General features: G+C 35.3%; 1 protein-coding gene across 3 annotated transcripts; it reads left to right on the forward strand.

The window, feature by feature from the left end:
• Window positions 1-48,603: 48,603 nt before the first annotated feature.
• LOC149564200 (NAD(P)-binding Rossmann-fold superfamily protein) lies at window positions 48,604-182,539 on the forward strand. Of its 3 annotated transcripts, none has more exons than XM_089827273.1 (7): window positions 48,609-48,915; window positions 50,348-50,510; window positions 81,759-81,946; window positions 123,315-123,438; window positions 123,669-123,799; window positions 123,939-124,077; window positions 133,835-134,190. In XM_089827273.1, the coding sequence occupies exons 1-6, from the start codon at window positions 48,691-48,693 to the stop codon at window positions 124,065-124,067; spliced, it is 960 nt and encodes a 319-aa protein (XP_089683399.1). In that variant the 5' UTR covers window positions 48,609-48,690; the 3' UTR covers window positions 124,068-124,077; window positions 133,835-134,190. The 3 variants fall into 3 exon arrangements, with proteins under 3 accessions (XP_089683397.1, XP_089683399.1, XP_089683398.1); XM_089827272.1 differs by lacking the exon at window positions 133,835-134,190 and adding an exon at window positions 182,211-182,539 and having other exon boundaries at window positions 48,610-48,915; XM_089827271.1 differs by lacking the exon at window positions 133,835-134,190 and having other exon boundaries at window positions 48,604-48,915; window positions 123,939-124,261.
• Window positions 182,540-288,358: the final 105,819 nt, after the last annotated feature.

Here is a 288,358-nt window from a genome sequence, read left to right on the forward strand (position 1 = left end):
GATAGGTTTCCAAGGCATTGAAAGCCACAATAATACATAGGATTAGATAAATGATAATTGATTTGGGATGTTTGATATGTTCTAAGTTGATTAGGACTGATTATGAGTGATTCTGAGTTAATTTGGGGTGATTTTGAGTTGATATGAAATGGTTTTGAGTTGATATGAAATGATTTTGAGTTGATATGAAGTGGTTTTGAAATGACATGAAATTGATGTGAAAGAGGATACAAATGATAAAGTATGATCAATTTGGCCAAAAGATCAAAGTTAGTAGAATGAGAAAATGGGAGAAATTAGTATGAAGAGGTGATGAAACCATAGATGTGAACCTTTTTTTAGTGTCTACATTTTGTCCCTCTTTGATACAATGTGATTTAGAGTGTTATGTCAAACAATAACTGGTGAGAAAGCCAGAACATGCCCCAACAATGTGGCATATATTTATGCCCCTTCAATAAATTGACCAACATAGGCATATGATAGGTCAATTTCATCAACAATGAGGAAAAAAAGCCATAGAAACTAACAGATCGAAAATCAGAGTTAAAATGTGAAAGTTATGGGCTCTAGAGTGAAAAAGGACACCGCAACCAACACAGAAAGGACCTCATGCACATCTATCTAGGTAGTAACAAGTTATAAAATCGTTGTGAGAGGGTTTTGAAGGTCATTTTCACTCTCTCATTTGGAAGAAAAGAGCTTTGGGGCAAGGAGAATGGATCAACTTCCTAGAGAGCAACACCATGGTGAACAGGTGTGGACCTTTCGATGGTAGGTAGATGTTGGACCTTTGGTGAGTAGGTCAAGGCCATTTTTGTACTTTTTATGCTTTTTCATGCTTTTTACTACTTTTTATTTCTTTTCCACACTTTTTAGGTACTTAGGAATCTATTGGGGGGGACAGGGGTCAAATGGGGTCAAACGAGGGTGATGGGGCTAGGTAGGGCATCCAAATGCCCCAACTATGCCTAGAATGCAGCCAAGTGTGTCAATAACATAGTTGGCATTCCCAAGTATGTCAATAATGCAATTGGTATGACCATGCACATCAATGACGCAATTGGGAATCCTAACTGTGCCCTAGGATGCACCAGAGCCCCGATAGGGGTTTGAATGGTCCCAAATCGAGCTAAAACTTGGCAAAGGTTAGCATAACCCTAGGGGGATGTTAGAAAAATGATAAAATGCAGTCAAAGGTGGTAAAAATTCTTAGAATTTGGTCAAACATAGGGTAGATGTAGGTCAAACTTGGGTAAATGATGACAGAGGACCATGCAAAGGGCTCGAAAGGGTGCAAACAAACTCAGTATGACTCAAAATTTGGAACACATGTTAAAAACCCTAGGAAGAGTTGAAAAAAAGGTTAACTGAGGTTAGGATAGTCAGAAAAAAGTCAAACTTGGTCAAACTTAGCTCTGATGGAGGAAAAAGGTTAACCGATGGATAGGGATAGGGTCAAAATGATACAAATGAGCTCGAAATGATTCAAAACTTGGAAAAGATGTTCAAAACCCTAGGAAGAGTTCAAAAAATAGGTTAAATGAGGTTAGGATAGTGAGAAAAAAGGTCAAACTTGGTCAAACTTAGCTCTGAAGGAGGAAAAGGTCGACCAATGGATAGGGATAGGGTCAAAAGGATGCAAATGAGCTCGAAATGATCTCAAACTTGGCAAACATGTCCAAAACCTAATGAAGAGTTCAAAACATAAGTCAACATAGTCAAACATGCTCAAAAAAGTCAAAATTAGTCAAACTTGGGTCAAAAGTAGGGTAAACTAGATGTAAAACCATAGGAGATTGACATAGGCCATATGATTATGTAGGAGGAGCTACCTTTGCTATGGATAAGGGGACATAGGCCAAAGAGCCTTGCACTATGTCATTAGATGACACCTAGTGAGCAAGGGATATTGGCCAATCAGGAGCCCTAGAGTAGTTTCAAGGATGACTACTCAATATGGTGACCAAATAATGGAAATGATAGCTCATTATGTTCACAAGAAAGATATGAGTCCAACACAACTAATGGTTCATAAATTGGAGTTGAATTGCAAAATTTATTGCCTCTGAAGTGCAACACAGGGGCTCCAAGAGCAGTTCTAGGTATCCTAGGTCCCCAACTATGCCCAAAACTCATTTGAGTATGTCCTAGACACACTTGGTAAGCCCAAGTGTGTCATGCTAGTACCAAGTGCATCCATGACACACTTGGGAAGCCGAAGAGAACTCAAAAAGTGTGAGATGTGCCCTAGAAGGCTCCGGAGGCTAGAATTAGCCTGATTAGACTCAAAATGACCCGAAACTATGCGTGCATGCCCAAAATGATGGAAAGATGTCCTAACATGAGTGAAATCATTAAACATGGTTAGATTTGGTCCAATATGGTGAGAAAAATGTCAGACTAAGGTTGAACCAGGTGTAAAGCCACAAAAAATTGATTAATAGTGTAGGATGATACAAGAATGCATGAATACAAGATGAAGATGATGTGGTCAATCAGAAGACATGAACATGGTGATGGAGAATGAGTTGAAGAAGAAAGATGAGATGAGGAGATGTTAGTATGATGGAAAGACTTTTTCTTTTGTAAAGTGCACTATATGTCAAATGGAGCTTTATTTTGATATGGCAAATGGAATGCAATGCATCATGGCATAAAGGGCCAGAGCGCAAATGCAAGCCTTTTGCGTAAACAAGTACAATGCAGACAGAGAATGACCTTGTCCTTCCTAAGGCATATGTACATGCCCTAGACTCTCAAAGTTACATTGTAATAGATAGAAACAACAAAAGATGACCATGAACCATCTCGGCCATTCTCATAGATCAGTTTATATCATCGAGAGGCATAGGAACATGATCAAAAAGAAAACAAAGTAAAAATAAATCACTCACTAAAAAGCTTGAGCCAATATCCATTCTTGTCCATTATTGCATGCTTTTTAGTGTTTTAGGTGTTGAGATGGTGTTTGACATGTTGATGATGTGATAGTGTTGGTTGTGGATTCAATTGATAGGTTCATAGTAACATGTTGGATTGACTGTTGGTTCACATTGCTTGGATAGTGTGATTGGCTTGAAAGTGTAGTGCTTTGAGTTTCAGTCTGCAAAGTGCAAGTGTGTATGCAAAAGGGATGGTTATGCACAGTGAATATTTACAAGGTTTATTGCAGATTTTTGATGGGTTTTGTGATTTTTAGGGTTTTTGGGGATATTTGATGTTTTTGATGTGACTGATTTCTTCAAGACATTTTACATTTTCAGGGTTTTTTCTAGGATCATATTTGAATTTTTTAGTGATTTTTTCAGGATCATTTTATGATTTTTAGTGATTTTTTCAAGACTTTTTATGATTTTTATAGATTTTTTTCAAGACATTATGTGATTTTTAGTGTTTTTTTCAAGACATTTTATGTTTTTTATAGATTTTTTCAGGACATTATGTGATTTTTTTGGTGCTTTTTTTAGGACATTTTATGTTTTTTTAATAGAATTTTTTTACGACATTTTATGATTTTTAGGATTTTTTCAGGATCATATAAGCATATACAAGTGTTAGCTGCAATCCATTATGTGATAGGTCCAATGGATAAAAAGTGCTTAGGGATATGCCCCCAGTTCAAGTTCAAACTCGTGCACTGCGTAGGCAATATGCCCCTAGACAAGACGCAAGCTATGTACAAAGGCCAATGATAAAGTGTGTGTGTAGACTGGTGATGCTTAGGAAAGATAACAAAGGACATTAACCAGTTTGTGAGCCATGATAACAGGCCAAGGATGTCTTGCAATATGAAGGATATGATCAAGGAATGATAGAGGGGGAAAAAACCAGATGGAATCCCAATAGATGGAGGAGCAAAAACTGATTACACATGGCACCTCTTTGCCTGGTTTTCACCATGGTACTTGCCCAAAGTGCTTGTTTGCCAAATTTTCACTTTTGGATAGAATTTTCTCTTGACTTAAATTTTCATGCCAAGACATCTATTTGCCAAGTTTTCATCAAGACATCCATTTTTTCATGACTTTTTTCACTTTTCTTTTCTTTTCTTTTTTTCAGGACTTTTTGCTATTTTTTTGATATTTTTTCAGGACTTTTAGATGGAATCAAGAATGTTGCTGACAATTGCTGAGAAGAAATTTGTTGTTGGTGCTGCCAATTGATAATCTCAAGATCCACAATTGACCATAACTACATAGGAGTTTTTCCAAGTTTGTAGTTAAGATCAAACCACTAGAAAGGCCTCAAGATATACCATCATGTATTGTATGTAGGAAAGTATCCACCTCTTGCAAATGAAGGCATCTGAGGATAATTGGGTCAATAGTTATGTCATGTGGGATGTCACTGATGACGACATACACAAAGGCTTGTTGGATAAGGATTTGATATGGGTTGTTGGGCAAATTAGGTAGCTGGATGTGGGGATAAACAACTGGATATAATGGAGGGTTGGGAGGGTTGAGAACAATGACCTTCCACATGAACACTGATTGAGAGAGCTCCAAAAGACTTTGTGGCATGTTGAACATTTGAACACTAATATTCATGGCATCATATTTTTTGTCTTGTATCCTTGGGAGCTACTTAGCTTTTGATTTTTCATAGTCTAATGGCACCTTTCAGTTTTCACCAAGAGACCTATGCTTGTTATTTTTTTCTCATTTTTCTTTGCAACTTGAAGGTGGATTTGGCTCCCCAAAATATGCCAATGCATTCTCTTTAGGAGAAATTTCTTCTTTATGATCTTCAATCATAATGCCTTCAATGTCTATTATAAGAGTTTCATCATTGTCAAATCGATCAAAAATTGGTGGTCCACATTGGTCCCAATCCACTAGTTTAGGATAACTTGAGGGGATGTCATTATCAATGCTGAATGGGCTTTGGTTAAAGCTATGGATATGAGCATTAGATTCCATGGTATCATTGGGGTTATGCTTAGAAGTCAGAGGATTGTTGTTTTCGTGTGGGATATCCTCAGATGCCTTTTCATTATTCAAAACATCCATAGTCTTGCATGTAGGCACCGTAGTACTAGGAGGACCTATTCATAATGGTTCAAATCCTAGCCCCAAACTAGGAGGTCATCCTTTTGTAGTGATAGGTTCAATTATACCTTGTTTTTGAGATCCAAGACCACTACATCCATCATAGCCTTGTTTCTGCATGATAGCAAACCCAAGTTTGTACTGGCTAGGAGATATCAAAGCAAGTTCTTGGTCTACTTTTGCTTTCTCAATACATATAGATGTATCCTCATTGATAGAAGTGGCATTTTGTGTACCAATCTCAAAGTGTTGGTCTTGTAATAGTTGTGATTTACCATGAGATTGGGGAGAAAAGGGCAACTCCCTAATATGGGATACTTGAGACATAAGGTACTCTCCACACCCATTGTCTTTGATCTTCATCTTTTCATTGGCCTTACTGAGGAATTTATCAACATCCACATACTTAGAGGAATCTATGGGTTGTTCTTCATTTTTTTCTAGCACTTGGTATGTAGTAGCATCTCTTAGATTGGCACAAAACTAGAAAGGATCTAGATCACCAAGGATGGTAGCCTCCACATTGTCATAGGAAAACTTCATACATCGATGATATGTAGAAGGAACTGCTTTTATAGCATGAAGCCAAGGGCATCCTAGTATCATGTTGTAGTTCATTTCGATATCTAGAACATGGAACAATGTGTCTTTAGTAGCTAGGCCAATTCTGATAGGTAACGTGATGATGCCCTTGGAGAAGTGTTCACCATCATCATAAGCTTTTATTTTGATTCTTCAAGAGGGATCCACATCAGTTTCAAAATAACCCAAACCTTTGACTACTTTAAGAGTACAAATGTCCAGTCCTGCTCCTCCATCTATTAAGACACGTCTGACTTTGGCATTATGGATGAAGATTTTGAGATGAAGGGGATCATTGTGGTTAGGTTTGTCCTTAGGAATATCTCGAGGGAAAAAGTTGATATGTTGTGAGGCAGAGAGGTTCCCAACCATGGCTTTACACTAGGCAACATCAATGTTATTTGGAACTACTAACTCTTTAAGGGCTTGATTGAAGATCTTCTAGTGTTGGGGAGACGCACATAGTAGGTCAAAAATAGATATTTGCACAGGGGTCTTGCCAAGCTATTCAACAAGGCTATAATTAGACAAAGTAGGAGCAATAGGTCTACTAGGGGTGTAGGTCTAGTAGAAGCAGTAGGTTTAGATGGGGCTCCAGGTAGGGTGATCTTACTATGGCATGTAGTGACGGCACAACGAGGGTCTTCAACCTTTAAAGTGAATGTGGATATGTAGGAGTCTAATTCATTGAAACAAATTATAGTGTAGTCATATCCCATGCCTGTGTAATTCACATTAGCTTGTGAGTTTGAGTTTAAACTAGAGGGTTTCTCTTTGTTGTGATTACCTAAAGGATCTTTGAAAGTAGTTTGATCAGAGTTAGATGCTAATAATGATAGATCAACTGTGACTACGCCATCATCATTGAGGTCTTGTATTACATGTTTCAATTGGAAGTATGATGAAGTCTTATGTCCTTTGGTGTGATGGTAATCACAGTACTTTTTATCATCCCACCAATCTTCTTTAGTTAATGGTTCACCTTTGATTGGGGTTAGCTACAGGAAGTTATTACTCAGTAACTATTGTAATGCAGTCTCAAGAGGTATTCCCAATGGTGTAAATTTCCTGTCTTTGGTTCTAGAATGTCTTCGAGGTTTGTCTTGCGTGAAAGTCTCAATTTTCTGTTGTGAAGCTTATGTTTGATTAGAGGTTTGTGAATTCATAGGGTTTGCACCTTTCAAAGTCAATTAAGGTTGTGTTGTGCTAATTGTTCATGCATCCATGATACCATCATTAGTCACATTCTTGTTTTTGGAGAAAATTTTTCACTTATCATTAGAGGAACTTATGTTTGTGTTTTTCTTGTTTATCTTGAGGATTCCCTTGTGGATAAGAGCATCTTCAATACTAGCCCCTTTTTTCATTAGTTTAGAAATGGTGCTTGGACTCTTGATTTTGAGTTCATACATTAAGTCTAGGACTAAGTTTTCAATGCACAAGTTTACTTGTTGCTCTTCCAGAATGTCTAGTGAGAATTGACTGACTAAGCTTCTCCAGCGAAGTAAGAATGTGATGAATGGTTCTCCTACATTTTGTTTAGTTGAGCACAAATTAGAAAGTGTCACCTCATTTGTAATGTTGAAGGCAAAGTGGGAGATGAACTTGTCTACTAGCTCTGACCAAGATTTGATATTACCAGGAAGTTTGGAGTACCATTTGTAGGTGCTCAAAATCACATTCTCATTTTGAGCGACCATTTAAAATTTTGAGTCAAACCAAGCCCTATGAATGCCCATAATTGCATGTGTACTTGATTGTACCTTTGAAGCCCCTAAGGTATTTAATATTTCTAACACCCTCCATTTAGCCCGTCCACATGTTCCATGATGTTAGATTGACGTTTTGAGCTATTTGGCAAAGTCTTGATTTGAGTTGGTGCCAATTTTGCATTTCACCCAAGTATCAAACAGCGACAAGAGGCCTTGTTTGTGATTGAATATCTCGCACCCAGAAATGTTTTGTGATTCATGACTTTGATATTTTCTAGTGTCCATACCCAAGAACCTATGTTTTAGATTTCGAGTCCTTTTGACTAGGTTTTGAATCCCTCAAAGTTGGTCATTTAAATTTGTCATGCTGATTTGACGTGTTATAAATTTTGACCAGTTGACCCAAATGCTAAAATTCCTTTTGTGTTGCATTATAGACATCAGAGACTTGGTATGTTTCAAATTTGAGCTTATGACGAATCCATTTTATTAGTTTTTGAATGCAATTCCAAATAGAATTTCTAACTTTTTACTAGTGTCAGTATTTACAGATTATTTGGTAGCCCTATTCGTGGAGTTATAACTTGAAACCCATGATTGGCTAGATCAAAGGGATTGTACCCTTGTATTGTCCTCTAAAAATACTGCAAGTGTGTTAGTTTGTAAGTCTTGACAAATCCATTTGCACACTTTTCCAGGTCAATTCCATTCACAAAAAATGATTTTATGCCAGTGTTTCCATTCTGCTAATTCCGAGTAGCCCACTTTGATTGTTTGCCAAATGTGTCTTGTGATTCGTCATAATCCCAAAATGCAGATCCATGATGTCCTCATGACAGAGAACTAATGCCCCAATTTTCATTTCCCCATGTGCTCATTTGCCCAGTTTTCAAAGCCAAATCCGAATTCAATTTATTGCTTTCTGACATGTTTGCTTGCAGGTAATTCTGAGAAGGCAACTTTAATGGCGAATATCTTTTGACTGCAAATTTATCATGAGATGAGACCTGACAGGGTGAAAGCATGTGGAGCAAAGATTCAGTGTGCAGATTTTCAGAGCCCGATCAAGTGTTTCGATCAATTTTTAAAGCTGGCTGATAGGCCTTGTTAGCTTAAAGTCGCAGTTTACAGATAAGTGGTCAAATGAGTTTTAATGATTTTTCAGTGATGGATTTCGATCTAAATAAGTGCCAGGTAATCAATAGGTCAGTTTGAGGATTCAATTGTTCAAAAATGAAATTTTTTTTTCGCTGGCCCCACTTTGGAGCTTGGCTAAATTCATCAAATGAATATGACATCACAAAATAATGAAATCAACAGTAGGAGAAATCACTGGGAATCAATTGAACAGCAATTGCAGTGATGAACCTATTATCAAAAGCACTTGGGAGAGGAGTGCATGCAATTGAATTGGACATTTGGCCTAATTCAAATCAATAAAGATATTAATAGCAGTGAGTAGGGGGCTAGGGTCAGTCTGCAAAACAAACAGAGCCACTTCTAAATGTTCATCAAGGTGTAGATCCAATGTTTGAGTCACAGGCAGTGTCAATGTTTCTTGCTATGTCAGATGTGGTTATGGAAGATGATTTGTGGTAACTATGACAAACGATGACAAGAATCTACATTCAAATCCTCAATCAGGCATATCACCTTCAATTGTTCAAAAATAAAATTGTTTCTTCCAACCTGACATTAAAAGCTATTGATAGTGGTGAGAAAGAGGAGGTAATGCCTATGAATGTAGCCCACATGTATTTTTCACAAGCAGAGCTTCTCAAGAAAGAAGAATGTGGTTATTTGACACGTGAGCAATAGCATGTTGAAGAAACCCTAGTTCAATTTAAGGACATAGAGTTTCAACAAATAATAAAGAATTTAGTGAACTTTCAAGAGCAGGCCCTTAACTATGAGGGGGTCAATTTGTGGAAGACATTGGACTGCCAAATATCATGGGATTTTATAGAAGGAATGAAGAGAAAAGGGAATATGATAAATTTGAGCACAATGAAGGGAGAGCCTTAGAACGCAATCATTGTGGTAATGGCTTGGATCAGCCTAGTAGATTTGTACAAGAAAGAATAAAGCCAGCCTTCTTCATGGACTAATGATGCCAAGGAAGGAACATTCGGGTCAAAGCAAATGAAACACATCCACAAGCATACAGAAAATTGCGACAAAACAAGGCTTGATAAATATCAATGCAAGATCCATATAAGAAGAAGAGAGTAAAAAACATTGCAGATCAAACCCACATGCAGGAAATAACAGAGCTCCCACGCATATTCAAAAGGAAGGGGATGGCAAAAGATATAAGGAGGATCCATGTTTGTTGTAGACATCAAATAAATCAGTGTTCACGCAATAAACAAATCAATGCATGATTAAACAAAGCCATCCAATAAACAGTCAAGATTGCGAGAATGGCCAGATCGATATGCTAGGATCACTGAGCTTTCTATTCCAAGTTTTGGTAACCAGCTTTTAGAAGAAGAAAAGCCATCTAGAAATGCTCACTTTGTGTAAGGAGTTACCTATGGTGAGTGGTTCGAGATTCATAGTAAATCTGTGCCAGCCAAAGTGCAAAACTGTCCACGCCATTAGAAGAAGCTAGCAATAAAATTTTGGAGAATCTGCCAAGAGAAGATTTAGAATCAAGTCGCCAATATGAGGAACAACCCACGTGAGAAGAAACAAAAGGGAGGCAGCACTAAGGGAAAGACTTCTAAAATAGCCCACGCATGAAAATTGTAGTCAATACAATATAAAGTCTGTGCTAGATGCAGAATTCCATGCATGAAGGAAATAGGGGCAAATTAAAATGAGGAGCCACATTTTTAAAAGACCAAACCACGTCAGTAAGAAAGAGTAAAATGAGCATAGGAAAGAAGCCCAACAAGCAGCTCCAACTCCACATTGAAATAAGCAAAGAAGTTGCCTGATGCCCGAGCTGTAAGTGATGAAGAAAGGAAGTTATAAAGCAAGTCAACTTCAAAGAATGTGTAAAACACAGAGGAACAAGCAAAGACTATAGGAAAATAGTCAAAATGCTTTATCCTACATCGGTTGGGTGAGGAAATTTTTTATAGTTTAAATACTATTGCACAATATAGACTTAATGTCTATGAGACATATGGATTTTGGAAAAGCCAAGTCCACGTGTGGGCCCATGGTCGGCTGGATAAATAGTTGAGGATGACGTCAGGTGGACTAGAAGCATATATTTTGGATGAGTACATGCAAAATGATGATGGTGTCAGCAAGCACGAAGTCACCAGAAAGTTGAAAATTTTGGCTAGTCACTATGGCGCATGCCGAAAAATCAAAGAAATTTCGGCTAGTGACATAGCGACTAGCCAGGAAAATCGAAAAATTGGTGAGATACAAAAGGAGATCGTGGGTCCCATTGTAGTGCCATTAGTGAACTATTCAATGTCAAGTGGCAGTGACAGGATGACTGGGTAATGATGTGGCGAGCGAATGTCAAGAGCGCACCAAATTGTCCCATGTGGCAAATCCAATGATTTTCGTTAACTCGCTATGGGAGAGTTGCAAGGAAGTTAGTATAGCAAGGTAGCGACAATGATGTGGCATGAGTTACTGAGAAATAACTGTGCATTGACAGAGAAAATCAATGAGTGACACATGTCACTCGATCAAACCCAGTTTGACCCCAAATTTGGAGGGTGGAAAAATATTGCAAAGTAAAAAAAATTATTTTTAACTATAGAGATTTGTTTAAAAAATGATTTTAATCATTTTAAGTGGACATTCACATTCTTTTAAATTTCAAAGGACATAGTCTAAAGTTTCAACTTTAGAGATTTTAAATTTTATGAAATTTAAAATCTAAGTTTCAAACTTCAGTTTCATACCAGAGAGGGACTTTTTCAAATCGAGATTCTGGGTGTTTTCGAAAGGCAAAGTATGCCTTATCATATACCACCGAAATTGAGATAATCTAAATTTTTCATTTTTGGAGTCAAATTATGCATAGGTCTTCACCAATTTAAGCTACAGGTCGACTTGTGAAATCAAGGGCATTGGAAACAGAACAGGTTGAAATCATCATGGAGTATCAGAGTTTGTTGCAGGATAGTTTTAAAGGTCTGTTGAAATCTGAGAGTGAAGAAAATCAACTTGAGGTTGTTTTCTTGTCTTCTCAAGATCATACTGTAACTGATTAGTTACTTTTACCGAGTTCATTTCAGCACAAAATCAGTTACATCCTTTCATCATCATATTTCTGAGATATTTTGATGCCTTTGAAGGGTAAAATGATGGGGATTTGATTTTCAGTTAGAGAAAAAAGATAAGAAAGATGGTTTTAACCTACTGAGAAGGTTTTCCAAGTGGACAAGTGTCATGTTTAGATTCAATCCAGGAAATTGCTTCTTTCCTATATCTTTCTTTCTTCTTCTCATTTGTAGACGTTGAAAATTTGCTCTGGGTAATACCAGTAGGGTTCCAGTTGTTTTACTGTGAGACCATTTTCTTTCAGCAATTTTCTCTCTTGTATGAACAGCATTAGGAAGATATATACAGATAGTCCAGATCTATTAGGTGTTTTTATGTTTTCATTTCATGCATATGACTATATAATTTCAATTAAATAATACAAAGAGTAGCAGATGGTTGAGTTTCATCTTTAATCATGTCTCCTTTATCAAATAATTTTCAATGTTTTACAATCTTTGACATAGTGCTTAGGTTGTATTTACAGTCCCTTAAGGCTATATGTTATTTATTGTTGCTTATGACCCAAGGGGTTGTCTAAATGCTTCAAGGAATCAACAGGGTTGCAAGTTTACTGATGAGGATATCATGTAAGAATGGGATTAAATTTGAGCATAGATGTCTATTTACAAGTTAAATAGATAGATCAGATATCTGAAGATACAAATAGGTATCAGATATCCATATGTATGTTTTTGATTCATAGATTTGCCCAATGGTTAAGGCACTGATCATTTACAGGAACATTAGTTCTTATTGCTCCATATTTGAAGGTTTTCTGAATTCAACATTATTAAATCAAATGTGTTTTACCCTTTCATGTTGAAGTGGGCTAAAAAGAACTAACCCTCACTCAGCTTATGAATAGCATAGGTTTGCACTTAGCTACTGTAGATCTGTGTTGTTTGATAGGCCATTAGGAGATATAAATGGTTTTTATCTGCTTTATATTAGATTTAGTGTATTCTTTGATAACTGGTACCATATAAAGAATCTATAGGTACACCTGCCTAGGTTTAGCAGAGCCTGAAGTAGAAGAAGGAGTGTAGCCTTATAGTTGGCCTGTTGTCAGAAATGGCATGTTGAAAATGGGAGTTAGCTACCCCTAGATGTGTCACTTTCTTAGTGGGATAATTTAAAACCCTCCAGCATTTTCAAACACCAACACCATTCAAGTGTAGGGCCACCTAGAGAACAAGGGAATAATCTCATGAGGTAAGTGGGCTCATCACTGAGTTCACTACATGAAGCACAAAATTCTCTAATATGATCAACAAGGTTGCCTTTTCCTTGATAATTTTCAAAACTTGGAGCCTCAAGGTGTTTTGGAAATGGAGGCATATACAGACTTTTATTGAATGGATTAGGATGTAAGTCCCTTTATGTATATAGAGCCTATTTCTTTTGGACTCCCAAAGCCTTGACTTGTTTGGAAAGTTGTTTGAATTGTTGTAATAACTCTTCATTGGGATTTTGTGTGATAGTCTTTCCTTCCAATCTTTTGTGCCTATGAGTAGACTATTTGCTATGGTGGGAGCTATGTCTACTCAACTCTGACATTTTTGTATCTGATGAGTCTAGTGAAGTGTCACTGGGTGGTGGAGGTATGTTGGTACCTCAAAGATAGAAGGGTCCCTATTGTTGGGGAACTTGTTGCGGCATTTCATGTGGCACTTGTTGTGGGATTGACTGCAATTGTTGTACCATGTGTTGTTGTTTTTCCATGTGTGGTAGTTGTTGTTGGGATACCTCTGTTGGTTGTATGTGAGACCATGTATGTGCATGTTGTTGTAGAGGTATTTGTTGAGGTTGTTGTGGCATATGTTGTTGTTGTAATAAATGTTGTTGGTATGCAATTTATTGCTCAAGTCATCTTTGATATTCCAATTGTTGCTTGAGCTGCTCTTGTTGTTTAGCAAACATTGCTTGTTATTGATACATTGCATGGAGGTCAAGTGGATTTATGTTGGATGTTTTCACAACTTGAGGTTTTTGTTGCCATGGTTGATGTTGTTGTTGATACATTGGATGTGTGTTGGAAAGATTAGGTCCTTGGACTATCGCAGGTTGATGTTATTGCGGTAGTTGGTTGTGTCCTTGCAAATTGACCACCATGTTCATATTGTTGCTTTGGCACCTTTGTGTGTTGGAGGTTTCTACTTGAGACATCATATTGGCTTGACAATGAGGTGCATTCCTTTTGGGAATAGGTGTGATGTCAATAAGGCTTTTCCTTTGCACATCGATAGGGATTGTTGTAGTTGATGTTGCACATAGTGTACTCATGGGAGGCTCGATAACATTTGATGTCATACCACTTGGTAGGGTTAGGAGCAAAGGTGCACTTTGTTGATTTGCCTCCAAAGAAGCTATGTCTAGCATCCCTAGAGAACAAGTCTCTTTAGGTTCATCTTGTTGTTGCATCATGTGACTAAAATCAAGTCTCAATGTCCTTTTGGGATGTTTAGGAATTGGTGGTATTTCATTAAACAAGGGGTTAACATTGATGTGTTCAAATGTACTTTGGAGGATTTCAATGGTTGATTCTTGATGGGACCTTATAGGTTCCATTATCATGTTTAAAAACTCCAAAGGTTATTTTCTCTTATCTAATTCCAAATTGATCATGGATTGTATGTTTTCAATGGTTGTGTTGGTTTGATGTTTGGACTTAGGTCCTTCCACATTTGGGTTTAATTTGACAATTTCCTGGGCTGCCAAAAGTTTGAAGTTTTTATGAAAGTTTTTTTCTTGACATGCCCTAGCCATTTCCTCATCAGTGATGCCATAATCAGTGTCAAAGTCATCACTAAGGTGTACAGTACCTTGTTGTATGTTTGATGTGTTATAGTTGAAGGTACTTGTGTTAGGTTGGCTAAATTCGAAGGAATGTGATTGTTCATCTTCGGGTGTGGTTGGTACACTTCCTCCTCTAGGTAGTATCGGCACAAATATAGGTTCAAAGTTAGGACTCCACTGAACAATCTCATGTGTGGGGGAAGTGTTTGGAGGAAATCCCATGGTAGGTGCATTGTTCACAGCTTGTTGTGTCATAGCTTGATTATGATGATCTTGCATATACATGTTCAAGGGGTCTGCAAGTAATGGTTGTGATGCCTCGATTTGGTCTTCGTTAAATGTCTATTGGATTTTCTTGCCCTTCTTCTATCTTGGACAAGGTTTTGTCTACATTGATATCTAAGAAAATAATGGTTAGTAAAGTTCTTTAGGTCTTTGAGTTGATTGTGTCCTAGTAAGTGCTGGCATGATACCTAAGAATGTAGATGTAATGGAGGGAAACCTGAATGGACTTTTCTACCTCCCAAGTGCACCCCTAAACTACCAACTACACTCAAACAGTACCAAGTGCATCCATGATGTAGTTGGGGGCCTAAAAGTGAGTAGTTGGTAAGTAAGAGGCATTCAATGGGTAAACAGAGGTGCTAGGGTGTCTTAAATTCAAATTTTGAGTGTTTTGAGTGATTTAGAATGTTTCCTAAGGTCTTGGCATGAAATGCAAGGTGTGGAAGTGCAGATTAGGGTTTTGGAACCTAGAATGAAACATCCAATTACCAAGTGCATGCTAAATTACCAAGTACATCCTAAAAATACCAATTGTGCACTTGAAGTGTGCAATTGGTAAAACAGTGTTGCAGTTGGTAAAATAGGGTTGTGGTTGGTAAAAGAGGTCAAAACTTGATAATTAAGATGTGGGTATGCAAGATATGAGTGTTTTTGGGATTTTTAAGTGTTTGGGGATGTTATGCAATGTGAGGAAATTCCAAATGAACTAGGGTTTTGACATGCAAAGTGCCAATGTGCTAGGGATATTATGCAAATGCAAATGCAAGGTGTCATTTTGAAGGTATGCAAAATGAAGATTATGGTATGCAAAATGGAGGTTAGGGTTATGTTTTGGACTTGGTAATGACACTAAAGGTAGGTGTATGCAAGGTGTATTATGCAAAGGATGGTTTTCTAGGGTTCGTAATGACGTTTGGGATATGCAAAATGAGGGTAAATGCACAAGAAGGCAACTTGGTTGATGGACAATTTGATAGGGTTTGGTAATGAAAATGATGATAGGATTTTGATCAATGCAAGATGAAGGGGATATATCACTAGGGTAAGTCAAAATGATGTTGAGGAACACTAAGAATATGATAATACAATGACAAGGGTATATGGAAAGTTTTGAATTTAGGTAAAACCTTTAGAAAGTATTTTGTCTAGGAGTTTAACCTTGTGATAAAGGACTTTAGATCTTGACCAAAAAGTGATAAAAGATGAAAAGATAAAATTGATAAAAGATGACAAGATCAAATCTATCAAGACATAGATATATTTTGACCAAAGCAAATGATAAGAAAAGAGAAAAAGACTAGTCAAGATCCATTATCCGTCAACACTAGGAGATACTCTAAGACTCATACTTTGTCTAGATTTTTGACTAAATTCAAAGGTTTTAGGGTTCAAAATGGTGGTGATGCTAAGTGGATATGTAATATGGACAATTCATATGATGTAAAATGGGATTTTGGGTGCAAGATGCGATTTTGGGTCAAGTGCAAAATGGGGAGGTACAAAGGCTCCTAGATGCAGTTTTAGGGTTCAAAAGTGTAGTTAGGGGGCCCAAAATGGTCATGCAAGTGCCCAAGTTTGCCTTAACAGTGCCAAGTGTTCTCCAATAGTATCAATTGCATCATTGACATAGTTGGGGCTAGTTTGGGTGCAGTTGGTAAGTCAGAATGAAGTTTTGTTGATTCTAAGTGGCATGGTTGCCAAACTGATATGCCAGGAAGCTAGGATGTTGGAGTTGATTCTAGGATGGTTTGGGAGATGAATAATAGAGGTTATGACCTAAATAATGATGTCCTAACTGAAGGTAATGAATACTAGGTGATGCAAAATGCAGATCTGGGCAAGCTAATGAAAGGGGGAGCTAACTAGGTACCTAAAGACATAGTTGAAGCCCCAAAATGTTATCTAGAATCTAAAACTAGGTTTGAGGACCACCAAGTGTGCCTAGACAGTGTAGACTACATCAATGATGTAGTTCATAATTTTAGGATGCAATTGGTAAATTGGGCTAAAACTAAGGCAATTTTGGGAGCTATGATTTCCAGATTGATGTCATAGAGAGGTAAACATTAGGGGTCAGTGTTAAGACCAGTATGAATTCTAAAAATGATGTTTAGGACACCCAAAATGATGGTTAAAGTGGTCAAGATGAGGATTAGGTATGCAAAGATGCAAGGTGGTGGATGCAAAGTGCATATTTTGAGATTGGAATGCAAAAACTAAGGGAGGTAAACTAAACCCAAATGGATGCAATATGAAAGGTAATGGATACTAAATGAGGACTAAAAGGTGCAATATGAAGTCTATATGATGCAAGTATGAGGCCTATAGGGTGAATGTAAGTGGAGTCTATGCAAGGATCAGATCTACATTTTGCCAAGCACATTTAGGAGCACAAGTTGCCATGTTTTCCAAGGTTGAACCAAAGTTTGCAAAGTTTGATAAAGGTTGTAAAGTCTTGACAATGTGTAATTTTTAGAGAAGGTTCAAGGTGTAAATTTGAATGTTGGCTATTATCTTAATTAATGTTTCACACACACACAAGACACATTAAGACAACAATAGTTGTTGTGAAAAGTGAACAAGCACACCACAACCTAGGCTTTTAGGATTGTATCCACTAAATTCCTACTTGAACTAAAGTTTAGCCATGCTTATCTAGAGCAGACAACCGAGGATTTTGGCACCATAGGCTCCCCCTTATAGTGCACTCACTTCTCAGGCCTACCAAGATCTACTTCCCAAGGGCATGACTTCCCAAGGGACTGTTGCCTCTACTAAGGACTGCAAGAATGCAGGATGTCTTCACGGGCATGGGTGACCCCTTGAGCTAGTGGATAGAAAGGATTTTGGCCACTAAAACATGGTTTTTAGTAAGGGCATTTCATTCAGCAAGTGAATGATAAACTTTTGCAGAAGGTCTCCTAGCCCTGAGAACCGAGGTTTGATGCACCATAGGAGTACTGGATGAGAGCTATCATGCAGTAATACCACCGGCATGGCTTTCACCATAATTGAGTTTTATATAGTGGTCGGAATGTTGACCTGGCTTTTGGCCCATTACCACTCTAAGGTCATCCCTTGGCATCCCCAATATCGAGTATCTTGGTCCAAGGCAGGCCTCCTATAGAAGTTACATAGATTTCTCTTACATCCAAGATCCACAAATGGCGAGGGGAGAGGATATGTCCAATGTAACCCCTAGGGATTTAAACACTATAGACATGCCAGGCAGAAAAGAAAAAGTTAATTTTAAGCACCAAACGAAGTGTTATCTAATCTAGGAAATCCACACACATGGTTTTGACAAACACACAATGGTCTTCAATAATGTCCTGCAAAGCAAGCATTAGTAGTCTGTTATGATCATGTCTTCATCCTATTATTGCCACATGTTGCAAGTAGACCATTAGTAACACAAAATCCTCTAATCTATGTTCTAGAAGAAAATGAAAACCTTAGATGCAGATTCTGATTAATTGATGAAGAAAATGAAAACCTTACATAAATACAATCTTTCCCCTGAACTTGAGGAAGACCTATAATAAAATCCATTGAGATCCTTGTCCACTTCTGTTCCAGTATAGGTAAGGGCTACAATAATCTAGCAGGGTAAGTATGCTCTGACTTGTTCTGCTGACAAGTCATACACTCCCGAACATGCCTCAAAACATCATCTTTGAGACCCTTCCATGAGAATCTCTCTTGAACCACCATATAAGTCTTCACATAACCTAGATGTCCTATTGTAGGAGTATCATGATGAGCTTGCACAATTTGTTCCTTCAACTGTGAACCTAGAACAAGATAAACCTTGCCTTTGTAGTAGATAATGTCATCTACTACACTATATCTATCATCCACTACCAAACCCTCCATGATCTTACAAGCATGCTAATCTTTGGAATACTCAACTACGAGTTGAGCCTTCCAATCTGCTAAAATCTCGCTCAATGAGGATAGGGTAGCCAACGAAGGTTTCCTAGAGAGTGCATCAGCCACAGTATTATTCTTTCCTTTTATGAATTCGATATCAAACTCATAAGCCTGAATTTTGCTAACCATTTTTTTCTATCTATCATTGAGCTCTGTTTGATTTAGGAAATATTTCAAACTGTTGTGGTCAGTTCTTACCACAGATTTACTACCAACAAGATACTGTCTGAACTTAGCTAATGCATGCATGATAGCCAACATTTCCTTGTCATAACTAGAGTACAATCTTTCATTACTTTGCAACTTTTTGCTCTCATATGCAATGGGATGTTCATTCTGCATCAATACAGCTCCTATTCCCAATCCTGAAGCATCATACTCTAGGACAAATGGCTACAAAAAATCAGGTAGTGCCAAAATAGGACAAGTGATCATCACCTCCTTGAGTCTATCAAAGACCCCCTATGCTTGTTCTGTCCATCTAAAGGCTCCTTTCTTTGTAAGTTCTATCAATGGTGCTACCAGCTAAGAGAACCCCTTCACAAATCTTCTATAATAAGCACACAATCCAAGGAATCCACGTAACTTAGTAATGTTCTGAGGGACATGATAATTCTGAATCACCTAAATTTTCTTCTCATGCACCTTTACCCCATCAACACTAATCACATGTCCCAAATATAACACCTCCCTCAATCCAAACTCACATTTGGAGAGATTAGCAAATAGAGATTGGTCCTCCATTATGCTAAGTACCTCTTTTAGATGTCTGAGATGATCCTCCCAAGTTCTGTTATAAATCATTATGTCGTCAAAAAATACTAGAACTGATTTCCTTAATTGCTTGTTGAAGATATGATTCATACAGGATTGGAAAGTAGCTAGTGTATTGGTAAGGCCAAAAGGCATTACCAAAAACTCATAGTGCTCATAGTGACAACAGAAGGCAATCTTGTGTACATCCTCTATGCATACATGTATCTGGTGGTAGCCTGAATGAAGATCAATCTTAGAGAAGTAGACAGCCCCATGTAACTCATCTAACAACTCATCAATGCACAGAATGGGATATCTATTTTTTATTGTCTTATTGTTCAAGGCTTTATAATCTACACACATCTGTAGAGTCCCATCCTTCTTCTTAACAAGCACTATAGAAGAAGCAAAGGGGCTAAAACTAGGCTAAATGAAACCCATATCCAACAATTCATGAATAGTCTTCTCAATTTCATCCTTATAAGCTCTAGGATGACAATATGGGGTGGTAATCACTGGCTTTGCTCCATTTACCAATTCTATACCATGCTCAAAACCTCTATCTGGTGGCACTCCAAGAGGTATATCACCAAATACTCTATCATGAAAATCCATCACTAACTGAATGTCCACATGAAATACACAATCATCCTAAGGTGTGGATGTTTTGGACTTAACCAAACAATGTGTAGCCCATAGTACATCATTGTGCCTAAGGATAGTATCCATCCTATAAGAAGTCACCTCCTTAGGTCCATCATTGGAAGCTGCCCTCAAAATCACCTTCTTCCCACCAGAAAGAAACTCTAACTGCATACGATGGTGATCAATAATGTAATGCCCAATACCCTATAACCACTGCATGCCCAAAACCACATCATAATCCTCTATAGGGAGCAAATAAAAATCATCAGTCAAAGTATAATCCCCAATCTAAATACTAAGCTATGGAATTTGTTTAGTACAACCCAAAATTGCACCATCTGCCACCTTCACTCCAAAACCACCAAACTCCTCATACTATAAGCCACGCCTCTTAACTAATTTTTGATCAATAAAGTTATGCGTAGCACCTATGTCTACCAAGATGGTGACCTAATTACCTTTAAGTTTACCTTTCAACCGAAAGGCATGAAACTTAGGATAACTAGAGAGGGTAGCCATAGCTACTTGGGCTGACACCAAAGGCTCAGGGGTGTCTAACTCCAACTGTGTCTAAACCTATTCAACATTCTCTATACTGTCCTCAATATCAGTATCAAGAACCTCTTCATCCCCTAACTTAGAAGTTACCTCAATCAAATGAACCTTTCCTTTACCCATGCAATAGTGTCCTGGTTCCCATGGTTCCTTGCAAGAAAAACATAACTTTTTCCTCCTTAATTCATTCCTCATCTCCTAATTCATCCAAGGGGTTTTAGATGAAGTCTCTCCTTTGTTCTGTGACGTATTAGCCTTCTGTGCAGGTCGTGAATCTCTAAATGGTTTCTTATCTGCCTAATAAGAATTGGGAATAGTATCTAGTCTCAATGTCACATCAATAGCCTCCTTAAGGGTCACTGGTCATAAAGCACACACCAATCCTTTTAGCCTATCCTGCAAACCCTCAACGAACAACATCACACTATGTTTATGGGGCATATCAGGTACCATAACTACAATACGTTGGAACTCATTAATATAGGCTTCTACATGACCATTTTTTTTAAGGTGAGCCAACTCCCTGTAATAAAGTTCTATATCCTTATGGTCAAATCGTGCAATGAGTTGCTCAGTGAACTCAGCATAGGAGTGAACTAAGGCATGATCCTAGGTGACCAATCCATGGTACCACCAATCATGGGCAATCCCCGCTAAATGCAACACAACAAACTAAATAGCCTCATGCTTAGGCATGAGCCTCAATAAAAGATATATGTCTAGCTTGTGGACCTAAGCTCGTGTGCTAGTGTCTCCTAAGCCATTATATGGGGCCAATGTAATCTTCCTAGTAGCTCTGTTGAGGTCATAATTCTGTTGTTACTGTGGTAGTCTATTACCACGAAATCCCCTAAACTTGGTTGTATCTCTACGCTGTGCACAATACTGGGGAAGAGGGAAGACATCTCTAACCTTAGGAGGTAGAGCTCTCCACTCAACTGTGGCCACCAAAACTGACTCCTGAAACCCCACTTCTGGTGGTTCCACTTGCGTTGGTTGTTCACCTAGTATGAATTGGGGAAGAAATGGCCTATTCGTAGTAGGTGTACGATGGTGATGCCTCCTACTGGAATGAAGGGAGCTCCCAACTAAAGAATGGGATTGATGGCTACACTGACTACCAGCCATTGAAATTGATCTACTTTGCCTGCCTCTATGTCCACCCATCTCCAAACACTCCAAGGTATCATGTAATCTATCTAAAGCCTGAGTGATCTTGGGCTAAGTAGTGAATAAGGTCCACACCATCTCTCTTTCTTCTACCTTTGTAGGCATGCTATCGCCAACAGCACCCTCTGCCTCACCCATAATTGGTATCTGTGTGTCTCTGGTGGCCTCTGCTTGCCACTGGTTTCTCTTGCGCTCGTAGAACCTATGTATTTCTCCACCAGGATGCATAGATTTGTATTCAATCCACCAACTAGTGACTACCCAAATGCTAATATGAATTATCAAAACTTTTGATCTAGTACCCAAATGCCAAAATGAATTATCAAAAAAAATTTAGCCAGTACCCAGATGCTGAAATGAATTATCAAAACCTTTTATCCAATACCTAGATGCCAAAATGAATTGTCAAAACTTTTTAGCCAGTACACAGATGCTAAAATGAATTATCAAAATTTTTTATCCAATACTTAGATGCCAAAATTTGTTGTGACAGTTTCTCACAAAACCTATAGGCTGGCAGGATGTAGGCTTCGATACCACTGAAACATCCCGGATGGATCTCTTCTGTTAAACTGCTATAATTTTTTTAATATATTTAATTTTGTTTTCCTGTTTATTTATTTTGTCTTGCAAAACTAGACATAAGTGCAGAAAGATTTTATTGTTTTTTATAGTTTTATATGATAGAAAGGAATAGGGAACATCAAACATGAAACAAGATTGGAATAAATAAGGTATGCAGCAAAAATCAAATTTATTGCAAATCGTACTAGGCAAATTTTTCTAAATTATAGAGAAAAGCAATCAATCCAATGCATTTCCCAAAGCTCACATACAATTTGATGTCAAACTAGAAGGTGAAGATTGTTCTCGAATCTAGAATACATATGGAGGTGAATATAAGCAATATCCTATACACCACATGGTGTAACTACTGCAAATGGCATTCCACAGGCTGAAATGAACCATGTCCGAACTAGAAAGATGATTTGCCATGCTGAAACCCCAATGAGAATTGATGCCTCTATCCTTAATCATCACACACAATGCCTAAGAAATTTGGTGCCAAAGATTGTTGAGGACTATGTCCCAGCCAACCACTAACTTGGGGTTTGTGTCCTAGACTATAAATCACCCATTCAGAGAAAAATCATAACAAGTTGTCAAATATGCAAAAGATGATCTTAGAATGAAGCTTCCATCTCCTTATAACCCCCTCTCAATTGAAAATCAAACCCTAAGTGTCTCCAAGTGGCATTGTGTAGTGAAAGTGTTATAATTTCTTATTTTAAAGTGGTCATGTTACTAGAAAATGACCTTTTTCCTCATAGATAGAATTCCATTCACTGAAATTCCCTGAGACCAAAGAGAAAGATTTAGAAAATTTTGAGACCTTTCCAACAAGCTATCACATCATAGGATATATGAGTTTTCCTTGCATGGGCCTCAATGAAAGATATATGTCTAGCTTGTGGACCCAAGCTCATGTGCTAGTGTCTCTTGAGCCATTATATGGGGCCAATGTAATCTTCCCAGTAGCTCAGTTGAGGTCATAATTATGCTGCTACTGTGGTAGTCTATTACCATGATCTCCCCTAAACTTGGTTGTATCTCTATGCTATACACAATACTGGGGAAGAAGGAAGACGTCCCTAACCTTAGGAGGTAGAGCTCTCCACTCAGCTGTGGCTACCAAAACTGACTCCTGAAACCCCACTTCTGGTGGTTCCACTTGCATTGGTTGTTCACCTAGTATGAATTGGGGAAGCAATGGCCTATTCGAAGTAGGTGTACAATGGTGATGCCTCCTACTGGAATGAAGGGAGCTCCCAACTAAAGAATGGGACTAATGGTTGCGCTGACTACCAGCCATTGAAACTAATCTACTTTGCCTGCCTCTATGTCCACCCATCTCTAAACACTCCAAGGTATCATGTAATCTGTCTAAAGCCTGAGCAATCCTGGGTTGAGTAGTGAATAGGGTCCGCACCATCTCTCTTTCTTCTGCATCTATAGGCATGTCATCACCAGCAACCCCTTGTGCCTCAGCCATAATTGGTATCTATGTATCTCTGGTGGCCTCTGTTTGCCACTGGTTTCTCTTACGCTCATAGAACCTGTGTATTTCTCCACTAGGTTGCATAGATTTGTATTCAATCCACCAACTAGTGACTACCCAGATGCTAATATGAATTATCAAATTTTTTTGATCTAGTACCCAGATGCCAAAATAAATTATCAAAAAAAATTTAGCCAATACCTAGATGCTGAAATGAATTATCAAAACCTTTTATCCAATACCTAGATGCCAAAATGAATTATCAAAACTTTTTAGCTAGTACCCAGATGCTAAAATGAATTATCAAAACTTTTTATCCAATACCCAGCAAAAATTTGTTGTGACAATTTCTCACAAACCCTACAAGCTGGCAGGATGTAGGCTCTGATACCACTAAAACATCCCAGATGGATCTCTTCTGTTAAATTGCTATAATTTTTTTAATATATTTAATTTTGTTTTCTTCTTTATTTATGTTGTCTTGTAGAACTAGACATAAGTGCAGAAAGATTTTCTTGTTTTTGATAGTTTTATAACATAGAAAGGAATAGGGAACATCAAACATGAAACAAGATTGGAATAAATAAGGTATGCAGCAAAAATTAGATTTATTGCAAATTGTACTAGGCAAATTTTTCTGAATTATAGAGCCAAGCAATCAATCCAGTGCATTTCCCAAAGCTCACATACAAATTTGATGTCAAACTAGAAGGTGAAGATTATTCTCGAATCTAGCATACATATGGAGGTGAATATAAGCAATACCCTATACACCACATGGTGTAACTACTGCAAATGGCGTTCCACAGGTTGAAATGAACCATGTCCGAATTGGAAAGATGATTTGCCACGCTGAAACCCCAATGAGAATTGATGCCTCTATCCTTAATCACCATGCACAATGCCTAAGAAATCTGGTGCCAAAGATTGTTGAGGGCTATGTCCCAACCAACCACTAACTTGGGGTTTGCGTCCTAGACTATAAATCGCCCATTCAGAGCAAAATCATAACAAGTTGTCAAATATGCAAAAGATGATCTTAGAATGAAGCTTCCATCTCCTTATAACCCCCTCTCAATTGCAAATCAAACCCTAAGTGTCTCCAAGTGGCGTTGTGTAGTGAAAGTGTTATAATTTCTTATTTTAAAGTGGTCATATTACTAGAAAATGACCTTTTTCCTCATAGATAGAATTCCATTCACTAAAATTCCCTAAGACCAAAGAGAAATATTTAGAGAATTTTGAGACCTTTCCAACCAGCTATCACATCATAGGATGTGCATCCAGATAAGGCCAAAAAAACCCTTATTACTCCAAAATGGCTAAAACTTAACCTTATTTAATTATTAAACGCTAACTTAAGAAATATTAAAAATATAACCTGAATAGCCACAAAATCCCTAACTGACATCACAAACCATAAAATCATCTTGTCACCTATCTGTAACTGAAATCAAAAATCAAGGATCCACTGTAGTCTCATCCCTAAAATCTAGGGATGATCCTAAAATTTAGGAAACAAGCCCTATCCCTCTAAAATTGAACCCAAAGAGAAATCTCATGGAGACCCAACCCTAGGCAAGATCATACCTCCTAAAAAGTAGGAACTACCTCCTAAAAACAAGGAACATCTTCCAACTGATCAATAACTACAAGAACATCAAGTCCCCAACACTAAATATCCATATTGGATCTCTATCCAACCCTGTCAGCCTACAAGACCCCATAATAAGCTGACTCACATGTCTCTGCTAGATTGAGCTAGAGTGGGGACATGACACTTACTCTAGGCCTTTGATGCATCAGATCATGGCTTTCATAGAGTGGCCTAGGATATTATTTCTCTACCTAAAGACTCTGGTGGTCTTGGACTTCTTTCTACTCAAAAGAAAGGCATTTCCCTTTGTGATAAAATGGGTCATTTGGGCTCTCACCAGTGATGAGGCCTGGAAAACTTTGTTGCATCACTGCATTTCTTTAGGCTTTATGGTTAACTGGCTAGCCTAGAAGGAGATTGGCTTTCAAACCCTTCTTTGTGACCATTGAACTAGTGCAAATTTAGGGAACTTTAGTTGATAAAAGCATTTGGATAGCCTAGGAAGCCATTAAGCCTTGTCTTCGTTGGGCAAGCGATGGGTTCAGAGATGGGCTCTCCATGAACTAGCAAAACTTGTGATGCTCACCTTTGTTTGTTTTCCAAGGTGTACCCCTTGCCAACATTCAAGGAGGTAGCACTTTAAATCTATTTAGATGAGGAATCAAGACACCCAAAGATTTCTTTTCCAAAGTTACTATGAGTCTTCACTCATGGGAGGACTTGTAGGTACATTTCTAGCTTAACCATCTAGATCAATAGATAATTGATCTTCTAGTTTCTACGGTGCCTCCCCATTTGTTGAGATCCTCAACTAGCATTGGAATTTGCAATCCTCTCACAAGACTTGGAGTCTTAGATTTGTCACAGTTTGGAAAGCTATCATAGAGCCAAAGATAGCTCACTTTTCCTAGTGTATTCTCTTATAAGGGCTACCTTTAGGCCCTCAACTCTAACATTTGGGTGTCCCAAACCCTAAATTTCCTTTTTGTGGACAACTAGAAAGCTTCTTGTATATTTTTTGGTTCTGTGGGAAGGCCCAAAATTACTGGCACTTGATCCATTATTCCTTAAAACCCTTTTTCCCAAAGGCCTTTTCTTGGCTTATGGTTGTTCTAGGAGATTCAACTAGAGTCCCTATTAAGTATTCCTAGATCTGGTATACTTTCAAAATGAATATTTTATTTACTATCTAGAAAGACAACAATGTACTTTTATTCTCCCACAACTTTCTTGATATAAATGTTGCTATGTACACTAAAGTGTGTATTTGTAATAATGTCATGATGCATATTCAAGTACAAACTAACAAAGTGGTGCTAGAAGTGGCCCACTTGCATGAGATTTTGATTCACTAGGGTAATGCCCCTTGCATGATTGCTAAGGTGTTGTCAGACACTTTATCACATGATCATACACCACCTCATGGTCATCAAAGAGGTTTTAGTAGCTCACATCATCGCTCACATACTTTTAGGTTGCAACCTTCATGCCGCTCTCCTAGTGGTAGTTTTGGTGGTCATTGTCACTCAACCTCACCTCTGCAGAGGTCAGGTTTGGGTTGGTCCCTAATTGTTCCTCCTACTACCCCTAATACAAATTGGCCCTCTATCTACAGGGACCTTAAATGGGTATTCTTCTAGCTAAATTTGGTTATCTCTCCTCTCAGGATGGAGGGAGAAAAAGATAAATATGATGTTGATGTCATTGCTACTGACAAATGGGCTCCCCTTGAGTCATCCACTAACCCTATTGATTTCTAGGGTTCTAATGAAAAAGATCCTCCCTTGGTTGGCACTACTCTTGCAACCTGAGCACTTTGTTCTTGTTTTATGTTTTGTTGCTCAATCTTTAGCCTTTGGGCTTTTATATTTTTTGGTGAATAGTTGATTTCTCTGGCCACACATCATTTGAACTTGCAGGGTGATCTCATATTCCTTCACGCTTCTTTTGTAAATATGAAATGTTAATATTTAATTAATAGAGAAGGGACTATTCATAAAAATAAAAAAACTAACTCAATCCAATGCTAGTCTAGGAATAGAAGAGGAAATTAAATAACTCAATCCAATGCTAGTCTAGGAATAGAAGAGGAAATCAAGCAAAATGAAATAATTTGTATCAATGTTTCTTCTAAAGAGGCTATTTAGAATGTAGCTACAAAGAATGTCCAAAATCAAGCCACTTTCATGAGAAACGTGGAAAATAATATTAAAATCTTAAGAAATTTGATGAAGGGTATTTTTGTAGTACACAATGAAGTATATTCAAGCAACTTTAGATGTGGCATGATTTTAAGAAAAAAATAATCAGAAGTAAGCTTAGGAAACATGATAGTGCAAGTCACACCAAAATTAGACTCTTTATATAAAACTACAAAAATTTCAATATCACATTATAGAGAAGAAATGTTAAAGGATTATGGAGGAAAAGTACTATTCTAAAATATAGATGTCAATATTGATAAAGAATCAAGGATTCATAACAATAGTGATTCAATAAGGAAAAGTGACAAGAATAATGATAATGAGGAGGGCATTATATTTAAGAAGCAAGATGCTTCTAAGGATTCCAACCCAGACATGAAAATACTAGATATTCTAGAAGAAAACATTGAGATAGAAAGATTTACAGATGCAGTAAATAAATAGTGTGTAAAGAAGTAGAGCAAGAAGCTCAACAACTAGATCTGTAAAATAATCTTATTCTTTAAAAAATGGCTAGAAAATTTGGTATAGAAGCAAATTTGGATGGATTGGAATGTATCCAATATTGACTAGAATAAAAAAGAAAAGAAAAGGTAGGAAATCAATTATAGAGCTTAGAAATTTGGAACAACGAAAAAATTGTTGGACTAACAGCTAACATTTCCTTTGAGATTCATGATGTGGATTAACCTCCTCTTTCATTTTATAAGTCATGTGGTTGTATTGTTTGTTAACAGGTCAATCTTTTGATATAGCGACAAACATGACGACTTTCAAGTTTCTCACAATTGGTAGCAGAGCTTGTTCACAAGTTTGAATCTCCTCAGGTAATGCTAAGGTGGGGATTGTTGGACTAACATTTGACATTTCCCTTTGAGATTAGTGATGTGGATTAACCTCCTCATGTGTTCTATAAGTCATTTGGTTGTATTCCACATTAACAAGTTGATCTTTTGATGTGGGGGCAAACACAACAAATTTCAAGTTTCTAACAAAAATAGGGTTAAATTAATAGATTTATTTTATGTAGGGAAGGGTAAGTACCTTCCCATGACAAAATGAGAGTTACAAAGACTACTCAAAATAAATTTATCAAGCCACTGGGTTTCAAGCAACAATCTAATATATATCAAAACCATTAATGAAAATTTTACGTGGACAAATAAAAACATAGGCTTTAGTCAAATAGCTAAGAGATTGGATAACTTTGTTTTCCAAATGTGATTTATCTAATTTTGACTATACATTAAGGGATGAAATTTTAAAAGTATAAAGGCCAACCCATTTCAATGTCAAGATAGAATTAATTGAGCCTTCCAAACCATCTAAAAATCCATTTAGGTTTGAGAATATGTGTTTTCAACATAAAGACTTCCTAGATCTAATTAGGCTATGGTGGAATGAGGAAGCTTTGAAGGCTCTAAAATATTCTATTTTATTTAAAAACTTAAGACCATTAAAAGTAAACTCTTAAAGTGCAATAAGTAATATTTTGATAACATATTTGATGAAAAACAAAGATAGAACAAGAATTGTAAGAACTAAATGATGAAGTGATAATAATTGACATGAACAACGAAAGATACTACACAAAGAAAAAAATTATTAGCAAAACAAGAAGATATTCTAGCAAAAGAAGTAATTTTATGGAAACAGAAGTCTAGAGAAACATGGTTATCCAAGGGAGACAAAAACACAAATTTTTCCCATAATAGTACTAAAAATAGGAGAGCCATAAATAGAATAACATAACTCGGGAATAATCAAGGAGAACTTTTAGAAAACCCTTCAAACATTATAGAGGAAATTATAAACTATTATATACAATGAACTTGACAAGTCAAATTTGAAGGAACAACAAGAAATGTTGGAATCCATACCAAAACTTATAACAAAAGAAGATAAAAAACTAAATAAATATCAAATTTACTTTAGAAGAATCAAAACAATAGTATTTTAAATGCACCATGATAAAGCTCCCGAACCTGCTAGTTTCAACACAAAGTTTTTCCAAACTTATTGGGACATAATAGAAAATAAATTACATGAAGCTACCGAAGCAACTAGGAACTCAAGTATACTTTTGTTAGAAATTAACAGCACCTTCATACCACTTATACCCAAAAAAAATCAAATTTATTGAGAGTAGGAGACTTCAAACCAAAAGAGTTATGCAATACCATTTACAATATTCTCTCCAATGCCTTAGAAAATAGGGTTAAATATATTTTTACCTAAGATAATATATAAATAAAAAATAGGATTTGTACCAAATAGATCAATTCTTCAAGGAATAATCATAGCTTAAGAGATTATCCACACAACAAAAACCAATAAAGAATCACATATGTTGGTTAAACATGACATTCAGAAAGCTTATGACAAAGTAAATTGGAGATTCTTATGAAAATGTTTAGAAGCATTTGGTTTATCAAAAAGTGGGATTACTCTAATTTTTAATTGCATATCAACACCTTGTTGAAAATAGATTGTTTGAAGTGTGGAATCTATCATGGACCAATCATTATTTTTTCAATGATGTCAAACCTGCTACTTACTAGTGAGATAACTACTTCTTGGTCTTCTTGGTCTAAATGTTATCATTTGTTTGATTGATGAAGATGATTTGTAAAGATAAGATAACAAGAGTACCTAGAGAAAGGTTGAGTTATTTGGTGTATAAAAGGTGCACTACGACCAAGCAAGACATTGATGATATTATGTATTGTTGATCTACTTACGATTAAAGTGAAAGGTTACTTTAGCCATTTTAGCCAAGCCTAGAAGAAGAGTTTTCATAAAAAGTGTCTACTAATCCTGACTGAGAAAATAGTGTAAGTTCAGGCTGAACATAATTCAACATGTGCCAAGCATCATAAAAATATAGTATGTGTCGAGCATCAAGTAAATAACAATGGTGGTCGAGCAAGGAAGACTTAGTTGATGATGAGCAACCCAATGTTAGCCGAGCATCAAGAGGCTATTATTGCTAAGTGAACAATTATAGTGGATATCAAGTGATAGCAAAAAGAGTTTAATCAAAGATTTGATGAATTAGAGCTGACAAAGTTGATTTCTTGAATTGTGTGAAGTGTGTGGAAGATTTCTATGATAATCTAGTGGCACAAAATTCAAGATAAACCATTTTGAGATGAATTCAAAGAGGATTGTAGAAGAATTTTCTAGAAGGGACTAAACAAAAAAGTGGGTAGATTCATTGAATCTTACCTAGCCCTAGAATGAATTATTGTGGTTAGCAGAAAAAGAGTTAAATTCTCTATTTATAGAGATAGCAGGCCAGAAGCAACAATTGTCATGTGCAAGAACCTAAGGAACACAAGAAGTCTAGGGTGTTGCTTCACATGATGGCCGAAAAAGAAGAGTCTACAATTGGCATGCAAAGCAAGAAGGCTTAAGAGGTTGAAGGCTTGAAGGGTGAACAAGCAATCAAAGATAAAGGGTATGAATGCCAATCAAAATGGAGAATTGGATTAGAGATCTATAATCTACAAGTGAGTTGTGTTTTAATATCAAATCAAATCCTGTTGTTACTTTCTACCAATTATATCAGTATGGATAAATCCTTTGGATTAAGGTTGACCTAATAGTCATTTGTAAATCCTTTAACTGGGTGACATTCTAATGGAATGTTCTGAAGTCCTCTAATAAGGCTCACTCATAATAAGGCTATTGAAATCCTTTAACCAGATCACATTTAACAGTGTGTATTGTAACCTTTAATAGGGCATCACTTCAAAAGAGTAAAAATTGGTAGCATGTTACTGGTGGTTTTTCCCAAATTGGGTTTCCACATAAAATCCTTGTGTCAAATTATGTGAATAATTTTGTGGTTTTTCATGCTTACATTTCTCCGAAGTCATTTTGACCTAGGATAGTGACCTACTAAGTTAAGGTATTGGATGTTATAATGGATGCATGCATGATATGGTTTTCTGGATATAAATATGTTAAATAGTGAAAAGATTTACATGTACATTTGGACCTTGGATAATTGATTCACCCCCCTCTCAATTATTCTAAACATTCCAACTGTAAGGAAACTTGTAACTAAGAATAAAACCATGTCCACATAATCCATAATAGATATGAAATAAATATGTAATTGAAATCGACATGCAAGAGAATGGACAACATACGTACAAAATGTGACACAAGATATACCTAGTGCTCCATCCTGGTACCCACAACAAAATCAAAGTATCCAGCATCTAAAACATGAATGATCTCAACTCCTATTATGCCACTACCACCAAACCCCAACCTATCACATTAGAAGATCATAAAATCCTATACCAACTGAAATACCAATCACAAAAACCCAATCCAAAGGTAATCACATGTATCCATAGCTGAAATAGCACCTACAACAAGTGCCAAACCCATCCAACTATTCATATCTCCGAAGGTATACCAGGTGAACGTCACATCATCAACATATCCAATCTATAACCTACAATCACAAGCCTCAAGAGCAATACCTGCCGCATATATACCAAGAAGCTCCCACTATTAAAGATAATGTCAAATCTATAACCAATCCACTCACAACATCTCAAACAAGTGAATCCATGTAGCCTCAAGGACATCCACAACACATAAACCAACAACCTGCAAGATCAACTCTCATAAAAAATCTCCAACAGTCTCCCAAGTTCTCTACAACCAATAGAGGAAAGAGATAAAGGAATAACCACTTCATCTCTCACATGACATACATGAACACGAACCAATGATCATAATCATTAACCAATTTCAAATCCAATGTAAGTAAAACTGAGCATTCAAGAAGATAACCAAGACCAAAGAGAAACCATGCAAATCATAACTTGTATCATATCCTTCTACACACACCTCTAGATGTAAACTATGCAAGTATGATCTCCTCCATAAACCCCCAACAAGAAGCCTCAACAACACCCAAACCATACCATATAACTAATCATGAATGTAAGCCTCTCACAAGAAGATCAAACTCATAAACCATTCCTAATCCAAGGAATATGCCCAATATAAAACCATCTCTCAAACTCATCCAACATAACAACATATGCATATGGAGATAACCAATGCTAAACCATCTCTCAAATGAACCCTCCAGAACTAGCTTATCTACCATAGCTCAAGATCCATATCCATGAAAGACAAGCATAAACATAATACACCTGAGAGAAACAATGGGCTATACCTCTCAAGTAGAAAACTACTAAGTAGACCAAGAGTGGGGAATGAGAGTGCTCATCAAGATATCTAAGTCTCCAACCAAGACTCATCTAAGAACAATCTCCTCTCAAGTCCATATCAGTTGAGTGCCCCTCAGACTTCCTACTAAATCCAAATAATTATCCCAACAAATAATTTTCTAATCCAAGAGAAATGAGCATCATCACCATCTCTATGTATCCATGAGAAATTGTAACCAATCAATCCATGCCAACTCCAAATGCAACATAGCAATATCATGAAGTATCTAGCTTATGATAAATGTACTCAATACCAAGAAACTAAACCAAGATCATTGTCAAAGTTCCAACCATAGCCTCAACATGATCTAAACCATCTCAACCAAAAGAAATAACATGTTCCATATGAACATACTATAAAATGTCAAAACTCTAAATGCGTATCAAGAGTACACCATGACATAATAAATGAAACCATCCTAACTCCAAGGATAACATGTCAAATGAAAGCACAAACCACACCTTAACCAAGAACCCCATCAGTCATCAAGATGTAACCATCTCCACATACCATGAAGAAAACCATCTCCAAATACCATGAAGAACCATCTCCACACACCATGAAGATAATAAGTGTACCATGCAACTATCAAAGATGCTTTTGCAATAACAAGATCTAAGACAAACCTCCAACATCTGCAAACACTTGATAAATATATAAATGACAAAAAAAAATCCCACTCAATCATGGTGCCAAGTCACCTATGGCATCATAAAATCCATCTCCTACATGAAGATCCTCCAAGTCTACACTCACACAAACAAAGCGTCAATACCGAGTAAAACCAAAAAGATACAAACCAAACCAAGAACTAATCCTGCACTGTCACCTCATCACTATCACAAGCTCCTACTAAACTGTGTATCCAAGCTATCCATGAGATCATGATGAAAAACCATCATCTAACCAATATAATCAACCAAGGCATCAAACTATCAAAGAACTCAAAGTGCACATCGTGAGTTGCTCAAAAGAAACCAAATAACCATGATCCTCAACTAGGAAGATATACCACCATAACCAAATCAAGAATCCAAACTAATGAACATCAAGGATGTACCTATATATCCAATCATGTCATGTCAAAATTCATGGCATCATGATCACATCCATGAACCAAGAATTTGACTCTCAATATGTCCAACCTATCAACATAAAATAGTCAACCACAATCCTCCACCATGACTATACCTAGTAACAACATCACATCTCTTCTACATGAAGAAAAATTAGCAAATCATGTGACATAGGGCATAAACAACCCACATCCAAGTTACCAATCTGAATATGCATCAATAATGAAAGACCAATGGGCAAAGACAACCCATAACCAAGCCATAAATGCAACATGTAAGTATAGACTGCTTACAACACTGTACAACTTGTAGACCCAACAAGTCATCATACGTATCCAAGCCAAATACTAATAACCATATCATCATGAGTCTAATTTGAAATATGAACTAAGTATACAATGGCATCAAATCTTAAATCTCCAAACATACAATGTCATAGACTCACAATGCTACTATAGTCAATATATATTATAAAATTTTCAAATCAATATATCACCAAATAAACCATGCCAAACCATCACCAAATCTAAACCAAGTTGTAGAGCTCTCTAAGAGCTCTTTGTTGACTACTTGAAGTCCAAAATCTAACTCTGTATGCCCAAGTTATGCCCTAATTTGTGCTCAAAATAAACAAGATTTGACATTTGGGCTCTTAAAACCTAACAAAATGTCAAAATCACAAAACCAAACCTATACCAAGTTGTAGTGCTCTAAATTATCTTTCCAATGCCTATAAGAAGTCTAAAATTTGATAACCTGAGAGAAAGTTATGGTCGTTTAACTAAGACCGTCTTTTTACTATTTTCACAAAAAAAAAAAAAAAAAAATTGTGACAAAAATTTCAATGGGATTAAATTTGACGGTCATCATGGGATGAAACTAAAAAACTCTTTCATTTCCTCTGAACATAGCCAAACTAGGGCATATTATATATCAAAGTTTATGGAAATGTCGACCTAGATCCAATGATGAGGTTTGTTTTTACCTACGAGGTAATTTCTGCAAGCTCCCCCTAAAATCCTCATTTAAATGAAACATCTAAAAAAATCTTTTGTCCAACAATTTCACATGCCCAAATACCAACATCCCATCATAACAACAAATCCAAAACCCTCATATCTGTAATAAATAACTCACATATCTTTCCCTTTCTTTAATCCTCTCATGTATTCCCATGGATTCAATCTAGGCTTACAATAGTAAAACCATAGCTCTGATACCACTTGTAAGGAAATTTGCAACTAAGAATATAACTATGTCCATATAACTCATAATAGATTTAAAATAAATATGCAATTGGAATCCACATGCAAGAGAATATGCAACATATCCACAAAATGTGACACAAGATATACCCTAGAAAACCCTCATTGAGGGAAGCATCCATCACCATGAATTATTCAGCAAAAATACCATTGCAATACAACCATCGAAGCCTTCAAAACCATAGCCACAACTAAGCAATCCATGTGAACAAGCATGAATCCACACATTCCATGTTATGCTTCTAACCTTCACAAATGTTCCCTTGGCTAACCTATGAAGCCTTATTCTGCTCGACTCTTTCCCTTTTTGCTTTCTTCTTCTCACACCAATAACTACCCTTGTGGCTATTTATATAGTAGCAAGTCCCACAAAACCACCAATCGGTATTACATAAAATTATGTGCTAAAACCATGTGCTACCTAACCCCCATGTGCTACCTAACCCACTTGACCCCACATTTAATATTGGAATTTTAATTCTTTTCCCCAATATTAAATAATTACATAAAATGTTATCACAATGTTATAATACAACTCATCAAGTATATCCCATGGAAATCTTTACATGTTGCACGTCTATTTAGGTGCAATATTACATAATAAAATAAAATAATACAATAAAATAATATTATGCAATGTGTGCAACACCCATTATCTCAACATCAACAATCGAAATCATAGCCATTGATGCTTTTAAAGAAATAGTTTGAAGGTACTAAGAACTAAAGATCAAGATTTACAAAAAGGAGGTGCCCAAACTGAACAAGGAAAACTTTCTTGCATGACAAAGTTTGATGAAGCTACATCTAGGAGGACTTGGAGATTATGCACAATCTACCATTAACACTGAGCATGTTGATCTTGTTGAAGCCCCTACTCCCAATGGTCTGAAAAAGAAGAAAGAACACAATCAAACAATGTTAGAGATTGTATCTACCCTAAGCTACTCACAGTTTGATACATTAAAGGATGTAATTCTACTAAGAAGACATGGGATGCTATAGAGATGATCTATGGAGGAGACAAGAATGTTCTGAGGATGATCTATGGAGGAGACAAGAATGTTCTGAGAGCTAAAGCTGAAAGTCTAAGAGGAAAGTTCAATGATATGAGAATGCAAGAAGGTGAGACTATAGTCCAGTATTGTACAAGAATCAAAGATGTTGTGAATGCTATCAGAGGAGTAAATGGTGTTATTGAAGATGAGACTATGATCAACAAAGTATTGAGAACCCTGTTGCCTATCTATGTTATTAGAGTCTCTACCATACAAGAACTAAAGTGTGTTCTTGGTAGTAATCTAACCCTTGAAGGACTAATGGGTAGACTTACTACTTTTGAACTTTCTAATTTTGATACTTTCAAAACTAAAAAATTTGAATCTGCTTTCAAAGCTAAACTGACAATAAAAGAACCTAAAGATAAGAAGAAGAAAAAGGTTAAACATGTTTCTAGTGACAGTGATACAAATAAAGATGATGTAGAAGATCTTGAAGCATTGTTGACTAGGTGATTTCATAGAGGAAAAGGGAAATACAAAGGTAAGTTACCTATCATATGTTTCAATTGTAATGAGGTTGGTCACATTGTTGCAAGGTGTCCAAAGAAGAAGAACAATAAAAGTGGGGTAAAAGAGATGAGAACAAAAAAGACTATAAATATAAAGGAAAGAAGGCTTGCTACATTGTTGAAGAGGAATCAAAAGATGGATTTGATGACCATGATGATGAAGTTGCGTATGTTGTTATGAAAGATGAGGCAACTATATTAATATCTTATGTGAATAAAAGTGATAGATGGATCATTAATAATGGATGTTCACATCACTTGACAAGAGACAAAAGTAATTTCATTACCCTTGAGTATTACAATGGGAATAGTGTTAGATTTGGTAATGATGCACCATGTCTAATAAAAGGTAAAGGATCAATAAAACTGACAAAAAAGATCATGTGTGACTGCTTTCTATGTAGAAGGACTTAACTATAACTTGTTGACTGTGTCACAATTGAACAGTTCAAGTTGTAAAGTTGAATTTTATAACAAGAAGGCTAAGATCTATGCCATTAATGGAAAACTAATTGGAAATGGAGATCAGACTAGAGGTAATTTATTTTATCTTGAAATGAATGATGTTACTTGTCTTGTTGTAGAATTTGATGAATATACAGAGGTACATGAAGTTGAACCTAAGAAGAAACCTAAAGAATATGAAACCTTCATGTACTACCATGAAGACATGAATGCTGGTGAAGTTGAGAACCAAGTTGTAAATGAATAGCAACAAGTATCAATGACTATCGAGTCACATATAATAGATGTCAAGTTACATTCAAGAGCTGAGTTGCAGATAGAAGTTGAGGTACATTCTGATACTGAAATTAATTTGCATGAAAGGAATGTCGAGTTACCTGATAGAGAAGTTCACAGTGACTCTGAAGTTGACAGATCCATTGTAGAAAGAAGAGCATAACCAAGATTGTCAAAGTATGTTAGAAGACATCACTGTGTTGGACAAATTATTGGAGATAAAGAAGCCAAACCAATGATAAGAAATAGGTTGAGAAATGATACATGTTTGTTAAGCATGCATGAGCCTAAGTCAGTGGAGGATGCATTAGAGAATTAAAGTTGGAGTAACGCCATGAAAGAATAAATTGATTAGATTGAGAAGAACAAAACATGGACTCTAGTACCCAAACCAAAGAACAAGAATGTGATTGGAACCAAGTGGGTGTATAGAAACAAACTGAATGAGAATGGTGAAGTTGCAAGGAATAAGGCAAGATTAGTTTGTAAGGGATATACACAAGAAGAGGGAATTGACTATGGAGAGATATTTTCCCCAGTTGCAAGATTGGAAGGAGTAAGAACTCTGCTTACTTACTCTACATACAAATGTTTTCAAGTTTATCAAATGGATGTTAAGTCAACATTTTTGAATAACATATTAGAAGAAGAGGTTTACACTGAACAACCTAAAGGATTTGTTGATCTAGACAACAAGAACATGGTATGTAGATTGCACAAAGCTTTATATGGTTTGAAGCAAGTTCCAAGAGCATGGTATGAGAGGCTTCACAACTATCTTGTGAAGATTGATTTTGAGAAGACTAATGATAACAACAATCTGTATTTGAAGACAGAAGGAGGTAAAGGGATTTCACTAACTGAAATATTTGTTGATGATATCATATTTGAAGGAAAAAATGCAATGTAAGACATTTGTAAATGAAATGAAGAAAGAGATTGAGATGTCTATGTTTGGAGAGATAAAGTTCATTATTGGACTGAAAGTATATCAAATGAAATATGGTATTTATATCACTCAATCCAAGTATGTGAAAGAAATATTGAAAATTTTTGGTATGGAGGATTCAAAACTTATTAGTACTCCTATGGTGATAGGACACAAACTATCCAAAACTAATGATTTTGTTGAAGTAAATCAACCATTGTATAGGTCTATGATTGGAAAATTGCAATACATAGTTCATGGTAGACCTAAAATTACATTAGTTGTTGGGATTGTTGCAAGGTTTTCTATAAATCCTAAGGAGAATCATTTAATGGCTATCAAGAGGATCATGAGATATATGAAAGGAACATAAGACTATGGTCTATACTACAAGAAAAATGACAAGTTTGAGTTGAGAGCCTATACTAATGTTGATTGGGCTAGAAACATTGATGAAAGAAAGAGTACAAGTAGAGGAGAATTTTTCTTAAGAAAGAGATTGGTCACATGGACTAGTAAGAAAAAAAATTATATATCACAACCTACTATTGAAGTTGAATATGTGGTTGTTGCAAAAAATTGCACAAATGTGGTATGGACCAAATAATTAGTTAGAGGAATGAAGGAGGAAATTACTAAACTTGTGGTACTTTATTGTGATAATACAAGTGCTATAAACATACCAAAGAACCCTGTGATGCACACAAAGATAAAGCATATTGCAATCAAGTACCATTACTTGAGAGAGTTGGTTCAAGACAAAGAAGTGTGAATGGAATATGTGAATACAAAAGAACAGATAGTTGATAAATTCACAAAGGCTTTACTAAGGATGCACATGAATATCTTAGAGGTAAACTAGGGGTGATACCCCTATCTAAAGCTACTTAAGAAACAAGAGTAGTGCCTTGCATCAACTAAGTTGAATGTTAGATTTTTAAAATTTGATACAATGGATCTTACTTTAGGATCTACCTAAAGTAATGAAGGAGTTGAATCAGAAGATTTATAATCGCATGCAAGGTGACAAAGGGAGAACTTGAATTGATTATATCTACATCTATAGATGACAAGTCTTTGGAATTGTTGTCAAACAGGGAGATAGTAGAAAGATATCAAAGAGGGAGATATAAGATTAAGGGAGATATAAGAGAAAGAGAGAGCATATAACAAAGTGTTGTACTCAAAACCTAAAGAATATATTGAGGGAGATATTAGAGAAGGGAAAAGAAAGAGGCACGTGTATTGATAGAGGGAGAGATTTCAATACAAAGTATTAATTTTCTTTTTGGTATTATTATTGGTATTGGTTTGAGATCAATGCCAAAGAGGGAGATTGTTAAAAAGAGATTGTTTGAAGTGTGAAACCTAGCATGGAACACTCATTATTTTGTCAATGATGTCAAATCTGCTACTTGCTAGTGAGATAGTTTCTTTTTGGTTTGAATGTTATCATTTGTTTGATTAATGAAGAGGATTTGTAAAGATAAGATAACAAGAGTACCAAGAGAAAGGTTGAGTTATTTGATGTATAAAAGGTGCACTAAGAGAAAGCAAGAGATTGATGATATTATGTATTGTTGATCTACTTAAGGCTAAAGTGAATGGTTACTTTAACCAAGCCTATAAGAAGAGTTTTTAGAAAAAGTGTTTGCTAAGCTTGGATGAGCAAACATTGTAAGCTGGGAAAACTTAGTTCAGGATGAGTAGAATTCAGTATGTTCTAAGTGTTAGAAAAATATAGTATGTGTCGAGCATCAGGTAAATAATAGTAGTGGTTGAGCAAGGAAGACTTATTTGATGCCAAGCAACCTAGTGTTGGTCGAACATTAGAAGATTGTTATTGTCGAGTGAATAGTGTGGATCCCGAGTGATAGTAAAAAGAGTTTAATTGAAGACTTGATGTATGTGAGCCAACAAAGTTGATTTCTTAAATTGTGTGAAGCACGTGGAAGATTTATATGATGATTGGGTGGTACAAAATTCAAGATAAACCATTTTGAGGTGAATTCAAAGAGGATTGTAGAAGAAGTTTCTAGAAGAGACTAAATGAAAAAGTGGGTAGATTCATTGAATCTTACTTAACCCTAGAATGGATGATTGTGGTTAAGCAGAAAAAGAGCTAAATTATCTATTTATAGAGATAGCAAGCTAGAAGCAACAATTGTCATGTGTGAGAACCTAAGGAAAACAAGAAATCTAGGGTGTTGCTTCATATGGTGGCTGAATAAGAAGAGTCTGCAATTGGCATGCAAAGCAAGAAGACTTGAAGGATGAACAAGCAATTAAAGATGAAGGGTATGAATGTTAAGTAGAATGGAGGAATGAACCAAAGATCTGTAATCTGCAAGTGAGTTGTGTTTTATTATCAAATCAAGTCCTACTATTACTTTCTAATAATTGTTTCAATTTGGATAAATCCTTTGGATTAAGGTTGACCTAATAGTCATTTGTAAATCCTTTAACTGAGTGACATTCCAATGGAATGTTCTAAATTTCTCTAATAAGGATCACTCCTAACAGGTTGATTGAAATCTTTTAACCGGGTCACATTTAACAATGTTTATTGTAACCTTGAAAAGGACATCACTTCAGAAAAGTGAAAATTGGTAGCATGTTACTGGTGGTTTTTTTGAAATTGAGTTTCCACATAAAATCCTTGTGTCAAATTGTGTGAATGAGTTTGTGGTATTTCATGCTTACATTTCTGCAAAGTTATTTTGACTTAAGACAATGACCTATTAAGTTAAGGTATTGGATGTTCTAATGCATGCATGCATGATATGATTTTATGGATATAAATTTGTTAAGTACTAAAAAGATTTATTTGTACATTTGGACCTTGGATAACTCATTCACCTGCCTCTCAGTTATTCTAAACATTCCAACACATGTAAGATTTCTATTTTAATAAATGGAAATCTGAAAGGATCCTTCAACATATCAAGTGGGATTAGATAGAGAGATCCAATCTCTCTATTCCTATCTACAATTATGGTTGAAGCTCTTGGAAGAACTATTCAGAAAGCCCATTGGGAAGGGAAAATTGAAGATATTAAAATCACTAACAACTCACCCAATATTACCCTCCAACAATTTTCATACAACACCATTATTATTGGTAAAAGCACTAACGAAGAAGCATCTTAGTTCAAAACCCTTCTAAACAAGTATATGGAAACTTCAAGTCAAAAAGAAAATGCAAAAAAATCAATTTTTTCCCCTAAATATCGAATCAAAAATGAAAATATAAATTTGTAGAATTCTAGGTTGCAAGTCTAGTAACTTTCCATGTAAATATTCAAGTATTCCACTAGACAAAGGAACCAAAAAAAAAACAAGTTATGGGATCAAATTATGACCAATATTCATAACAAAATAAATGGATGGAAGGGTAAAGGGCTATTGAATGCTAAGAGAATCATCATGATCAAATCAGTTCTCTCAACAATTCCTACATATCAGATGTCTATTCTACCAATAACTCATAATGTTAGACATAAATTAGATTATAAACTTAGGATTTTTTTTGGCAAGGAGCATCAAAAAATAAAATGGTATTGGTCAACAGGAATAATATTTGCAAACCTTTAGAAGTAGGGGGGGCTTGGTATTAAGAATTTCATATGGCAAAGTATAGCCTTAGGTGCTAAATTAATATGGAAGATAATTAATAAGTATGTATTGAATGTTGAACCTATTAATATCTTTAGGGTGAAGAATCAACCTAATGGTTCAAGAATTCAAAATTTCATGAAAACATGCATACTAATTATTGATGAAAAACTAACATGGGATATAGGCAATGAGAAAGAAACACTTTTTTGGGAAGATTTGTGGGCTGGATATAACACACTAGATGCTTTAGGTTTTGATCCTATCATTAAAACTACTTTAATACAAAGAAGGGGTGTCAAGTTAAGTAATTATATTATAAAAGATGAGTCAATACCCTCCATAGGATGGAAGTATAAAACCTTAGATGATTTACTTCTTCTAGACAATAATAAAAAAGCTTTAATGAAAGTGTTGACTAATAAACATTTCACTATTAAAGAAAGGAGAGCTAAGATTGTGTGGGAAGGGTCAAATGATGGAGAATATAAGCTCAAAGAAGGTTATTATTAATTAACTAAGTATCAAAATTGGTAACTTTCAAATTCCCCTCTTAACTTATTGTTGGGATAAGTATTGTTCACCCAAAGTTGGTACTTTTCTATGGCCAACAATGCAAAACAAAATTATCACAACTGAGTGGTTCAAGAAACTAGGATATGAAGGTCCATCAAGCTGTATTTTACATCCTTCTTAATTGCCCATACACAAAACATTGTTGGTATGAAATATCTCATAAATTAAATTGGTAACCCACCACTATAATCTAATAGGCTTCCTAAAGCAATGGTCAACAAAAATGTATAAAGGATTTGTTAGAAGTTGTAATCTTTCCTTGGTATATTTATAAACCAAGGTTAGACCTTCTTTCTTTATTGTTGTAATATATTAGGATATAAGCCAAGGTATCCTAATATATATATTTTTGTCCTTTTTCCACTACATCTTATTTTGTCATCTAGTGGAATATGTGAGGACAAATATATATTGTAATTTCTAATCTTAGATTATTCCTCCTTAAGAAGAATCTCACACTTGGCCTCACACACTTATGAATGGTGGCATTCATAGACATGGGAGTTACATTCTAACTCCTCTCTCTCATCTCTATTTAAGAGATGACCCTCTTCTCTCATTTAACAATGAGGTTTCTTCCTCTTCTCAATTATTGTATGAGCGATTGCTCTCTCTCTCTCTCTCTCTCTCTCTCTCTTCCTTCTTAGGTTTTTCATGCCTCATTCATAATGTCACAAGGGGTTTTCTTTGCTTTCCCCTTTCCAAATATCTTGTCTCATGGTGTTGGAGCTTGAAGCTTTCTCTCTCCTATTTTATGGTAATACCTTTTCATGCATTTACTCACTTAGATTCTTTCTTGGTATTGCTTATTTACAGATTTCTTTTTCCATTTCTAACATGGTATCAGAGTAGTTTAATCTTTTTTTTGAGTGTTTGCATGAAGGTACGATTCGAAGGAGACTCTTGAGAGAGATTTCACTAATTTCTTCTTTAATCTTCTTAAGATGGAAGAAATTGAATTTTTTTTTTTTTTTTTTTTGAGTTTGGTTGGTTTACCACCAAACCCGATTAACTTCTGTTTGCTCTAATTTGTGCAGGTTACTTCTTATTTTCTATTATTTTTCATCTAACCCCCTTTGGAAGGCTTGCCACCAAAGGGTTTTCCTATCTTTTTCAAATTCATATCTTAGTCTACTCATATTTTAAAATATTTTTAATCCATTTCATTTCTTGAATTTAATTTTTTTTTATATATCTATACCTCACTTGAAAATCTGTTGCAAATAAGAGCTATTTCATTGTCTTTAACCAAAGATATCCTCTATGATATCTTGCATGAAATAAGAGAAATTTGTCATAGAGGATATCAAAAAGACTATGCTTTTTCGTCTTTTCATGTCTGCACGTTTTAAGTTTCTAATTTTGTCTCTTGCATGTTTAGAATATTCTCTGTGCAATTATTATTCTCTGTCTTTTTAAAAAAAACAAATCATTGCTCATCTTTTCTTGTCTTTTCATGCAAGATTCTTTTTCTTTTTTAAGCTCATGACAGAAGCATCATTTACTTTTATTATTGCCTCTTGTCAACCTATTTTTGGCATGTAATCATTCATTGTCAGACAAGTGCAATATTCTATCCTTACAAGCTTTTATTCAAACTTTTTTTAGAAAAGTTTCTTAACTTTTTTTAGTATATTCTTATTTGCTAGATCTAACCTCTATCATTAATTACTAATTTTTATTTATTTATATCTTTCTTAATGTTTTATTTCAAAAAAATTCTTTTTGATTCACTTTCCATCTTGAAGGCATAGTATGAGAAAAATGGGGAGATCTTTTTGCCCCATGACTTTATGTTCTTATTACTTTGAGGTTATATTTTTGAAACAAGGTAAATATTGTGACTTTTTACAAATTGTGACTTTTCAAAATATTAAGTATGGAAAGGTGATTATTTTCTTTAACCAATCTATTTTCGTATATTTATTTGAGTATATATGGGGGCCCACATATATGCCAAGATAAATATATAATTTATGACTATAATATTTCAGAAATTAATATATACCTTTGCAAAATGAATTAAATACTCATGTTTACACTCAATGGAGTTTTATACCTGATATCTATATTTAGTTGATCTTCCTTAAATCATTTTACTTAATTCTTAATTGGATTATGAGTAATCTTACACTATTGCCTTCATTATTTAATGATTTGATTTTATTGATCTATCTGCACATGGTTGCAGTTTTATGCTTTTATAGCATTGTTCTATGCCCGTGTTGGCACTTTATGGTTTTATACCATTGATCTACATGATTTAAATGATATTTTTTGAGTTGCATAGGGAGCCAATTTCTTCAAGGATAACTATGTAGGTCCCCTCAGTATAACTGATACATAGTGTCCTTATCTGGCCCATGGAGTATCCCTCCATCCTATATTGGTATGCACTCATTTTATATGGAGTTTCCCTCCATTTGATCCTATCTGTTCCATTTTGATAGGATAATATTTTTATGGAGTTTCCCTCCATGTTGTTTCATTTTTGTTCCTCAATGAAGAGGATGCTATTATTGGAGTTTTCTCTCCAAATTCAGATGATTTGATCCAATTTGAAGGCAATATGTTGTTAAATCCTCATAATCCATTCATTTGAGTTTCCTAACAACTCATAATAATTCTAATTTGATCAGCATGTCTCTCCTTTATGTTATTTTCATATATTAATGTGATAATGATCTACATACTTTATTGCTTAGATCATGAGTCATGCATGTTATGGAGGGACGCCCCCATTAGCTTGCAGTGGGATGATTCATTAAGTGGACTGTCTATATCCACGTGATTGATGCAAGATTGATGCAAGTATCATTAGTTGGCCTTGTCTGTGGTCATTTGTGCATTAGTATAATATACTTTTCATGAGAGCATTGATCAAGCTTTTTACTCAATTTGTCCTTATTGACAATTTTTGAGCATATACTTTATCTTGATATCAGGTTATCTCCATTGTTTTGTGGTAACATGTTTTACTCATTGTTTCTCTATGAGAGTTTTATTATCCTTATTCAAAAGGATTTCGAATTTTCATTTCTAACAATTTGCATATATGATGGCATTCTACTTGTGGATATTTGTCTTGTTGTTCTTTTTTTTCAGGTGATCCATCAAGGATCCTTCTTGGTTTTCCACATATGAAGATGTGTCTATGCTTCCACATTCAAAGAACTCATGTACTTCTCTTGGATCTGGTAATATCTTTTCATGCATTTACTCACTTAGATTCTTTCCTGGTATTGCTTATTTACAGATTTCTTTTTCCATTTCTAACAGGATTAAATATCATAAAAATTGGATACTAACACCCTCCATAGTTGTATATGATTTGTGGAAAGAATGAAATACAAGACTCTTCCAAAACAAAAACATATCACCACAACTATTAGGAAACAAAATCAAAGTGAGTATAGTAGAAGCCATGAACAAAAAAATTCGTAACACTAAGCTTATAGAAGGTGCATTTACATTATGGGATAGTATAATTAGGAAAATTTAGTTTGGGTTGCTCCTCAATATGGAAAGGGAGGAGACGAGAGAAAAGAGAAAAGGTCAAATTATAAATGGTTACCTCCTACAACGGGCTGGTATAAATTAAATTTTGATGGGGCCTATAGAAGGAATCCAAGGACTTCTAGGATTGGAGGTGTAATTCATGACTGGAAGGTGATATAATAGCTAAATTGGCAAAATCCTTGTAAAAATCAACAAATAATAAAGTAGAATTCACAGCTCTAATAGAAAGATTGAAAGTTTGCAAAGACCTAGGTATCAAATCTTTAGAAATAGAAGGAGATTCTTAGATTGTCATCGATAAATTAAAAATTGGTAAAACACCTAACTAGAAACCTCATTCCATTCTAGAACGAATATTAGATCTCTTACTTTCTTACTTAGATCTAGAATTTAAACACATATATGGAAGGAAACAAAACAATTGATGAGCTAGCCAACAAGGGAGCAAACAGTCTAAACTTTACATAAATACAAACCTTAGTTCAAGATCTTTAATTAAAGCAACAAAACATATACCTAAAATTGAAATTGATATTTCATATAAATTAATGATAAATAAATTCTATGTATAATCATTCATTCAAGTATCTCAAGTTCATAAATGAACTTTTTATATAGATCGCCCATTATATAGATGCTTAATTCTATTTAGCTATAATGTTGTAGCCTACATAATCTTGTACAAACTAGATGATAAGATATGAGGTACATGATCATATATATTAGTATTCATTTAATATTATCTCTTATGTATTTGTCAACTATGAAGTTCTTAAGGTATTTCTATTTTCAATCTCAAAATCAATATAGAATAGTAATTGGTTTGAAATCAATATAGAATAGTAATTGGTTTTAATTCAGTAGCTATGTTTTCAACTATTATTTCCCCAAATCACCCCATGATGAAACAATGTTAAACTAACAACTTGACCTTAGTTGGATACAAATGTTTAGTCTGCATGTACATTCCAAGAGTGAGGTAACTAGAAATGTAATTCCCAAACATTGAGACTAGTTTTGTCACAATGACTAAACCTAATCATAGAGGCAGAAGGGGAATTGCATTACTTCTTAATATGTAATCATTGTTTAATACTCACATATGTAAACTTGTTTTGCAAATCTAGTATTAAGTGTAAATCAACTAAAATGTTATTAAATCTCCCACTAAACCAAGGTGGGCATCTATTACAAGATCGAATGTAGGACTGAAAAGTCCCGAGCTAGACTAGGGTTTTTCTTACCCAATTCTTTTTCCCCCAGCACCCGTAGTTGAATGAGGTGTAAATGAATTTTATAATAAAATAAAATTATGAGGGCTAGGTCGTTTATTGATAAAAAATAATCATAATTCAACATAATCTGTGAAAATATTTTGAATTGATGTAACATATGTAACTAACCATTTCAAAAGGATGGTACACTTTAGTACCAATATTATGTTAGATTTGAGAAACCAAATAAGGTAAGGTGTTCAAAAGATAAGGAAAGATTTTTAAAAAAATCAAGAACAACACAAAGCTTGTGCAAATGTAAAATTTTAGATACTATTGTCAAGAAAATGTTACTTTAAGTCTCCAAAACTTACATATATGTTAAAGTATGCCTACATTAAAAAAATATAGAGAAGAAAAAAAAAAAAAACTAAAAATGTGTAAGATAATTTTATCAACAAAACTCCTACGCACATGTTAAAGTAGGCCTACATTCTAAGAAATCAAAAAAACAAAAATATAAAGAGAAATAAAAATAAAGATTTGCATAGAGGAAATGACCTAGAAGCCACCCATGCTAACTTTGCACACCTATAGTTTCTAATCTATATGTCGAAAATTTTCAATTTTTTCGGTGAACCTCTATAGGTGAGTGAAGAGCTTAAAGCCAACCTTTCGACTTTCTTGCATTTACATAACTCTTTGTAGAACTCGTAGAGTGCAATGTGGTCTAAAAGTACCATTTTAAAATGTTTGCCCAAAACCTACCACTAAGACCCCCCTAGCCTGCTCACAACAAATGGACAAACCAATAACCAAGAAAACTAAAATATGAACAAAACAAATGGCTATTGTGTCCAAGGTGATTTATTTTGGCATATTTGTATGTAGGTGCTAGAGTGTTTTTGGGTGGCAATTGGGAGGGGAAAATAAATGATTAATGTGGTGGCATTGCGTATATAGGTGACAACTAGCTCATTTCCCTAGACGACTTAAATGTCACACACTAAAGCTTGATTACTAAACTAAAAATATTAGATAGCCAAAATAACTTTTTTTCCTAAGCTTAATTTCTTCGTTAGTATGCGATGTTCAAGCTTCCCTATCATTTTCCCTAGGAACTAGCCCATCACATATGAGCTGAATTGCTTAAGGACATCTTGGTATCACATATGAGCTGAATTGCCTAAGGACATCTTGGTTGAAATTTCCGGAGATATAGTTCACATATAACGACTGACCGTTACCCGTGGACACAAGTAAAAAGCTTAGAGTCATTAGAAAATCAACTTAAACGGTCACATTCGCTAACCAGTTGTTCCTGGGAATTCATTCCAATGGGGAAAACATCTGTACTTGTGGTAGGAGGAAGTGGGTACCTAGGTTTGCATTTGCTGCAGTCTCTCTCAACGCTTTCTGGAAATCCCTATGATTTGGCTTTCACTTACCATTCTCATTCTCCTCCTCAAGCTCTTTTTGATGCAATCGGTCCGTTACAAGCATTCAAATTGGACTTGCAATCTGGAGAAGGTTTGGATAACATTTCTGAAACCTTTGGTCAGGTGGGTGACCAATCCAAGTTTTCCTTTACATTTTTCAATTTACTGTAGGATAGTGTTTGGCTGTCGAGGAGATCTTAATGAGCATATACATAACACTATAATTGGGATGCCTCGTTTAGTTCAATGCACAATTCTGGTCGATACATTTAGGGTTATTTTATTATTCTTTCATGATCTGGGTTGGGGTTAACTGAAAACAATTACAAGTGGGATGAACTAATGAGGCCTGGGATACCGATTGCACGGAGGTATAGAATTTACCTCGTTCAAGAAGGGCTTCACTTAATGTTTTGAGCACTTTCTCTTCTGGACCTGGAAATAGTATAATTCTTCTCCCTGAAAAATTTGATTATGGTTTCAACATCTTTCTAGGCGTGGCTATCTTCATTTCCATGTTGAGAAAAAATGTATCTTTTTATGATGCTACTTACCATCCAGGGTATTGTGATATGTTGCTAATGCGAGTAATTAAGAACATTTGTAATCCGCGTAATTATCTAAAGCAGATAATTAGAAACATTTGTTGTAATGGTCTAAGGTGGTAAACTGCTTTTTTATCCGTCACAATTCTATGCAATTCCTACAATGGTACTTCGGAACTTGAATTTTTTTATTTTCAAATTTGGCTGTGGTTGGTTTTCTTTTTTTGGAATGAATTGAAATTTTGAAATAGCAGTGATTAGAGCAGCAGTTGTTGACATAAGACTGTTTCAAAGTAGGCTGCTGGACTTGGGCACATTTGAAACTGACAAGCTGAAGGAAGTAATAATATAGTGGGGTCATGGGATCGATGATGACCGGAGCTCTCTTATAATTAATTAGGCCTAGACTTGCTCAACAAGTATTTTTTGATGTTATGCAATAAGCTACTGATATCATAGTCTTAGTAACTCTGAAGATACTGCTCGTAGTTTAGTTTTGACAGTTTTTTAATCTGCTAGTTACTTGAACTCGTGATGTTATTTGTTTACTTTTTCTAATAGAACTAAAGAAAAATAGGCTGCTGGATGGTAAGTCAAGATTGGTTATTTCTATGTTTGAGGGAGGATTGTTTGAACTTTCAGTTGCCTGTGGGTAGCATGGTCCTGTTTTGGAATTAAAAAGTGTACTTATTTGCGTTAGTGATTATTTCTTTGATTGAAAACTGGCCGGATTTGATTCGCATATACATGATCTGATGTGCTCTGTAAAGATTATCTCGTTTGGGAAATTAAGGTAGCTACATATTTTTCCTTCTTTCTTCTGTAATTGGTTGATATGAATACCTTTGTTGATATTTGTGGAGGTTTTCTTTTTTTAAATTTTTTTCGAAGGTACCAGACACAAGTTAAAGTTTTCCAACTCATATTGGAATGTATAGATTTATTTTGAGTCTTTTATCAATCTTCTACTGATCTTTGTCATACTATTTTTATGGGGTTGATTATTTTAGCCCCATGTTGTTGTTAACTGTGCAGCCATTTCTGCACCCCGTGCCTGTGAGTCAAACTCTTCTGCAGCAATGGCTACTAATGTTCCATCTACTCTTATCAAGTGGATGTCATCTTTCAAAAAGACAGCAACTCCTCTATTGATTCATTTATCCACAGATCAAGGTACTCATCTCTTCTACTTATGTGTAAAGATCTTTCTTAAACTATAATTGTTGTTTACTGTGATTTCTAATTCGTAGATAGAAGTGATTTTGTTTGGAATAAGGGCTTTTGTGTTTGCTAATCCAAGTCACCAGTTTACCATTTGATTAAAATTGTGTGCATTTGCTGCTGATTTTATTGAAACATTCTTTTTGCTTGCAAGAAATAAATGCTATATTATAGAATAAACACCAAAAAAATAAGATACGATGGATGTCTATATATTGTACAAGAGTAGTCTTTCTTATATAAGTTAGGCAAAAGATAGGACACCATAGGATCATGACAGGTTGTTTGCACTGATATGACATGAGACACAAAAAGTAAATGACCTAAATATGGCATAAGTTTGACCAAGGTTGAGTAGGAAATACTATAATGTCCCCTATTGGGATTTTCTTGGTTCACCCTAAAGTTCCCAACTGGGCTTTGGATTATGCTTGGAAATGTAAATTAACTTAGCATTTGTAATGTCCCTGGCATCACTATGTATTCAATGATTAAACATATATCACTATGTATTTAAATCTGATTAAATTAAGAAACAACTAATTATTCATAACACATTTGATAGTTAACATATATAAGCCCCAATTCCTTAATTCTTTCCTAATCATCAACCCTCAAGAGGATGGGGAATTACTTGTCATAGCCTGCTTGGAAACCAATCTACAAGTAGGCTCCCTCAAGGCTTTCGGATCTCGTTCATATCTCATCTTGGGGTTGAACACATATATATATATATATATATTGGTTTCACTATTATTAATAGATATAAGTGCTAAAACATATATATAAGACCAGCTCCCTAATCCTCGTTGAGGACGATGGAATTATTGTGCTAGGGTGCTTGGAAACAATCTTAAAGTAGGCTTCCTCAAGGTTTCAGGAACACATGTTCATACACACCTCGGTACTTCTCCCTCAAGGCTTCAGAAACATGTCCTTACTCCATCTTGGGACTTACTCGCCTTGTGATGACCTACTCTGCCTTTCCCTAGAGAAAATTCCTATCGTTATGAAGGCTTTAATGGACGATTTAGGATTAGACCATTAATTATATTGATCTTTCATGTATTACAAATGTATATGCATAGAAGTGACACTAAGCATGCCTAGTATTATGCGAATCACTAATGCAAATCCGAAAACTCCTCCAAATCACTGATGCAAATCAGAAAACTGAAATCCAAGTATTAGCCAAGTGCAAATATAGCCTCAAACAACCTATTTTTTAAAGTGATATTCTCACTCCAAATCACTAAAACCTAACTGTAGATCTGGAAACTAGATGAAAAATCATGCATTTTCAAAAAAATATTGCCCCTGAAAATGTTACAATATGTGCCCAAACGAAACTTTGGAAGTTGCCAATTGCACAATTAGACAAGAATAGTCATGCAAATCTGCAAATTATGATTAATCGGACAACCAAAATCCAAAACTAATTCCACCACTGGAATCTTCAGCAAATTGTAGTTTAAATAAAAAAATGCTTGAAAAAAGGAGCAAAAATGAGCAAGATATGAGGGTTTGAAATCTGACCTAAAATAAAAATGCACATAGTAAAGGGCAAGAAAATTCAACCAGTGATGATGTCAGCAGTATAGGTGATATAAATTGATGTTTGTATAGCTGTCATTGGAAAATTGCCTCCTACCCCTGTTTGATGTGTAAAAGGGCATCCAATTTATTCTAGTAAGATTGTTCCCGTGGCCAAAAAATAGTTGACTGGGCAAGTTGCTGATGTGTTAAGCTGATTGTATCTAATGGTGCAGCGATCATGTGGCAATAAAAATCACCCGGTTGTTCTAGGAAAAGGCCATAGGGTTGTGCAGAGGGCCACAAACTTCTTAGGCCGTGTTGATAACTAGAGGAGCTGAGTTGGATTGTGTTTTGTGTTATGATCTTCAAGTCTTTGTTTGAAATCTGACTTCAAAAAAAATGCACATAGTATAGGGCAAGAAAATTCAACCAGTGATGATGTCAGTAATATAGGTGATATAAATTGACTTTCATATAGCTGTCATTGGAAAATTGCCTCCTACCCCTGTTTGATGTGTAAAAGGGCATCAAATTTATTCTAGTAAGATTGTTCCCATGGCCAGAAAAAGTTGACCGGGCAAGTTACTGATGTGTCAAACTGATTGTATCTAATGGCGCAGTGACCATGTGGCAATAAAAATCACCGAGTTGTTCCAGGAAAAGGCCATATGGTTGTGTAGAGGGCCACAAACTTCTTAGGCCGTGTTGATAACTAGAGGAGCCGAGTTAGATCGTGTTCTGTGTTATGATCTCCAAGTCCTTGTTTGGTGCATGCTTGGGGAAGCCAAGCAGATCAATCGCCAGTGAGGATTGTTGACGAGCTTGATCAAGGATGGGTTGCATGTAGATCTGTGTTCTTGGCAGATTGGGCAATGAGAAGACTTGGTACCTCCCGACTAGGCACAAGTAGTTCGCTGGTTGTTTGTGAGCGAGACCTTGGAAGTGTGGTGGTGCTAGATCTGGTGAGTGCCATTGTGGATCATCCTTGTGTGCTATTGGATGACAGGGGATCTAGTTCGTATTGCCCTCATGGGTTGTGGATGGTGAGATCAATCATTGGGTGGCGGATGGGCCGTGTGGAGGAGATGGTGCGATCAAGCCCGCGTAGAGGGTGATGGAGCTCAAAGGCTACGTAGGCAGTAGGTTGGATGCACCGAATTGGGTAGGTCGCAACTACAAGTAGTGCGTGGGCAATGAGCTTGCAAGCAATGTGGTCATCATTGAAGCGTTGTAGATTTGTTGAGAACATGGTTTATTGGGTATAATCCCACATTCGCTGTGGTGAAATATGTGCGCTTTTAATATAATATGCTACACTTATGTAGATGGGCCTATGGACTGTAGGTGGTATGCTTGTGTATATTCTTTGTTGCGATTTAACTGATTGCTGATGATGTGGTCTATTTGCAAAGAATATTCTCTAAATACAATTGAGGATGTTTATCAATATGCTCCATAGGGAGAAAATAAGTTGAAGAGAGGACAAGTTACCCCTAGGGTTAGGGATAAACTAGTTGATAGAGGAAAAGATAAATTTGTGTTGGGAATTTGGTCAAAAGATTAATGGAAGGAGCTAAAAGAACAAAGAATTTGAAGGTACTTGTTTCAAATGTGGTAATATTGGACAGAAGGCTTTTCAATGTTCACTTGGTTCAAGCAAAGGATAACATAGCCTTTTGGCACACGAGGAGAAAGAAAATGAAAATGAACTTGTTGAGAAGGAAGCTACACTTGAAATGGTAGAATCTCTGATGTTTAGAAGAGTTATGTTGAGTAAGAAAGAACTAGAGCCTATGTAGAGAGGGCAATTGTTCCAGACTATTTGTAAACTAGGAAGCAAGTGATGTAAGGTTATTATGGATGGCAGAAGTACTAATAACCTTGTATATGAGGAAATGGTATAGAAGTTAGGATTGAGGAAACTCAAATATCCTTGCCCTTATGGAATAAGTTGGTTTTAGGATGATCATATGGGGGAAGCGAAAGAACAATGTTAGGTTAATTTCAACATTGGACCATACCGGGATAAGATATTGTGTGACGTGGTCAACATGAGTGCTTGTCATATTTTGTTAGGTAGACCTTGGCAATATGATGTTGGTGTTATTTTTGAAGTTTGTAGCTGCGATAGAGATCTTTAGCTCTAATTGTATGAGATAGAGATATGTTGGCTATGACCGTCATGCTCATCTTCAGCTGAAAGAGATACTTGTGATTATATTTAAGTTGATATTATGCAAAAGACACATGTCATACGTCACGCAAAGAGGCACGTGTATGGAAACGTGAAGTGTTGTATTTGTGGAAATATTAAGGGTCTTATTTTTAGGCCTCAAAGAGACCTTTGTGTGAAAGATGAATAGTCTTATGCAATCTATTTATGTGATTGCTTGATAAATTGTAAATATATCAAGTGGAAAGCCATTACTCAAATATTTTATGATGAATAAAAGATGTTTTTGCTGTTGCAGTTGGGTTTTTCCCTAGGATAAATGCTTTGAGTGTTCTACATATTGTTTATGCTCTTATATTGTTGTTTATCTCTATTTCTGGGCTAAAACATAAACATGGTATCAAAGCCAGGTTAGGTAAACATCAATAAGAGATGGTCTCTAGGTTTCTAATTCTTAGGCATTCTATATGCATTGAAGAGCTCTCTAGTTTCATCATATTTTATTAGCCTCAATCTCTTCCAAAGATTAGAGATTCTCATGATTTCAGTTTGGAAGTAATGGGGACTGGAAACCCTTCATATTCAGAGTTGCGTGTTTTTAGAGGGAGGATTCTCTTCTGCACAGAGTAGGAGGAGTAATCTTGGTGTTTGTGAATTCCTTGTCAGGGTGGCTGATGATACCGAGTAGCTGATGGTACTAAGTATTACTTCTTAAATTTAGTGCATGTTGAAATCAAATTTAAGAGGAATCAAGTCCTCCTGTTGATCTGTTGCCATTTCTGAAGTTGACCTTACATGGTGGTTATGATTAGAGGAATTGTTTATGCCTTCTTCTTAGCATGAAGGGATGTATGGTTTTTATCTTTTGCATGATAGTACCTATTTTCTAGTTATCTCCAACATTTGTCAGAAGTTTATCTTCCGACTTATATTTTTTGTTTTTTTGAAAATGGCTATCTCATGTTTTTTGAGCTTCATTTGTAAATTCTGGTTGCAAAAGATTGTATTTCATCTATATTATATTTTGAGATGTTGTGCATCAGCTATAGGATCGACATATAGATCGTATTTCATCTATATATATATATATATATATTTATTTATTTACAATATTTGTGTGTCATTCTCAGGCTTTGCAGTGTTCCTGTTTCTTCCATTTATATACACATCGTTAGAGACAGGTCTTCCAACATTCATTCATCTATCCACTAAAGATGTATATCATGATTCTATAGAAGGAATGTGCCATGATTTCTTAGTTCAAGTCTTGGTTCGCCAAATGTAATGAGCCTCATCTTGCCGGTTAACGACTTAGTCTATTGGACTTCCTCTTTCTTCAGTTTCCGTTCAAGAGTTCACGTGGTTGTCTTTCTCGGGAAGATCGACAATTGAATATTATGAGTGATGTCGTTCACCTTTCAATCCACTGGTGTATGTGTTTCTTCAATTTGCTGGTGTCTGATTGTTGATTGTATCATCTTTGAGTAGTGATTTATTATTTGAGTGGTGGTGGATTTTTTGATAGGAGTTGGAAGGGAGTATCGTGGTAGAATTTTCAGCGTTATAGTGCCTAAAAGACTGATTTCTTTAGGTCCAGTCATGTTTGTAAGATAGACTCTATACACAATTTATCGCAAGAGCATAAAGTTGTGAGATTCTAAGATAATGTATATGGAATTTTTTTAATATAATTTTGTTAAGAGCTGTAGATAACTCTCTCAGTTGAGCTGAGGATAGTTTTTGGTTGGAGTATTTTGGCACAACGTTTGAATCTTGGAGGCATGACTTATGGTTTGATGCTAAAAAAAAGCAACCTAGCCTCATGGAGGCATTATCATTTTCTTCAGAAGTTGTCAGTTTTCTTTTTGTGTTGTTTCTTATTTTTGGTTGCTTCATCAAGGGAGACAATTGTGCACAATATAGAAAATAGTTGTGAAGAGCCAGGATGTTGGAGGCGACCATTCTAACAATGACTGCATAAACATCAGTGATCATTTTTAGACATAGCAGATTCATGGGAGATCACTCTACAAAGATATTACTCAATATATTCGTCAAATTGCTTTACACATCAGTAGTTTTTTCTTTGAACCTCGCATATTTCTTATAACTTCAAGTTTATGTCGGTGAGCCCTTTGGAGAAGGTTTGGAAACTGTTAACATTCCAGAGCATCTTTACAGTGATTTTGAAGTCCTAATTAGGTGAACTTTTGTGGAAGAAATTAAAATACTCGTGCACTTGCAGAGCCCATTCTAAGGAGTGCCTTCAAAGAGTTACTCTTGTAAGGAAACTCAGGTGCGGAAACAACTTCCTACACTAATCTCTTAAGAGAAGTATGGTGCAAATCCAATTAAAATCTTTTACACTTACAGATTCAACATCATGTAAACAACAATATTTCAGCCAAGCAAGCATAAAGAAAATAGACAGAGAAAGAAACACATAACACAGATTTGCCGGTGGGGAAAAACCTTTCGGTAAAACAACCCCACCCCTTCAGAACCTGCACAATGTATTATCTTCAACACAAGGTTACAATACACTTGCAATGCAAGTTCAATAGCGACAACAGAAGACTCCAGTAGCAACTCACAATACCAACAATACACTACTTCGCATACACCTCTTCGCAACCCTAAAAACGCTTATAACATGCGTTTCACTTTTAGGGTTACTCCCAAAGATAACTGTATTAGGGTTTTACCATTCTCCGAGAAAATAGGAACCCTAAATTTTTTTTCAACCCCACTATTGGGATAGAGTGTACAGTACTCAAGATTATCAGTTGCCACATGTCTTCACCTATCATTGAATCTTCCTAACATAGCTCTTATGTGTCATAGGAATCCGTCATAACCATTTTAGTGATGATCTCCTTATACACAATTCAAGATGCCGACACATCAACATTATTTGCAAGAAATACATTTTACGAAACAAATAATAAGAATAGGAATTATCCAAGGTTGAGACACCTTATTCCTAACAACTCTGACTACAAAGTGATAAGTATTTTTGATAATCTTCTTGAATTATGAGAAATATTTTATGCTCTTAGCATTATATGTCATGTCATTGGGAATATTGCCTCTAGGTTCATAAATTTCTGATCAATAAGGTTATTGTCCTTGATATTTTTCAGTATATTTGTTCTATTGAGTATTTTTCTGCCTTCTTGAATTGACACCATCTTTGCTAAGCCTTCACGAAAGTCTATAAGTACTCAATAACATCGAGCCAACTTTAGCTAATTGTCGGAGCAGTCGTGGTTATGCAGGTGGTCTTGGTATTATTGGCAATGACTGTTGACATCAGCATTAGGAAAGTTTTCATTTGTTTACTCTCCTTATAGCCTTTCATTTAGGGGTATCCATTGGGTATGTTTTCTGATTTATTTATACTCTTATCATATGTTCTGACTTGATATTATGCAACCTGTGGCTTCTAACTTAGTTACTAAAATGACTTCAAGGCTTTTAGACTTGGAGAATTGATTAATATAAATTATCTTTGTGTATATTTGCATCTTTATATTCAGTTTTTGATGAAATTCTGAGGATGGAATTGGGATATGATTCCTTACCGTTGAGGTAAACTCTGAGATCTTTTGTTTTATTATATTACCTGTGTTCATTGATTTTGATTCTAAGAATCAGGTATCCTGTATCGTATGTATGATGTTTTGACTTTGTGCAAAAGCTTGTGGTTAGACTGATAGGATATATTGAAAGATCCCACTTCTAATTTTTTTGAGTAACTCATTTTGTTCATATGAATGCTGGGCTGCATTTTTATGTATAGGTGTTGAGATTCAAATCTCGAAGAGATAAGCATTCTATGATTTTTGTCTCTAAGTAAAAAGAAAGAATACATTTGCTTTGATCTCTATGATAAGTGGATCTTATGAGTTGTTATAAATCTCTTGGTTGTAGGGTGCAGTGAGATGGTGAAAGATTTTGCAAAGCTTGTTTGCAGTCTTGAATACTAAATTGGTGGCACATTATCTTCATTAAAAGGGGAAGATCACATTTAGTATTTAGAGAGAGTGACTATTCAGCTTTAGAGGGAGATTGTGTGACAGAGGGAAATGTCCAACCCTTTGCAACCCTTTGCAAGTCTATGCAATAGTCAGCCATCTTATTGTGGTAATTAAAGTTGTCTCTGCTGAGAGGGAGTCTCTGTTGAGAGAAAATCTCAGTTATTAAAGTTGTCCCTGCTGAGAGGGAGTCTTTGTTAAGATAAAATCTCAATTAACAATGCATTCTTCTCTGGGAGAAGTCTAAGGTGAAACCCCTCGTTCCACCCACGACAAGTAGGTATGGTGGAGCACCCTCTACGAGTAGACATGGTGGAAATGCATTCTTCTCTATGAGAAGTCTGAGGTGAATGCCCTCATTCCACTCTTTGCAAGTAGGTGCGATGGACCACCCTATGGGAATAGGTATGATGGAAATGTATCTTTCTCTGGGAGAAGTTTTGAGATGAAAGTCTTCATTCTACCCTGTGCGAGTAGGCATGGTGAAAGTCACGTGTGTGACTCCATTTTATGTGCTGATGAAGTAACTGTGGTGGATTATGTTATGCTGAGATAACATATGTTATGTGAATTTATCATCTTTGGTTGCAGCAATGTGTGCATGCCTGACTAAAGATCTCTTCTGCTAAGAGGGAGTGTTGAAGTTTGTAGCTGCGATAGAGATCTTTATCTCTGATTTTATGAGATAGAGATATGTTGCTTATGACTGTTATGGTCATCTTTAGCTAAAAGAAATATTTTTGATTATATTTAAGTTAATATTATGCAAAAGACGTGTCATACGTCATGCAAAGAGGCATGCATATGGAAAAGTGAAGTGTTGTATATGTGAAAATATTAAGGGTCTTATTTTTGGGACTTAAAGAGACCTTTGTGTGAAAGATGAAGAGTCTTGTGCAATCTATTTATGTGATTGCTTGTTATATTGTAAATCAATCAAGTAGAAAGACATGTACTCGAATAATTTATGATTGATAAAAGATCCTTTCGCTGGTGTGGGTGGGTTTTTCCCTTCTCATGGAAGGGTCTTCCCAAGATAAATGTTTTCAATGTTCTGTGTATTGTTTATGCTCTTTTATTGTTGTTTATCTCTATTTCTAGGCTAAAACATTAACATTATTCATTATTGGTGAAGGAGTGTAGTTTCTATTATGAGGGATGGAAGAAAGTTCATTTTAATTCCTTTGAAGGAAAAAGGAAATAGACCTAAGAATTTGAGTGTGATGAGAACTTACACCTTAAGAGATCAGGTTGCTTCAAATTAGAAGGGGATAGATTTGTAGCAGGTGGCTGAGATGGTTGTCAGGTTTGTACAGTTGTCAAAGACTTTGATGAATGAATATGAACTGGTGGAATTGAAGATTAGTATACTCTTAAGGGAGAAGATAAGTTGAAAAGAAGACAAGTTACCCCTAGGGTTGAGGATAAACTAGTTGATAGAGGCAAAGATAAACTTGTGAATGAAAGGGGATTTGATGAGAAGATTCATGAAAGGAGCAGAGATGACAAAGAATTTAGAGGTACTTGTTTCTAATGTGGTAATATTGGGTACAAGGCTTTCTAATGTTCAGTTGGTTCAAGCAAAGGAAAATAGAACCTTGTGGCACATGAGGAGAAAGCAAATGGAGATGAACTTGTTGAGGAGGCTGCACCTGAAATAGGAGAATCTTGGATGTTCCAAATAGTTATGTTGACTAAGAAGGAACTAGAGCCCATGCAGAGAAGGCAACTGTTCTAAATTGTTTGTAAAGCAAGAGACAAGTGTCGTAATTATTATGGATGGTGGAAGTAATGATAACCTTGTACTTAAGGAAATGCTACAAAAATTAGGATTGAGGAGAGTCAAACACTTTTGCCCTTAGGGAATAAGTTAGTTTCAGGATGATCATGTGGTGGAAGTGAAAAACAATGTTGGCTTGATTTCAACATTGGACTATATTGTGATGAGGTATTGTGTGATGTGGTTAACATGAGTGCTTGTTCTGTTTTGTTAGGTAGACCTAATATGATGTTGGTGTTATTCATGATTATCAAAGGAATGTAGTTTCTATTACGAAGGAAGTAAGAAAATTTACTTTAATTCCTTTAAAGAAAAGAAGCAAACCTAAGAATTAGAGTGTGATGAGAATTTACACCTTAAGAGATCAATTTGCTTCAGATCAGAAAGGGATGGAATTATAGCAGGTGGCTGAGAAGGTTACAAAGGTTGTAGAGTTGTTGAAGACTTTGGTGAATGAATATGAACCGATGGCATTGAAGATCAAAATGCTCTAAAGGGAAAAGATAAATTGAAAAGAAGATAGGTTACCCCTAGGTTTAGGGATAAACCAATTGATAGAGGCAAAGATAAACTTGTGAATGAAGAGGAATCTAATCAAAAGATTTATGGGAGGAGCAGAGACAACATAGAATTTGGAGGTTCTTGTTTCAAATGTGGTAATGTTGGTCATAGGATTTCCAATGTTTTGTTGGTTCAAGCAAAGAAAAACATAACCTTGTGGCACATGAGGAGAAAGTAGATGAAATGAACTTGTTGAGGAGGCTCCACTTGAAACGGGAGAATCTTTGATGTTCCAAAGAGTTATGTTGAGTAAGAAGGAACCAAAGCCTATGTAGAGCAGGCAATTGTTTTAGACTGTTTGTAAGGCAAGAGGTAAGTGTTATAAGGTTATTATGGATGGTGGAAGTACTGATAACCTTGTATCTAAGGAAGTGGTACAAAAGTTAGGATTGAGGAGACTCAAACATCCTTGTCCTTATGGAATAAATTGGTTTCAGGATGACCATATGGTGGAAGTGAAAGAACAGTGTTGGGTTAATTTTAACATTAGATCATACCAAGGTGAGGTATTGTGTGATGTGGTCAACATGAGTGCTTGTCATTTTTGTTAGGTAGACCTTGGCAATATGATGTTGGTGCTATTCATGTTGGTCGAAGGAATATAGTTTTTACCATGAAGGATGGAAGAAAGTTCACTTTAATTCCTTTGAAGGAAGAAGGAAACAAACCTAAGAATTTGAGTGATAAGAACTTACACCTTAAGTGATAAGGTTGCTTCAGATTATAAGGGGATGGATTTGTAGCAGGTGGTTGAGAAGGTTATTGAGGTTGTACAATTGTCGAGGACTCTGATAAATGAATATGAAGTGGTGGAATTGGAGATCGGTGACAACTGGATGACTTTACATCAAATTATTGGAGTAATGATATCAGATGAGCAACATAATCATGTGAGAGGATTAGAGATTGAGAAGTTATTAAATGATGTTGGTGGTGGAGTCAACCAACAAGGAATATATCAGAAATTGGTTGCTGGCTATAGAGGTAATAAAGACAGTAGCAATTGGTGTGGATTTGAGAGTTAGAGCAGAGGTGGTGAAAGCAATAGCAGAGAAGTACTTGAGGGTGAAGGGTATTCTTTTGGTCTTATGGATTTGGAGAATTGATATAGTCATTTACTTCCTGATGAAGAAGATATTTGGGTTAAGAATGAACATGATGAATTTGTCTTGAATATGATCAGATGTTCATAAGTTCCTCTTATGAAACATCTTCCAATTCACCTGGGATGTTTAATGCAGAAGCATCCTTGGGTTGTTGGCAATCCTGCATCACCCAAAAAGATTTCCTTTTCAATTTGTTATTGTTCATTTAGACAATTTTCTTTTTGTTTTAGGTTGTAATCAATCCAGTTCACTCATTTTACTATGTGACCCTTATGACGAGGTCTAGGCACCATGGATCCTATGTCTAGCTTCGCATCTTTTTATGGGATTTCCAAACAAAGTTATCTTATGATTAGTTTGATCCTATGCTAGCTTTCATGTTCTAATGTTCAAGATGGTGAGTTGCGGCTCATGATTAGATTCATGACATGCAATACTAATTAGCACATGGTTCTATGTTGTTATATGATTGATCAGCCCTTTATTGTGTTTGCATTGCTTATAATACCTATTTGGGGTTGTTCTTATGATTTGGGTCTTGTTGATGCGAGGTTTTGTATCACTTACATAACATATTAGTAATTGAATATTTGATACAGAGTATCAAACATACAATTCCTCTCTTGAAAAGTTATTGCTCATGGAATATGAGAATGACTCTAATGTTCCTTACACTTGTGGATACTTGCTCAGTTTTATCAATGTGATTTGCTTGTAATCACGTAGGCAACCTTACACTATTCATTCAAGGATGACTTGGGCTTTGGTAGAATGATGGAGATGATGATGGAGGATGTGTCTGCCAATGATGATGTTGGTGGGAAAGCAGTGGTGGTGGAAGGTGAATGGATGTGTTCTGATACTTGACTTACTTCCCTAACTTCCTTCTTTAAATGTCGACTACCCAACTACTCACTATTCTACTCCTACTCCTATGAATAAAAAGTTAGCAAATGGACGGGGATCGAATCTAATGAAGGCTAACCAATCGGCCCACCTCCATAGATGCAATGATTCAAAGGAAAATGAACTAGTTTACTACACAAGGCTTCCCAACCAGCCGCAAGGATGCTAGTGGTCTAGTATTGATCCCTATCAAACATCTACCAATGCTACCATACAATTATCCATCTACTTTAACCTCACTTAAACAACTTCAAATGCAACCAACTTTAACAACTTGAAAGGAAATCTAACTATGTGAAAGTAGAAAACATGCAATAACACCCAATGTTCTTAATCACCATGCAAGTCACAACAATGAAGAAGAGAGCGATTTTGGTATTATCTTAGCAACAATTTCTCCAACACTTTACAAATGAGAGCAAATGACCTTATATAGGGGCCAAAAATACAACAGACGATGGAGATCAAAAGAAGATCAACGATCCAGATTGGATCCTCAAAACCCTAATTAGGGTTGCCACCCCATCGGCCAATGAGAAGTTGCCACCTCGTCAATGGATCAATGAAAAAAGTCTAAAAGTGGCAACCAATGAGAAGGCACCAAAATGGTGGCTAATCAGAAATAGACACTTGTTCTATTCTAGAAGAATGAGAAATTTGCCACTTGGGCTTACATCAAATGACCTTCTAATATAACTCTTCACTTTTCTTTCATTTTCTTAACTAAGGCAATGAACTTAGCTAGCCTTTTGTTAACTTCTTCCATAGGAGGACAAGGTGTGTGCTTCGCCCTAGGTTTTGTTGACTTTCCGCTTCTATATATCTTCTTTGCCAAGGGGGGATTGTCCTTCCTTTAGTTTGTCCTTCATCCGTATCATGACCACTGCACCAATATTGGTGTCGGTTATTCGTTTCATTTTCAAGAAGGGGGGTGTTTTGGGCATCATATCCTCTTTGTCTTTCTTAGTGTTTGTCCGCTTGGGATGCTTACTTGCACTAACATCCTCCATACTCGTTGCCCTATTACGGGATGGTAGAGTGGTGGACCAAAAGGCAAGTAGAACCAAGGGAAGCAATCCTTAGACTAGAACGAAAGAAGGATGTTAGCTTAAGGACCCCGTTCAACTCTAAATGATTAAAATTCACCTTAACCAATAATCGTATAGTGACTTTTCAGAATTAGGATTAGACCTCAAGAACTTCAAATCCACTTGCAAATCAGAAATTTATCATGTAATTCACCTCCAAATAAAATTACCCAACCTAGGGCAAAAATCGTAGCTTCTTGCAAAAATCAGAATTTTATCTTCCACAAATTTCGGCTCCCACAAATTTTGGCTCTCACAAAATTTGCCTTCCACAAAATTTGGCAAACAAGAAGAGTGCAAATCTGCTCTTGCAAAATCGCCAACACCTCGAGAAGGAGAAGTGAGAAGTGAGGAGGAAATGGGAGAGAGGCCTCCTCTTATACCCAACTTTCTTACTCCCCCCAAGCTAGCTGACTTGGACCCTGGGAGCAAGAAAAACAATAATTAATGCAAAATTATGGCCCAAAATTAAATACTTAACCAAAATTAATTTTGCCATGATGAAAATTAACTTTTAAATTGCCAATTGGACCAAAATTGCAAAAAGAAAATAAATTATGCCTTATAGGTTTTAAATATTTCCATTTAATGAAGAATTAGTAATTAATACGTCATTAAAATTGGATTTTGGCTAGCCAAAAGCCATTTTTCAATATTAAATTACTAATTTCATTAAAGGCTAAAAGGTTTTCAAAGCAATTTAATCCATTTAAAACCAAATTTTGCAATTTTAATTCAAATTGATTTTGCTAAGCAATTTTAGCATTTTAACACAAATAAAATTATTTCTCTAAAGTCTAAAATCGATTTTGCAATTTGATTTCATCACCCCAAAATTAATCCTTCTCACCAAAAATAATTAAGATTTTCCAAAAGACCAAATTTAACGAAATTTTCATTTTTTGAAAATTACTCAAGTTTTTACAATTATATCCAAATTTTCAAACAAAATGTCTAAGTACAAAATTTACAATTTTATCCTGCCAAGTTGGAATTAACTTTGAAATTTGTTTGGCCTAAGGATAGAATTGGTGGCTTTGGAAAATCAAGTTAAAAAAACTGAGTGAAAATAAGATAAGTCTCTCCCATTGGCCTGAAGGTGTCCAAGGCTCAAAATTTTCAAAACTCAAAAAAAAACTTTTGGACAACTTCAAAAAACTATTGCTGAGGTGATGAAAAAAGGGGGTTCCCAAAATTTTTGGGGCGATGGTGTGAAAACCTCACAACAACTAGCATCAACCCAAAGAAATGTTCTTGAACATTTCAAGAAATAAGTAACTTAGAATAAAAATCTTAGGATGGCCTATCCGAAAATCACTTAAGGACAAGCACTCAACAAGAGAAAGAACTCTCAAGTTGAACCTAAGCATCCCGACCATAAGTTACTCACGTCTGTGCAAATGATTTATTTCCCGCTCGACAAGAACTTGATAATCTCTCAGATCCATTAAACTTAGCTATTATAATATCCCTACTTCAAAAGCAACCTAGATAGGGCCCCACTGCCAGTTAGGCGTCTATAGCCCTGACAGAGTTATCGTTGTGGCACCACAATCATGGTTCTACCTTTAGTGATTATTTTTATGGCACTGGCAGAGATGATTGCACACCCTTGAACCAAATTTTATCTTTATTTTCACTTTGATACTGCATTTACTTTAGCATAAATTCTTTTTTTTTTTTTTCAATATTTCCTTTTCTTTCCAATCTTTTGTTTAGTTTGCAGGCAATGAAGCTTGCAGAGGGTTTGGAAGACCACAATGGTGCTGAAGCAGGTGTAAGACTTTTACTAAGTCCAATTTCACTTCAAAACATCAAGAACTCAGAGCAATTAAGTGTGAGTAGAATGTTGTAACCATGCTAGAGATAACTCAAGACCCTCTATCGAGTTTGACCCAGATTTAGTACAAGTCCTACCATAGACCAACGACTAAACACATCCTTTAACCTCTGAACTTTGTTAAGTGTATTTGAGAAATGAACAAGACAGACTCCGTTTTCTCACCAAAAATGTAAAATCTACACACCTTGCCCACGAGTGATAACATGGACCCCACCTTTGCACTTGCAAAGGCCCAAAACCAAAACTCCCCCACTGAGGAAGCTAAAAGATCTCAAGTCAAATGACCTTATACAAATCAAATTCGAGCTCCCTCACAACACCTAAACTAAGCAGTTGAAAGAAAACTACCCTAACCAAAACTAAACTACTAAAAGAAAAATTCTAACCAATTGAAAGGGAAACTTTAATCTACCCAACTAAAAGGAAACTAAACTACTCTCCTGAACCAAATGGTCCAAGACAAACCTACCCTAACTATGCACAAGACTCTAAGGGGACAACACTAACCGATCTAATATATACACTGGATCTAACATGGTTTCTTAGGATGTTCAAAAGTAACAAGGTCTGGGTGATAGTTCTCAATCTCGCAAACTCGTCCTTGTACTCTGAAAAAAATTTGTTTACCTCAAACTCAAACTCTAGAAAATTATCACGCAAGACCAACAATTGAGGCAACTCATAGGGTCCATGATTAATCCAAATACAAGTTGTTTCTCCAGAATTTCCATAATCAAAATAAAAACTTTCAAACCTTCCATCTTTAAGAGCAGGGAAAGAAACAACTTGGTGTGCTTCAAGTGGTAACTCTCATTTAAACATCAATTGATCATCCACAACTTCAAGAGGTCGCAATTGGTGATGGATCTTCCCTCTAACATCTACATCAAACTCATTAGTAGTCCAGGCAGGAGCAATCTTGGAATCAAGCTCATGAAATATTGCCTTTGGGGGCTTGTCCTTGTGAACTGTGAACCATGAATCCTTGTGAATCTCCTCAAGTGTATCCTCAAAAATCAAGTATTCTTATTCTCCCCATCAAACACCTCTCCAAGTTGCTGGAACACAATATCCAACTGTAGCATCAACTCAAATTGTTCTTTATTTTCCTTTTCCATGGGAGCAACTTGATCAACACTCAACAATCCTTGCATATCCTTACCAATAGGAGCTTCATCATCTAGCATGTAATTTCCCGTTGGACTCTCTTTAGGAACATCTTGCCGTTCTTTATATATACTCACCAAACATAGTACCTTCAAGACTGATAGGAGAAACATCATACGTCTTTGTGAGATGTCCATCAACTTCCATTTCAAGAGACAAAATTTCTGGAGGTTGGAGTTGATGGTGAATCATGCTACTTGCAACAACTTGATCACCTTGAAGTGCTTCGGGTAATGACTCTTTTTGTATTTCTTCTATAGGATCTTCAAGCATCCCCCCAAAGAATGTAGTGGAGATAGCATCTTGTATTGGTTTATCAAATTTTCTTCATATCCTGATTCTCTTGTGATATCTTGTATTTCACTGTTCAACTCGCCCACTTGATTATCTTCCTCTTTAAGGATATTTGAAACTTCTTGCAACCCACCCTCAAGAGTCACCTCTTGAATTATGCATGAAGGCTCACCAAAGATATCCTCTTCGTCCACCTTTCGATGTTCCATTTGTAGTTATTCGTGTGTGATCACATGTTGACCTTTGCCTACCATCCTTTCTCTCCCTTGGATAGATTCAATTGTTTTCTCAATTTTCTTATCAACCACTCCATCTTGTGATATAATGTGTGAAGGTTCATCCACTTGGTTATCTTGAACATTAGAATCAACCATATCATCCTGACACACCTTATCTTCTTCCTTTTTTGGTGCCCAACTTGAAAGCTGAAAGAAATGTTTACCACCTCCTACTGATATTTCCTCATACCATCCCAATTGAAATTTGACCAAGTCAATGGTGTCTTGGCAAGATGGGCAAGTAGACTCTGAATATATGAGACTATGTGCAAAGCACCAATAACTTTTTCTACATGTTTTTTGTTTCCCTATTGATATCTTCTTTGAAAACAAGAAAATCTTCCTCTGAATTGATAAAGACCACAGGCTCATGTATTTGTGAAAAAGAAAATTTTCCTCTTAATGCCAAGTCCACTTTTCAAAAGAACACCAAACAATCCATCTCCCCATGATCCGTAGTACCATGTATCCTACATTTCCTTGATGCTGCAAGTTGAGACAAATTCAATGGAGGTAACATTTTGTTCAAATTAGACCAAATGGGATGAACGTCCACTCGCCTATCCATTGAGAAACCTTTCTTCTTCCTCTTTTGAATTTTTTGGTTTTTTGAATTTTCACTTTAAAAGAGATCTCTTATCTCAAATCTAACTTCGAAAGCTCATTCCTCCTCAATCTTTGCTCTGAATTTCCAAGTTGATCCAAGAATGAAAATCATTCAGCCCTCTTTCTAGCGCCAGATAATGTTGATGCGAGTTTTTGTATCACTTACATAACATATTAGTAATTGAATATCCGATACGAAGTATCAAACACAATTTCTCTCTTGAAAAATTATTGCTCATGGGATATGAGAATAACTTCAATGTTCCTTACGCTTGTGGATACTCACTCAGTTTTATCGATGTGATTTGCTAGTAATCACTTAGGCGGCCTTCGCTATTCATTCAAGGATGACTTGGGCTTTGGTGGAATGATGGAGATGATGATGGGTTTGTGAAATATGCAGGTGGTAGATAATGTTGGTGGTGATGATGGAGGATGTGTTTGCCAATGATGATGTTGGTGGGAAAGCGGTGGTGGTGGAAGGTGAATGAATGTGTTTTGATACTTGACTTACTTCCCTAACTTCTTTCTCTAAACTTCGACTACCCAACTACTCACTATTCTACTCCTACTCCTATGAATGGAAGGTTAGCAAATGGGTTGGGATCGAATCTAATGAAGGCTAACCAGCTGCCCCGCCTCCATAAATGCAATGATTCAAAGGAAAATGAACTAGTTTACCACACAAGGCTTCCCAACCAGCCCCTAGGATGCTAATGGTCTAGTATTGATCCCTATCAAACATCTACCAATGCTACCATACAACTATCCATCTACTTTAACCTCACTTAAACAACTTCAAATGCAACCAACCTTAGCAACTTGAAAGGAAATCTAATTATGTGGAAGTAGAAAACATTCAATAACACCCAATGTTCTTAATCACCATGCAAGTCACAACAATGAAGAAGAGAGCGATTTTGGTATTATCTTAGCAACAATTTCTCCAACACTTCACAAATGAGAGCAAATGGCCTTATATAGGGGCCAAAAATACAATGGACGGTGGAGATCAAAACAAGATCAATGATTCAGATTGGATCCTCAAAGCCCTAATTAGGGTTGCCACCCCATCGACCAATGAGAAGCTGCCACCTCGTCAATGGACCAATGAAAAATGTCTAAAAGTGGCAACCAATGAGAAGGCACCAAAATGGTGGCCAATCAGAAATAGACACTTGTCCTATTCTAGAAGAATGAGAAATTTGCCACTTGGGCTTACATCAAATGACCTTCTAATATAACTCTTCCCTTTCTTTCATTTTCTTAACTAAGGCAATGAACTTAGCTAGCCTTTCGTTAACTTCTTCCATAGGAGGACAAGATGTGTGCTTCGCCCTGGGTTCCGCTGACTTCGCCATGCTGCTTGCTGCATGTACAATTCCGCTTCTATATATCTTCTTTGCGAAGGGGGATTATCCTTCCTTTAGTTTGTCCTTCATTTGTATCATGTCTGCTGCACCAATATTAGTGTCAGTTATTCACTTCATTGTCGAGAAGAAGGGTGTTTTGGGCATCATATCCTCTATCTTTCTTACTGTTTGTCTGCTTGGGATTCTTACTTGCACTAACATCCTCCATACTCGTCGCTCTATTACGGGATGGTAGAGTGGTGGACTAGAAGGCAAGTAGAACCAAGGGAAGCAATCCTTAGACTAGAACGAAAGAAGGATGTCAACTTAAGGACCCCTTTCAACTCTAAATGATTAAAATTCACCTTAACCAATAATCACACGACTTTTCGAAATTAGGACTAGACCTCAAGAACTTCAAATCCACTTGCAAATCAGAAATTTATCATGTAATTCATCTCTAAATAAAATTACCCAACCTAGGGCAAAAATCACAGCTTCTTGCAAAAATCAGAATTTTATCTCCCACAAAATTCGGCAAGCAAGAAGAGTGCAAATCTGCTCTTGCAAAATCGCCAACACCTCGAAAGGAGAAGTGAGAAGTGAGGAGGAAATGGGAGAGAGGCCTCCTCTTATACCCAACTTTCTTACTCCCCCCTAAGCTAGTCGACTTGGACCCTGGGAGTAAGAAAAACAGTAATTAATGCAAAATTATGGCCCAAAATTAAATACTTAACCAAAATTAATTTTGCCATGATGAAAATTAACTTTTAAATTGCCAATTGGACCAAAATTGCAAAAAGAAAATAAATTATGCCTTAGAGGTGTTAAATATTTCCATTTAATGAAGAATTAGTAATTAATACGTCATTAAAATTGGATTTTGGCTAGCCAAAAGCCATTTTTCAATATTAAATTACTAATTTCATTAAAGGCTAAAAGGTTTTCAAAGCAATTTAATCCATTTAAAACCAAATTTTGCAATTTTAATTCAAATTGATTTCGCTAAGCAATTTTAGCATTTTAACACAAATAAAATTATTTCTCTAAAGTCTAAAATCGATTTTGCAATTTGATTTCATCACCACAAAATTAATCCTTTTCACCAAAAATAATTAAGATTTTCCAAAAGACCAAATTTAACAAAATTTTCATTTTTTAAAAATTACTCAAGTTTTTACAATTATATCCAAATTTTCAAACAAAATGTCTAAGTACAAAATTTACAATTTTATCCTGCCAAGTTGGAATTAACTTTGAAATTTGTTTGGCCTAAGGATAGAATTGGTGGCTTTGGAAAATCAAGTTAAAAAAACTGAGTGAAAATAAGCTAAGTCTCTCCCATTGGCCTGAAGGTGTCCAAGGCTCAAAATTTTCAAAACTCAAAAAAAAACTTTTGGACAACTTCAAAAAACTATTGCTGAGGTGATGAAAAAAGGGGGTTCCCAAAATTTTTGGGGCGATGGTTTGAAAACCTCACAACAGGTCCTAATCTATTGGTAAATGAATTTGACTTATTTGTAGTTGTGTATTGACAACGGTGATAGAATATTTGCATTTGTAGGCCAACTTGATGACAATCCAGTATTCTTACTTCCATTTGTGTGGCATTCCTAGCTACAAGTATTGGACATCTTCTTAGGGGGGTTTCTTTCCTTGATTGTGTTAGTCATCATTGCCTATCTATAATACTTTAATATAAAGCACTGCCTTCATAAACATAATTGCTTGCTTTGATCATTATCTTTACTTTTTAAATGAGTTGCTACTCCTTATATCTGCATCACTGTTGTATATTGTTTATGATTGTTTTCGTAATAAACAATTTGTTTGTAATCCTCATTTTTGAGGAGAAGATGTGCTAGAGTTTTAGAGAACTCTACAACATGCCAGGATCAAATGTAAGACCAAGATAACTTCCACAAGAGAACAACAGGACTATCGCATTAAGATGCAAGAATGATATTTTGACAATGGACATAATACATGTATACATTATAGGCCTCCTTATATAGACAATGCAATAAGAGACTGTGATAAGAAGTAGATAAGTTGATGCAAGAGCATCCTAGGGAAGTTGGCGATCCTGCATGCTGGAGTTGTTTTGACCTTGGAGTTGGAGGAATCAGGTGAAGAAGGGTTGATACTTTGTCACTATTGAGTAGTTCTTGGTTGTAGTGTTGGCTAAGAGGCTTTGTCTCTGAAGGAACTCGACACCTGAAGGTACTCAACATATACTGTATTGCTTGGCGTGTGTTGGTTGCTCGACTACTGAAGGAGGTCAGCGATGCTTGAGGGAACTCAATCATTCTTGGAGGTTATGCTGATGCTTGATAGTTTGGCTTGCCGAATGGATTTCTTGTGGATTGGATCGGCCAACTTAGTGCATTTAATGTGTGTGATCATGACATGGATCGATCTGGAGATATGTGTGGACTTATTTAGGCTTTGGATCTTTATCCTATGTGTATTTAATGGGTGTTGTAAGCCGACTAAGGCATTTCATATTTAATATCTATCGTAGGTCGACTTGTGGCTTAGTTGGGTTTACATAGAGGGTCTTATGGAGTCTTGACTCATTATTCATCCAACATGGAGAAGATGGAGTAGTTGAGAAGGAGCAAAGTTTGGTTGAGCTAGGGTTTGGATCTTGTGAGATCTTGCAAAATTACTATTGTAATTGCATTGTATTTAGGAAGGCCTTACAACTGGGTATGTTGGTGTAAATCTTGTGTTTCTATTATGAGAAATGGTGTTATTTTGGATCTAAATCTTTGTGTTATTGTGTATATTCCATTGTGTGGTTATTTGCTGGGGGCTAGGAAATCTCTTTCGGGGATTCTTCTGCCTCGCATTGCATCTGTTGGTATTAGAGCAAAGATTTGATCTAGTTGGAGATTATCAGAGTAGAAGGTTGACCTTGTGTAGCTGAAGGTTGATCTGGGTGGTGATTTGTTGATTTGGGTTTACAAAGATCTTGGAAGATGCCTTGGAGAAGATCAGACCCTAGGGCAATTGAAGATCTTTGTGATGCTTTGGAAGCAAGGATCTTAGATAAGGTTAAAACTTAAAACAAATTTCAAATTTGAGATGGAATTGATGAACTATAGTTGGTGTACCTAGGAATGTGGGTACTGAAGATGGTTATGAAGAAGCTCTTGAAGACTTTGAAGTTGCTAGATTTAGTGGTGAAGACAAAACTGATCACATGGAGAGACTTATGGAAGATAGGGTTGGCCAATTGGATAGATTTGGATCTTAGTTGAAGTTGAAGCATAAGATGGATGCTTCTAATTTCTGATGTACTTTGAATCCTAAAGACTTGATTGATTGGATTGGTGAGCTAGAGGATAGTGGTAATCCACTCAGAGTGAGGTTGGCACAAACTAAGTTGAAGGGACATGCTGCTTTTTGGTGGAAAGAATTGCAAATAGATAGAGAAGAAGGTGAAATGAAAATTACTAGATGGAGATTGATGGTGACTAAATTGAAGGCTAAGTTCATTCTTGTTGATTATGAACTAGAGTTGTTTAAGAAATTGCATAATCTCAAACAGGAGGATATGCTTGTGAAGGATTACACCGAGTTCTACAAGTTGACTATTCGGTTTGGACATAAAGAATTGCCTAAGGAGAAGGTGGCTAGGTATATTAATGGCTTGAGATTCAATATTCAAGATGAGGTTGGTATGCTGAAGATTGAATCAGATGAGGATGCTTATTATTATGCTCTGAAGGTATAAGATAAGTTGAAGAGGAGAAATCAAGGTAGTTCCTAAGGGAAGGAGAAGCAAGATCACTCGACAATAAACTGAGTGCAAAAGATGAACCAAAACCTGTGGAGCCGAGAAAGAGAACGGGTAAGGTTGCCTTTAAAGGTAATTGTTTTCATTGTGGTGAAGGACATAGAACTTATGAATGTTCCCAGAAGGTTGGTGATAGAAGAGCTTCTGTTGTGAATGAGGTTGAAGACTTGATCAACGATCCTGAGAGGGAAGGACAGAATTTGATAGGTTAGCGAGTACTGTTTGGTAAAAAGAGTATTGGAACCTTGTCAAAGGAGTAATTTGTTCAGGACTCATTGTAAGTTTGCTAGTAAAATTTGCAATGTGATTGTGGATGGTGGTAGTATTGATAACCTTGTTGCCAAGCTTTTGATAGGTCAGCGAGTACTGTTTGGTAAAAAGAGTATTGGAACATTGTCAAAGGAGTAATTTGTTCAGGACTCATTGTAAGTTTGCTAGTAAAATTTGCAATGTGATTGTGGATGGTGGTAGTATTGATAACCTTGTTGCCGAGGAGATGGTTAAAAAGCTTGGTTTGAAGAGAGAGAGACATCCCTCCTTATAGGATTAGTTGGTTGCAAGATGAACATGCTTTGAAAGTGAGGGAGCAAATGTCTTATTGATTTTTCAAATTGGGTAGTATAAGGATCAAGTGTTGTATGATATTGCGGACATGAGTAGTTGTCACATATTGCTTTGTAGACCTTGGTAGTATGATTGTAGGGCTATGCATGATTGTGTCAAGAATGTATTTACAATTGAGAAATGTGGTAGGAATTTTTCACTAATTCCTTTGCAGAATGAAGAACTCGGTAGTAGGAACCTGAGCTTTGGGAGCTGAGTTGAACTGAAGGATTCTAAGAGGGTTAGAGATCAGCATGGAAAACAAATCTGTGCTAGATCGAGAAAGGATGTGCAAAAGTAGAGCAACCATGTGATTGATGCTGGAAAGGATTGGCATAAATGGAATAAAGGGAAGAGTGTGCAAGTTGATAACTTGGAGGATATGTCTGTGAAGAACCAATTCGGGATTTATGTGCAGAATCCTGCAAGATGTTCTTCCAAATTTCAAAAACATCTTTTCGCACTTGGGGTTTTTGATGCAGGAGCATCCAGGGGAAGTTGGCAATCTTGCATGTTGGAGTTATTTTGACCTTGGAGTTGGAGGACTTAGTCAAAGAAGGGTTGATACTCGGTCGCTATTGAGCAGTTCTTAGTTGTAATGTTGGTCGAGGGGCTCAGTCTCTGAAGGTACTTGACATCTAAAGGAGCTCGACATATATTGGGCTCGACATATATAGTGTTGCTCAGTGTGTTTTGGTTGCTTGACAACTAAAGGAAGTTGGCGATACTTGAGGGAATTGGTCATGCTTGGAGGTTTTGCTGACGCTCGACAGTTTGGGTTTCCCAGTGGAGTTCTTGCAGATTGGACTGGTTGACTTAGTGCATTTAATGCATGTGATCATGGCGTGGATCGAGTTGGAGATACTTGTGGACTTATTTGGGGCCTTGAATCTTTATCGTATGTGCATTTAATGGGTGTTTTAAGATGACTAAGGCATTTCATATTTAATATCTTTCGCAGGCCGACTTGTGGCTCAAATATGTATTTAATGTAAGGGTTTATTTAATTTGTAACTTGCTAGGCTGACTTGTGGTTTAGTTGGGTATAAGTAGAGGGTCTTGTGGAGTCTTGAATCATTATTCATCAAGCATAAAGAAGATGGAGTAGTCGAGAAGGAGCAAAGTTTGGTAGAGCTAGTAGCTAAGTGTGGGCTTGGGAAACAAGAAGATTGCTTGGTAGATTGTGAGCACAAGTTGAGATTCTTCTTGGAGTCCTCTACCAGATTGTGGATCTAGGATAGCTAGGATTTGGATCTTGCAAGATCTTGTAGAATTACTATTGTAATTGCATTGTATTTAGGAAGGCCTTACAACTGAGCATGTTGGATGTAAATCTTGTGATTCTATTATGAGAATTGGTGTTATTTTGGATCTGAATCTCTGTGTTATTGTGTATATTTCGTTGTGTGGTTATTTGCTGGGGGCTAGGACATCTCTTTTGAGGATTCTCTTGCCTTGCACTGCGTCATAAGTTATCCTCCATTTTGCAGCTGTTCATTATCACCTATGTTAGGTGGAGTCACATGTCTACCAAAGGTGGACCATCCTCTATTATGCAATGAAGTACGTGTCGCATTAAGGATGATAATTTAATATGTACACTAAAGGTGTATCTCACACATAAAGTGGGTGATAACAATTATCACCACTTAAAGTGGAATTATCCTACACCATTTGTTTAATTAAGGTGCAAACTCATAAGTGACTCATATGTGAACTACAATGCAATGCATTATCCTAAGTAAGTTAAATAAAATATAATTAGTGAATATTTAATTATACCAACAACCCCTTAGAGTGCAACTTAGGGGAATGCACTTAAACTCACAATGTAGATCAGAGGTGCTAAGCACTTTACCTTCGTGCACCTATGTAGCTTTGCAACCACATTCTACAGCTCTAGTTCCCTGAGATACATGCCTCAAACAGTTCATCACCACCTTTTTCTTGCCTTCATCGGTGTGGGGGCTGAAGTGATCCTCCAATACTTGTATCTCTACCCCAAGTGACTCTAGATCAATGAGACCCTGCAACAGTTTTACTCATCAGTGACCCTCCTCCGACAAATCTCTGTGATGGTTTGGGGCTCCTGCTCACCCTAAATTGTATCTTTCAGTTCTGTATTTCTTCTAGCCAAGGAAGGATCCCTAGTCCTTGCTTTGGTGCTAGTTGCTTTGCTCCTTTAGCTTTCTTGCTTGCTCTTTCTCAGACACTGTTTGGTGCTCCTATTGTACACTATTTTTTTTGCTACACACTTTTAGTCCCCTAGACCCATTTCGTGGTCTCTTGTTGGACATTAATAAACTTATCTTATTAAATAATCACCAAGTCTGAATACAAAGCTCACAAGCTTCGCTAGAGAATTGAATCCTGCTCTAAGATTGTTCTCACTTAACAATCACACATAAAATGCCTTGTAACAATCTGAGAAACACCTTGCTCTCAGTTACAATACTTACAATTCCTTATGCACCTTATATATAATATGAAAGATTCTCACAACATGAAGATTACAGATCAATTGTAAGAATTAGTTTTGAAGCAAATATATCAAGAAGTCAGCCATAGTAATCTCTGTAGCAGACTCGAAGAAAGCCTTTTTAGAGAGAATACTATTACGTCAACTTTTGTCAAGGAAAACCAACACACACATCACCCATGATACAAGAGAACCCAGAAAGACTAAAAATAAATGGTAGACAAGGAGTCACAACGACAGTTACAACACAACCTATGTTGTTCTGTCGTCCATCAATTTGCACGGTCTTTATCTTTATGAGTCTTTTCACAGGATATAACAACATTTGATGATAATAGAAGATGGTCCCCACACAAATGTAGCAAGCAACCATGATAAAAACAACTTCGCTTTATACACGATGATGCCTACGCTTCATAATGGTCATTGGCATTTATGAAGGAGCTATTTCACTTTTAACCTCTATGAAATCTCAAAAATGAAGACTATCTCATGAAGAATATTAAACATAGGTAAAAGAATAGGTAACAATAAAACAACTATTCCAAAATATATGCGCGAAGGAAACAGCAAAATGAGGCAACCCTTCTGATGAAATTTGAAAGTAACTGAACATCAACAAAGGAGATAGCATCCCATGTAGGTAATGTCTGATTCTATATCAAAGGCTGATCAAGAAATCTTTCTTGGGAAAACTTGATGATTTTCGGGAGAACATTGATAGCACTGTCCCTTGGCCTCGAGACTATTACATAATCCATTGTAGGGTAAAGGAGGTAGTGAAGCTGCCCATTATGGTTCGCAAGTACAATAAAAAGGGAGAAAAGGCAGGCTAGGAATGTTCTCTTCCTCAAGAAGATGGTCGGATAGACTAATGAAGGAGGCCTTCGCTGGTTTTAAAGGCAGCTAGTTGTGGAGAATCTAGTAATAGAGGATGAGTTGGTGATTGTGGATGAGATGAACTATACTATTGCGGACTTTGGAGGTGCATTGCTGAAGTGTGTGAGTATGGAGGATTACAATGCATGTGGCCCATTCTGCTTGTGGTTGCCAGTACAACTAGGAAGCCTCGGTCTGTGTAGCTCCTAGGTTTGGCAATGGCTTTCTTTTATGATGCTTAGTCAATATAGTTGTTATAGCACTTTTCTAGTTTTTACTTGTAGTTTCTGGAACCTCTGTTTAGTTGTCTTTTGTGTTATGATAAATGTTGTTAATAGGATTATAGGGGTTGTTTTGTCTCTAAAAATACTAATGGAGCATTATTGTGAAAAAGCACAAGGATCAGTTGAATGCTTCATGGATGCAACTCTTTTTTGATATTAGTACCTGGGTATACAACCCCATAAAATGTACTTTACCAATCAACAGAAAAAATGATTTAAAAATTGGTCAAGGCATAAGATATTCCTGATGGAATTATTGTCATTGATGTCAAAGGGCTTCACAAAGTAAGGACAAATTGTTTGCATAACTAATGTCAAAGGTATGGATAGAAGGCAGACTAATATTGTAGTGATGGACAACATAAATAAACATTATGATTGTACATAATCATTCAAAGATAAGACTCACATTAAGCAAGTTCATAAAGCACATTAAGGATGCTGATGTAGATAGAATTCACAAGCAGCGACTTAGTTATTTGATATCTAATAAATCATGACAGCTATATTATGATGGAGGGCAGTAATAAAGACAATTAATAACAATTGTATATGCAAAGTGGCATCAACGATAACAGTTTGAATTTGTGATGATGCCTGGTGAAATGCAAAGAAAGAAACCCAAATATACTGCAGGGATATGTAACCCGATACAAGAGACAAGTTAATATTGTGCAGACACTAATATCATATATTGTATGAACGAATTGCATAGAGTTGGAGATAATAGATGTTATCAGCAAAGAGGAGTCTGAATTTTACGGCAAAGACAGTCATATCCAACGATGTGAGTCAGTCAGCAATATACAGTTGCCATGCCATTGTTTAAAGGAACAAGACTTGGTCTGGAATCCACGTTGATAATCAATTAATTGTTTGAGACCAGCGTTGAAAGAAACAGTGATAACCATACACAGTGACCGTGATAGAAGCCATTACTTGGTGCAGAAATAATGTAAATCTAAAAGCAAACGATTCATCATTGATATTCCGGTATCAACACATAAAAATGCAATTATATAAAGGCAGGTCAAACCATTCACAGTAAGGTATAAATGAAAATTGATCTTCTATACCTAGAAGTTAATGTTCAGGAATATATATCAGACGGTGCTAGTATGAAATGCTTAGACAGCGATGAGGAAGTTTTGATATTAGACTATCATCATTTGAATTTTGAACCACGCCAAGGTACTGCCGAAAGTTCAGAAAACAAGGCAGCAACATATTCCCTACAGTATCGTATTATTAAACCATCGAATGAGTGCTGGTGAAGTCTAAGAATATATGCAGTAGGAAGACAACAGTCAAAGGCTGAAGGAATTATGTATCTCAAATTATTTAAACAAAGATCGATTGATGGTATTGTGGATTTCTGCGACAGAGAAAGAAGACCAAATAATGTGTGGATGCAGTCGGGAGTTTTCATAATATTCAAAGGCCAATTAATGATAACAAAATAAGATGCCAAGTCATTATGGTTTCCAATGAAGTATCAACAAAGAGTCTTTATCATAACAGCACAATATAAAAGCCCTGAAGTCTTAGTCACGATTGATAATTGAGAGGATCGATAAAAGACAAAAACACCAGATAAACGCATGATTGGAAGTATTCTTCATCACCGTTGAAACGAGTAGTTGGCAATCATTTCCAGTGTATATATATAGAGCAATCATGTGCATACAGTCAGAGCCATGTTAATCATAATGATAAAATTCTGAAGACGTATTCAAACAAAGGATTCTCAGTAATATATTATTCCAAAACATTGCGATGAAGTTTCTGCACCTTAGTTCTTGACTGATGCAAATAAAAGATGAAGTATATTAAAGTACTGATGACTCATCAACCACAAGTACTGGAGTTTAAATAAATGAATTATAAGAAGTGCTATTTACTTGGGAGTTTTCTAAGAAAGTGGAAAGCAGCGACTAAGTAAACCATAGTTATTAGACAAAGTTTTGTTATTTCCAAAAGTTGCAATTATATGAATAGACATATTTGTTGTGACTAATAGAGATGCCTCTTGGGAGATATGAAGGCATATATAGTAAATCAAATTCATTGTTTAAAATAGTGGAAGGAAGAAATATTAATAAGTGAAGTCAGAGTTAGAAGATGTGCAGTATATAAAAGGAGAATAAAATATTCATGTATATTCAGATTCAAATCTGATATATATATGTATATATATATATATATAGAGAGAGAGAGAGAGAGAGAGAGAGAGAGAGTAGAGTGAGTAGAGTAAAAAAAAAAGGAGAATGAAGGATATTGGATAATTGGAATTTATATTCTTGTGAGTACATATATTTAAGGAAGATTGAGAAGTAAAATACAAAGTTATTGGCCAACTTCGAGAAAGAACAGTGTATAAATTTTAAACAGAGATATGAAGAGAAAATTGTGCAACAAACATATCCATCATCAGTTGAGTGAGCAACATAGTCAAGGTGGAGGAGAAGTTTGTGCAGTGGGTTGGTGCTCACGAAGACAAGCAGAGGGGGGGTGGTGCTTCCAGTAGGTCGGTGCTTGCGAATTGTGGGAGTCGGAGCTTCCAGTGAGTTGATGCTCATAAACATAGAGGTCATAGACTCTAGTAGGTTGAAGCCTACAAAATATTGTAAAAGAACAGTTAATATAAGAAAACAATTTATTGTTGTGGTTTTCTCCTGCATTGGGTTTCCACATAAATTTTGTGTCATTGTGTTATGTGCATAATTGTTGATTCCAGCATTTGAAGTTTTTGGATAAAAAGTTTAAAATTGGCAAAAGTTTTTAATATACTGATTCACCCTCCGTCTCTCAGTATATTCGTGTGCTCTTCGATTCCAAACCTAAATTCAATTACGTATATGATCAATTGAATTAATTGAATTGCTGAAATTATTAGTCCAATTCTCATTAACACAATGCTGAATGTTTCTGTTGATGAATATTAAATTATCAATTTATTCAATTGAAATATAAATGAGGAAACAACCTCCTGTTTCAACCCTAGCAACTGACGACTCATGACCTCACCTAACCCCATAGACTCCAACTTGGATGGCAATTCCGACCATTTCACTGCCTTCTTTGAGGGTGTCTGTTCTGCATTTGCTAACACATGAGGTAGTCAGCCACAACTTTCATTTCAAATAAGTAAACATTTCTTGCTAGTATAAATCATCTAGGTTTACCAGCATTTATCCATGTTTGTCAGTACACATCATTACCCATCAATAAATTACATTATTCATTCAATGCATCAGTATTCAATAATATTCAAAATAAGCGCATTTCAATATCAACATCATATTTTCAGTGAAACAGTTAAAGCCGTTAATTGAAAGGTCCACAAGGAAGTAACTGGAAATTGAGAAATTACCCACAAAACTTATCTGAAAGCCTGAAACTTGCTTGCATTCTTTCATGTCTTTGAAAGTATTTCCAGTTTGATACCCTTGATGGCTATGTTATTAACCACTCCCTTTCAGCAGCCACTTTCTATAGATACATTCAGATTTAATACATTTGTGGCAAGCATCCCTCACCAAAAGCATAATTTTTAAAGCCAGACAACTTGGACAGTAGGGCAATGATTGGCAAAACTCTTCAACTTTAACAGCACACTTTTTTTAGCAAAGATCTTGCCCCAGCGGTATGGAATGTCATAGTTGATGTACACTGAACAATCAACAAAGGCATATGCAATAATACCAAGGTGGTAACCACATAAAATAATCTTTGCTTGTACCTGCAGCACACACATCAATTAAGACTGGGCATTGCACTCTTGGTTCTGATGCCATATTAGTGGAATTATGGTAAGGTTATCATATCAAACATTTTATAAATCAGAGGAACATCCATGGTGCACTTTGTACTTGGGTTTCATAAGCATTGCACAAACTAGTCATGATTTTATACTAAAAGTTTTTTTTTTCTCAGTGAGGATAGATCCCATATAACCACTGTAGCTTGGCCTTTCATGGTCCATAGTAGCAGACTCCCCACAAACAACCATCTTGTCAAAGTGACTAATAAACCATCAAATTGGTGGTTCTCCATATTCAGTGTATCTGGCTCATAAATCTGCATGCATTTGTGGCTACAATCAGCTCACCTAGCTCATTGATGACCCATGACAACTCCCTTGACACCAATTATCATAAATATTCTTATATTTGAAGACGATAAATTTTGTTTCAGGTTATCCTCCCAAATAATTGTTGGAATGACTGCATGTATTGATGGTGAGATATTGTGTCATTTACATATTGCTGCCACTGCTTCCTTTTAGAGCTGAGGTGTTTTATGTCAGTGAATTTGATTTATTTTGTTGACAGAAATTGTTGTGTTTCTCCCACATTAGCACTGTTAACCTAAAGTATGGGCATTGTGATTCATTAATTGGATTCTTTAATGCAATGAACAGTGTATGAAGGAATAAAGCCTTTCTACACAGAAGATGATGAAACAAATCCTATAAACGTGTATGGAAAATCAAAAGTTGTAGCAGAAGAATTTATACGATCAAATTACTCAAACTATGCAATACTAAGAAGCAGCATAATTTATGGGCCCCAGCCAATTATTCCTGTTGAGAAGTCTCTACCAATACAGGTATGAAAAGTTGACCTCTAATAGCTCATGTCATATTTAATTACTTATTCAATGTTAGTGTTCACTTGCTAATCAATATCAAATCTGGACTTTAAATATCTTCTTTTTGTAACTGCTTGTTTGCTGTTTAGATTGAATCTCCATTTTGAAATAGAAATTCAGAACATGCAATTTATTGGATGGCTTTTGGCATCTTTCAAACTAAACACTGCTCAGTGATGAAATTGTACATGTTCATGTACATCATGATTTTAAGAGTGTCAGCTGTGTATGCTTAAGGGAAATTTAAGTTTTCGTTAAATAAGATAACTATGTAAAAATCCTTATGTATGCTCCCGAGAACTATGTATACCACTGAACAAAGTTTTGTTGTTCCTCTTCTGATTTTCTACAATGTATTCTTTTTTTGGAAAATTTTCAGAGTATATAATAAATATAAGGAAGACACTAAAACCATGCAACAATTCCAGAATTGCTTTCAGTATTATTAATGAAGGAGAGACAAGAGTTTTTTAAAACAAAATGTCCAACATTTTAATTATTAAAAATCTGATTTGATGTATCATAACCACAGGTCCTGCCAAAAAGGAGTGACGTCCAATATGCAGCCGTATATACAGGCGTTAATCATTGCCCAACTCTCAGGCATCACCAAAGCTCACTTCCATTTCTGTATTCATTGATTTCGGCCTCAACCGTTATTGGCAGGCAGAGAGACTAACGTCTAATGGATAGGCTTGAGCCGTAGGTCGCACACGTGACCACAGATTGAAGTTTAAATTCTCTGCTAGCCACCACCAATGCCCAGTCCACTTTGCCTCAGTTGTATGGTTCCCAGCTGAACTCAAAGCTCCACGTGAATTCCTGGTCACAAAATGCTGCCAGCAATGTTCACAAACGGTCTCACCTTGAATGCTAAGCGCCGTACTTTTATAACAGCCAATTCCCTTCAATGACTCTCTCCTCAACTACAGTAATCACATCAGGAGATTGTGACAGATGTTTACCTCAGCACAAATGTCAAATAAGAACTCAGAAATTCTTCAAACCCTCAGCCAGTCGATATGAGCAAATAAAATATATAATCAAGATTATTCTTCTCCCTAGATATAGAAGAAATAGTGGGAGAAAGTTGGCCAATTGTATACTTACGCACAATTGCCAAAAACTTCTTAGACAAGACCCTTATACTTCATCAAGGGCTCACAAGTCGGAGAACAGGAAAAGCCACAAAGGCATAAAAAAAAAAAAAAAATTTTCAAGTGTGTCTCTTTCCCAATGAAATTAGCTCTAATTTATAAGCACTTGTTGGCCAAAGTTTCCTTAAAACTCCACTTCAAAAATTGTGGAAGTTTCCTAAAAGAACTCACTGTCGTCAGTGAATACTGTGTTGCCGACAGGGTATGTGTTAGAATGTATGTCGTCGGTATTGGGAAGGTTCTATGTCGGTATTGGGAAGGTTCTTATTATGTAGCAGACATGTTGTATGTAGCCGACAAACACCTTCGAGAAAGTTACTTGAGATGTATATATACCCCCTTCGGGATCATTGTATTGATCATAAGCATAATGTAATATCTGGTGTATGTGAATAATATAAGGAGTTCTGCTATTCTTACTGCTATTTTGATCCATTGTTTGTATGCATTGATTCATTTACCCAGTACGGTAAACATTTGGCGCCGTTGCCCCATGAACCTGGAAGGAGGAATGAAGATTAATGCCAAATCAGCTTAACAAGGATCGAAATAAGATAAAGGGAAAAGATGGAATACGTACTGCGCAAGAAAATCTAATTTTGGCATAGCAAGCCGAACGCAGGAGGAGGTTCCAAAAGATTGTCGACGGACACAAAAGTGTGGAGGAATTGTTGGAGGAGACTTGACAGCGGGTGGAGTTGGTGGAAGAAGCAAGGGAGGAGTTTTTGAATTTGTATTCACCAAGGGAAGAGAATCCAGACAGAATAGAATCGACTTACACAGCTCAGAGTGCTAAGGGAGCAAGAGCGTGGAGTGAACTCTTCGTCCGCGATACACTTCCAGAACGGAGAGATTCGCTTAACGGAGATCCTTCACCAAAAAGCACAGCTGTTGGGATACAAAGCGTTGGTGTTGGGATACAAAGTGTTTGTGCCGTAGTGCAAACCGTTGGTATCGGGATACAAAGTGTTGGTGCCGGAATACAACACATCAGTGTTCTTACACATCCAGTAGCAATGGTAGGACCAAAAGAAAAATTGCCAAAATTTGATGGTGATGGAGCAGCCGATCTGATCTGACATTGTAAAACATGCGAAACGATTTGGAGGGTGAATGGCATACCTGATACAAACGAATGGGTCCGACAGTTTCCGGCCACCCTATGGGGTGTTGCAATTGATTGGTTCGTTGATACAGATTCCCATAAATTAACCACTTGGGACAACTTTAAGGAGTTTACTGTCGAATTTCAACTATTACGCGACAACAACGAAATTGTCACAGAGATATACAATACAAAATAGGGGAAAAATGAAACAGTCCGAGTCTACGCTAGGAAGTTGAAGGACTTAATCAATAAAATGGAGAATAAGCCGGTTGTTGGGCTACAAAAAAGATGGTTCATTGAAGGCCTTCACCTGAAGCTACGAAAGAAGATGAAGATTGTGCCGCCATCGTCATACACTGAAGCGTACAACCGGGCAATGAACCTGGAAAGTGAGCAGAAGATGAAGAAGAAGAAGAGTAGTTCGTCTGATTCATATGACAACACATCTTCAATAGAGGAAAGCAGTGATGACGAAAAGGACAACAAGAAGGTCCGCGCCCTCCAAAAGGACATGATTTAGATGATGAAAGAGTTCAAGAACATGCAGAAGGAGACCAAGGGAAACGAACTATGGTGCACCGAGTGCAAGGAAGAAGGCCATATGAAGGGATCCTACCCGAAAGACCAATTTTTTGAGATTTGCTAGATCATGGGACATTCCACAAAGGAATGCCTATTTAATCTAAAAACACGAGGTCCTCAGCAAGTGTTCCTGACACAGGAGGCTTCCGGGTCAGGAGGGAGTGGAAACACCAGTAACTCTTAATCCCAGAGCACGGACAACAGTAGCAGGATTAGTTCCACACTCAGTGCCGGTCCAGACCGTAGTAAGTCCGAGGACAGCATCACTAGCGGCCACGACTATGGGTACGCAACATGCGGGATCGCAGCCTCAGCCAGCAGTTCAGGAACCTACTCCTGTACCTATAGCAGAGAGTTTGCCTTAGCCACCTCCTGTAGCAAAGCCGATAGTAGAGGGAGGAATCAGTCAGGGGGGCACACAGGAGTAGGTTCATCTAGAGGTGATTGGGATGGATGCAGTAGTCACCATAGCGGACACTCTATTGGATGAGGATTAGGATGCTGATTTTAGTATTCCAGAAGCAGAACCCAGGTCCTAGCAGTGGAACGGATGAGCACAACGAGTTGGGTGAGTGAGTACTCGAGGCGACGACTACTTGCCCCTATTACCAGAGGTCCTTCCATTCAGTCTCCTATGAGAGAGCACATGTAGTTGGAAGCCATTTGGTCGAGCAACGAGGTAGTCGAGGTACCAGCATCACCAGGGGTGGAGGATCAGAGTCTAACAGAAGCAATAGAGAAAGTAGACGAAGGGATGCAAGTGTCGGACCCTCTACTAGTAGCGAAGGAGAAGGATAAGGATGTTCATTCTCACCTTGCTGTCATCATGACAAGGAGTGCGCCTGGGGTGCTGCCCCAGGACCCCGCGGGGGTGCTGCCCCTCGACCCTGTTGGGGGCGATGCCCCTAGACCCCCAGTCGGTGCGGTTATCAGTCGTGGGAAGTGTGACTAGTTGATGAGGCTTGGAGCTGCTGCAGGCATAGTGTGCTAGAGGTGGAGAGATCACAAAGCGAAGCAAGTCCTTGGTAGAGTTGGTGCTTACAGAGCAAAGAAGGGCAGAGGTTGGGTAGGAAGCTCAGGAGATGGCGGAGAAGGCTCGGGAGGAGACGGCCGACCAACTTGCCACCCAGCAGATTGCTTGGGAAGCAGAGTGGATAGCCCTGTTAGCACAATTCGAGGAAAGTGCATGAGGGAAGCAGAAGGCAGAACAACAATTAGCAGCAATAAAACAACAGTTGGCAGCAACACTACAGGAGGACTCAGCAAAGAGGGCTCCTGATCAGAAAGAAATTGAGTGTCAAGAGGTTGCATTGATGTTGAAGGAAGTAGTGGAAGAGAACTCTTAGATCAGAGCTGATTTGAAGGTTCGGACGGATCAAGTGTATCAGCTTCGTCCCAAGCGCTCTTCACAGTTTGAGACCCAACCTTTTGGTTCATGATGTCTATGTCTATATTGTTTTTATGAATAAATGTAGTTAGTTGTTTCTTTGAGTTTTGTTGTGTGGTCGTCCAGAGATGACTTTTCTTTTTGGGGGGATGATGTCATCGGTAAATATTGTGTAGCTGATAGGGTATGTGATGTATGTCATCAATATTGAGAAGGTTCTCGTTGGTATCGGGAAGGTTCTACAGTGGTATCGGGAAGGTTCTATGTCGGTATCAAGAAGGTTCTTATTATGTAACCAACGGACACCTTCGAGAAGGTTCCTCGAGATGTATATATACCCCCTTCGGGATCATTGTATTGATCATATCATAAGCATACTGTAATATCTACAATATGCGAATAATATAAGGAGTTTTGCTATTCTTACTGCTATTCTGATCCATTGTCTGTATGCATTGATTCATTTACCCTGTATGGTAAACACTCACCACTAGAAACTTTCCTGCTCGCCTTTTAGAAATATCTCTTAAAGTCATGATTATAATAATATAAATAATGCAACTCAATGATTAATAAATAAATAAGAGCTCATGCAATTATTGCTTTATTAACTGCAGGTGACGACCAATTGCTGAAGGCATTGACTGCACTGCCAAAAATAGACTTACTAAAAATAGTAAGTCCATAACTGAGACCCCCAAAACACCTTGTTAGCTCACGAGGGTCACTATGATGAGCTAACTCCATCAACTGAGTAGACTTGCCAAAATCGGGGACATTACAAACTATGTGGCTTCTTTTATTTCATTGTTTTAACTTGCATGCTATAGTTCACATTATCATAATGAGTTTTGTTTATTTATGACTAAGCATTATATATTACTTATAAAAGTAATATATTATAGACTCGAAAAAAAAGGATGGGTGGAAGATGCCACTCTAAATTGACAAATTTGAAAAGAAAAAACAAAGCCATAAAGTGGTGAGAGGTATGCTAATAGGGGTTGGAGGGGGATTAAGGTCATCCAATTTTCCTTATACATTAGTAGGGTCCATTCCAATTGTTGTGAATTTTTCACAACATCACCCCATTGCAACTTGGGACCCCCTCTTTCACTTGTTATTTGTAGGGTTTTGGCAATCTCTAGAGGTATGAGTTTTGAGCTTAAAGGATTGAGGAGTGGTCAAATCTTCAAGTGCACCAAAGTTGCAAGCATGTATAAGTCTTAAGAGTTTAAAGTCATATGGGGATATAATGCAAAAAATTGTCAATTCCCGAGGGAGAATTCTTAAATGTCAGGATGTTTGGGTTTGTCAATTGGTCTTAAGGATGCATTAATGCCCTATTTTACCTGTAAATCTGGACTAAATCGATGCAATCCTAAAAGCAAAGTGCATAGTCCTTATGAGAATCAAATTTTCACCAAGTTTGGTCCAAAATCCTTATAGAAATTGATTTTCCACTAAGTCTTGATGAAAAGTCCCTATGGGGATCAATCTTCTACTCACGGGGATTGAAATTCAAGCTCAAAATGCCATTTTTCTTTGTGGAGGTTGATTTTTCCACTCCAAGACATAGAGTTCAAGGTTAGAATGCTAAAAGTCCATATAGGAGTTGTTTTTCCACTAGCCAAACACAAAAAAAAATTGGGAAAGAGTTGAGATGGAAAATCCCTATTGATAGAAAAATTTGGGAAAGTTGAGATAGAGAATCCCTATGGATAGGAAATCTCCAGTTTATTCTTATGAAGATTGATTCTTCACTGAATTGATACCCGAAAACTTTTTAGTGAAGTTGGATTGGAAAGTCTTTATGGATATGGATTTCGACTAGGACTTATGACTAGAATTTCCACTTTGTCCCCATGTAACTGAGATTTCCATTGGAAGAGTTAAGGACCCAACTTGTCCCTATGCACATAGAATCTCCACCTATCCTTGTGGGGGCCAAACTTACTCTTGATGAATAAATGAGCGAGTAGGGTGAAATATCAAAGAGAACTAGTTTATTCCTATAAGGTTCAAAGTTCCATTAAGGGGACTTGGACAAATTTAAGGATGAATTTAGAAGACAAGTGGAGGTCTAAGGTTGTCTCTATGGACATTGATTCTCCTCTTAAGGACTTGGTGAACTTTCTGCAATTGAAAGCAAATGTGTGGAATTAATAGTCCTTGTGAGTCATGACCATTGATTCTCCATGAATATGTAAAGTAGGAAAGAAACTAAATGAAAAAGTGAAACCCCCTAAGGACTGATTAGTTCCTATTCCAATTGTATTTCCACTAGCTGGAAAGTGCAAGAATTAATTGATTTTCATGAAACTAGCCAGCCCTATGACCACTGCTTTTCTCCTTTGGAGACTTGGTGAATTTCAAGTACAAATTGGATGTCAAGGTTAAAGATGTAATCAGATGCAATTAAGTTATCCCCTTACCCATCGATTTTCCATCAAGGCAAAGGGAGGTAAATCATGCTTAATGATGTAATCAGATTTATTCTTTTAGGCATTGAGTTTTCACATGGTGGATTGTATGAAAGTTTGGAAGAAATAAGAAATCCAAAGTTGTCCTCATGGTGCTCGATTTTCCACCAGAATAATGATGAAATGAAATTAAAGGAAATAAAATGCAAGTGTTCCTATGCCAGTCAAATCTTTAAGAGGCAAAAGAGTCTGATCCTACATTGGCTATGTTACATCCCAATTTTTTGATCTTTTAAAATAATGTTATAGCCATTGTAATGGTTAGTTAGATACTCTTGGATATCATGATCTTGGATACTGATTTACCGAATTGATTAATGTGAAAATGACTTGTTAGTTGATTTTTGTTATTATGACAAAAATGAATACTTATATTTTAAGATAAAGGTTAATGGTGGTTAGCCGTTGTGATAGTTATCAGTTATTTTGTTTTATTAATATTTCAATTTAAATGGAGGAACATATTATTTGGAACATGCATTTTTGGTTGCAGTAGCAGACGAGGGGCCGGGGCAGGTGGGCAGGGAAGCATTGCTAAACGAGATTCAAGGAATGGGGCACCAATTCAATCCATCATTAGACCATCGAGTTTGGGCTCTAACTACTTTTAAGGATTTAACGGCTAGGCAATAGATAATACCTTGGACAGTCATCAACTACTTGGTCAAATTTTATAACAAGAGAAATATTAACCCTTTATTATTATGAAAAGAACTATTATCTCTCTTTCATTTTTGAGACTATGGATGTGCTCAACATTATAATAAACATTACACACACACACACATATATAATGCCACCATGATACTCTGATAATGTCTACGAATTGCACTTATATGTATATATAAATATATGTGTGTGTATCTAGAGAAAATATTATGATAAAAAGAAATTATACGTATTCTCAAAATTACACGCTTATAGATTATAGTTCCGAGACTCGTTTGAAAATCGCCTGAATCACCGGTTTGGCGATTTGATTCAACCCAAGTGATTTTTTTTTTGAATCATGAATCTGCTTTCGTTATTTTTTGGCATGAATTGCTTGAATTGCCGATTCAGGTGATTCATGCCAAAAATCGACTAAATTGGTTCTAAAAATCGGTCACGATAGCAATAAAGTTGGATTGATTTTTTTAATAGAAAATAATTTTTTTTTCTTTTTTCTTTTTGGCCTTTCCTCTTTGTAAAGGGCCTTCTAATTGTTAAGCACGAGTAGAAGAGAGGAAAAGTGAGAGAGAAGAAGAGAAAAGAAAAACCACGGGTTTTCAACCGGCAAGAAGGAAGAGCACCAAAGAGATCAGAAGTCCATTTGGGGAGGCTATAAATTGCATTGGGAGCATTAAGGAGTCAATATCAACACTCCTCAACTCATTTGCAAGAGGTAAGTGCTGATTTGCTTTTTACATGTTAGTGTATTATGCATTTTTTGTTAAATTTTTTTAGTTTTCATTGCAAATCTTGAATGTTTTTCAGTTTTACTAAATTGCAAACTAGGTTTTGTTGTTTTGTTATTAGTTTCAAACCTAGATATTTTACATGAATTTTCTTATTGCAGCAGCCCTTTGCTTTCATTTTCCGCAATTGGTAATAAAGATGAATGTTGGAAATATAGCGAAGAGTTTCCTGGAAGAAGCAAATTTCAATCGAAATTTATGTTATGTAAAGAAATAAATTCTGGAGGTATTTATAGATTGAAATACCACATTGCTGCTATACCTGGACATGATGTTACAATTTGCACTAACAAACTGCTAAGGCAAAACGCACTTGTTTAATGGCATTAGAAAAATATGAACAAGAGAAATTGAATAAAAAAATGCAATTTGAAGGGTTAAGAGCTATTGGCTCCCATGCTCTCGTAGCCGCCTCTACATTTGCATCAGCTTTTGCATCCGTAGGTTATGTTGGAAAGGGTTCTTTTAGGCTTCCTTTTCATCCTAGTTCTAGTGCTCATGCGAGTGCTAGTGCTAGTCTGTCTTATACTGAGACTGAGTCCAACTCCAATCTATTGCGGCCTAGAGTGCGGAAAAATAGAATGGGTAGTTACTTTGTGCCCCGCACTACTCCTGGCTCACAATCCACATTTGAGGGCATGGGTTTGAACAAGGAGATTCATGATGCTGCCAAAAAAGAGATTTGCAAATTTTGGTAATTTTGCAACATTCCATTTGTTGCAGCTAGGTAATTGATTTTTTTTCTTTGTTTTCTTTAAGGTTAAACTTACAAGTAAAACTTTAAATAAATGTACTTGTTTTATGATTCATTGACTAATCATAGATTTGCTTTACAATCTTACATAATGATTTGACATCTAAAATTTCAAATCATTATCTATTTGTGGTAGGGTTCCTTATTGGCAAAACATGATAGATGCAGTTTTTATTTGTGGTCCGAGGTTTAAAGTCCCAATTGAGGCTGAGTTGAGTGGATACCTCTTGGATGATATGGTAGAGGATATGAGGGTTGAGCTTGAGGAGAACTGAAAAGAGTGGATCGAAAAGGGTTGCACCATCATGACTGATGGTTGGACAGATAGGAGGAATAGAACACGCCTCAATTTTCTTGTATCCCGTGGAGGTGATTGATCATTCTACTTTCCTATATACATAATTGTGAATTGTGATTGAATATTTCAAATTTTGATTTGTTGATTGCTAATTTGTTGATGATCCATTATAATTCGTTGTTTTGTAGGATACACTGTGTTTCTCAAATCCATTGATGCTTTCGCTCTTATAAAAAATGCCACATACTTATGTGAGGTTATTGAGGAAGTCATAGTAGAGGTGGGGGAACAACATGTGGTGTAGGCGGTGACAGATAATGTAGCAAGTTATGTTGTTGCAGGTAAACTTTTAACTTTTCAAGTTTTGAAAATAAATTTATTTGAATTTTGAACTTTTTCTAATTCGAAGTTTCCTAAGTTCTAACATGTTTGAATTTCTAATTAACTTCAAATTGTTGTAGGTAAACTTTTGATGGAGAGGCACCCCACCATATTTTGGTCCCCTTGGGTGACACACTGCATTGACCTCATGTTGGAGGAAATTGGCAAGCTTGAGTGGGTCAAGTCATGTGTCGAAAGGGCAAAAAATATATGCAAGTTTATTTATAATCATTCATTTATCCTTAGCATAATGAGGAAGTACACAGGAGGCAAGGAGTTAGCTTGTCTAGGCATCACGAGGTTTGCCTCGAATTTCATCACACTGCAATCCTTGTTGACATCAAGGGATGATTTGAGGAGCATGTTTGTTGGGTGGGAGTAGATTTCATTTTTCTATGCTACGACCACTGCAGGGGTAGATGTGGTGAATTGCATATTTGATGATGATGGTTTTTTGGAAACCTACTAGAGAAATCCTCAAGGTAAATTTATTGCAATTTAACATTTAGCATTTAATTTTTAATATTTAATTGTTTAATGATTTAGTTTTAATTTAAGTTATATTATTTTATATTTAAGTTTTGATTCAAATTTTTGTTTTACTTAATATTTAGGTCACTGAGCCCCTTGTATCTCTCCTATGAACTACTGATGTGTAGAAGCCCTCTATGGGCTACATATATGAGGGCATGGATAGGGCCAAGAAGACCATTAGAGCCCAGTATGTAGGAGTGCAGGAGAAGTATGCCCCTATTTGGGATATCATTGATATGAGATGGCAAAATCAGCTCCACCGACCCATCCATGCAGGAGCTTACTTTTTGAATCTGGCATTTCGTTTCCGTCCTAACTTCAAGGCGGATGAGGAGGTTCTCATCGGCTTATATACAGTCATCTAGAGGTTAAGTAGTGATGAGGATAGCATAGCTGCAATCATTGAGTTTGACAAGTTCAATAATAAAGAAGGGCCACTTTTCTTTGGTAGGATGGCCATAGATGCTCGAGGAACAATATAGCCAGGTAAAAATTAAATAGTATATTCATGAATCTAAATTTTATGACTTATAATTTGTGCATTTTAAATTTTAATTGTTGATTATGCAATTTTAAAGTTGTAAATGAGACTAATTGTTTTTGTTTTCCCTTATTTCAGATAGATGGTGGCAAATGTTTGGGCCCACAACCCCAAAACTTCAAAAAATTGCCATCCGTATTTTGAGTCAGCCAAGCAACACTTTTGGATGTGAGCATAGTTGGTCCATGTTCAAGCACATCCACTCGAAGAGGAGAAATAGGTTGACTATGCAGAGGTTGAATGCTCTTGTCTTTTTTCATTACAACCTTCGTCTCAGGATCAGACAAATTTTGGGCACTGACTCCTCTTTGATCATTCTGGAGGAGATTGATCCAGAACCAGAGTGGCTCATAGAGGTTGTGGATCTAGTCTTCACTGAGGAAGACCGTGTGTGGGTTGACCAGGTGGATATAGAGGCTGAGGCTGTGGCCATGGCAAAAGAGACAGCTAGAGCACGTTCAGGCACTAGTAGACGCGCACGCACACGCACAGACACAGGTCGTAGCAATGTTGTTTGTGAGCCCATCTTACATGTGGGGGATATGGCTCGGCAGTCCTCTAGGACCTACCTTAGACGCTTGCAGACTGGATACTCAGAGGCTGAGGCTGAGGTGAGGCTACAACCAAGCTTGAGGATGATGAGGCTTGAGCTGGAGCCTTGTTTTTTCATTTTGTTTATAGATATTAATACTGATAGATATACGTTTCATGGATCTTCATTTTAGATTCTTACATACATTTATGATTTGATGTCTTATGGATCTTCATCTTACATACATTCTATGATTTGAATCATTATGATCATATGATTTCTATTTATTTGAGCTAGCCTACAATTTACATTTTACATAACATAGTTACGTATGTGATGGATTTTATGTTCCATGTTTATGTATGTTAAGTTTTAACTTTTATTTGATGATGTTATAGTGTGTTTAAATTATATTCAATAAAGGGTGCATGAAATAAGTTTTAAATTGTTAAAATCTCTAAATTTAATTTTTTTCCAAATTTGCTGATTCATCGCCAATTCATGGGCAATTTATGGCCGATTCACGATTCGATTCGGCCTTGCTGATTCCGATCCGATTCCGATTCTTGTTACTTTGGGAAAACTTGAAGATGAAAATCAGATTTTACGATATACGACAAAGGTCTGAAATCTGACGACAATTCTTAATTCCCCTACCTGGATGTTTCTTTCTTTGTATTTCTGATATTCTTTGCAAAGAAATAGCTTATCCTTGAATTTCATTGCCCCCAGACATCTACTATAATTTCTTATTTTCCGTACTTGAAGCATCAATGATTAGAATCGGGTTTTTGGTTAATCAAACACAATTCACACCTCTAAAGGGATCTTAATTCTCTTTATCTCAATGTCAGATTTTTTTATCTTCATAAATCGATGTCCTTCTCTTGGTGGCTTGATATAATGTTTTTCCTTGTTTGGTTCTTTGTTTGATCTTCCATCTGTCCAAACTTGAATCACCCCCTTGCGGTGTAATTCTAATCGGACTTTGATCTTGGCATTCTTTCCATATCAGATTTTAAGTATTTGATCCTTCTTGACAAGTTTGTCCTTCATCCTTCTTTGATGCTTCCTTGAATTGCTGGTTGCTTGGATCTGATGGTTTCTTCTTTGAATTATCTTCTATTTATCAGCCCTTGATAACTTCTGTGACCTTCGATCTTGAGTTCCCTTCTCACATTGTGTTGTTACCTTAATGTTTGATGGCAATTTAAAGTGTGTTTGCCTTGGTTGTGCATCTCCACAGTGTAACATACCATTTTTACTAAGCTGAAAGTAAAAAACATATTCTAGGATTATAACTGAATATCATAACGAAATGACATGACGTAAATTTAGAAACAATACATCATACAGAAATGAAACTATTTTTGAATTATACAAACTATAAATCTAAAATTAAATAACGACTATATCCATTTCATATGAAAGACAACTAAAATTTACTTCCATAACTAACTTCTATGATTACATTTTAAAGAAACAAATCATTTTAATAATATCTATGAGTATACATTTAAATGTAATATAAAGGTATGTACAAGTAAAAGGTTTTTGGATTTCATACATGAAATTGAATTAATTGACGGTGTGTTGTGCAAGCCTTGGCATCTAGCAAAGAGGAGAAGCATTGACATAGGCTTAACCTCCCAACTGCAAACATTAACATATCCTTGCACAATCTTTTATGAGAAAGGCCCTCTCTACCTCGGGTTAGGCTTGGGACACTATAGTCCTTCCATCCTGAGCATACTAGTGTTAGAGTGTCGGCTACACGGCAAACAAGGCTAAGGAATTCCTCCATCAACCTTCCCTCTGTCAGCTAGTACTCCTAATCTCTAGTGGTCATTTATGGCAAGCATGCCTCTATTCTACCTTGGCCAAGGATTTAGGTGGGTATTAAACAACCCAAACCGATTATATCTTGGACAACCATGAGCTGACTTGGACTTAAGCAATTTCTTCCTTTATTTGATCATATAGTTAAAAAACTGAATAATAGTTTTATTTTTCTCTCGCAAGATTCTTGTCCTCTTCACCCATTTACACTTGGCTCTACCAGCCTCGGGTGCATCCTAGGAGACTGCTAATAATCATGATATTCTTTTCAATCAGAATTGTTTGTGAGAGCCATTTTGAATTTAATCATAGTTGGTAGATATTAAATACTAGAGAAAACCAAAAGATACTTCAAGCCCAAGATACGAGAAATCTTACACAACACAAAAGCTATGCGTTAACATTGCCTGAGCATTCCTTTACAAGGAATTATAACAGTTATGTCCCTACGGGCATACACCCGATGCATATAAATAGGGACTTGTCATAAGAAAAGAGAGCAGAGTCGATCCTTCTCAGATACAAAATTGAGCTCAAGCTAATATTGCATTTGCATATAAAAATGAGCTTTCAAGAATTGTAAGGCATTGCATACAATACGAATAATTTGCAAAATACATAACTTGAGAAAAGAGAGAAACAATGCAAATCTCTGATGCAGTAGCAATCACTCTACACATTATGGCTTCACCTGTGTGGCTTAGTATGCAATAATAGTGTTGTATTATTGGCTTCACCCAAGCAGCTCAGTATTGCAGTAATAGTATGGTATTATACTCCAGATATCAGACAGAGAGATAAGAGGATACTTGGTTCATAGAGAAATCGTGTACAAGAATGAGGCGGAGAGAGAGAGAGAGAGAATGCTCTCTCAGCCGCAGGGGATAAAAATATAGCCTCCCACTGCAGTTACAAGGAGCTCGATTATCAATTACAATAACTCCTTTACTTCAAGTTTTAAAAATCGATGCTAATAAAAGGTGGCAACACTCATGTTTTGGAATCATAATATAGTTTATATTTTCTCCATAATTTTAAACAAATATATATATATATATATATATATATATATATATATATATATATACACATATACATATAAATATTATGTCATCATGCTATTGAATTTTGTCTATAATTGTACCTACATATACATATATCTATACCATAGTAACGAGAATCGGAATTGACAAGGCCTAATTGAATCGTGAATTGACAAATTAAAAAAAAAACCCTTTAAATTTAGAGATTTTAACAATTTAAAACTTATTTCATGCACCTTTTATTAACTATAACTTAAACACACTATACCATCATCAAATAGAAACTTAACATATATAAATATGGAACATAAAATCCATCACATATGTAACTATGTTATGTAAAATGTAAATTGTAGGCTAGCTAAAGTAAATAGAAATCATATGATCATAATGATTCAAATCATAGAATGTATGTAAGATGAAGATCCATAAGACATCGAATCATAAATGTATGTAAGAATCTAAGATAAAGATCCATGAAACGTATGTCTATCAGTATTAATATCTGTAGACAAAATGAAAAAAAAATGCTCTAGCTCAAGCTTCATCATCCTCAAGCTTGGCCACAGCCTCAGCCTCAGCCTTTGAGTATCTAGTCTACCTACTAGAAAGGCATCTAAGGTAGGTTCTAGAGGACCGCCAAGCTATATCCCCCGCATGTAAGATGGGCTCACGAACAACATCACTACGGCCTGTGTCTATACGTGCGCGTGTGTGTCTACCAGTGCCTGAACGTGCTCTAGCTGCCTCCTCTGCCATGGCCACAACCTCAGCCTCTATATCCACCTGGTCAACCCACACATGGTCTTCCTTAGTGAAGATTGTATCCACAGTCTCTGTGAGCCACTATGGTTCTGGATCAATCTCCTCCAAAATGGTTGGAGAGGAGTCAGCGCCCAAAATCTGTCTGATCCTAAAACAAAGGTTGTAATGAACAAAGACAAGATCATTCAACCTCTGCACAGTCAACCTATTTCTCCTCTTCGAGTGGATGTGCTCAAACATGGATCAACTGCGCTCACATCTAAAAGTGCTGCTTGGTTGACTCAGAATATGGATGGCAATTTTTTTGAAGTTTTGGGGTTGTGGGCCCAAACCTTTGCCACCATCTATCTAAAATAAAGGAAAACAAAACAATTAGTCTCATTCACAACTTTAAAATTACATAATCAACAATTAAAATTTAAAATGCACAACTTATAAGTCATAAACTTTAGATTCATGAATATATTATTTAATTTTTACCTGGTTGTATTGTTACTCAAGCATCTATGGCCATCCTGCTAGAGAAAAGTGGCCCTTCTTTATTATTGAACTTGTCGAGCTCAATGATTGCAGCTGCGCTATCCTCATCACTACTCAACCTCTGGATCACTGTATATAAGCCGGTAAGAACCTCCTCATCCGCCTTGAAGTCAGGACATAAACGAAATGCTGGATTAAAAAGTAAGTTGTTGCATGTATGGGCCGGTGGAGCTAATTCTGCCATCTGCTATTAATGATATCCCAAATAGGGGCATACTTCTCCTGCACTTCTACATACTAGGCTCTAATGGTGTCTTTGGCCCTATCCATGCCTTCATATATGTAGCCCATAGAGGACTTCTCCCCATCAACAGTCCATAGGAGAGATACAAGGGGCTTAGTGACCTACATATAAAGTAAAACGGAAATTTGAGTCAAAACTTAAATATAAAATAATATAACTTAAAGTAAAACTAAATCATTAAACAATTAAATATTAAAAATTAAATACTAAATCGTAAACTATAAAATACTAAATGTTAAATTGCAATCAATTTACCTTAAAGATTTCTCTAGCAGGTTTCCAAAAACCATCATCATCAAATATGCAATTCACCACATCTACCCTTGCATTGGTTGTAGCACAAGAAGATGAAATCCACTCCTGCCCAACAAACATGCTCTTCAAATCGTCCTTTGATGTCAACAAGGATTGCAGTATGATGAAATTCGAGGCAAACCTCATGGTGCTTGGATGAGCTAACTCCTTGCCTCCTATGTACTAACTCATTGTGCTAAGGACAAATGAATGATTATAAATAAACTTGCATATATTTTTTGCCTTTTCAACACATGACTTGATCCACTCAAGCTTGCCAATTTCCTCCAACATGAGGTCAATGCAGCATGCCACACAAGGGGACCAAAATATGGTGGGGTGCCTCTCCATCAAAAGTTTACCTACGACAATTTGAAGTTAATTAGAAATTCAAACATGTTAGAACTTAGGAAACTTAGAATTAGAAAAAATTCAAAATTTTTATTAATTTATTTTCAAAATTTGAAAAGTTAAAAGTTTACCTGCAGCAACATAACTTGCTACATTATCCGTCACCACTTGCACCACATGTTGTTCCCCCATCTCTGATATGACTTGCTCAATAACCTCACATAAGTATGTGGCATTTTTTATATGAGTGGAACCATCAATAGATTTGAGAAACATGGTATATCCTACAAAACAACGAATTATAATGAATCATCAACAAATTAGCAATCAACAAATCAAAATTTGAAATATTCAATCATAATTCACAATTACGTAGGTAGGAAAGTAGAATGATCAATCACCTCCATAGGATACAAGAAAATTGAGGAGTGTTTTATTCTTCCTATTTGTCCAACCATCAGTCATGATGGTGCAACCTTTTTCGATCCACTCTTTTCGGTTCTCCTCAAGCTCAACCCTCACCCTTTACCATGTCATCCAAGAGGTAACCACTCAACTCAGCTTCAGTTGGGGCTTTAAACCCCAAACCACAAATAACAACTGCATCTATCATGTTTTGCCAATAAGGAGCCTTGTCACAAATAGATAATGATTAGAAATTTAGATGTTAAATCATTATGTAAGCTTGTAAAGTGATTCTATGATTAGTCAATGAATCATAAAACAAGTACATATAATTAAAGTTTTATTTTTAAGTTTAACTTTAAAGAAAACAAAGAAAAAAGAATCAATTACCTGGCTGTAACAAATGGAATGTTACAAAAGTACCAAAATTTGCAAATTTCTTTTTTGGCAGCATCATGAATCTCTTTGTTCAAACACATGCCCTCAAGCGTGGGTTGTGAGCCAGCAGTAGTGTGGGGCACAAAGTAACTATCCATTCGGTTTTTTTGCACTCATAGGCCGCAAAAAGTTAGAGTTGGACTCAGTCTCAGTATAAGACCGACTAGCACTAGCACTCACATGAGCATTGGAACTACGACGAAAAGGAGGCCTGAAAGAACCCTTTCCAACACAACTTACGGTTGAGGAAGCTGATGTAGATGTAGATGCGGCTATGAGAGCATGGGAGCCGATAGCCCTTAACCCTTCAAGTTGCATTTTCTTATTCAATTTCTCTTGTTCATATTTTTCTAATGCCACTAAACAAGTGCATTTTGCCGCAGCAGTTTGTTGAGTGCAAATTGTAACATCATGTCTAGGTATAGCAACAATGTGGTATTTCAATCTATAAATACCTTCAGAATTTATTTCTTTACAAAACATATGTTTCGTTTGAAATTTGCTTCTTTCAGGAAACTCTTTGCTATATTTCTAACATTCATCTTTTTTACCCATTGCGGAAAATGAAAGCAAAGGGCTGCTGCAATAAGAAAATTCATGTAAAATATCATAGTTTGAAACTAATAAACAAAAGTTACAAAACGACAAACCCTAGTTTGCAATTTAGTAAAACTAGAAAGCATTCAAGATTTGCAAATGAAAACCAATTTTTTTTAACAAATAATGCATAATGCACTAACATGCAAAAAAAAAAATCAGCACTTACCTCTTGCAAATGAGTTGAGGAGTGTTGATATTGACTACTTAATGCTGCCAATGCAATTTATGGCCTCCTTAGATGGACTTCTGATCTCTTTGATGCTCTTCCTTCTTGTCAGTTGGAAACCTGTGGTTTTTCTTTCTTCTTCGTCTCTCTCACTTTTCCTCTCTTCTACTCATGCTTAACAATTAGAAGGCCCTTTAGGGTTAAAACAAAGAGGAAAGGCCGAAAAGAAAAGGAAAAAAAAATGTATTTTCTATTAAAAAAATCAATCCAACTTTATCGTTGTCGTGACCAATTTTTAAGACCGATTCAGGCAATTTTTGGCATGAATTGCTTGAATTGGCGATTCAGCCGAGTCATGCCAAAAAATTGGGAAAGACGATTCACGATTCAAAAAAATTTCCTGGGTTGAATCGAATCGCCAAATTGGCAATTCAAGCGATTTTCGGGCGATTTTTGGAACTATGGGTTTTCCAATCTTCCCTAAGCCATTCAATTGCAAGTTTATAATCTGATTTTTTGAGTTTGAAGAATTAAAGTTAGACTTCATTTCTTGTGCGAAATGTCTTTAGGTTTGTATCTTCATACTTACATTTATGAATGCTCTTGACTTGCTTCTAAATAAACTACGTTAGGGCTCAAATTTCTGAGAATTTTGGTGCTGCTGTAGAATAATTTCATCTTGCTCTGAATATATGATCTGCATATTGGAAATTTAATTTGAGTTGGGTGTTTCAACTCAACACCTAACTTTAATACCTTTTAGTGCTCAAAAGAAATGTGTCCCAAATGAGGCCAACTTGGCCATGGAAAAACAAAATATAAATTAATAACAATCTCCTAGTTAAAATCGCGGCTCTTTGCATTAATGAGTGCACTTTTCAATCAAATATGTTTGAATTAAGGAGCCATATGTTTGGAATTGAGGCCAAGGTCATTAAAATTTAGAGCCATTTGATCAGATTTAGATCCACATGATTGGAGTTCGATGCTAAATGATCAGACTTAATTCCACAAGTTTAAAGCCCCATTTAGGCTTGATTTCATTGAGTTCATACCTGGATTTAGGTCTTATCCTTTCTAAAATTAAGGCCCACGCATTTGAATTTGAATCCTCGCACTCAAATATAGGATTGGGAGCTGGAAATTAAGCCCATGTGTTTGGATTGGGAGACCTACTTGAATTCAAGTTCTGATTTAATTGCATATGATGTCCAATTCCACTAATATAAGACATGATTTAGGGCGTACACGTTTGAAGTTGGGGCCTATATTTTTGACTTAAGGCCTATGTATCATGCTTAGAGGGCTAATTTAGGTCCATACTTATTGGATTTAGGCCTGATCTTACTAGATCTGGCCCATACATTTTGCATTTGGGTCCTATCGTTGGGCATTGAGGATATACACTATCTTGCATTATAAGGTTCATCCGCACTATCTTGCCCACAGATTGAGGACTTAGGCTACACGGTACATGATTAGAGCCTATGCTTTGAGTTTTGAGCCCACATTGTAATGTTCTCGATGACACCCTTGAGAGTATGTACCTCATGGAAACGACTTGAGGGAAAGTGCTTGAGGGAGACCACACAATGGAAAGTGCCCAAGGGAAACCACCCAAGGGAGTCGTGTTGAAAGGAGCCCAAGGCTGTGTCGGAGGGAGCCAGGGCTATGTTGGAGGGAGCCTGATGCTGTGCCAGAGGGAACCTGGTGTCGTGCGAGAGGAATCTGAAGGCTACGGAAAGGGAGGTGAAGGCCATGGGGAAGGAAGATATTAATGTGAGATTCAACTAATTGAAGACAACTATGAATGACTTAATGTCGGATATTCACCAAATACCAAAAGTAAGCCACATACAGAGATGTAATAAATTGTAGACAATTGTCAATATTATATTGCAAACAAAGATGACACTCGGACTTGCCATATACAAACAAGTATTATAGAGGACGGAATAGTGTGGGGTTGAATCCCATCGAAATTGTAAAAGCCAAATAGGGAAGATCTCTCACTTCCGAAATGGAAAATAACACAAAACTCCAACAAGAATTCACGTACAATAAAATAATCCAAATTGCATTGCTAAAACAACCTACAAGATGGCCTTATAAAGGGCTTCAGGGAAGCTTTTCAAAGGATTACAAAAATACCGATAGAGCGGCAAGTTATGGCAAAATAAAATAGAGTGGGCCCCTTTTTTAATTATATCAATTAATTAAATAAGTCCTTGTGATATTATTTGATTTTTAGGACCATTTAATTAAGTGACCTAATTAAATGTTTTATTAAAAATTGGGGACATTAAAAATCCTTGCCGCCCAAAGATTGCTTGTCCTTAAGCAATTCGCTATCCAATCCACACTGTCAATTCTTGGATCACAAATCAAATGCACAAGTAGATCATGTGAGTTGACATCAAACCTCTGTTGCAACACACAATCATCCAACTTCCAGTGTGCCACTTTGATATAAACACTGTACTCTTTACCATGATGCCAATGATGCCAGTCAATGAAATCCTTTATGTTATCATGTTCAAAAATCAGTTTGGGTATGGTCATAGGCATAGACGTTGATGCTGGCACAAACTTAGCCACTGACACGACCGCTATTATACTCTTGACTGGCAAATGCCCTCAGAATAAACCCTATAGTATATTCCCAATGGATAAAGCCTTAATGAAAAATACCTCAAAGCAGGGAGCCTTGGTCGTGATTAGCTTGTAGAAGGGAGTTGCAATCGTGAGTATGTTGTTGAAGGGAGCCTCAATGGAGAGAGACTTGATGACGGTATGCAGATGGTACAACTGGCAAATTGTACAGTCAATTAGCAAATGTTCCTCGACAAAGGGAGCCTCGTTAGAGAGTATGTTAGTGAAGGGGTCCTCGGTTGTAAGAAACCTTGACAACAGGAGCGACGAAGGGTGCCTTGACGAAGGGAGCCTCAACGAAGAGTATCTCAATGAAGGGAACCTTGACGAAGAGTAACTCGGCAAAGGGAACCCCGAGCATGAGTACCTCGAGAAAGAGATCCTTAACAAAGAGTACCTTAGTGGCAGACAAAACCTCGACGGCAAACAAAATTTTCAGCTGTGAATAGAGCTTCGTTGGCACACAAAACTTTGACGATGAGTAGAGCCTCAACAACGAACATCTCCTTAGTAAGATACATGGCGACAGAAGTAGCCATTGCGATAAATGTAGCCATAGTAATAGACACACAAGGGCGACAAAGACAACCACGATGATGATGGGCACAATTACGACTATGACGACGACGATAGACATAGCCATGACAATGACGGACATAGACTTGGTGATGATGACGAACATGACAACGATAGACACAGACTCAACGACGATGATGAACATGATGACAGTGACGATGACGACAAGCACAGACTCGATGAAGACAGACATAGACTCGACGACGATAACAGATACAGACTTGATGATGATGATGGACACGACGATAGTGATGGACACAGTGATGACAATGTACACAATGATAGTGGTAGACATAGACTTGGCAATGGATGTGTTGATAGACATAACTACAACGACTCGGTGACGATGACTAACACGATGATGGTGAGCAACACATCCTTGGTGACAGACATGACTAGGAAGATGCACATAGCTTAGGTGACAGATACATAGCCTTGACAACAAACACAACCTTTATGCCTGATAGTGCCTTGAAGATGGGCACAACCGAAGATAAAATCCATATTCAACCAATTGTGGTTTCTCTTGCAAGGAGTCATTTGTAGCATCTCCATGAATTTGAACAATTGCTGGTAGAGTTTGCTCCTTCTGAGGATGACCAATAGGGCTTGAATTTTCATCAATGTGATCCACGAGTGTTGGTTTGATGAAAGTAGTGCAGACATCTTCTTCACTGTTTTCGTCATTTTGAAGTTTCAAATGCTTTCCACTTGTAGGCATAGCAACAGATTCTTGTGAATCCTCATGTGACTCTTCATTTTCCTCTTGTGCTTGTATGACTTCATCCTATAGCCACTTATTAGTCTCCCACTTTAGACCATTGTTGAAGAGCTTATTGCGTTGAGACGACGCATACTTCATTCACAATTTTATATAATCCTTTAGATATATGTTTCTCTCCCATCCACCAATCACCCAATCTTTCTTGATTTTCTTCAACATCTCAATCAATGCATCACTCGGCACCATGATTTGAATTCAATACCCGACTGGCTAGCAAGATCACCATCTCTGATACCATTGTAACGTTCCCGACGACACACCTGAGATTAAGTACCTGATGGAAACCATCCGAGGGAAAAGTTGTCATGCCCCCTATTTTCCTCCAATAGAATAATTTAAAAAAAAAAAAAGAATAAATAAATTATAATATATTTTTTTGTTATTCAACTAACTATATAAATTTATATTCTAATTAATATAATATAATATTATATAAATAATAATGTAGTATGATATCAATTCACAATGATAATAATAATAATAAAATAAGGATTTGAAACAAGTGTTTGAAAAATAGATAATAATATAATGAATACAATTTTGTAAATGACAATATTAACAAATAAATAAAGTTATAAATAATAATAACTATAACAAAAAGGTTTAAATATAATAAACTTCTAATATTAAAATATAATTTTGAATGCAAAAGGCATGATGGTTCAAAGAAAGAGAAGGTAACAAATATATATTGGGGAGAATCACACATTATGGGGAGGAGAGTCAGCATTGAGAAAAGACCTCAGGAGGAAAAAACGGGAGATGGCAGAATTTAGAAGAGATTCATTCATACAATCAGCGAGCCTGCAAAAACAGTGATATCTATTATGCATAGTGAATGGTGAATAGTGATTCGCTACAGTTACGTGAACAGTGATCTGCTACAGTGATGTCCCCAGCAGTAGGGGGTAAAGGATTGCTAAGTGTGGAGTTTCAAGCTTGAGGGAGTTAATATATGCCATACAAAACTGTAACTGCTGTTCATACTTATGGGAGTTATACCAGTTCTGAAAACTGAGACTTGGGTGGCGTTTGGGGTAGACAACAAACATTATAATCAAAATATTCAGTGTCTACACTATGGGTGAAGTCTGAAGTATATTTTGAGTGTCATTACAAAACCTGAAGACATCCCCCATGTCTGCAAAATTGTTCAAAGTTGATTGTATACTTGAAGTTTTAATGAACCAAGTGTTTTCAACATTAGTCTTCTTTGTTATAAGTACTTATTATGTATGGTTCTTTTATATTGAAAGGAGGCCACTCAGCAAAATATTGATAGAAAAACAAACTTATTTCACTATAAGTTGAGAAACAAATTAGAAACTCAGAAAAGAGCCTGCAAGCCAACTGTTTGATAGAAATACATCAGGTGAAAAGTTACAACATTGTTCAAAAATAAGAGGGCAAATCCTCACATTGCTATTATGGCATGTTTGCATATTGTTTTTCATAATTCTTTAAGTCTATCACAGCCAGTACTTGGAATGCATGCCTATTGTTTATCATAATTCCCAAATAGCACAATCAAGGGAATAAGGAAAAATTGGCACATAGGGAGGGGGGACATCTTAGTCCTGTCATCCTATGGAAAATAATAAAGGCAAACCTATTGATAGAGAAAATATGATCTCAATGATCAACCAAATAGTTGCAAAAATAAGACATGATGAGAGTGGTAAAGATGTGAGATAGCTATGGAATAGTGCAAGCATTTTGTAACGAATTAATGATAATGACAAAAGCATTTATTATATTTGCAATGAAAGATAATGCATATTAAAATGAGAAGCATAAAAGGAATAACATAAGACATATAAAGAATAACATTTTTGGAAGTTGTTGATGATCCATATAAGAAAGCCTCATAGTTTATAAAAGGAAATAACGACAGGCATGAATGGTAACGATAGTTTTATGACGTGAAAGTGGAACAGGATTTCAAGAGAATTTTATGACAACAAATTACTATGAGACTTGGGAAAAGATAAACTCCTTCCAAAGAATTATAGAGATGCTTAATCCTTTAGGGGTATTCGTAGAGGTCTTAGGGTGAGATAAAGTCTCTCCTAAGGATTAAAAAGAGATGGATAGTCCTAAAGGGATATCCATAGAGGCTTGGGAAGGGATAAAGTCTCTCTCAAGGATCATAGAGATGGATAATCCTAAAGGAATATCTGTAGAGATCTTAAGGTGAGATAAAGTCTCCCCTAAGGATTGTAAAGATGGATAGTCCTAAAGGGATATCCATAGAGGCCTGGGATGAGATAAAGTCTCTCCTAAGGATTATAAAGAGGGATAGCGCTAAATGGATATCCATAGAGGCCTTAGGATAAGACAAAGTCTATCTTAAGGATTCAATAGAGATGGATAGTCCTAGAGGGATATCCATAGAGGCCTTAGGATGAGATAAAGTCTATCCTAAGATGGATACATCCTAAAGGGATATCCATAAAGGCCAAGGAAGAGATAAAGTCTCTCCTACAAACTAAAAAGATATATACATCCTAAAATGGTATCCATAAGGTCTTGGATAAGATAAAGTCTCCTTGAGAAATTACAAGGTTTACTCATTGGAACTCATCATGGAACAAAGCAATGCATAGCAAGGAGCTGAAAATGTTACAAAAAATCAAGATAAGTTTTTATCTAAGTTCTTAACTTAATAATATGATATTTTCAAATTGATAACTTTATATTCATGAATGTAAGCAATCAGTTGAAATTGTCATTTCAGGATCAGAGTTGCATCATGGAAGTCTCTTTGAGAAATTACAAGGTTTACTCATTGGAACTCATCATGGAACAAAGCAATGCATAGCAAGGAGCTGAAAATGTTACAAAAAATCAAGATAAGTATTTATCTAAGTTCTTTACTTAATAATATGATATTTTCAAATTGATAACTTTATATTCATGAATGTAAGCAATCAGTTGAAATTGTCATTTTAGGATCAGAGTTGCATCAAAGGATCTAATTGCGTGAGGACAAGCAATTTGAGGAAGGGTGGATTGTCATGTCTCCTATTTTCTTCCAATAGAATAATAAATAATAATAAAATTAATAAACAAATTATGATTTTTTTAAATTATTTAACTAACTATATAAATTTATATACTAGTTAATAATATATAATATTATATAAATAATAACATAATATGATATCAATTCACGATGATAATAATAAAAATAAAATAAGGATTTGAAACAAGTGTCTGACAAATAGATAATAATATAATGAATACAATTTTGTAAATGACAATATTAACAAATAAATAAAGTTATAAATAATAATAACTATAAAAAATAAGGTTTAAATATAATAAACTTATAATATAAAAATATTAATTTGAACGCAAAACGCATGACGGTTCAAAGAAAGAGAAGGTAACAAATATATATTGGGGAGAATCACACATAATGGGGAGGAGAGTTAGCGTTGAGAAGAGACCTTAGGAGGAAAAATCGGGAGATGGCAGAATTTAGAAGAGATTCATTTATACAATCAGCGAGCCTGCAAAAACAGTGATATCTATTATGCATAGTGAATCACTACAGTAATGTGAATAGTGATCTGCTACAGTGATGTCCCCAGCAGTAGGGGGTAAAGGATTGCTAAGTGTGGAGTTTCAAGCTTGAGGGAGTTAATATATGCCATACAAAACTATAACTGCTGTTCATACTTATGGGAGTTATACCAGTTTTGAAAACTGAGACTTGGGTGGCATTTGGGGTAGACAACAAACATTATAATCAAAGTCTTCAGTGTCAACACTATGGGTGAAGTTTGAAGCATATTTTGAGTGTCATTATTGTTTCTCAATTTTCACACATGTTCAAATGGAGTAAAGCATACATGTTTATCACTTTCAAGTTATACTCAGAATTGCAAAAAAGAAGCATTTTTTATTCATATTGTAATAATATACAATGTTTTTGTATTATTCACTATGATGGTACAATCAATGTTACAAGCATGGAATAAAGATGCTGAAAGTAAATTTCTCTTGCACATTTGACCGTAAGAGTAGTCCCTATCTACTAATATATACTCCTATTCCACCAAAATGAATAACATGAAAGGAGTATAAAGAAAGGTAAGGTCACGGGCACCAGTCATTGCTTGTAATGACTATTTGAGTTGCATCTATCCACGTCAATCCATTCGCTGCCCCACACCACGTCCCTCCCATGCATCCAATCTCTGCATTCATAAAAAAAGATATGTTAGATCCAATGGATCTAAGCAATGTTAGTACCTCGCTTCACCTCACATTCACAGTTCTAACATGCTACTCATCGCAGCAAAATAAAGACATCCATCAGCAGAGAAAGAGGACAATCACGGTAAATATTTCAGTATTAACATGTTTGTTTCCTGTACAGCGGATCATAACAAATTGAACTTATTTTGTGTGGCTGATTCATAATAGAAAAACAAAAGCATTAAAGGGACAAGTCAATTTGATTTGAAACCTTTTGCTTTCAGTAATTAAAGAAATTAGGATAAATGCATCAAGAGCATTTGGGACACGCCTCTTTTGAACATGGGACCTTATGATGAAAAAAGTATGCAACTTGAATCAAGAGAATGAAAATCAAAGGGACAAACTAAGATAGTTTTGAAACCTTTTGTTTCATATATATTACATGCATCAACAAGCATGCTGCAAAAGAATGAAAGATATAGCCGGAGTTACAAATAAACTAGTAAATGCTACAGCAGATGTATGGCAAAATAGTGCAAATTGAGAAGATAAATACAGCTATAAAATCATTGACGTATTACAAGAAAAGTGCTCATGTTCTATGAATTGAAATGGTTTTCAGCTGCCTACTTGATGGTGTTAATCTAACAAAATTCAAATGTGCAAAGTCATACAAATAAACTTTCAGTAAAGCAGGATTTTCAATGAGAGAACAAAAGCATTTTTTTTTTGGGCAAAATCACAAGAGAAATTGATATAGTATCTACTTACAGCAATACAAAAAATTACTGGAAGGGCGATATTCAAAGATGACAGAGAAAATTAATAGAGAGACTATGTTAAGAATTTCTCAAGGATGTCATACTGAAATATCTTAAAAACAATTACAAAATGTTAGAGAAAGGTTAATTTAATTTAATTTATTAAATGACCTTTTCTCCCTTCTTAAGATTTCACCTTTATGCACTTTTGCATTCACTTTTAATAATTAATTAGTAATTATTAAATGGCTTTTTCCTTTTAGGTTACCCTTTTTCAAGTTTCGATCTCCTTTTATAAGGATAGATCTTTTGTAATTATCTCTTATCTTTTTCATTTCTGAGAATACAATTTGCATATTTTCAGAGCAAACCCTTGCCTCTTCTTGACTTTTTCTTCTTTGTGATAGGTTTTTACATGCAGGTATTCTTTGGGCTTTGTGGATTTTTATTGCTCAAATCCTACATGGTAGCAGAGCTAGATTTGTTGTAGCTTGTTTGGTATTTGGAGAAAAAGGAGAACGAGTGTTTGACAGAACAGATCTGACATTTTTTGGGCATTTTCTTTGATTTTTGGAGGTGCAACAATGGCGATTTAGAAAAATTAATTATAGAGGTGATTTTCAAACAATGATAACTCACTCATACGGACTCCTTTTTTTGAGCAATTTTTTTTGTTCTAGGGTAGAATTTCGTGATCTACATGTTGCTGCGGGTTGTTTGCAATCTATTTTCTTGAAAAAATTTTCAAAATTGCAAATCCCGATTTTTGCAACTTCAAAGGCTTTGTTCGGGCTCACATGGACACATATTCATGTGCTAATTTTATTTAAAGCGCATAATTTTTTGTCTACATTCCAGATCTGGTATCAGTTTGGAGTAATATTGAGTGGACATGGTACTTTAAGAATTTGGCCATTTTTTTGCCTGCAAAAAAAATCCAACACCTTCTAAAACAATGACTGAGACCTCTTCTTGTCTAGAACTTTTGACCTCTCATAACTATTACACATGGAAGATCTTGATATACCATCTTATGGTACTTATGCATTGGTAGCTCGACCATCTTTAGGGATGAAGGAGAAGATGCATAAATCTCATTATATAGTCTTAGATTGATTCTAGCACTCATAGTTCATCAAGGCCACCTCCTCCTAAAAGGGGTAAACCAAAGCCAGAAAGAACGAAGTGTGCTTATTGTAATAAGCCTAATCATGATGAGTCGCATTGCTATGAGAAGAACTTAGATGGCTATGCCAAATAGGTTTCAGATTTGACAACTCTCCTTTAGAAGAGCAACATTGATATTCTTTCTACTTCTCACATATCTTCTTCATCACTATCATTTTAGTTAGATGGTAAAGATATCGGAAAGGGTCATGCACTATGTACAACTACTATTCCTCATTCTTCTAGATGGTTACTGGATTCAAGTGCTTCACACCATATGGCATCTTCTTAGGATTTGTTCTCTTCTTTTGAGGCTTCTCCTACTCCACACATTTTCATGTGGAACAACACTTTTATGACTGTATATGGGAAAGTTTCTATTGACATTGATGATGGTACATTTCATGATATACTTTGTGTTCCCTCTTTGTCCTCTAACCTTCTCTCTATCTATTAGATTACTCACAGTGGGACATGGAAGACAGATGAGTTTGTACTAGATTTAGTGCACATCAAAGATAGTGAGATAGGCAATATTATTGCTACAGGCATTGTTGATCATGCTTCCCACCTATATTCCTTCTCACATTTTGGTCCACCATCTCCACTATCGAAGAGACACTATTTTTTCATGAGAGTCTACTAAGTTGAAGTTAGGTCGCTTGAAATTATGTGTTGTTCCTGAGATCAGTGTCGTGACTTCTACACCTCCACCTCTTATTCAAATTCCATCTCTTGCACAGGATTACTCATCAACATTGCCTACTATTGTAGCTCCAGTCATCGAGCCACCTACTGCAATTGTTGAGGATATATCAGAGGACACACATCTCCTCTCAGATGACAGATTTAACACACCTATTATCTCACCTCCATTGGAGATTCCATTTCAGGATTCTCATGCTTTCTCCTTTGAGCATTAGTTAGGACTTCCAGCTGCACCTTACATACATGGGTTTTATCATCCTTGTCCACTACCTTTGTTTCCTTCAGATTGGAGCCACATTGGTATGTTCATCGACACAGGAGTTCTGTTATTCTAGGGGGAGCTATGGAGTCTCAAGCTTCTATCATAGTGGCTTTCATTGTACTTATGGTCTTGAGAGATTCTTTTGAGATGTTTCATTTGAGCATCCTTTTTCTATCTCTTTTTGGAGTAGAGTTTTTCTCACTAGGTTTTCTCTATTTCTTCATTTCATAGAGATTTGGTTGTGATTGGGTACCTTATCAAGCTTTGTTGTCAGAACCCAAGTTTGCTTTCAACATTGCAGTGTCCTTGCATTGTTGCTCATCTTAAGGGTTAATTTCATTTCATTTATTAAATTACCTTTTCTCCCTTCTGAAGTTTTCACCTTTATGCACTTTCGCATTCACATTTAATAATTAATTAATAATTATTAAATGACTTTTTCCTTTTAGGTTACCATTTTTTGGGTTTTAATCTCTTTCTATAAGGATAGATCTTTTGTAATTATCTCTTATCTTTTTCATTTCTGAGAATACAATTTGCATATTTTCATAGCAAACCTTTGCCTCTTCTTGTCTTTTTCTTCTCTGTGACAGGTTTTTACATGCAAGTATTCTTTGCGCTTTGTGGATTTGTATTGCTCAAATCTTACAAAAAATTCAATGTTACTAGAAAACTAAATGATCATGATTTTACACAAGGTTTTTTTTCCAGAAATTTTGTTACAAAAGTTTTGTTAAAAGGGTGTTGTAGCATAGATAAAAAAAATAAGGGTCAAAGACAGTAAGCAAATACAAAAATCTGCAAGTTATTTCCAAAACTCCATCTTGGATAGTGAATATATCAACGTATTGTGCAGCCAAAAAGCAATAACGTAAAAGTCAAGTATCCATCAGTAGATTCGACTATGGGAGACAATAGAATGTATATTTATTCGAAACTTTCAAGAAGAATGCCTGAAATGGTAGCCATTTTTGTATCTTAAGAAGAACCCCAAAAAAATATGGATAGGTTCTACTTATGACTCATATATCAGAAGCAGAAAGAAGTGTGAATATTAAAAATAAAATAAAAAATCTTCTTGCAAGCTACAACCAGAAGATTACATCAGTAAAACCTCCAAGAAAATTCTGAATGACTTGAAAATGACATTGAAGCAAGTAGAAATGACTAGAGCACCAACAGTCACGCCCAACAAACAACACGAAAAAGAAATAGCCATGAAATGGAGAAGGCACTCATGGCATGGAGATGAAGAAACCTCAACATATAAACAAAACTCATGCCAATCAACTCGGGACCACCATGACTCACGACAAACAACCTAGCAAGTAACCAGAGCCACAAAATGGAGAAGACAACAATCACGACAAACAATATAATGTAACACCACCATAGCCACCATTAGCAAACATACCCTCATGACATGCACAAATGTGGAGCAAATATTGATGGAAATGAGGCAGAAAATGACTCACAACAAGAGAAGTCACGAAATGGAATTACAAAGACCCAGAAATGGAGTAATAAAGAAATTGAATGCCATATACCAATAAATAACAATAGGAGATACGTAGAAGTGACAGAATCCAATAGCCAAAACCTTCAAAATTTCCCAAACAATGGCGGCTAGGGTTTCAACTCTTCTCTTTCATTCGAAATCAAAACTTGCAAAAATCGAAATGATCAAACAAAGTGATAATACCTTTCTTCATGTTTTTTTCCCCCTTTTATTCCTATATGGAATTGGATAAAATTTTGGGTCCACATATTTACTTGGTTTAGGAGAATGTAATAAATTATTAATTAAATAATGGTATAAGACTTAGCTTTTAAAGTCTTTATTATTATTTTTATTAATAATTTATTATTATTATTGTTGTATTTTGTTTAAATTGTATTATTATTGTTTTTTGGTTGATAAAATATGAGTCAACTGTTTAATAATGATAAATTTTTAATACAAGTAATAGAAAGGAGTTATTAAGCTATTTTTAGACTCACAGATCAGACTCATGACTTTGGAGTGGTTTTTAGCATTTATAGTCTTCTTGGACTTGTCTACATGCGTGTTTGGTCAAGGCATAGTTTGGAGTGCATGAGGCATATTTTTGGATCTATTAGGCCATTTTTATAAACAATTAACTTATAATTTCGACCCTCACTTCTTGATTTTGTGGGAAGGTGGTGTTGAGTTCGTTATTGTTATATACCCCTCTTGTTTATAGAGAAGGGGTTCAGATTTGGAGAGGAGAGAGATGTGCATGTGATATTCGTCCCTGGCATCTTTTTCTCGATTTTTCTAATCTTTTATGCAGAGATATTGTTATTTGGGCCTGTAAGAATTTGGCTTAGGCCAAAATTCACCCAAGAACTAAAGAACTCAATACAAGCACACAGTAGACCAAAATAGACAGAGTATGATCAGAATGATATTGCTTACTATTCAGAAGCATGTTCATACACACTAGGAGTGCTTGCTTATATAGGCCTCTCAGGAAGCACCTGGAATGACTCTAGAAACAACCAGGAGATAAGACAACTAAGCACCTTATCCAACATTCTAGATGAATGGATAAGAATGACAAAGTGTCATATGTGTGTAGAAGATTCCTATGTTGTAGACAACATGTGCTTAAAAGAGGTGTGGACCCCTGTGATGTAATCATGACAACACATAAGAGTGCACATACTCCTAGGTGACTAATAAATAAATATTAATAAAATGCATTAACCTAAGTAAACTTAAGTAAGTGTAATAAGTAAATACTTATTTACACCAACACCCCCCCTTAAGTGCAACTTAGGGGAATGCCCTTAAGCTTACAAAATCTAGGATGAAATGCAGGATGGGTCCTAGCTACTAGGCCATGTTAGGTACCCATGTACATAATGATATGCAATCTCCCATAAAGCGGGGAAAGAGGGAAAACCTCATGGGAAAAACCCTCCCCCAAAAAGAGAGATAAATAGGGATGCATGGATGGATGGAGTAATCAAGACCCTCCCATTATGACATACATCTAGTATATACATAAGAAGAATGCCGAATAGTGATTGCTTTGATGAAGAAGCTGATCCAAGACTGTAGAATGGTGTTCCTCCCTTAGGAAGAAACAATGCCAAGGGTACAAATGAGACGCTTCTGCTATGTGTGGAAAGAATCCCATGGATAAGTGATGTCTCTGAAACCTGCTCAACTAGCTGAAGAACCTGTCCCAAAGAATTGTCTGTCTCTGCAACTGATGAAGAACCCTGCTACAACTGCTGATCATAAGTATCCACAATCACTTCAACCTGTGAGGATCGATCACGTAGAGAATGAACAAGAGAGTCGGATGGAACCCTCATGACAACTGGAAAAGGTAATTCCGCATCAAGAAGAAGAGGCAGATCATGAATACTGTCCCCCAAATCTGTCACTGAACCTGTATCTGGAAGACTGGATGTACCCTGCTGTTCTGGACCTATCACTGTGGCGATGTATGCATGTGGACTGAACTGATAAAGTGACCTCTCACTGCAACTGTCGATAGAACCCCACGTATCTGAATCTGTTGAAGCACTATCACTGAAATCACTATCAGTTTCCACATTGTATGATGTGCGAAGAGGAGTAGAGGACAAGCTTGGTGAACTTTCCTCAAAATATACATCCTTCTCCACAAAGATCTGATGTGTCTCAGGATTTAGAAGTCTATATGCCTTCACACTGTCTTCATAACCAATGAAAGTATAGGGCCGAGAGGACTATGCCTTGCATTCCTTGGAAGATCTCTTTGCTCATGTAGGACAACCGAAGACTCTGAAGTGTGTCACAATAGGTTTTCTGCCGCACCATGCCTCAAAAGGAGTTTTTCCATCTAAGGCTGGATGAGGAGAATGATTAAGGATGTGAGTGGCACTTGAGATTGCTTCGACTTCTAATGATGGATCTAGAGACTTGGCATGAATCATGCAACTTGCCATAGACTTAAGAGTTCGGATCCTCAAAGCTGCAATATCTGTCTTATGTGGACTAAATGCCGGTGGAGTCTGAAGATCAATGCCCTCATGTCTACAAAAGTCCTTAAGTCTTCTGTTCACATCCATGTTTCCATTGTCCATGCAGAGTACTTTGATGGCCTTTCTGGATTTCCGTTCTACATGAGCCTTCAAGGCTAGAAATGTGTCTAACACTTCATTCTTACTATGCAGAAAGTAGACCCAAGTGAACCTTGAAAAGTCATCAACAAAGGTAAGTATGTAGTGACCCTGGCTGAATGCAAAAGGACCTGCTAATACCATGTGAACCATCTGTAGAACACTTGTTGCTCTTGAAGACTTCCGTCTCTGTAACTTTCCCTCTGGATGCATATCCACTGAATCTGTTGAACACTCACCCTTAGAAAAGTTGATTTGAGGTAGACCTTTCACCATTCGGTATGTGCAAAGTTGCTGAAGGTAGCGGAAGTCAAGATGACCATATCGTTCATGTCATAATTGCATGTTTGAATTGGATTGTGATAACAAGGCCTTTGGAGGAGACTTGGGCACAAAATGAGAGAAAGAGTACAACTTTTTGTTATGATCCACTTTCCCCACTGCAACCAAGGAATCATCTTTAAGACTGTGCACTTTTATTGAGTTTGGAAGGAATTCAACTCTATGTCCATCTCCAAGGTGAGTGATTTGGTAGATTGAGAGGAGATTTGAACTTAGGTTTGGAACATAGAGAACCTCTTGAAACTCTTCATTTTCCATCTCCACATTTCCTTTTCCTTCAACTTCCATTTTTCTATCATCTCCCATGAAGATGTGTGGTACCTTTGAGTGATTCAATGAAGAAAAATCCTCCTTTGAAGAACCCATGTGATATGAGGCACCTGAGTCAAATATCCATTCCTTTGAAGAGTTTGAATTTGCCATGAGTGCTTGCCCTTTGCCCTTTGAATTTGAAGACAATCCTTTATCCTTGTAAGCATTAGGCAATGGAACATTATGTTTCTTCATGATGTTGGTCAATTCATCAATCTTTTTGAGATAACACTTATGCTCTTCATGACCCGATTTCTTGCAATAAGCGCACTTCTTCTTCTCCTTATTCTTGTCCCCCTTCTTGTTGGAATTTGAGGACTTGCCTTGTTGATTGGATTGAGGTGCTGTCTTTTCTGCATCCTCTGATTTGCTCTTCCATTTTTTCTTACCCTTTCCTTTATTTGAAGACTGTCCAACTGAATTTTGAGAACCCTCATTGTTGGCTACTAATGCTTTGGACTGAGGTGATTTGAGAATCCCCATTGATTTCAACTTCTTTTCTTCATCATCCAATAGTTTAACATATTCATCAAAAAGTGACTTTCTTGTAGGTAGACCCTAAGTAGTCTTTGAGGTGTTAAAAGAAGATATAAATGTTGAATACTCCGATGGTAGCTTGTTATGTATGAGATAGATCAGTCTGTCATCTTTGATAGAACTCCCATAAGCAGTAAGCTTTGTCCTTAATTCATTCACCTTGATGATGGAATCTTGTATTGAGTCATATGACTTAGGATCTAAGGAGACAAGCTCATCTTTAATTTTGAACACATCCTCTTCAGACACTTTACCATAAAGGCTTTCGAGGGTATCCCAAGCTTCCTTGGATGTAGTACATTTCTTGATTTGATACATGATCTTATCATCAACCCCCAAACATATATCACCTAGGGCTTTTCTATCCATGGCTACCCAATCAGAAATTTCACTTGCTGATACATTTTCACCTACTGGTTTAGGAAGAGTGCCATCTACATATTGAAAAACTCCATTATGCATTAAGTGATACCACATTTTGATTGACCACGTAGCATAGTTATGAGGAGTTAATTTAGGAAACTTAAAGTTGACCATAATGCAGAAAATGAAAGAAAAGTGCAAAAAAGAGAGAACACAACACCAAGAACACCCCCCTTTTTTACTAAATCAAGAAACCCCCCCAAAATAGATGCTTTGGGCACTTTATCAGTAGTGTGATTACAATGGGCCACTTGCCAATTTTGGCCTTTGTGGACTTCTTATTTTGCTTGTTACAACCTCTTAATGGAGTACAAATCTGAAACTTTACAATGTGCTACAATTCTGAAGTATTACAAAGCAAAGAAAGGCCCTATTGCTGAAAGTGACAATTTTGTCCACACAGCACTACAATCTGATGCCAAATCTAGAAAGTAGACAACATAATAATGCACTTTAAAAAAAAACAGAACCTGATTTTGACTCCAAATGTGCCCGTATAGTGTTTGAAGTTGCAAAATGCAAAATTATCCAGGTACAATCGCCAAAACATGCAAATTCTGAACAATCCTTGCACCAAAACCAGAAAATAGTTGTACCACTAAAAAGTTTAGGAAATTCTACCCAATTTCAAAAACAATTGCACTTGATTTGGAGTCCGGATGTTCGAGTTATGGCCTCTCAAAGTCGGACTACAAAATCCAAAATCAATCTGAAGAGGGTTGCATCAGCGAAGGATGGGGTTAAATTTGACGGTCATACGACCATCGCAGCAGTTATAATTTGGCTTGTTTTGATGTTCAGATGGGCGTCAAATTTAAGAGATGAAAATGATGACATTAGCAGAAAATTTCGGGCCCTGGTGATGTGGTAGATGACGTGTCCACCGTACTATACGAAAAAATCCGGCAGGGCGCTCTGTGTGTCACTAACTGGATGTACGGTGGGTGGATTTTTGCGTTGACTCGACACTGATAGGATTGTATTGTCAGTGTATGGGTGGCAGACTGGTGTGCGATGAGTGGAGGACATGCTGTCATGGCTGGATGTAGTGTCAGAGGATGCGTGTCTCTGCAGATAGGACGTGTGGAGGCAGTCCGGTGATGCCACGTGTGTGCGGGTTGCGGGACTTTCATGGGGGCTGGAACTGCTTTCTTTCGTATGCCAGAAGTCAAATAACCGATGCCGGATTTTTAAAATGTGACCCCGAAAAATTGTAGATTAATCCCACATTCGTGGGTTAGTGCTCTGCGGACTTCTTTAAAAGGAAACCTCCACAATTGTAAAGCAAACTACGTGCGCAGTGGGTGGAAGAAAAATAGGGCTGCCGGTTGAAAAATGATTATTGACCGGTGCTGAGATTATTGTGGTTGGGTCGGAATTTGTAGCATGCTGTCGAAATTTGCAGGTGTATAGGCTGAGTGAGTTATTATGACCGCAATGCGGATTATTGAAAGAGCTTGCCGAATTAATAAAAATTTCCTTGCAATAATAATAATTCCACCACACCAAATATAGAGCCAAGCCGAGGTGTCATTGCTCGGTTCGACAAAAAAAATTTCTCTGCCTGTAGAACTAACGGAAAAAATAATTTCGAAAATAACAGAGAAATTCAGATCCGAAAATCAAATTAATTAGATCAAAAGAAGATCATACCTAAACTGCAAATCGGGGCCTCCAGGTTTCGATTTGCAAAATTTTTTTTGCCTCACGATCAACTTTCACTCAACATAGGCAAATTTATAGTCGAACTTCACCAAATCGACGCTCTGGACGCAACGGTGAGGTCAGATCTGGCTCTAGATGCTCCCAATTTCTGTAGATCCTTTGGATTCGAGTCGAGGTGATGAAGCATGAACAGTCTGGAATGGCTATGTGCAGAGAATTTTCCTCAAAGCTCTGATACCATGGAAGTATTTGGCTTAGGCCAGAGTTCACCCAAAAACTAAAGAACTCAACACAAGCACACAGTAGACCAAAATAGATAGAGTATGATTAGAATGATATTGCTTACTATTCAGAAGCATGTTCATACACACTAGGAGTGCCTGCTTATAAAGGCCTCTCAGGAAGCACCTAGAATGACTCTAGAAACAACTAGGAGATAAGACAACTAAGCACCTTATCCAACATTCTAGATGAATGGATAAGAATGACAAAGTGTCATATGTGTGTAGAAGATTCTTATGTTGTAGACAACATGTGCTTAAAAGAGGTGCGGACCCCTGTGATGTCATCATGACGACACATAAGAGTGCACATACTCCTAGGTGACTAATAAATAAATATTAATAAAATGCATTAACTTAAGTAAACTTAAGTGTAATAAGTAAATACTTATTTACACCAACAGGGCCTTTGATCGTAATACAGTTTTCATTAGATTCAGCTTTTGGAGTAAAGGATTTGGTTGTGTGTAGTGTGGTGATTGATGTTATCTAGTTGTGTTTTACTGATTTTGGGTAATATCTCGTTTTATATCTTCCATGTCTGATATTTGTTATTCATAGGTTTTAAGTTGTGTTTCCTTGGTGATATATTCGATTGTGATTTATTTCCTTTCGTATGTTCATATTTTAACCTTCTCTTAAAATATTTATGTGGATTAACAATTCTGTCAAGTTGTGTTTTCGTGATTATCTGTTGAAATCATTCATTGAGTTACAAGTATAATAGTAATTTGCATTATTAATTTTGGTGTATCACCTTAGTTTTCATCATTTAGGTTTATTTTTTATTTTTAAGTTCACATCTTCACACTTTTCCACACAAATGTTTATGTCTTCATTAGCATAGGTGAGATATTAGATATATCATATAGGAACCAGCCTAGAATTCGGAGGTTCAATCAGGTCATAGGTTATCCACAACCTTTGGTTGGATCAATGTGTCTCCAAAATTGCTAAGGGTTTCAGAACTTAAAGCATTAGGGTGCAAATTTTGAAGATAATAGTTACAAAGCCTGAAGACATCCCCTATGTCTGCAAAGTTGTTCAAAGTTGATTGCATACTTGAAGTTTTAATGAACCAAGTGTTTTCAACATTAATCTTCTTTGTTATAAGTACTTGTTATGTATGATTCTTTTATATTGAAAGGAGGCCACTCAGCAAAAGATTGATAGGAAAACAAACTTATTTCACTATAAGTTGAGAAACAAATAGAAACTCGGAAAAGAGCTTGCAAGCCAACTGTTTGATATAAGTACATCATGTGAAAAGTTACAAGATTGTTCAAGAATAAGAGGGCAAATCCTCACATTGCTATTATGGCACGTTTGCATATTGTTTTTCATAATTCTTTAAGTCTATCACAGCTAGTACTTGGAATGCATGCCTATTGTTTGTCATAATTCTCAAATAGTACAATCAAGGGAATAAGGAAAAAATGGCACATAGGGAGGGGGACATCTCAAAAGTGCTTGAGGGAAAGTACCCGAGGGAAACCACCCTAGGGAAAGTACCCAAGGGAGACCACCTGATCGAAAGTGCCTGAGCGAAACCACCTGAGGGAAAACTACTCAAGGGAGCCATGCTGGAGGTAGCCAAGGTTGCGTCGGAAGGAGCCTGAGGTGGCGTTAGAGGGAGCTTGATGCCACACTGGAGGGAACTTGATGTGCAAGAGGAATCCGAAGGCTACGGAAAGTGAAGCGAAGGCCACAAGGAAGGAAGATATTAATGTGAGATTCAACTACTTGAAGACAACTGTGAATCACTTAATGCTAGATATTCACCATATACCAAAAGTAAGCCACATACAAAGACTTAATAAATTGTAAACAATTCTCAATATTATATTACAGACATAGATGGCACTCAAACTTGCCAGATCCAAACAAGTAGTATAGAGGATGGAATAGGGTGGCGATGAATCCCACCAAAACCGTAAAAGCCAAATAGGGAAGATCTCTCACTTCCAAAATGGCAAATAACACAGAACTCCAATAGGAATTCTCATACAATAAAATAATCCAAATCGCATCACTAAAACAACCTACAAGATGGCCTTATAAATGGCTTTGGGGTAGCTTCCCGAAGGATTACAAAAAATGCCGATAGGCCAACAAGTTATGGCAAAATAAAATAAAGAGTGGGCCCCTTTATTAATTTAATCAATTAAATAAATAAGTCCTTGTGATATTATTTGATTTTTAGGACTATTTAATTAATTAACCTAATTAAATATTTTATTAAAAATTGGGGACAGTACACACATGTTCGGGCTAAAGGACTCGGTCTTATTTGAATTAAGGCTTGGTTAACACATTCAAGGCCACACGTTTTCCAATAGGATTTAATAGTCTGATCCTAATGCCTTGCACCCAGATTTGGGGCTGCATTAATTGATTTAAGGATTTAAGTCACATGTTTCTGTATGGGGCCAAACGCTTAGAATTTTGTGCCCACAGGCTTGGGCTATAGGGCCATATGCATTCAAATTTCAGGGGGCCTTATCATTGACTTTGACACCAGATGTTATCCTTTTAGCCCCACATGTTTCATTTTTATGACCTAAGCTCACACGCTTGAAGCTGGAGGCCAGATTTAGCCCCCCGCTCTAGTTGAATTAAAGTAAGATCAGGCCCACATGTTTGCTTATGTGTCTAATTTACATCAAGTTTAGGCTCCACCCTAGAGTTTTGAGCCATACACTTTATGCTTTGCTTTGTTTGCATCAAACTTCAGTTCAGTCTACATAAATCAGGTTTCATCACAGACCCTGCTGATCGGCTGAGGCTATACACATATGGGTTTCGTGGCTGCAAACTTGAGGTTGGGTCTTGTTTATGCAACATGAATCCATACTTATTTTTTTTAACTTGACGAGGGAGGCTTGTGATTGGTTGCTACTTCTTGATGCCTCCCCTTTCCATTGTTTTCTCTCCTCCCTTAATTACACCAAGTTGAATTGCTTCCCCTGCCCAATGAATCATTGACTCTATCCTTTACCATGAGGAGGTGGAATCCACTCCTTGATGTGGCAACCTTGCCACATGAGAAGGTGGAGTCCACTTCTTGATGTGCCAATTGCTAAATGAGAAGGTGGAATCCACTCCTTAAAGTGGCAATCTTGCCATTGGAGAAGGTGAAATCCACATCTCCATGTGTCAATGCCAGTTGAACAGGCCGAGCCCACTCCTTGATGTGACAACCTTGCTACTTGAGAAGGTGGGGCAACCTTGCCACTTTAGAAGGTGGAATCCACTTCTTGCATTGTCAATATTATTAAAAGGGGGGGAATGGCATTTTAATTTTAACAATTTTTTAATTTAATTTCCCATTTATGGCAATTTTACTTTGGCAAATTTTTAAAGCTTATTTAGACAATGGCTCAAATTTTCTAGTTCCATACTTAGCCAATTTTTTGCCATTTTTTAGTTTTTGGACATTGTGATCTTGGGGAAGCCTGCAAAATCTCAAAATGTTGCCAAATTTTCTCTACCATCTAAGCCTATCAGGACAAAAGGGACAAGGGGACTGCCTTTGGGCGTAGGAGGGTGGGACTGTTAGAAAAACCTATTTTGAATTTTCCTTATAATCTCTATTATGGTAAATGAATTCACAAAGGCACTCAATCATTGGAGATAAGATGGAGTAACAAGATTGAGGGTAATGGTGATAGAGCACTACACTAGGTATGCCACCTCATATGGATGACATGAGCCACATGAGGCCAAGGTATCAACTCTTGGGCCTAGAGTAGGGAGCCACTAGGACACCTTATTAAGTCATCCTACCTTAGCACCCCTAGTCATCTAATATATGATTGAGTCTTTTTTTCTAATAGATGTTTAATTTTGACTCAAGAATGTTTAATTGTAAATTATGCTTATAATTGTTTTCTAGCTTATTTGAAGGATCTTAAACAAAGCAAAAAAGTATCTGAAAAACCCTACGAGCTTTAGATTATTATAATCTAGGGAAAAATTTGGGTACTCATAATTTGGGGACATTACACAGGTCACAACATAGAACTTTGGCAAATAATTGTCCAAGCTATTTCTCTCTTTGTATTCAGATATGTAACAAATCTCCAATTTTCCAGAATAACAATTTCTTAATAAAGTGTTTTTTTGGAATTTGTTGAGTTATATTTATTGCAGATAAGTTGTATCTTTTTTTTAGTTGAAAAAAATGAGTGTTTGTAAGGGAACATGACAGATTCTCCTTGTGCTTAACCCTTATTATAGTCTGTGTCTAGCACAAGTGTGTCTAAGTCAGTGATGCCCAATTATGAGTCTCAACTCACCATTTAATAATTTATTCTACCAAGAATTATCTGTTGACCTGGATTATGCAATAAACCAACTGCATCTTTTCTAGGATGAAGAGGGCCAGAACTACTCAAAAGCATTCTCACATGAGCTCAAGTTAAAAATATGCTAGCTCTTAGTTTTATTTCATGTTTGTTTGTTAGGACGATTACTATAGTTAACAGATTACATACACTAAACTTCACTATTCCGATACAGTAGCATGAATTTATCTTTATTGACTAAAGAAGCTTGTCTAGTAAGTTTTTCATTTATCATGAATGATATTTGATCAGATATGTGCAGTGGATTGACAGTATTCTCTCCAGCAACAAGGAGATTGAGTTCTTCACTGACGAATTCCGGTGCCCAATTTATGTGAAGGATGTTATAGATGTAATTGAATCTCTAATTAGAAGATGGGACACAGGTCAGAAACTTGTGACATCACTTTAGTGGTCTCATTTCTTTCATACTCTATTTCATTTATTTTTTATCGCAGCAATGTCATATTTGATATTTTTTAACATTTAGAAAAGCCATATTTTATTATCTGTTGGCTTATGAGAGCTTTACAAGATGAAATACGGAAATTTTAAGGTGAAAGTGGATCACAAAGAGCAATGACACACTAAAAGTTCTCAGTTTATGTCCTTTCAGGTGGCAAGTACATGCAGGTGCTGTTGAATGCAGGGGGACCTGATAGAGTTTCACGTGTACAGATGGCAAAGGTAGTTTCAGATCTGAGAGGATATGACAGCTCAAGGATTAAATCTGTTTCTGCAACATCAGTGAGTTGATACAAATAGTTTGCTTAAAAGTTGAATAACGTTTTTGTGAAATACGGAGGTTGAAATACTTAATTTTCCTTATAATATGAATGTGGATTTTAGCAAAATTGTTAATATGCTTGGTGCAAACTACTTATAGGTGAACCGAGGTGTTGCATCTCCTGCTGATATATCTATGGATGTTAGTAAATTGGTTAAATTGCTTGGTATCAATCTGACCACATTTAAGGATGGTGTGCGATTTACTCTAGAGTCTCAACAACTCTAGTCATTTGCAGGTAAACATACATTTTTCAATATGTTAGCAATAATAATTAATTTGCTAAATCTTTATTCACCCTTGGCAATGCATCATTGCTTATAGTAATGATTACCTCAAAATGGAAGTCTGGTTTTATAACAAGAACAATTTTACTATTTTTTCTAAACTGTGAAAATTTGGAAGATTTTCCTTGACCCAAATACTAGGTGGGGTAATTTTTTTTTTTCCTATAATACATCTTTATAAGAATGTGGTCTCTGTTTAGTCAGGTCACTTAATTCAGTTAAGCATATGAGAGCATATTTTTCTTAAATACACTTAAGCTGGCCCTTAGATCTAGGATAGCATGCGGTGATCCTGCGCTGATTGGTCAAATCAATATCTTTTTAATTGTTTCAATTACAAGCTCCAATATTATAAGTTTTTTTCTAGCACATGGATATTTCAAGATGTTTTGCACAATATGGCTTGTTGAATTGGATGGGGACAAGAATGTCCTACCAATAGCAGAAAAAATTGTTTGGCAGCAAACCAAAAGTACAAGATTTTTTGAAAAAATATAAGAAAATTGAATTTGGCAAAAACATAAAAAAATTGTGAATAAAAATACAAGGTACTTTAAGAGAAAAATTGCAAACAAAAAATTTAAGGGCATTTCCAAAGCATAGAGGTATAGTAAATAAAACAGAGTTTAACCCATGAATTGTAGAAAACAGATTTTTTTTGTTTATATTCATATCACTGATTTCATTGGAAAATGTTTAGTTAACTTTTTAAGAGGGCAATCACCAAATAAGCCAATTAGTTGTCCTAGTGTGAGATCAAATATTAGCCAAGTCTATGATGTGATTAAGGTAAAAATATTTCAGATACCAATCCAGATACCGTGAGGAATTTAGTAAAAGTGGCAGCCATTTTGAACTAGTCAAGACTTTCACTGTGATTGAGGCAAGGAGTTTTACTGGGGGTGTTCACTATTTGAGAAAGCATATAAAATCATATTCTACAGTTGCAATGCTTTATATTTCATAATGAAAATTGGTGAGTCCTTTATAGGGGGTAGAATTCAACAAGATGCTTTTGTTTAGTTGAAGTCAAAAATGATTATGTGCTGGAGGCTCTTCTATTACAAAGATGTAATCTTGTTTGTAATCATTCATATTTATTTCATGGAGAATCATAATAACCCCCCCTTTAAAAATAAATAAATGTAATACTAAATGCAAGCTATGCTTGTAGTGGTTACCAGGCTTGTGGGGTTGAACAAATGCTGATTGCTAGGCTTGCTGAACAAATAACAAGTAACCTCAAAAATGAATAAGGGAACGATTCAATATTACTGTAAAGGGATCAAAGTGCCTCATGTGCTACATCCCTTTATGGCTCGTGGGGTTGAACAAATGTTGATTACTAGGCTTGCTGAATAAATAACAAGTAACCTCAAAAAGAATACGGGAACGATTCCATATACTATAAAGGGATCAAAATGCCTCATATGCCACATAAAGTCTATAATCAGAAACACTTTGACCACCATCCCAATCATGAATACATGCCATCCAAAGATAAGTCATTCTATCTATAACAACAAAACATGAGTACTACTTAAACTGTTATCCCAAACTTAAATACCCAAATCTAGAGCTATCAATATGCAAAAGCAGCTACCAAGATACAACATTCATAGCTGAAATTAACACCCACAATAAGTGCTAACACATCTAACTATCCATAACAAAGGTATACAAAACATAGTAAACTCATGCAGTCAACATATACAACCCATCACATGTAATTATTAGCTCCACGTGCAAACTTGTCAATGAATAATTTACACATCTAGGAATTTGCACTGCACGAGTAATGGAAATCAAGAAAATATCAAGGTGTATCAAAGATATACAAAACATAATAAACTCATGCCATCAACATATCACATGTAATTACAAGCTTAATGTGCAAACTTGCCAATGAATAACATACACATCTATGAATTCACACCATGGGTAATGGCAATCATACGCTACGTAAAGTCTATAATAAGAAACATTTCGACCACCATCCCAATCATGAATACATGCCATCCAAAGAGAAGTCATTCTATCTATCATAATAAAACAAGAGTACTACTTCAATCGGTATCCCAAACAAAAATACCCAAATCTAGAGCTATCAATATGCAAAAACAGCTAACAAGATACAACATTCATAGCTGAAATAACACCCACAATAAGTGCTGACACATCCAACTATCCATAACTCAAAGGTATACAAAACATAGTAAACTAATGCAGTCAACATATACAGCCCATCACATGTAATTATTAGCTCTACATGCAAACTTGTCAATGAATAACATACACGTCTAGGTATTCATTCCGCACGAGTAATGGAAATCAGGAAAAGATCAAGGTGTATCAAAGGTATACAAAACATGATAAACTCATGCCATTAACATATCACATGTAATTACAAGCTTAATGTGCAAACTTGCCAATGAATAACATACACATCTATGAATTCACACCATGGGTTATGACAATCAGCAAAAGCAACTACCAAGATACAACATTCATAGCTGAAATAACACCAACAATAAGTGCTAACACATCTAACTATCCATCACTCAAAGGTATACATGAAAACATAGTAATTATCAAGGTGTATCAAGTCTATCACTAACATCACATGGAAGGTTTAAATAGCATCATGTAGTACCAAGGACATCCACAATTATGAGGGTATCAACTCTTGGCAAAAAAGGTTGACATGATGAAGAGGTGTGACCTCTCCTCATATGGGAAGTTATAAAATGGACAATGATTCATTTGAAATGGGTATCCATAAGTGTTTTTTTTTAAAATAAAAAAGGAGGAATCAAACATATAGATTTGATCTAAATATAAAGTTTGGATCTGATTGTAAAAGGTTGTGTCCCTTGAAAGGGAAAAAGTAATAAAGACGTGCACTCTTTCAAAGGTTGTTAATGGTGAAAGGTGAAAGGTTATGTGTCTTGCAAAAGGGAATTTATGGTGATTAGGTGGAACCTTTCGCTCACATTGAGAGATATAAAGGGAATAAGCTTCATTTGAAGAGGATGAAGAAAAGATTGAATAATAAATGGATTACCCAATAGATTTGAATATATGCATAGTGGCGTTGGAAAATGCATCACATTGGAATTTAGATTTATATGACACCCATGCTTTATTTCACTTATATGTATATGCATTCATGATAGATGAAAGAGCAATATGATTAAGAGCCTAGTCCTTAGTCTTCCATTGATGCATTCGTATAGACAAGAGGTTTGTTTAAGGAGAGGTGGATTAATTCCTTACGAGATGGACAAGTTCCAAGTGGGCAAGAACATGTATTTCTAACGCATTGAGAAAAAAGTCCCAAGATGGGTATGAACATGAATTCCTAATGCATTGAAGAAGCCTACTTGTAGATGGTTTAACAAGTGCCATGGAATAGTGATTCAAACATTTGTCATTAGAGTTAGGGAAGTGATGTATGTTTGTAATACATGAGATATTAGTATACTCATAGGCTAATCATTAAGAAGAATAAGTTGGTGTCGGGTAGGGAGAGGTAGAGTAAATCCTTACAAGGTAGGTGACTCCCAAGATAGGATATGGGCAGGATTTTGAAGCCTTCAGGGAGCCCCTCTATGTGTGTGCGCATGCATGTGTGCGGGTGTGTGTTATTCCTTACAAGATGGACAAGTCCCAAGTGGGCAAGAACATGTATTTCTAATGCATTGAGAGAAAAGTCCCAAGATGGGTATGAACATGCATTCCTAATGCATCGAAGAAGCCTACTTGTAGATGGTTTAACAAGTGCTTTGGAATAGGAATTCAACCATCTATCATTAGAGTTAGGGAAGTGATGTATGTTTGTAATACATGAGATATCAATATACTCATAGCCTAATCATTAAGAAGAATAAGTTGGTGTCGGGTATGGAGAGGTGGAGTAAATCCTCACAAGGTAGGTGACTCCCAAGATAAGATATGGGCAGGATTTTGAAGCCTTGAGGGAGCCTACGTGTGTGCGTGTGCGCGCGCATGTGTGCATGCGTGCGTGTGTGTACATGTACGAGCACACGCATGCAAAAGATATATTGGTATACTCATAACCAACCTCCTTAAGAGGACAAGCTCACATTACTTACCGATGGAAGAGCATCTAAGTCAACAAGATATCTTGTCTAAAAGAAAATAATTTTATAATTTTTCTACAAAGTTTAGGTGATTGAAAATAAATGGAGGCATCTATAGGTCTCCTTGTACCTAAGAACATGTCCAAAATGACATAGGAGGTTGAAATTATTTAATATTTATGGCTTATGCATAAAGGCAATTGTATTTTTGAATAAGGGATACCATTTTATAAAACTATAGAAATATTCTTCTCAACATTGAACAAGGGGGAGAGTCATGCACTTGTCTTTAAATTGATGATTACATGAAAATGGGAAAACACATCCTTTTGGGCAGACACTTGGGAAAATCGAAAAGAGATCTCTTTAGGTGGACTCCTCAGAAAGTTGAAAGGTTATCTATTGGCTTTGTGTTGCTTTTATTGTTAACTATGCGTTGATCATCAAGAGTGTGAGTGAGGTTTACAAGAGACCCAATGCTTCTATAAAAGGGAGGCTTGGGCTAGAGGTTATTATTTAGAGTTGAGTTCTCCTCATCATAGATAAAGAGGATTAGTAAGGAGTGTAGAAGATTAGCCTGTACCTTCATCAGGCAATGTTGTAAAGATAAATTGCTAATATTATGTAATTGAAGCATGTGTATTTCATTTTATTGCAAGAAATATAAGGAAGGCACATTATTTCTTTTAATTTTATGATTTGTTCTCTTTGGCATGCTATGCATGAATATTTGGAGAAGAAACCCTCATATAGTATAAGAGAGTATGTACTTTGAGTGTGTTAGAGGCATATCGTATATCATGTACAAAGAGATGGAGTAAATCCTTACAAGGTAGGTGAATCCTAATATGTGATATGGATGGTGTCTTGAAGCCTTGAAGAATACTTGTAGTGTGATGTCCAATCAGCCTTTACCAAATAAATTCTTATCCTCCTTAGGGTTGATGTTTTGGAGAGAAGTAATTGGGGCTTAATAATGTTAATTATCAATTATATTATGAATCATTCATTGTTTCCTAATTTAAGCCAATTTAAATGGATAATGAAGCTTGCTAACCATTGCGAATTGGTAGCTTCTTATTAGAGAATATAGAAACTAAATAAATTACCATTTCTAAGAAAGAATCAAAACCCTAGTTGGGATTTTTAGGGTAAATCAAACTAAACTCCTAGCTGGGGACATTATATTATTGAGTTCTTTCTTGGAAAATTTGAAAGAACAATAGGTTATTATAAACAAGCTAAGAATCAAGGGAAGCTTCATTTCTAGGTAGAGAAATGGTGTCTTTGAGTTTGAACTATTTTTCACGATTTGAAAGGAACGAGAATAAAATGAACAGAGGTGACAACCTTTTTGATGAGGAAAGGTTTGAGTGATTGACCCATTGATTTCTAAGCAAACATTGGCATCAACAAAAATGAGTTTTATGTAGGAAATGAGCTTGGGACTAAAGCCTAACTATTTAAGCATCATTACTATAAATTGCCACCTAATTTTTTCATATGCTTTGTCAAAGTCCAATTTGACAAGGAAGCAATTTTGACTAGTTTGTCATGCCTATTTCGTAGTTTCCTAAGAGAAGACCAAGTTGTCTAGACTGAATCTCCCTTATAAATCTAGTTTGCTTAGGCCTTACATTCTCTTGCATTGTGTGTATTTTCTCCTTTTGTAGTTTCTTTGTCTATAATCTTGGTGGAGGTATTTAATGTATAGTAATTTATCTCCATCCTAAAATGTTCTCATTTTTTCCTCTAAGAATTAATTTAATCAGAAATTGAATAATAATCCTTGTGATAAGGCTTCTTCATATACCTTATACATGTCCTCCCTAATGAGAACCTACATTCTTTGTTAAACTTGCTAGTAAGCCATCCATCTTGGGATGTTTTGAGTTAATCATATCATTGAAGGCAACATAAAACTCTTTAATGGTGACTATGCAGTATTGGTAGGTTTTCTATTAAAAATTGATCTTATTACGAATGCAACTCATTGAACTTTTGTGTTTGGTTGTCATCAATGTCAAACCCAATGATCTAGATAGATCATAGTATGTGGATTAGTTGATGTCATTTTAGGAGGGCCACTATTTCATTGTCATAGATTAAAATGTACAAAACAATTGTTGTTAGTTTTGGTGGTTTTGATGTAGGAGCATCCTTGGGTCATTGCCAATATTACAACAACCAATTTTTCTATTTTCTTCTCAATTTGTTCACGTTAGTTAGTTTTTATGTTTTTAGTGGCATTCCTTTGTTTTGGCTCAATTGTTATTGCATACCTCAAAATTGGTTTCAAACATCATGTTTTACTTATGTTTAGGTTCACACCTCAATTGGTTTCATTGCAACTGAGATATCTTAGTTTCTTGTTTGGGCTATAACATGTTCTTCATATTCTAATAGTTAGTTGGATTTTTTTAATCTTGCAAAGTAATTTTTTGATCGTTAATGCTTTATGGCTAATATCACAATATTCTTAGATCTTAGGCTATGTACTTCCTTGGATTGCTTGTTATTTCATCGACTTGGCATCAAGATTCTTATGATTTGGGTCTTGCCCTATATTTCAATATTGTGTTTTCTTGTTCTTGGAAAAAGTGATTGATCTAGGTTGACATGTTTCTCGTAAATGTTGTATATATGGAGGCTTTGTTCATTATTTGTAATAGGATCTTGGTAGCATATTCTCGAGGATTCAAAGGACTTAGAAGTTGCATGTTGTAGACCAATTGCTAAGTAATCCTTGGTTATTTACTAATGCAAACATAAGATTTGGCATGTTTTCAATTTATTATTGGCTTTGTTGTCGATTGTTTTTGTTGTGTAACTAAGGCTGCATAGTTTGGACCATCTCTATCGAGCAATTCTTGCCATGATTGTATCATATGGTATCCGAGTAAGGTTGGTGTTCTTTTGTTAGCCGATCTATGTTCCTGAGCTTGTGACGTCATACATGACTTTGTTGTGGGATGACAAAGTGTGGATTTGACCCATAATTGCAAAGGGCTCACATAAGAGGATTACAAAGGAGTTACTGTTGGTTGAAAAACTTGCGAGAGTTATTGAAGACATCTTGCGGGTGAATAGATCATTGAGTTGGAGGCAGGTTGCAAGTGTGTTCAATAGATTGTTGAGTGAAAGGTAATCAAAACATTGTAATCAGATCATCAAGGTTGAAGTAGTTGTACCAAAAGATTAAGAGAGATGTCACTAAGAGGAATGAAACCTAGAAGGTTGGAAGAAATGAAGGAAGGCTTTAGATATGAGATGAGGAATGAGATCAAATTTGCATTGGTAGGATTGCATATGAATCTTGAGACAAAGGAAGAATATGAGTAAGTTGTTGAAGATTATGAGTCTGAAGGGACTAACGTACTTGTGAATGAAGAGAGATTGTTGAGGGCAACAACATAAGCTAATCAAAGTTATAGAATGAAGATTTATAATCTTTTTTGGTTGACTACATCTTGAGGGTTTGATAAATTTCATAGGAGAGTAGGAAGGCTACTTCAAGCTTGAGGATATTAAAGATCCATAGAGGATAAGGCTAACACAAGCCAATTTGAAGGGTCATGTTGCCTTTTGGCCAAAAGAATTGTAGATTGATAGAGAAGGGAATGGGGAAATAAAGACCACTAGTTGGAGAATCATGGTTGCATGATTATAGGTTGATTTTATCCCAAAGAATTATGAATTGTAATTGGTCAAGAAGTTGTAAAACTTGAAGTAGAAGGACACGAGTGTGTAAGAATATAGTGAGGAGTATTAATAGATGACAATCAAATTTGGACACCAAGAGATATCTAGGGAGAAGGTAGCTACATTTATCAATGGTCTTCGATCACATATTCAAGATGTGATGATTATGTTGAATAGTAGATGCTTATCAATATGATCTTAAGGTAGAAGATAAGGTGAGGAGAAGACAAAAGAGACACCCTAGGGGAAAAGAGAAGCGAGTGACAACAAGGAGAAGAAAATAAGTGAAGATGAAATTGGATCCAAGTGGAGTAAAGAACCTGATTAGAGAGCACCAAGAAGGGAAGGTGGTAACAAGGAACAAGGGTAATGAACACAAAGTTTTTTATGTCTAGATCTCAATCTAGCATAGACACAAGTAAGAAGAACCTTATGGTACATGAGGATCAGACAATTGGTACATTGGATGAGAGTGTGGAAAAATTTGAGACAAGAGTCTCTTATGCTTAGGAGTTCTAATGGAGTAGAACAAGATTGAAGTTGAACCTACTTGAAAGAGGAGTTTGTTTTAAGACAATATGTAAATTAGGAGGTAAATATTGTAAGGTTATTGTGAAGAGTGGAAGTATCGATAATATGGTTGTTAGAGTAAAAAGGTATTTCACTTAATTGTTTTATTTTAGTTAAGTAAGCTTTTATTCATCTCTTAAGATGAACTTAGTTATGCTTTTTGGACATTTAATAATCATTTATAGTAATTAAATGTGCTCCTCTAGGGTTTGCATTAGGGTTTTGATCTCCTTTATAAGGATTGATCTCATTGTAATAATCGATCTTGATAAATTGATTAATTCAAATAAGTTAATTCATTCTCTTTCTTTCCCTACAATTGTCTCAATTTTCCTTGCACTCTTGCATTCTAGATTTGTTTCTTATAGATGGTAGGTATTTTCATTTAGGTGACTTTTGGGCTTGTTGGAATCATCTTTTGTGAATTCTAACAATGGTGTCAAAAGAGACAACATGCAAGCTTGGCTTGAAGAGGCTTAAACATCCATGTCCTTATCATATAAGTTGGTTACAAGATGACCATGCAGTATAAGTGAAAGATCAATGTTTCATGAACTTCAACATTGAGCCTTCCATAGATGAAGTCTTATGTGATGTGGTCATTGATAAACTCGCATGACCCCAAAACATTTCCTTGCAGTTTGTTCATGTTAGTCAATTTTTGTCTTTTCATTGTCATTCCCTCATTTTGGCTCAATTTTTGTGCAAACCTCAAGGATGGTTTTGGAAATTATGTTTTACTTTTGTCTAGGTTCACATCTGAATTAGATTCTGCATAGTGGACATATCTTGGTTTCTCGTTCGAGTCGGTGTGTCCTTCATATTTTGACAGTCAATTGGAGTTATCTATTCTCGTGAATTGATTTCTTGATTGCCAAAGTTTTGTGATGCATATCACATTGTTCTTGGATCTTAGTGTGACTTCTTCCTTGGATCACATCTCATTTAATCAACTTGGCATCGAGATTCTTATGGTTTGGGTCTTGACCTATATTTTGATATTGCATTTTTTTTGTTCTTGGAAAATGTGATTGATCTAGGATGACATGTTTTTTGCGAAGGCTCTATATTTTGAGGCCTTGTTTATTGTTTGTGATAGGATCTTGGTAGCATGCTCTTGATATTTGGAGAACTTGGAAGTTTGGATATTATTTCTAATTTAGACATGTACACTTAGAATATAAGTTGCATGTTGCAAGCCAATTGGTATGTAATTTCTAGTTATATGCTAATGTGAACTTCAAATTTGGCATATTTTTAGTTCATTATTGTTTATGTTGTTGATGTTTCCATTGCATGACTTGGACTACATGGTTTGGACCATCTCCATTAGGGAAACTCCTTCCATGAGTGCATCAGAATTGGATAGAACTGGATAAAGGTAGAATATATTAGTATGAATGAAAAGCATATATATACAAGAAAGTGGAAGCTAAGTATTGCAAATGTTCTATAGTGTGACAATATTTGCAAGTATTATTTCTGGATAATCCTTGCTTCAGTAAGTAATGATGATGGTTCAAGCAGATGATTCTCTCGGTGTTTGAGTTATTGGCTTGAATGTAACAAATAATATCATTTTTTGGTCTCTTTGGATTGTCATGCAACAGTGGTAATGATGATTACAGATTTGAGGATTACTATACCTAGCTCTTTCAATTAAAAAGTAAAAATCATGCATTTGAAGAATGTTTAATGGCCTAGGTGTGTATGCAATTGAAATGACTTTTATAGATATGACAATGATGACTTCGTGTTCCACAGTTTTGTCATTAAGATTCTTTGTTGTACATATTCTAAATTTCTTTATGATATTGAGTTGTTGGCCTTGGTTGTGCTAATTTTATTTCGAGGGGATCTCGGTGGTTGTATTTTTCGTAATGATTGTTGTGTGCTCTTGTGATTGTGGCATATGATCTTGACTATTGGAAGGAAATATATTGACAAACTTTTTCTTGGACAAAATGTTTTGAGGTTGGATTGTTACCCGTTGGAAAGAAATATATGGACAAACTTTTTTTTTTTTTGGACAAAGTGTTTTGAGGTTGACTTTGTGTGTGTGTGCGTGTGCGCACGTGTGCGTTTGTGTATGTACAGGTGTAAAAGTTTGTCGTTCATTGTGTATGTTTCATGTGTGCATATTCATGTTTACATTTGCTTTGGTTGTGGTTGAAGATTTGTTTTACTGTTTACAAATTTGTAAAATTGAAGACACAAAACACAATTTCCAACCACATCGTTAGTAACATCTTAAAAAATTATCATCATCAACATAATAAATAAACAATTGTAGATAATACTAAGACATGATAAATTTGGTATCCTTAAGACTATCATGATTTTGTCCCTCTTGATCATATATAAACAATATTCTTTTGTGAGAGTGTTTTGTGTGAGATAACTAAAAATGAATTTTGTTCTTTAGTCTCCTTTCATTTAATGAAACTTTATAATTTTATTTTTGTTTAGCTAATAAGATTAATGTGTGGGCATTTAGTTGAGATAGTCTTTTTTCACCAACCTACCTATTGCTTTTTTCTTGATGGTTTATATGGCTAATGGATGGAAAATGAAGTCAAAATTGTTTTCATCTTATCCCCTTCCACTATTTAATTGTATCCTCCATTATCTGTTAAATTCCATTGTCGCGTCTATTAAAGTGAGGCAACTCTTACCGATATTTATAATAAATTTTATGTTTACTAATATTTTGTTTAATGTTTTATTTCCTTAAAAAAAATCTTATCAAAATTTTATTATAACTAATAATTTTAAAGAACTTAAAAAATATGATTTAAATCATTTAATTAATCAATGGTAAAATTTAAGTAAATTAAAATTAGATATGTACTTTTTAAAATATAAAATTAAATAATTAGATAAAATTAAATAATGACGAAATCAAATTAAATATATTTTAAGTAATAGCAGGTTAAGTTTTGAGGGGATTTTTTGTCAATCCTAAGGGCGAGAGAGACGTTGAAGAGGATGTAATTAGTATGACTTTTGATAGGTTTTAAATAGAGAATAAATAAGAAGGCATTCCACACCTCTCAGATCTACAAACCTGTACACACTCTATACAAAAGTAGGTGTAAATAGAGGGTGAATCTCATATTTTTAGAAATATAATAAGAAAAAAAATTTGAAATAATTTAAGACTTTAGATGTTGTGATCCGGATTTATTTTATGATGATTTATAGCTACTAAGAGAGCTAATGGTACAAAATGAATATCTTGCAATTTAACCTATAATCTCAACCCTTGCAATCAAATGACATGAAAAATATGAAGTTGTCTTTTGCATTGAATCTTTACATGCTTTTAAGGAGGGAATTTCATAATGATATGATTAAATTGATTTTGTTGTTGTAATGTTACAATCTCTCTTTATTATAGGGTGACTTAGAGAGCTAACAAATCTTTACAAACAAACTATTTTTTATTCTTAATCTTTTTGAGGAATAGATGAAAATTATGAATTTGTGATGTGCATTAAATCACTATATGAATTTTAAAAAGAAATTTCTTTTTAATACAACTAAGTTGATTTGTTTTGACCTTAGATATTACTATTCTTCTTTATTTCACAATTATTTACATTGAATCACTACATGATTGATTTTAAGAGAGAATTTTATTATATTACAACTAAATTAATTTTTGTTTTAAGATCTCCATAAATTATAAATAGTTTATTATTCATTGTTCATTAACTTGATGTTCTGAAAAAACCTATCTGCCTAAATACCCTTATGGAAAATAATATTACAAGGGAATTCTAATGTTATGTGGGTCACAAAATGACACTCAATACCTTACATTAAATAAACAAAAACGGAATTATGTAATTGCTAATAATAAAAAAAATCTTTGTATTTTTTAAAAACGAGATTCCTTTTTTATTATGGCGGTTAGGGTGGACTACCAGCCAACTCTAGGGTTTTCTGGGCTTCCACGGGAGAAAATTAGGGTTGTTAGAACCGTAGAAATCAAAACCCTAATTATTTGTTCCTTAAGAAATTTATAAAGCCTTCAATCTCTTCCATTGAAGATGTGAGCAGAGGAGGTTGAGATATAAATGAGGATTGCATTTGGTTCTGTTTTAATGGTCTGCTTACTATAACACGCAATGAGTTCTTGAAGGACGCTGAAATATGCGTCTTTTAGCTGGACCAGATACAAATAGAGTTTATTCAGTGCATCTCAGAAAGCCTGTGGTCTATATCCATGGCCTCCTCGCTCGCTATGGTGTGCATATCTCTTACACCTGTTTACATCGGGCAGGACTACATTTAACTAGTCTGCTTTGAAATTTATTTTTATCCCTTTTAATCTGTCTATGATTGCCGTGTATTTGCTGGCTTATTTCATTGTATGATTTGGCTTCTGCTTTACAATAGAAGAGTTCTAAGTTTGTTATTACAAAGTTGTGGTTGAGCGGTGTTTTCATTTATCATGCTTTTCTCTTTAGATTGCTAAGCCCACGGTAGAATTTCGTTCGATTGTTTTACTTTTGTTTTTTATTTAAGCTTTCGGTGGAACCAAATTTGTAATTTTAGTCTTGGGTTGTGGTTATTGTGTTATCTTTCTCTTTGATTATAGGTTCGTTTTCTATATGTAGGTCTCGTAATGGTAATTCTAAAAAGAAATTTGTAGCACTGTTAAGCTTTTACTGTGTTAAAAGGTTTTTATCTTGATGTGAGTAATCTTGGACCACATAAGGTCAAGGTGTTTCTGCAATTTCTGAATATGTAAGTCCATCTTGGCGAAGCGGGAAGCCAGCAATGGTAATGCCTAGCTTTGAATGCTAATGGACTGAGATTAAAATGGTCCACTGTTTATTTCTCTACACCTTTTTAATGGGTTTGTAGAGGTCTAAGGGGATCTTACATCTGCTTTTAACTGTACACGTCTACTCTATTTTGGTGTTGTTAGATTTGCCTGCATATCTTTAGAAATTGTAACTGTTCTAGCCCTGATTACCACGACGCGCTGTTTTTCATCACAGGGGAAACAGGGTTTGAAGGGATCTCAAAAGTTCATAACTAGTATGATGGGGAAACAAGGAAATGTAATTCTATTAGACTAACTTCCAACTACTCTGTACCCCAAAATGCTGCACACTACTGAAATAAATTGCTTGGGAGAATAACACGTTTTCCTCACTAAATAAATCAACCTACACTCTTTAGCTGAGCAGCAGGATAATCAGTAGGAGATCTTCCCTAACTTAAGGATTAAACATCCATCAAGTAGAATTGCCTATTTCAAGGCGCACCTAAATGTCAAGAAGGGGGTTAGACATCCACTTAGCAGCTGATTCCTATATCAAGGTGCATTTAAATATTAAGAAGCACATGAACTTCCCAATCCTAAGGATTAAATATCCAACATCCGTTAAGCAGCTAATTGCCTATTACAAGGTACATTTAAAAGTGAAGGCCAGGGATATAGATTTGAAATGGTGCAATAAGATATATGAACTATGTTCGGTTTTGAAGCCTTGACAACTCAGAAGCAAAATACCAAAAAGTAAATGCTGGATTTGATTTCATAATCTATCGACTGGGGATAAACATGTGAGAATTCACAAATTTAAATTCACATGGAGGAAGCTTGGGATATAGGAACATTTACCGATAATACTGGAATTGATTTCTTAATCTTTCAATTAAGGAACACTGTAAGAATCAAACAATCACAACAATTGATTTCTTAGTTTATCAAATAAGAAACAAGTAAGAATTTACAAGTTCCGGCAGGAACCATGTTCTTTTCTGAGGTGAAAATTTTACTGAAAACTAAAGAGAACAAAATAATAGAAGAAGCAAAGAGAACTACAGGAACTACTCTATTGGCCTTTTTTTTCTGTTTTGGGGTGAGTTTTTTTTTGAAAATCAAAGAGAGCAAAACAACAGAAGAAACAAAGAGAACTACAAAGATTTATCCTGGTCCACAAGTTGATCTAGCATCTGAGATAAATGAAGGGGAAGCATGCTATGATCAGACTATTCCACCAGCCTTATTGACAGAGAACTACAAAGATTTATCCCGGTCCACAAGTTGATCCAGCATCTGAGATAAATGAAGGAGAAGCATCTTATGATCAGACTATTCTACCAGCTTTATTGACAGTAACAATCACTGATTCTGTTTTCAGGTGGAAGAGCAGTGAAAATGCCGAGGTTGACTCAACGGACCCCTTTAGTGAGGGAATTTGAGATACTAACAGTTTTTCAACTTAACAAAACTTTTGCTCTTTTATTCATAATAAATGAATCCATTACACATTGTGGAACTGGAAATGAAATGGATCAAGTTCATGAGAATTTATTTAAAAAGGAGGAATAAGTTCCCCATGAAAGAATACAACAAACTTAAGTGTGAAGATCTTTCATCAACAAAGAAAACAAGTCACCCAAAAGTGAGGTTTTGTCGGTACTTCACTTGAGCTTTTACCGGTCTATCGAGCAGAAAATATGCACCACATTGTGACAATTTTTGTAATTTATTAATTAATTTAAAAGTAGTTATGTGATTTTTAAATTAATTAATAAATTGCAGAAATTGTCACCTTTGGTACATATTTTCTGCTGTTTAGCCACGGACAAAGTGTTTGTGGTGCCTGCCATGAAACAACACACTTATCAACAAAGTAGCTGCCACTAGACACCACACTTGTCAACAAAGTTGTAAAACATAGCAGAAAAACATATGAAAACATGACCCTGTTCGTGGCTTGTAATCCTCCCAACATAGAATCATGCTGGACCAACAATAGATAAATTTCTTTTCTTAGCATTTATCACGAAGTCTGAAGTGGATGATTGCCCAACATCTCCTTCCTATAAGCCCTAATAACATCCCCTAATAATATCCTTTTCTTTCCCTCTGAGCAATGGCCATATGAGGGAAGTAATGGTTGGATTTTAAGGGGCAACCAATGTTCCTATTTAACTTTCTATGACATAATATACCATGATGCTCATCATGTTGTAGGACATAATTTTGAGAGGGGTGGGCCTATGCTCTTAAGTCAAGAAGACGATTACACTTGTGTATTCTTGAGCTATTGTTATGCACAATGCTAAACAACATGAATTCTTTCGAACTCCTCTCTTGAAAAGTTGATCTTTGGAATCAACTCCAAGGTTTCAAGTGATCTTGTGACTTACTAGAATCCGTTTAGTTGAAGATAAATGTGTTTGTTCACGAGGAGGCTTATGCTTCTGTATTTTTTTTATATTTTTCGATTAGTGCAATGTAACAATGCAACTAATATGAATTTCTAATCTAATAAGGAGTTAGTGAAACAAATAATAAAACTTCAAAGCAAATAACGTGAAATCAATATCCCAATGGACATAAGCTACGCAAACAACACGTTTGCGAGTTAAACTTTCAAATAAATCGGTGGGTAACCAATGAAAACAAGAGCAACACTTCTTTGATTCCATTGATGCAATCATCAACGAGAAATTTTAATAATCGTATGATATTTCACTCTTCATCAAATCACAAGGCCACAGAAACTGTGCTCATGCAAGACAAAGAGTTATGCAGACACAATTCGATGATTTCTCTCAAGCTAGATATGTTAACGAAATTTGTTAAAATCGTAGCAAACACCAAAACTAAAGAGATCACACAACCAGAAACAAAACAATAAACTTTTGGCTCAATCACAATTCCATGAACAAAAATTCACAAAACAATGACACATTTAGGCAAGAATCACTATACTCCAAATGCGAGTACCAAAAACATAATTTTATTGCAAAATAACGATGGCTCCAATTACATATTACAATGGAGTATTTATAAGAAATTGTCTCCTCAATTTGTGTTGAGAGTGAGAGATATCTTCATGCAATAATATGTTTTTAAATTAATAAAACAAATAAGTTATATACAATTTAAAAATCTAACTGGTGCTTAGTAGGACTCTATCTATTTTATATCCATTAATTGGATGTATGAGCCTTTACATGGTCATAGGACAAATAATTTATGAGAGAAAAAGAATAAGAAAACTTTCATTTGAAATGGAAGTGTCAAAAATAAAAGCTGATCCTTAGTTGAGCATTTGTCGAAGTTAAACTACCATCAGAATGTGTTTTCAATGCATGGAAAGTTTTATTTTTGGAACTCTCGGTGCACCTTCAAAAAAGTGCACCAACTCACTTGCGTACTTGCGCACCTCAAAAGGTCCAAAATCTTAAAATTTTACAATGTCAAAATTGAAATTTCGGCTTCTGGGTTTTGTCGCCCTTCATACCAGAGCTATGTTTGGATGTTTGCCTTTGAATTTCTCAATAATCTCAATAATCTTAGCCGCATCCAGAAGATCTAAAGCATCATATTTATCTTTGACCTTTTGTCTGTAGTTGTCTACTTTAATTCGGGTCTCAACAAAATCCTCGAGTTTTGTATCCAACTCTAGCAAGGCTTCTTCTATTCTGAATGCCTGCCTGATGTCATCCTCACTAGAAGCTTTTTCAAAAATCTTCTAGAACTTATCTACTACTACCTCTACGAGTATTAATTTCTCTTGTTCATCATGCTCAAAAATTTCTAGACATGCATCATTATAATGCCTCTCCACCTCCAAAATTTCCTCTTGGGCTTGGTCCTTGAGCCGATGGATCTTCGTGTGTAATGTTTCCATTACTTTATTACTATTTACTATTTTCTCAATCCAATCATCAATTAAATCTAATTCTTTCGCTGTATATACACTTATCAAAATCTTGTACCTTCGCCCTTTTATGGCTTGCAAAACTTGTAAATCTTTACTCCAAGCCCACATTTCATCCATTCTGCTGAAAAATCCTATTTCAAAATTGCTACCATCTTGTTTACATTTTCCTGTGTAGCATGCAGTAACTTTAGATTCCCTCGGATGATTAAGACACCTTTTTCCTCAAAACTTTCCTGCCATTGCTGACAGGCTTTCAAAAATGGATCCAGATGTACATCTCCCCCTTTTCAGAGTACAACATTTAGAATCTCCTCGGGGTGATCGGGATCCAGGGGACCAACAACTTCGGCTAAATATCCTCATAGCATTTCATTTTGCCTACAAAGCGTTCTGAGTTCAGCCCCTTCTTCCTCTAAGGTTTTGAAAACCTCCTTTATTCCCATGGTAACTATCAACTTGGTAGTATCCAATGTGGGCTTCTCGAGCATGACCTTTCGGATTTGATAGTCTTGTGGGCCTAAGTCTTCTACATCTATATCCTAGGCAAATAAATCTTGGTTCTGAGTACTATTGATGAAAGCTAAAGCTCTTGCTTCCTCTAATGGGGACTTGAGTTTGTTCAGAACCTTGACCAACTCGATCATATCCTCTTCATCGACACGGAATTGTGGCTTCCTATTTCTCATCATTTCCTTCCTCAACCACCTTGGAACTCTTTTTATTGAAGGTCTGCCTCTTGAGGATGAAGGAGTGTGTTCAACTATTGCTTTCCCCTTGTCACTCCTCTTTGGGGTTCTTTCTCTTTGTGATGGTTCCCCCTTAGTGGACTCTGTTTCCATGGAGCCTGTAGTTTGAACCTCAGTGTCTTGGGAGGCTTGCTAAGAATATTCAACCATTTGTCCCTCTTTAGACACTTCATCGTTTGCCATTTGCTGTGGTCCCTCCTCTTGTGAAGACTCCTTTCAAACCTTTTCTTCTTCAACGTTCGGAGGTGTAGTAGTAGAGCCTTTGTCTACAACTGTGACTGGGACAAGGGGAGGGGGAGTAAGATCAGGACCCTGTGATTCTGGCGGCATTTGTGTCCAGTCTTCTTATTGAGGCTCACTTGTCAGGGTATCCCTAATCTTATCCCCAACCAACTCTGTTCCTACTGGCATAAAGTCAAAATCTGACATTTTGAATACATCATTGCCCTCTTCACCCTGCTCATCAACCCATTGTTGTACTTTGTCTTCCGAAGTACTTATTTCCAAAGGTTCTTTTGGGACTGATGGCGGTGTCACAGTGGAGCTTCTCCTCCTTTCTTATTCTGTGCTCTTGCTAGTCAAGTTCTTCTTGGTAAGGGCACATCTTCCTCCTCACCTTACTCTTCTTCTTCTTCCTAAGGAATAGGTTCCGGGACAGATGGGAAAGGAACCATCCTTCTAATCACCCTTTGCCTCTTCTTCATGGCGGTCTTGATCTTTTTCTGTTTCTTAGAGGTGGAAAGGGATGCTTGTTCAGCCTACAAAGGAGAGACTTCTTGGGTTTCACCTTTTGTTTGTCTAGGTGTAGCTGGTGGCAATAGTGGGTCTTCCTATTGTGCCCCAGTATCCTCCAACCCTTGCACATTTTCCTATTGTTGCGGAGGCGTCAAGATTTCACCCTCCTCCGGTTCGGCTCTTTGAGGGGAACTCCTCTTTCTTTTGCCCTTTCCTTTCTTCTCTAGAGGGTGATAGTATCCAACTGGTTGATCAAGTTGGTATACTATTTCCGGCCTTATAGGTGACTGGGCTACAAAGGTAGGAATAGTAACTTTCTTCCCTCTACCTTTGGCCAGGCAGGGTTGCTCATGAAAAATTAGTGTCAAGTATTGGATCAAGTCTAAATGGTTTCATGATCCAATCCTGTGTCAACTTGATAACATGCCTCATCCGATGATTAATATCATCATTCTCCTCCATGTCAATCTTAGCATTCATGATGGGTCTTTCTCCAATCTTATTTGCATTGAACAGAGGGTTGAGCAACTCTCCAAAATCTTGCTGCAGTATCTCCAATGTAATCTTTATATTCAAAGCCTTTTCTGCCAAATACAAAGTCATCCTACAATAGTCCCTGATATGGACATCGTAGTTGTTTGTTGCATTCATCTAGTGGTCTTTGATGGCTTCTTCATGCTAAAATTCCTTGCCTGTTGGACTCTGGGCTTTCTCGATATTATCAAAGCAGGGCCTCGGGGAATTGTACTCTTCAAGGGGATATTGATCCCATTCCCATTCAAAAGAAGGAATATCCTGCTTCCACTTAACTTGATATGGTCCTATGACCAGGGGCCATGTCCAACATGGTTTGCACTATTTCCTGACTCTGTTATATGTAGACTCAATCTGTCACGCGATCTCCAAAAGAACAAGCTCATCACTAGGATATCTTGGGAGCTTCTTTGGATTGACAATAGCACCAGCTACCCTTAGATATGTAAATGTTTTAAACTGAATGAAATAGGCCCCAAGTGTTGTTATCGGCACTATTGCATCATCAGATAATGTTTTGGCATAATCACCCTCTATGAATCAGATGATAGCAAATATGAATGCATCATTCACGATTCTGTATTCTTTACTTTGGCCCGAAAGCTTCTTCCTTACCAACTAGGTATAGACAATATATGGCCAAGCATTCGGATCCTGCATGCTGCCTCTTCTATACAAACCGGGATAATCTGTTGCCCGTGTAGCCAACAGATAGACCAAATATGAAGTCATATAGAACTTCTTTTTGTCTTTTACTACTCCCAACTACTCACATAGATCTTCGCTCAAAGTTGTGGCCCAATCAAGTGGTATCCTTGCCATTTGGATAGTCTTAACGAAATGCACCATGAAGTCATTTAGGTTCCCAAATGCCGGTAGACCCATCAGACGCATCACCTTACTCAGAAGTATGATTGAGTATTTGATATCATCCTTCATATATCCTCTCATCATATCCACCTTGCCAGTTACCTTCCCTAAAGGAGTCTTTTCTATTAAATAAGAGGACTGAATGATTTCAGAAGCCTCTTTCAGATGTTCTCTGTACCACCTTTCTGCTGCCTCATAGATTAATCTAATGAATTGATCCACCCTAGGGAGATGGAATACCCTTTCAATGTTATCGGGTTGGAGGTCTAGGACAACTTCTCCAGTATCACTCTTCACCACCCTTTCCTTCGGAATAAAATGTTATGCAAATGTCATGACAAGCTCGGAAGATTGTATTGACGTCGGATGTGAAGTTGCGCTTACTAGTCCCGATCGGATTAATGCCAAAACCAAAGTCGACCTTTCAGTGGGTCTGTTGCAAATCCTTAAGAAATCTCCCAAATCAGTGTGTCCCAAATCTGTATCCTTAATCTCAGAATAGTCATCTTGAAGCCTCGATTTTGATGGGACACCTTGGAATTTGAACACAACGGGTTTTGGTGCTATTTTCTCGCATGATGAGGATGCCATTATATCTGCACGAATGAGGGAAAAAATCCATTAGTCCCTAGTGAACCAAAATTTAGCGAAATTTGTTTGAAAACATAAACAAAAACAACCTATCTTTTTAACCTCTTAAGGAATTTTTTTTAACATCCCTTCAAAAATAACAGGTGCGCACTAGGGCACCTAGTTAGGTGCACCAGTGCGCACCTATGATTTGGAGTTTTGAATACAATGAGGTGCGCCCTTTATGGCTTTTATTGCTTTTGTTTTGCAATATCGGGTGCACACCTGTGCACCAAGCTAGGTGTGCAAGTGCGCACCCGAATTTGGGTTTATTTCGCTTAAGTTATGATTGGGGGTGTCGACTAGCATACCAAGATAGGTGTGCTACTGTACACCCCTAAGTGTTGTTTGCGTTCATTTTTTAAGTTTTTGTGTTTAAGTATTGCATAGGGGAGGTGCATTGAAGCACACCTCAACTTAATGTTGTCTTTTGTGATTGTGCGCAGGCGGAGGGAAGCATGGAGTGGGAAAGATGGAGGGTGCACCGGATTAGGTGTACAAATGCGGTGTTTGGAGAACCGACGCAAGTGAGTGCAGAGCAGAGTTGGTGAAACACAAAGGTGCAGTAGCAAGGAAAATTAATCATGATGGGGGAAGATAAGTGCAAGTTAAGGGGGTATGGGGGACCCCCCTGCATTATATAGATTCGGGGTAGTTGTGTAACTGCTCAGCTGCACCATTGTGTAGTTGTGCAACTGCGTAGATGCGCATATAATGCAAAAATCTTTATCGCTTTGGGCATACTAGCACACTAAACCAAGTGCACCTAGGGTGCCTAATTCCAAATTTTAATTGCTTCTTCCTAACTTTCTGATTTTTGAGCTTCCTTAATAAGACCTAGACGCGAACTGGGGGGGGGGGGGGGGGTGGGTGGGGGGAAGACAAGTCCTCAAAATTGACTCCAAAAAAACTCAAGACCTTTGACTAGAGCCTCGAAAAATAAAAGAACAAAGTAGGAGGTCCCCATCCTTGGTAGGGAATGGAGCGTGCATTGTGGAACCACAACACGTATCTTATAACCAAATACTCTTGTTCATTCCTCTCTAGCCATTTGTTCATATTCTTCGAAGGCTTCTTCTCTTGTGTTTTGTATATTGAGAAATATTGTAATTATGTAGGCAAGAAAATTATCTATAATTAAAAAAATGTTCCCTAAGATAAAGGGTGTAAATCCTTGTTGGAGGCCTACAGTTCAGAAGTTTGGGCTATTTCCGTGACCTTAGTGATCTTACGTTTTTAGCTTTGTGATTTCTTGGTCCTTTTAGTAAAGCTCAAGTTGTTGATTATTGTGATTTCCTAATCCTTTTGGTAAAGCTCAAGTTGTTGATTATATAGATATCTTTGCATTCGTTCATTTTTTACATCTCCCTTAATTCCCTTTGTATCAGCATATCCTTGTACAGTTTGTATGAGTAGTTCTTTCTACCCATATTTTTTTGTTTTTGTACCTCTAGAATATGAGGTGACTCATTTGGTGATTCAAAATTTTGAACAATGGTGGTGTGTTGCCACCCTTAGAAACAATCTCAGCATAATGATTAATTTGTATAGAGGTGGCAACTCACCACCTTCGATATCTATTTTATCGACAATATCAATTTTGAATGTTAGGTGACATCTCATCAACAATATTACCACATAATCCTGCCCCACTTGCAAGAGTTTTTGCCACATTGTTAGTAGTGATTTGTTTGCATTTCCTTGGTCACAATTTCCTTTTATGTGGTAGAGGAGTAGTTTTAGCAGGAGATTCCTTCTCTAATTTTTCTTTTGCAATTTATCCTTTTTACTTCTTGAGAAGGTATCCCTTCATGTGTTTGGGGAGGGGCATCATTCAGAGTTTCAAAGGATGCCCTAGGTATGCTTTTTTTAGTGTTTAGCTTAGCAACATGGTTAGTTGTTTTAGGGTTTCTATCAACATTATCAGAGGAGTCTTCTTCCTTAGACTGTCTTTGGGATGAGAGAGACTCTTCCCTTATCTTGTAAGTTCTTCCTTTATTAGTTGTAACTGTATGGTACAATCTTGTACCTCTAGGCTCTACATCTTTGTGCTCAAACCTCTTGATTCTCACAAATTCCTCCAAGACATAGGAGGAATTTTTGTAAGAGTTCTCTCTACAATAAGTTTAACCAAGCAATGATGTGAAACATAATGATGCATGCCTTTTTAAACTTCAGAGGCACTTTGAGAAACAAATTGTAGATAATGTTAGGAGCATTCATAGGCCTATTTGCATGTCTGACATGGTTGAGCATCTTGAATTGGATAGTGTAAATATGATGGTTGAATCTCATAGGTGAGATACTTCATAATATATGTGGCAATTTCAATATAATCCTCTATTTGGAAATGCCAGTCTCTTGGTACACTGCTTGTCCACTTCCAATTGGGGGTTTCTATGCAAAGTAAATTGTTCCATAGAGAAGTGGTATTCTTGCCTTTAGGAAAAATTTCTCCCTTAGGTAACCTTGTCACTTCAACTATGATTTCCACTCAACCTTTAAGCCACATTGTCTCAGAGTGAATTCAAAAATTTATGTCCTATGGTATTGTCATAGCTATGAGTTTGACAAAGTAATCGAGCCTTCCACAATTTTGAAATATTTGTCCCCACCTTGGATCTTGTAACATGTCATGACGGTAGGCTCATGCCTGATAGGTGCTCCACCCATGTTTGACTATTCTGTCCTCAACTCAAAATTACCTAGAAAACCTTTGTCAAATGTCTGCTTTTGCTCACAAACCCTTGATACCTCAGTGTTTGCAAATTTTCACACCTTCAACTTTCTACAATTTAATTCAACCTCTTACCACTTTTAATGACTGAGGTAGGACTTGCTTTGAAAAAGGTGACAAGAAATTAGAAATATTTGAGATTGCCTATTGATAAAAATGTCACAACATTCTTTTCAATCTTTTTTGAAAAGATTTGGCAAAATGTGACAATAGTGATGAGCAAAAAGACAACAATGAATGGAAGTCATGGCAGAATACGAATGGTGTGGAAGATGGATATTGATTACAAAGAAAAAGTACTTCCACGAAAATTAAAAATATTTATTATGACATGAGAAAAACTAGACTAAAGAGGAATAATCACTAGGCTTGACTTTGCCGATTGTAGGAGACCTGGTCGAATCCTCATCTGTAAATTGTTGCAAGATCTTTGCTTTGTTGGATGGTTAGCTATATAATGTCAAATGATGCCCGCTCATAGGCAACTTGAACCTCACTGGATCGATCATCTTTAGTTGCATTTCTCCATTGTCAAAGACTTTGCTAATTTCATAAGGACCTAGCCATTGTGTCTGGAACTTACCTGGGGCGTTCTAATATTAGGAATCAAATAGAAGTGCCCAATCACCTGGGTGAAATTTCTTGTCTATAATGAACTTATCACGACGCTGCTTCCTTTGTTTTTTAAATATTTGTGTTTTGTAAGGGAAATTTTCTATAGTTATATTAAGTTATCTAGATTGAGAACAGTCCACAAGGTTTTATATTCAAATTCAATAGGCATCACTAATGTTTTACTATAGGTCAATTCAAATAGGGTGAAACAAACAATTGTTTTCCATGTTGTCCTATAGGCCCATATTGTTTCCTGTAGCCCATTGGCCCAATCTGGAGCCATTGTGTTAATCAATATGTTTTTTATTTCCCCGTTAGTGATTTTAGCCTAACCATTGATATGTGGATGATAAGGTGAAGATTTCCTATGCCATATATTGTATTCATTCACTAGTGTTGTAATCAAGGTGGAAATAAATTGGGTGCCTTGGTCGATTATAGTTTCCTTAGGACCTTCATACTTGGTAAAGATATCCTTAGAGAAATTTAGCAATAGTGTTGTCTCTAGTATGTTTCATTGGCGCAGCTTTCACCCTTGGTCAATTATAGTTTCCTTAGGACCTCCATACCTGGTAAGGATATCCTCAGAGAAATTTAGCAACAATATTGTCTCTAGTATGCTTCATTGGCCTAACTTTCACCCACTTAGTTACATAGTCAATACAAACCAAGATATTAGACTTTTCATTGGATGAAGGTTCAACGTGTCCTATAAAATCAAGACCCCCATTTATCAAATGGTGTTACCATAACTTGAGGAAATAAGAACATTTCATTTGACCTAGTGAGCCTTCCCATCCTCTGACACTTATAACACTTTTATGTGTACTTAGTTTCATCCTATGAAGTCGTCAATAGTACCATGTGTTGAGAATCTTCATGGTTGTCCTCTTGGCTACAAAATGTCCTCCATAAGGTTAATCATGACATGCATGGAGTATATCATTTGTTTCATCTTCCCTGACACATCTCCTCATAACCTATTCTGGACTAACGTAGAACATACACCGCCTTGCACTTGCTGTCTTGACAGGAAATCTACCACTACATTGGCCTTACCAGGTTTATCCAGTATTGTCATTTCAAATTATTGCATGAGGAGTAACCACCTGACCAACCACCCTATGATGTGGATGGCTTATCCATGAGATATTTTATAGCTGCATTATTATTATGAACAAATATCTCATACTTGGTTATGTAGTGTCAAAATTTATTTAGTGCACAAATTATTGTCAACATCTCCTTCTCCATGACAACACAGTTAAACTTTGCTCCCTATAGGTTTTGTTGACATATAGTAGATTACATGCTCTACAAACCCTTTTTTCATCCCAAAACAAATCCAATTGCATAATCTGAGCCATTAGTGTGGGTATTAATTTCCAAGGCCCAATTGGGATCTCTCAGAACATGGCCCTATGTAAGTGTTGATTTAAGACTCAAATACTTTACCATTGTCTCCTCCCCATTTGAATTCAACATTCTTTTTGAGAAGATTATACAAGGGATATTCAATTTGGTTAAAATCTCTTTATGACCTATTGTAGTACCCTGTATGTCTTAAGAAACTCTTAACAATTTTGTGCTTCTCTAGAGATAACCTCTATTTTGGAGGGATCCACTTGGATTCCTAGTATAGATATATAATGGCATAGTACAACCCCCTTTTCCATCATTGTGTACACTTCTCACTATTTAGGGACAATTTGTGTTCTTGATATTTCTAGAGGACCTTCCTTGAATGTGAAACCATAAGTAGTCAAGTCATTCACATATATTTTCATGCATTTCGAGGTTATGTCTGAAAAATACTAATTACGACCCTTTGAAAAGTTGTAGGAGCATTGCACAAACCGAAAGGAAGGACTAAATAGATAAATGTTCTCCATGGACAAGTAAAGATTGTCTTATCATGATCCTTTGGAGCTATCCTTATTTGGTTGTAATCACTGAAAACATCTAAGAATGAGAAATATTTCTTTCCTTTCAAGTTATCTAAAACTTAATAATGAATGTTAGTGAGAAATGACTTTTTTTTGGTGTAACATTAAGCTCCCTATAATATACACACTCTCCACTTTCCTCCTTTCTTTGGCACTATCACTAGAGGGGACATTCATTGACTGTCATATTATTTATACTTCTCTGCAGTTGTCTTATTGACTTGTAGTTCTTACTAACATAGATTCTATGGGTACACAATTTAGGGTATAGGCATTTCATGTCACATTAATTCCATGCAAAAGCCTTTTGGTGAGCTTGAAGAAATTGCATTATAGAGGATTGTTGTGCTTCAATTAGATTCTTATTAACATTTAAATTCTTGTTTGGGGCTACTTCAATTTGAGTAGTGAGTTCAACCATAAAAACTTCATTCAAAGATGTTGATTGCAACTCATGAGCTGAAGTGGTTAGATTAATAAAGTGGTCAAATGCAATGACAAGCTAACTATAGCATTTGAGTGGATTGATCAGTAGGATGAGTAGATGATCAATAAACTGTTAACAGGTCGACAAAAAGAAAAACAACTAAGTACGATGACATGTAGATAGGAATACTATCATCACAAAACTATTATGGTGGCGATCAATGTGCATTAAGAATTAAGTGGTCTAATCATAGATACAACATGCACATGACAAGAAGGGACTATGGTTACAATCACAATTCAAGATGATGACAAGTTAGTGAGGATCCAAGAAGAAAATGAAGTTGCAAAATGAATATATCATGTTTTTGAGCTACCAATCTTGAATCGACGATCTTTGATCAGTATGAGTAGTGTGGTGAGATCATATGTTATGGTGACATGTCTTAATCATTGAGGATATGATGAGGTGGCAATTGGCTATCAAAGTGAGCAAGAAGAGAAGATTACATAAGAAGTTGAGAATTAATCGAACAAATTTTGATTGTTCTTGAAGAAATCTCATTTAAACTCTAATATAGATCAATGTGTTCAAGGAAAATGTATTATGACATCGAGATATGTGAAATGAATGTGGTGAGTGAGCACCATTGATGGAATTTGAATAAATGGTGAAGATTAAGCGGTACTAGTAAAGTTCTTTGGAAGAATTGTTCTTAGTATTGATGAGAAGTAAGTTACATGAATCGGTAGGCAACATGGAGAGATAGATTTATGAAAGGAAACTTGAAGATGCAAACAAGGTGACTAGGGAACTGAGGGACATCATGAGGATTTCTCTTTGAAAATGAAGGAATTGAGTCAACAATTGAGTGAAAGCCAAGACTACATAGAGCAACTGTCAGAAGTTAGTGGATCTAAAGAATCAGAAGAGGCAATCACACATCTGATGAATGAGAATGAGAATGAGAAAATGGCCAAGGACATTGCAAAAATGAGAAAAGAACTTGGAAGTCAAGCTATAAATGTATGTGAAAATCTTGAAGGAAAAAGAGCTTCGGAGGATGCAAGTATGTTGATGCCAAGAAAGTTGTGGGAGTTGCATTGAAAGAAAAAGACAAAGAGATCATCAAAGCAAGACAAGAGAATGCATTTCTTCAAAGACACATGCATGACGTTGTTGAAGAAAATATGCAAGTTGTGAATGAGAATAAAAGATTGAGAAGAAAATGAGAAATTGAAGAAAGAACTAAAAAATGAGAAAGAAGCCAATAAGCAATTAAAGAAGTTCAAAGAAAGATCACACAAGCTTACTAAACAATTGATTAGTAAGAGGAAATAAAAATATACAAATGATCTTATATACACTAATTAAAATACTTTTGAAGTAGGATAATCAACCAAATCTAAGGAGCCACAATAGGATGTGAAAGTACATTCAAGCAATATTGGTAAGAAGCCTAACAAACCTATTTGTTTTGACTATAGAAAGGTTGGTCATACTGCAAATGTTTATAGAAGTTAGATAGTAATCACTCGATCTCATACATTTAATGAACACTTCTACAATTGCCATTGTCATGATCATGTTGCATATGAATAAAGATCCAATATTAGCAATGGATCAAGTGGATGAAGATTTGATGGTTATTGTTATGCGTGTAATAAATAAGGTCACAAAGTTGAAGATTGTGGGTCTAAGGAAAATATTCCTAGGTCACTAGTCAAACCTATGAACACTTATAGAAGGGAGCAAGAATTCAATATCACGTGCTCAATTTGTGGAAACTATGGACATCTAGTTGTAAATTGCAGAATGAGAATATCGAGTTGGAAATGCTATACCATGGTAGTCACCCGGTGTGAAATGTTTTCACTTCTGTAAGATTGGTCACCTTGCTAGAAACTATAGGTTTTTGGAAAGCAGTTATTGAACTTGTTATATGTTAAGAAAGGAATGCATATTGTTAATGTTGAGGAAGTTAGAAATGAGATGAAGAAGATTTGGATGAAGAAATATGTCACAAAGGAAGAGGTGAAGTCATTTGAGAGAAATTCATCACCCTCTGGTGTAGAGGATTCATCATCAAACCAAGTCAACATTTGGCTTAGGAAAATCACTTAAAAGAAAAATCTTTCACCAATCACCTAAAGTTATGAGCAATCATATAAATCTTCATATTGAGATGTAATTTTGTGTTTTAGATTTTTTTTTGAAAATTTGAAGTTATATGTGATTTTGAGGTGACAAAAATAAAGGTTTATGCTCTAATGAGTCATGTGAAAATGCACAACAATTAAATAATGTTAACTAATGGAAAAAGTATCGTTTTATCGTTGAGTAGTGTACTAATAGTTTCCAAGGATAAATAAGGTCGTAGGGAGTTCATTTGTCACTTTACATTCTTAGAAGCACTAGTGATATGTGAAAAGTGACCAACTACAAAGAAAGCATGATTTGTGAACTAAAATTTTGCAAAGTGTTCAAGAACACTAAGCTGCAAAGAAAGAAGTATTCTACTAAATTGTGGTGAGATTTCAATAGAGATTCAATGGTAAATCATGGCACAAACAATAGATACACTAGTGTTGATCAATGTTGTTGATAAGCCATGACCCATGTTTAAGTTACATCCGATGAAGGCAAGTGAAAATAAAAATTTGGGTGCTCTATCCTCTATTCCTCAAGGACTTTTGTTTGTCAAAGATGTCTTGTCTTACATCAATTGCAAAATCAAAGAACTTGGAGTGGAATCCATCAAGCTAATCTATGAGGAGAAATTGTGTGAGGGCAACATGTTGAAGAGCAAGCATGAACATTTGAGGTTGTAGAGTTTGACATATACTATTGATATTCCAACAGAGTTCCATCTAGAATGGTTTCAGTATGTTCTAAGAAGAGTCCATGATCAATTCATGTGGTTGGATAGACTGCACAAGATCACGAAAGAGGCTATGCATTAAATTACAAGGTTTGGTATGACCAATGAACTACAAATCTTAAGAACAATTGTTGCTAATTTGGTTGCTTTATTAACCAAGTCTAAGTTGAGTTCCAAAGCAATGAGTATCAATCACATAATAGGCCATGAAGTTCAATTTGCATCTATGGTCATTGGTTATAGGATATATCAATAAAGAATAATCAATAATGTACCTGATGGAGCTATCCATGTAACATGCTAGATAATGAAAGATGGTGCTACATACAACCTTTGTGAGATGCTGAGAAGGTAGTTCATGATGAATATGGAGAAGAGAAAGAAAGATAATAAACAAATCTTGAAGAATGGATCAATTTTGGTATTTATGTTCTTTTATGTGCAAAGTTTCTGTCTTGGTAGAGGAGTTCAATGGGGAAATGACAAATTGGTAGTAGTATAGCTAAGTGAATTCATTAGAGAATAATATGATAACTTCAATAATGTTATGTGGGGTTATTTTAAAGATCTTCAATCTTGAATGCATATAAGAGAGAATCTTAAGAAACAAGGTTAAAAAATATAAAGATTCCATATGCTTTCTTGTTTATACTGACACTTGTACTCTGCAAACTATGCAACCACAAACCTTTGGCTACCTACCACAAGGTATGAGTTAGATTATGAAATTGTGAAAATGTATACAAATGTTTATTCTCTCAATCTATAGATGCAACTGCACCTAGGTTGACATTCAAAGATTTAGATGTAATTGAAAAAATTGATGATACAAAGAGAAAAAACTATTATAGAAATGGTTTTCCTATCTACAACATTTGCACTTTTTACAATAAAAAAACCCCTTACCACAGGATAAATCTAAACTATATCAATTATGATTGGTTCCCAACGTTTGGAAATCCAAGCATGTAAATCCGAAAGAGAGGGCCATAAACCCCTACAACGAAAAATAGCAATAGAAGAAGAGTAATCCTTCATATTTTTGCAAATCTCATCAATTGTTTCTAAATCAAGATTAATCACAATGGGGTTACATATCGAGACAAGCACAACCAAATGAACCCTCTCTCCCAAGAAAGGCATGACTACCGAGTCCTGCCTCAAATGAAGCCACATCCACATAAGAGATCACAGACCTCCCCTTAGCAACCTAAGACCCAATGAGGGCCATCTAAGACAACCTAAAAGACCCACTAGGAGATGCAACATGGGACTTCTCACGAAAAACACCCCCAAACATGGCAATCACAGCAGTAGGAGGATGATGGGCAAGAGCATTTGTGTTTTGAAATGCATTGTGAGTGGGAGCAACGAGAGTGTGAGCAGGAGACATCATCTACCTATAAAATTGAAGAAGTTTTAGTCCATTGACAATTTTTAGTTATTCATTGGTTGGGTTATTGATTGGGGATTTATTCTCTTTGATGACAGTTGTTATCTATTAGTTATTGTACTTTTGGCATTTCACACTTGGTTTGGAAATGGTTATTCATTTTGTGTTGTATCTCTTTGGTTCCAATACTTGATTTATACTTGGTATCTTATAGTTGACTTTGATATGTGGTGATTTTGGTATTGGATGATTATTATTTTGACTTTGGTATGTGGTATTGGAATTAGATTTGGCATTCATTTTGTGTTGTATCTCTTTGATTTCAATACATGATTTATACTTGGTATCTTATGGTTGACTTTGGTATGTGGTGATTTTGGCATTGGATGATTGTCTTTGTGCTTTGGTATGTGGTATTGGAATTGGTTGAGAGTCTGTTAGACTTTGGTTATCTTTTTTTTTATCAATAGTTTATGCATCCTTGAGGTAGATTTAACTATCAAGATTCCTTGCTTAGGATGGATTTTATGATTTAAGATCCCTATGTGGATTGGACATTATCTCCTCTACACAGTGGGAGTGGGATCTTGATTAGGTGACCAAGTGCTTGAAAGGTGATGACTTGTTACCATTTGGGTCCCCCTCAGATTGGCAAATGTTGGATGTTCGCTAATGTGGTTGTATGATTGTCATTCTTATTTTTATCCTAAAGATTTCTATTTAGATGTTGTATCTATGTGTAGTATGTATCTTATATTTGAGATCCTACAAAATGTTGTATAGTATTTTGATGTACTTGTATTTATTATTGTATACCCTGCAACATGTGTTTTGGATGATGTTCTCTAGATGTACATTATCATATTAGTTTTTCTTATGTATGTATGTGTGTATGTGATTATGTATTTGTTTATTCATTTTATGACTGTGGACATTGTACTTGAGACTTAAACTTATTAATAAAACTTCTTAAACATGACTCAACATGAACGAACCCTCAAGGAATGAAATTTGTATGGTAATTGCATAGGTGTAAATGATGTGTAGGTGTATCTTGCTTCCACATTGTTACTTTGATGTTGTGTAGACTTTATAGAAAAAATAGTTCAGTGAACTTTCTAACATATTATGTTTATTTATTTTGGGTTCCTGAGTGGGGAGTTACACTTCCACTCTAGCCCTAGAAGAACCTGAACAAGAAATAGAAGAGATACCTACAACACAAAAGATCTATAAGAGAAAAGAGAAGCCCCAAGATAAGATAAGATAAGATAAATTTATTAATGTCCAACAAAAGTCCACAACGTGGGTCTATGGGACTGTAAGCTTACAACAAGGAAAAAGCAGACAAACGGAACACCAAACAGTGTCCAAAAAAAGAACAAGCACAACAAAAGAAGAAGAAAGCAGGAAACAACACGGAAAAGATTAGGTATCCGTCTTCATAGGGAAAAAGTCCAACAGTGACTGATCTATGTGGCTACCAGAAGCCCTGTGATGAAGTTGAGTGCCATGAGAGGAGTGTCGCTGGCAAAAAGGTCCCCTATGGGGTCTCATTGATCTAGAACAGCCCATGTTAGGGAAACTGTGTGGTCGCTTCACACCCCGAGCTGGAGTTAAGGGTGAGAAGAAGGTCGTAATAAGTTGTGCTTGGGTCTGACTCTTGGGAAATGAAAGCTGTAAAGTATGGTCACAAAGTTGTAAGGACTCGCAAAGATAGAGTGCAATGCAACGCTGATCGATGTACCTGAAAAAATTCGAGAGGGATCTGCAATCTCTAAACAAACAGTAAAATCTCCTTCTGATCTTGTAGTATATGGGGCATTTGAAAAGAAAATGAATCTCAGATTCTGCCTCTGCTAAGGTACAAAGTGTACACACCTGATCCTCTCTAGCAATATGGTGATTGATCTAAATCCGGAGTTTGTGTGAGCCCACCCTAAAGGAGCCAAGGGAGATACGCAGGGCGTGAGTCCAGTATCTATGTAAGTACTCAGGGCCTACAATAATCCCATCTCGGATAACTAAGAAGTGCTCAGCATAGAAAGCCATCCTTGGACATAGTCCCCCTGGAGGATCCACCCAGGTCCGTGTGATATACTTCTTGTAAATGTCAAGTCTGACATGCCCATTCAACTCCTGCCGAGAAGGGAGTAGATGAGCAAGGGCATCCAATGAGAACTAGTAGGGAGGAAGATGATCAATGTCGATCCCCACTGAACTCAGTAGGATAGTAGCCTGAGCATACCAACTGCGGGCTCTAGTGGCAGGATCGATGTAAGCAATAGCAACTGAGGAGCAGTAGGCTAAATAAGGGTATCTGTGTTGGCCTTCCTCCGAGTTAGCAAAGCCACGAAGACGGTGGAGAAACTAGATCAAATAAAAAATGGCTGCAAGTCTAATCTAAGGAGAAGAAGGAAGTGAAAGGTAGAGGAAAGAAGAAAGGACCGAATATGACAAAGAAGTTAAACAACCGAAGGATGGTGGTAAGAATATCACACCCACCATAGAATTCATTACAAAAGATATAATTGATTGTGGTAGAATGTATATTGTGGGTAGGAGATATCAATTATGCAGTGATTGGAACAAGAAGAAGTTAGAGGAAGCAATCATATGGAGTTTGCACAAGCTCTATAGGACATGTAGTTAACTGTACAATGTCCTACCTATGGAACTTTTATCAGTTGGTTGATGCAAGATGGAGAGAAAGACTCACAATGAATAGAGAGATTATGGAGATAACTTGTGCAAGTGACACCTACTTTGGAAGTTGAAGATATGAGGATAACAATTGAAACGTATAAGAAAGACTTAAAGATCAAAGAAAGAATGTTAAGGGTCCTAGTTGGTGACAACAAATTGTGCACAATGAAACAATAGAGACAAGGAAGAAGATCATGCAAACATAGAAGGAAACAAAACAAGAAGCCACTAAACAACAAAGGAAAGGTAAAGAGAAAGTTTTTGTGCAGACAACTACTCCAATAGAGATAATTAGAGAAGTAGAAACTAACATTCATAAAAAGGATCATGATATCAAATAGAAAGATGTAGGACAAAATAGTGTAGAGACAATAACAATTGAAGATATACCTTATGAAGAGCTTCATCACACACCTAAACTTTAAAGAATACAATTGATAGAAGAGAAGAAGGAAGAAGAACACAAGGTAGTTGAGGAGACAATGACAGTTAAGAGGAAGATGAGTTTAGGAGAAGTGATAGGAACAAAGAGGAGCAAACCCTTAATTGAAGCCATCCCTATGGAAGAAATTAGAGATGAAGATGAAGAAGATGAGACCCAAACTACTGGGGACATTACAAGTTTAACCCCTAAGGATTTATTTATGTTATCATAAAAGATAAAGATGAAGGCTAAAAGTGATAGGATGGGAAAAATGAAGATAGAAAGAGTATTGAAGTCAGCCAGAGATATACTTGTAGATATTGTTCCTTGATGTAGTATACAACCTCAAGAAAAACATAATTTATCAAACAAATGTCATGATTAAGGCTATAGTAGGACAAGTACCTACATTAGAGACATTGGCTATGAAGTTAGCTAAAAACAACTATGAGAAGAAAAGAGCTAACTTAAAATTATGTAAACAATAACTAGAGACAAAAAAATACTTGGAGAGTTGGTGGACCAGATAAGGCTACTTTAAAGGAAGTTGGGCAATTATTGACCAAGGTATCAAAATTATTAGATTTTACTAAAGACTTGGAAAAGAAGGGAGAAGAAGCACAACAAGAGTTAGATGCACTAATTGAGAAGTTCAACCCTATTATAATCTTTGTAATAGAGTTTAGTTCCAAAGTGAAATTGATCACACATAAGGTTAGTTAATTCAAAGATAAACATGAGAAGAGGGTTGTCACTTTATTGGAGCTACAATCCTATTTGGCCTCTATAATTGAAGTGATGAAACAAAATTTTAAGAATACATAGGTCCTAATTAGATTACTAGATATGAATACTTTGGACTCTATGAAAGAGTTGGTAGAAGACATTCATGGACAAGTCATTATCACGAATCATCTAAAGAGGTCATGGTAGATGCCATTAGAATCAACCAAGACAAATACCAAGGAAGTATTTGATAAGATGTAAGAAAAGGGGAGTTTAGTATGTCTAAATACCTTAATGGCTATACCTTTTTCATTGTTGACAAAAGGAGAAGAAGTTGTAGCATGTGAACATAGAGGGAGAGTGCAATTTTAGTTGAGTGTTGTACACTATTAGGGGGAGTTATGCATGAGATTACTGGTGAAGCATGAGATCAATGGGGAATGGAGGAAATAAACCTTGATGAATTGTACCTTATCTCTTTTCACATATGAGCTTTCCATCAATGCCAAAGGAATAGATTGTTGGCATTATAATGAGAAGTGGTCATATTAGTAAAGTGATTAGATGCAATGATGTATTTGGTTGCCATTGATGGAAACCTAGCCATTGCAATTGAGTGGATTGACCGATGAGACGAGTAGACAATCAATAAGTAGTTAACTATATTAGTAGAAAGGATAATAACTAAGTACAACCATTTGTGAATAGGAAGGCTATTATGGTGACAATTAGTGTGCAATAATAATTAAGTGGTGTAACATAGATACAACATATACATGACAAGAAGAGACTATGCTTACGATCGCAACTCAAGATGATGATATGAGAGCAAGGATCCTAGAAATAGATGTAGGATGAACAAATCATGTTCTTTGTTAAATGTTATCGATCAAATTATAGGTTGAGGTATTTTCAATTTTTATACTTCTAATTTCTTTGTAGAGATTTACAAGAAGATGAAAAATGTAGACTTGTAAGTATGATAACTTGTCTTGGCACTCAATATGTTTCTATGTGCTTTCCAAGAAAGTATTTGATCAATATACATATTCTAGTGAGGAGTAATGTGTAACGTAGATACACATCTCTACGTGAATTAGATTCACATAGGGACTTGTCTCAAGTCCCTACATAACACATGCCCCATCTAATATAGCAAATGTCATTTCATTAATAGCCTGATTATTGTCATAAATAAATATATACATTCAATTGTGATGCCACTAATAATGCAAGTAAAACATATTAATGTCTTCATCAAGGATGTCGATAAATAACAATGACAATACATGAATAATTTCATAAATCATCAATAACATTAATCAATCCATGTATAATATGATTTGAATGTTCTTGATTATTAATAATGTTATCACACACACGCAACACAGACATGCATGCATGCATGTAGATGCACACAAACACACATGCACATGCACACACACACATGTGCGCACACACATACACAAATGCACACATGCATGTGCGCGCGCACACACGCACACTCACTCACACACACACACACACACACACACACACATGCGTGCACACACACACACACGCGCGATTGAATTTATCCAACCAAAGCTATAAATCAATAACACTCCCTTTTAGCTAGGGAGGATAGTTTCCATCCGAATAACTAGGAACTTATAATCATCATATACAAAAGGGGATTATATGACATCCATTATAATTTATATTACCTTATGGTATCATCAAGAGTATGGTATGAACATGAATACCAACGATATGATATTTCACCATACTTATATCTTGGTATGTGCAAAGGTATCATGTCTCATGATGTCTACCAAAGAAAGATATTTTCTCAAGGTATATTGACAAAAACTATGTCTCATAGCATCCACATCCACTATGATGCATCTTGCTATATAAATTGATGTAGTTGCACAATAGTTAGTAAATTGCATAAAAAATATGAACTATCATGATCTTCCATAAACATCAACCATATGAAATCCATCATGATAGTAAGTTAAACTATTATTAAGCTCATCACCTTAGAATAGTAACCATAATCAAACATCATTGAAATATCATCATCTTTCATGATGTTTCTACAAAATCATGTAGTGACTCACATGATAAACAAAAAAGTTTGAAAATAAAACATCTTTCAACATTAGAATTTATTGAGGCTCAACCTCAAATAAAATTTACAATTTTACCATTCCAAGGTTACCTCTAAAGTGGTCTACTTTTATCTTAGAGTGAAGCTTGATTAGAATATTTGTAGTTTTCTCGTCAATCCTAATGTATCTCTGTTGTATAACATTTCTCCCCACCACATCTTTAATATAATAACAGAGAATCTCAGTGTACTTAGATCTATCATGAATATAGGGTTTATAATAATCATTCTACAACTCCAATTATCACAATGAATAATTGTGTGATCCATGGTTTTTCCAAATATCCCGCCAATACTTTTCTCAACCACACAACTTCTTGAGCTCCCATGGATGTTGCAATGTACTTGGTTTCAGTAGAGATTTTTGTAACTAAGGATTACTTCCTGATAAAGTAGGAGATCATGGCCAATCCTAAGCTAAGATAACATCTATAGATTAAGATCTACATTATCATATTTTAGTCCATATCCAATTGTCTATATAGGCATCTCATAATATGTTTTGTTGCAAAAAGGTGTATTTTTATAGGTTCACACATGAATTGGTTGAGTGCATTTGTTCCATAAAAAATGTTTGGTTTGGTGTTTACCAAATAGATCAAAGATCCAATTATCTATCGACAAAGAGTAGGATCAACAAGTCTTAGTTCTCATGTTGCTTCGTTTAACTTATGCACATTTGTCTCCATGGGTGTAGACATAGGCTCGCAGTCCATCATTTTAAATTTGTTAAAAACATCAATGGTATATCTACCTTAATTTAGGATGATATAATTTTCTTTCTTTCATACTTATAAGCCAAGAAAATAGTGTAGGGTGCTCAAATCCTCCATGTTGAATTAGGAAGCAAGTTCTTGTTTACATTTAGTGTTAAGATGATCTTCACCTATGACTAGTAAATCATCCACATCAATAATGAGACTTAACATATCACCATTTACCACCTTGAATTAAATATTAGAATCTACATCATTTTTGGAGAGGTAATTGTCTATTCTCTTATACCAAGCCAAAGGAACCTGTTTGAGACCATAAAGTTCCTTCTTTAATTTACACACATGAGAGGTACTGTCATGAGCAACAAATCCTTTTGGTTGTTCCAAGTATACTTCCTCTTCAATGATGTCATTGAGAAATGTTGTCTTTACATCTATTTGGTGAATTTTCCACCCTTTTGATGCAACAATAACAATTACCACCCTAATTGAGGTGTAATGAGAAACTAGGGAAACAATCTCTTCATGATCAATTCCTTCCCTCTGTGAGGGCACTTTGACAATGAATCTTGCCTTTTTTTGATACTTCCATATGCTATATGTTTTATTTTAAAAATTCATTTGGATGATACAACTTGTTTAAACTATAACCCAAAAATCAAAGATAACAACCAACAAATAGAAAGAGAAAAACCGAAACAAAGAACACCAGAAATATCCTAGGAAAACGCTTTGAGAATGAAGGGAAAAACCTAGCCACACAACAAAATATATATTTATTGATAATAAAAGTTCAAGCGTGCAATATCCTTTGCTTGATGCAAATATATAACAATAAGAGAGACTCTTCACATGATAACTGAAAGGTCTCTTGAGATTCCTATAACTCCTATAATTAATTATGACTCTTCGAATATTTATGCCTCAATGCATGAGAATGACACATGTCATTTACATATAATATTACAAATTAAAACTTAAGTGACTTTTTTAGTCGAACGTAACAATAACAATAATGACGTTCATATTTCCAGAGATAAAGATCTCTATCGCAACTACCATCTTCAACACTCCCTCTTAGCCAGAGAGAGATCTTTAGCTGAACAATCATACAAGATTACAACCAAAATGTTAATAACAAATTCTCATCCCATATATCCAATGAAAACATGAAACAATCAATCACATTCATGGAATCACTCAACATGAAAACCTGTAACAAGCAATCATATTCATGGAATAACTCACCATGAAAAATTTGCAAGACTCACAGCTAAGCCTTTGTTCACGGACTATCTCAATGTGAACTGTCATGGAATCTCTCAACATGACATCAACTCCCATCACAGAATCTCTCAACATGATGACATCATGGCCTCTCTGAACATGATGTTCACTATCGGATAGTGAAAGAGTTATCATAGCTGATCTTACAATCTCATTTATTCACACAAGAATAGAAATAGGCATAACAAACTAAGACTTGATTCCATTTAAGTCTCAAATACCACAAATAACATAAGCGTATATGAGAATGAAGGGGATTCCATAAACACTCCCTCTTAATCAAAAGAGTTTTGATCATCATATTCAGTTAGATAGTGTAACCTCCCTCTAAGATTGAACATCTCCCTCTTAATCTTACATCTCCCAAAGAAACCTATTGCCTTTCTTGTTGCAACTACAACAATGAAATATTAAAGATTAATCAGTCAAATATGCCAAACAATAACATACTCTATTTCTAACAATAACCATAAATACTCATCTCTTTGTGGTCTAATATCAATAAACACACATAAAAAAAGAGATTCAAAATAATGCCTGTAAATCTCATAGCATCAATATAATTATAAGAATATGATATCAACATAATACTTATCTAATATTATTTCACAACAAAGTCCCGCTTTGTAGCTAAAGAATGCAATCACATTTGAAACCCGTTTCCAACAAATAACTTATCACAAATAAGGAACCTTATTAGTAACATGCATTAATGATTGAAATATAACTTTGAGTATCATAAGAAGATAGCTAAAGAAACCTCCTTAAGAAAAACATAAGCTCCCTCTCAGTGTTATATCTGTAGCAGAGCTGGTCCAATATAATTGATCCATGCATGACTAGAAGCTTTCTTACTGGCCTAGACTACCCTAATAAAGTGTAACTGAATGAGCTTTCTTTTGTGCATCCCTTTGACAGTTGAGTTTGCAACTTGGTGATGTGGGCAATCAAAGTGGCCTTGGCCCTCTTCCATTAGGAGGAGAGTGAGCATCAACCAGAGAACCCCCCTTGTTATTCTCCTTTATGTCTGTTGCCAGAGAAACAACAGGTGTCAAACACCTCTTTTGCTGCAAGCTCAACATATACAAACCTCAAATCTCTGGCATAGGAAATCTTGGACACAAACCCTTACAATGATATGAAAACAGGTCATACATGTATCACCTAGTTTAGTAGTGTAAATTGAATACTAGCTATTAAGGAAAGCATTAACCATACTAAACAAGCTAACACTTAAGATAGGACCGATTGTTATCACCACAAAAGGAAGCAAACCAAGAATGGTAGGCTCCAAATGGTATAACATCACGATGCAATGGATTTTTCCTTGATTTAAGATATGTATGCTCACAAGTTTATGCTCAAGCTTTAGATGGATGGATGGAGTGAATGAAGCAAGGTTCTAACAATAGAGTCATGGAGGTATTTCAGCATAACAATGGTTTTTTGGTAGTTTTTAGGCTCTCAAAATAGCATTATAACTTTGGATGGAAGGTGGATGAATTTGTGAAAGGAGAAGGTTCAATTTATAGGCCAAGGATTGGAGAAATGGAGGGCCAAGATGTCAAAATGATGAGATGGTGAGGGAGGGTCAAGATGCACTCCAAAGGGAGCACATGGATTGTGCTTGTTTAACATCAATGGGGAGGTGACACTTGTTAGAGGGTGATTGGATGAAGGGAAGGCAAGGTGGATGGTCAACAAAGGAGGCTCAAGAGATAAGGGCTCCATAAATGCCTTGTAAGAGTCATTAAGGGAGGTGTAAGAGGTGTAAGAGTCATAAATGTTGGAGGGTGAGGGTGAGGATGAGATTGTTGACTTTGGTTTGAGTTAGCAAGTCTTAACCCATGTTTATGATTGTGCACATGATTAGAAGGGGATTAGGATTAGCTTAGAAGGGGGGTTAGGGGGTAAGTGATTTAGCTTTGATGGAATGGGTTAGTTAGGAGGCTAAATGAGGTTAGTATGGGTGAATGGGTTGGATTAGGGGTTAGGATAGTGTTTAGAAAGGCTTTTTAGGATTTTATATATTTTATTAAAAGTTTTATTCAATAAAATGGGAGTATGGAATTAAATTGAATAGATTTGATGATTTATCCAATTTAATAGAGGAATATGGATTTAATTGATAAATTGATTTTGGGTTATCATTTGATTTTATCAATTAGACTATAATTAATTTAATTAATTAATTAACTAGGGGATGACGATTAATTAATTAAATAATAAATATTCAATCAATAATGTCTTAGGAGATGACTAAATATGATTTACTTATTGATATAATCAGATTTAGGTGTCTATAATACAATCCAATTTCTGTCAATTCTCGATGAACCTTTCAAATTCTGAACAACTGATCAAGGTGAGTAAACAAAATTTAAATTTTTTTGACCTTGGACACAAAATCCACTACCAACTGTGTAATTAAAAATTGCATGTTGTGAGCATACTATGACGTAGCAGTTAGACTTTTCTAATGGAACATAAAATAAATCTATCGCTCCTGTGGGAGGCTTTTGATCTCCATTTCTGCATTCAATTTGATTTTCCAACTAGTCAAAATGTTTGTCAATGACCAAGCAATAAAACTTTGATATACACATATGCAATCGACTTATCTAAAAATAATGGGCTCAAGCACAATAATTATGCATAACGCCTCAAACTTATGGGAAGAAATATATTGAAGAAACACCATAAAGAAATCGTCTTCAATAAGCGGTGGAGAAGGAATGTCCAGAGATGTCAGTTATCTAACTGTGGACCTAGACAAAAAATACCTATACACACATAAATAAAGGATTTCTCCACAAAACCGTTAGCTCATGTACTAAAACATTTTAATGCTTATTAATAATGATTTCAAGAATTTCATATGATGCTAAATAAACTGCAATTGAGAGAAAATGTGAATGACATGCTTGAAATTCCCCCAACTTTCATATCATTAACAAAATCGTGAATCACACATAATCACTATATATAAAAATTCAACTAGAAGAAGGAAGCTGAGCAAAGAGGATCTCATCTTATGCAATTTTAGCACCCACTACTGTCCCTCCTGCACTCGCGTCTTTTTTGTCAATCGAAACCTTTCAATCTCCTGCTTACGTTGCCAATGACCATGGTAGATTTAACATTGGACTGGAAAGTGTGGCTTGTTGTGATGCATCAAAGCAATGCATTTCTCCATTTATGCGAATGAATTTGAGCAAGGCCATGTCGCCAGAGCTCTTCTCATCAGACAAGTATGAGCCATCAATTTTTCAAATAGTTTTCTTTTCACTGGGGATTAATGATTTCTACTCAAACCCAGGGCATTTGGTCAATCTTAGCTAGCCTTCTATATCATCAAGATCCACCAACTAGGACAAGGGCAGGCCAGAGGATCTAGGGAAAAACCTAACACATTGCAATGGAAATGCAAGGGCTGTAGAAAATCTCCTTTCATGGTAGATTTTCCACATACATTTGAAGGGTGAACCTCTAATGGTGAAGGCAATAAAAATGTTTTGCAGCAACTTGAAGTGGAGAGCTAAATCACTATAATCAAAACTCAGCTCTGATACCATGGTGAAACTATATCCCAGAAATCAAAGATAATAACCAACAAATAGAAAGAGAAAAACTGAAACAAAGCACACCAGAAATATCCTAGGAAAACCCTTTGAGAATGAAGGGAAAAACCCAGCCACACAACAAAATCTATCTTTATTGATAATAGAAGTTCAAGTGTGCAATATCCTTTGCTTGATGAAAATATATAACAATAGGAGAGACTCTTCACATGACAACTGAAAGGTCTCTTGAGATTCCTATAACTCCTATAATTAATTACGACTCTTCGAATATTCATGCCTCAATGCATGAGAATGAAGCATGTCATTTACATTTAATATTACAAATTAAAACTCAAGTGTCTTTTTCAGCTGAATGTAACAATAACGATAATAATGTTTATATTTTTAGAGATAAAGATCTCTATCGTAGCTACCATGTTCAACACAACTAATTTTCCTTTAGGTCGAGGTATGATGTCTCAGATGTGATCCTTTAGAATAGATTGATATTCTTCAACCATGACATCTTTCCAAACTTGATGTTGCAATGCTTCCTTAACATTAGAAGATTCAAACTTGATATGTTCACTCATGAGAGAAACATAGTTTAAGTAGTGTCTAGGTTTCTTTCTTTCTCTAAAGGTACCTTTTCAGTTGGTGTGGTTCTTTGCTTCTTCAAGTGCTTTCCTTGCCCAGAAAGGCCTCTTTTTAGTAATAGTAGTATCACTAGATTTAGGAGTACCGTTCAAAGGTTCATTATCTTCTATAGGTATCTCCCTCTAAGGATCTAGACTAACCTCTTCTATATTTTGTGGAGATCCATCATCTATTTCATTTATGTCTTTGGATCTTTTAGATGCAACATCTTCTTGAAAAATTACATCTCTCCTTAGCTCAATTAGTTGTTGACCAAGCATGCATATTTTGTAGGCTTTGGATTATTCACTATATCCAACAAATATCCCTTTCTTCCCCAATGGTTCTAATTTAGACCTTTTCTCTTTGGGGGTGTGAATAGAGATTGGATAACCAAACATTCTAAGGTAGCTTATATTAGGTTTGATTCTAGTAAATGCTTCTTTAGGGGTAATATTGTTTAGAAAAGAATGAGGAAATCTATTTTGTATGCATATAGTTGTGCTCAAAGCTTCAACCCAAAATGTAGTGTGAAGGAATTTATCATCCAATATGGCTTTAGCTCATTCTACTTTGGTCCTATTTTTCCTTTTGGCTACCCCATTTTGTTATGGGTTGTAAGGTACAATGTATTCCCTCTTAATCCTAGTTGTACTACAAAATCCTTTAAAATTCTCAAAATTATATTTTGCTCCATTATCTAACTTTAGAGATTTTATTCTTTTCCTAGACATGTTTTCAACTACGGCTTTGAATTCTTTAAATCTTGATGGAAATTCATTAGATTATTAAAATTTCAAGAAATAAATCCAAGTTTTCCTTGAATAATCCTCAACAAAGATAACACAGTATGAAAATCCCCCTAAGGAGGTTAGTGACATTGGTCCACATACATAAGTATGAAGAAATCCAACGATATTACTTAGTTTAGTCTCACTACTATGAAAAGTCCCTTTTGTTTTCTTAACCAAAGCACATGCCTTGCATAATCCTTTATGGTATTTATTTAGTTTAGGTAAGCCTTTAAAAAAATTTCTCTATGGGGGGTAGAGCACGATAATGGAGATGTCCTAACCTCTTATGATATTTCATTTGTGGTAGAGATATCATGGACTAGGGCTTGAGGTTGAATAGTGCACAATTTGTATGTACATCTATCTTGGGTCCCTATAGTGTAAGCCTTCTTTATGTTTGATTTCGTAGGCCATGTTAGAACTTTTCTATCTTAGAAGGTGATACAATATCCTTTTCCTTTGAGGGCTAAGATTGAGAATAAGTTTATTTTAATGCAAGGAATGAATAATATTCCTATTATTTGAAGCAAAACTCTAAATATTAGTTGAATTGTACAAGTCTCAATTCCTTTCATAAAGTAGGTGGAATTATCATCAATGGTGACTTGTTCATCTGAGTTTTCATCTAGACTATCCATTTATTCTCTAAATCTTGCTATATATCAAGATGCTCCACTATCAATGATCCAAGCATTTCTACTAGTGGATATGTTTCTTAATAGTGCCAAAATAATAATAATTTTTTTGCATCTTTATTTTTTCTTACTTTTGTTAACGAAGTTTTATTTTTGAGTCTATCTAGGCAATTTACAAGAAGGTGTCCATATTTGTCACATCTAAAGCATTGTACCTTAGACATGTCCTTCCTTCTTTTGAATAAGTGTTTGTTGTTAGTTGTCCTTTCCTAGTGCAAGAGCACCTTGAGAAATCTTCATAGGTTTTGACATGCTTAAAGGGATCTCTAATCATGTTTGAGTATTTTGTGTTCTTAGCACCCTAAGATTTTGCAATGAGATCCATTTGTAAGGCTCATTGCTAAGTTGATGGCCATATAAACCACTTGGGAAACTATAGTAAAAGTGTCAAAATGTGAGTGGTATAAGTTGATTAGGTGTCCTAAGGTGTTATTTAGTCATTTTGGTCCATTGAGAACCATGAATCATGCATACAATAAAAGTTGCTAATTAGAAGCAAAAAATTGTCAATGTTGCACCAAATGTTGCTATGCAACTTTTTGGGAAAAAGTCCAACTTTTGGCATATCAATTGTAATAGTTCCCCAAATAGTCACAATGTTCTAAAATCAATTGCAACTTTTGGGTAAGGTCTTCAAATATCCCTTATAGGTGGGTGGAAGACAATGGCGTGTGATTTTGCTTTCCTCAGAAAACAAATACAAGAACAAATAAAAAATAACCTTCAATAAACCATTGCAAAGTATAAGGCATTTGGAGACAAGAAGATAATGGAAACACATTTTTAGGTTGGTGGTAAGGTGTGGGCTTATCTTAGAAAAGAGAGACTACCAAAAGTAAGATACACAAAGCTTCACATGAAGAAGATTGGTCCATGCACAATATTGCACAAATTTGGTGAAAACACTTATGAAATAACCTTACCACCTACATTTTTCATTTCTCATATTTTTAACATCTATGGCCTTACTCCTTTTAAGGGGATTTTAGATGTTGCAAGTGAATCACATGATGGAGTTTCTACTTAAGAAGATTGGGCGAAAGACCTAGCCCCCAACCAACCAGTTCAGTTGGACATGATACTTGACTCCAAGGTTCTCAAGAAAACTAGGAAGAATAACTATCTGTGGTACATTGTTAAATGGAAAGGGTTGCCTAAATTTGATTTAACTTGGGTGACATAACAAGATATTATCAAAAATGACTCCACAGTGGAAGAATTAGGCTTTAGTGAGAACTTAAGTTTTAATCATCTTGAAGAGTATGGTGCTAGAGCACCCTAATTAATCTTCATATGTGTTGACATGCCTAAGGACTCTCTAATCATGTTTGAGTAGCTTGTGTTCTTAGTGTTGGAAATTTAAGAGGAGTAACTAAGAGGGGAGGGGTGAACTAGTTACCACAAAAATAAATCCTAGATCCTTTAGATGTCAATACAAATCAAAACCAAGCTCTGTTGAAACTAAAATACTATTGTAACTCGGTTAGCACTAAATCACTTGGCAAATAATTAGAATTACAGTTACTTGGCAATCACTGAAATAAATGCTTCTTAATATGTTTAATGTGATTAAGCTTAATTAACTTAGTTGCAGAATCATAAAACAAATAACATGAACACATATGACACTAGGATATAACATGGAAATCCAATTTAGGAAAAACCACCAAGTGTAACTAGTTATTATTTTTCACTTTTTTGATGTGAGTCCTGTTAGGAGCCAACCCTATTAAAGGTTACAAAACACACTGTTAGGTGTGACCCTGTTAAAGGATTTAAATCAACCTGTTAGGAGTGGCCTTGTTAGAAGTCTTTAGACACTTCAATCTAGAAATGCCACCTTGTTAGAGGATTTGGCAAATAGTTGTTAAGCTAACTCTGTTAAAAGATTTCATACACTACTACAATTATTAGAGAGTAACAACGATATGACTTGATTGCTGATGCAACTATATTGTTGATTTCAGATCTTCGTTCTAGCTTGAGTACTTGATCCTTCTTGAGCAGATAAAACTTTGTAGCTCGGTCAACTCAGGATACTCTGATATCCTTCCAATTCGCTTCCTTGATTTATCTTCTGAATCCCATGCTTCTCTCACTCAATCCCACAACTTGACCTTATATCATTTACCTTGTCAAGTTGGATAAAATACACTTTCAAATATTGAACATTCATCCTTTAAGTCAGCTAGAATTAACAAATAAATTTATCAAACTGAATATGTTGACTCAAGATAATCCTTCATTAGTCGACCCAGCTCGTTCAACACTAACTCAAAAAATAATTTCTTCAGACTTCCTTTGTTAACAATGTGAACTCGGTTATCATTGCATCCAGAACTAAATTCCCTTTGTTAACCAAGTGAGCTTGGTTAACTTTAGTTCCTTGCCAACTTCTCTTTGGTGCTCAAGTGAACTCAAAAGACATTCTCTTCTTGCAAACTTTCTTTGGTTCCTAAGTGAACTCAAAAGATGCTACCTCTGAACTTGATTATCTCTGGAATGCTTAATAGACACTGGAAACTATTTTTATTACCTGAGTGAGCTTGGAAGACACTAACTGGTAAAGATTTGACCTTTTGTGTAACATCAAAGACAATGTACAATTGAATAATTGTTTTCGACAATCCCCCTCTTTAGCATTAATAGCACCACAACATGTCATAATACAATGAAAGTTTAGAGAAAAATAAAAGTAAGGATAAAATCCTTTGTTTCAATCTGATTCTCATCCATGAGAACTCCCTTTATCATCGTGGACTCCCTTTGTCATCAATCTTTGATTGCAATGATTGCAATAACAAACTCTCCCTCTTTGATATCAACTCATGTTCATTCTCCCTCTTTAACATCTTTGACATATATAAAAAGATCTCGTATATATGACAAAAAACTCTCCCTATCAAACATAAAGTTTCTTTGAATAAAATTTCTTTGATGTATGACAACAAACTCTCCCTCTTTCACATCTCATGCCAAAGATAGCATTCAATGAACTTCCATGTACTTGATGTACCGATTCATATGCAATCCACCCTTTACAATACTGCATCAACTTGATTGGTTCAACATGCTTAGTTGATGCATCACTAAATTCTGATTAGTGAGCTTTATATAGGGGAATGACCCCTAGCTTATCTCTTAGATACAAGAATGCACCCTTAGGTAATGACTTGGTGAATATGTTTGCAATCTATTCTTTTGGATTCACATATTCTAATCTTACTTCCTTGTCTTGCACCAATTCTCTCAAGAAATGATACTTTATTGCAATGTGCTTGGTTTTGGTATGCATCACATGATTCTTAGAAATGTCAATTGTATTGGTGTTATCACAGAAAACAACTGGATCCTTGATTTCTTCCTTCATGCCTTTCAATAGTTGTTTGAACCAAACAATATTTGAACAATTGACTGCTGCAACAACATATTATGCTTTTGTTGTTGACTGAGAGATATAGTTCTGCTTCTTTCTTGTCCAAGATATTGGCATCTTTCCAAGAAAGAATGCTCCACTACTAGTGTTCTTTCTATCACGAATGCTTCCCGCGTAATCAACATTAGTGAATGCTTTCAATTTAAAGTTGTCTCCTTTCTTATACCACAAACCATAATATTTAGTATCCTTTAGATACCTCATGATTCTTTTTATTGCCATTATATGATTTTCTTTTGGATTAGCAGGGAATCTTGCCACCATTCCAATTGCTGAAGCTATATCAGATCTTGTATGTACCACATACTAAAGTATTCCAATCATTGATTTGTATGTGGTTTGATCTATCTCTTTTGAATTATCATCTTTGGAAAGCTTATGTCTAGTAGACATAGGTGTTCTAACTGGTATAGAATCCTCCATTCCAAACTTCTTTAGTATCTCCTCCTTTATGTACTTTGATTGAATGATGTAGATTCCATCCTTCTATTGAATCTACAAGCCAACAAAGAATTTGATCTCTCCAAACATTGACATCTCAAATTCCTTACTCATTTCATTAGAAAACGACTTTCACGAATCATCATTTCCTAAATAATGTATCATCCACAAAGAATTCTACCAACACAATCTTGTAATCTAGTCCTTCTTTGATGTATAGGATGTTTCTATCATTAGTTCTTTGAAAACCAATCTTTATGAGATAATTATGCAACCTTTCATACTAGGATCTAAGGGCCTGTTTGAGACCATAGAAGATTTGTGTAATCTATAAACCATGTCTCTTTTGCTAGGATCAATGAAAGCTTCTGGTTGCTCAATGTAGTCTTCCTCTTCTAAGATTCCATTTAGAAATGTTGATTTCACATCCATCTAATATACTTTGAATCCTTTGTGTGTTGCATATGCCAGGAGTGTTCTAACACCTTCTAGTCTAGCAACAAGACCAAAAGTTTCTCCATTGTCAATACCTTCCTCTTGAACATAATCCTTGCAAACTAGCCTTGCCTTGCTTCTTGAAACTTATCCATTTTCATTCATGTTATTTCTGAATATCCATTTTGTGCCAATTACATTCTAATTCTTGGGTCTAGGAGCAAGAGTCCAAGTTTTATTCCTATCTATCTATCCAATTTCTTCATTCATTGCTTCAATGCAACTTTCATTCTCTAATTCATCGTTAACAGATCTAGGTTCAAATTCAATAAGAAAACATCTACCTTTTAATTTTTTCCTTATCATTGCACCAACTGATCACTCTCCAATGATTTTCTTGGGTGCATGATGCCTTCTAACATATTCAACAAGCTAGGGCTCCTTCTTTCTGAAATCACTAGATTCACCATATTTTTTGAATCATTACTCAGGTCCATCAGACTATGACTTGGTTCCCACTAGCTGGAACTCGGGTCCTTCTAATGACTTGGGTTGCATTGGTTGCAACTCAGGTTGAACTGGAGATTTTGGGGACTCAGGTGGTGAAGAGTGTTGATTCTCAATTGTATTAGATAAAGTCTCAAGCTCATAGTAAACAAAGTTTCTATAGTTTTCAGGTTCCTTACTGCTTTGTTCTTCACTCTTTTCTACAAACTCATCAATCTTCACATGTGCACTTTCTGTAACTTTATGAGTAGATAGATTCATACATTTACATGCTTTGCTCTTATTTGAGTATCCCAAAAATATGCCTTCATCACTTTTCATATCAAATTCCCCTTTTCTTGACTCCTTTAGAATATAACATTTGCTTCCAAATACTTTGAAATAACAAACATTAGGTTTATAGCCATATGATAACTCATAAGTTATTTTCTCTGAATCATTCTTGAACTATACTTGGTTCAAGATATGAACTATAGTGTTGATTGCTTCCTTCTAGTCTTTGATAGCAATGTTCTTCTCTATCATTAGGGTCTTTGCAGAATCTAGGATTGATCTATTCCTTCTTTCAACAATGCCATTTTGCTGAGGTGTACCAAGTGCATACACTTTCCTTTTCATCCATCTTTCATTGAAGAATTCATTGAATTCATTAGAAATGAATTTTCCTCCTCTGTCTAATCTTAAACATTTCAGTTTCTTTCTTATTTCTTTCTCTACTCTAGCTAGATACCATTTGAACTTTTGAAAAGCTTTTGATTTATCCTTGAAGTACATTACTGCCATCATTCTAGAATAATCATCAAGAAATAAAATAAAGTACTTATCTCTACAATAGCTCTTTGTGACAATAGGTCCACAAAGGTCTGTATGAACCAGCTCCAACATTTCTTCAGAATGATAGTTTTTGCTTGTAAAACTTGTCTTTCCCATTTTACCAATTTGACAATTCTTGCAAATGCTAATATCAGGTTTCTTGAGGCTTGGAATGCCTCTAACCCTTTTGTTCTTGCTTATATTTACTAGGTTATCAAAATTCACATGACATAACCTTTTATGCCATAGCCATCTTTATTCTACTTGAGCAATGAAACATGAACTTTCATTTAGATCTAGGTAGAATAGATTACCTTTTGTTTTCTTGCCAGTCCGAGCTAGATTTCCTTTCCCATCTAGCGAGTTGGCCTTTCCATTCACGAATTCTACCTTGAATCTAATTTTATTCAATTGAGCCACATGAAGTAGATTATGCTTCAGTCCTTCAACCCAATAAGCATTATCACATCTGAGATCATTGGTTAGTGCAATACAACTTTTACCTTTCACATAACATGGTTCATCATTGCCAAATCTAACACTTCCACCATCATAGTATACCAAGTTCTCAAATTTAGGTTTATCACTAGTCATATGGTGAGAACAACTATCAATAATCCATGTATCATTCTTACTAACATATGAGATAAGGGCCATCTTATCATTCTCACCATCTAATTCATCCTTAACAATGTTGTAGACCATTTCATCATCTTCTTTACTACTATTAGAATCTTTAGCAATGTAATAAGAATTTTTACCTTTGTCCTTGTAATCATTGTATCTTTTGAAGTCCTTATTGCCCTTGTACTTGTCATGCTTCTTTTCTTCTTTGCCTTCTTTTTTTGGACACCTTGAAGCAATGTGACCAACTTCTTCACAAGAAAAGAAGATCAAAAGAATTTTACATTTGTACTTTCTTTTGCCCTCGAGAAATCTTCTTGCAAGTAATGCTTCAATGACTTCAAGATCTTCATCAGAACCATCTTCATCTTCACTGTTAGATTTCCTTGTAGATTTTGTAGCTTTCTTCTTGAGTGATAGCTTGGCTTGAAATGTAGACTCAAGGTTGCTAGAGTTAGAAACATAATTATCATAGTTATCTAACTCAAATGTTGTCAACCTTCCCACTAGTGCATCCAATCTTATATCATTCTTGGGATTGCATCTCATTTCTTGAATTGTTGAAACTCTAATTGAATATATAGGAAGGAAGAAGTGTTTTGAGAACCTTTCTTACCACTGTTTCATCATCTATCTTTCCTCCTAAGGCTTTGATTGTACAGACATTGGCTTTGATTCTTTCACTATATTTTGAAATATTTTTATTTTCTCTCATCTTTATTTGATCAAATTGACCTTTGAGACTTTTTGTCTTAGCTCTACTTACATTTTCATCTCCTCCATATATGGCTTTCAGTTTGATCGACGTCTCATAAGTAGTACCACAGTCTTTGACTTCATCAAATTCACCATAGTTGATAGTTGAGGCAATATCAATCATCATAATGTTATGATTCTTCTTTTCTATAATTTCTTCAACAATCATAGCTCTAGTAGGTCCCACATACTTAGTGTCTAGGTACTTTAGGCCCAAGTCTGCATTGGTTGCCAAATGTAATCTCATGAGTTCCTGTCGTGCCTTGAAGTTATCTATGTTCAGCTTAGAGATCTCCCTTGCATAAGACATCTTGATCTTTAGCTTAGGTCCTTGAATCCTTCTCTAAAAACACTAAAAAATCTAATACCAATTGTTGGAAATATGAGAGGAGTAAATGAGAGGGGAGGGGTGAATAAAATACCACAAAAATAAATCTCAAATCCCTTAGATGTCAATACAAATCAAAACTAGACTCGGTTGAAACTGAAATACTTTTGTAACTAGATTAGCACTGAATCACTCGTCAAATAATAAGAATTACATTTACTTGAAAATCATTGAAATAAATGCTTCTTAATATGTTTAATGTGATTAACCTTAATTAAATTAGTTTTAGAATTATAAAGCAAATAACATCAATGCATATAACATTAAGATTTAACGTCGAAACCCAAGTTGTCAAAAATCATCAATTGCAACTAGTTACTATTTTTCACTCTTCTGAACTGTGCTTGGTTAGGAGCCAACCTTGTTGAAGGTTACAAAACACCCTGATAGGTGTGACCCTGGTAAAGGATTTAAATCACCCTATTGAGAGTGGCCTTGTTAGAGGTCTTTAGACACTTCAATCTAGAAATGCCACCTTGTTAGAAGATTTGACAAATATTGGTTAAGCTAACTCTGTTAAGAGATTTTCTACACTACTACAATTATTAGAGAGTAACAATGATACAGCCTGATTGCTAATGCAACTTTATTACTGATTTCAGATCTTTGTTCTAGCTTGAATACTTGATCCTCCTTGATCAGATAAAACTTTGCAAATCGGTCAACTTAGGATACTCTGATATCCTTCCAATTTCCTTTCTTGATTTATCTTCTCAATCCCATGCTTCTCTCATTCAATCCCACAACTTGACCTTATACTTATATTATTTACCTTGTCAAGTTGGCTTGAATACACTTTCAAATATTCAATCTTCATCCTTTAATTCGGCTATACTTAGCAAATAAATTCATCAAACTAAATATGTTGAATCAAGAAAATCCTTCATTAGTCAACTCAACTTGGTCAACACTAACTTAGAAAAGGCTTTCTTCAGACTTCTTTTGATAATTGTGTAAACTTTGTTAAGACTGCACCCTAAACTGAATTCCCTTTGTTAACCAAGTGAGATCGATTAACACTGGTTCGTTACCAACTTCTCTTTGGCGCTTGAGTGAACTTGACAAACACTATCTTCGTGCAAACTTTCTTTGGTGCCCGAGTGAACTCGACAGACACTGTCTCTGAACTTGATTATCTTTGGAATGCTCAGCAACCACTGGGAACTGTCTTCATCACCCGAGTGAGCTTGACACTGATTGGTAAAGACTTGAAATTTTGTTTAACATCAAAGACAATATACAATTGAACATTTTTTTCAACACTTAGGACCCTAAGATGTTGCAATGAGATCCATTTGTAAGGCCCATTGCCAAGTTGGTGGGCATATAAAACCCACTTGGGAAACTATAGGAAAAGAATCAAAATTTTTGCAGTATGTGTTGATTAGGACCCTTAGGTATTATTTAGTCATTTTGGTCCATTGGGAACCATAAATCATGCATAGAATAAAAGTTTCTCATTAGGAGCAAGTCAATGTTGCACAAATTGTTGCTATGCAACTTTTTGGAAAATCAATTGCAATAGTTCCACGAATGGTCATAACACTAAAAAATAAACTGCAACTGTTGGGGAAGGTCTTCAAATAGACCTTATAGGTGGGTGGAAGACAACGACATGTAATTTTTGTTTCCTCATTAAACAAATACAAGAACAAGTCAAGGATAACCTTCAACAAACCACTATAAGGCCTCTGAAGACAAGAAGGGACAAGAAACACATTTTTAGGTTGGTGATAAGGTATGGGCTTATCTTAGAAAAGAGAGGCTACCAAAAGGAAGATACACAAAGATTCACATGAAGAAGATTGGTCCATGCACAATATTGGTTAAATTTGGTGAAAATGCTTATGAAATAACCTTACCACCTACAATTTTCATTTCTCCTATTTTTAGCATCTATGACATTACTCCTTTTAAAGGGAATTCAAATGTTGTAGGCAAGTCATAGGATGATGCTACTCTAAGAGGATTGGGTCAAAGACCTACTGCCTGACCAATTAGTTCAGTTGGACATGATACTTCACTTCAAGGTTCTCAAGAAAACCAAGAAGAATGAATATCTATAGTACCTTATTAAATGGAAAGGATTGCCTAACATTGATGCAACTTGGATGATATAACAAGATATTATCAGACATGGCTCCATAGTGGAAGAATTAGGATCAGGTAGGAACTTAAGTTTTAATCATCCTAAGGAGTACGGTGTAGGAACACCCTACTCAATCTTCATAGGTTTTCACATTCCTAAAGGATGCCTAAAGGACTCTCTAATCATGTTTGAGTAGTTTTTGTTCTTATGACCCTAAGATGTTGCATTGAGATCCATTTGTAAGGCCCATCACCGAGTTGGTGGCCATATAAATCGATTGGTCAACTATGGTCAAAGAATCAAAATTTGAGTGGTATATGTTGATTAGGTGGCCTTTGGTTTTATTTAATCATTTTGGTCCACTAGGAACCATGAATTATGCATACAATAAAAGTTACTAATTAGGAGCAAAAATTGTTGAGGTTGCACAAAATGTTGCTATGCAACTTTTTGGCAAAAAGTGAAAATTTTGTAAAATCAATTGTAATAGTTCCCCCAATGGTCACAATGTTTAAAAATTAGTTTCTACTATTGGGGAAGGTTTTCAAATAGTCCTTACAGGCAGGTGGAAGACAATGACATGTAATTTTGCTTTCAAATCAATAAAATACTACCGATTTTCCTACAACTTTGACTTTGTTTTGTTGTATATAGACTTCTACGAATTCATGATTGTTTGAAACCTATTGTGGAAGATAGGTGAATGGGGTATCTTTATTTTAATTCAGTTTGAGCCCTTAAGACTCAGTGAGAAGGGAGATTGAGCTAAATTTGTGAACAGAGGTCTCAAACTCTAGGTTAGCTAGGGTTTTGTAAACAAATGTCATTTTCTCATGTTTCACCTAATGGAAAATTTTGAAACTTGGTGAAATTGGAGAGTGGCACTTGTACTTTATGATTCTGGTGCCTATGTGCAAGAAGGTTGTTGGCACATGTCGATTTGGAACAAACTAAGGTTAACATCTCTATGTGGCAACTTAGTGAGAAGAAGAAGAATTGAGGTCAGAGACACATAAGGGTTGAATCAAGCCCCCAAACCTTGAATTCTCATTATTCTCAACAAGCTCAACATTTTCATGGCACTAGCATGGCTGTTTAGTGATTCCTTGTACTTCCTTTTTTAAGTAGGCCTAATTAGGTCTTTTAGGCCTCAAACTTAGTCAACATTTTGCTAGTTCCTTGAGGAGTTAGAACTTGAGAATTGGGGGTTCAAAGTAACTTAGAAAAAGGTATATGTAACTATGTTTAGTTTCCTAGGTCTTTTGGAGAACCACTAAGTCGTGGTTCAAAAACCAATATACAAGGGTTAGTAGGAAATGAAGGACTTAATGAAGGAAGTACTAATTGCTAGTGTATTGATGAAGTTTTGACCATTCAAGGATGTTACTGAGGTCTCAAATAAGATGGATCCAACTTGATTCAATTGAAATCATAGTCCTCTTCATATTGTATAATATGTGTGAAATAGGTACTTAGTTTAGTCTAGCTATTTCACCTACCAAAGAGGGAACTACAAGAAGGATTGTAAGTAAGGGTTGTATAGGGTCTTTTGATCCCAAATACATATGGAATGAAGTTGTTACTAAAGGTGCCAATCCTTAGTTAGAGTCTCGAGCCAAGACCTTGGGAGTGAAGCCTCTAGGGAGGGTATTGCTGAGAGTGGTTGAATCCCACAGAAAGAACACTGACCACTTAATTGGTGTTGGGTAAAGTTAGTGCACCAAGAGATTTGTATCATTTCCCTTCCGTTTGAAGTTTCTTTTGTTCCCTTTCTTGTTAGAATTTGTATTTAGTACTTGGATTTCTACACCATAATTATTTATTCTAATTCCTCTGATGATTAGTCTTGATTCTTCTTGAATACAAACAGATTTTAATCAATTGAATTTTTGAAGTTTGGATGGAGCACTTATTACTTGTATGAATGATTCCCAAGCCATGGAATGTTTGTTAAGGACTAGCATTGTTAATTCCTCATTGTCAATTATATGACCAATAGTGAATAACCGGTTCCTTAACTCAATTACTCTTATAAAGTAGAATTTAATAGATTCACCTTTGTTCATTTTACATGATGCAATTGTTTCAAACTGGGAGCTACGCTAGTATTATTTATCTCATACATGTTTTCTAGGAAGGTAAATATATTTTATGTAGTATCCAACTTTGATAAAACTATAACTATATGCTCCTTCATTGCATCTACTAGAATCTTCATGGCTTTGTTGTTGTTCTTTGTCCATTGAAGTTTCTCATTATCATCATTTGGTATAGGTACAACCTTTTCCACAAATAAGTCTAATTCTTATTCTCTTAGTGCCATCATTACTCTAAGTTTCTAAGAGACAAAATTTGTTGATCTATCAAGTCCATCTTCAAATTAAATTCTTTTGACCATTTTTTCTTATTTGAATTTCTTTTGATGGTGATTAGATTTCTTGTTTAGTTTATCTTATTGTTATTTGCTTCAATGAGACTCTAATACTGTGTTAAATGTTATTGATCAAATTATAGATTAAGGTGTTTTAATTCTCAATATGAGGTATCAAAATTAACATTTTCGATCTCCTTTCAATCTATTATAATTCTTTGTTTGTATAGATTTACGAGAAGATGAAAAAACAAAATCTATAAGTATGCCTTTTGAATCTTATATGTATATGTATATTTATGTCTATGTGTATGCCTATGTATACATATGTATAGGTATATGTACATGTATGTATATATAGAAAGACACAGTTATATATGGTATTTGACATATCCCTTTGGTAGGATGATAATTAAGAATGATATCTAGAAGTTGTGTATTTTTTGTAATTTCTTGATGAGTATTTGTTTTAATAAATTTTTGAAGTGAGTGCATCCTAAATTTTTTGCACATGTTCAAGCATTGGGAATCAAGTGTAGAATAGTATTATGTAATTTATTTTGAATTTGGTTAAGTATATAAAAAGTTTTTAAAATAAGGTTGACATATGTTTGTGAGGACTATCAAGATAGTGGTAAAAATAATAAAGTTTACAGTGTTAATGTTGTCCAAAAATAGAAAAAACTTATATGGTTAAAAAGATAAGATGTGTAAGATTATGGTGGTCACTTCAACATTTGCAAATCGGGTGAAGGCAAAGATGAGAATTCATCTTAGAAGATGAAAAAATGTCTAAAGGACCAAAATTGGAGTAAAAACAAGATCCTAGGCTTTTGAGTAATTTCCCTAGGCTTTTACGAAGCCATAATCTGATCAATTTTTAACGTTTCAAATAACCCAATTATATTCTAGAAGCCTAATGTGCGTTTTCTAGATTTTCATAACTTGATTAGGTTGTTATGATATACAAAGCTCGATAAGGTTATGAAGATTAGAGACTTAATATTATATTGTACTTATCTATGTATATTTATAATTAAATATTTATATTATATTTATGTATATATAATTAAATACATATGCCAATAGTGGCATGTTGTGATGGTTAAGTTGTTGAGTTGGTATTCTTGCCATCAAGGTTCAAATCTAATGGGGATGAGGTTCCCCGTTTGTGGCCTCACAGGTTCACAGCTCCAAGTCAAAGCATTTACCCCAAGAATAATAATATTAATAATAAAATACATATATTCATAACCCTTCTCTCTCTCTCTCTCTCTCTCTCTCTCTCTCTCTCACACACACACACACACACACACACACACACACACACACACCCCTAATCCCTCTCTATCTCTCTCTAACTTTTAACCCCTAACCCCTCTCTCTAGCTCAAATTTGCATCTCTCACTCTCTCTCAAACACGTAACCCCTCTCTCTAACTCCTAACCCCTCTATCTCTCTAACTAGTAACCCACCCCCCCAACCTCTGTCTCTCTCTAACCCATAGCCCATAACCCCTACCCTCTCCCTCTTTCTCCCCACGTCATCTTTGGTTCCTAGTACTACATAACCTAATTGGGTATTGTAGAACTATTAGAACCCAATTGGGTTATGAGATAATATGGACTATATCAAGTTCCTAATGGCCTAAAAATGTTGTTTTGTCTCCTTGAAGGCTCCGCTATTGTATGACATGCTTTTTTGCAATAAGTCTACATATGCTTTGTTTCATTTTTCTTGGAAATGATTGATTTTTTCTAATTTTTTCCTTCATGTTATTATATCATTTGAACTTGATATTAGATAATAAAACCATTGATTTCTCTTATTTTTCACTCTATTGTATTACTTCATATTATAAAATAATGTTGTAAATTTTCTATTGTTTTGTATTTGATTATGTATTTTTACCATGATATTGTTTGTAGGACAATAAACACCCCACAATGGGAAAGAAAGAGGTGAATAATTGAAAAGCAAGAGGCACCAAATGATCAACAAAGGGGCAATCAACACTCTCCTTATCGCTCGCTTTTAAAGAAGTGCAACACACTACGTTGTGCATATAGTAGCAACCATGTTGCTTTGATGTAGTTGCAGTCACAAAAGTTGTTATTGTGGGGTAGGGTTTGAGACCCCCTGCTCCACTTTTTTTTTTTTTTGATTTTTTGACTTAATTTTTATTTTAATTTACAAAATTGATAATTTTTAAAAGTGTATATTTTTATTAATATATAAATGTCCAAATTTGATAGGATACTATATTCCAACCAACCGAAATTTAAAATAATATTTTCCTATTCACATAAGAATAAGGAAATATTTATTTTTCCTCTTAGCAAACTAGTATGGATTTTTCTAAGATATTTCACCTTTTTCATTAGGTTTTTCTTGCTAGGGCTATGTTTCCTAAAATTTAAATGTAAATATGGAAAACCAAAACTACCAAATACATGACCAATGGAAAACCAACAAATTCCAAACATAAACTAGACAATATTTTCGAATACGAAATCAACATGGGTTTTCCAAATCCTACCTGAAATCACAATTGAATTTAAATGACAAGTAGAGCCAGAATCCAAGCTTTGAAAAACAAGTCTCTAACTTTACACCTAAAACCAAATTTTCAACTTGATAACGTAATGAGAATAATAACCCAAAATCTCGTCATATAGAAAAACCTATTAGATTTTCCTGAAAAATGAAACTTAAACTTTCAAAAGAAAAGATTATAGCATTAAACTTACTCCATATGTCACCTAACTTAACTTTTAACTTCTATTTAATTGATGTGCACTTAAAATATAATGAAAATATAATTTAGAATTAATATCATTGGCACAATTTTATGGAATAATTATAATTAAACCGTGATTAATTAATTTGGCCAAATATAATATGCAACTTGATCTTAGAAATGAATTTATATTTTTTGTGCAACTAAATTAGGATTTTTGATTCAATAATTAATTAAATCTTCAATTTCTTAATTAGACTTTTAGTTAAGTCATTTTAAGTAAATAAAGGTATTTAATTAATCCTTTACACTTTAATATTGTAATATTTAATATTAAAATAATCATAAGATTTAATTATTCCTAAGTCATAATCAAACTTAATAAATTCATTTTACCAAGATAACCATACGATAAAAAATACATGACTGAACCACATAACAACAACTCACAAGACTATCATGCTCAAGGTTATGTTTACAAATTTATGTCACCTTGGTGAATGCAAAGACCTATTGTAAGTCAGATACTTGTCCAATTTTAGGTCAACAATAACTTATGATAGGATTTGAGTCTGTATACTTTCTCCCCTCTCATTATTGAGATATTGTGATAAAGCACACTCATCTTGGCAACTCAGAGAAGTCAACATGTCTATGACTCTCTTCGTCAACTATATTAGACATGTCAAGAAAAAATTCAAAACACACACACCATACACAATTAAGTATGGGGTAAGTAATTTCTAACCATATACATAAACATAAAGCATCATAACTTATACATAATCCTCATGAAAATAACCAACACACACATGAGAAGTGATTCTGTTGGTGTAAATACGTATTCACTATTTACACTTACTTAAGTTTACTTAGGTTAATGCATTATTTTAATATTTATTTATTAGTCACCTAGGAGTACGTGCACTCTTGTGAGTTGTTATGCTGACATCACATGGGTCTGCACCTCTTTTAAGCACATGTTGTCTACAACATAGGAATCTTCTACACACATATGACACTTTCTCATTCTTATCCATTAATCTAGAATGTTGGATAAGGTGCTTAGTTGTCTTATCTTCTAGTTGTTTCTAGAGACATTCTAGGTGCTTCCCGAGAGGCCTTTATATAAAGGCACTTTTAGTGTGTTTGAATATCACATTCTAAATAGAGCAATGTATTCAGACATACTTTGATTAATTGATCATATCCATTTTTGGTCTATAGTTGTACTTGTGTTTGAGTTCTTAGTTCCTAGGTGAATTTTTCCCTTAGGCAAATTCTTATATGGTATCAGAGCTTTTGGAGATTTTTTCATCACATAGCCGTCTGAGACCATCATCTTGCTTCATCACTACAACCCAACTCTAGAGTGTCACAGAAATTGGGAGTGTCCAATACCAGATCTGACCTCACCATTGCATCTGGAACACTGATTCGGTGAAAATTGGCTATAAAGCTGCCTACCCTAGGTCAAAGTCGATTGTGAGGCAATTTTTTTTTTTGGCAAACTGGCACTCAAAGGACTGATTTGTAGAATTGGTATGATCATTTCAGATCTGTACATTTAATTTTCAGATTTACATTTTTTTCATCTACATCTCAGCTATTTTTTTAGATTTGCATCATTTTTTGAAATTTTTTTGGCCATAGGGCCATAGGAGAGATTTTTTGCAAGTGAAGATTGAAGCTTGTTGGTGCAAATCTGATATTTGCATCACATTCAAAAGGTCCAAAAACCCCCAGATCAGATTTTGTTTCATCCAAATCTAACACCTGAGGCAAAGTGTAGGGACATTTGTTTTTTGGAGGCACGACGACGATTAAGAAAAAATAATAGTAGCAACAATTTTCAAACATCGATATCTTCCTCATACGAACTCTTTTTTGCGAGATTTTTTTTTTTGTTTTGGGGTAAAATTTTGTGATCTACACATTGGTGCAGGTGGTTTGAGATCTCTATTTCTAAAATTTTTTGCAACTCCAAAATCTCGAATTTTGCCACTTAAAATGCTTGGTACGGGCTCATCCGGACTCCAAATCAGGTTTCGTTTTTTTTAAGTGCATATTTTTTGTCTACTTTCCAAATTTGTAATCACATTATAGGTTCTATGGACAAAAATACTACTTTCAGAAATAGGCCCTAAATTGGCAAGTGGCTACCGAGTGTCTAAATCATTCATTGGGGGGGTTCTTTGATTCTTTGGAGGTTTCATTAATTAGTTCATCATGGAAGAGGATGATTTGATCTATTTGCACGCAAACAACTATCAAGAATGGAGTCAAATAGCTATCAAATATCCCAGTCAGCACAATGCACTACCATATGTGAGAGGATTTGACTATGATATTGAGACATTCGACTTCATTACTCGTGTTCTCTTTCTATATATAGATATGGAAATTCTAGATTCACTTATTAACCTTAAGGAAACTAATCCATATGTTCATTGGTTGTATCTTTGGGAAACCTATGGAGATCCAAACATTCCTCCATTCCCAAAAAATCCCATTCCTCTAGTTGCAGCTAACTCCTCTTCAGATGAGATCACACCTCTAGCTCTTGTTGCTCCCAGTGATCCTATTCCAGCCATAGATGCTTCAGATTCAGTGTAGCAGGACTCTTTATGTCTTCCTACTCTACCTTTATGTGATGAATTCCTTCCCGCCCTTGCAAGCCTGTTCATGGAGTCTCACATTGAAGATGTGGGAGACATTCTTGATGACATTTGTCTTCTTTTCGAGGCGGATACTCCATCCTTTTCCATAGTGACAGATTCATGTATTTTAGCACTTCCGGATACACATGGTCTTCTAGGTGATGATTTCTTGCCAGACATTTTAGCTCTATTCTTGGAGTCACACAGTGGTTATGGTTATGATGATTTCTCGCTTCTCTTTGCTGAGGATTCTTCTACAATTATTACACATTCTCTACATGATCAATCCTTCCAGGTTGGCATGATTGTGGATTCTTATGTACAACATTTGCAGGAGATCTCTTTCACATTTGAGAAGACTATTGGTTTCTTGAAGAAGGTTCTACCACACTCCCTGTTTGATTTGAACTTCTCTTCAATAGTTTTCGAGGAAGCCATCATCAGTATCAACACAGGAACTTTTGAATAGGTTTTAGAGACACCGTTCATCATTGAGATTCCTTCTTTATACAGGGGACACATCTCATGGGTACCCTTGCCATTGTTTCTTCCAAAGGGGAGGAACATCATACTAGGGTCATGGATCAGCTTCTACATCAAAGCATTTCTCACTAATCGGCACACTACTTTTAGGGGGGTGGGGGGGCCTATCTGATCTCCTTCGTCTTTTTTTTTTTTTTTGGGGTGGGGGGGACTTTTTCCTCTTAAGAGATTTTGTCTTTCTCCTTCTCTTTTGTATATACTGGATGTATGTCGTAGTGGGGGGTTCTTGATTACTCCATCCATCAATGCATCCTTTTTCATCTCTCTTTTTCGAGGAGGGTTTTTCCCATGATGTTTTCCCTCTTTCCCTACTTTATGAGAGATTTGCATCTTCATTATGTACATGGGCACCTAACATGGCCTAGTAGCCAAGACCCATCTTGCATTTCATCCTAGTTTTGAGAACTTAAGTGCATTCCTCTAAGTTGCACTTAAGGGGGGGTGTTGGTGTAAATATGTATTCACTATTTACACTTACTTAGGTTTACTTAGGTTAATGCATTATTTTAATATTTATTTATTAGTCACCTAGGAGTATGTGCACTCTTGTGAGTTGTCATGTTGACATCACAGGGGTCCGCACCTCTTTTAAGCATATGTTGTCTACAACACAGAAATCTTCTACACACATATGACACTTTTTCATTCTGATCCATTCATCTAGAATGTTGGATAAGGTGCTTAGTTGTCCTATCTCCTAGTTGTTTCTAGAGACATTCTAGGTGCTTCTTGAGAGGCCTTTATATATAGGCACTCCTAGTGTGTTTGAATATCACATTCTAAACAGAGCAATGTATTCGGACATAGTTTGATTAATTGATCATATCCATTTTTGGTCTACAGTTGTGCTTGTGTTTGAGTTCTTAGTTTTTGGGTGAATTTTGCCCTTAGGCAAATCCTTACAGATTCAAGAAATTCTAACATCAATATTGAAAAATAAACTATCAGAGGGGTGTTACATCCAGCTTACTCTTGAAAGTCGAGAAATAACTAAAATGTACAAGGTTTTGACACATGTGCTACAATAGTTCTATTATGCATACAATGCATGATTCAATTAGGGAGTTAGATCCTTGACCCAATTGACCTACTATGATAAAACATTCTAATCTTGTAAATGCATAACTTACATAGTAAATAATATATGATTTCAATTTGATACACAATCCATTTATGTAAATAAGAATATTGTAAATTATTTTTTGTAATCTCTAAATCAGTCTTATCCTTTTACATTTAATGACAACACACAATACAATATGAACAGTCAAATATAAACGAATCCAAAAATACAAGTTTTATATTATACCACTAGAGCCATAATAATAGTCTAAAATAGAGAAGATTTATGTCTATTGGCATATTTTCAAGTAGCCAAGATTTGAAATTTTTCATATCTACTCCTATGAAAAAATTTATTCATTCAAAGACACACAGAATCATAAATTTATGGTATGCGATCAAATGTATTATTGTATTTGTTGGCAGCATGTTGAATGGGTCAAAGTTTTGTAGATAATTTTTGATGGATTAATGGTTGTTCTCAAGATGAACAAGACCTATTGAACGATAGAGATCAAAGATGCTTGGTAAAAGGAGTGTGATAGTAAAGACCACCAAGTTGCCTCAAGGAATGAATGTTATCGGTATTTTTACAAACTTCCAAAACATTGATACAAACATTGTAACAAGCTCCAAAATTAACCCAATCTTTTGAGAAGAAAAAGATTGAATCATTCTGAAGAGAGCGTTAATTGTTATTATTCATCGACAACATGTTAGAGTTCATTAATTCTAACTGTTTTCACAAAAGCTTGCACCCTTGCCTAAAGTTTTGACCTAAAGGCAACCTTGTGAAACATGGAAATAATCTCCAAGTTGTGGGACATGAACAATGAGATTGAGTCTCCAAAGAAGGCTAATTTTCTTACTATCAGGATGCACCTAGCTAGTCTTCAGAGGAAAAGGGAGAAGGAGATGCATGAAAATCAAACTACCTAATCTAATCTAAGAAGAGGTGATACACCAAATAGTACGTTCAATCTTATCTCTACCTAAGAATGCATAGTTAATCAATATAACCTCAAAATATATAGATTCAATCCTTTCTTAACTTAACAACTATATGTAGATTAGAAACCACTAGAATGTTGTGAGGATGAGGAAGAGACTTCACTCTATATCACTCAAAGGGCCAAATAGATACAATCATGCAGGTGAAGAATAAAGACAATACATTAACACAAAGAAAGAAGGTATTGCACAGTATATTAATGGAAGAAAGAGATACACCATAGAACTATATTAACTTAGAGGCAAAGAAAATTATAGTGGCTGAGCATCGAATATAATGCTATAGAACTAGAGAAAAGATCAACCCTTGGAAGGGTTACATAATTTACTTTTATAGTTCAAACATACCTAAGAAACTTCCACTAAAAGCCAAGATATCAAACACTGACATCAAGTTGCAAAAGAAACATCAATGCTGATACATAAGGATTTGATTAGGTCCGCACTGTTAATGTAAATAATTATTATTTGCACTTTACTTATGTTTACTTAGGATAAATACATTATTTTATTATTTGTTAGGTTACACCTAGGTAGGATAAATACATTATTTTATTATTTGTTAGGTTACACCTAGGAGTTTTCTTACTCATATGAGTTGTCATGCAAAAAGCATAGGAGTAAGCAACTCTATTTTAGCACATGGTGTCTACAACAGTGGAGTTTCCATAATCAACTGAGTCGTCATGTTGACAACACAATTGTTTGCACTCTTAATTAAGCACATGGTGTCTACAACATAATTTTATGTGACACACCTTTGTAGGCTTACCTTCACACTAACACTTGTGCTTAATGGAGGGTAACCCATTCCTGGTGGACATGTGCTTAGTTTTGAGGCTTATCATATTGCTAACTCCTAGACATTCTAGATGTATCTTAGAGGCCTTTATATATAGGCACCTCTAGTGTACTATACAATCAATACAATGAATTAAATATCATATTGTTATTCTGATCATACTCTGTTGGTCTATTTTGTGCTAGTTATTGTGCTTCTTGGTCTTGGATGATTTTTCCTTAAGACAGATTCTTATACACACCAATATGCATGTTAGTGTAGTTTTTTATTTTTCCTATTTTGCTAGGTTTTTCCTACACGTTTAATAATCTCGCTTAGGTTAATAAAGCATGTCTTATTAGGTGAATGGTTGTGAGGTGTCACCTTCCTACATGTGAGCATCTATTAGCTATCTTGGGAAGATACTTTGCTATCTTTAGTCCGATAGATGGTTGCTCCTCATTGGTTGGTGTTGCCAACTCCTCCCTCTTCCTAGCCTATATAAGCATGCTACCTGGCTTGTATTTGTATCTCTTGTTTTTGCGTCCTCTTAATGCTATTTTGCTTCCAGCATTTGCATTACTCTCTTGGAGACTAACTCTATGATGCTATTTTGATTTTGTATCATTTGCATTCATAGTTTAGATATTTACTCTTTGCACTAGTTTTCTGGGTTATTAATCTTATCAGATTCTAACAATGCAAAATAAATTTGATCCCTGTGCACATATTCAACCTTGGAAGGGACAACAACCATAACTAAAGATTGGATAAATGGATAACAAAAAATCACATGAAGATAAAAAAACAATTTTAATAAATAGGAAGAATGCAAAAGAATAATGGTAGATGATCAAAAAATTGATTTGGTCATTAAGAGCCATTGGATGGCATTCTCAATGCTTTCTAAATCAGATATATCAACAAGTCAAACATATTCAACTGCCAACCTGTACCCTCCTTGTAATTTCATTGGTTGAAGACACTTTATTTTCTAGCTCAAACAAGTAGAAACCCTTTTATATTATGGTCAACCCAGGAACTTAAGATCTTGTGATCATCAATGAAGTCAAACCTTCCATAGCATCTCCATTTGAAAACTTAGCCCTTACAATCGTCAATTTATCTCATTGTCAAAGAACCCCCCTATAACTCCTACGATCTTACAATCACTAGCTTATCTTAACATTGGGCCCTCCTTGAAACCTTCTTACGATCTTACAATCGAGACATTGCTTTATGATCTCATGAACATACAAAGACATGACAACAACCTTCACGTAGCATCAACAAAAAGTATCTAGACTTCTATGATCCTTTGATGACCCTTGGATCGTGACATTAGGACTACTTTGAAACTCCTTCACAATTATACACCACACTATTATATCGTAGCTTCAGAAGGCCACCAAACTACACTTGAGATCTTATGACCATTCATTTCATCATAACATTAGGCCTCTATCGTGTCTTACAATTCCTTGACTGAATGATCATATGATAACACCATTGGCATAGGGTTGTCGATCCTTCAATTTTTCTTTATGATGTTATGTGTGCTGTGAAATGACCTTATGATCTTATGATTGTAGTTAGTTGTAACATTGGCATCATAAAAGTCAACTTCAAGATCCTATGATTGTGGTCAACCTAACCCCTTGTCGTGTCCTAGGCAGTGTAATATTTTACCCCTGCAATCTTATGAACAATGGTTCATTGTAAGATCAAAACAATATATTTCTTTCCCTTCAAAAGAAAACATGTCTAATGAACATATCAATCTTCACTCAATAAAATATTATTTGAACTTGTAATGATGTGACCCAAAGAGATTGAAAGATTGGGCCCATCTGGACACTTGTCCACTTGTCATTATGTTGCTATGACTAATAACCTTGCAACTTTGGATAATGACATAATGATAACCATAGATCCTCCAGATCCAATGATCATGATGCAGCTGAGGCACCTGCTTAATTTAAGACCCTCGACCAATTAGGGCTAGCCACCTATTCACCTCCGACACCTAAAGACTTATTAACTTGTGACCGCTTCCTTTTTGTAGCTTTGTAGGCTGGACAATTAGACTCCAAGATCTTATGATCGTTGACCATCTTGTAGCATTGGGTAGGTTTTCTTCTTGGTTCACGATCCTATGATCATTATGATGCTACGACCATACGATAGTCTGATGGCACGACAACACTATACTTCATGATATCTCAAGCCATTAGTATACCCTTTGCAATCTTATGGGGCTCTTCATTGTGTGCATCTATGATCACTCAACCAATCAATGATATGACTGCATGATCACATGACCACCTTCTGCCCTTTGAAACTTCAAAACCTCTGGCACCTCTATTGACGATCTTACAAACCATAGTTTATTGCTTGGTCACAGGTCCCTAAAATTTTCATTGCAATAACTTGTCTCTACGATGTCATGACAAAATTGACTATCATAACATTGAGAGACCTTGAATTTGACCTCACGATCCTCTTCTTATTGTAATATCATGACCCTGAGTGTTTATCATAACATCACACTGACCAACCTGCCTTTCAACATTAAACACTTACAATCAAATGATAAGAGCTATCATAAGCTCACAATCCACAAAAAATGCACTGACGATGCTATGATCACAAAGGAAAATCATGAGATCGTGAACCATGAAACATACTCTTGCAATGCTATGACCATTGGGTATATCATAGGATCGGGACCTTAGCATACATAACATGTAGTACTATGACTAGAGAAAATCATGAGATTGGGAGACTGAGCATTCCACCTTATGATGACTTGCTAGCATTATATTTCATAACATTGGGAGAAACAAAAAGAAAGCTTATGATTGGACAATGGAACCCTCAATTGTAAGATCGTAACACTTGGAAAAGATATGAAAATTTGAAATATGGCACACAAAGATAGAGTTTAGCATATTTTGACCAATTGGGCAATTTTGATGCCACAAAAGGGATCTCTGATCAATTCTTTATGATATTGTTCAACAATGAAGGGGGGGCATGAAATTGACTAACACTTATGGCGACTCAAAGGGGATGTTATCCTACTATGCATGTGACCAATGACCTTAAGCATCCATTGGGCTATAGAGTCACAAAAAAGGCCCTCACAGTCTAAAACACAAGATGCCTAACTCTACAACTACAAAATACTTTAAAACCTACTATCTCACAAAAAGAAAAGCATGTGCTTGTGCACTTATTGAAAAAAAGAAAACTATTCTAATATATAGAGAAAACCCTAACCTTCTTCAGAAGTAAGATTTGAGGTAAATGCCATTAACTAAAATGGGTAGAGCACCATCATTAGGCTTGGATAATTGGAAAGCATTGCCCTCTTTGCAGTTGGTGATAACATAAGGGCCACTCCACATAGCATCGAATTTGGAGTACTTGACTAGCTTGGCTCTATCTGCATCCCACTTGAGAACAAGGTCTCCCTCTCTAAAAACCCTAGCTTTAGCCTTCTTGTTAAAATTCTTTTTGATTTTCTGCTGACACATTTCAAGAGTCTACATAAGCTATTGCCTCTTTTCTTCTAGCTCCATTAATTTTGTCATTCTAATAGTCATGGCATCATCTTCCATTAGCTTTAATTTGAGCTAACTCAAGAGAGGGAAACTCCAGGGAAATAAGAAGCCTGGCTTCCCTTCCATAAACTAAAATGAAAGGAGAGTTCCCAATGGCCCTCTCAAGTGTAATTATATTAGCTCAAAGGGTTGTTCTTAGCTTCAAATGCCAACACCTCTAATTGTCCTAAATTGTCCTCTTCATGATTTTGATCAAGTTCCTACTGGAAGACTCAACCAAGCCATTGCCTTGGGGATAGTAATTTGAGGATGTACTCTAATATATTCCATGATCAACTACCCAAGAGAAAATATGAGTCCCAACAAAGGAATTAGCATTGTCTAATATTATTGTTGAAGGAGTACCAAACCTAGTAACAATTCCATCAAGGAATTCCACTATTGAGGCCTGTGTAGGATCTTTCAAGGTTAGTGCTTTTGTCCACCTTGTAAAATAATCTATTTCAACTAAGATCCACTTGTGACCAACTATGGAAGGTGGATTGATTGGACCAATAAAGTCCATCCCCCATTGGGAAAATGGTTGATCAACCTGAATCGGATCTAGGGGAAGAGATGTTAATCTTTGTTTACCTAAAAAGAAAGCCCACTTATCACATTTCCTTATATATATGTAACAGTGATGAAATAGAGTTGGCCAATAATAACTAGACCTCATGAATTTCATGTTTGTTGTTCGTGCTGAGAAGTGGCCACCATCATGACCATCATGAAATTCTTTGATCATCCTATTTGTCTAATCAGGGTTGATACATCTTAGAAAGGCTCCATTTAGATCCTTCCTAAAAAGGATCCCATCCACTAGGGAAAAAGGGATAGATAGTAGTCTAAATTGTCTTCTTTTGGCCCTACTTAACCCTTGTGGATATCCTTCTCCTAACAAGAAGGCTATCATGTCCTACATCCAATTATTTGGATTCTCATCTCCTATTAGTTTTGCATCTTCTATAACTAGAGAAACCTCCTTAGTTGCCTCTTGAGATAAAATCATCTGTTTACACAATCCTTTTCCTCTAACAAAATAGGTGATCTTGATGTCTATCTTATACTTCATGACCTTAGTGATCCATTTAACCCTCTTCTCATTCACATCCTTATTTAAAAGAAAGTCATTCACACTTGCATGAGGAACCAAGAGTTGGATCTTTTTGTGAGACAAAAGATGCTTGAATTTCTTTAGAGCTCTTATGACCACAAGAGCCTAGTTTTTGACATAGTTCTATTTATCTTCATAGTCCTTTAGCCCTTTACTAAAAAAGGCTATAGGTTGCTCTTCATTTGTATCATTTAACTGAGTCAAGACAACAGAGATGCTTGACTCACCCCCTAGGGTGTAGAGAATGAAGTCCTTATCAAAATTAGGACTGATAAGGATGGGGGTTGATGCTATTGTTGCCTTTATCTCTTCAAAACTGGCTATTCCCTCCTTTGTCCAGGTAAACACCATGTTCTTCTTTAAAATGTCTATGAGATGCTTAACCATGATAGCAAGATTAGGAAAAAACCTTCTCACAAAATTGATTCTACCAAGAAAGCTCTGCAACCCTTTCTTATGACCAGGAAGTCAAAGAGTAAGGATTGCTTTTTCTCTCGTTGGATCAATGGTCAGACCATCCTTGGAAGAAAAATTATGAAAAGAATGACCCATGTTGAAAAGAACAACTAATGAGAAAATAGATGAGTGGAAGCTATCAAGATTATGCGACATGAACAGGGTCATATGTCAACAAAAGCCACGTGTCTCAACAACGCTTCCTCACTTTATTTAAAAATCATGTAACTCCACAATGTGGGTAAGCACTATCTGTTGATCTTACCTAGATTGATGGCTGACAAAAATCAGCCCTTTAAGCTCAAAAAACTTTATACTAACACACAAGAAACACAACCATGGTCAAGGAAGACTTAGAAAATAAGAGGATTAAATGTGAGAAATAAAATAAAGTCATCTTTTATAAAAAAGAAAAACTGAGGGTAAGATGTATTCCCACACTATATTGAAAATGCCAACCCTTTTGAAAACTAGGGCACAAAATGAGGGTTTTAACTTATCCTTTATGAATTTTAACTAGGGTTTTGATTAAGGATCATCAAATTAGCAAAAGGGCCCTATTTTCATATTTTGGCATAGTGGTAAGGCACATACAAAAGATCAGGCCAATAGTGGCTTTGTCTAGGGACATTGAATACATTGGATTAAAAAAGAGGGCTTATAATTTTTGGGATAAGCAGACCACACAAATGAACTTTACTTCAAAACTTGACAACTCTGAGAGAGCAACAACAATAGGAACAAAACTATGCACAGGAAACTATACAAAGAACAAAGGATATACAAATGTATAGAAAATCTAAAACTATATTCATGGATAAAAATAAGCATTTTAGCAAAAATACTTCTTCAAGAACTGTTCATGAACTTGCAGCTCAAGAATACCTCCTAATAAATCCTTCAACAAATAAGAATCTTCTCCCCATTAAGCTTCTTTTAGATAGGGACCTAACCATATAGTGTCAAATTTGCCATGCTTTCCCTTTTCTTCAATTCTTGCATTCTACATGAGGACCAAATCTCCATATTCCAACTTCTTACTTACTATTCTTTTGTCATATAATGTCTTGACCTGTAGTTGCAACTTTTGGTTCCTGAGAGATGCTTCTCTCCTAGTTTTTGCTATTCCTACAAGCTCATCCAATCTTTCTTGTATATCATTAGTAACATCTTCATCATACAATTAGATGTAATTATAAAGTCCGACCAAGTTATTCTGAGGCATCCTTGCCTGAATTGCATACATAATATCAAAGGGTGCTACACCAATGGCTTTCTTCACAGTCACCCTATCAGCCCATATTGCTAGTTGTAGTTTAGAATCCCAAGCCTTTTTACTATCATCTAATATCCTTTTTATTACCTTTAGTAAGCTCTTATTTGTGGATTCAACTTGTCCATTTCCTTGTGGATGGTAAGGAGAAGACGCTGATCTTGTTATCCCATATTTATCACAAAAATTTTTAAACTCCTCAGACCTAAAGCACATTGCATTATCTATTATAATCTTCTGAGGATATGTAGTGCCTGCCCCTAAGTCGCATTTCAATTATCATTGCCAAACTCTTTTAGGCCAGTTTTATACTTGATGTTTAGTAGCATTACTTTGAGTTTATCAGTTATTGTTTCACATTCAGTTTATTATATGATGAGATTACTTGGTACTCTACATTTCATGTATGCATGATGATTATTTAGTGTTTTTAGTTATCGATGATGATTAGTTAGATGGTTTATTATCACATGTTTTCTAATGGATACTTACCCCATACTACATGTGTATGGTGCGCATGTTTGTTTTCTTTATGTATGGCATTTCTGATGTGGTTAAGGGAGTCGTAGTCACCTATTAATCAAGATCTACACGATGCACCACTTCCTGCCATTACTTGTTTAGCTTAGAATATTGTGTGTGTACATGCGTGAATTTTATGCAAGTTGCAGGTACTGGGTATCAACTTCTTTGAATTGTCAGGATGAGCATACCCTATCACATTATCTCAATGGTAAGAGAGGGAAGATAAATTCTTAAGTCCAAATCCTAAACCCTTAAGCCATTTGTCCTAATTGATAATTAGGACAAGTATCTGAGTCATGTACCCTCTGAATGCGTCGAATGATGTTAATTCGTGATTATAACCCTTTTGTTTGATTTTTGCTATGATGGGTTTTCGTATGTTGCTTTATGAGTCTTTGGTGTATTTTCTATTAATTAAGTCTAATTAAAAGATTAATTAATGATTTAATTTAATGGAGAATTATTAAGACATTTCAATATTTAAATTATATTTAATTAATTGAGAAATTAATTAAATTATAAAAAAAAAAATTGGAGATAAAAGTTTTAAGTATAAATTTCAAACATGATAATATTTAGTCAATTTAATAACAATATATTTAGGTTCATTTTTAAATAAATGATAAATATTATTATTATTTGAGTTAATAAATATTTTATCAATTAATTTTCTAAAATAATTTAAAAAGTGAAAATATAATTATTTAATAAAGGATTTTAGATTACTTGATGTGTGCATGAGTTTAAATAGAAGAAATTAATTAAATAAAAAGATATTTTAATTATATAAAGTATGCATGAGATTAAAGTAATTAATTAATTAAAAATAGAAGTCAAGTGGAAATTAAACAAAGTTATTTAAAAATTCATTTAACATCCATAAAAAGATAAAGCAAAGATTAATAAAAATTAATTTGGAGTTCAAGTCTTGTAAGCATGGAGTTCTCCCGGGTGAACGTATAGTTAGTTCCCCGATTTGAGGAGAGAGAACCCTTTATCACAATTAGAAGGTTCATTTTCGAGGGACACGAATTTTGGAGAGATGAATTTTAGAAGACGAATTTTGGGAACAGATTTTGGAGATGAATTTGAACATGAATTTTGGAAGAGGAATTTGGGAAAATTTGTAGAGAGAAGTTTCTTTTGGAAAGAAGTGAATCTTCTCATAATCTTCGGGTGGTTGAGTGTCAGCATCAGGTTCAGGTAGGGTCTTGTGTTTTGATCACTGATTAAATTACGTTCTTTCTCTTTCCTATCTTCATCATGTCTGTTAATGTTTGTCTAAATAATTCTCTATGACGAATCTTAATCTTGTAATTTCTGAGAAATCTCGATATGCATGTTGACTCCTTTTGTGTGCAAAGAGATCAAGGAAAAGCTCAATTTGAAATCCTCGTTTTGTAGGTGAAAGAAAATTAGGATTTAATCGGGGAAGGGTTTGAATTTAAAAACAAAATTTTAGGTTGAATTTTTTTTTGAATGGTTAATAGAATTTTCCCTATCAGATTATAACTGTAAATGTTATTTTAAAAAAAAAATTAATTAAAATAAAACAAAGATGAATTTGTTTTATTATTATTAGTGAGAATTTAAACTAAAATAAAATAAAAGTTATTTATATATTTTACACACATTTTTATTGAGGGAAATTTTTTTTTTTTTTTTAGTTTATATAATAAATAAAATCTAAAGTAATAAAATTAAATAATATATATACATATCCTTATACATTTGGGGGTGAAAATTGTTTAAAGTTTTAATTGGAAACAAATTTTAAAAAAATTAAAAAATAATAATATAAAACACATAAAACTGTTAGAAGTTGTAATCTTTCCTTGGTGTGTTTATAAACCAAGGTTAGAACTCTTTTCTTTATTGTTGTAATATATTAGGATATTAGCCAAGGTATCCTAATATATTTCTTTTTTGTCCTTTTTCCACTACATCTTATTTTGTCATGTAGTGGAATATGTGAGGACAAATATATATTGTAATTTCTAATTTTAGATTATTCCTCCTTAAGAGGAATCTCACACTTGGCCTCACACACTTATGAATGGTGGCATTCATAGATATGGGAGTTACATTCTAACTCCTCTCTCTCATCTCTATTGAAGAGATGACCCTCTTCTCTCATTTAACAATGAGGTTTCTTCCTCTTCTCAAATATTGTATGAGCTCTCTCTCTCTCTCTCTCTCTCTCTCTCTCTCTCTCTCTCTCTCTCTCTCTCTTTTCTTTCTCTTTTCTTAGGCTTTTCATGCCTCATTCATAATGTCACAAGGGGTTTTCTTTGCTTTCCCCTTTCCAAATATCTTGTCTCATGGTGTTGGAGCTTGAAGCTTTATCTCTCCTATTTTATGGTAATATATTTTCATGCATTTACTCACTTAGATTCTTTCCTGGTATTGTTTATTTACATATTTCTTTTTCCATTTCTAACAAAAACTTTACCTCCCATTGGTCGGCGACAGGCCTGCAATCAAAGGGTATGTACCTGCGATGTAGGGGTGCCATTAAATGGCCGCACGACTAAGTTATTAAGTCGGCAGCCTGCAATTTCATTAAATTGCATTTGTTTTTTTCAAAAGTGCTTTATACGTATAAGTTAATTTGGAATGTTTAAAAAGAAGTTCATTATTATTTTAGATTAATAATAATTTATTAATAGTTTCATTTATTATTATTTTATTAAAAAAAACTAAATTATATTTATTTATTTTATTGTATTTTAATTCAGTTAAAACTAAATTGTATTTAAGTTGTTATTAATATTAGTAAATTTAAGTTATTTTAAATTATCAACTATATTTAAACATACTTATTTGAAATTATTAATTTATTAATAGTTTTGTTAAAACTTAATAAATTGATAGTTAATGAGATATTAAATGAGTGCTTAGTCAGATAATTATTAATTAATTTAATTAAAATTAGTTTAATTAATGATGGATATTGTTTAATACAATTGTAGATTTATATAGGATTGCTTTTAATTTAATTAAAATTTCTTATTTAAAAAGAAAATAAATATATAAGTTATTATTTTAATAATTAAATAAATAATTACCTTCTTTTTTTTGTCATATTGATTAATTGGCTTAAAATCAAAAGTGGGGTAATTGTACATATTATTTGAATATAAAATGAGGTAAATTTATATGTTATTTAAAAAGAATAATGGGTTAATTGAAAGGGTGAACTACGTAATTTAGTTACTTGGAACATATGTTAAACTGGAAACTGGAACCTTACATTTAACTCAACCACATGCTTTCAAATCAAATCCAAACTATGAAATTATACTATTTTGTTGTATTGTCTATGCTTTTGGGTTTTTTGGGGTTAATTAGGTGTTGACCAGTTTAGGTTGTTACTAGAGGCTTGAGGGTCATGCGATTGCGATGATATGATGATTTATTCTCGATCTTTCTAAACCCAACCATGGTGATGTGTTGATATGCTCTATGATGGATATTTTTACTAGTTGTTATTGCTTTCCAATTTTTTTGTGTGAAGCTAAGGTGTATGTTTATGAGATACCTAACTTAACCATTTTTGAGCCATCGATCAGTTATATTTGATTTGCATTCCAGCCGTTTTGAGAGGACTGAAGTGTATGATTTGTTCTTGATGATGTCATTGTGTGAGATGTTTGACTCGACCATTTTGGAGTCTTCAATTAGTATTTTTTGGGATGATTTATGGTTGCTCATTGAGAACCAATGGACATTGTGGGATACTTTCTGGTTGCTCATTTGAGAACCATTGGATATTGTGATTTATCATTGATGCCTTCAGATGCTGATAGAGATCTATTGTGATCATTATGATTATTATTTGATGCTTATCAGTTGCTCGTGGAGAATTGATGTGATTATTGTGGATTATCTTTATGATGCTTTCCAATCACTTGTGTTTATGACTAAGGTGATTTTACTATGATTCTTTGATTTGTGATTCATGAGCTTAGGGTAGGTAATCTATATGTAGTGTCGAGAAGTGGCTTGCAATGGGGGCTAGGGCCCTAAGTGGCTGCCAGGGTAACTCATTGTAAGTTATTTTAATAAGTGATAACATTTACACTAAATGAGAGTAAAATGAACCTAACAAAATTAATTGTATGTTCTCACCCATGCCTCGAGTACTAGTATAGACTAGGATGGGAGTTGAGAGAAGACTTGGTTGCGACCTTGCATTCCGTAGTATGCCTCATCAGTATGAGAGGATACTAGTGGCCACAGAGATCACTAGGGACCTGGGATTCCTAAGGGATTGCTTGGGTAACTCCGAACGTGATTCGTGCGATGAAACTTGACTGCTTATAGAGTAGGTTTCCTACATGTCTTTGTGATGCCTCTGAGTCTAGATGTCGATCAATTTGGAACCTTTGAGTTAGTGTACTTTTAGGATTGCCTAGACTTAGAGAGTACTTTTGTTTTGTGTTTTGATATCTTGTTTGGGGCTTGAGACTATCTCCTTAGCATGGTGGGAGTGGGCCATTTAGATTCCATGTGGTCGAGTGGTAGTGCTTTTCACTCTTACCATTGAGATCTGTTTGTAGTCACCATGGCTGGAGCATTCCTTATCTGCATTTACTTTCATTCTGTTCATGGATCATTATGATAGATGGTTAGATTTTATGATGGATGTTTTATCGTTATTGATGTATGGATGTATCATGTATGGTGGATGATTTCATTTATTTTATTGTACATATCATGGATCCGAGGAGGAGGATGTATTTCTATTTTTACATATGTATATTCTTTTAAGCCTTTCATACCCTGTGACATGTACAGTGGATGAATGAGCATTCCGAATTAATTTGCCAAGAGGCATTTGGAACAAATGTATATTAAATGGACATTGGACTTTATAATCATTCTTTCATGTGGATGTGGTAGTTTCTATACTTAGAATCAATTAAATTTAAATGTGACTCAACGTCTTGGGATCCTTAAGGAATATAACATGTTATGTATGTTTGTTGATGATTACATGTTTTTGCTTCGGCTACTATGTGTTTGATGTGTATGTTATACTTTCTTACTTCAAAAAAAAAATGTTTGGCAAACTTAGTAAAACTTTAGGTTAATTCTTTTGGATCCCTTGGCAGGGCATTACAAGATAACCAAATCTGGATATAATGTTGTTTAGCAAGAAATTATTAACAACTTCACTAATTGCATTTCTGGTAGGGATTTCCTCCACCCATTTTGTAAGTAATCAGTAGCAACTAGTATTTAGGAATAACTAGTATGAGACTTGGGAGAAATCTCACCTATAAAATCCATTCCCCATTGTTGGAATGGCAATTGGACTTCCACTAGTTTTAATGGGGTGTTTCCTAAATTTTTTAGCTTACCTGCAAATCTCTGCCAAGCATCACATTTTCTAATCATTAATTGAGAATCCTTAAAAAGAGGGCCACCAAAATCTAGCTCTCATCACTTTGTGAGCAGTGGTCTTGGCCATTTAATGTCCTCCACAAACTCCAGCATGCATCTCATTCAATATGTCTATCAATTTCTTCTGATCAATAGACTTTAGCAATACTCCTTCAAAATTTCTCCACCTTAAGCTATCCTGAACAATAATATATTTGATGGCTTGTAACTTGGTGCTTCTATTTTCATTTTAAGTCAAACGAGGAGGAGCTTCCATATGTTGCAGATAATGAATGACATTGATGTACCATTCACAATGATCCATATCAGATAAATTTGATTTTAAGACATCTGTCATTGTATTAATCTGATTAGCATCTAAGTTAGTCTAAGCCATAAGATTAGCTAATCCCTGACCTCTCACCAATTTTGTTATCTATATTTCAATGTTAAACTCTTGAGTCCTATTGATCCATCTGAATCTTCTACCTAACACTTCGTGTTGAGAAAATATGTCTTTTACAACAGCATTGGGTACAAATGCAATAACAATGGCACCTATCAAGTAGCATCTAAAAGCCTTAACAGATTTTACCAAAGCATAAGCTTGCTTCTCATTTATCTCATACTTTAGTTCAATAGGTTGTAGTGATTTACTAAAGAAGGCAATAGGTCGTTCATACCCTTCCTCATTCGTCTAACAAAATTGCAGCTACAGTATGGAAAGATGCAAAAGAAAATATGTGCATAGGTTTTGTGTAGTTAGGAGTCCTAAAGACTGGAGCATTTTTTATAGCAGTCTTAATGTCCTGAAATGCTTGGGAAGGTTCACCATCCCAGTTAATAATAGTTCATTTCTTAAATTTTTTTGAAATAGGCCTACTAATCTCAGCAAAATTTATAACAAATCTCCTTAGGAAGTTTACTTGCCCAAAGAAAGATTGTATCTCTTTTACATTTTTTGGTCTAAATACCTTATCAATAGCTTCCACCCTTTCAGGATCTATTTTCACTCTATCTTTTGATAATATATGTCCCAATAGTTTACCTTCAGTTACCCCAAATGTACATTTCTTAAGTTTTAATGACACTCCATATTCTAAGGCTTTGATGAAAATATTCTCCAAATATCTACAATGGTCTTCAACCCTTTTGGAATAAGTTGTAAGGTCATCTTTGTACACAACCATGAATTTATTGATATACTCATGGAAAGCTACATCCATAGCTCTTTGAAAAGTGGCGCCAACATTAGTCAATCCAAAAGAAATTCTCACATACACATAAGTCCTCCATGGAGTTGTAAATGTTGTCTTAAATTGCTCTTCTTCTTTCACCAGGACTTGGTTATACCCTGAGAACCCATCCATCATGGACATAAGTTTAGAGCTAGTTACCTTCTGCAACATAGCCTCCATGTTTGGTAACCGATAATTATCTTTTAGGGAAGTAGTGTTTAGATTTCTAAAATCCACACATAGTATGATATCTCCATTCTTTTTCCTGTTAGGTACTAGATTTGAGACCCAAGTGGAATGTCTAATAGGTTTAATTATTCCTCCATCCCTTAATGTCATCAATTCCTCTTGCATTTTCGAGGCTACAGTGGGATTGACTAGTCTATGTTTTTGCCTAAAAGGTTTTACATTATCCTTCAATGGTATGACATGTTGAAACAAATCTTCTCTATAAGCCTTTCGGTTATCATACGACCATGCAAAAACATGTCTATATTTTCTAAGCAGGTTAATCAAAGGCTTTTTTATTTTAGCTGATAAATTGTGACCAATATAAACTTTCTTAGGGGCCTCATTAGTTCCAAGGTTTATTTCTTCCAACTCTTTAGGTTTATAATCTATAGCCCTAGCCTTACCCTATCTTGGTTGTCAAACTTGTTCTCCAAAATAACTAGATCCTTAGGTATTTTATTAGTCTTTAATTGTATGACCTCTTGACCAAAAATTATTTCCGTACCATCTATAGTTTTAACCAAATCACTATAATCCAACTTTTGACCATGGTATTTATCTTCATTCAATAAGAAATTCACGATGTCTTTGTCATCAAATACTTGCCAATATTCAATATTATCAAGTATTGAGGGTCTATTTTTGATCTCAATCTATGAAATTCCTACAAATGATACATCTAGTGGTTTGATTGCTACATTTTCTAATGGGTCAACCATTTTATTTTGAGTTTTGTCTCTCCATGAAATACCAAATTTATCAAAGAACTCTATTTTATCCCAAACAACGTTTCTATACTATTTCAATCTTTTATTTTTAAAATCATATGTTCCCCTTATCTGTGAGATAACCAATTCATAATCACCTATAAAATGCAACTTTTTAATTCCATGGTGGGTAGCAACTTTCAATCCTAATAGCAAAGCTTCATATTCAACTATATTGTTGGTGCATGAAAAATTTAGGGTGAAGGAGTATCTAAAGGTATTCTTTTTAGGGGAAATGAAAACCACTCTTGACCCCAAACATTCCTTAGAGCTGGCCTCATCAAAATACATGGTCCATAATACAACACTCAACTTCATACTCAATCACAATAGGAAACTTCTTGGATAATTAACTTAGCTCTGAATGCATTCACACCCGTGTCTAAGAAACAAGTAGAATCTTTGTCAATTCCTTCCCCCAAAATATGACTAACTCTTGGCTCTCTATCTACTTTAACAACCTTATCTCCTATGTGAAAAGTTTGATAGGTTAGGTCATATTGTAGGCTACTTCCCATAGCAACACTCCATTTTCTAGAGAGCAACATCCCATAATGTGGAGGAATATCAACTACAAGGACTACCATAGTCAATTCTACCTCAGGGTATGCAACTAGCTTAAATAGTAAAGCATTGATAGTACCCATAACTAGAACTTCTCTAGCATCCATACCTCTAAATCTGCCTTGCTTAGTGTCTACTTTTTACCCTAGGGATTCCATTACTTTGAAAGACATGGTGGTGTTAGAGGCTCCTGAATCTGTCATTATATTTTTTAGGGTTTTTCCTTTAATAATTAGACTGAGAAAGAATGGGTCAATATCTGTCATATATGGTATTGATGAATCGTCCAAGAACATTTGGAAAATTTGAGATATAATACCACTATCTTCTACTACCAATGGGGTTTGTTGAATGATGTTTTGTTCTATAATATTGTTATTATTTCCTATCCCTCACAACCATGGCAAAGCTTTTCTTTTATACTCTTCAATTCTAAATAGTTTAGATAAAGGTATTTTTACCATTATTTGGGACAACATAGATATCATATCAATAGGTTCAGATATAGTGGGTTTCACAAGGATATCTAGAGTTGAAATCTTTTGAACAATAGGCACTATTATTTGCTTGATAGTATTAGATCTTGATTTCCTTTCTTGCACGATTGCTTTTGCTATGTCATTTCTCTAGATTTGAACCTTCTTCTTAGGTTCCCACTTCTTGGTTTTTATGTCTTTAACTTTAATTGTCTCTACATTATCCTTCTTGTCTTCATCTTTCATCTTTCCTGTAATATCCTTTATGAATATACCATAAGGCTTCCCAACATCATTATTAACTATTCAATTTCTTAAATTGTAATTGCTATGCACTTGGGAAATCATCTCTGTAGTGATCCTATCAATCTCCTCTTCAGAGGGCATTCTTAAGCTTACATAGCCAACTTTAGAAGATGTAACACATACCTGATCTTCATCACAACCTTTGTGATCTAAGAACACTTGTTGATGATGTATTTGATATGCAACTCTCTTATTTGTGAGATCATTTTTAGTTTCTTCCAAATTAGAATCCATACAATCATCACACATGCTAACTATTTTACAAATGACATCATTGTGGCTTTTTTCTTCTTCCTCCTCATTTTGTGCATTTTGACCTAAAGAAAATGATTGAGAAATTGCATAGTAATCTAAAGAGTGAGGTGATTTACATGTGATGCACCATGGCACATCATCATTCATATTAATAGAGCTTCTTTGTAGAGGATTTGGTGTACCCTTTTCTTTTACATTTTGGACTTGGTTAGGAATTGGTTTATCATCCATCCATTGAGTGGTATAAGGATAGTTCTACATTCTGGGTAGTCTGTTAAAATTGTTGTTCATTGGGACTTTATCACCAACATTGGGCTTTTGTGTATTGAAAGTAGTTGGGTTCATCTTTTTCAACAAGTCCAATGCTTGACCTATGGTGGGTTCTTCAGGTTTCTTACCTGCAGGAGTTTTATCAATTTTCTTCTTATTGTTATTCTTGGGGTTGAACAACTTTGGGTCATCTTTCCCACCAAGCTTGCCAGATGCTTTCCTATTATTTTCAATATTTATTGCAACCTTATAAGCATCTCTAAAAGTTTTAGGATCTGTATCTCTCAATTGGTAAGCCATCTTACTATCAAAAGCATTAAAATAGGTCGTAAGACAAACATCCTCATTCAATCTCATAATTTGCAACAATTTGTACATTCCCTTTTGGAATCTCACATTGAAATCAAATGTAGATTCATTAGGGCTTTTCTTGATGTTATTGAAATCATTCAGCATAAACCCAACATTAGTATTATCTCCCTATTGCTTTTTAAACAATTTCTCCAAATCACTCCATGAACTAATGCTATCATTGGGTAATTTTCTAAACCAATCCCTCACATCTTTAGTTAGTGAATGAACAAATAACTTCATCACCACATCCTCATGTTCAACTTCAAAGTCATTTAGCATATCTATAAAAATTCTCAAGTGCTCTTCACTAGTAACAACATTATTTCCAAAGAACTTGATGACTTTATCTCTTAAATTGAAAGATATAGGGTGTGGAGAACCGAGAATACCTGTAAATGACATTTATCTATATTTTTTCATGTAAATGGGCTTCTTCTAAAAACCAACAACATTTGAGGTGCTTGCTACATTGGCTTGGTTGAGAACAACACATTCAAATTGTTGGGGTTGGACAACAAGAACTTGAGTACTAATGGTGGATGATGAGGTAGGGGTAGATTGAGATATTCACTAATTTGAAATTACTGGTCCACAAGAAGGTATAGAAATTGCATCCCTAGTAGATAAGTTTGGCCATGAAACCAATGCAAAATTAGACTTTATGAACTGGATTTTTCTCCTATTTTCTGCAACTTGGGCTTCATTCTCAACCTTTTTGAGTTCCTTTGCAAGATCTTATTTCTCTTTCTTAGCCTTTTCCAGATCTAAATCTAATTTTGACATAGGAGGGTTTACATATTTACTTGCTACTACCTAAGGCTCATTTATTTGGATTCCTAAAACTTTACCTTTTCCTTTATCTGTCTATTTGATAGTAGGTTCTACTTGGTTATTTTGGACAGGTTTGTAAGGTTGAACTTGGGAAATAACAGGTTCTTGTCTTTGGCTTAGAAGCTTTTCTTGTTCCTAAACTTTGGTTCTCAAGCTATCTACATCTCCAAAGACATCAACATGAAGGATTGAAGTTCTTTCTTCTAACTTCTTGTTTTGTTCTTTTAAGGTAGCCATCCTTCTAAGAAAATTATCTCTTTCACCAGTAGTGTCTAGGGTGGCTTGCTCTCTTTCCTTTTCTAGATGAACATGTTTAGCTTCTTCCTCAGCGACCCATTTCTTCAAAACTCCTATCTCTAATCATACTTCCTTAAGATCTATAGAAGTGGCTTCTGAATTAGCAGGGTCATCCAGATCTATAAGATTAGATTCCATGTATGGGACCACTCTAGGATTAAAAGGATCTTCAAATGAACTCCTGAGTCCTAGCTTATGATTCATCTCGGCTATTAGATCTAGCTTAGGGGATGCATTCCCTACTACTAACATACCCTTGTCTTGATAGGTTCTTTCATCTAGTAATGGGGTACTAAATATTCCTCTTAAGAGTCTTGTGGTTTGTGATTCAGAGCTGAGTGAAGAAGACTCTCTCCCTACCACTAGTTGGTATTGAGAATTAACTGATACACTACTTCTTGGTTTCCAAGTGGGGTTTGGGTCTACCTTTTTCTTATTTGGGTTCTTCCTACCACCTTGAGGTAAGTCAGTATACATTGGTACATAAGGATTGGTTCTTGTGTAAGCCCTTGTGCATTCCCTTTTGTCAACCATATTTACTATTTATCACATAAGCACTAGCTAACCTTGACTGAGTTGCCACCCTACTCTTAGGGAAAAGTAACAATAAAATAACTCTTGGCTTTAGGGAAAGGACACAAGATAATATGACACACTAAGGAACAAATCACAAAAAATCATAAGATTGCAACTCTGGCTTGACATATAAGACACTTGAAAGGGTTGTATAATCAGTGTACGCGTGTGGCATTTCGGTTTGCTTTCCTTTTATTTATTTATTTATATTAAGGTTTGTCACTAAAACAAGTTCACCATAACCACAAATAGCACTAAAATGATCTGAAAATCACATAGACAACACGAGGCAAAGAAACTACAATACTTTTCACACATATGTTGAACAACTCCCTAGTAGAGTTGCCATTTTGTTGGTGTTTTTTCAACTATTGAGTAGCAAAACTCAATACCAAGACTATAATACTCACAAAATCTAGGCACTAGCTACTTCCTATTAACAATTATGTATATATATTACTTGGATCCAACTTCAACAAAACCAAGACTGGTCTTCTACTCTTTAGGCTTTGCAGAACCAAGGTGGGTATACCTAAGGGATGATTCAAATGAGTGCCGTTGTATGATAATTCTTTTAGTTTCATTCTTATTCTCATCTCTTATCTCTGACATATACATAGTTTATCCATTCCTTGGCATTTTTAGACGATATATATCCCTTATAAGTAGATTTGGTCACAATCCTCCTTAGGTTTACAAGTATTTTTGAAAATAGTAGCTATCTAAGACTCAGAGATTAGATGTAAATGAGTGTTGACCATCTTTGGAAGTCTTCAACTCGTAAAATAAAAATGATTTTGATTTTTAGCATTCATGCTTATTCATGATCTCTATATCTATAGGTTGGATTAATTGGATCAGTGCTTTATCCATTGGGATTCATAGTCTACTTCAATTTAAAGATCTAATTGATTGCATTACAACCAATACTATCAGCAATATGAGCCTAGATGCAAAATATCTGTCAAATCTTACATAACTAGCATCGTTAGCCTCCAAAGTCATATCAACACTCCATAATTGGACTCATGAATTTTCGCCATCCTTTGTGAATTCTAGCTCCATTCCTTTAGAGAAATAGGTAACTCCCTTAAAAAGACATATGTGCATGAGTAGGAAGTACGAGAAAGAGTGTTTGTTTACCTTTCCTTGTGATATTCATACCAAACCATTATGAATTTCTTCTACAAGGAAAGTTGAAAAATCCAAAGTAGTGCTCATTCCAAATTACAATGTTTGAGCCATAATAAGAAGAATGGAACCTTGGATGTGTTCCCCCTCATCTATCCCAAAAATTTGGCATAGGGTGAAGTACAAAGTTTGAGCCCTAGGATTGAAGTATTTCCTCATCAGTGGCTCTGGGGTATTGGGTGTGACCAAGGGTAATGTACCAATTCTGGCAAAATGTTGTTGCAGAGGCCCTGTTCTTAGATACACTCTCTATGCATCATACCTTGCTTGAAGGTCATCCATGTCAATAAGCTCGTGCACAACATGGTTAGGTTAAGGTTGAAAACCTCCCTAATCAATTCAAGAGAGAGCCTAAAGAGATTGTCACCAACATAGTTATTCACAAACTTAGTAATATGATCATACCTTTTAGCTAGGTCAGCTAATAGATCACTATCAAAGAAAAACTTGGGAACTACTAATTTTTCAATATCAAATTCCTAGACATTTCTCATAGGGGTATCTAGGTTTCTCTCAGTGAACCACTTTTTAAATAGTTCTAACCCTCCCATAGAAACTTAGGCATCTCCTAAATAATTGGCCTTATCATAGAAACCCTCAACAACTATCAACCTAGGATTCTTTGGAATGAGATCCCTACTTGCTATTATTTCATGTACAGATGGGAGGCATTGCTCAAGAAAATTGTCATGGACAGACCTCTTAAGATAGTCAGTATGTCTAGAGAATTCCTTCTTTGGAGGCATTTTTGAAAAACTTTAACTTCACACAACACCAATTTCTTTATTTTCAAAAGTTGTAGATCACTTATCCGCTGAATTGTGCCTCTTTTCTATAGAATTTATTTGCAATTCACTAAAAACCTTGGTGGAATTCTATGTCCTAGCTCTGAAAAAACCATTGTGCTTTGATAAGCTTTCATGATTGTGATTCAATAATGGCATATTCACAAATTATACCAAGGTATTAAGATCACACAAATGAGCTCTGAGTGACATTAAGTTCCATTAGCCGTTATTTTTGTGTCGTGCTCAAATTTGAATCTTATCCATCGATCTCACAATATCAGACGACTCTATTTCAAAAAACAAAATTGCTTTACAGCTTAAAAAATTTTGCCACATGTCAAATAGGTGCTTCCCTACATTACTTAAAATTCTTGAATCTTGACAATCTGAGCAAGCATTGGCCATTGATCTCCCTCTAAATCTATGGTCAAGAAAAATAAAACATCTTTGCAATAACATCTTTAAAAGTGAAATCCAATTGGCACAATAACTCAACATCTATTTCTAGCCTGTCACAAGTCAGCGCATCTACATTGCAATTGGCCCCACTTTGCCACATGTCAAATTAGTGCTTCCCCACATTGCTTAAATTTCTTACAACTTCATAATGCAGGCAAGCGCCGACCTTTGATCTTGGTTAGATGAACGATCATAGAAGTTTGTATTGCTATAACATCCAGTCAGCTTCTCCAACCAATAGAAGATCTTCGTGTAATGTAGTCCATTCTAACAACTGCCATGCAAGAAACTTCCTTATTACCTTCTGAAAAGGTGGGTCCATAATGTCATCATTTTCCATGCATCAGATAGACATTTCCCCGCTTTATCTAATTGTCAATCATTTTCACAATGCAGGTAAGTGCTAGCCATTGATCTTTGAAATATCAATGGCAGCACAATCTAAACCTTTTTGATAGTATGAGATAGAAGTAGTGGCATTAGCATGGACACATGTCACTAAGGTGCTTCCACACTTAGTCTAAAACTCTTGCAACTTCATCAAGCAGGAAACCATTGTTCATTGATCGATCCAAGATCAATGGTGGAGCAAAAAATATTATGGGAGACCATGTTAAAGTGCATAGACAATGATAGTATAATACGTGTGGTATGGAAAGGGAACAATTGCTAGCATCGATGATTTATTTCACAAAGTGTAGTGCTGACATCAACGTAGACACGTGTCCACAAGGTGCTTTCCTGTATTACTTAAAACCTTTGCATCTTGATCAAGTGGGGAAGTGCCAACCATGGATCTCCCTTTAGATCTATGGTGGATAGAAAAGGCATTAAGACCTGCTCATAATATTTCACCTATCGTCATCTCAGACAATTGTCAACACAATGCTTGCTCGCATTATTTAATCTTCAATCAACTTCATCAACGGTAAAGTGTTGATCATTAATCTAGTAAAAATCAACGGTGCAACAAAATCATGAAAAGAATGACCCACATTGAAAAGAACAACCAATGAGAAAATAGATGAGTGGAAGCTGTCAGGATTATGTGGCATGAATAGGGTCATACATTAGCAAAAGCCACATGTCTCAACAACACTTTCCCTCTTTATTTAAAAATCTTGTAACTCCACAATGCGGGTAAGCACTATCCATGGATCTTACCTAGATCGATGGTTGACAAAAATTACCCCTTTAAGCTCAAAAACCTTTACACTAACACATAGGAAACACAACCATGGTCAAGGCAGACTTAGAAAATAAGAGAATTAAATGCAAGAAATAAAATAAAATCATTTTTTATAAAAAGAAAAACCTAGGGTAAGATGTATTCATGCATTATTTTGAAAATGCTAACCCTTTTGAAAATTAGGGCATAAAATGAGGGTTTTAACTTATCCTTTATGAATTTTAACTAGGGTTTTGATTAAGGATAATCAAATCAGAAAAAGGGCCTTGTTTTCACATTTTGGGGAAATGGTAAGGCACATACAGAAGATTAGGCCAGAACCATCCTTGGACACAATATGTCCCAACAATTTCCCTTGATTAGTGGAAAATACACGCTTGAGTTTAGGGATAGACCATATTTTCTACTCTTATTGAACACTTGCTTTAGATGAGCAAAATGGTCTACCACACTTTTTGAATACACTATAATATCATCAAGGGACACTAGCACAAATCTTTCAAGCATACTCTTGAAAGCCATCTCCATTACCTTCTAGAAGGTGGCAGGTGCATTAGTTAACCCAAAGAGCATTTTCAATAGGTATAGGTGCCCCATTTAGTTGTAAAAGTTGTCTTATATTTGTTAGAATCTTGAGCCAGTAATTGGTTGTAACCTAAAAACCATCTAAGAAAGAAAATATTTCCGAACCACTGACTTTGTATAAGATTTGTTCCATGGAAGGGAGAGGATGGTGATCTTTAAGAGATGCCTTATTTAGATCTATGGAATCTACACATAGTCTAATCTCCCCACTCTTCTTCCTAATAGAAACAAAGTTAGCAACCCAAGAGGAATGCTTAATAGGAAAAATTATGTTGGCCTCTATAAGCTTGGATAACTCCTTTCTCATCAATGGTTCAATTTTAGGATTAACTAGCCTCTATTTTTGTCTAACAGGTTTTGGCATTATCATTTAAATCTATGGTATGCTGAAATAAACTTGGGTCAAAATATTTTATATCATCATATGCCCAAGCAAATATATCATTAAACACTTGACATAGATGAACACAATTTTCTTGTTCAGTTTCAAAACATACCTTTCCCACATTGATAGTCATCCCCTTAGCAACACCAACTGGTATGCGATCATCTTTGTTGGCAGCTAAATTCAAACTTCTACTCCTTGCCTAATCATCAAAATTAAATACACTCTCTAAGGTGATTAACCCGTTAGGAAACTTGTTGGAACTGAGGTTGATGATTGGATCACCATACTAGGGTTGCAATTTGGGCTCGTTCCTCTCTAATAATTTTGGCTCATTTTGCAAAAAATCAACAATCTATGCATCAAAGTAAAAAACCTAGCGATTGGTATGGTTGTATGGAATTGTAGGTCTTATAATCAACCTGATGTGTTGCTCCTTTTTATCTTCAACATGCTTTAGTACATCATAAGAAGCACCAATTGTTGCAAGCCTATCCGCATGTTCATTTTCTCTTCCAATGATTCTTTGGATGTTGAATGCTTGAAAGCTCTCAAGAAAATCCAAAACCTTATGCTTGTATGATTTGAGAAGGTTGTTCTTTGTAATATTCTGATTTCTAACTTGATTAATGACCAACTCATTGTCCCCATATACCTTCACAAATTGGATGCCTCTCCTTTGTGCCAATTGAAGGCCTTGAATTAGTGCTTCATACTCTGACACATTATTAGTGCAAGGAAATTGGAGCTTATAAGAGAAATAATATCTCTCCAATTTAGGGGAAATGAGCATGACACTAGCCCCTAAGCCAGTCTTATTCCTTGAGCCATGAAAGAATAAACTGCACAATCCACTTGTACTTTCCTTTGTTTTTATGAGATTGGTAATAGATGCCTCCTCCTTAAGTATGCAACAGGTACCAAGACCTATCTCCCTAGCTTCTTGCACTAGGTCAAATTGATAAGTAGTGGGCCACTCATCCAAGAGATAATCAAGCACCTCTGTTAAAGAAGTAGCAAGCTCTTGTGTCATCTCTTTATTATCTATCTCATGAATAGTGCAATTCATGTTTATGGGACTGTGAGTGTAGGTCTCTATATGATTGAGGGCTAGAGGCTCTTCTCTTAAGGAAGCTCTTACCTCATACCTTGTTCTTAAAAACATGTAAGACCAGTTAGATGAAATATAACCACCTATTTATGCAGTGAAGTCTTTGAAAAGACATATGGAAAAATGTGGTATGACCTTAGCTACTAATATGTCTTGTGTGAAAATACAACTAGGGCAAGCATGCAATGCCATTTCTATATATTTTTAAGATTCCCATTCTCTTGTCAGAGCTACCATCTAACTGGAGCACATCTCTAGCCATTGGCTCATATTTAATACCCATGAGGTCATCTACACACCTAGGCATTACATAACTACTAGCCCCTAAATCAATCATATAATTATGGACTAGTTTATCTCCTATGATTAAAGAGACATAGAAAGGAGGAGGTCTTCTTTTCTTACTTGATTCTCTTTCTTTGATTGGTTGCACTAGACTTGGAGCATCCTTTAGAGTAGCTAATTGATCTTACACTCCTATTGTTTCTAACTCTTATTGCAGTAGCACCCTTTATGATGGCATAGCAGTACAACATCCCACATTAGGACACTGACATTGGTCCTCTTCATTTGATCCACAATGTTAAGAGGAGTACCAACTTCTTTGATTGAAGCTTTGGGGGCTACAGGTTTTGATGACTGAACATGAGTCGTCTGAGATTCACAAGGCTTCCCACTATTTGTGTCCTTCTTCTATTAGGTAGCTACACTTGGTTGCGTATCCATATTTGGAACATGAGGAGTGACCCCTGAAGTTGAAGCTTGATTGGTGGAGGAGAGATAGAATCCTCAATGGCTCTTATTTTAGTTCTGGTGTTTTGAGCTATAGCATCCTAGTTTGTATGGAAATGTTCTCCTAGTTGATGATTCATGAAAGGACAATCACCTTGGTGTTGTAAATGGGCAACATTACTAGATTGAGGGGCATTATATGTTATCCTGATGCTTGATCTTGTGTGATCAATGCTAGGTATGATTTTTCCTTTTGGCACATGCAATGACCATAGGAATAATTAAAGGAGGGACAAAATTCCCAATCTTGAGCAAGATTATTTTGAGGAAATAATGTCCTCACTAGATTTGGGTTTGTATTTGTTGTGGAGGTATTTCCTATAGGTCAATTATATGTAGGGTTTTGTAAATAAGGCTAAGTAGGCCTAAAATTTTGAGCTTGTTACCTTTCCAAGGTCACCATCTTATTGCTCATCTTTTGGACTACCGAGAAATTGTCCTCAAGGTTCTTTTCTTGGTCTTGCAACTTCTTGCCTAACTTAGAGCCCTGATCTTGAAATTTTTTATTACTTAATGTCAAGGTTTGCATCATATCTTTCAATTCTCCAAACTCACTAGAAAATGTGAAGGTGACTATGGCTATAGCAAGAGGCTAGCTTGTGGAAGTAGTAGGAATAGGGGCTATTGGAGGCTAATGATTGGGCATATCTAGGAAGAAAGGAATAGGAGGCCTTGGAGCTAACTTTGATTCTTGTATTAGAATTTTTTTTCCCTTATAGCAATTTCATAGGCATCTGGAAAGGTGTCTCCTCGCATGGAGTGTAGAGTGGTAGCAATATCTCTATTAAAAGCTCTAAGGTAATACAAGAAATCATTACCAAGAGAAGGCTCTACTGCAGTGAGTATTCTATCCCATGTTTTCTGAAATCTATAATTAAAATCAGTCATGTACTCATGGGGTGCCCTCTTAATAGTTGTTAGCTACTCTAAGAGTGATAAGTGATCACTTTTGTCTTCAAAATGTGTACAAAGCCCAACTCGTAGCCCATCCCAATCAATAATAGAGTTAGGAGACAAACCTCTATACCATTGTAAGGCTTTCCATTTTAAGGATGACTCTAGAAGCCTAACAACAACATCATCTTCTACAATACCATGTACATTGTAGACATTTGAAAGTTCTTGTATATGTTCTAAGGGAGAAATAGAAGTTTCACCAGTAAATTTAGGTATATTTATAAGTGTTGACACTGGAATATCATGTCTTTGAGCCAAAAGGAGGGGACTTCCACTATTTAAGGTGGCAAAAGCATAGGCTCTAGGTTGCACCATATGGAATAATGACCTTTTAAAATCAAAGGATGGCACCCTAGGCTATGATCTATCAATAGGAGAGATCTTACAAGTGTATTTGTTACTACTACACTCTTAACTAGTGATAGGGATAATCTACTTCTCTTTCTTCTATAGTTTGAGAATGAAAGCTTGGTATATTGAAATTACCTCTAGAAGATGACCTCGTATGAGCCTTGGGCATGAATCACAAAAATTGTAGTCTGAAACCAAAATGTAGAGATAGAGTCACCAAGTACATGAAAATAAGCCTATAAAGGCCTGAAATACTAAGAGTAACACTATCTTCTCAGCATCAATTTGAAGTTCTCTTCTATGACACTAGCAAACTAGTAGACTTAAGAATACTTAAATATCAATCCCACTAGGCATGCCAAAAATTGTCATCATAAAATCTTGCACCCTTGCCTAAATTTTTCACCTAAAGGCAACCTTGAAAAACATGGAAACAATCTCCAAGTTGTGGTACTTGAACAATGACATTGAGTCTTTGGAGAAGGCTAGTTTCCTTACTATTAGGATGCACTTAATTGGTCTTGAGAGGAAAATGGAGAAGAAGATACATGAAAATCAGACAACCTAATCTAATCTAAGAGGAGGTGATATAGCAAATAGTATGTTCAACCTTATCTTTGCCTAAGAATGCATAGCTCATCAATATAACCTCAAAATATATAGATTCAATCCTTTCTTAAAAAAACAACTATATGTAGATCAGAAACCACTAAAATTATATGAGGAAGAGATTTCACTCTATATCACTCAAAGTTCCAAATAGATACAATCATGCAGTTGAAGAATAAAGATAATACATTAACACAAGGCAAGCAGGTATTGCACAATATATTAATGGAAGAAAGAGATACAATAGAGAATTATATTAATTCAGAGGCAAAGGAAATTACAATGATAGAGCATAGAATACAATGCTATAGAATCAGAAAAAAGATTGACCATTGGAAGGGTTACACAATTTTATTTTATAGTTCAAGCATAACTGAGAAACTTCTACTAGAAGCCAAGAAATCAACCACAAACATCAAGTTGTAGAAGAGACATCAATTCTAATACAAAAGGATTTGATTAGGTGCTCTGATCTTATTTCTAGGATCTAGGACTATTACAGATAATGTTAACCAATTACATAAAGTTAATTTTAAAGCTTTAATAAAAAAAAATTAACGTAATTACAAATAAGAAAACACAAGATGAGATGATAAAAAGAGAGATAGAGACACAACACATTTGATTTCGAAGTTCATCTGGGAAGGACTACGTCTCTGGGTCTAGCTCCAATAGGGGGACCGATCCGATTAACTCCAATAAATCAATACAAATGATTTGTGACAATTCCCTTCAAGCACACGCAGCAAAATTCCTCTATGTGTAGGAAAAAATACTAAGTCTCCAAATACATAAAGTCTCTCTCACCATTTTGCATAATTTCTCCCTTCACTTTCATGCCTTCAAAAGGCCCCTAAACCCTCTTTTTATACAAAATATTTGCCTAATAATAGGACAAAACAAGATTTTACATATTTAGACCCTTACAATAGTCTATCTTCGAAATAAGACTCATTCCTATTTTTTGAAAATTGTCCTTATTTAATAATTGCCTTTATTTAGGCGAGAGGGAATTGGGCTTGATACACTTTAAATAAAATCTGTGCTAAAAATATCACAAGTCACTCACGTGGCACAATGGCAAAGGAGATTTTTGAAAACGCATGCAAAAGAGGGAGGTCGGTGGTTCCAACCACCACACCGACTGTTGGCTTTTAGCCCAATTTAGCGGCGTTCAAAACAATAAAACAAACATTTGTCACATACATTTCAAATGGCTTTCGGTGGTGTAACGGCCACCAATCAAATTTTAGGGGCCGGTGGTCACGGGTTCCAATCCTGGCACCATCAACAATATCAATATATTTTTATTATATTATTTTTTAATTTTTTTTCCACCTCATCATCCCAAACTTCAATCGGGCATATCTTTCGCATACGAGCTCCTTTTTTGACAAAACGAATGTCGCTGGAAAGCTCTCAATGAGATCTTCAATTTGAAATCCATTGTTGACCACTTTTGAGATGATTATTTCTTCACCTTTTGATGACCTCTGCACTTGGTTTGACCAAACTTTGACTGGCTATAACTTTTGCGTATGAACTCCTTTTTTTCCTGTTCAAATTGCATTGGGTGTCGAATTTTGAAGATTTTAAAATGATGTTGATTGTTGGAGTTTTGGAGATACTTCAGTTCTTGGTGAAAATATCCCTCGAATCAAGCCTTCCCACTGAGAAGCTTTCGGACCACCGAAAGTTTGATTACTCAAAAAATAGGTGAGGGTATTTCTCCCTCACTTTACCTATCTCCATCCATCTTGCTTTTCTTGGATGCATCCCCTTCAATCCCACTCGGAGGTATTCAGCTGGTCCTCTTCATGAAGTTTTGACATTCTTGTCAAGGATGACATCTTCTGGCAATTCTGTCATATACTCTAGTGAAAGATCATCAACTGATGGAACCTGAACACTGATGGCTTCATCCAAGATCATTGGAGGCTCATACAACTTCAGATTCTCAACATTGACAACTGAGTAAATTTGCATGTATGGAGGAAGATTAAGGTGAAAGGCATTAGTACCAATCTTTTCTAAGATTTCAAAAGGACCATACCTGATAGGCTTGAGCTTCCTTCCTTCACCTTCCATTCTTTCCTCACTGATATGTAACCAAACTCTATCACCAACTTCGAACTGATGATCAATGCGATGCTTATCATGGCGAGCCTTGTATTTTGCTTGGCTCTGCTCCAACTGTGCTTCTACTACCTGATGGATTTCTTGGACCTTCTGGATGAACTTCAAAGCCCTTTCTGCATCATGGCGTCTATCAATGATATTGTCCTTTCCAAAAGCAAAATCCATTGGTGTTTTTGGAAAATATCTGAAGCAAGTCTCAAAAGGAGACCTCTTTGTAGAAGAGTGTGCTGCATGGTTGTAAGCATGTTGCACATAGTGAAGACTTTCATCCCACAACTTAGGATGCTTGTTGCAGTAACTTCTAAGTAGATGAACGACTGTCCTGTTGACTACCTCTGCCTGTCCGTTAGTCAGTGGATGGAAGGCTGTACTCTTCTTTAGCTTGGTATCCATGAGTCCCCACAAAGATGACCAAAATTCCCCTAAGAATCGAGAATCTCGATCCGATACAATGGAAGTGGGTAACCCAAAATGAACCCATACATTTTGAAAGTACAAATGAGTAGTCAGTTCAACAGTGTCTTTCTTTTTACAAGGCATTAAAATACACATTTTACTGAACCGATCAACTACTACATACAAATAATCATGACCCTTCCTAGACATAGGTAAACCCCCCACAAAATCCATAGACACACTTTCCCATGGACGGGATGGTATAGGTAATGGTGTGTACAAACCAAATTTCCTATTACTTGGCTTACTAATTGCACACATTACACATCCTTTTATATACTTGGTGACAGTTTCCTGCATATGAGGCTAGTAACAATATTTTTGCAATTGAGCTAATGTCTTTCTTACCCCGAAATGCCCTACAATCAAAGAAGTGTGTGCTTCACGGATTACATGTGCCTGTTCATCTTTAGGAATGCATACTTTTCCCAAGTGGTACAACAAATTATCCTGCACATAGTAATCTTTCTCTTCCACATGTTTACCCTGGATTAAAGCTGCATAGATATCCTTAAAGTCCTCATCATTAGAATATTGTTCCTGAAAACTTTCATGAACCATAGAACTATTCTGAAGGATTATTAAAGCATTCTTAATCAGAGGCCTAGAGAGCATATCTGCTACTTTGTTATAGGAACCCTTTTTATACTTAATTAACAAATGAAACTATTGTAGAAAACCCATCCACCTAAAATGCCTACTCTGTTGCAACTTAGATTGTGAGTGCAAATATTGTAGGGGCTGGTGATCAGTGTGGATTATAGTTTCCTTTCCCATTAAGTAGTGCTTCCATTTTTTAACACTCTAAAATAAAGCATAAAGTTCCTTATCATAAGTAGGATAGTTACTTACTACTCCTGAAAAAGTTTCAAAGTGGTAGCAGACATGTTTACCTCCTTGCATGAGTATAGCTCCCATGGCTAACTCGCTTGCATCTGTCTCAATCTCAAATGGTTGATGTAAATTTGGTAAAGCCAGAACTGGTGCGGTGCTCAACTTTTTCTTCAAAGTGTCGAAAGCCTTCTGTTGTGGACCTCCCCACTGAAAAGTTGCCTTGGTACTGGTTAATGAATGCAACGGTGATGCAATATACGAGAAGTTTGCAATGAACTTTCTCCAGTACTGAACTGCACCTAAAAATCTCCTGACTTCTGTAACTGTACTTGGCTTAGGCCATTTTACAATACATTCAACCTTCGCAGGGTCTACTTTCAATTGACCATTTCCTACGACATAGCCTAAGTACACTAAGGATGTCTTTGCAATTTTGCATTTTGACATCTTTACATAGAGTTTTTCTTTTCTCAATACATCAAGAACTTTCTTTACATGAATTACATGATCATCCCAAGACTTACTAAATACAAGAATATCATCTAGATATACAATGACAAAATCATCAATAAAAGGACGAAAGACCTCATTCATGACTCTCATGAATGTAGCTAGTGCATTACAAAGCCCAAATGGCATAACCAACCACTCATAAAGTCCCTGTTTTTTCTTAAAAGAAGTTTTCCAAATATCACTTTCTGCAATTCTTATTTGATGATATCCGCTACATAAGTCTAGCTTAGTGAAATAAATTGCATGTTTCAACTGATCAAGTAAATCATCAATTCTGGGAAGAGGGTACCTGCTCTTTACCGTTATCTTGTTCAAAGCCCTGTAGTCAATGCACATTCTCCAAGTCCCATCTTTCTTTGGAACCAACACAATAGGAGAACCACAAGGAGAAGTACTAGGATGGATAACTCCTTTCTCCATGAGCTCTTGAAGTTGCTTCTTAATTTTCTCATTCTGCAAGAATGATAAGTGGTACATGCCGATATTAAGAAGTGGCGCTTCTGGCTGCAACTGAATTTCATGCTTTATCTCTCTTTTGGGAGGCAATCCCTTCGATTCCTGAAATAAGTCATCATAGGTAGAAACAACTTTGACCATTTCATCTTTATGTTTTGGATCACATCCCTTAAATGTCTTAGATGTTTCATCTTCTTTGGCTTTTACAATCATCAGCACAAAATTCTTACTAGAGTTTACTAACCTTTTCATCTGACCAGGATTAACTAGTGCCAGATTAGTCTTAACCTTATGTGCCCATACAATGTATTCAATTTTATCTTTAAACAAATGATACTTATTTTCCCCCCTATAGAAGATAGCTTGTCGATCATACAAATAAGGACTCCCAAGTACAAGACCACAAATATCTAGAGGGACTACATCAACTTCTACCTCATCTACAAAGTTTGCAGTGATAGCAAATCTTAACTTACATTGCTTGGTTACCTGTAATTGCGCATCATTGCAAACCCATCCAAGAGGATATGGCTTTGGATGAGGTGTTGTAGTCAGATTGAGCTTCTTAACAATTTCCTCAGATATCAAATTAACTTGAGAACCCTTATCAAATAAAATATCAACCTTATTTTGCTTGATGACAACTCGAATGTGAAATAATTCATTCCTTTTCTTATCATTCTTAGGAGAAGAATCTTTACTTGTACTTGCACTTATGCTAGAAGAACTGGTAGCTGATGAAAGAGAAATACCTTTTCCTTTACCTTGGATCCCGGTAGCAATGATCTTTGTTTCATCTTCGAAGTTAGATCCAAGATCCAGTTGAGCTATAGCAGCAATCTTTTGTTTGCCTTTATTTCCACCAAATTGCTTCAGCCTCTTTTTAGGATGCAGCTTCCAGCACTTAGAATCATCATGCCCTTCTTTCTTGCAATGCAAGCATGTGGGTTTCTCACCCTCTTTCTTTACTGTAGCTGTCTTTTTACCCTTCCCTTTGCCTTTGGACTTTTCCTCAGACTTAGATGACTTTTTGTCAGACTTATCAATGAAGGTACCCTTACCTCTTGACTCTAAATGTGTTGCCTCAACACATACTTCATCCAAATTACAAGGATTTAGGATGAGAATAGAGTGCCTTAGGTAAGAATGAAGACCACCTATATACTTGAGTAAAGTCTCTTGGGTATACAATGGGACATTTAATGAAATAGCCCTTTTACGAAACTCATGGGTGTACTCTTGGACAGTTTGACCTTTCCCTTGCCTAAAATGTTGCCAGCTCATCATTAATTGTTGCATATGGACTAGGGGGTAGAATTGCTTCTTTAAAGCACTAAAAAATTCTGACCAAGACATATTTAACTTACCATATTTTGAAGTTTCATGCTAGGTCCTACTCTCCCACCAAGTCAGAGCTACACCACCTAACCAAAGAGTGGCTAGCTGAATTCTATCAACATCATCTACAAGGTTTTGGACTCTATAGTAGACTTCTACTTGCTGAATCCAGTCATCTAACTTCTCAGCATTTAACTCCCCACAGTATTTTGGCAAGTCAAATTTTACATCCAACTTAATTTGAGGCTTATGTCCTCCTTTAAAAATATTAGAAGACTCAGAATGTGTAGAAGAAGGAGAAGAAGAGGAAGAAGGAGAAGAAGAGGAAGAAGGAGAAGAGGGAGGAGATGGAGGCTCACGATCAGGATCATCATCAGCACCTTTCTTTTTCCCTTTATCATCACGAGTTGCACGCCTTCGCATCTTCTCTTCTCTTTCTTGTAACAAAACTTCTACCATTGTTTGCAAACTCTGGAGAATCTTCTGGACATTTTGATCTTTTGAACCTTGTCCACCACCTTTATCTTCCATCTGAAACGGTGGATTAGCTCTTCGTTTTTCGATCTCAGGATTATATTCTTCAAGATCACCTTCGCCTTGATTCAACCTGGATCTTGTTAACATTCAAATCTACAATACTAGTCCAACAAAGCTCTAATACCAAATTTGATCTGATTTCTAGGATCTAGGACTATTACAGATAATGTTAATCAATTACATAAAGTTAATTTTAAAGCTTTAATAAAGAAAAATTAATGTAATTACAAATAAGAAAATACAAGATGAGATGATAGAAAGAGAGATAGAGACACAACACATTTGATTTCAGAGTTCATCCATGAAGGACTACATCTCCGGGTCCAGCTCCAATAGGGGGACCGATCCGATTAACTCCAATAAATCAATACAAATGATTTGTGACAATTCCCTTCAAGCACACGCAACAAAATTCCTCTATGTGCAGGAAAAATCACTAAGTCTCCAAATACATAAAGTCTCTCTCACCATTTTGCATAATTTCTCCCTTCACTTTCATGCCTTCAAAAGGCCCCTAAACCCTCTTTTTATACAAAATATTTGCCTAATAATAGGGCAAAACAAGATTTTACATATTTAGACCCTTACAATAGTCTATCTTCGAAATAAGACTCATTCCTATTTTTTGAAAATTGTCCTTATTTAATAATTGCCTTTATTTAGGCAAAAGGGAATCGGGCTTGATACACTTTAAATAAAATCTATGCTAAAAATATCACAAGTCACTCACATGGTGCAATGGCAAAGGAGATTTTTTAAAATGCATGCAAAAGAGGGAGGTTGGTGGTTCCAACCACCACACCGGCCATTGGCTTTTAGCCCAATTTAGCGGCATTCAAAACAATAAAATAAACATTTGTCACATACATTTCAAATGGTTGTCGGTGGTGTAACGGCCACCAGTTGGATTTTAGGGGCCGGTGGTCACAGGTTCCAACCCTGGTACCATCAACAATATCAATATATTCTTATTATATTTTTTATTTTTATTTTTTCCACCTTATCATCCCAAACTTCAATCGGGCATATCTTTCGCATACAAGCTCCTTTTTTGATGAAACGAACATCGCTGGAAAGCTCTCAATGAGATCTTCAATTTGAAATCCATTGTTGACCACTTTTGAGATGATTATTTTTTCACCTTTTGATGACCTCTGCACCTGGTTTGACCAAACTTTGACTGGCTATAACTTTTGCGTATGAACTCTTTTTTCGCCCATTCGAATTGCATTGGGTGCAGAATTTTGAAGACTTTAAAATGATGTTGATTGTTGGAGTTTTGGAGATACTTCAATTCTTGGTGAAAATATCCCCCAGATTATGCTCACTCATATGCAAAATAAATCTAATCACCATGCACATATTCAGCCTTAGAAGGGACAGAAATGATGGCAATAATTGAAGATTGGGCATATGGGGAATAAAAAATGGCAAGAAGATAAAAAAACAATTTTAATAGACATGAAGAATGCAATAGAATAATGACAGGTGATCAAAAGATCAATTTAGTCATTAAAAGCCACTAACTGGCATTTTTTATGCTTGCTAAATCAGATATATCAACAAGTCAAACATACTCAACTATCAACCTGTAGATATGAGTGCTAAATATTGGCCTTTATGATTCACACACACTTCAATATGATCATTATCTGAGGAATCATCCTGGAATGAACATGGCATTGTTCATCTGAAATAACCAACAAGTCAATCTATTGCCTCCTAACTAGAAGAATTTTGCTATTCACTCTAAGACCAATAAGCTAGCTACCAGACATCTAAAATAAAGGATTTTTAAGCTAGAAGATATGCAAGATTAAGCTAGATGTATGCAAGTAAATCTAAGAACATAAAGAACGGATTAATCTAGATGAATGCATGATTGATCTATATGAGATTGCAAATATGAGACTACTAAGCTAAGAAAGAAAGAGTGAGTCAACAATTCAACATAGGTTCAATACTATTCGATTTCTAACCACTATAATGAGGAATTAAGAGATTCTTAAATAGAATCCAAGAATTGATCAATGGTTGAGACCAATTTTGAATGAATGGTCAAGATCTGAAGAAGGTTCAGTCAGAATAGAAAGTTTCCTTATGAAAGGAAGTTAACTAATTGCTTTTGTGTGGAATAAGGAGTTAATTGATTTAATTCCTTTTTTAATTTTAGTCAACTCAAAGTTTCCATTTCTGAACTGAAGAGAGAATATTGGAGAAGATATTTGATTTAAGAAGATCAAATATGGCCTCATGATTGAATATTCTAATACATTAAATAATTAAATTCAACAATTAGAATGAGAATGTTTAATTAAATCAAATCTATTTAATTCCTCAGGTATATTAGCTAAAGGGGAAAATTTAATTTAATTAAAGTACTAGGACTTATAATTAAATTAATTAAATTAATAGGTTAATTTAGCCAATTCAATGAATATTTAAGAATTAATTAAAATACATGATTAATATAAATTAATGATTTTATGAATTTGACACTTAGCTCAAGTAGAGATTATCAAAATTAGAATTACCTAGTAAAATAAGACTTATGATTAATTGAATAGACTAGAATTGGTTTAGCATGGCAATATGCCAATTTTTGGGTATTACATTTGCCCCTCTTTGAATGAATGTGCAAGCAACACATTTGATTCAAAGAAATAAGAGGTATGAAGCATAAATCAAAAAATGAGATTGGTTCTAAAATTGATGACATACAGACCAATTGATTAACTTTTTAAGGTTATCTCTAGAATGAAGCTCAACCTTAGGGAATCTAGATAGAAAACCTAGATACCAAGATTGATAAACTTTTTAAGGTTATCTCCAAAACAAAGCTTAACCTTAGGAAATCTAGATAGAACACCTAGATATCGATATGAAAGAACAAAGATGGTCAAACTTCAAAGAATTGTTCTCAAAATGAGACTCAATTCTCAGGAGTTGGGTTAGACTATCCCAATATTTGTCCATTAGAAAATGACAAGATTAATCACATTTCATAGAATTATCCCCAGAATGAGGCTTAATCCTCATGAGTTAGTGTTAGATTGACGCAATACCTATCCATTGAATAGTGATTGAAAGAAAGAACTTGGAATTATCTCCAGAATAAAGCTTAATTCTCAACAAGAGTTAGGATTATCTCTAAAATGGAGCTTAATCCTGAGCAAGAGTTAGAATTATCTCAAGAATGAAGCTTAATTCTCCAAAGTCCAAATGGAACACCTAAATATTGTTCCATAAAGGAGATAACAAGACCTATCATGAGTTGTAGGATCATCCCTAGAATGAGGCTTGGTCCTCCGGAGTTAGGGTTAGATTATCTCGACACGTGTCCATCGAACTCTGACAAGAACTGTTATAAGATTGATTAGATGATTGTAAGATAAGATAGATGACATATGATGCCAAATAAAGGGAACAAAAATACCCCGAGTGGTGAGATGCCTCTAGTGATTAGGACACAAGATTCAAACTAAGTTGAAGCTAGTTTTGAATGATTTAATGATGTAATCATTCTACCCCCTTGGGAGAAAAATTGAAAGATGACACAAAAGAAGAGTGATGCTGAGCAGTATATGAGAGATATTGAAGAAATTTGAGATTTAGAAGAATATAGAAGAGATCAGAATGCTTTGAAGAAAATTTGGAGTCAATTTGAAATGATTTTTGAGGACCAAAGTTAACCAAGTTTGACCAAAGTTGACCAAGTTTAACTAGAGTTAACTATTTTTAGGAATTTGGAAAATTTTGAAGAGAATAGGTTTAAGAATATTCCAAGATTCACAAAGCGTCAGTAAAATGGACTGCACAAGCATTCAATCACGTTAGTCCCAAAATTTTAAAATATGATTTTGACCTATTTATGTGTGTCAAATTTTGAATTTGATCCAAAAAATGAGTTTAGAGTAGCCAAATTAGCTAGGGGGTGATTTTCACGCCAATCAATGTTTAGTTTGGATATGTATGATGACTTATTAGATTTACAAGTTGTGCAGTGTTGTAAACAATCTATACTTACAGGTTGCAGTTATGGCTTGGTTATAGGTTGTCTTTGTCCATTGATCTTTCATTATTGGTACATATTTAAATTGGTGGCTTGGATTTGGGTTGTCTATGCCCAAAGTCACATGATTTTTTGATTTTTTTCTTCATGTAGAAGGGATGAGATGTTGTTTCCGGGTACAATCATGGTGGAGCATTGTGGTTGACTATTTTATGCTGACAAGTTAGACATATTGAGAGTTAGTTTCTTGGTTCATAGATGTGATCATGGTGCCATAGATTTTGACATGACATGATTGGATATACAGGTACATCCTTGATGTTAATTGGTTTGGATTCCTAATTTGGTTATGGTGGTATATCTTCTTCGTTGAGGATCATGCTTATTTGGTTTCTTTTGAGGAGCTCATGATGTGCACTTTGATTTCTTTGATGACTTTTTAACTTGGTTGATTCTCATGGGTAGAAGAAGGCTTTTCATCATGATGTCATGGATAACTTGGATACATGGTTAGTGGGAGCTTGTGATAGTGATGAGGTTACAGTGTAGGATTAGTTCCTAGTTTGGTTTGTAATTTTTTAGTTTGGAGATCTTCGTTTCACTTGGTACTAACACTTTGGTTGTCTAAGTATAGACCTAGAGGATCTTCATATAGGAGATGGATTTTATGATGCCATAGGTAACTCGATACAATGATTAAGTGGGGTTTGTTGGAATTGATATATTTATTTAGTGTTTGTAGATGTTGTAGGATTTTCTTAGATCTTGTTGCTGCAAAAAAGTCTTTGACATTTGCATGGTGCACTTGGTTATCTTCATGGTATGTGAAGATGGTTAGATCTTGAGGACTCATGGGTCTCTTGGTTATCTTCATGGTGTATGGAGATAGTTCCTCATGATATGTGGAGATGGTTTTCTTCATGATGTGTGGAGATGGTTGCATCTTGAGGGCTACTAGAGTTCTTGGTAAATGTGTGGTTTATTCTTTCATTTGACATGTTATCCTTGGTGTGAGGATTATTTCATTTAATGTCATGGTATACTCTTGATATGCGTTTAGAGTTTTGACATGTTATAGTATGTTCATATGGAGTATGTAATCTCTTTGGTTGAGATGTTTAGACCATGTTGTCATGTTTATATTCCTAAGGCTATGGTTAGAACTTTGACAATGATCTTAGTTTAGTTTCTTGATATTGAGTATATTGATCATAAGCTAGATACTTCATGATATTGCTATGTTGCATTTGGAGTTGGCACGGACTGATTAGTTATAGATTCTCATGGATACTTAGAGACGGTGGTGATGCTGATTTCACTTAGATTAAAGATGTGTTTCTTAAGACAGTTGATGTTTTCGGTAGAGAGTCTAAGGGGCATTCACCTAATATGGACTTGAAAGAAGATTGTTCTTAGTTTTCTTGGTTGGAGACTTGGATATCTTGATAAAAATTATCATTCCTCACTCTTCGTCTTCTCTCAAGTGCATTATATTTATGCTTATCTTTCATGGATATGGATTTTGAGCTATGGTAAATGAGTTAATTTTGGTGGGTTCATTTGAGAAATGTTTTGATGCAGGAGCATCCTAGGTGTAAGAGCAATCTTACATCACCCAAAAATATTTATATTTCAGTCTTTTCTATTTTAATAAGGACTAGTAGACAATGTGGTTACTATTTATGGAAACTTTCTATTTTTAGTATTTTTTTAATATGAGCTTAGAACATTCTCATTTTCTACAAGAAGGTTCATTTTAGAGTTATAAGCCTACCATAAAAATCTTATTGCTCAAGCATTAGTATTAGAGAAGTTATTACAATTTTTTTATGTAAACATTTGCAGAAAAATCTTCAGGCTCACTATTGGAGGCCTTAGAGCGTCCAGATGAAGTCTAAAAACTCAATAGAAGGGCTCTCATGCAATTTTGAGGCTATAGATCAGGAGCTGGCATTTCCAAAAAGTGGTTATAATAGCCAATTATAGAAAGATTTTGAGTTATGGCCTTCCAAAGTTGGGCTACCAAAATTTTCAAAATAATTTATCAAAGATGTATTCGGCTGACTCTATGTGTATTGTTAGGGTCTGTTGGCCCTAGGTATTAAGTTTGAGCATCTAGAACCTTCCTAGGTGGCATACAACTACCTATTTAAGAAAGACTTGAACATTGTCTAGGACAACTTTCAGTGATAGTTCATAGCACTATCTTGTAGATTATTGTAATGAAGGTGCCTATTTGGGTTAGCATTTTGTAATTGAGAATTCTATAATTCCACATTTGTGGTGATAATAAGAAGTCCATATTTTGTTCTCGCATTTGTTGTTGTTTCTTTATTTATGTTACAAGTTTATGGTATTAAGGGGAGCACCCTACATCAAGTGGAATTAGAGCTAGAGTTCTTGAGTGTGTGGACAAATCACTGACTATGAAGCAATTTGCACTAGGACCATGGTTTGGGCTACACATGTAGACAAATTACCAATTGTGAGGTAGTTTGCACTAGGGTTTCAGCAGAAGCATGAAAATTCCTCCATGAAGAGAGCATGGTGGAAGAGCTATAGGTGTTACACTTGAGGATTTTCGAGCCCTCCAAAGGCAAATACAAGCATTAGAAGAACAAATGAAAAGAGGAATAAATATTCTTATAAGAGATGAAAGTGAGGATGAGGACGAAGTAGAAGAAAATGCCGAAGTAGAGGCAGTTATAAACCTAAAGGAAAAGAGACTTTTTAGGGCCATCTCCAAGATTGGGAAAACACCTAAGTTTGAGGTTCCCACATTTTTGAAAATTCTAAATCTAGAGGAGCTAATCTATTGGATCAATGAACTAGAGGAGTACTTTGAGTATGAAGATATTGATGATCCTAATAGGGTCATGTTTGTGAAAGAAAAACTAAAGGGACATGCAAAGATCTAGTGGTAGGAGGTTTAGTTGGAGCAAAATAGAAAGGGAAAGGACAAAATCACCAGATGAGATTGGATGATAGCTAAAATAAAGTGACAATTCATTACTATGGATTATGAGCTTGACCTATTGAAGAAGATGCAAGGAATGAAGCAAGTGAGAAAATTTTTTTAAGAGTATACTAGAGAGTTCTACCAAGTTCTCATTAGAACTAGTCATACAGAAGCTAATAAGGAAAAGATTGTCGGTTATCTTAATGGGTTAAGGCCAAGATTTCAGGATGAGTTATGTCTAGTTTGAATGAGCAGTATTGAGGAGGCATATTAGTTTTCCCTAGGAGTTGAGAAAAAATTGAGCAAGAAATTTGACAAAAAGAATAGTTGAAGAGTTCATGCTGGAAGATTTCATGGATGATCTTATGGAGGCCGTAATGATGATCAGAAGAACAAGAATGAGGCTGGAAGTAGCAATCAAAACCAAAGGGGAAACAATTCCAATCATTTCCATAATCAGAACTATAGAGATCAAAGAGGAAGATGTAAAGGACAAGGATTTCGAAGAGAAGGCTTTTGTGGAAAATATTTTCACAATGGAGAAGGGCATAAAGAATTTGAATGTACCTAGTGCCTAGGAAGGATAGATCAAAGAACAAAAGGTCAAGTGATAGTTACACATGTTGACGAAGATGCCAAATCATCACATTCTAAAGATGTTGAAAGAGGAGAAGTCCTAGTTAATCGAAGAGTCCTGTTGAGTGGTGAGAATGAACCTGATTAAAGAAGGAGCTTATTTAGCACAAGGTGCAGATGTAAAGATAAGTGTTGTGATGTGATCATTGATAGTGGAAGTACTGAAAATATGGTGTCAGAAATGATGGTAACCAAGTTGAAGCTCAAGAGACAGAAACACCCATGTCCATACCATATTGCTAGGGTGCAAGATGACTACAAGGTTATGGTCAATGAGCAGTGGTCAGTGAAGTTCAAGATTGGAAGCTACCAAGATGAGGTACTATGTAATATCATACCGATGGACATATCTCATATGTTGCTGGGTAGGCCGTGGCAGTTTGATAGGCATGTTGTACACAATGGGAGAGAAAATACCTACACTCTAACCAAGGATGGAGTGAAACATAAGTTGAAACCATTAAAGGATAAGGAAGAAAAGGTACGTAGAGCTGCCAGAATGTATTTTTTTAATGGAAAAGAATTTTTTAAAGGTATGAAACATGAGCATATATGTTTTGCTATAATTCCTAAAGATAGTGAAGAAGTAGAGGAGGTACCTACAAAAGTTGCAAATATGTTGGAAGAGTTTTCTGATATTGTATCAGATAATGTACTTGATGGATTGCCTCCAATGAGGAAGATCAGTCACTAGATGGATTTGGTTCTAGGAGCTAGTTTACCAAACAAGGCAGCACACAGAATGACACTAGTAGAAAGTGAAGAGTTGAACAGGCAAGTTCATGAGTTGTTGCAAAATAGGTTGATTCAAGAAAGTCTAAGTCCATGTGCTATACCAGTAGTATTAGCACCAAATAAGAATGGAGAATGGAAGATGTGCACAGATTCTCACACTATCAACAAGATCACAATAAAGTAAAGATTCCCATTGCCAAGGATGGATGATATTATGGACTATTTGAGTGGAGCTAAGTATTCCATAAAGATAGATCTAAAGAGTGGGTACCATCAGATTCATATCAAAGAAGGTGATGAGTGGAAGACTACTTTCAAGATAAGGGAAGGTCTATATGAGTGGGTAGTCATGCCTTTTGGGCTAACCAATGCGCCAAGAACTTTCATGAGGGTCATGAATGAGGTACTAAAGGAGTTTTTGGGAAAGTTGGTCATTGTTTACCTAGATGATATTGATCTTTAGTAAGACATTGGAGGAGCATTTGATTCATATTCGCAAGGTGTTTGATAAGTTGAGGGAAGAAAAATTGTTGATAAACCTGTTGAAGTGTAGTTTTGTAAAGAAGGAGTTTGTGTTCTTAGGATTTGTAGTCTCAGGAGAAGGTCTTAAAATGGACCCAAAGAAAGTGAAGTCTATCCTTGAATGGCCTACTCCAAGGAGCATGACAGAGGTAAGATCTTTGCATGGACTAGCTACATTTTATAGAAATTTCATAAGAAGTTTTTGCAGTATTTGTGGACCCTTGACTAAAACAATGAGAGGGGATAGAAAAGAGTTTAAGTGGACTATAGGGCTAGATAAGAGTTTTAATCTATTGAAGCAGAAAATTACTGAGCAATCTGTTTTAGCACTTTTTGATTTTAACAAGGTGTTTCAAGTAGACTATGGTGCTAGTGGTATTGCAATAGGAGCTATTTTGAGCTAGGAAGGTAGACCAATTGCTTATTTTAGTGAGAAGTTGAATGATGCAAAAAGAAAATATTCTATTTATGATCAAAAATTTTATGCTATAGTTCAAGCATTGAAAAGTGGAGACACTGTCTTCTTCCTAAGGAGTTTGTTTTGTATACTAATTATCAAGATTTTTAATATTTGAATAGTCAAGGAAAATTGAACCAAAGGCATTTAAAGTGGGTTGAGTTTTTGTAGAGTTATACATTTGTTTTGAAACACAAAAGTGGGAAGTCTAACAAAGTTGCAGATGCTCTTAGTAGAAGACAACTTTTGCCGATAGAAATGCAGATAGAGGTTGTTGGGTTCAAGAAACTCAACACATTGTATCTAGATCATCCTAATTTTGGTGAAGTGTGAAAGGCTTGTACAGAATTTGTTACACTTGACAAGACAAAGTGGTTGGATTTCATGATCCAAGATAATATGTTGTTCAAAGGAAGCCAGTTGTGCATTCCCATAATTTCAATGAGAGAGAATCTCATTAAGGAGAAGCATAGTGGAGGATTGGCTGGACATTTTGGCAGAGATAAAACCATAGCTTTAGTTACTAAAAATTACTATTGGCCACAGTTGCAGCAAGATGTGGTGAAATTTGTACAAAGTTGCAAAGTATGTCAGATGGGAAAAGGAGTGAAGCAAAATATAGGATTATATCAGCCATTACATATACTAGAGAAATTATGGGAGGATATCAACATGGATTTTGTTCTTGGATTATTGAGGACACAGCATGGGCATGATTTTATTTTTTTTGATGGTTGACAGGTTTTCAAAAATGGGACATTTTATTCCTTGCAAGAAGACTAATAACATTTTTCATGTAGCATAGTTGTTTTTCAGAGAAGTAGTGAGATTACATGGTTTGACAAAGAGTATAGTTTCAGATTGAGATACCAAATTTGTTGGGTATTTCTGGTGTACATTGTGGGAGAAGTTGAAGACAAATTTGAAGTTTAGCTCATCACATTATTCACCGATTGATGGACAGATAGAAGCTATGAATCATAGTTTGGGAAACTTGCTGAGATGCTTGGTTGGAAATAAACCAAAAGGATGGAATATGATTTTACCATAGGCAAAAAATTTATATAATAATTCTATCAATAGGAGTACTAGTAAATCACCATTCTAGATTGGATATGGGAGTAATTCTAGAAATGCTTCTAAATTAAGGTAGTTGGATAAAGGAGAGATAAGTAGTATTGAAGCAAAAGATTTTGTTGAACATTTGAAGAACATTCATGAGGAGGTGAGGAAGAACATCATAAAGATGAATACATAGTATAAGGTTAAGAAAAATGTGAAAATGAGATAAAATGAATTTTAGATTGGAGATGAAGTCATGGTTTATTTGAGAAAGGAGCATTTTCCAATGGGTACATATAATAAGTTGAAGATGAAGAAGTTTAGACTATGCAAGATAGTGACGAGGCATGATTCTAGAAATCCATATGAAGTGGAGTTTATTGTTGAATGAAATATTTCACCAGTATTCAACATTTCAGATTTGATAGAGTATTATGAAGGAGGTGATGAAGATGAAGTTGTAGAAGTGTAGTGGAGCATTCCAACAACTAGTTTGGCTATAAAGGAGATTGAGGAGATACTAGATAGTCGTGTTGGAAAAAGTACCAAAAGCAGAGCTTATGAAGAATATCTAGTCAAATGGAAAGGGAGACTAGTTGAGGATTCATCATGGCTAGCAAAGGAGGAGGTTAACCGTCTTGGTTTTTTTTTTAACACCTGAGACATGACAAAGTTACTTCTCAAATTACCCCAGGTATTTGATGCAGGAGCATCCTAGGTGTAAGAGCAATCTTGCATCATCCAAAAATATTTGTATTTCAGTCTTTTCTATTTTAATAAGGACTAGTAGACAAGGTGACTACTATTTATGGAAACTTTTTATTTTTAGTAAGTTTGTCATATGAGCTCAAAATGTTCTCATTTTCTACAAGCTCACTGTTGGAGGCCTTAGAGTGTCTAGATGAGGTCCAAAAACTCAATGGAAGGGTGCTAGCATAGTTCTGAGCCTATAGATCAGGAGTTGGTGTTTCTGAAAAGTGGTTAAAATAGCCAATCAGAGCAACGGTTTGTGAGTTATGGCCTTCCGAAGTTGGACTACCGAAATTTTTAAAATAATTTGTCAAAAATGTATTTGGCCGACTTTATGTGTATTGTTAGGGTCTGTCAGCCCTAGGTATTAAGTTTGAGCATCTAGAACCTTCCCAGGTGGCATACAACTACCTATTTAAGAAAGACCCAAACATTGTCTAGGATAGCTCTAGGTGATAGTTCACAACACTATCTTGCAGATTACTATAATGAAGGCACCCATTTGTGTTAGCATATTTTAATTGAGAATTTTGTAATTTTGCATTTGCAGCGATAATAAGAAGTTTATATTTTGTTCTTGCATTTGTTGTTATTTCTTTATTTATGTTATGAGTTTATGGTATTAAGAGGAGCATTGTGCATCATGGTTTAGCATTGGCTATCTCCATGTGCATATTTTGTTGTTATGTTAATTGAGTTTGGGAGATGGTTTTATATTGAGCATATTCCCTGGATTAGGAATGGGAGATGGTTTTATATTGAGCATATTCCTTGGATTAGGAATGGTTTATGAGTTTGATCTTCTTGTGAGAAGCTTACATCCATCATTAGTTAAATGGTATGGTTTGGGTGTTATTGTGGCTTCTTGTTGATGTTTTAGGGAGGAGATCATACTTGCATAATTTACATCTAGAGTTGTGTATAGAAGGACATGAAATAAGTAATGATTTGCATGATTTCTCTTTGATCTTGGTTATCTTTATGGATGTTTGGTTTCACTTACATTGGATTTGAGATTGGTTAGAAATTGTAATCATTGGTTTGTGCTCATGTATGTCATGTGAGAAATGCAATGGTTATCTATTTATCTCTTTCCTCTGTTGGTTGTGGAGAACTTAGGAGAGCATTTTCGACTTGTTATGAGAATTGTTCTTGCAAGATATCAATCTATGTATTGTGGATGTCCTTGATGCTACATAAATTCACTTCTTTGAGATTTTGTGAGTGGATTGTTTATAGATTTGGCATGATCTTTTGCAATGAGAGCTTCTTGGTATATATGTGGAAAGTATTGCTTTTGGGGCTTGTGATTATAGGTTACAAATTGGATATATTAATGATGTGAGATTCACTTGGTATACCTTTGGAGGTATGGATAGTTGGATGGATTTGGCACTTGTTGTGGATGCTAATTCAACTATAGATATTTTGACAACTATGGATACATGTGATTACCTTTAGATCAGGTTTTTTGTGCTTGGTATTTCAGTTGGTATAGGATTTTATGACCGTCTAATGTGACAAGTTGGGTGGCTTTCTCTTTGCATGACTTCTACATATGTCTAGTGGCAGTGGCATAATAGGAGGTCAGATCATTCATGTTGGTGATGCTAGATACTTTGATTTTTTTGCACATACTAGGATAGAGCACATGGTGTACTTTGATCCATGATGGTAGATGTGCTAGAAGGGATTGTTCACTTGTTCATTTATGTGGCTACAAATTGACCCTATGTAATGTATACAAGTGAGAGATTGTTGAGATAATGTGTGTTGCACACATTAAATAATATTGTTATATTGTATTATTTTATCTTATTATGTAATATGGCACCTAGATGGACGTGCAACATGGAAATATTTCTATGGGATATACTTGATGATTTGTATTGTAACATTGTGATAATATTTGATGTAATTATTTAATATTGGGGAAACGAATTAAAATTTCAATATTAAATGTGGGGTCAAGGGGTTAGGTAGCATATGGTTTTAGTACATGGTTTATGTAATATCACTTGGTGATTTTGTGAGACTTACTACTATATAAGAAGCCACAAGGGTAGTTGTAGAGACAAGGAGAAAAAGAAGGAAAAAAGGGAAAGAGTTGAGTAGGACAAGGCTTGATAGGTTAGCCAAGGGAGCATTTGTGAAGGTTGGATGCATGGCATGGAATATGTGGATTCATGCTTGTTCACATAGATTGCTTAGTTGTGGCTATGGCTTTGAAGGCTTCCATGGTTGTACTGAAATGGTATTTTTTGCTGAATAATACATGGTGATGGATGCTTTTGGAGGCTAGATTTTTTCCCTCAGTGAGGGTTTCCTAGGGTATATCTTGTGTCACATTTTTGTGGTTATGTTGTCTATTCTCTTGCATGTGGATTTTAAGTACATATTTATTTCAAATCTATTATGGGTTATGTAGAAACAATTATATTCTTTGTTGCATGTTTCCTTACACCTTACCAATGTTGAAACAAAGAAGCTTCTCTCTAGCACTAGAATGCCTTAATCTTGAGCAAGACATATTTTCTCCTCCTTTTGGTCTTAACCCTCATGCTCTAGAATGAGCATGACTAGGGGCAACATGCATTGTTGTAGAGCTAGATGCCTTATGGAAAATCCTCTTGATAGTCTCAGGTCTAAGCAATCAGCCTTGACCTCATCATTGTGCTCTATAATGATGGTATCCTACTAGTTTGGAAGTGGCTCCATTTCTTGGAAAGAAATAATCTCCACTTCTTTCTCATGATGCTCATGAGCCACCTCATCAAGAGCTACTAGTATAGCGTGAATCTCCACTTGTTATTTTTGTAAAACATGCTCTTCATATACAAGAGATGATGAATCAATATCTATGGAAGAGTAGATAGCATCAAATTCATCCAAAATATCATCCTCAACATTGATCTCCTCCATTATAGTTGCAATAACATGCATAGATTGAGAGGCAACCTCACGCATATCAGCATGTTCCTCCTCAAGGATAGATCAATCCTTAAGGTCCTCTTTTTCATCCTCCATATCATGGAGAAAAATCTATTGTAGTGAATGATCTTATCCTCCTTAGCTTGTAGCAAATCCTCGTCTTTTGGTAAAGGCTCAAAAGCCATGATTTTTCCCTCAAGAGAAGGAACAACATTTTCTTCTTCTTCTTTCTGAACAAAAGAGGGAAGCAATTCAAATGAGAGGATTAGACCCTCTTCCTTTGGCTCTATCTCTTTGTCCTCAACAAGATGCAACTCCTCCCATGGAAACTTTGTGGGATTTGTTTTACTCTCCCAAAATTCCATGTTTGGGCCATTAGGATTCTATACAACTGGTCGACCCTTAAAGAGTGAAATGGTGACAAGTATGGAAGGCTCATGAGGCCATCTTTTCTACACAAAGAGTGGAGAAGTTACAATAGTAGGTTCTTGTAATGGATGGGGCTTCTTGAAGCTGGGGATGACATACATTGGAGAAGGGGTTGGCTTTGCTTCCTTAGTCTAAAAAGGAGATGATTGGAGCCTTATTTCCTCCCCACTTGTTGTAGCAACTTGCATAGCAAGTTTCTCTCAATATGTCTATGTCTCTCCCTCTCTTCTTCTTGTTGTTGGAGATAGGGTTGGTATGTTACCTCCTCCTATTGTCTCTCTATCTCTTGTTGCCTTGCAATCTCATCAAGTTGCCTACCACAAGACAACAATAGCTCATCTTGCTCATGAAACCATGAGTCCATTTTCATACTCCTTTCCTAGAACTTGCATTCAATCTACCTTTGGAACTCCAACATCATATCTTTTAGCTCCTTAAATGGGGATATTAGCATTGGCGGAGCAAGGGTAGGAGGTGAGTAGAAATTTTAAGCACATTACCTATAAACAACTTGGGGTTTAGATTGAAATTGGAAATAGGAAGGGTGAGGAATAGAACTTTCAAGATATGAGGAAGAATAGTAGTCATTTCTATGAAATGGGTCCATGGTTAGAGCTTCATAAAAGATACAATTTGATAAAAAATTTGAAAAGCACAAAAAGATCAAGAATGATCTTTACATACGAACATTGTTTCATCTTGAAACGAGTAGATGTGCACTAGAGTCACCATGGTGTTTTATGGAATACTTCCAAAGGTTGATGACACTAAGATAACACCCAAATTTTCAATGCATAAAGATTATATGGCTTTCAATGGATTTGTGTGGCTGAAATTGATTGTACCATCGGGTGTGCCAAAATCTATTTACATAAAGTCTACACCCCTTCTTGATGTATGACCCTCAAGCGACCTTTTGTAACATGGAAAAAACCTCTATGTATGGGACTTGTGCTCTAAGGCTGAATCTCTAGAGAATGACAACTTCCTTACTATTAGGATGCACCTACACTACCACTTTGAGGGAAAAGGGAGAAGAATGCATGAAATAAAATTGTTGAAAGGAAAGGCGGTGATGCACTGAGATAGATATATGGTTACTATCTCTGCCTATGAATGCACTACGCATCAATGAAAACCAAAATACACTAATCTTAACTCTATTCTACCTTCTAAGAAACCATATGTAGGTTTGGAACTGGTTGAAGTGTTGAAAGGAAATGAATTTGAATATACCACAACCACTAACAAACTTAACACAACACATAGATAAGTAGGAGATAATTTCCATAGCTAGTCAAATTGTGATATTGCTATCAGTATTTAACTGTGTGATTTTTGAGTCAAACTCATTGACCCATGTTTCATGAGTAGTGATTCAACATGAATCCATCTCTCATGAGAAAAAATGGAACAATTAGCACTCATTGGATATAGGTGATGCTCATAGGGGTGAAGCACCGTGACTTCAAAATAAATAAACGATTGAGATGCATCCAAAAATCCCCACAAGATGTGCCAAAATCCAATGGTCATTGCATCTTCACCAATGACAAGCACTAACATGAAAATACAAGCATCATCTAATCAAAAGAAACCTTAGGAAAGAATAATTTTCTTCGTGACATAAATTTTGAGGTCAGCATAATTTTCGATGTACGATGGAGGAGCCAGCAACAACTTTTCCATTTCGTGGAAGCCAAAATTGAGACCTTTTGAAATGGTGAAAATGGGATAAAACACAATTTTTTTCCCACTGCTATGTGGCACAAACCCATTGGTCGCAAACTTGATGTTGCTACTTCACAAAAGAAAGGTATGAAGTTTTTCCAAAATAAAAAATTTCACTATTTTAGAAAGGGCATGACAGTGCTCCTCTGAAATGGCAAAAATGGTTAACCTGAAGTGTTAACCCTTGCAAAAACACATATTAATCCATATCCAAAATGCATGTTAACCCATGGTAGAGAAAACATCCCATTGAAGATATCTTTGATCTATTATTGGTGATGGGCTGAATGGGGGCCAAAAATCACCAACAATTACTTGGGAAGTTATTCTAAAGTGGTTACTCTAGATAGTTATCCTAACTAGTTAGATGGTTTCTCTAGGTGGTTATGCTAAGTAGTTATGGGTTGGTTATCTCTTGAGCCTATAAATTGAAGCTCATTTGCAATTTAAAAAAGGGGGGAGGAGCATTTTAACAAAAGGGAAACTATGCAGAATCTCTTTTGGATCTCCACCATGTAAAAAAATGATTTTGTACTTATATAGTTTCAAAAATATATAGATGAATGCATTTAGTCGTATGTCTCGAATGTGTCATCAACTATTATTGCTTACTTCTTATATGTGGAGTTGTACTCTCTTACGTAATGGTGTAAATCTATAGCCTTTTCATTCTATATAATTGATTTGATGAATGCATTCTGATGTAGGAGCATCCTACGGTTGTTAGCAATCTTACATGTTGGAGGGATTTTGGCTAGGATTTGTGGACTCAGTTTCTATTGGGTATAGTTTGGGCCAAGAAGCTCGATCATTGAAGGGGCTTAGTCATTGTTGGAGCTTGAAATATTTTTTTGCTTGGCACTTGTTATTTCTAGGCAATACTTGGGTGTTTTCTGACACTTGATAGTGTGTTGGTGCTGTTTGCAGTTCTTATAGATTTTCTCGATCAAGTTGAAGAATTTAATGCATGTATTGGTGATCATGATGTGGATCAATCTGGGAGTTTTTTTGGACCTATTTGGGTCTTGTTTATCTCTCTTATGTGATTTAATTTGTGGTGTAAGACTTATAAGGTCTTTTGGTATTTAATATATATTGGAGGCTAACTTGTGGCTCAACATATATTCAATATTAGGATTTAATTGTAATTAACTGGGCCAACTTGTGGCTTAGTTGAGTATAAGAAGGGGGCTTGTGGAGTCTTTAGATCATGGTTATCCAGCTTTGAGAAGAGGATGAAGTGTAGGAGAAAACTTTGAAAAGGCTAGAAGTTGTGGCTTGGTAAATCAACAGATTGCTTGGTGGGCTTGCGGGCACAAGTTGAGATTTGCTAGGGATTTTCTTCCAAAGTGTAGATCTAGACTAGTTAGAATTAGGGATATGAGTTAGATCTTGTGGGATCTTGTAAAACTATTTTGCAAGTGCTATTGTATTTGGCAGTAACCAACAAGACCTTACAACCTGACACATTGCATGTAAACAATTATATCTATGAATAAAGTGTTGTGATTTGGTATTAGATCTTGCTTTGTTGTTGTGTTTCTATTGGGTGGTTGTTTTTTGGGGGCTAGGATATCTCCTTTGGGGATTCTTCCACCTTCCACTACTTCTAGTGGTATTAGAGAGAAGGTGTTCTTGAGTGTGTAGACAAATCGTCAAAGTTAAGGCAATTTGAGCCGGACTTGGCTGAAGGCTAGAAGAGACAGTTGATCTAGTGGAGTTGATTGATCTTCTCGATTTGTGGATCTATTTCTTTTGGTTTATGAAGATCTTGGAAGATGCCTCCAAGAAGGTTGAACCCTAGGGCAATTGATGATCTTAGTGATGTTGTAGAAGAAAGGATCTCAGAGAAGGTTAAAAGAGATTTTAGATCTAAGATGGAAAAGGTTAAAGCTAGTTTTAGATCTAAGACGGTACTAATGAAGAGTGACATGATTGCTAAAATTGTGACTGCTTTAGGTGGTGTACCTAGGCATGTCGATATTGAAGATGGTTATGAGGAAATTGTTGAAGACTTTGAAATTACCAGATCAAGTAGTGAGGATGGAATTGATCTCATGGAGAGACCTATTGGAACTAGGGTTGGTCAGTTTGCTAGATCTAAATCTTAGTTGAGGCTTAAGCATATGATGGAAGTTTCTAAATTTTTAGATACTTTGACTCTTGAAGACCTGATTGATTGGATTGGTGAATCAAAAGACTACTTTGAGCTTAAGGATATTAGAGATCCACTAAGAGTGAGGTTGGTACAAACTAAGTTGAAAGGATATGTTACTCTTTGGTGGAAGGAACTACAAAGAGATAAAGAAGAAGGTGGTGAAATAAAGATCACTAGATGGAGATTGATGGTGACCAAGTTGAAGGCTAAGTTCATTCCTATTGATTATGAACTTGAGTTGTTTAAAAAGTTGTAGAATTTGAAGCAGAAGGATATAATTGTGAAATATTATACTAATGAATTCTACAAGCTGACTATTTAGTCTAGGTATAGAGCATTTTCGAAGGAAAAGGTAGCTCAATATATTAATGTTTTGAGATTCAATAGTCAAGATAAGGATGGTATGCTAAATATTTCTTTAGTTTAGGATGCTTATTAGTATGCTTTGAGAGGAAAATAAAAGTTGAAGAGGAAGATTCAAGGTAATGCTAGAGGAAAGGAGAAGCAAGATAGCTTGGCAAAAGCTAAACCGAGCAGAGAAGATGAACCAAAACTTGTTTATTAGAAGAGGAGGATAGGTGGAGGTGAGTTTAGAGGTACTTGTTATAGATGTGGTGAAGTAGGGCATATATCTTTTGACTGTCTTCATGGTAGGCGAGTTTCTATTGTGATTGAGGTTAAATTCCAAGATAGTCAACTTGAGTAAGGAGATAGTTTGCTAGCTCGAAGAGTGTTGATTGGTTAGAGGAAAATAGAATCTTGTTAGAGGACTAGTTTGTTCAAAACTTGTTGTAAGGTTGGTGGTAAAGTCTACAATATGATTGTCGATGGTGGTAGTACTAATAACCTTGTTGCTAAGAAGATGGTTCATAAACTTAGTTGGAAGAGAGTGAGACATCCTTATTCTTATAGGATTTGTTGGTTACAAGGTGAACATGCTTTGGAAGTGAGGGAGCAATGCCTTATTGATTTCCAAATTGGGTAGTATAAGGATCAAGTGTTGTGTGATATTGTGGACATGAACAGGTGAAATTTGTTTCTTGGTAGACCTTGGAAATATGATTGTAGGGTTGTGCATGATTGTTTCAAGAATGTGTTTACTATCGAGAAAGGTAGCGGGAAGCATTACCTGATTCTTTTGTAGAATGAAGAGCTTGGTAGAAGGAACCTAAGTATTGGTAGCTAAGTTGAGTTGGTAGATTCTAACAAGATTAGGGATCAACATGGAAATTAGAACTATGGAACACTAACGATGGATGTGAAGAAGTAGAAGAAGAACAAGGGAAAGAGTGTACAAGTTGAGGACTTCAATGATATGTATGTGAAGAACCAATTTGGTATTTATGTGTTGAATCTCAAACTATGTTCTTCCCACTACTAAGAACATCTTTTCAACATGGGGTTTTTGATGCAAGAGCATCCTAGGGTTGTTAGCAATCCCATATGTTGGAGGGATTTTGGCTAGGAGTTGTGGACTTAGTCACCTAAGGAATGGTGCTTGGTCACTATTGGGTATATTTCTAGCCGAGGAGCTTAGTCATTGAAGGGTCTTAGTCATTGTTGGAGCTTGGAATCTTTTGTTGCTAGACACTTATTATTGCTTGGTATGTGTTGGTTTCTTAGCAATGCTTTGGAGCTTCCTAACACTTGACAATGTCGACTTGAGTTCTTGTGGATTTTCTCAATCAAGTCAAAGCACGTAATGCATGTAGGGTGTGATCATGACATGGATTGATCTAGGAGTTTGTGTGGACATATTTGGGTCTTGGTTGTCTCTCCTATGTTCATTTAATTTTTGTTGTAAGCCTTTTAAGGAATTTTGGTATTTAATATATGTTGGAGGCTGACTTGTGGCTCAACATATATTTAATGTTAGGATTTAATTTAATTTGTAATGAACTGTGTTGTCTTGTAGCTTAGTTGGGTATAAGTAGGGGGTCTTTTGGAGTCTTTAAGTCATGGTCATCCAACTTTGAGAAGAGGATGAAGTGTAGGAGAAAATTTTGAGAAGGCTAGTAGTTGTGGCTTGGTAAACCAGGAGATTTCTTGGTGGGCTTGCAGAATTTTTTAATTGCTATTATATTTGGTTGTAATTGAGAAGGACTTACAGCCTGACACATTGCATGTAAATAGTTATATTTATGAATAAAGTGTTGTAATTTGGTATTAGATCTCTCTTTGTTGTGTTTCTATTAGGAAGTTATTTGTTTAGGGCTAGTACATCTCCTTTGGGGATTCTCCCACCTTGCATTGCATCGCATTCATCTCTTGGTAGCTTGATTTGAATGTATGAGAATATCCTATCTTTTCATATGTCAATGTTTGATATTCTTGTTTTTTTGTCATTATATTGTATACAAATTACCCCTTTGTAATCATTCTACATTATGAATCTCAACTAGTATTTGAATGTCTTCTTTTAGGGTTCATGTTAACTATCACCCTTAGTTTTGATATATATCCTTTTTGTACTTTTAGGTGAAAAGTACATAGAAATATAAATACCCCTATCATACGAGGGATTTTCTCCTCTCAAACATAAAGGAAAGTTGCAATTTAATCATGATCACATTCAATCTATCCAACTATCAGAGCAATTTTCACTACTCCTCGAAAAAACATGGGCAATTATTGAAGAAGCATTCACACTAACAAATGTGTTTACCAACAATGCCTAAGTTTTCATTTTCAAGTTTTAACTACTTGGACATCTAGTATGTGTTTAATACTCCTAGAGTTCCCAATGTAGAAACAAGAGCTCTGATAACAAGTCTAATGCCCTACTATGGAACCCAGGAGAGATTAATCTAAATAATGTAGCTAAGTTTACTAAAAACATAGATTACAAATCTCAAAGGTTCGATAACATAGAGTTACATATATATTAAATTCCACTAAGTACAAATATTAATCACAACTCACATAATGTAGATGAATGAATAAGAACATCATCACATACGAGAATAAAAAATCCAACTAATACAAAATCCAAATACATAAAACTCTACATCTATTGCACATGGCATGGGGTATGGGATATAAATTCAACTACACACACATCTCATAGAGGTATCATGACGAATACATAAAATAATACACAAGAATAAGATTAGAAGATAGAAAAAATCTTTGAAGATGAATCATGATAATGTAACTCCTAAAAGGATCATCTAGTAGTAGTACAAGAATTCAAAACATATCTCAACATAGGTTTTCCAAACCCTGCCTGAAATCACAATTGAATTGAAATGAAACCAAAATGCAAGTCCAAAATCCAAACATTGAAAAAAATAAAAAAATCTTTAAATTTGCACCAAAAACCAATTCTTTGACCTTATAACGTAATGAGAATAAGGACCAAAAAAATCTTCATATAGGAAAACCTATTAGGTTTTCTAAAAATAGAACTCAAACTTTAAATATGTAAAGAGAGTAATAACCCAAAAAATCTTCATATAGAAAAACCTATTAGGATCTCTAAAAATAGAGCTCAATCTTTAAAAAGAAAATATAATAATTTAAACCATAAGTTAATTCACTTAACTCAATTCTTAACTTAGAATTAACTTTTAATTTCTATTTATTGATGTGCACTTAAAAAACATAATTACAAATTAATTTAGAATTAATATCTTTAACATAATTTTATGGAATAATTATAATTAAATTACAATTAATTAATTTAGCCAAATATAATATGCAACTTGATTTTAGAAATCAATTCATATTATCTCTACAAATAAACTAGAATCTTTTATTTAATAATTAATTAAAATTTTAATTTCATAATTAGACTTTTAATTAAGCATTTTTAATTAAATAAAGAAATTTAATTAATCTTTTACATTGTTCTAACATTTAGTATTTTAATCATCATAAGATTTAATTATTCCTAAGTCACAAATTCACATGACCTTTATGAATTTAAATAGGTACTTAGTTAGTGTAATGCCTACCCTAGTTTACTTTTCATGTTGGATTGTCAGATTCTTTTAGGCAAGTTTTATAGTTATGTTTTATGATTAGTGGTAATTGGTTCCTAGATTTGATTAGATGTTATTTAAGACTTAGTTTATATATTTGATAAGCTACTTGATACTCAGTTATCTCTTGTGTTTATGATTATTCTTTTGATGATGATACATGTATGTTCATATGGTGATTTTAGTTATTTCATAAATATAGTTAGACAAATGATTTATATATGCAGTTTCTATGGATGGTTGCATGTGTATGGTGTACATGTATGTTTGACATTTCTAATGTGGTTGAGGGAGGAAGTCCTATTTAGCTACTAGTCAAGATCTACACGATGCACCACTTCTTACCATTGCATGTTTAGCTTAGACTTATATGTGTATATACATATGTTTGACTTTTATGCAGATTAAAGTACTAGGCATCGACTTTCCTATATTGTTAGGATGAGTGTGCCTTATCGCAGTATCTCAATGGTAAAAGAGGGGAGATAATCCTTGAGTCCAAATCTTAAACCTAAGTCAATTGTCCTAGAAAGTAGAACAAGTATATGAGGTATTTACCCTGCAAAAATTGTCAAGTAACGTGAGTTAAAGATTTTGACCCTTGAGTTTGATTTAGTACTTTGTCTTTATGATTGCTTTTCTTATTTGGATTTTTGGGTTTGTTGTGATTTTTAGTTAAAACTAAATCAAATAAATTTTTTATTAAATTATTTAATTTAATGAAAATTTTATAAAGAAAAATCAATATTTAATTATATTTAATTAATTGAGAAATTAATTAAATAAAAGAATTAAATTTAAAAGATTTAATTGAAGTTCTAATTTTAGCATAATTATATTTATTTAATTTAATAATAATTTATTTAGGAGTTTTATTTTAATAATAAACTCTAAATAATATTAAAGAAGTCTTGTGGTTTAATAAAAGAGAGAAAGAATAAATTTAATAAAGTTCAAAAAGTTTTCACATATAATTAAAATAAAAGAAAAAAGAAAAAAGTTTCACATGATTGCAAAATTGATATCCTAAAAGGATAAGGCTCTTTATTAAGAAATTAGAGTTCATTTCTCCACACACATGTTTGGAGGAGAAAATTTCAAGAAAGAGAGTTTTCGAAAAGACGAGAATTTTCTGTGAGCTTCAAATATTTATGTCTTCTCTGTGTTTGTATGGACCAATTTTCATAAGTTAATTTGGGTTGAAACCCTTGTATTCAAATTATTGTTCTTGAAAATGTCTGTGAAAAAAATTAATATTGGAAACCCTTGTTTGAGATTCATGTTAATCATATTTAGATTGTTTTGGATAAACTATGGATTCGAGATGGGGTTTGAAAAAGAATATCAGAAACTAGATTTACAAATTTGAAAGTTTTGTATTTGTTTTCCAATTAGATCTATGTTGAAAAAGTTGTTAAAATAATAATAAAAAATACCACGATAAATAATTACTATGATAATTTATATCATAAAACACAATAGTAAATTCAAATTTCATACGAAATTGATGGGGGAAGCATTGTTTTGTTCTTGTTTTATTAAATAAAAATAAATAAAAAATTAAAAGGGAAATCACGGGTTATAACCTCCCTCATGCCCCTCCTATGTTGTCATGTCCCTCCTATGTTGCATCGTAGTCAACTACATAGGCAGCGAATGTTGTCGATAGTAGTCATAGCTACTATGACAGCTGAGGTTGCCTAAGCAACTAGAGCTACTATTTGCAGCAAGGCCATTGACCTTTAAACATATACGTATGCAATTTTTTTTAAATATTTAATAGTTTTTCATCAAATAAAGTTTTAATATTTAGTTTTATTAAATTAGTTTAAATAATTAATAATATTGTTCTTATATTATTAAATTAATAATTATTGTAATTAATTAATTAATTAATATTATTTTATTAATAGTTTAATAATTATTAATATAATAATATAATAATTTTATTTTTAATAATATTTGTTAAAAGAATTAGTTTTATCGTTATCGATAAGTTGTGTTATTTTAAAATAATTGAAGAAATTATTTTATAAAAGTTTGGAAAAAATTTATGCGATACTTCAATTTTATATAAAAAATTGGGTTTTTATATTTAGGCAATTTTAATGAATTTATTGAGACTTTTGAGGTTCTTATGGACTCGAAAACCTTAACAAATCTAATACTTGAAAAACAAAAACTGGAACTTTTCTCATAAATCAAAATCTTATGTTTTCAAAACCAATTAATTATGAAACTGCATTTGTTATATACTTGATGCGATGTATGTTTTACTAGTGTTGGGTTTGGGTTTGATTTAGTACATTGACTAGTCAAGATGTTTACTAGAGGCTTGGGGGATTTTGTTGTGTGATGATGCTATGGTTATTATTTGGTCACGATCTTTTATACCTGATCATTGTGATGTATTCATGTATTTCTATGATGAGTTTTGATCAGTTGCTTGTTAGTGCTTTCCAGTTGCTCATGTAGAACTGAGGTGAATGGTGTGATTATCCTAGTGTAACCTTTGAGTTTCCATTAGTTATCTTAAGATGCTTTCTAGTTGCTTGTATAGAATTGAGGTGATTATTATGGCTTTCTTGGTTGTAACCTTTGAGTTTTTGATTTGTTATCTTTTGGTGCTTTCAAGTTGCTTGTATAGGACTGAGGTGAATATTATGATTTCTCTTTAGGTGGTTTCTAGTTGCTTGTAAAGGACTGAGGTGAAAATTGTGATTTTATGAGTTGTACTTTTCATAAGCTTAGGGTAGGTAATCTATGTGTATGTTGGAAAGTAGCTTGCAATGGAGGTTGGAGCCCTAATGAAGCTACCTAAGTAACCCATTGTAAGTTGTTTTACTAAGTGATAACATTTTATTAAATGGGTTTAAAATGAATTAATATGAGTCAGAGTTTTTTCCTAGCCCATGACTTGAGTGCTAGTATAGGATAGGATGGGAGTAGAGAGGATGCTTGGTTGTGACCTTGCTTTGTTAGTATGCCTTGTCTATATGAAAGGAAATTGATGCCACATAGAGACACCAGGGGGCCAAAGTCTAGAGAGGCTACCAGGATAACAGTTACCAATTTTTATCTCCCTATGTAAATTGGTGGAACTATTGAAATTTGTTCCTAGCTAGGTGCCTATGAAGGGAGTTAGTGTAAGCATGAGTTTCACCTCTAAGGTTTTGACAAATCTTATAATGAACCTAGGGTGGTGTTCGTGCCTATATTCTTTGAATTATTCACAATAGTGATGCATGCATGAAAGGGATACATAAAACCTTGGTCATATCCTCTACATCCCTAAACCTTAAAATCTTTTATATTGCATGATACATCCTTAAAAGATTTCAAGTCGCAACCATGTGACTACCTTCCATCACTTTTTCAATCTAGTTTATGCCTTAACCATAGGATAGGTTGTAAAGGTGGGAAAAGTTAGGATTGTAGCTAGTTGTGTGATCACAAACAACTTTAGATTTAAATAGATTCAAGCTGCGACCAAGTGAAGTTAACTACAACAATCTACCTCATTCCTTGTTCGCATAGTCACAATAGGTCAAGCCTAACCTAGTGTCAAAATGGAAATGTAGGGAAATGTCTTGTTCACTTATTTGTAGGGTTAGTAGTTGGGTTAGCATTTCAGGTTGTGAGGTTATGAATTGCTCTTGTGCACATGGTCACAGGGTTGAATGTTGAACTCAAGGTTTGAGTTATGAGGATGTGATGAGTTGACACCTATCTTAGGGGGGCCCTACATATGCCTCTTATTTCTATTTTTTCAAGGATAAGGAATACTTCATCAAATGAAGGCTTCTCATCTCAATTGATACATTACATTGAAAAGCTTCAAAGTTTAAGTTGTGATATTGCGAAAGTCAATAGGCCACAATCAAACTCAGTTCAACACATCATCATAGAGGATTGAGTTTAACCCTAGGTCAGAGCTATGAAGTGGCGATCCCCTTTGTTCACACTATCGAATGGAATCAAAGGTAAACCATGGTTAAGGTAGCAATGGTGCGAATTCTTTGTTCACTCATTCTCAAGGTTAGTTGATGAGTTAAGGAAATAGGTTGTGAATGCACAATGACAGTTAATATAATAGTTTTCATAAGATCACAAGGGCTACATGGAAAGGGAAGATAGTAGTTGTGATGGGTGATCAAGGTCGTCAAAGCTGGGTGTTCAAACATCATAGAGTTAATACATACTTCACAGCTAGCAATTCTAAGGGGGCAACGTGGTTAGAAGGGCAGGGTTAGTAGCTTCACACAATTAGTTGGCAGTCAGGCTCTAGCAGTTTTGAAGGTGAAAAGAGCTCCATTTGTAGTCAATTTCACATCAATTATAGGGTCGCACAAATTTCATGCCAACCAAAAAGAAAGTTGTGATAGGGAAATAAAGGCAAGATAGTAGTTTTGCATCGTTACACGGTTAGAAGACTGTTAAGTCTAAACCATGACGACAGTGTGAAGGGCCAGCTTTCATTGATCATGAGGTCACAAAAATTAGAAGGATAGAGCAAAAAAAAGCCTATGACACAACAATAGGCATGAAATATAAGATGGTTATAGTTTTGCAAGGTCAGATAGATAATGAAAGAAATAAGTTGTGAAGCCAAAAAAAAGGGCAGTTAGCTATCAACAAGAAGATAGTAAGCTCACTAGGATGGAAAAATGTTGAAAGATTATTAGGCCACATGGCAAGGTTGATTATTAAAAAGATGAAACAACTTACTCAGCATGGATGCAGACATGGAAACAAGTAACTCTTTAATGGTGAACAAGTCCTCAATTGCTTACAATTTCTTTTTGAGTGTTCCCCATGCTTATTCAATGTAGTCTCATTTCTCCCCCCACTAGGTTCATCTCTCTACCCAATCAAGGTAGTAATGGTCATTGTTTTTGTCATTCAAAATTAGATTTGCACGTAAAAGATCAAATCTTTCAGTATGTGGATGTGCATCTAATCATGATCTTTTTGGCTCAATAGTTATTGCTCCACTACAATCTCAATTCTACCTAGTTAGAGTTTGAACTCATTGTAATATATGAGTTATGCCTAAAATCTATAAAAGGTAGTTGTAAATGTGTTCTATGGGTTGGGAGTTTTTGTAAAAAGTAATCTTGTCATGATCTCGTAGGAGTCTTTCATACTTTTTTGCATATTACTTATAACCACTGAATGAAATGTGGTTGAATTATCATGGAGGTTTGAATAAAGGAACAATTCAAGGCCCTTATCGTGTTCATTTTTGTAGTGTAAGCTACTAATTTGATATACTCTTGTGATTTATTTTTGAATCACTAACTTTGTGTCTCAATCCTTATCTGCAAGTGAGGTTTGGAATCTTCATAAAGGTTGTAAGTCGTGACATCTTTCTTTCTTTCTTTCAAGTTTTGTTAGACTATGAATGTTATCATTCCCTTTAACATCTTGTCTACAGTTTATCCTTCTTGTGAAATATTTTTGCATGAATGTGTTTTGACATCAATATTGTGTCACCCTTAACTATTAAGGAAAGCTCCCTCATGTATTCTCAACGATATTTTCATCTTAATGTTTGGTTCATCACCTTAGCCTTAGCTTTCAATTCTAGTATTCCTTCTATCCCTTTCCCTCCCAAGTTTAATTTCATGTTTGAAGAGAGAATAGGTGAAGCATCATAAGGAATTGACCTATAATCTAAAGATTCACTCCTACCTTTGGTATAACCACTACCTCAAGAGTGTCCAGTCGAGGCTCAACTTTTAGAGATAATGGTAATCTTAGAGTTGGCTCATATGATGAGACTTTTCCACTTACATAGTAGATTTACTATGTGTCTTTGTTACCTATAGGTTTAGATGTCATTCACTAGTAGATCTGGTGTTAATTTTTGACCTTATGCCATTTTCCATTTGATTTTAACTTCTTTTTTTGTTAAGATCTTGAGTTGGTCAAAAATTTGACCAACATGAGTTTTTTAGTAGAAATTTCGACCAAAATGGACTACAAATGAGTGTGTGTGTGTGTGTGTGTGTGTGTGAGAGAGAGAGAGAGAGAGAGAGAGAGAGAGAGAAGTGTGCAAGAGGTTTGATTTTCACTACAAGTTAGTCACTTGCAGGCATAGAATCAGGAGGGATCAAGCTCATTTCTCTAGTAAGCCATCGACCCCATGCCATTTTGAATGTAGGTTACAAGTTGCAAGATTTCAAATGCAAGTGAATAACACTTTGAATGATTGTGCCTAGCAAGGTCATCAAGTCTTTGGCGATTGGGATTTGAGATTTTAATGCAAGTGAATGACACTCTGATTGTATGCATGAAACATTAAGCAATATTTTTGTGGTTAGGTTTTAATGGATAATTTAAGGCACCTCAATGAAAATCTTCCATATGGACCAACCATATTCACTCTCACCTCCTCTCTATTCATTACCCGCAGTTGCTCTCCTATATTTGGTTAGGTGCCTCCAATGGGATTTGTTTTAACTACTCCTTTCAATGCATTGAAAATTATTATATGATTGGGTTGTGAGCCTTACCATGAACATTTCATTTACATTCTCGATATATAATTTTAAAAAGGCTTACATGTGTATGAATTTTTAAGTTAGGAGCAGAGGCGGGTCAGGCAACATTGGGATAGTGAGAGCTAGGTTTTCAATACACAACTTTTCTACCACATGATGCACCAACAACACCCCATATAATTTTAGGGAACCCCCATTGCTGTCCTTCAATAGTGTATTGCCCCTTCGATGATGGTGTTGTTATTTGAAAAGGAGGCATTCAAACAAATCTATCTTGCAAAGTACGAGAAGCTCAAAGTTCAGAAAGATTTCATCTATGTTTAATGGAAGAACGATTTCAAGCAATATAATATACTTATGCTCATTAAACATGCCTATATATTTGTTGGATTATGATTTGTGTTTAGTAATGAATGAGATTGATCTCTTCTTTATGTAGATTGTTGCTTGTGGAGTAGCGATTAGGACATACAATTTTGTTGCAACAGACTTTAAAGATACACTTGTGTACAAGGAAGCTACTGAGTCTCAAGGATTTTTTGAAGAGGCACCTAAAACACATAAAACTTTTTAAGAGGTATGCAACTCAAAATTGAATGAATATAAATTGATTTTACTATCTGTATTTGTGATTATATATTGGTAGAGAGTGGCCATTGAGATTATTTTGAGTTTACTTATCAATGATAAGACCTTGGCAAAAATGAAGTCACTTGAGTGTCATTAACAACGATAGGAACTTCATTCATGTGTGGATTATACTATAATCATCTACCATAGATTCAATCAAAATGATCAATATCATAATCATATATGAAAGATTCTTTAAATTAATTAGTTAACGAAATTAAAAATAAAATTCTAGTTACTAAAAACAAATAATTAACAACATAATTGAAAATATGATTTAACTAAATGAATAACTATATAAATTAATAAATTAATAATATAAATATGGTTAAATAATAACTCATTCCTTTGTAGATAATTGCATAAAACAATGATAACATGAAAAAAATTAAACTTTGGTCACTGGAAGAACAACACTGGCATCTACTAAAATAACCCCTAAATAGATAAGATGATTGTGAAGCAATCTCAATTGTTTAAATAAATATATTAGAGATATCCATGTTGGTAATTTCTCTCAAAAAAGAATCCAGTAGTTGTTGCCAACTAGCCGAAAACACTCGAATCATATTCGATTCTATCAATGCATATATTTTACAACCAATTACATGAGCACACTACATCCTAGGCCAATAAAAAAATTATAATGATTTTTTAGCTAATGAGAAAATGAAAAATGGTATTATGTGATTAACTTTGGCTGAATTGAAATTTTTTTATTGGAGAAGACAATTTGGTGCCATCTCATCATCCTTATCCTATAGCTCCATTTGAGAAGATGTGTTTTGAATGCTAGTTTTTGATGTGGCTATTAAAACTGAAAATATTTCTTTGTCAATCTCCATCTTCCACCTCCTAGGCCCTACATCTTCGACCTGGCAAAACAAGGAGGGAAAAAAATTGATTTTATTGAATGATAAACTTTGGATGTTTTCATAAGACTACATTGCATTAGTATCAAAATTGGTCTTAGATCATGCATTGATTCAAATTTCAAAGCAATGATCATTCCTTCTACAAATCTTGAAATGAACTACATAAGGAGCTAGAATAGATTAATCATAGATTGCCTCCAAGTGGAAGTCGGTTTAGTTCAAACAAGTAAGTCTAGGAATAAAATCTAGGAATAAGTAAGTCTTTTAGTTCAAACAAGTTATAGATTTAACTCTATTTATCCTTCCCATCAAATATTAAAATGAAATTGCTTATATTAAATCAGATTTTAGTTTCCCTAAGATTTTGACCTCCCTCCAATGATCATCCACATATTCATATTGCAATATGTTGTAAATTATCATGAATATGTTATACTAGAGATTACATCGTTGTTAGTCCTAGGATAACTTCTTGTTTTTTAGGTGTCTATTCTAGGGTTGGAGGGTTGAGTTGATCAAAATAGTCCAAAAAAAGAAGTCTAAAGTCCATCAAATTTTTCTTTGACTCTGTTATTGATGTCAAATTTTCACAATCCAAAATTTCAAAAATTCCAAAATACATTTTTCACACATAGTCTTAGTGTACATTTTTTCATACTTGCATTTTAAAAAATCCAAAAAAACAAAAACAAAGTGCATTTTGCATACATCCCTCATACTTAGGTGCATTGGTATACATCCTTAGAAATCATGCCAATTTTCACAAGATCACAAACTTCCACAAGGAAATAAGGTTCATACCAAACCATGTACATTTCAAGTGATAAGAACCCACAAACATTCTTTGACAATTAACAAAGAGCATTATAAGTTGACAACTTTTTATTGATTATAATATGGGTGAATTTGAGCAAGATGACCAAATTATTTTTTCAAAACCATATGAATAGATATAAACATTAAGTACAACATGTATAATATTTTTGTAGATATACACAATAATTAGAACAAATTTTTCTTTCAAAACCATATGTGCATATATAAACATTAAGTAAAACATGTCTAATATTTGTGCAGATATAGATATTAATTACACCAATTTTTTCTTTCAAAACCATATGTGCAGATATAAACATTAAGTACAACATGTCCAATAATTTTTCAAGTATATTATCATATGAAGAAAGACCACGTCTGGCAATATGAACCCAAAACAAAATAACAAGACAATTGCTAGATTATGGTCTCAGTTATGAAGAAAAGTTGATAAATGTAATTGTCATTCCTTGGTTATTAACAAAGCAGCAAAGTGATGCATTCAAATAATTCATAAAAAACTAAAATTTTTGATTGGATTTGCTACATATATAAGCAGTCTTCTATCAAAGAAAAGTGATTTTGGGCCAGGGTTGAAAACACATGATCGACATACCTTCGTCAAGGTAATTCATGTTCTTTATTTACAATATATTTATAAAATTTCATGTACTACCTATTGTATTATTTTATAATATATTGAAAAGATCATTTTTTAATGATTGTAGTACATCCTACCTCTATCCCTACCTCCATCCCTACCACACTAGTTTGACAATACTATTAAACAAGTTATATATGATCTTAAAAAATACACGAGGTTAGAATTGTTATTTTTTGGATTTGTTGTACATATATATTATATGTATGACTTGCTTTACTTTTTATGTCATTTATTATATAATTTTATCTAAAATTTCATTTATATATTCTTGCATGTTGAATCTCTTTTAGCTGGTTATCATCTAAAGAAATTGATAAAAAAAGATATAAAATATTGGAAGAGAAGAATTTCACAGCTTATGCATGAAATGCAAAAGTACACTACTTCATTCATCAAGTTGAGAAGATTGAATTGTGTGGACCTGTACAAACTAGATTAATGTGGATGGTTGAGAGACACTTAAAATTTATGAAGGGCTTGGTTTGACAAAGAGCACATCTTGAGGGTTCTATGGTAGAGGGATATATGGTATACTAGATCATGGTGTATATTAGTGAATATCTTCCCAAGTTTTCATCAAAGATCTATGTAGATTGCATTTGAGACCCCAACTCTATTAATAGATTTGAAGGGGAGTACTTGATGGGGAAATTTAGATTGAGGAAAGTGAGAGGTAATTATATGATGTTATTGTAGTTAATTAATTATTATCCATCATCAATATAAGTTGTTTCTAACTAGTCTAGTTGTTTTCTTTATAGTTGGTCATGAGTGGGATACATTATTTTTGTATATTGTAAACAATGGATGATAGTACAGATTCAACAGTCTCAAAAAAATGGTTGCTCATTAACATTGGATGGTGTTGCATCATTGGTTAAAGAAACTCATTGCAATGGAGATCCCAATGTCACATCAATGGTACTTGATCTAGCATATAGCTTAAGAGATAGAAAGGTAAATAGAAGATTACTAATTATGATCCATAAGTTTAATATCAACTCATAGATCGATGCAAATAACCTTGAGATATTTGAATAATTAAAAATCAAATACCACAAAGCTATGTAATACCATGGCCATAAATTTTGCATAAAAAGTTAGAAAAAAATGAAGAAAACTTGTGATAATAAGATAAATGTAGTCTTTGAGATGACCAATATTTCATCTAGAAATGGCATACAACCTCAACAATCTAAAAATCTATACTATGGTATTTTGGATTATATATTTGACTATGACATTAATTCATTCAAATTAGTTCTATTTTTCGTCAAATGGTATAGGCTACGGCTGAATCAAAATGATTGTGATAGGACTATTATTGGACATGATAGTTGATTTACAATGATTAATATAAGGTCATTTGAGCTAGTTAGAGATGAGCCCTATGTTCTTCCAAGCCAATGTGAGCAAGTGTTTTACTTTAGCATTCTAGATAAACTAGGTTGGTCATTTGTTGTTAGACGTGATCCAAGAGGAAGGTCGATAAAGTATAATGTGGTAGAAGAAAAAGATATTGAAGGATCATAAGACAAAGTAAATGATGATCACGAATGACTATTCTATGATGATGTAGAAGAATATGATAATGATGATTCTGGCGATGTTGACGATGATCATCATCATCATGATCATGTTGGTGAAGACGGTGATGATCAAGGAAATGATGGTCATGATAATGGTGATGAAGATGATGATGATGGCGATGAAGATCATGTTGATGGTGATGATGATGATCAAAGTGACAAGTACGATGATGGTGATGATGATGATGACATGGATGAAGATGATGATCAATGAAATGTATGTCGATCTATGATCAATGTCAAGTATGATAGGGTCATGATTTATTTATAGAAATTTGTTTGAATTGAATGTTTTTATAATTAAGTTATTATGTGTTGAACTCTACTATCATGGAGTATATACAATGATATTGCATAGCTACCACACATAAAGTATAGGTAAGGAATTAAAAAATATATAATGATTTTGATGAATGCATCATGTAATTTTTGACTTCTACGTAATTTGTATCATATATATCATTTAATTTTTGGCCAGCTTAAGATAAATGATTTATATATGCAGGTTATTTATTGCCTTTGACTAGGATCTTGCACAATCATATGGATCGATGAGTATAAGTCAATAGACCCTATAGGTAAAATATTTTATTTTCATATCTTCTCTTCACCATCAACATCAACTTTTATGGATTTCAGGTATGACTAAATAGGTATTTGTCTAATCTATCTTCCTCGAGTGAGGAATGAGGGAATATTGACTCCAATATACAATCTACTATTTTATTAATATTTTTTTTTTGTAAGTCTATTACTTTCATTTTGTTGTTGATTGCTAAGAATTACAAATCATTTTCATAGGGTGAAATGGATACACCAAAAGGCACAGACAAGGATGTAACAACTCACACACCTTCTTCAGTGAAGGTAAACCTTAATTAGTGTAATTGTACAAATTATATAAAAATAAATGTCATATTATTATGTTCTTTTCTTTATGGATTTGGAGTTATTTTGATGGATTTTTACTGATATTTATGTCATGACTTGATATTTATTGATTGGGAAAAGTACAAATGACAACAGATCAAATGTGATCTAAAACAGAGGCATCATTTGTAGATGATATCGCGTGTAGTTTTGACCCTATATTCATGGACCATAAACTCATAACAAAATATAGTGATGAAATTCTTAACTTTTTCCTTAAGAGAAACATAACCAAGGAGACAGAGGCACTAAAAGAAGAAATGATACTTAGTGTCAATTTTTTGAAGGTATGCAGTAATTAATATTAATCAAAAATAAAAGTTCAATAGATGTTTATATTTTATAGTATCTTATGGATCATGGTCTATAATATTATGTGTTCTTCTTATAGGATTTTGTGACACCTACCAGACTGTGTGGTTGATATGGTGAGGGTTTTAGCACACAACCTTTGTGTAAGTAACACTTTCTCTTTACAACATTATAACACTTAACTTTCATCTTTATCCATTGCAAATGAAAAATAATAATGTTACAAATGTCTTTGCTAATAATGTGGCTTTCTCCTTTGGATGTCCTTGAAAATTACAATTTGATTTATGCTCCAAAGTCCATAGAAAAACTAATATGAAAAGAAAGAATTTAGCAATTATACACCACTTTCCTACATCATATTTATGCACTACTACAGTTATACAAAGATAACCCTAGTATGCATATGCAAATTAACTCTAGTGCACCAAAAAATGCAATGTGAGAATTATATCTTTCCATCCATAGAAACCAATCATAGCTACAACTGCTATCATTCCATACATATCATGTGTCTATGCAACCACCTTAAGAAGCTATCCATTTCTCCCATAGAAACCAATCGTTCCATACTGATATGATGAGAGAGCCAAATTTGTTGCTCCAAATGAAAGAATCAGTAAATAAAGTTCACTAGCTACATGAATAAAAATATGAGCAATAACAGAATATTGTGGCCCTACTAATGTTGACTGCATTGTTGGAAACAAGGAGCTTGCATACATCTTCAACTATGCCAAGTACAACTGATAAAACCTTGTTTTGTTATATTTTGCAATGTGCCAATCATGCATTGTTTTTTTTTTTGGGTGGATTTTATACTCATTGACCTATTTTGTGCACTAATAGATACACCATCGGTTGATAGAACAACACAAACAAGTACTACTGAAGCTGAACCATTTCCTAGAGTAGAATGTGTGACTATTATTGGTTCATTTGCAGGGACATTGTTGTTGGACAAGAAGATTATGTTTCTGTTAAAATTACCAAAGCTTCTAGGTGTTTTAAAATTGTTATTATTTATAGTGTAATTGTAGTTTACTTATACATAACTCATTTTGGACTAATAACCCATGATGTTTTTGTAGGAAATGATGTTTTCTATGATCATCTTTATGAAATGACATTGAAGTTGTTTGGACCCACCATATGTAAAAGGTATGTAGTTTCATATCATTGCTACAATATTTTTCTTTTCTTCCATTTGTTGTACTATATTAAAGTTATTGATATAAAAAAAATAAAAATTTAAAGGTGGAATTAATAGAGTCTTGAAAAAAAATCAACTTATTTCATATTTTGAGGACCTTTTTGGAAAAAATATTTTTGACAATGCCCTACTTCTCAAAAGAGCATCCAAACATATAAATATTATGAGGGATCAATATAGAAGGGGTCTAAAAGATAACCCAAAGTAAAAACATCCTCCTATGATTCCACTAATGGAGTTGAATAAAATAATAGAAGATGCAAAAGAGAAAAGGCTATGTGGTAAAGGAAATGAACTAGAAAAGGGCAAAAAAAGATATGACATGATAGTCTTAAGTAGAATGTAACAATGCACTAATTAGTGATATTTTTAAATATATAATCTAACATGCTTCAAACTTTCCATAGACTACATGACACATCAAAAGCTACATAAGAGAGACTACAAAAGGTTATTGAACACAAACTTCAGTCTAGTGGCTATATGAATCTTCACTCTCAACTTGCAAGTAGTAGCAATGGAATTTCATATAAATTTTTTATATATAATGTGTCAATTAATCAAAACAAAATTCAATGTAGAGCCCACAGATGAAGATAAAAAAATTGCCTTGACAGAAGGCTATAAAGTCATGGTTGCATGCCTATGCCAAGAATCTTAAAGTCATACCCAAGAATCTAGTGCACCAAATGAGACATGGTTAAATTGTTCAAATGAAAAGTAAATCAAATTGAATAGTTGAGAAACAAAAATTTTGGTGTTAGTTTCCAACATAAATTGCATAGCAATGTGCATAACATTTTATTGTTGCCTTCAAATCCTATCATAGAACCTGCACATGATGAAGGCCATGGTGTGCATCATAGTGGTGGAGGTATTAATTTTCTATTGGAAATTAATTATGCAATTATGAATATAATTTAATATCTTCAATTACAAATTGACATGTAACCTTTTCTTGAATATTTTAGAGCATGTTTAACATCATCGTGGTGAAGGAGTGGAGCATGTTTGAAGTGTTTAGCATGTTGAGGTGGTAGAGGATCAAAATGTTATTGTACATGATGATGTAGCATTGTTAGGTAAGAAAAATGCATGTTATGTTCTACTGGTTAATGAAATAGCGGGAAAAAAATGTCAATTTAACCCATTTACTTGTTATTGCAATAGAGCCCCTTTAGTGCAGTAGCCTCATGCTCCTCAAAATAGGAGGAGCCATCATAAATTGATATTACATGTGCCACAAGAGGAGGAGAATGAAGAAGATATTGATGCTGCTATCAACCTTTTCTTTAAGAAAGCTAAGAAAAACAAAAAGAAGGAATGATTTTTAAAAAGTGCTCTTTGATAAACCTTGTTTGATAAACTTTTTTGGATAATGAAAGAACATTGTTTTAAGTAATTATCTATGAATGTTCTATATTAATATTGATTTTTATGTCATATTAATTAATATTGTTATGTGTTAATGAAATCTTGATTACTATTGCATATTAATAAATTTTATACCATATTAATGAATGTTATATGATTGTATTGATTGAATGTTATAATTCATAAATGGATGAATGAATGAATGAAGTATTTAATTAGATGATAATAGAGAATTTAGATTGATGTTAGGGGGAGGGGGTGAGCCCAGATAAGCTTCCACCTTCTCATGGTTGGTCTCGTTAAGTAGAGAATATTAAAGTATTCTCAAAATCAAGTGAAGCTCAAACTAACATACCTTCATTAATTAATCAATTTCATTCATTGTAGGTCTAGAAAGATGGGATGATACTCTATGGTATAGGTATGAATCTTTCAAAATAATGAACTGTTTTTTATTTGAGCTATTCTTAATTGATAGCTTATGTTTAGCTTCTTGCTAATGATGAATAACTTGAAGTAGCATATCTATTTGAATGTGGTTATCATAAATGTTAAAGTGTGTAGCTTCAGTTTTTCAGTGGCATGTGCCTAAAGTTGGATGTAGCATCTTTAAGGGACTCCAATTTAGTTTGTAGAAACCTAAACTATTCTATACCTATATATCTTCCATTTGATATGTTTGAATTGTCAATATTTCCTCAAATTTGATACCTCTTCTCCAGTCTTTCATGATTTAACATAGCTGAAAGGTTGCATGTGCATTCATTTTGTTGGTTTATTCAATAACCAAAGTAGAAACCCCATATTTTGATGGTTGTAATTTTTCCTTTGTTTGATTGTTTTGGGTTTAATTTCTATTTCGTCATGCATATTTTGAAAATGGTTAATGTTGTGACTTCCACAGTTGAAGGAGATGTTGATTCACCAATATTTGTATTGGAAGATGAGGTGAAGATTTTGCCCTTTTTATATTATTTTCCTTATTTTAGAAGAATTGTCATTATTGTTTCATATTAGTCTTTTTATTCTATTATAGAAAAGAAGGGCTCAAATGAGAATGGTGATGCAAAATTTCCCTAGCCTAAGGTAAGAGGTGTCAGTAGGGGTCACAAGAGAAGAGGGAGTGCTAATGAGAAGAATGATGCAAAAGACTGCAAGCTAGCAAATGGTTGTAGAGGTCAAAAGAAGGCAATGATGTCCAATGCAGTAAGTTCCTAAATGTTATCTGTCTATTATATTTTGCAGTAGTATGTACATGATGCTTGATGAAGGCATACATGGTCTTGTAGAGAAACTAGGTAGGCAACTTGACACACCATTAATAAAATTTACTTTTCTAATAGAAAGTTGTCTGGTCTCCATAGAATTTACAAGATCGTCTTCTTCTGTTGTGGAAGTTGTCTGAGTATAGCTATTACAAGATCATTTACAAGATCATCATCATCTTCTTCTTTTATATTTGTTTTTGTTATTTGATGGTTTATTACTATTCTCATGTCTTACTATAGTTATTGTTTCTCAAAATATGGATATGGGAGTACTAGATTTAGAGAGTTGTTGAAGATCTTAAACTATTCATCAGGGTCATAAATATCTAATATTTTTATACTGCTAATGCTATATTTAATACTTTAATTTTGAAAATACAACTTGCAATATGTTTTGTTGCATTCTCTAGACAAGATAAATCGATATAAAAGTTCAATTAGATTATAGTGAGAATACAACTAGAACTTATCTAATCTTTTCTTTAATTTACTCATAATAAACTGCTCTATTTTTTCATAGTATTGTTACTATCATAAATGTGCAGATAGTTCTAGCCAAAATCTAGAGTGGACAATAAAATTGACTTCTCTCTATATAACTATAAGAATAATGTCTTGATAGTAATTGTATATGGCATGATATCATATTCTAAATCTAGATCTTATAATTATAGGCATCATATTGGTTACATAATGAAAAGGTATGTCCCTTTGTTTACAAAATTTATAGCTAACCAACTCATTAACAATTAAATGTATGCATGTAAAACAAGTTTATAGAAAAAAGACTTATGTTGCCTATTCTGATGATGATGATTCAATAAAATCATTGCATTGCCTAATGTGTTCTTCATATTTGATATCTCCTACTCAATCTACATCACTAATAACTTCTCTTCCCTTGATTTTGATTTCGAACATCTACTCCATCTGCATGTTAGCCTTTGACATCTCTAGGTTGTCATTTTGTGTAGTTTTTAGGTCTTGTTTCTGCATCACATAACACATATCCATCCATCTCTCTCGGTCAATGGTGTCCCCATTTTCATCTTGCTAAGATATAACTTTGTGTTTTGTAACTAACTCATCCACTAACCTAAAAGAAAACTTAAATTCCTATGAATATGCAGTATGATCCTCAATCAACCTTTCTACTTCCTAAATATCTTCATCTTCTTTGAGTGAATTCTTTTCTTTGTCCAAGATTTTATATATCTCATTATTTCTCAAAGCTACGGGTTTATAAGTACTATAAATATCCCAAACCTAACCTAATTTGTCAAGAAAATTCTTAAAATGATTTCTTATTAGAGTGCTAGAAACTTCTCTTCTAATCATTGAAACATCTTTCAATTTTGCATTTTCTTCTTGCAATTTCTTTAACTCAATTTTAACATAGATGATTGTATCATTGGTTGCAATTGAGGCTGCCCTAGCTATAACATATTTTAATATAATTTCTTTGAGTTATCCCTTTCAAAGGTCACTTTATTCACATTTTCTTGATTGAACAATGCCAAGTCCACTTTCATACTAGCAAACTTGTTAGGGTTTGTCACCCCTACTTTCTATGTCATTAAATGACCAAAGGCATGATCAACATCAATAATTTGTGCCCTTTTGTGTGGGGGGTTATAAGGCCCACAAAAGCATTTAATTTTTGTCTTCCATAAATCTTGAACCAATTATGACATATTTGACTCCCTGTACATCAAGTTTCATATCCTCTTTATTAAATTTAATTAAATTGTCAAAAATGTATGATGCACTCAAATCCCAACCAGGAAGAACCATCACCCCTACTTCATTCAACAATTGCCTTCCTCTTTTCGGGGTCATATGCTCAACTCTCCTTTTGATATCTTCATTAAAATTTATCATTAGTTCTTGTTCATTCTCAAGAGAGATATTTTGTCTCAAAAAATTTCCTCTGTGTTTATATAAAACAACTATAAATTCCTTGGATTTTATAAGAATTTTCCTTTAGAAAAATTGACACCAAGATCAAGAAGCTCAAGCACTAGCACAAGAGAGACTATAGCACAAGAGAGACTAATGATGATCAAATGAGAATCTCAATAATGATCAAGATGATAATGGATATCAGATGATTGGATGAATACATCATAGAAGTGTCTTGTATATAAAGGTAACTAGAATGACTAGGAGTCATACAAAAGATAAGGATTACAACTCATTACATGTCCACCAAAGGTGTATTATCCTCCATTGATCATAGGATTTTTTGCGATGATGAGAGGATAAGTTTACATAGTTGTTTCTCATAAAGAGATGTTGTAGACACCATGTGCTCTGATAAGTTGCTAACTCTTGTATTGTCAACAAGACAATTCATATGACTATGCATATTCTTAAGCGTCTACATAACAACTAATATAAAAATGCATTATCCTAAGTAAACTTAAGTAAAATGTAATAATAATTAATTATTTACACTAACACACCCCTTGCCCCCCCCCCCCCCACCTCGAGTGCAACTTATGGGAATGCACTTAAGCTCACAAAGCTAAATGCAAGATGCAATGTGAGTCCCAGCTACTAGGCCATGTTAGGTACCCATTTACAAATGTAATGCTTTACATACAATGCAATCTCTCTAAAAATGGAGAAAAAGAGAAAACCTCATGGGAAAGACCTCCTGCAAAAAGAGAGCTAAGTACAATAAAGAAGAGAAGAGTCATGTGACCCCCCATGGTGAAATATCCCACACCCCTAAGAGATCTCGCAAATGAAGATACTTGAACTCAATGAAGGGCTTGGTCAAGATATCTGCAATCTATTGTTCTATAGGAAAATACTATAATGCAATGAATTGATCATGAATCAACTCTCTAATGTAGTGCATATGAACTTTAATGTGTTTTGTGCATTGATGTTGCACTGCATGTTTTGATATTTCAATGGCACTCTGATTATCACAATGTATGACTATGGGTCTAGGTATGTCAAAACAAAACTCCTTTAGAATATGTTGTAACTAAATAGCTTTTGTAGCCATAGTGATAGCTCCTCGATACTCAACCTCAGTAGATGAAAGAGAAATAGTGTTCTACTTTTTACTCTACCAATAAATGGAGCCAGAACCAAGATGAAACATGTATCCTAAAATGCTTTTGTGAGAATCAAGATCCCCTGCATAGTTTGAGTCTATATAACTCACTAACTATAGTCTAGTACAAACTACATAGCATATCCCATAGGTATGTGTACCCTAGATATAGTGTAATATGTGTTTGGTTGTCTTCCAGTGAAGTTCATGTGGCTCTTGCATGAAGTGAGAAACCATGACAACTGCAAAGAATATGTCAAGGCATATATGTGTCAAGCAGATGAGACTTCCAACCAACTATCTATATAAAGTAGCATCAACAAGTGGAGTGGAACACTTTGCTTCTAACTTAACACCTAAAAGAAATGGAGCAGATTCAGCCTTGCAGTCACTAATGCAAAATTGAGCAAGTTGATCAAGAGAAAACTTTGGTTGAGATAATGTGATCCTTGATGAAGATTGTTGTATCTCAATACGAAGGAAATAATAAATTAGACTTAAGTCTATCATGGAAAATATATCCTACAAAGTAGACTTGACACTATCAATGATGGATGTTGTGCCCCTTATAATGATTAATTCATCAACATAAAACACAAGTAGCAAGTGAGAATCATCCCAATGAAGAATTTAGACATTCGAATCTGAATGACATTTGGTGAACCCTGCTGAGAAAAGGAAATAATCCATCTTGGCATATCAAGCTCTTAGAGCTTCTTTTTAGTCCATAGATAGACTTTTTCAATTTGCAAACCAAATTATGATACTGAATAAAACCTTGAGGCTACTCCGTATAAATCTCCTCATAAAGATCACCATTCAAGAATGCACTCTTCACATCCATTTGATGAACAACCCATATCTAATCTATAGCTATAGCTAGTTTCAAATGAATGGAGTTCATTTTTGCAATTGGGATAAAGGTCTTAGTGTATTCAATACAAGGCACCTAAGAGAAACCTTTTGCAACAAGTCTTGCCTTATACTTATCAATACTTCCATCCACTACAAACTTGGTCCCATAGATCCACTTACATCAAACCAATTTTCTTCCTTTAGGAAGAGAGACTAAATCCCATGTGTTGTTTCTCATAAGAGAATTGTATTCTTCCTCCATTGATTTATCCCTTTCTAGAATTCCTAAAGCTTCTTTGAATGTTTAAGGATCAGAAGCAACTGCAATATAAGCATGAGGGAGTGAGTTGTGTTGTGACCTTTTCCTCCTAGTATTTGAAGGATTTCCTACCAATGGTCCTGCTACAACCAATGTTCAACTAAGCCCATTTTAGTCTAGTGGAAGAAGATGTAGAATTAGAAGGGATTTCCTCAACCTCATCTATTTGTTGCCACTATTTAGGTTGTAGATGAACATCTTCCAAGTCATTGTCATCACTATCACTTTCTTCAGTAAAGAAGGAAAAGGAGTTAAAGAAGTAAATCTTGGACAAATTTCTTCAAAGTGTACACTCCTCTCATAGAAAATTTCATGTGTTTTGGATCCATCAATTTGTAGGCTTTATGAGAGTCTACATAACCAACAAAGATGCAAGGTTTACTTTGAGGTTCCAATGCCTTGCATTTTTGTGGAGGTATTCATGCCCATGCTGGACAACCAAAGCCTCTAAAATTGTTTATAGTAGGTTTCCTTCCATTCCAAGCTTTAAAAGGAGTTAAACCATCCAAATCTTTATGAGGACTCCTATTCTAGATGTAGTTTGCACAATTCATTACTTCGGCCCAAAAAACTTGATCAAGAGACTTGTGTAGTAGCATGCAAGTGGTCATCTCCTTGAGGGTTTTTTTTCTTCCTTTCTACAACACCATTTTTCTATGGAGTGTATGGTACTCAGTGCTAAAGGTCAATTCCCTCTTAAGTACAAAAATCTATAAGTCTTGAGTTCACATACTCCCTTCCATTATCTATTCAAAGAACCTTGATGGCTTTCTCTGACTGCTTTTCTACTTGAGCCTTAAAGGTGAGAAATCATTCAAACACTTCAATCTTATGAGCCATGAAGAATACCAAAGTATAGCAAGAATAGTCATAAATGAAGGTAAGTGCATAGTGAGACTTTCCAAATGATGGCACTAGAAATGGGCCCACTACATCACTATGAACTAGGTCAAGAACAATTTGTGCTATCCAAGACTTACCCTTGTCAAACTTTTCTTATGGATGCTTCCCACATGTGCAACCTAAACAAACACCATCTGAGAACTGGACTTGAGGTAGACCATGAACCATGTTATTACTACTAAGCTATTGAGGATACTTGTAGTTGAGATGTCCAAACCTCTCATGCCATAGTTTTCTTTCTATACTCAAATGAATTAACAAGGCTTGTGCATTATATTTAGGCACAAAGGAAGAGAAAGTGTAAAGCCTTGAATAATGTTTAGCTTCACCTATTGCAACCATATAATTAGCTTTGATTCTTTTCAAAATAACTAAATCTAGAAGAAATCCAACCTTGTTTCCACCTCCATAGTGAGTGATTTGGTAGACTGAAAGAAGGTTGGAGGTAAGATTAGGAACATAGAGAAAATCCATGAACATTCCACTTTCCATCTCAACTTCACCTTTTCCTTCAACTTCTACTTTAGTATCATCCCCTACAAAGATGTGAGGTACCTCTGAAGGTGTCACTAAAGAAAAATCACTCTTTCAAGCCCCCAATGTGATGTGTGGCACCTAAGTCAATAATCCATTCCCCCTGACTAATAGTGTGTGTGAGTAAAGCTTTTCCTTTGTTCTTAGAATCTAAAATGAAGACTTCTTTTCCTTATAAGCATTAGGTAATGGAACATTATGCTTCTTCATGATGTTTTTCAATTCATCAATATGCTTGTGATAACACTCATGTTCATCATGACCAGTTCTTTTACAATAGGCACACTTCTTTGTTTCCTAATTATTGTCCCCTTTTTGTTGATACTAGGAGAAGACTTTCCTTGTTGTTGATTTGATTAGGTGGTGACTTTTATGTGTCCCATTGTTTGTTATCTTTCCTCTTCTTCTTTTCACCCTTGCCTTTGTTTGAACTTTCACTAGTTGGAGTTTTGGAGCTATCATTGTTAGCGACCAATGCCTTAGACTTTGAAGACTTGAGAATCCTCATTATTATCAACTTAGTTTTTCCATTCTCTAACAACTGGGCATATTCATCAAAAGTGAGTTTTTGATAAGAAGCCCTTAAGGTTGTCTTTAAGGTGTTGAAAGTAGAGATAAATGTGGAGTAGTCTAATGGCAACTTATTCTAAATTAGATAAATCAACCTGTCATCCTTAATGGGACTACCACAATCATCAAGTTTTGTTCTCAACTCATTCACCTTAATGATAAAATCTTGGATGGAATCAAAGTTCTTAGGATCTAAGGAGATAAGTTCCTCTTCAATCTTGTAGACATCCTCTTCGGTCACTTTCCCTTATAAATTTTTAAGGGCATCCCAAGATTCCTTAGATGTATCATATTTTATGATCTAATAAAAGAACTTGTCATCAACCCCTAACCTAAGGATTCCTTGGGCTTTTCTATCTGCCAATTCCCAAACATAGATATCACTTTGAGTTACTTCATCACCTATGGGTTTAGGAAAAGATCCATCTACATATTGAGAAACTTCTTCATTCATTAATTCACACCATTTTTAATTGACCATGTGGCATATTTATGTGGTGTTAATTTTGGAACCTTAATGTTTCTCATAATGCAAGGAAAGAAAGATAACAACAAGAAGAAAGGAACACAACACCAAGAGACACACCCCCCCCCCCCCCCCCCAAATGAATGCTTTAGACACTTTATACTTAGTGCGATTACAATAGCCACTTGCCAATTTAGGGACTAAATGGACTTTTTATTTTGCTATTTACAACAAAAATCTGAATCTATATTAGACTCAACAATATAACACACAAGATCTCTAAAGGATCTAATTATAAGTGCCAAAACAGGCCAAAAATGACAAAATTATGAAAGTACTATGTTTTCTTAGAATTATTCCAAACTGATACTAGATCTAAAAAGTAGAAAAAAAATCATGCACTTTCAAAAAAAAATAGCACCTAAATATGTGTCCATATGAGCTCGAACGAAGCCTCTGAAGTTGTAAAAATCGAGATTGGGAGTTTTTTGAATAATTCAGGAACAAAGATCTCAAACAACCTACACCAATGTGTAGATCACAAAATTCTACCCCAAATTTTTTTTTAAAAAAATTACTTGAAAAAAGGAGTCCATATGAGGGAGATATTGTTGTTTGAAAATCACCTCTATAATTATTTTTCCTGAATCACCACCCTCACACCTTCAACAATTAAATGACTCTAGATTTCACCTCGGATGTCTAATTTTGATGAAACAAAAGTAAATTTGGGGGTTTTTTGACCTTTTGAATGTGATGCCAACATTTGATTTGCACCACCAAGCTCCAATCTTGACCTACAAAAAAATCTCTCCAATGGCTATGCAATGAGACTCCTATGAGTCTAATACCATGTAAGAATTTTTCTTAGGGCAAAATGATGCCAAGATCAAGAAGCTCAAGAACTAGCACAAGAGAGACTAATGATGATCAAATGATAATCTCAATAATGATCAAGATGATAATGGATATCAAATGATTGGATGAATACATCATAAAAGTTTCTTATATATAAAGGAAACTAGAATGACTAGGAGTCACACAAGAGATAAAGATTACAACTTAGCACATTTCCACCAAAGGTGGATTATCCTCCATTGAGCATAGGAGTTTGTGTGATGGTGAGAGTATAAGTTTACATAGGTGTATCTCATAAAGAGATGTTGTAGACACCATGTGCTCTAATATGTTTCTAACTCATGTGTTGTCAACAAGACAACTATTATGACTATGCATATTCCTAAGTGTCTACATAACAACTAATATAAAAATGCATTATCCTAAGTAAAATTAAGTAAAGTGTAATAATAATTAATTATTTACACTAACAAATTTGATAAAAGCATCATCATTTACAAATTTTCTTCACTCCAAAAGTCTTTCATCCTTCTTGGCATTTATCCTATCAAGGATCTGCACATCATGCTCCAACGGTTGAAGTATTGGCTTGTCTATAGTTCTTGAAATTGGAATAGGGGAATCTAGAATTTCTTAATGTCTTCTTTAAATTGTTCTCTAGCTTTTTTCCATTGTTCTTCCAATTTTCCATTTTGTTCCTAAATCTTTTGTAGTACTTCTTCCCACTCCAAATTTTTGAAACCTTCTTCATATTCAATGCCTTGGGGAATATAATCACCTAATTTTTGTGATTTCCTATAGGCATGAATGTATCCTTCTAGACCATAATTCCTCCAAGAATCCATGGTGTACATGTGATATTCATTCTACAATTTATCTCCAATCTTTTTATATGACTTATTTGCACAAATAATAAAGTCTCCAAAAGATAAAGTTGTCGAAAAGAAAGTTTTCTTTCTTTGTTTACCTCTAAAATGTTGTTTGCTAGATTTAGACATGTACCTTAAAATTTCTAGATATGCAATTCTATCAAGCACTGGTGCTAGTGATTTGTATGGCCTTCCTTCAAACCCAAGTACTCTAATACAAGTCAAGTAATCATATGCATACTCACCTCCCTAATTGTGTTTGACTTTCTCTCCCATCCCATTGTCCCTAGGTCTTAAAAATATTTTAATATCAAGGATAATTGAGGGAAAATAATGGTGTCCAAACAAAGTGTACAAAGGTTGAAGAAAGTGATCTTCAATTTAAGGTGACAAGAAGCACTGAACCTATAATCCCATACGGGTGTCCATATTTGAACAGGCTTCATTTCCCATTAGACTCCCTCAAATTCAATTTCAAACCCTCACCCCACAATCCTCTCATTTGCCCAAAATTTAAAACCATTTGTGTAAGAAAGGAATAATGTTTAAAAGTATGGTATTCAACATCTTCAAAATTAACAAAAAAGTATGAATGTTATTAAAAACACACTCTGCGTAATCATAGGCTCCAACATTTGAATGTCTGATGCTAACACCATGGGCCTAATTTCTATTAAATCGAATGCTTCCATCCCTCCTACTTGTCCACATGATTGGTATCTCATGTCAAAGTATGCCTTAAAAAATTTGATGTTGAATGGAGGTCCATCTGCTATAGTTAGAGGCTCCTTTTCTATTTTTTGAACATCAATTTCCATTGCATATATGAAATATTTTCTGCCTCATACTCATTTTTCAATTCTGTGAATGACAACCTTTAAGTTAGACTGCCAATGCGTCTAAAAGATTCATTTAGAGATTCAATAAATATATCCATGAATTTTGCCCCATCCTTATCGTATATGAATCTATCTTCAACATTATATTTTCTTATAATGACCTTAACTCCACATTCACAAACACATTTGGCACTATCAATTTTCCTAAATTCATCTCCCAAGGATGATAGATAGGTGCCTTGTGATTTCTCCTTACATAATGATATAAAAAGAGCTCATAACCCCTAGTCCTAGTCCATACATCTCCAATGTCATTGTACTCATCTTCAATTTTGTCTAGGGATGTAAGTTTTCCTCTACTTGACTTATAACCTACAAAATCCATCTATTCAATGAGCTCTTCATTCAATTTCCTTGGTGGCACTTCATCATCTACTTTCTACTTCTTATCAGCTTTACCCTTTTTTACTTTCTTGGTTTTCCTTTTCTATGTAGAACCAAAACTCTCCATGACACCTTCTAAAACTTTCTCTGAGTACAACTCTATATAAAAATTGAATACAAACAACAATCTCACAATTTTCCTTTAAGAATTTGTGATCTCAAACTAGTAATGATCATCTTTTATTACCAAACGGATCAAATTCATGCATTTACTTTCCACATGAATGGAAACATACAACCATTTTTTATCGTTCTAGCAAATGAACTAGCTATTAGAAATTATTTTGTGCACTTATTTCCACACTTGATGAGACATATTAAAACATTTGATCACTACAACTTTTAGTGATATAAATATATAGAATTATGATTGCTATAGCATGTACTCACAAATAGAAAATTTATTTTAACTTCATGTCTATCACTATAGCAATGGTGATATCACCATCTCTTATCGCTATACTATTAGTAATGGAAATATAAACTTTAGCCTTCAATATTGGCACTTGAAATGTCGCTATAACATATAGCAATATCTTGCAGCTCATCATTGATTGTTATATCTCTATAACATAATATGTGATCATAGATCACATTCAACTTATCACCGCAACTCACAAAAATGCCCTTTAAATAATATAACCATCCATTACTATAAGTTACAATGATCTCCAAGTTTCATCACTAATCACTATATCCTTTTTGTGCTCTTATCGCTCAGTGATAGATAATGATCACTATAATAAATAGCAATATATGAAGACTTATTGCTCATCGCTATACTAAAATTCCATATCCTCTGCTCGTTGATGAGATGTATTACTACACTAGAAACCCTTCATTTACAATATTTGATACACCTTCTTGCTATTAGTTATGGCAATATCAAAACTTTAGCTTTTGATGTTGGCACTAGAAATATTGTTATAACATATAGCAATATCTCGTAGCTCATTGTTGATCGCTATATCTCCATAGCACAAAATGTGATTAGTGATCACATTCAACTTATCATTGCAACTCATAGTGATGCCCTTTTAATAATACAACCATCCATTGTTATAAGTTACAACGATCTCCAAGTTTCATCACTAATTGTCATATCCTTTTTGTACTCTCACCACTTATTGATAGATCATGATTGCTATAAGATACAGTGATCTATGAAAACTTATCACTCATCACTATACTAAAATTCCACATCCTCTGCTTGCCAAAGAGATATATCACTATAAGTTATAGCGATAATTACATTTCATCACTCATCTGCATATCGATAATGTGTCTTCTTCGCATAGTGATGAATCCAATTACTATATGCTATAGTGATATCATACCTTATTTCAAGTTGCCCAAACTACAATTGTTGAAATATACCTTGATATCCAATGCCTCATTGCTATAACTGTAGTGATAATCTAAAAAATGAGAATATCTTCATGAATTCAAATAGGAACAAGGCCTAGATCAATCAATGGATATTTCCATGTGATGAGTAAGCCCTAGGAGTGCAATTCTGCAACAAGATTCTTTGACTTGAGTGATAAATAGCTATTTTATGTCAAAACATAAAGAGATGCAATAAATGATTTCTTATTTTGATCACAAAATCTATCTAGGACATACAAAGGTAAGAAATAAAAGTAGGTAAAAGATGAAAAAATATTTGCAAAATATTGAGTTCCACTAGAAGGGATAGACCTATCTTATGGAGTAAGTGTAAGAGGATGCCTTCATTTGATTGATCTTGCAAGGATTGAGAGGATTGACAAGTCAGAGGTCATTGGGGAAAGACTTAAAGAAGAAACACTCATAAACAAAAATCACTCTGCTCTTGGGGATTTTGTATTTGCTTTAGATAATAAGAGTGTAGATGTCCCATATTGAAATAGAAAACTAACCCAAATTCATTAAAGATTCTCTAGGTGGGCAAGAAAAGACACTCATGTTTGTACATCTCAATCCAAACATTGACTCTAACTCAGAGACACTCAGCACTTTGAAATTTGCAAAGATATTGTCCAACTTGGAACTAGGTGTTGCACATAGCAACAAGGAAAGCAAGGATGTTAGAGATCTCAAGGAAAAGATTTCCAAATTGAAGGAAATAATTGCAAGACAAGATTTTGAGCTTAATCATTTGCATAAATTGAATCCTTGAAGATGTCTTGCACACTATTAATAAATATCATATACACATTTTGGATTTTTTTGTAGATGAATTCTATACAATTGTTGTGATATCTAATCTCATTATTATTAATTATGTGACTATGACTTCTTGTTATCAATTGAGGTTTTTGACTTATGCATTTGTTATGTCTTCTCAGTATTCAATTGTATCTGGATGGTTTTCATATAGGTGAAACATTAGTGCTATACAAAAGATCATTTTTTATCTTTAATCACTATAGAGATAATTACTTTAGACATATAGTGAAACTATTATGCATGGTCATATAGGTATTAGGCACTTTAAAACATGTCTTGTTAGAAGTCATGTGCTAGTCTTGTGCTCTTATTAATTATCTTAATCTCTCCTAAAGCATGTCTAATATTTTTCTCTTTTTTCTCTTTAAACATCTCGATAGATTTCCACAACAAATATCCCATCTAAAAGGAATGATTCTTGTACTTTAACCTTCCATTGGTGCTTGTACCTATAATCTTACAAATTTTCAACTCCAATTTTGTTGATGTTTTTAACTCTATCATCCACTTATATGCAATAACAAGGAAACTCTACTTGAAAAATAGTACCTAAAATGTGGCTTAAATAGTTGTTCTCTTTTTTTGTACTGGCATGTCTTCATAATCTAATAAAAAATTATCAATACTCCCTTAACTTTTTTACATATCTACTAAAATGATTATCAATGAGAGCATTTCAGTATCACTTACAATCTTTTGAGATATAAAACATTGTTTTAAAAGCATTTTTTATTTATTTTTAGATGTAAGATATTGTTTTAGAAGCATTTTCTATGACTTTATTCTCTTGTCTCATTTGATGTTTGAATGATTTATACAATCTGATTTAACTGATGGAAGAGTTGATTGCAATTTTTTTGCTTGATTCCTTATTGAACTGACATCATGCTTTCATCATCATTGTTAAGAACTTAAGAATCAGGTAAATGAGTTTCTTTCTCATGTTTCATGTTACATTGATCAGTTGTTTCTATTAGAACCCAATAATTTTTCCAGTAATTATATTTGAAGATATGTTTCCTACTCGACACCCTTGCACTTGGGGCAACTAGAGGCTTGAAAAAACAGAGGGCAATGGAAGAAGGTTTAATGACTATCAAGGAGATAGAAAACTTGAATCTTGTAGAGGATATCATGAATATTTGTTATGAGATGTATTCTGTAACAACTACTGGCTGGCTTGGCACCAAAAAAATTCACATTTTCATACACATGTGAGCTACTTTAGAGGAATTAATAAATTGCATCAAATACATTTTATTATTTTTCTTACTACTCATGTTTTCTATAGCTTGTTTTGAGGGTATAATTATGAATTTGAAAATTTTGAAACATGAATTTTATGAAGATGGATTATAGGGAGGGAATAAAAGTTTTGAGTTCCTAGATGACATAATAATTAGATATGCAAACCACCATAACCTTCTACAACCTGAGACCATGGAGTCCTTGCTTGTGTTACACTGCTTAACTCAAGATCCCAAGTAAGATGTTTATCAATATTAATTTTATCCTATTGCATGTTACAACATCTAATTTTTGCATCTCTTTTGAATCATTCTTTTTCAATTCATTAGCTGATTTGAATCATTATTTTTCAATTCATTTTCTAATGTGATGTGGTATATTTTAATCTTAGGCCCTTATTTGTGTGAGGACAACTAAAAGTGTAATGGGGGAAGTTACGAGTCCTACAATTGGTACTATTTTAGCTTGTTTATCCTATTCATTACTTCCATCAAACTTTAATGTGTGGACAATGTTTTCACTTAATTATGATATATATGTTATATATAATGAATAATTATGGTATGTAATTTTCCATGGTTATTATACTATTATATTGTTATTAATGATATAATGTGAATGGATGCTTGTTTTTTAAGAGGGCCCTTACAACCTATGTGGAAGAAGTTAGAGGACGCAGACCAAATGTAATTGCCAGAAAAAATTTTCAAATCTATCTCGGAAGGAATTAACACCTAGAGGATTTGGAGGACTTTGCAGGATAATAATATCATGTTTCATTAACTCATGTAGTGTTTCTTGCATGTTTATATATTCTTGTTTGATGATTAAGAGTTCAAACATGACTAAGACACCTGTTAGTTAGTTGAGATCTTTTAGTTTCATAATGGAATAAGTCATCATCAAGTTAGGGAGGTGTGACATGTCTCCCTAGCATAATTTAAGATGTAACTAATCCCACTCTCTCAGAGTGTGTATAAAGTCCAATTTTTCCAATAATTGGTGGATTAGCCAATGCACATGTTATATACTTAAATTCTACCTTGATTTTTGTTTCACTAAGTTGTTACTACATCTATCTACTATGTACTATTTTAGAGGAATAAAGTTGTTACTATGTACTACAACTCCATCCTAGGTCACCTAGTGCACCTAGTGCCTCCACCATGCCAAAACTCCAACTAGACTTCATATCTTGATCTAGTTGAACCTTGAGGTTAGTGATTTCCTCCAATTCATCCATTATTAGCATCACCATATTTGATAAAGGAGTGGTATCCATTGTATCGCTAAGTTGTTACTACATCCATTGTATCGTTGGTTGCCTCCAATTCATTCATTATTAGCATCACTTAAATTCTGCCTTGATTTTTGTTTCGCTAAGTTGTTACTACATCTATCTACTATGTACTATTTTAGTGGAATAAAGTTGTTACTATGTACTACAACTCCATCCTAGGTCCTCCACCATGCCAAAACTCCAACTAGACTTCATATCCTAATCCGGTTGAACCTTGCAGTTAGTGATTGCCTCCAATTCATCCATTATTAGCATCACCATCTTTGATAAAGGAGTGATATCCATTGTATCCATATTTATTAAAACTTTAGTTGAACTCTATAGGCAAAAATCTAACAAAACTAAATCTGAAGTTGTATGCTGAGTTAGATTTTGATTTGGGAGATTGTTTGGTTATAATGGCAGTTGATTGGGTCCTCAATGCATCCATTTAATACTGGACCAAACATATAGTTTATGATGAGATATTTAGGTAGATACAATGGGTTATTAATGGTCAAGGTAGATACAATGAGTTATTGCAATTGAAGGGCACAATACATTTTTAATATGATACTAAGCATGGTGGGTACTTGCTATTTTGTGTGTGGATTCAATCATGTTTGTTTTGGTTTACCTTTAACATTTGTAGGTAATTATTTGTCATTGTTTGTCTAGTGAAAAGGTTGAGAATGTTTTCAACATGGTTCAAAGAAAAATGGTTGAGAAGATGTTGCATTTTCACTCCTTCAATAAACAACTCTGTGCAGTGGGAGAAATTAATAAATTTTTAGAAAATGCATGTGTCATTGCTTCCAAATATGATGCAATAACTCTGTGGGTCAATAAAATATTAGCAAATTCTTGTGTGGTGGATAATTGATACATGCTTAGGGTGCTACTACTTATGTGCATAATTGATACCTTGAGACTACCACTCCACCCCTCCTAGAAAGGGTTTAGTGCCACAAATTAAAGATTTTGAATGTGGTGATTATTAAATAGTAATTTTTGGCTACACAATGATTTATGTTTTATTTTTTCTATATCAAATAAAGCATACATTGTTCTACTCCATTTGTTTGATGTTTGTGAACACATTTGGTATTAGTTTAGTTAATATGTCTCTCAAGAGTTACTTAAATTAAGTTGGGTTACCATTTTGAAATAAGATCAATTGCAATGCATGGCACCTAATTTAAATAAGTTGGGTTGCCATTGCATTTTGAAATTTAAATATTTAATTAAGTGAATGGTTGTTGTGATGTGTGAATGTTGGTTTGGATATTTTGGGTTACCATTGCATTTGGAAAATTAAAAATGCATTGTTGTCACAATGTGTTTGGTGAGTTAGTTAATGTGACCAACCATGCTTGTAAATATTTATTTAATGCTTTTTTTGCAACTTATGTATTTATTGCATTGAATTTAGGGACAATGGAAAGTCAATTTCTACAGCTATAGAATGGCTGGAAAGAAATAATATTCTTTGCCTCATCTTACGATCCAATCTACACCACAAGCAATATGTAGACCAGGTAGTAGACATTATTATATTACCATCTAGATTTATTTGTTTGGACTCTATCATTACTTTCTATTGGAAGGATTGATTTCTTACTGTTGTGGTTATTAGATTGAACACATTATGAGGCTTCTCTTGTTGGAACATTGTCTATCAATAGAGAACTTAGATGCCATTTGGGTTGCTATTGAAAAGCCAGATCCAATCGAAGTGGTATTAAAAATATTCTTTCTTTTTGTCCTTTAATTTTATTGGGTTCTCTCACTGGTATGTAACTAAGATTTTCTATGATGTAGATTAAAGATTTTTTTTTTTGACCTCATTGCTGATTTAGCTTGGTCATTTTCGAATGAGCAATTGGATAGTCTTTTCCACAGGCTGAATAATGTACAGGTATTCTAGATAGCCACTTATTTATATTGTGTTTCTTTGGCTTTTCTTTTTTTCCAATTGTTGAGATTGCTAATGATATTCAATACATTTTTTTGCTTATTCTTGTAGGGTTGGTCTATAGGAGATGTTGTTAAAATTCTTGGTTTCTTGAAGAAGCTTGCATGAAGTGACATCAAAGGTATCATGGCAGAAAGATACATATCAATTTGGTTTTATGTTTTTCTGACATGAGAAATGATAAGCCAATGAGTAACTTAGCTACAAGGAAATGTGCACTATCCTTTCTCTAATTCTTTCAAGTTTGTGAGATGTATGAACTTATCATTCATTTAGAGAGACAAATCACTTATGTTCATTGTCACAAGTGATATCAATTATGCAAATTAAGTCTTTAAAAGTTGGAGTCTTTATAATCAGCCAATCTTCTAGAAAGTTATTATAAAAATAATGAAGAGCCATTTTTCTTTCAAAAATGATTTTATGTACACACTATCTAACTATGTACGTAGCGGAATCTTCCTTTTCTTGCATGCGTAGTCTCCTTTCTCACTTGCAGATGCACATGGACACGATGCAAGAAGTCCAAAATTCTTCATTAACTGCATGATACAACACAAAACCAACATGATGATAATTAATTGATTTGGATGTTATATTCTATGAACCCATTTGAATGTGAGTTTTTGGTCAAAGGAAAAGTATTAGGGAATTTTGAGTAATGATGACGATCTTATCCATTGTTTTTATTTGTCTGATGTGGACATTTTTACCCATACATTACTCAAGTGGAATTGGACTATTCATGTGAATGATTAGATAGATTCTAGAATTTAAAAATAAAGAAATTTTAGATGCTTGTAATAGGCCAGATTGATAAACTATATGCAACACCATTAATATAATTATATAATATCCATGCTTTTGTATGTTATTGATTTTTCATGCCCTAAATATGGGTTGTTTCTATAGCTGTGCTTACATTAAAACTACATGCTCATTTGTATCTGCACCTTTAGTAAATTAACAAAGTGGTAATGATACAAGCTAAGTATTGCCAATCCATCTTGAGATATACTCGTGGGTGAGCCAAAAATAGAAAATTTTCTTGTATAGGAGGTCATCCTTAAATAGTTCCTTGTTTTAAATTGATAATCTGGCTTTGTGTACATATATACATTAGTTTACACATCTAGAGTGGGGGAGGAGGTGGGGGGGAGCAACCTATGTGTGCATAAATACACCTCTAGTTGTATTTTGCTCCCATTTAGGGGAGGAGCTACTCCTAGATTTTCAATACCTTTTGGTGGGTGGGACAGGAAGAGGGGGATGAAACAGAGATGTTATATCAATAATAAGTATACCATGACAACATTATAACAATACAGTTAAATATTGACAGCAGTGGTGACATATAACAACAACAAATATATCATGATTCATATTCATGGCCAATTATATAAGTTAACTATTAACAATTTTTTTAAGGGAATGAAAGAATTTCAAAAAAACTATATATCATGTAATAGTTACATATATTCTTCATAATTATGAAAGAATATGTATATAAGTTACATTACAATTAACACCTTTTTATTGATGTTATGTAGGCATGTTAAAATAGTTATGTTAAGTGTCAACAGTTATAAAAGCCTTTCAGATCTACAAAGATTTTTTTTGTAAACATTATAGAAAGTTTCCCTATAATTAGAGATGCTTATCTATATGTGGGACAAGCCAAGTATGTCTCAGATGTTCCCCACAATCTTTGGGATGGGTAGATGTCTTAATAGAGTCTTGTGATTTTCAAAGATTTTGGGGGATGGCTAGAGAACCAAGATCCCTTGTCATCCCACTATATGTGAAATGCCATTGGGGTATGGGATGGGGGTTTGAGGGCTAGGAATGTGTTTGTGGAACACATAGGAATTTTAGTGCATCTAAGAATAAAAGAAGTTGCTAATATGAGTGATTTATAGCCTAAACATACAAACACTTCATCTTTCTTGAGTTTTATGTTTCTTGCATTTCGTTGTGATGTTCAAGTTTGGGTTTATTAGGTAGATTTTGTAGAAAAATGATTTTCCTACCTAGAATCTTCAACAATTTTTTTATTAGGGTCCAATATTAAACACATTCTAACCTGTTGTATTTTTCCCTTGTGATTATATATGTATCTCTGTGTGCACAAATATGTATTGGATACATTGTTTCACTATCTCTATTTTTTCCTTATTGTTTTTTTTGTTTGCACTTTAGTAAAACTTGTGAGGAATATAATCTGTAATCTTCTATTTTTGAACAATAATTTACTTCATGTATAAATTTGGGATTTTATCTATCATATATTAGTTTTTTCTTTCATGTAAGACATTCTTGCAAATGTTGTGAAATACTTGATGGTTGTGTATTGGCTCTGTATTTAGGTGTTGCTAAAGATAATGTCATTTTGTAATGTCCCATTTTTTTTGGAGGAGTTAATTATAAAGTTATCAATTAAAAAATATATATATTACAAGGTAACTTTATAAATTAAAAAAATAAAAATAAAAATCTTCTAGAGGTTGCTAGAAGAAGCAGAGAAAAATTAAAAAAAGGGAGGCTGACCTATCAAGGAAAAAAGAATAAATAGGCATTGAGGGCTCATTGCCTATCATCAAGATTTATTATTGATTTTTGCTTATGTGCATTGTGGAGCCTAGGGTTTCTGCAAGTAGTCACAATTGGCCATTGAGAATGAAAACTCTCAATTGGTACGCAATTTTGAGGGTGTGAGAGATCACCTGAATTATTATAGCTGTGGGAAGGATATTTTAGTCCTTTCACTTGTGCTTAATTGCTGATTTGGAGTTTCCAGTGGAGTTGCACTTTCACCATATCATCTTCAACAGTCAGTCTCTAGTATCTAATCAATCCAAGTTCTCATTTCAGTTTGTAGTTGTAATAAATTCTCAATTGTATACAGCCAGTTAGGGTTATCTATAATGTGCCAAGTCATAATGTTTCAGTGCTGAAAATTGACATATCATTTGTAAAAATATTTGGTTTTCATTGCATGAATACATTGGCACTATTATTTCCTTATTTCAGCAATATACTTTAGTCGTGTATTAAATTTAGGGTTTTGTTTAGTGGCCTATTGGTACGGGTCATTACAATGGTATCAGGGTGATTTCCCGCCAGCCTGATAGGGTTACCTAGCCACCATTTAATTTAGTTTACAAAAGAACTAACATAACTAAGAATATGGCTAAGAGACATTCTCAAAGCCCATCCAGAAGTGTGCGAGATGATGAGACTTTACAGAAACAGGAGAGGCTTCTACAGTTAATAGAGGCAAGTCCACAGGCAATGATGGTTATGATGCAACATTTGATTGGGGAAAATAGGAGGAATAATCATAATAATGACCAGGATGATAGGAGCATAGCAAGATCACAACATAGGACATGGTCTGGAATAGCTGATAGACCCACATGTCCTACATTCAGAGAAGAAACTCCAGCATGCACACCTGATGCTATAGTAATAGATATTGTAGATGAACTCCAACAAGAAAGGAATGAGTGGGATTCATTACCAGAATATGTATAGGATGGATGGACATTTGAAAAGTACCTAAACTATAGAGTTGCCAAGCAGAAGCAAGTAGATAAACACAGTGAGTTGCAACTGGTCACCAACAAGTTGGTATTACCCACATTTGATGGCAGTGGAAAAATGACTACTCATGCTTGGATTCATAAGGTGGATACTTTCCTATCTTTGAAGACGATGACAGAATTTGAAGCACTCAAGTATGCCACTTTACACTTAGATGGGGTAGCACATGATTGGTGGACACATGGCATGATCACATTGCAACACAATAAGGTAACCACTTATCAAGAGTTTGTGGATAGATTGATAGAAAGGTTTGATAAAAAAAAATCCTGAAGTTTATTTTTGGGATGACATTTCAGAAAGGAGGCTAGTTATTTTATTCACAGAGGGATTAACTGAACCACTCAAGGGGTGGGTAAAGGCCTTTGATCCTCCTACATTACAATAAGCCATGAAGAAAGCCCGTAGTATGGAACTTGCAGCTCCAGCAAACCGGTTTAGTTCAAAGAGTTCTTCATCATTTAGAGATAACAAAGGGGAATTCAAAAAGGGTAAAGAAAAGGTTAGTGACTCAAAAGACAAGCTAGTTGCACCTTGGGATAAGGAAACACTTAATGACCTGTGTAGGAAGAAGCTATGCTTCTTTTGCAAAGGTCCCTATGAGTTTGGTCATGATTTTCCTATGAAGCCTAAGGGGAAGGCTAATCGGGTGATGTGGGCTTATTATGAAGGTTCAGATTCAGACATCTCAGAGCACCATGATGAGGATCCTGATGAGGTAGAGGATGAACAAGAGGTAGATAGTGCTGAGAAAAAAGAGGCTCCAAAGATACATTTACAGGAGGCACGTCTGTCTAGTATTCAAAGAGAGGGATCTTTCAGATTTTGAGGAGTCTTGGTAGGACAAAAGATTATTACTCTGTTGGATACAGGTGCCACGCATAATTTCATTGATGCCCAATTTGTGGAGAGGCATGGACTCATTACTGAGGAGTTCAAGGGACTGAGAGTTAAGGTAGCTGATGGATATACTCTTCGTTGTGATAGGATGGTGCGAGATCTACCTTTGCGCCTGAACAACTATGAGTTTAAGGTGAACTATCATGTGGTCAACATGGGTGACATGGACATAGAAATTGGGATGCAATGGCTACATTCTTTCAAGGAGGTTACCCTGAGATTAGAGGATATGGAGATATGATTCGTGGTGGATGGTAGGACTCATGTGCTGAAGGCTATCCGTAATGGTGATATCAGGACTATCTCATTTAGGCAGTCGGAGAGATTAGCCAAACATAATAATATAAAGTGGGCGAAAATATGTGCTTTGATGCCTACCCAGGAGGGGCAACATAAGACTGAATATCATCTAGATATTCAGAAATTGAGAATCAAGTATGGGAAGGTATTCAGTGAGATTCCACCAGGCAGGCCACCAGACAGAGGTATTGAGCACATTATTGAGTTGGAGGAAGGTGTTAAGCCTATCATGATCACACCCTATCGGCACCCAAAATCACTCAAATATGAGATCAAGAGGACCATCAATGAGTTGCTAGCAATGGGACACATCAGACCAAGTAAGTCACCCTTTGCATCTTTTGTTGTTTTGGTAAAAAAGAAGGATGGTACTCTACGAATGTGTATTGATTACAGGGTGTTGAATAAGAGAACTATAAAGAACAAGTATCCCATCCAACACATCAATGAGCTGATAGATGAATTACATGGGGTTTTTTATTTCACAAAAATTGATTTGAGATCAGGCTATCACTAGATCAGAGTTCGAGAGCAAGATATTGAAAAAACTGCTTTTAGATGTCATTAAAGTCATTTTGAGTTTGTAGTCATGCCTTTTGGTTTGACTAATGCACCTACCACTTTTCATTCCACTATGAACAAGGTCTTCCACCATTAGTTGAGGAAATTTGTGCTAGTGTTCTTTGATGATATTTTGATCTATAGCAGGACATGGCAGGAACATTTAGAGCACTTGGAGACAGTATTAAGGATTTTACAGAGTGAGTCCTTGTATGCCAACGAGTCCAAATGTGATTTGGAGATGACAGAATTGTTGTATCTTGGACATATCATTAGTGCAGAAGGAGTGCGAATGGATCTTGAAAAGATCCATGCTATTGTTGATTGGCCACCACCAGAGAACCTTACACAGTTAAGAGGGTTCCTTGGTCTATGTGGATTCTATCATAGGTTTGTTAGTAGATACTCATGACATGCAGTGCCCATGACAGATTTGCTAAAGAAAGGGGCATTTGTGTGGACTTGGGAGGCACATGAGTGTTTTATGCGGTTCAAGGAAATAATGACTACATGCCCAATATTAGCATTACCTAATTTCACAAAGCCATTTGAGCTTCAATGTGATGCTTCTGGAGAGGGAGTTGGTGTTGTACTCATGTAGGACAAGCATCCTATAGCTTATGAGAGTAGGAAACTCAAAGGGGCTAAGAGATCATTCAGCATATATGATAAGGAGATGTTGGCCATCATGCATGCCTTGGCCAAATTCAGACAGTATCTTGTGGACAGCAAATTTTGTATTAAAACTGATCATAATAGTTTGAAGCACTTTTTGGGAAAACGGGACCTAAATGATCATCAGCAGAAGTGGGTGAGTAAGTTATAGGCATATGATTTTGATATCACATATGTTAAGGGGACACAAAATATTGTTGTAGATGCTTTATCCCATAGGCCACACCTCACTTCTATGATTCAAATATTAGAGGATTGGTGACACTCGATTGTAGCAGAATATGCCAAAGACACGTGGGCCTCTACTATAGTGGAGGGGACAAAAATCGACATCAGATACACTCTCATAGATGATTTGATCATTTACAAGAACGGGATTTACTTAGTCCTAGGATTGAAAGTGAAGCAGTTGATTTTGAGAGCATTCCATAATTCACCTACAGTAGGCCATCCTAGGTATTTCAAGACTTACAGGTTAGTACAGGAATAGTTCACTTGGAAGAGACTTAAGGCTGATGTTTTGTAGTATGTGCGTGAGTGTCATGTTTGCCAGCAGAATAAACAAGAGCACACTTATCTAGCAGGGCTCCTACAGCCACTTCCTATTCTTGACAGGAAGTGGGAGTGCATCTCTATGGATTTTACTACGGGATTTCCCAAGGCCCAGGGACGCGATTGCATCTATGTGGTGCTGGATAGGCTAACAAAATATGCTCACTTCTTCCCTATCACTACTACATACTTAGCAACTCAGGTGGCAGAGCTCTTCTTCAGGGAGATTTTTAGATTACACAGTTTTCCTCGGAGCATTGTGAGTGATAGGGATAGCCGCTTCATGAGTCACTTTTGGCAGGAGATATTTCGGTTGTGTGGCACTAAGCTTACACCTAGTACCAGTTATCACCCATAGACTAATGGTCAAATAGAGATTGTAAACAAACAGGTGGAAGGGTATTTGAAGAATTATGTGGTAGATCAACAGCGAACTTGGGTCAGATAGATATATCTCTGTGAGTATTGTTACAATACTACATATCATATGACTATACAAATGACACCCTTCATGGCACTTTATGGTTATGAGGCACCTAGTTTCTTAGATTTTTTGTTGGGAGATAGTCGAGTACCTTGTGCAGGTGACCTATTACAGGAAAGTAAGGATATAGTTGCTACTCTCAGAGACAACATTGCTAGAGCTCAGAACCAGTAAAAATAGTATGCAGACAAGAAGAGGACTGAGCATAATTTTGAGGTAAATGATATGGTTTACCTCATGTTGTAGCCATATAAGCAGTCCACTCTCAAGAAGAGTGATATAGAGAAAATCAAGCCATGCTATTATGGACCATTCAAGATCATCAAACAAGTTGGTGAGGTGGCTTATGAGTTGGAGCTTCCCACAGATAGTAGAGTGCACAATGTGTTTCATGTATCATGCCTCAAAAAGGCATTAGGTCAGAATGTGATGCCTTCTATAGTATTATCTCCCTTGGATGATGAGGGGAAATTGATCTTAGTGCCAGAATCCATTCTGGATAGTAGAGAGAAGCAGCTTTGCAGGAGAGTAATCAGAGAGTATCTAGTTAAGTGGAAAGATTTACCTATTGAAGATGCTACTTGGGAGGGAGAAGTGATTTTGCAGCATCCAACATTAAGATTGCTTGAGGCCAAGCAATTTTAGGAGGGGCGTGTTAGGATAAACCACGGACAGAAATAAAAACTACATGCAAATATAACCAATAACAGAAAATAATAGAACACACAGAAATGAACACAAGACACCAAGATTTAATGTGGTTCACCCAATCCCTGGGCTACATCCACCAAACAGCAAGTCCGATCTTATTACAATCCAGTGATTACAACCTGATTACAATCCGTAATCCCTTATAGCTCAATACCGCCGCAAGAACCAATTTTGTATCACCACATATCAAAAATACCCAACCCTAAGCCCTTTTTGTACAAGTATTAAACCGCTTTAGGGTTATAACATGTCTAACAATCTAACAATCTCCCACTTGGGGACTGATCAGGCTCCACACTAAGCAACAACCTCCCTCTTGGAGACTGATCCTGTAGCAATACAACTACCGCATGGGGCTCCCACTGGATCAAACCACCCTGGACTCTGCTGTTCTTTTATTCACATTTAGTCTAAAAAACCAACTGAAGCTGAAGAGGAGTTCAGCTTCTCCCTTGTGACAACCTTTGTCAACATATCTGCTGGATTTTCATTGGTATGTATCTTCTCCAGCTTTAACTGTCCATCCTCCAAAACTGACCGAATGAAATGGTACCGCAACTGTATGTGTTTGGTCTTAGAATGCAGAGCTGAATTCTTAGCAAGATGAATGGCACTCTGACTATCTGTGAACCAAAAATTATCCTTCTGAGGATGTCCCAATTCTTCTAAGAAGAACTGAAGCCATATCATCTCTTTGGCGGCCTCTGTAGCAGCAACATACTCTGCCTCTGTAGTGGAGAGAGCATTAATCTTCTGTAGCCTAGAAACCCAGCTCACGGCTACCCCACCAACAGTAAAGACATAACCTGTAGTACTCCGCCTGGTATCAATATCCCCAGCCAAATCTGAGTCAACATAGCCCTGTAAATCAGTAGTAGAGCCCCCAAAGTGTAAACACTTATTGGATGTTCCTCTCAAATATCTGAGAATCCACTTGACAGCATTCCAATGCTCAAAACCTGGATGACTCATATACCTGCTAACGACTCCCACTGCATGTGCAATATCTGGCCTAGTGCATACCATAGCATACATCAAACTTCCTACAGCTGAAGCATAGGGTACCTTGGACATCTTATCCTCCTCTTCCTGTGTCTTGGGACACATCTCCTTAGTCAATTTCAAATGACTAGGTAAAGGTGTGCTGACAGCTTTAGCATTCTCCATAGAGAAACGTTGCAACACCTTCTCAACATAATCAGCTTGAGATAGCGTCAATGTTCTGTTCTTCCTATCTCTGCAAATCTTCATACCAAGGATTTGTTTTGCTGCCCCCAAATCCTTCATAGCAAATGCATGTGCTAATTGGCGTTTCAGCCCCTTAATATGATCCATGTTAGACCCAGCTATAAGCATATCATCAACATATAAACATAAAATAATGTAGCTAACATCATCCAACCTCTTAAAATAAACACAGTAATCTGAATGACACCTATTATATCCATGCTCATGCATAAAACTGTCAAATTTCAGATACCATTGCCGAGGTGCTTGCTTCAGGCCATATAAACTTTTCTTCAATTTGCACACGAAGTTCTCCTTACCTTTGACCTCAAAACCCTGTGGCTGAGCCATATATATTTCTTCATCCAAATCACCATGAAGAAAGGTTGTTTTAACATCCATCTGCTCTAAATGCAAATCTTCAGTAGCCACAAGACTTAAAACAGTACGAATAGAAGTCATTTTAACAACAGGAGAAAATATTTCATCAAAATCAATTCCTTTTTTCTGTGTAAATCCTTTTACAACTAACCTGGCCTTAAATCTTTTCTTACCTCCTTCCTCTTCTTTCAACCTGTAAACCCATTTATTCTGTAAAACCTTTTTACCTGCAGGCAACTTGCACAAATCCCATGTCTTATTTTTCAGCAAAGAGTCCATTTCATCTTTCATTGCAGACTCCCACTGAATCTTAGTATCCACCTGCACAGCTTCATCATAACTTTCAGGTTCACCAGCATCAGTAAGTAAAATAGAATACAAAGAGGGAGAAAACCTTTGTGGAGGTCTAATTGGCCTTGTTGACCGTCTAACATTCACTGGTGTATGGGGTATTTGTTGTTGCGGTTGTTGCACATCATGAGGAATGGCTGGAACATCAGCTTTTGGAGTATCATCCAACACTACATAATCATCTTCTTTCTTCTCATGTTGCTGCAACAGATCTTTGTACAATAGTTTTTCATTGAATATGACATCCCGGCTTCTTATAATTTTATGATTTTCAAAATCCCAAAGCCTATAACCAAATTCATTAATGCCATATCCAACAAAGACACATTTCTTTGATTTAGCTTCTAGCTTGGTTCTATTTTCAGAGTCTATATGAGCAAAAGCTTCACAACCGAAGGTCTTGAGAAAAGAATAACTCACCTTCTTACCAGTCCATGCTTCCTCTGGAATACCACAGCCCAAAGGAGTAGAGGGACCTCTATTAATCAAATATACTGCAGTATTGACAGCCTCCGCCCACATGTGTAAGGGCAACCCAGCATGCAACCTCATGCTCCTTGCGCGCTCCATTATAGTCCTGTTCATGCGTTCAGCCACTCCATTTTCCTGTGGAGTCCTTGGAACAGTTTTTTGTCTACGAATACCATTAGTGGAGCAATAATCTTCAAATTCATGACTGCAATACTCACCACCATTATCAGATCTGAGACATTTTAATTTCTTACCAGTCTCATTTTCAACCAAGCATTTCCATTTCTTAAAAGTTTGAAATACATCAGATTTCTGTTTAAGGAAATAAACCCATACTTTTCTAGTTGCGTCATCAATAAATGTAACATAATAATGAGAGCCACCAAGGGAAGATACCTGAGCCGGTCCCCATACATCTGTATGTACAAGTTCTAATTTCTCCTTTTTGTTTTCCTTCCCTGTCTTTACAAAACTCACTCTCTTTTGTTTTCCATACACACAACTTTCACAGAAATCCATATTCACACATTTTAGACCTGGTAAAACTTTCCTTGAATGAAGTACTTTCATACCTTTCTCACTCATGTGCCCAAGTCTATTGTGCCACAGCGCTGTATCAGAATCCACAGCAGCTATTTGTTCTCCCTGCTCATCTGCAGTAATTGTTCCTGAATATTCATTTTTCTCTGAAACAATCAAAGTAGAAGGAACAATATGACCTGTACAAAGATATAAGGTGCCTACTTTCACACCTTTTGCTACTACAAGGGAACCTTTTGAAACCTTCCAATTTTTATCATTAAAAGTAACTACACAACCCTCATCACCGAGTTGCCCTACTGAAATTAAATTTCTACTTAGT

This window comes from Cupressus sempervirens, chromosome 4 (assembly GCF_028749045.1).
Source record: "Cupressus sempervirens isolate cs-2001-9-10 chromosome 4, ASM2874904v1, whole genome shotgun sequence".
Taxonomy (NCBI): Eukaryota; Viridiplantae; Streptophyta; class Pinopsida; order Cupressales; family Cupressaceae; genus Cupressus; species Cupressus sempervirens.

Excerpts from the sequence above, each read along its gene's own strand:
- LOC149564200 (XM_089827271.1), top strand. The coding sequence starts at position 48,691 with ATGGGGAAAACATCTGTACTTGTGGTAGGAGGAAGTGGGTACCTAGGT. Across the intron at positions 48,916-50,347 it reads TTTCTGAAACCTTTGGTCAG|CCCCATGTTGTTGTTAACTG; the intron begins GTGGGTGACCAA and ends TGATTATTTTAG. Across the intron at positions 123,800-123,938 it reads AATCTGTTTCTGCAACATCA|GTGAACCGAGGTGTTGCATC; the intron begins GTGAGTTGATAC and ends AACTACTTATAG.